At 39.1% G+C, this 243,809-nt stretch overlaps 3 protein-coding genes across 12 annotated transcripts in view; all 3 read right to left on the minus strand.

The window, feature by feature from the left end:
• Nucleotides 1-3,537, minus strand: part of GOLT1A (golgi transport 1A) — an 11,196-nt gene extending 7,659 nt beyond the window's left edge. Inside the window, exons 1-2 of the mRNA XM_015887554.3 lie at nt 3,385-3,537; nt 949-1,040 (exon numbers count right to left, since the gene is read on the minus strand). Of these exons, the coding sequence (XP_015743040.1) occupies nt 949-1,040; nt 3,385-3,427 (135 nt within the window). The 5' untranslated portion in view covers nt 3,428-3,537. The remainder of the gene's footprint in view (nt 1-948; nt 1,041-3,384) is intronic.
• Nucleotides 3,538-7,256: 3,719 nt separating this feature from the next.
• PLEKHA6 (pleckstrin homology domain containing A6) lies at nt 7,257-207,898 on the minus strand. Of its 10 annotated transcripts, none has more exons than XM_088154261.1 (27): nt 207,747-207,898; nt 76,521-76,601; nt 76,078-76,192; nt 75,287-75,391; nt 72,425-72,497; nt 69,980-70,080; nt 60,897-61,072; nt 59,572-60,066; nt 57,812-58,322; nt 56,771-56,857; nt 54,386-54,439; nt 49,282-49,362; nt 46,058-46,126; nt 45,553-45,633; nt 43,016-43,165; nt 41,845-41,940; nt 36,741-36,852; nt 32,369-32,508; nt 29,760-29,909; nt 27,034-27,163; nt 25,061-25,170; nt 22,891-23,076; nt 22,016-22,180; nt 21,248-21,381; nt 20,362-20,504; nt 15,508-15,628; nt 7,257-13,282 (listed from the first exon to the last, which is right to left on the minus strand). In XM_088154261.1, the coding sequence occupies exons 3-26, from the start codon at nt 76,177-76,179 to the stop codon at nt 15,516-15,518; spliced, it is 3,564 nt and encodes a 1,187-aa protein (XP_088010387.1). In that variant the 5' UTR covers nt 76,180-76,192; nt 76,521-76,601; nt 207,747-207,898; the 3' UTR covers nt 7,257-13,282; nt 15,508-15,515. The 10 variants fall into 10 exon arrangements, with proteins under 10 accessions (XP_088010387.1, XP_088010381.1, XP_088010378.1 ...); XM_088154255.1 differs by lacking the exon at nt 207,747-207,898 and adding an exon at nt 147,016-148,412 and having other exon boundaries at nt 60,897-61,012; XM_088154252.1 differs by lacking the exon at nt 207,747-207,898 and adding an exon at nt 147,016-148,412.
• Nucleotides 207,899-232,806: 24,908 nt separating this feature from the next.
• On the minus strand, nt 232,807-239,702 carry PPP1R15B (protein phosphatase 1 regulatory subunit 15B). Its single transcript, XM_007429728.4, has 2 exons — nt 238,110-239,702; nt 232,807-235,083 (listed from the first exon to the last, which is right to left on the minus strand). Exons 1-2 carry the CDS (start codon nt 239,337-239,339, stop codon nt 234,871-234,873), a joined length of 1,443 nt encoding a protein of 480 aa, XP_007429790.1. The 5' UTR covers nt 239,340-239,702; the 3' UTR covers nt 232,807-234,870.
• Nucleotides 239,703-243,809: the final 4,107 nt, after the last annotated feature.

A 243,809-nucleotide genomic window follows, 5' to 3' on the forward strand; every position in this document is an offset into this window, starting at 1 on the left:
TGAGATGGTTTTCCACTGATAGGACTTTTTGGCCTTACCTTGATTCCCTACTGCAGGGCTTCTGCTTAAGCAGAATTGCTCATAGATCCTTAAAGAGGAAAGGTGGCATGACGGCTTCACAGGTCCCTTTCATAGCAATTACTCTTTTTAAAAAACAAATAATTCAAATAAACAAGTCCACTATAAATTTATACCTGCTGATGCTACCTTAAAGTGCAATTGGATTGATCTGAGCTGGGAGTATTTCATACCCTTTCAACTATCCTCACTCCAAGTATAGTAGTGAGGAAAAAGGGAGCTGGGATGAAATTGACAAGAGTTTTATCAGTTTTTCCCTTCCCTTAGGTAGGGGATCTGCCAGTGTGCAAAATACTAGTTTGCTTTTATTTTCAATTGATTCATGAATGGATGAATGGGGTAGCATTTCCTGTTCTTTCTCTTTCATGTAGAGTGGATGTGAAAGATTTTTGTTGCACCAGGACTATCTCCTCACCTTCCCCGCCAGTCCGTTTTGCAGGTGATTTTCAGTGTCTTACTTCTGGTGCCTGCCTTTAGGAGCTGTCTTTTCTTCTTCACACCAGCCACCATGGCAAAGAACTTTTTTGAATCATGATTGAAATGGGAAGCTGCATGTATTTTATGTTTTTGAAACACTATCATTCTACAGCCATTCTTACAAAATTATTTGCATATATTATTTAATGGATTAAAATGGCTAGTTCTGATTTTCTGGTTAAAGCTCAAGTGCCTGGTTGATTAAAAGTCCATTTACTTACAAACAAATGTGCTTATTCTTAAAGTATAAAATCATATGAGTGCAAGTTCTTTGTAAAGCAGGCTCAACAGAACTGAAGGTTTTTGGCAATAAATCATTCTAATATTTTATCACATGCAGTGCTTATTATTTGCTTTTGCAGGAAATATTTGATCCTTTAAAAAGATACTTACATTTCCAAAGGCCAGAAGCACTGAATCCATGTACAACAATACACCAAACAGGAGGAAGAATATTCCAAAGCCAACAAGCCCAACACCAATTTCTACAATAGATGAAATTGGTACCATCAGAATCACAGCAATCTTAAGGGATCACCTAACTGAGGAGAGCAAGGATCACTTGGAATGCAGTAGAAAGAAAAGATTTTGGTGCTCAGGGTAACTGAAGGGCTGCTGGCTCATTTCAGGTTAATCCTACTCAACCTTTGAGGCCTGGAGGAAAGAGCTTACCCCAAACTCCATGGCCATCTTAAATACAGTTGATGGCTTGGTGATACCTTGGAACTTCTTCCCTCAGCCTAGCACCATCTTTTTAAATAATTCTACTTCACATCTCAGTGTTAATAATTAATTACAATTTACAATCAGTGTTCTCCCAGGAAGCTTTGCTACTACTACTCCCTGCTGATCAGACTCTTCTAGCCAGGCCCAGCTACCTGGATGTGCTCATAAGGATAAAAAAAATGGCCTGCAAGAAAACTGGCCATACAATTCTGTAATATTAAACTCTTGCTTATTTATTTGCAGATAAAAGAGCTAGCTTTACAAACTGAAAACATAGAATTACAACCCACCCCCAGGAAAAGTGTATTAAAAATACTAATCAAAAGAAACATCACTTACTACAGCCTCCTACAAGTAGCACATTTCTAGCCTTGTAAAAGTGCAGTACTATTATATATCTATGGGTGCAGGGACAGGCTTGAAAACAGCCATCTTTTTTTTTAGGCAGCTGAATAATTTCTAATTGCCAATTTGCAATGGTTAGCTCTAAATATCAGTGACAATGTGCTCTTTCCTCTTTCCCTTCCTGTGGGATTTCCATCTTACAGATGGTTCTTCAAACTGCCCATTATCAGATCATTTTGCTGTAATGGATTATGTCATTTTAATTATTTTATAGCATTTTTTGAAGACATTTGTTGGACAGCAGATTATCTTTTTTGAATAAATCAGCAAACAAGCAAGCTTTAAGCTTAATTTCCAGTACAACAAGACATTTATAAAAATGGTTCTCTTGTTTCAAACTCAGCTGCTGTTGAGTATACGGATACATCCCTTTGGTTTTCTTTGCAAAAATACAGATGTTTTGCCATTGCTTTCTTCTTTGATTTCCTAGTGGCCTCCCTAGTTGATTGATTGTTTATGTGCCATCAAGTTGTTTTCAACTCCTAGTGACCACACAGATAGATTTTCTCCAGGAAGATCTATCCCTAACCTGTTCTTTCATGTCTCCCAACAATGCACTCATTGCCTCTCTAACTGAGTCCATCCACCTTGCTGCTGGTTGTCCTCTTCTTCTCTTTCCTTCTACCTTTCCCAGTATTAGAGCCTTTTCCAGAGAGCTGGGTCTTCGCATAATGTATCTGAAATAGAATAGTGCCCTCCCATAAAATTCAACCCTGTTCGAATTTTTGAGATTGGCCAGATTTAATTCTGTCCCTCTGATGATGCAGATTAGATGCCATTCTTCATCTCCTCATTCTAATTTCTGTGCCTATGATCTTTAGGTACAAGATTTTTTTTCTATTTGCCTAGCCATCATGGGATATGGATCGGTTCCTTTCACATCTTCGCAATACTGTTTCAACCAGAGAATTTGATCATGAGAGAATATCAGTTTGGATAGTTGAAACAAGCCTCTGAGTGCAGATCCAAAATGAACCAACTAAGACTGGAATGATGAACCTCAATGCAAAATATTATACACCTTCATTGTTGCTGGTTTGTTTTTACCCAGAGAAACTCCCTCAAGTGTCCTGAAATATTCCTGGTGTAAGTCAATGTCAGTGCACAGTTTTGCTTCTCACACCCCTCCACACTTACATTAGTTTATATTAGCTTTGCTCAACCTGGTATCCTTTAGCTGTATTGAACCACAACACTCAGAATTCCCAGTTAGTGTACATCTGAAAGACATCAAGTTGGGCACAGCTGATGTACATATTCAGTATTAGCAATCTTGGGAGGATTATTTTTGGTGTCTGTTTAGATCCAGCCCTTGCTACTGCAGCTGTACAGCCTGGAATGTCACTTGGTTATGACCCTACAGCATCTTCTTAGGAATGCATTACTGGTTAGACTGAATCACACTGCTGAGAGGTCACCAGTGCCTGTTAGAGATTCTATGAAGATACTGTCTCTGACTTGTCTCCTGGGACCAGAAGCAAGTAGATTCATTTAGATTGTTCCCCATGACCAAATTTGTAATCTGTAGTAAAATAGGTAAAATGTGTCAGTTGAACAATCAATAGTGACATAATTTAAAAAAGGACTGAGCTTTCAAACAGACACCATGATTAGCTTTGATTACATTTTCAGAGTGAAACCAATGACATATTGCTGAAATACGATCAACAAAGCCCTATTTGCTAAGTTCATACTCACTCTGAAGGTCTGCAATTTCCATCATCTTTGCTGCTGAAGGCATAGAAAAGATCTAGAAATTCATGTATTTATGTGAGTGTCAGGATTTGGAGTGGCTGTCAAGACTTCCATGTATTTCCCACTTGGAACCTTGGAAAGACCTTTAGCCCTTACTGCATCACCCTGCAAATGATTAACCTCTCAGCAATGGAGAGTTCATTGAGCTATCACTATAGATCCTCCAAAGTGAGCAGTGCTGTTACAATCACAAAGCTTGTGTTTCCTGTTCTCCTGGATCTGCATAAAGGAATAGAAAGTGGAACCTAGTAAGTAGGGGGTTAACAAGAAAAAAAAAGGCTCCTTGGACCAAGCCCCAAGGCGTTTCCAAAATAATCCTGCGAAAGGTAACACTACTTGTGCAAGTACTTGCATGGATTATTATTATTATTATTTTTATTTATTTATTTATTTATTTATTTTACAATATTAAGTACTCCTCCCACCATTAGTCCTGGCTTTGTTTTTTGTTTTCCTCTGAGGCTGTTATTGTTATTGCTTTTCCTTTTTGTAGCTGGAGATGATGAAGGATGGCTTGGGACCTACTTTGCAGAAGACTGTTCTCTAACACAGCATTTTTCAACCTTGGCAACTTTAAACTCTGTAGGCTTCAAGTCCCAGAATTCCCCAGCTAGCATGCTGGCTGGGGAATTCTGGGACTTGAAGTCCATACAGCTTAAAGTTGCTAAAGTTGAGAAACACTGCTCTAACAAAATGGCTATCAGAAGACAGTCTCCTCTTTGAAGGTGTTCCTTGTCTGACAGGTTGTCCAGTTTAATGAAAACAGCCTTAAGAAAGGGAAAGCAAAGCTCTTGAATTGATCTGCCAAGAGACATATAGCAACCAATTTGTCCCTGGTGTGGTATGACGTGAAGCATATTTAAGTAGAATCTCAATTTCTAAATGCAATTCTATGCTCATAAATAGTACATGCCATTTTTATTCAAATCTGTGTTCTCTTTTGTCTAACTTTCTGTGAATCATTATTTCTTTTTTTTAGAGTAAAAGGCCAACCTCATGAATGGTAAATTGCTAGATAGCAGTTGCAAATGCATATTTTAGCAAGGGAGCCCTCAGAAGACAGGAAACACCAGAAAAATGTTTTTTTTGACTGGGGGTGGGATGCGGAACTGAGATTCTAATTATCTGATAGGAATTGTTTCATATTAGCACTTTGCAATTTATTTATTTGTCAAATTTATATGGCCACCCATCCCACAAACATGTGACTCTGGACAGCGTACAACAAAGCTAAAAAAAATATTTACAAGATGTTACTAATAACAACTAATGTTATTAGTAACAATTTAAAAATTATGAAATATAAAACTAACAGAAAAAATAAAATATAAATATAAATATTGGGGGAAGAGTAGGTGTTAATAACGTTGGAGTCACCTCAATACTTCACCGGTTCTTTGAGGTCCTCAGGCCTGATGGCACAACCAGGTCTTGAGGAACTTTTGGAAAGTCAGAAAGGACAAAGCCAGCCTTACTTTGGGGATGGGGGAAGAATATTTCATAAAGCGGGCACCACAGCAGAAAAAGGCTCGCTGCCTAGGACCAGCCAAGTGTAGTTCCCTAGTCGACAGGACTGGCAAGCATGATCTCTCTGTTGGGACTGGTGGGGTGGGCAGATGTCACTGGGAGAGGCAGTCCCTCAAGTAACCCAGTCCCATGCCATGTAGGGCTTTAAAGGTCCAAACCAGCACCTTGAATTGGACCCAGAAACAGACTAGCAACCAATGCAGCTTGCAGGGCAGAGGTGTAACATGTGTTCTTCTAGAAACACACATAACTGCCTGTGCTGCTGCATTCTGTACCAGCTGAAGCTTCCAGATACTCTTCAAGGGCAGCCCCATGTACAGCGTGTTACAGTAGTCCAACCAGGAAGTGACTAGGGCATGAGTGACCATGAGTAGAGCCCCTCAATCTAGGAACAGGCGCAACTGGCGCACAATATGAAGTTGAGCAAAACTGACAGGACCCACAGCATGCCCTCTGCTGCATCTGGATCTGCTCTTTGAGCAGGAGTTGTGAGTCTAGGAGGACCCTCAGATTGTGCACGGGGTCTGTCTGGGGCAGTGTAACTGCAATTAGCAATTGCAAATACATATTTTAGTATGGGAGCCCACAGAAGGCAGGAAATAAACACCAGAAAAAGCTTTTTGACTGGGAGTGGGGTAGGGAATTGAGATTCTGATTATCTGATAGGAATTGTTTCATATTAGCACTTCACTTTTTCTCTCTTTCATATAAGTACCATAAAAAAACCCTCTCCTCTGATGTACTTTGGGAGCACTTACTTTTAGTACACAGATATATTGTCAAAAAAGGAGGCTTAGTTCTTTGCCAGTCCATCCGCACAAAGCACCATTATAGAACTAATTAAGTGACCAGGGACATCTACGTTATCTATGTTTGAGTCACAGAAGATATTTCTATAAGGCAGAAGATGTACCATATTAGTATGTACTAAATAGCTAATGCAGGAAAACAAATGACTCATTCAGAACATTATATACATGAAATTTGTCATAATTGTTTCTAAAAATGGTTTCTTATAATCATTTTATATATTGTTACTAGATATATTTGAGTAAAAATTGAACTATAGGATGATGATGGGTTCAACGTCCATATTAATTTAACCTCAGAGCCTCACCTCCTTTGTAACAGGGAAAGTGTGACTTTTCTGTCATCTGGCTATGGTACCCAAGGAGGTTCTCATCCCCGAATACTGATAGGATTTATTGTGAGTGCAACTATATATATATTTACTGGCTTATCAATAAGAGATGCAAACCTCTTCGCACCATATAGGGAAGGGGATGGAATATGTGTTTCAGGTGGTTTTATACTGTATCAAGGTTTGTTTATTTTCAACATCATATAGATTCTATTGGATTAAGGAACGAAATGGCTGTTCATATGGCGGTAGAGACAATATCCATTGCCTGTGTATTATGCTATATGAATGTATATAAAATCATAGAATTTTTCATAGAATAAGGAATATTATGGTCATCTTAGTCCAGCCCCCCCAATCAGTGCAGGTATCCCCTAACCTTGACAATTGGCTATTCAGTTCCCATTTTAAGACCACCTGTTCCAGGCAGGTTCATGGCTTAACAGTTATCACCATCAGGAAATTCTTTCTAATATTCAGCCTTACACTAGCCTTACACCTGTGTTCCAGGACTGCACTAGCTTCCTACAAACTTCCTTGTGCAATTCAAAATGATGTTTTTTTACCTTTAAAGCCCTCATGCTTTGGCACTGAGGTGTCTCCAGACTGTCTCCTCCAGTCAATTTTAGCCTGTCCACTGTGGAACTCCAAAGAGAATCTATTAATACTTCCCTATTTCTGTGAGATTAGGACGATGGAGGCCCACAAATGTTACTTCTCTGGGGCAGCACTAGTGGTACAGAATTCCCTGCTTCCTGCCATCTGATCCATTCCTTCCTCTTTAGACTTCAGGAAATTATTAAAAACAGAAGTGTTTAAGAGGACTTGTGATTTATAGATGTTGCCATCTATTTTTATTCCTACTTGGTTGGTTGTTTTATGACTTTATTGGTGGTTTAATTGTGTGGGGGGGGGCAGCTTATTCTTCATTGTTATGTAATTGTACCATGGACAGTTTATTGTTATGATTGTAACCCCCCAAGAGACCCTCAACTGTAGTGGGTGAAAAATAATACTTCAAATATTCAGGTGAAATATATAGATATATATAGAACGGTACACTCTGAAGGCAACTCTATACATCTCTCTCTTTCTCCTTTTCCTAGGTCTTAAACTTGCATATTAAAAAAAAGAGAAACACACACAGTCTATTTATAAACCATCCATTTTTGTTTATTTGCTTTATACAAACTTGCAAGGTACAAATGCATTTATTTATTTTTGTTTTGTTTTCCTTGTGTATGTTGTTTTGTTTTGAGAGGAAGGACCTTTTAAAGTAGCTACATCTAGAATGAATGCTGCAGGAAAGAATATTAAGTAAGCCACTGCGGGTTTAATTATTGGAAAGATTATCCCTTGGTCTGGTGTGAAGAACCCCCAAGTCACTGACATACGGTTTTCAATCACAGAACAGCTAATTTTTATAATTGTCATAATCTAAGGTCACTTTTATACAAAAAGAAAAAAGAAAGAAAGACATCAACATCACATTGCTTCTTTGATAACTTTTAACGTCTAACACTAGCTTTTTTTTCTCCAAATAATGTGCATAAATAATGCAGTATTTGTTGGTTGCAGGTGCTGCTGGTATATGAAAATTTTATTAGAAAGGGACACACACACACACACATACACAAAATAAAACAGTTTAAAAACATGTTCTACAATACTGCAAGACTGTGACCCTAAATGCACTCTGCTGAGAACTTAGAGCCTCAGAATGCTTAAAGTGACATTGGCAATAATCAATTACAGATTCTACCTTGCTATGAATTGAGCAGAGGGCTTGAGAATGGTGAGAGAACACTCCTTGATGTTATTTATGTCATTTTAAAGCCTTCCACATTAGCAAAAAAAAAAAAAAAAAGTGCTACTTATATATGTAGGAAGGGAGAGAAAGTGGTTTAAAAGGAATTTGCACTTCCTTGACAGAAAAAAGTGCTGAGACTCCAAAACGTAACACCATCTTTACATTGCCCTCTGTACCTCGAAATACTGATGGAATGATTTTCTGTCAAGATGGTTGCCATGTTTCTCAAGCACCTGCACAAATAGGACCACTACCTCAGAGTCCTCAAAAGAGGTAGAATAAGGAGCCCCGCCCTAAATTCAGAGAGGGCCAATCCTAAATAGATAATCCTTCACATAGCCTAACTAAGGCCTTTCCTCAGCTCTTACTTCATCTCTCTATTAAGCTACTAGTGTTTGGAATAGGTCAAAGATGCTATCACAACAAGGAAAAACGTATGTACCTGCTGAAGGATGCACCTTTTCCCAACTAAGTTGGGTATGTGGAGGTAAATATAGCAGCTTAGAGAGCAATTGTGATTGAAGAGAGGAAAATAAAACAATTGTTTTGCAGGGATATCTCTCTGCTAGCCACACCAAAACGAATTTACTTGAACAAAAGGGAGGTAAAAAATAAGTGGCATCAGCATCTCAAAGCCACCTCTATTGCAAAGGATCCCAGTGGGATAGCTGTACACCAGCGAGACAATCTTTGCGGTCCCTGATATGCTACAGTTCTACAGTTCATCTGACAACGTACCTTTCGAGCCAGAAACTCACCAGGGTTAAGTTAACTCAGCTTTGCTAATTCCATATAAGCTATTGCCAAGTTGCATCAACTGAGCCTTGGGCCCTGGCATAGAAAACATGAACTTACCTAGTAACAAGGAAATAAATGCACCACTCCTCTTACAGACAGCTTTCATTCATTTTAAATAAATTTGCTTTTAATAAAAAGCAGAAAAATATATATTTATTTAAATATGCCTTTTTAAATTTCTTTCTTTAATTCTTTTGATACACTGCCCAAAGCGTCTGCATTTCAGAAACTCAGTGGCAAAACGGGCTTCAGTGGCCCTGTACACAGAGAAAGTTAGCCCAAAAGAAATCAGTATAGTGAGAAGAGGAAACAGAAAACATATATTATATATATATAAAATATATATAAATGTACACGCACATATATCACGGTATAATTTTTAAAAACACATATTAAGGCATGTAGAGGATCATGAAGGGATAGTTTTTTATGAGCTAATAGAAGCTACTGCAAGAGCAGAACAAAATACTTTCATCATCATCTTCATCAACGTGGAATGTCAACTGTATTGCTAAAGGAGAAGAAAGGGTCTAAAATGCTGATTCTCTGGAGTGGTCTATGTATTGCCAACAGGACCATTTAAATAATAAAAAGGAGCCATCATCTTTATTGGACAGGGAGATGGAAAGTTTCTCCTGTAAATATGGATGAAGCTGAACTCTTAGACATGCCAAGGCAGTAATTCTTTTGTGGCAAGCAGTAGGACAGAGAACCTGATCAAGCCAGATTCCATATTGCAAGGTGGGAACATTGGTCACTTAAACTGTTAGGTCAGAAAGATGATTTTGGGTGCTGAGACATTAATTCCTTTTAATACATATTGAGATAGATTCTTAGACAAATTTTGAAAATGTCAACATTGGAACCCTCCCAGAGATACTTTGGAGTTAAAATGAATGTTCAGAAAATAGAAGGTTAACAGAATAATCGTATGCATGTGTGCTTAGAAATAAGCTCCTATGTGGATAGAAAGCCTTACTATAAGCACATTGAGGATTAAAGCCTAACAGGTGCAAACCTATGTGTGTTTACTCAGAAATAAGCCATACTTATTTCAATGGGATTTACTCACTGTAATTTTGCAGCTTAAGTCTTCTACTACATGTGGATCTGGGAAATATTCCTCCTAATGGACTGACATGCCAGGTCACTCCATATTTTTTTAGTCTAACCTATGTGGACTAGAATGGATCAGCAAATCATCAAAGCAGATGCTGCTTGGCTGCTAAGAGACTTTGCTGAGTCAGCCAAATTCCATCAATGCACTATTACTTTAGAACTGTATCCTTACCACAAAATAGAGGTGACAAGGAATCATTTGGTGATACTGCAGTTAGCTCTTTTCATTTTGTAAACAGGACTCCATTCCCTTAGGATCAAACTAGACTTCATATCCTTGAGTTGAGTTTAAATCCTGGTGACTATGTGAACCTGTGGCCTTCTTGATACAGAAGTGGTTTGCCATTGTCTTTTCCTAGGAAGCTGAAGAGGACAGGTCTAAGTCTTGAAAGGTGGGAGTTGCCCAAATCACATACAGTATATGCTGGGAAGAGGGCATGGGATGAGGTGCGCATTATACTGTAAGTACTGCTGAGTTCTCTCCATTTTAGTTCACTCTTCCTAAATGATTCCTCCTTGGCATCACTTCTTCATAGCAAAAAGTGGTATCAAGAGAGAAAAATATACTGTGGAGATGCTTCCCGTCTGTAGTATTTTAACTCTTTAAATTAAAGTATTAACTCATTTTGTTACATAGGAAATCAAGGCAAATCACATGTCACACCTACTTAAACTTGAATTTGAAAGAGTTATGTGTATTGATACTATATGCCATCTACTGATTCAACTAGGTATGCTGGATATTAAAATTGTTCCTGGAAAGCCAGGAAAGAATTAGACTTCCTTGATAGCTGGGGAAAATAGTGATAATTTACAAGACTATTTGAAGAAGTTTGAACAAAAGGAACAGTGATGCTCAAAGGTCGTGTTTTCTGTTTCAGCTGGGATCCCAACTAGCCTTTCATGCATCATTGTAAAGAATCCTGCCTTAATTAAAATAATGTGACTTACAAAAGAAAATGTGTAGGGTAGGAGTGGAGGGGTTATGTTCCATAACCAAATTCACATTTAATGTCTGCCTTAAGAATTACATCTATTAGAGGTTGAAGCAGTGTTATTCCTTCCAACAATATAGAAACAGAATTTCTAGGTTTGACAAATCTTTGGATATACTGATAAATATATTTATGGACATCTTTATAAGGCAAAATGTTTGATCATTTCAACAGGGCTAAATTGCCACTTAGACTAAAATCATAGTCTAAAGTGCCAACTGTTCACTAGTATCTTCCTTTGAGTACTTGTGAAGAAGCAAAATATTGGGGGTGGGGAAGGGAATGCAAAATTTTTGAAAACATGGGAATGAGCACATCTGAAAATCTAGGTCAATGAAATAAAGAAGCTAACTGTATCTCTGTATTCTGAACTATAACTAGAACAATTTTAATCACTTCCATAAAATTGATGCCAGTTGGCTTTATATTGGGCATGATCAATTGATAGGCTTTGAATAAATCCATGAGCCCCGTGATCATCCAATTATATTTTGATTCAACTATGAATAAACAGATTGTTTTCAAAGTACTAGGTTGGGTGTAACTAAGTCCTGTCCATGCCTAAGTTCAATAGTAAGTAATTCTAATTGTGAGGTGATACCAGCTTTAATGCAAAGTCTGATTATTTCTGAAGAGGTGAGATTATCTTAGCTTTAAATGGTATTTAGGCTTTACCATGTATAAATCTTGGAGCATACAACTGCAGTGTGTGGAAAAAGGTCCAAATTAGATCTTTGATTTAGTTTAATGCAAGTTAGGACAACTTGGTACTTACTGTATTTGACAACAGTAAATTTCCCAAGTCCTTTCTTTGTAACTACTCTTCTGTCCTATTCTTCTGAATTATTTTCACAATTTGTTTAGAAAAGAATGAGGATTCATTTGGGAAAGCAGCCTTCTTTCAGGTGCTGATAGAAGCCAATTCAGCAAAGGTCTTTCACTCTTGACAAAGGAGCTTAGCTCCTCTGAAAGCTCACCAGCCATTATTATTATAGCTCTAGCTTGGGCAGAGATGGAGGAAAAGCACTGTATGTGAAAATTCTACTTCAAAGTAAATGTTGCTCTTATTTTTCTAAAGTTGAGTGGAATGCTACAAATGGCAGAAATTGAAGAAGCCTTACTTTATCCTCCCAATGATACATAGGAGAGGATTGATTTACACATACTATGGAACCAACTCATAACTTGCTTTGGTCAAGTTCAGACACATTTCCATCTCCTCTTGCAGACTTACTATTTCATTAGTTAGTTTATGCAGAGATCTTCCCAGCACGCAGCTTTCTTTCTGGCTCCAATATTTAAACTTATACCCTGAAGAACCAAGGTTTGAGTGACACTATTCTGAATTGGCTCTGATATGAGAATAAATATATGTCACCTACCAGTCCCACTTTTGAGTCACAGTAAGCTTTAAAACACACAAAGTGGTTTATCCCATCAAGTTGAACTTTTCCATGGCCATCCTTCCCCTTTGTATCTTTCATCCACACTTCTATTACATGTCCACATACACTGCACACACTTCCTGTTCCATCTTCCTCAGAAGCTTAGGAAAAGCAGGGGGTGGGGGGAACTCTTCAGCCTATCACAGCCACTCCAAGTTTCCCAAGAATTAGCAGATTCCAAAGCTTCTTCTGTTGTTTTTCCCTCCACTCTGAGAGCCTTCTGTTTTCTTCATCTGCCATATCCATAAAGTTCAGTGATGCTTCCTTCTTCTTTCTCTTCTTGTGAGCGAGTAGGTATGAGTATAAGCAGCATGACCATGCATGGGTTGCTTAATTCCATAGATTAAAGTTGCTAAAGCCAATCAAATTGGCAGATGGGCCAAAGTGTGGGGAAGAAAAAAAATGATGTTCAATTCAGTAAAATGGTTATAAAGTCCCTGGCTGCCATGACAAGCTCTTCTTTATATAATTCTCCTCCTTCAAAAAAAAAAAAAGTAAAAAGTAAAATAAAAATAAAAATAAAAATAAATGATGAAAGAGGTTAGAAGCTCAGGAAATGGCTACCTAGGGATAAGAAATTTTACATTCCCCTACTATCACCAACTTTCATGTTTCAGTTCAAATTATTTGAGGCATCTGCTGATCTTTAGCCACTGGTCCTTTGTCCTGACACCTCCTGCAGTGAGGAAGAGGCCATCTTGCAGAATGGAACTGCTCCTGGGTGCTGCCTTTGTGATGGTTTTTATAGGCCAGGCATCTGATACGTTATGGTACAGGCCTTGGCAGCAGTGGGAGGAGAAACCAGAGCAAAGATGAAGCACACTTATTCCCCTCAGAGGCAGCTTTCGTTCCTGAATGTTTCTGCAGCTCAACAGCAGGAGATAGTGGGCAACCCATAATAATGGTTGTATGCATTATTAAGCAGTAGTGTTGTGGGGGAGCAGATTCATGTGTTAAAATGTGGCTCCATGGAACTTCACAGCATTCACAGCAGCCAGGGCCTGTGCTGGGGGAGGAGGAAGAGAAGAGGCAGAAAGTTAGTGATAATCACTGAAACCCAAGCCTGCAGGTAACAGTATAAATATAGCTACTTTGGGATCCATAGGCAAAGAGGGCCCACAAAGGTTGCCCTTACTGCTCACTCTTTGTCCCGCTCATTCAACAAACCTGATTGTGTGGGATAGAACCACCACGTATGGGCTGCAAATATCCAAATGACCACTAGATCACATCAAAGACTTTTCTGTATCTCTTTGTTGACATGTTGAATGATCACTTAGATTTGTCAGCCCAGATTGGTAGTCCAAGCATGGGTCCCCAAGAGAACCATAGCAGAAAAGGGGCACAGAAGGAATAAGGCAGTGTTTGAGGGAAGAGCTGTCACCACTGCTTCTGTTACAACTCCTCCACTGCCAGTGTCACTCCCAAATCAGCCATTACTAAATACAGGACAGAAGTCTAGCATTTAAGTGGAGAGGGGAGAATAATACATTTAATGTGGATCCTTGGGGTTCTCTGAGCTTGGTGCTTTTCTTCCAAACGTTTCAATACCCGGCTAGGTAACATCTTCAGTGCACTGAGAACAGATTATCCTTTTTGTGGCTATATTGTCCAAAATTTGGCAGTTTTGCATATGTACACTTGCACATTTTGAAATTAATAGAGAAATTATAACAAGATGGCACATACCAGTTTTGACTAAGAATGCTTTTGATGATCACTTTTCCCAAATGTTGGATCCAGAACCAAATTTATAATAAGCGGGACCTATGTACCTCTCTGCTTCTTCTTGCAACAGTTTTTGCTTTTCACAGCATATCCCAAAGGCAATTTTTCATAGCAGTCTTAGAAAGGTCTCTGAATTGAAAATGGTAATTTGACAGCTGGGATGGCAAAACTGGAGATTTACAAATTCTGAAAGTTATTATGGGATACTATGGTCATGTTATGTCTAGTGCATGACCAGGGGAAAAAAAACATGTATTTTCAAAGGTCATAAATAGCAGATTTGATTGGAGAATCCATGGGATGTAAAGACAAGATATGTCTGAACGAAAGCTAGCTTCAACAAGAAGTTGATGACAGATGTTAATAAATACATACATAAATGGACATACATTTCTGGGAAGATAAATACTGGATCTTGATAATTTTTCTGAATAGGTTCTGTAATATATTAACTCTGTAATCTCTATAGTAGCCTATGGAGCAGGCTAGGAATATTATTGCCATAATACAGACAGGGAACTGAATCTGAAACTATAGGCTAAGACTTGACACTAGGATTGTGCATGCTTTGAAAATGACTCATAAAATGTGCTTTGGAACATTCAGGTGCTTGAGCCCAGCATCTCCTTAAAACAGTGTATCTTTTTTCAAGCTTCTATATGGATCTGAAAACTGATGCAGATGCTTTAAGAGTCATGTTAAAGATGCAGCTGTTTCAATAGGTATGGAAGCCTGAAAAAAATGCCTGCTGCTTCACAGAAGTCTTGTGTTTTTCCTTCTGCATGATCTGAAGGACCTCTTTTGCATTGTTTTTGAAGCATGCACAGCTCCACTAGATACAGTATAATGTCATTAGATGTATCTTTCACCCAATTTTAACTCTCAATAATCTAGCAAGATTATTTTTATGTGAATAAAGAGAGAGGAATATAAAGAGAAGAGCTGTTTCTTATCTGTTTTTGGTTAGTTCATAAAGTAACTCCCTATCCTCACCTCACAACCCCAGCTTCCTTTTATCGATTAATCTAGTCTCTGTGACTATTTTGCTTAAATTCATTATCTCCAAACCAACTTTTGGTTTTAAGAAAATCGAAGGAAAATACTAATGGCCTAGAGAGTTTGTGATCGAAGTGAGATGTAAACCAGGGCTTCTTGGTACACAGCTAATACGCTCTAGGTTATAGCATTATGTTCAATTTAGAAGACTTGCTGTAATGTTGCTCTAAATTGATGTAAGAGAAACATAACTGATTGAATTAGTCTACTTTGTCCTAGTAAACCCAGAAGAAGATATGGCAGCTTGATTCACTGATGAATCTTTCATTAATTCCATGGAAGGAGACTGAGCTTATATGACAAAGAAGAAAATGTTAGCTTAATGGATATCAGTGGATGGGTAGGTTTGGTGAACAGATGAAACTCTGTTGAAAAAGAAGCTTACCACTTCTTTTTTCCAAGAGATACACAAGAATGAGATGGGAATATAATAGAAAATGTGCTTACTTTAAGGTTCAGACACGCATAAAATGACTTTCGGTGCCCTGGGATGAGTCAGACGAGAGGGACTTGGTCGGTGGAGTCGGGGAAGCTGGGGAAGTGGGAGGGCTTGGGGTGGCACATTGAGCTGGAAACAAGAAATGGAGATAGAGCTTGAATAATCTACAATGCTTCAGACAGAAGGGAAAAAGAAAACAAAGGCAAAGAAACACAATCCATTGAGCAAACATGGGTTAGAAGAAAAGGAAAAGGAAACACAATCAAAAATCACACAGCAGTAGAAAATGGCTGTAGTACATTATCTACGAATGGGTCCCATTCGTATTGCTCAGGTTAAATGATGGAGTAAAGCAGGGCTCCGTGCAGTCCCAAGTCCCAGGTTGATAGCCCTCTGGCCATGATTGCTAAAACAGAAGTCCCCATTTCCAACCATTGGGTGGTGAAAAACATTAAAAAACTAATTTATAATCTCTAAAAACAAAAAAAATCCCCCAAATCCCTCATGGATGATGTGGTCCCATTCACTCTAAGGCTCTAAGTCCTCTCCCAAAATTCTAAGTGAGATCCTGGGCCGCTATTTCCACCCACGGAGTAAATAGAGGTTGAAGTCACAACAGTTGCTCTGTATAAAATACAGGCTACAAGGCCAGCCTTTTTCACTCGGGTCCCTCCAAATGTGTTCTGTGTTGGGACAACAGTGTTTAGTTGGTTGGAGAAGGCTGCTACAGATCATATCCAGCCATAAGATGAAGGAAGACTAAATTAATTTCTGCCAATTTAGTAAACCACATTAAGCATTAAAAATGCCAATTTAGTAAACCACATTAAGCATTAATATTCATGGAAAGTGAGATATTTTTGGAGCCATCCCCAAATGTGCAGCAATTTAATTATAGATTCAAAAACCAGTTTGAATAAGAAGAATTTCTGGCTTTTGGCACAAGACTGATTACAAGGCAACTACAGTCATTACCCAACAGCTCCTTCAGCAGGGATGCGCAGCAGTAGTGAGAAATATTTCAACAAGAAATAACTCTCCAGTGGACTGTAGATGGTAGAATATCATACCACCAGTACAGTGCTCTAATGTAACAACAACAGCAATAACAACAACAACAGAGCAAGCATATTAGAGCAGTTGACTATCCTAATTGCCTTTTGCCAAGCTGGGTGCCACAGTAGTGGACATATTTCAAAGATACACATATTCAAGATTCACAGGGATAATTGCTATTGACCTTCCTCAAGCTTTCAGTTTATAACACCTGTGCTCAAGATATGTTGGATAGCTCTCTAGCCTCTTCAAGCAAGTGCCACCCTCAGAGATGGCTGGTCCTCCTGGCACAGGAATACAATTGAGGGCAGAGCACAACATGAATTGGTTCCCTGAGGGGGTTGAAAAGTGACTTCTTTGGATGGAGTACATGGTTGGCTATTGCCACATCCACACCGCTGCTTTGCCATTGTCTCTTCCCATCCCAGCGCCATCAGGAAATCATGCTGCCCTAAATCTTGCTGGCCTCACATTGCACCTTGCTACAAACTCGGAATGGGCCTGTGCTGCACTGTTGTCCATAGAGCTTTAACACATTCATGCATGCTTTTTGGAAATGGTTAGTGGGCTGACCTCACCTCAGGGCAAGAAGACTGTGTGGCTTGGTCCTATATAATAAGTGTGGATTTTTTAAATTCATATTTTCAATTTTTCCTGCAGACTCAAGGTGGTTCAGAACAAAGCAGATACAAAATGATAAAAACAATTGGTAGTTCAAACCAACCAATATAAGGCAGCCCTTCTAATGTTAGTGCTAAATTTCCTGGAGAACGGCAAGGTCTTTGATGCCTTCTTGAAGGCAAAGAGTTTGGGGGCATTCCTTATCTCAGGAGGCAAGGCGTTCCAAAGTGTGGAGGCAGCCATTGAGAAGTTCCTGACTTTTACACTCCTCATTTCATGTGGGGTGGGAATCCTCAGAATATCTTCTCCACAGGGTGAGCCAAATCTGGTGGTAAAAATGGTTCTGTAGATATTGGGTGCAAAACCAAGTAGGGCTTTAAAAGTAATTAACATCACTTTGAACTGAATCAGGAAGCAAACCAGTAACCAATGAAGTGACTGTAGCACAGATATTACATTCCTAAATCTGCTTCAGGATATACTGAAATCTGCTACATTTTGGACCAACTGACACTTCTCAGGCTTCTTCAGATGTATTTCAAGAGGCTATTCCTGAGATGAAGAGAACACAAGTCACTGATGCAAAGTCCTCCTGGTCCAAAAACGAACCATAATTGGTGCGCCACCTGAAACTAGACAACTGGCCATGGCTTCCACCTGCTGCTCTAAAAAGGAACTGGGAGTCCAGGAAGTGCTCCAAATTTCAGACCTACCTCTTTAGGGTAGAGATGATCTATTCACAGTCAATGTTGGAACAATTAATTGAGCTGACTTGCAGGAATGTAATCCATGTTCATTGGATTACAGGCCCACAAAGCTTCCAGGCACCAGGGCAGAATTTTGTCAGTACCCATGATCTGATCTAGGGTGACGATGTACAGCTGAGTATCAATGATACTATATGGATGGATTGCTCCTCCTAGCAGTTTCATGTAGATATTAAACATGAGGGAGAGGACTGAGCACTGCACAACCTCATATTGCAGCCTGGAATCACCCATTCAGGAAGGAGCAGAAAACTGAAGAACAGAATCTCCAAGCCCCAGTCCTCACAGGCAGTCCAGAAAAATACCAAGCTTGATGGCATGGAAAGCTGCCAAGACTAGGAGAATGTGAAAAGTCTTCATCTAGGCCCAGACAAAGATTATTCACCAGGGTGACCAGTGTCGTTTCAGTTCCATGTCCAGACCTGAATCTAAAAAGGGAAAGTTAGAGATTGGCCAATTGTTCAAAATTGAGAGATGGCCTCTTCAGGAAGAAATGCACCACTGCCTCCTTGAAGACAGCTGGTACCACATATCTTAAAGATGCCTTAATAACTTCCAAATCCAGCTACCACATGCCAAGTGGCACATGGATCAAACTTACAGGTGGTGGAACCCATGCCACAAAGAGCCCTACCCACACCCTTAGTCTCCGCAAGTTCAAAAGAATCCCAGATAATTTCAAAAGATTTCACCCAAGTCATCTCACTACATAAAATCCAGCTCTGAGTAAATGTCAGTGTTTTTTTTTTAGCAAAGAAATTTGCAAATATATCGTAACAATCTGCAGGAGGGTCTTTGCCCTATCTTCCCCTAAACGTAACTGCGAACAGAGCTGCTAGACATGAATGTGCAGATGCAATAAGCAAAAGATGACAAGGGACCATGCTTCTCCATTCTTATTGCCATGGTAAACTCCCATAAGGGGACGTGGTGGCGCAGCGGCTTAATGACGCTGAAAGTTGCTGGCCAGCAATGGTCAACGCTTCAGCGGTTCGAGTCCAGCCTTCGCGTTAGCAGGGTGAGCTCCTGTTTCCTCCCCAGTTCCTGTCAACCCAATAGTTTGAAAACTCATGTGAGTAGATAAATGGGTACTCTCACTCCGGTGGAAGGAAAAATGCTGGCGGCGCCTTGCAAAAAGGAATCGGGAGCAGTTGCTGGTAAGCGCGAAAAACCGTGCGCGCCCGAAAAGGGCGCGAAGCAACGGAAACCCCGCCTCCTGCGCTCGCCAGCTGGGCTCTGCTCTAGGAAGGAGGCTCTGGCAAACCACTTCCGAAACACTTGCCTTGAAAACTGCAAGGACTCGTCCAAGCAGTCACTGCAGGGTCAGCAATGACTGAGCGCAGATTAAAAAAAAAAAAAAAAAACTCCCATACCGTCACGATTGGTATCATTCACATTCCTTTACCATCTTCATTGCCTGCAGCTCTTCAGTAAACTGAGGAACTTGCTGGGATCTGTGAGGGAGGAGGTGTTGCTGGGGAGCAGACTCATCCAGCACCCTCACCACCCCTGTAGTCTAGAGATTGGCAAGGCACAAAGCAGAGCTACCTGCAAGATTGGCAGCAATGTAGTATATTCAGTTCACTAAAAAATGATGTTGCTTACAGATAACTTAAGGCAGAGGAGTGTCTGGTCAATGGGCTGCATGCAACCCTCATGAGTACAACCCACAGTGCCTCATACGGACAAAATCTGGCAGCAATTTTTTGATTTACCTGTGGTCGGCTCAACACACAGATTTTACTTTAAAAAACCCCATCCTCATTCCCTCTGGAAATAAAATAAAATAACACAAAATTCCATATTCACTGCCTTTAGTGATTCCTGCAGCCTTTGGGGAAAAAAAATGCTTTAAAAATGTTCAGATCTCCAGCTGTAGAAAGGTTGCCTGCTGCTAACCTACAGTAAGGAGATATAAGTGGTTGGGAGCTGCTGACTCAGCTTCTTTGAGGTTACAAATTAAAGGAGAAGACATTGCCATTCAGTCAAATGCTTGCCACCATATATGCCATTTGACAAATCAGACCAATTCATTGTTTTACATTGTTTGGAAATTGGTATCAGTGATGGAAAAATGCCTTTTTGACTCATTGATCTCAAAATAAAACTAAAACAGTGCAACAGCATGTGTTGGCCTCCTGTGACGATTTTCTAGCCTTTAATAAATAATTGTAATGAATTTAAACAAGGGCCCCTATATGGCTAATTTTTACCACTCCTACTGTCAAATCCATCTTATTTTGGAGGCTAGATCTCTAGTTCATTGGTTTTGCTATAATGTCTAATACCACCACACTTAAATGCAGAAGAAATAATATCTGGCCAAGTTCACTAATGGAAACAAAAGCTATGCTCTTATTGGGAATATGGTGCTCCATTGCCTAATCTTTTTGTAATGCTGCAGAGCATTTTGCTTACCTGACAGCATGCGGCCCCGTCGGGAGGCTTCTGTAGCTAAGGCGCAGGAAATCTCGATTCGCTTTTCCTGCTCCTGTAACTGGGTCTCTGGGTCCTGGGCCACATCCATCTCTCCCTCATTGAGGGGGATGACATTCTGCATGCTGCAAGAGAGAACACTCAAGTCATCTCATCCAGAAGGCAAGCCCAACACTCAGAGCTACAAGGTCAGTAAGATAAGATGCGTGCAGATGTGAAATATCCTATTTATTTAATATAATTTTTTTGCCACTCAACATGATGAAACCTGATTGCAGCTAAGTGGGAAAAAAGCAGGAACTTCAGAAAGTTCCCTATGATCTCCATTTCTCTGCTTTACATGTTTAAACATGAGGTATATTTAATTCAAAGCCTCAGAAAGACAACCAAAATTGACACTTTAAATTTCTCTACAAAACTTTTGTAGTTTAGTTAACTAAAAGTCACTTTTTAGTTAACTTTGAAACTGCAAACACAATCCCTCTCTCCCCCTTTGCAAAGCAAACAAAGATTTTTGTTCATTTTCTAATGAGAGAAATTTGGGGCCATAAATATTTTAGACAAGTTATTTTCTTATCTACTGTAGATTAGAATTGTTGTGGGATGTATCCTGGAAGTCCAGAGGTACAGACAGGACACAGTGTGTTTCATGATCCTCAGAAGAGAAGGAAGAAAAAAGAATGAAACTTATACAGCATTGGCAACCTCTGGACAATAAGAAGCCACTGGACAGTGCCGTTAATGAGCAGTAGGATTAAATATATGGCCTCCGAATCAAGAGTAATATATTCCAGAATGAAAGGAAGATTCATGCTCAATGATCAGATGGCACAGTGGGAAAGTCAAAATGTGCAAAGTAGTGCTGCACCTGGATTTAGCAATCAGTGTCTTTATCCTTTCCACTTTCTTCTGTTTCTCCTTCATCTCCTCAGGGCTCAGTGGAGTATCAGGTTCCAGCTCAATATACCTTTCTGGGATGAGGACTTTATCTGGGGTGGAAATCTGAGTGACAAAAACAACCAATAAGTGGCATTGACCATGGATACCTTGGTAAATGGGTTTCACCTGGTAGTAGATTCTATTCTATTCTATTCTATTCTATTCTATTCTATTCTATTCTATTCTATTCTATTCTATTCTATTCTACCCTACCCTACCCTACCCTACCCTACCCTACCCTACCCTACCCTAGATTTGCTTCTACCTTACCCTACCCTACCTAGATTCTATTCTATTCTATTCTATTCTATTCTATTCTATTCTATTCTATTCTATTCTATTCTATTCTATTCTATTCTATTCTATTCTATTCTTAACCCTAACCCTAACCCTAACCCTAACCCTAACCAGTATTTTATACATTACAGAATATACACCTTAGATCATGCTCAAAATGTCTGAGCTCTGAAATTCTCTCCAGGTTACCTTAAAATCCAATGTTCCGGGATCACTTTTCATTGGGCTTGGGCCTGTCCTGTGCACTTATACAAACTAGTGGCACTTTCAGCTCATATCGCTCCAATCACACATACCTTTTGGTTTTCGGAGAAGGCAACTAGATCTCAGCATATATTACTGGGAAAGAGGCAGTTTGCATTTTTGATGCTCTGAGATACAAATCAATAACGTATTTCACCTCCTTGCTGATGTCCACATCATAATGTTCTGGCTCTAGCTCCATTTTGCGCAGGCGAGCAATCTCCTCTCGGGGGCTTTCATACATCTTGCCGGAGTCTTCAGAACGTAATGCGGCCTCCAGATCAGATATATCCACTTCATGGATACTGCGATGCCTGCGTACCTAGAGCATAACACACCACTTTATAATCAAAGTATGATAGTGAGGTAGATTATAACCCCATAAGGAATTGCCAGTGTTATCTCTACCTTGGCAGATCACTCTGTGGCCTTATCAATTTGGAGTGGCACTGTACCTGAATGAGGCTTCCGTGACTATTCTTCTATACTATGTCATTAAGAAGTTTCCTTTCACAAAGAACACTAGATGTCAGAAAGAAAATTTGACAGCAGCTTAATTTGCTATGCAGAGAGATCTCTTTCATGCGGGTGGGGTTGGAATGCAGCAGAGATTCAAAGATGTGGATTTCAAACTACAGTTTGGAGCAGCGCAGTTAACCTATAGGTCAGTGTTGTCCAAACTTGGCCACTTTAAGATGTGTGGACTTCAACTCCCAGAATCTGCTGGCTGGGGAATTCTGGGAGTTGAAGTCCACTCATCTTAAAGTGGCCAAGTTTGGACAACACTGACCTATAGGCTCACCACTACAGGCTCAGCTTGTGGGAATAAGACTAAATTATTGTCTCACAGTAGTTGTTTGAGATTTTAAGAATGTTTGATTTTCTACCATTCAGCCCAGTTCTTAACTACGGGCCACTTCTGTATGAGACAGTGCTTGACCAATTTTTACGCAGGAAAATACTAATACTGAAGTACGTCTGAGTGGCTTAGGAGATGAATGTTAGTTTTCACTAATAAAATAAAGTTATTACCACTTTATAAGAGGCAGGTGCTTTTGAGAGAGGGCTATCTGTCTGTTGCTGATTGGCGGGAAGTTGCAAGCTCCGTCTCTTCTCCTTCATAGAACTGCTTTGATGGCGCTTCATACGATCAATCTGTTCCTCAACACTCATCTTTGCTTTCATCTCATTGGAAAACACAGCACTCTTTGGCCTGTCCTAGGGGAGGACACAGGACCCTGGTGGTTATAAATGGCAATGGAGGCTTTTTTTTCCAACAAAAATCTTGGTTTATTTTTTCTGAGGGCAAATTCAGGATAGAAAACATCCTGAAAACAACATCCTTAAGGAAAACAGTTTTGTTAGAAGATCGAAATTCAGTGGAACAGCAGCCCAGGTTCTGAACCAAAAGATGGCTAGCTAGTAGTAAAACAGTCTATGGAAAGAGGAGTTTGGCAAAGTGCATTTGAACATGATAGCAAATGCAATAAGAGGTTTGCAAAAAGTTGAAGCTGGAACAATAGGAAACTTTTTTGTATGGCATGATTATGATCTTGATACAATAAGATATGATATGATGCAAAGCAGTTTAGCATAGAGTAACATAAGATAACATTGTGGTTAAGATGTTGAACTAGAAATTAAGAGACTATAAATTCTAGTCCACCATTAGGCATGGAAACTGGCTGGGTGACTTTGGGCTAGGCACTCTTTCTCAGCCAAATAGTTTTTAGCTATCTGGATACTGTAAGAGTCTACTGGAGTGGACAGTTATAATACATTTAAATAAATAAATAAATAACCCACCTCACGGGGTGGTTGTTATAATGAAAATAGGAGGAGGGAGCATAATGTATGTTGCCTTGTTGTACAAAATAATGGTGGGATATGAATCTAATAATACAATACAATATTTATGTGTTTATGGCAGGTATGTTTTGTTAAGAGCAAAAGTGCAGTAATTATTTAGCTTAAAATGCAAATATGAGAAGACAAGACAAATCTGTGTCCAAGAGCTTCTCCATTTGTGCCAATGCTACAAAAATAGGGTTGATGTTATACTTCTGGGTATCAGGGTGGCAATTTCTCATTGGCTGGAACCTCCACCTCATCCCACCTGAGTTCCTTGGTTCTCCCACCTCCCAGAAGTCCCTTGATGCCATTTCACTGTGCATTTTGAAGCTGGGTGGTTTCTCCACTGAGCTGAAGTCATGGCGTCATATCATTTCACCCTGCTTTTCAAATGGGGTGTTTGTTTCGCTATGACAATAAATGCAGTGAGGCAATTATAAGAACACAGGGCAGGGTGCTGGCTAGTTGCATTCTCCTCTTGGTCACCTGGAGGGAGTGCTAATTGGGTCATGGATTGTGATGAAGATTGCGGGGATATTAGTGGTGAAGACACATGTAGGACAGGGCAAAAATACTTCCGAGTGCTTGGGGTAAAACTGTTGGTATAGGAAACCTTCCTGAGATCAGGCATCATGCAGCAATTTTCCAAAACATTGCAAGAGAAAGCTGAATACAATTGTGTATCAGTTAAAAAAAAAGCCAATTTAGACTGGTGTCTAAGGATGAAACTAGAGCCCTTCTGGTCACAAATTGAACTCACTCTTTCTGGCAGTCCTGATGAAAAGTGAGAGGACAGTCTTTAACTGTTCTCATCACACTCCTGCCAGTTCACTGAACTGTTGGTAGAGTAGGAAGAATGTAATATTTCCCTGTCAAGGCAGAGAAAGTTTAGTCTCAGTCATGGCTACTAATGCCTTACTCCTCAGTGCTGCAGTACAACTTTGCAGAATGATCTTATCATCTGTAATTGATGAGGGCACTGACATCAGTTAGGATGCTGGTAGTTCTGCTGATCCCTCTAGCTTGCTTCTCAGTAGTTACTAAGCAAAGAGTAACTTTTCATTTGCATAGGAAATAGGCTTTTTAATTTTCAGTATAATTTTGCTGCTACATTATTTAAAAGGGATTTAAGCCCTTCAATGTGAGTGCTGTCTAACTGTTGGACTGATTTTTTAATTTCATTTGATATTTCTTTGATTGATCACTTGATTGCATTGCTTTCTGATTTGCTGTATAATTATATTGTTGGCTTTTATTTATTGTATTATTAGGTGCTATTTGCTGCAGAGTAATTCATATTATTAGAAATAGATAAACAAAATATTGAAACGATGGCAGAATCCAGCCTTACCCGAGAGTCCCGCCCATTAGATAGGTTGCTTGCACTCCTTCTCACCACACCTGATGTGGGTGTGTTCTCATCATCCATAGGTGACTTAGTCCTTGGAGGAACAATACCCACTGTGGAAATGAAGAAGGTAAATATATATATATTTTAACAAGAAGGGGGAAAGATTCTGGTAATGGCAATACATAAACAGAAAGCATTTAGGCTGGAGAGTATGTATGTATGTATGTATGTATTTTAGAAGACTTCTATAGCTGCTCATATTGTAACCACAACCCTGGGTGGCTCACAAAACAGTAAAAACAGCACCCACCCCCCACAATAATCAGAATAAAAACTTATGATGCCCCAAGGCAACATTCTTCAACACATCCACACATCTTGCTGGGCTCCAGCCTCATCCTACTCCAACACTTGTGTTAGCTAAACCCTGTTAGTTGGTTTGCCTGTTATTTGTTCATTATCTGTAAGATGGAAAGATTTACTTGAACTCTGGCATGTGTTATACTGAGTGTTGTTGTAATTTCTGTTTTACTAATTGGAGTTGCTTTGTTGTTTTTTGGTCTTGGCCTTAATTCATTCTTAGCCACCCAGACTTGCAATAGCAAGATGGGTAGCCATATAAATGGGATAGATAGATAGATAGATAGATAGATAGATAGATAGATAGATAGATAGATAGATAGATAGATAGATAGATAGATAGATCCATCCATCCATCCATCCATCCATCCATCCATCCATCCATCCATCCATGTGACAGATAACAAAAATTCTTATGTGAGACAAGTGGGTCCCTTCTATACTAAGGGCTAAAAGCTTTCCCACCATAGCTCAACTATATAGTTTACAACATTTAGGAGACCAAGATATCAATATTTGACAAATAAAACTCTCATGGAAACCAGATTTACTAATGTCTAAAATATATTGCATCTTTTAGATGCCAAAGGTAGCTTATGATAAATTAATGAATGCAATTCTAAAGCAGCAATTAAAATGTTTAAAAAACTTTGAGAGATCAAGATCCAGAATTCACAGATGTCAATAAGTTCATTGAAATAAATATAAGGACTGACCTCTTATATTGGTAAAAGATATATAGAAGGGGAAGTTTTGATGTATGCAGCCAGACTGTACCTATTAAAATGATCTCTTCCAAACAACTAAAGAGAGGATTCTCTATTGCATTTGGTTAATTCAAATTAGGCACTCCCTTGGAAAAGTGGAACAGGAATGAAGGCCTTAGGCAGTACCCATGATTCCAGCAGCAACCTGCACTGAAAACATCTCAAGGTGCTGAATTCCAGAACTAAGCTACAAAAGCTGCTATTTTACTGGAACCCTAATAGTCCTCATCCTACAATCCCATTTGCTCAGACCTAAAGGAGCAAGAACTACTTTCTTGCTAAAATCATTTCAGAAGAGCCTTACTGAATGAGACCAAGCTCACTGGCAGGCCCACAAGCTAGTTAACAAGACAATAACCCTCAAGCAGCAGTTTTCCCCATTGTGAAAGTCTGTGGATGGGTTCACCAATTGCAATCAAGATTTGTTTTACCACTGATTGCTTAATAAGCCAAAATGGATGGATTGTTAGTTAAGGTATAAGTCATGGCTTATGAATGACCAGGCTCATATAACATGCTAGGGTTGGTGTGTGTGTGAACTCAGTCTCTCTCTATGTGATGTTGTATACTGACTTTGTATACTATGATATTGCTCTGAACAAAGGAATTTGGGGATACAGGGCTTTGCATATTTTAAAGTATTCCTAGGTATTATGGTTTTAAAAACCTATTTTTCCTGAATTTGAGGGATACAAAGGTTTATACCAATTATCCCCAATCTGTATTGGATTTTATGTACCAGACTACAGTTCCTACCATCCCCAGCCAGCATGGCTTTTGAAGCTGGTAAAGAACATAAAACCAGCAAACAAATGGATTCTCTTAACGCATGCAGTTTACAGGTACCTTTGTTGAGTGCCACCTGCTTATCAGCATCTTGGTCCTGCCTTGGCTGCAAGAGACCAGCCTCCATTGTCGAATGGGAAACTGATGCCCGGTGATGGTCCTTTTTGCTCTGCTCAAAGCTGGACTTTGACTGTGGGGAAAATATATTTCCTTTGAAAAGTGGCTGACCTTGCTGAAGAGAACTGCTATAGACAGCTGTTACCTTCCTGAACCACATAAATTGAAGACTCAAACATGTATTTGTTTTTGTTTAAGCAATTTATATGGCCACCCAACTCATAATTCTGATTGTAGATGGTTAACACAGAGTTAAAACAGAGAAGAAAAAAAATAGGCAATAAGAGGAAAACACAAACAAGAATGAGCATACCGAAAGAAGAGTCAGAAGCATCTCTGCAGATTTTTTTTCTTCTCCATTCCAAAATAATTCAATCAATCAAAAACCAGTCAGCTGATGAAAAGATGGGGCAGATGTCTACTTCATTAACATGGTTTTTGTTCAAGTGAAGTAAAATATCCAGGGATGGCAGGGATTTCTATTCCTAGTGGATTCCCCGAGGAATTAGAAATGTCCAGCTGGATATACATTGGTGAGTAAAGTTCATGAGATAAACTGCCACCTGCACTCTACTTTTATAAATTGAAATTTCTATAAAATGGAAACTAGAAACCACACCTAAACAGGATATTTGGAGAAATTATATTGTCCTTAATTAGAAAACAAAAATAGCAGCAACTACATGAAGAGGAATATTCTGCAGAAAAGACTCACTGTCTTGGATACTCTGCAATCCAAGTTCTTTTTCTTCTGCTTCATTTCAGTACCATTTCTATGACTTATCACAGAGGCTTAGTTGAGGAGTGGAAAAAGACAATAGGACTAAAAGTCATAGTGATGAACAGAGTGGAAAGGGCTGGCAGAACAGACTTGAACATTTACAACCATTATACTTGGCCACTTGCTCCAAAGAATCTTTTGAGTTGGTCATGTTTATGTTTATCATAGTAAATTCACTTGGGTTCATGTAACAATTAACCATGAACAAAATAAAGGCATCAGCTAGTATTGAATGCCTTGGGCAGTCTTTCCTAACCTGGCATTTATTTGATGCATTATGATTCTACTCATGAGGAGGATACCAGGTTGAGAAAGGGTGGTCTGGGCTGAAGAAGACCTGAAGTTTCAGTGTAGATCTACAGTAATGGAGATTAGTATTTGACTCGCATCTCCTTTGTTTACTTTGTAGAAATTAATATGCTTTAGCATCACTGTGGGTGGTCAAAATTACTAGTACTAGTTCAAAATAGGTTATTTTTAAAAAACCAGTTTTTGTGGGGAATGCTTATATTATGATGATTGAAATATTAAGATTTGTAAAATCAATTTCAGGGCATAAAGAACATCAACATTTTAATACTATTTCCATTGTTTTTATGACTTTTCTTTCATTTTTTAATGACTTGATTATATTTTGTTGGGTTTTCCCTAAATTCCCAAACTTTAAGGCTACACCATCCTTTTGATACACAACGTGTATGGAATTCCACTGGGAAAAGACAGGGAAATTTAAAGTGGAATTGGCAGAACGTTTACAGGTTTCTTGCAAATGGCCTCTGCTGGTTGCATTTATCAAACCAACTCTTACGAGAATTGAGTGAAAGATAATTCCCTTTCATACTTACTGAGCAACCAACTCAGTCACTTACTATGTAAGATTCAACATACATGAAATTCACCCTGGAAATTCTGTTAAACTTTACAGACATCAATCAAAGATTATTTTTAAAATGGAGAAGAGGCTTATTCTGAGAAATGAGCTGTTGTTCGTTCTATTATTATTCTTGACATCATTGCTGATGGACATGTTTTATATTTCACTCTTCTACTGGACAGAGGGACCAATGAAGGCATAGACAACTTTGTCCACTAGTATAAATACAGGTGGCATTTGGACCAATGGCAAAATGATAATTATGCCATCTAAGCCCAACAAACTATTTATTTAAACTATTTTTTGTTTCAAAACCAACTGATTTCAAATCATGAGTTTCAAGATGCCATGGTTAAGACTAAACATAGTTTAGAATTTCAACACAATGCTGCACAATGCTTTGTTTTGTGAGAAACAAAGGACTTTAAATTCTTGTAGCCATGCCTCAGCTCATTTTTTGCTTCAGTAACTTAGTTTTTTGTGTGATGTCTGAGGGCTGGAGGCAGATACTCTATTACTTTTATACTGCTTGTTGCTTCTGCTTAAATAAGTTTTGCAGATCTGAATTCTTTCAAGAACATGCAACCCCCCCCCCTTTTCTGCTGTAAATGTGGGATGGAGGTGTCCCCCTAAAACAGCAAATTCCTTGGTAACGTGACTTAATTTCTCTAAATCTCCCTCCTTCCTATTTTGTGTTTCTAGCCTAGATATCTGTTTTGAAAACCTATGCCTACCTTTTATCTTCATCCATGATTATCTAAACAAACATTAGTTTACATTCTCAAAAAGGCCAGTTGTTTGCTAATGACAATTTTCATACCTGGATATAATCTACCTGTAGAAAAAGTGCCTCATATGGCACTATCTTGATCTATTATGAGCTTAAAGACACAACAGACACAAGCAAGAAAGATTACTGTTAGACAATGGGCTCCCCCCTCCCGCCGCCCCATTGCTTGGTGAAGGTAGCAAAGGATAGACTATGCCTCTAGATCTCAGACTCCATTTTGATACCTGTCCCCTCTTCGCCTCGCTGCTTTCCTGCCAAGAAGGGGAGTTAGGATATGGCCAGAGACGGCTTTCAGAAGGAAGTGGAGGGATAGTCGGAGGAGACTCCAAGGGCACATATGATTTGGGGAGGGGAGGTCGAGGTGGACCAGGCTCCTGGAGTGGAGAGGAAACCAAGAAGCATTAGGAGTAAGAGCAAAGAAACTGTGAGAATGGGAAGGAAAAGAGAATTAGTGAGACACAGATACATACAGGGACTGATGTTAAACCCAGGATAGGCACCTGCATCTGAGCACCAAAAACTCAGGGGTAAAAATGAACAGCCTTTTTCCTTGGTGAACAACCCAGGACCAATCCAGAGAATACTACTGTTAGCCTGGCATCACTTGATAATGTATGTGCATAATATGATGAGGACTTAACTTTCACTTGCTTCAAAAATATCTGCCATTTCAAAATATGCATCCTCTCGACACACATTTTTCAAAATACAAATATTTTATGATCTCAGCACAATCTGCTGCTTTGCCAGACAATGCAAAGCAGTATCTGAAGACATGGCTGATGTAGACTTAAAAGACCTGTTGGTGATTCATAAACATTGAGGTCACAGGTTTTAGCAACATAGAAAGTGATGTTCCACACATGTGTAGGGACAGAACATGAGCGGAGCTAGGGTTGATGTTAGTTTCAGGGCAGGAGTTTGATTCTGATGACAGAATAGCTCAACAAGATGCTTCCCTTTAACCTAGACATTTAATTAAAACCATTTGCCCTGTCCTGATGTATCTATCACTCTGATACAATGGAAAGGACATGGTCTATCAATGTCTGCATAATCTTTTACTGGCAAGGAAGTAAGCTGTCAGATTCTCCTCATCTTTTGGCTCAGTCCAATGACTGAAGTTTCTGTTTATGGTGGATGAACTTGCTACCATATAAGGAAGATGCAAAATTAATATCATACATTACCATGCAACTAAGTCATTCCAGACTTTTAGGGCACTGAAGCATTCATTGCCAAGATCTGTAAGGGACTTTTTAAAATGGAGATCAGTTGAATTTACACCATTTATTTGGCCTGAATTCTTATCATTTACTGGGTGCTTCTTCTGATAGAACTATCAATTTCCCAAACAACCTCTAGATAGCACCTTGTATCCATAGGACTGTCACTCTCCTAAGAGGCTGACAATCCTGCCAGAAAAACAGAAGATGGATATATCTATGTCAAATAACACACCCCCACAAAAATCTGCCTGAAAGTTCAGAATAACCAATTTGAAATACAAAACAGAGGTACCCAAACTGACTATTATGCCTCTGGATCTTTCTTTGCTTTCTCCCTCCTGAAGCCAGTGACAATCATGAAACACGTTTGTCCAGAGAAAGAGCTTCCTCTCTCTTCCAACCCCCTTTCACAATGTGTGTACCTGTATATGTGCATTTGCGTATCTCACACAATATCCCTAATTTACTATTTCCCCAGCATGTGCACCCAAACACCCACCCACACCAAATAGTTCAATTTTGTAATGAAAAAAAGGCCAGCCAAAGCCTGCTCCTGTTCTCTCTCATAGCCAAAGACAAAATGGATAGAGAGATGCCATGCCCAACAACTGGATGGGGAGGGGATATTTCCACAGCAGACTCACTGAGCCAACTGGAGCTGAAGAGATTGCTATCCCTGACTGTATCATGGCTTGTCCCAAGGTACCCAAGATTTTCAGGGAGAAGAAAGAAAACCTTACTTCCAAATTGGAACAATTAAAGGCAGCTCAAGACTGCTTCAGCAACAGACTGGCGGTGAGATGCAGGCAAGATCATGAAGACGTGGCCCTCAAAAATGGTTGGGAAAGCACCTACATGCTTCAGCCAGCAGGTTGTGAGGGTGAGTCCTTAGACTATGTTCTGAACAGAGGTGCAAATCAGAAGGGACCAATTTTTTTTTAAAACCCATGTGCTACTCAGATGCATCATTAGTTTTATGCCAACTGTACAAGCATAAAGAAAGAAGGGATGGGGAGCTTTGATAAACAAACAAACAAACAAACAAACAAATAAATAAATAAATCCAATTGTGTACAGAGTTTTGCAGGTAAACTGGTGCACAAAATACCAGCTCCCAGGAATCTATTCTTTAGATTTCCAGTCCTTATGCTTACTGCTAGTCTTACTGCATAGAATCTGTAATTGTGGCAAGCTACTGTTACATCAGTATACCAGTGATAGGTCTACCTCCTTATCTTACAGTAGGAGGTCCTTTCTGTATCATCTTGGCTACTGCACATCTTAGTCTGGCACTAGTATTGCCACGAGAAACAAACTCTAGAGGCTTTCAAGGATTTGAAGCCAATTTCACAATCTTTAACTGGCTGGCTCTCTGAAATAATTCAAGAGTTGTAAACCAATAATGTAATGCTTAGATCTAAACTGTGGCCATTTTGGGGGGGGGGGGAGAAAATTAGTCCATCCCATCCATGTCAGAAGAAGGTCTAGATCTCCACCTACTGGTGGAATAATAATCTTTAAAACAAAAGCATTAAAGACCATCTTCTGGCTGCTTCCATTTTCCAGCATCTTCTGCCATTCTAACTGATGAGAGATTTGCTCACCTCATTGCTGCCTTGCTTGGTAGGGGAGCTCTGGGATCCCGACACAAGAGAGAAAGGGCTCAGGGGGCTTGTGAGGCTAGCTGAGCTCAAAGGGCTGGCTGGGCTGTTGGAGCTGTAGGTTCCTGATGGGCCAAGGGTCACTGCAAGGAAGGGGAACAGAGAGTAAAGCATTAATGAATTGCAGGAAAGGGACATCTGATGATGAGTTGGAGATAACTGGAAGGTATGGAGTAGAACAGGGAAACTTTTCTGTTAAAAAGAGAAAGAGGCTTTTTAGAAAATGTTATGAGGCTCAACATACCCACATATAGGAAATATGGAAAGCATATAAGACATTATTTTCCATTGTTCAATGCAGTGTTTCTCAACCTCAACTGCTTTAAGATGTGTAGACTTCAACTCCCAAAATTCTAGCTGGGAATTCTGGGAGTTGAAGTCCACACATCTTAAAGTAGTTGAGGTTGAGAAACACTGGTCTAAAGCGTCTAACCCTGGTTCAAATATGCCCTGGTAACCACTTTTTTCTTTTGTTGTCCCCTTACATTGTCTTCATCTCATCCTTGACTCATATTCTAAAAAGTTTTAAGTCATCCTTAAGGGATGTTTCAGTGTTAAAGATAGTTTTCCCTATTAGGCAGTCAACAAACTGCAGCAGTTTCACCATGGACACAATCTGATGCACTTCACCAACCATATTGTCAGTGGTGCCACCAGATGACACTTGGGGAATGGAAGTGGGATCGGCATGGCACATATTCACAACTTTAGATTGGTACAGACATGTCCCTCCACCCTGGTCGTGGGCATTGTCCTCTAGGGCCATTCTGCTTGAGTAGTGAGAGAGTCCAGTTCTTCCTGTTCTTCCAAACAAACATCTTCCTTGTACATGCCAGGTCTCTGAGCCAAAAATCAGCCTGAATAACAACTGACTAGGGGTGGATGAAAGGTGAGATGAAATGAGGATGAGATGGTTGCTTCATGGAACAATTTCCTCACTGCGCCTTTCATTTCTTGTAGGGGTTGCTTTTGAACATGGGCTTAGCACTATACTGGAAGAGTACTAAATCCCAACTCAAAAACAGCTTGAACAACTGACAGATGGGGTGAAGTGGCAGAGAAAGAATTGGCTCACGCAATCCCCCTAGAGGCCGATCAGCTATTGTTTGTACTACTTTTGAACACAGATTTAGTGCTTTTTAATGGAAGAGTGCTACACTAGTGTTCAAGAGCAGCCTCACAGTAATGATGGGATTCTGCCATGAAGCAGCAGCAGAGAGAGAAAGAAAGGTCACACAACCTCCAACCCCTACTCTCAGCCTCTCAGCTATTCAGACTAATTCAGGTCCCTTTTGCCTACCACTTCTTACCAACTGACCCTAGGTTTGGTGAAAGGCCAAGTGAAGGGAGGACTAGTTTTCACAGAAGGTTAAGCCCTACAGTCTAGTCATATGTTAAAAACCATTGCCAATCACAGTTGTCCTTCTTCTGCAAGTCAGAACAGAGGCAGTGGGGACTAGCAGTGGGGACAGCAAACTCTATGCTGATTTCACAGATGAGAAGAAAGTACTTTAACTGAGGAATCCAATGTAGAGAGGACTGTGGGCAAAATGATGTCTGGATAGTCCCCCACCTCCAGTACTCCTACCACTTCCATCTTTTAGGTACTCCCCACCTCATACATAGTATCTTTCTTGCTATTCTTCCCCTCTCTAGAGATAAAGAAGGTCAGAACAGGATCTCTACTGTTTGTTTTAAAGGCATATGTAGCTCTGAATATGTAGAACCTTGGGCTGTAGGACCCTTAACTTATATCCATTAGTTTAATCCTAGTACCATCATTGCAGCCATTCTAAAAATAAAACTATGCTTGACTAATTCTATTCGTTATGGATTGCTACCTTTGGTTGATCACAGAAGAGGCCAATTCTATTGGATAGCTACCTAAGTTATTTAATCATTTATTTATGAAACTTCTATGCTCCTCCACTCCAAATAGCTCTGAGCAGCTCAGACAGGGAGCTGCTATGCATCAGGGCTGGAAACAGAACTTTTTCAGCTACAGCTGAAAAACATTTCATGCAGGGCATTAAGATAAAAGCAGATACTCAGATTCGAAATAATTATATCAGCATCATCATTTAGTAGATTGCCATTAGTTTTGTGAGATGGAAGTGATGGGGGGAGGGAATATTAAAACCTCAGACACTTGATCATAAAACAAGAAGGCATACACAACTCAATCTAGAATGCTTTGCATGGTGATTTCATTTCTAAGTAGGTAAGAGACAGATGGAAAAAGTACAGAAAAGGGTATTCAGATGATTAGGGGCCTTCCCTTTAAGAATATGACTAATGCATTCAGAGCTTTTTAGTTTTAAAAAGAGGCAGCTTATAAAATTATGCCTCACATGGAAATAATGAATAGTGAGAAGTAAGACTCAAATGCCATTTGAGATACAGTCAGTTCAGGACTGACAACAAAAAATAATTCCTTCCCTCAACCCACGTTTAACTGATGGAATTTATTGCCACGAGGTGTGAGGATAGCTGCTGCAAAGTAGCTGGTTTAAAAGTTTAGACAAATTTATGAAGGATAAGACTATCAGTGGTTTTAGGTGCACTAGTTAAACAGAAATGGCATAAGGAAAATAAAAAGATTAAAGCAGTATCATCAAGAGGAGTATCAGAGCAGTTATAAAAAATGCTGCTGCCTACACAAGTTGCTATGTAGCAAATAGGGTGCACATAGCATAGTTACAGAACTGAACTTTCTATTATATTTTTAAAATGAGCCACAGACTGTTCTGGTTGGGCATTATAGGAGTTGAATATTAGAGTCCAAAATACTTGGATATTAAAGATTGAAGAATGCTTTTCTTCAGATCACTGTGCAGACTTTTCTGCAACACAGTTAAAAACACTATTGAACTGAAGGGCCATTTCCATTGACTTATTTGGGCACTAGAAATAGATGAAATGAACAATATAGTTGAAAAGACATTTTCTGAAATCCACTGTTCTTTCTCTGAGGACTACAAATTTGTAGGATCTTCAGGAACTCTTTGTAGTTTCTGCCATTCAGGGCCCAGTTCAGCCTCATACTGTTCAGAAGCCTTATGGAAAATCCAATTTTGGACAATGGAGTAACTCTGACACTGAACGCTTTTTCTCATTTGCATCTAAGTACAGCACAAATGTGCTCTCATAATTTTTTTCTGATGTGTCCTCATGATGTAGTCTTTGTAAGAACACCAGCTCATATAGGTAAGGATAGCCTTAAGTAGTCCTTAACTGAACTGGCACTGCAGGAGTGTTTTCCTCCTAAACACAGGTTTTGCCATAGATGCAATATGACAAGCTTCATTGAGTGTTCGATTAGTGGTACAATCATGGGTAGGATCAGCCAACAATCTAGTGCTATTGACTAGTTTAGGCTGTTGTGGGTATGTCCCCTCCCCCCCCCCCCCCAGTCTCTAGACACTGTCTTCCAGGACCATTCTGCTTGGGTAGTAGGAGAGTCTGGTTCTTTTAAACCAGGCTCTCTCCCTGTAACCTGCCAGTCTTGGAAAACTGGTTTGGAATCCTGGAACTAGGCTTACCAGTACTGGTAGTGGGGAGGAGGTGGTACATGGTGAAGCAGAAGAGAGTTGCTTCTTTCTGCTGCTTCCTAGTACAACTGTCCCTGAACTGTTAGCTGTTGCTCATACTGCTTTTGAATGAAGGTTTCGTGCTCTTCTGGACTAGTGCTAAACCCTATCCAAAAGGAGCCCAGCCACCACATGACATCACTTTGAACTTACACAAAACAAGTGAGCCTAACCAGGGTGAGTTTTGACAGATGGTTAAACTTCTAGTCTAGCTATCTGTCAAAATTCAACTCTTTCTTCAGCCCCAGATCCATTCCATGATAAGGAGAGTGAGAGGTACATGTTTTCCTGCCAGCTAGTGACATTTGATGAGAGGGGAAGAAAACAAAAGTTGAGGAGTCAACTAATTCCTGGCCTTAATGTGCCTTGTGCACTTTGCATCATTTGGAGCATTGTGTCTGTAGCAGGTTAGGGATTGCCAGAGGGGGCAGAAAATGTTACACCAGTGTAGTTTTTTGCCTGCTCAAGGACTGGTCAATAGCACTTTGGCTTGGCTGCAAAGTAATGCTCCCAGGATGCAGCATGAAAGTGCAACAAATGGTAATTCTACACTGATTGCAACAGTACCCAAAAGAATCTAATGAGCACTTCAGGTAGCAAATAATGGGTGTTCATTTTACAAAAGCAATGACAGATATTCAAATATTAATTGAGCACTGTATCAGCACCTCCTAGGTTAAGGAGTAAAAATCCAGAACTCCCTGAATAAAAGAAGTGGCACTTACCTCTGTGTTTTGCAGTGTCTGTGCCCCGAGAGGGGTTGTTCTTTTTGAGCCCCTCCATCACATCCTGGATCCGCCAGATCTCTTTCTGGATTTGCCTGTTGAGCATTTCATTCTGAAAGAGTCAAGGTAGAGAAGCAAGTCCACATTTAATTAAACTAAGCAGTACTGTTGGTGATTAATTTCCTATACTTAATTGTTGGGCAGGGGAGGGGTAATTTTAGGCAACCACGAGTACAGTATTGGATCAGTTGTGATATGTATACTTCTTTTCTTGCCTCCACCACCAGGATATCACTTCATACCTAACAACTGCTTTACTGTAAATTAGATAAAGTAGAGCAACCAACAAAAAGAAGTATGACTAAGGAAAGAAATATTCTGTGCATGTGCAGTGTTTCCTTTAAAATCTATTTAAAGCATAGCTTCATCATGATTATGGGAATAAAACAGAATTTGCTTCTGCTGCCTTGATATTGAGCACATGTACTTAAGAATAAGCAACAAACCATGGAAGAAAATGGTGGTAGGAAAATATTTCAAATTCAAAATATCTTGAGCTTGAAATGTTCTGTTTTGAATTTGAAACAGCTATCCTGACATTATTGGAAGTACTCCGATGCTATTCTGATCATTCTGGATGTGTCCTTGGCTCTAACCAGTCTGATTTCAAGCTCAAATACTTGTTTTAAACTCAAAAGCTTAAAGCAGATCCAGAATGGTTGGAACAGTACAGTACAGTTGGAAGGATCCTTTCAAACTTGAAACAACTCTTTTGAGCTGAAAACCTTTGGATCATCCCTAATAAAAAGCAGTATATTTTAAAAGGAGAATCATAAGAACAAACATATGCAACCTTATCATGCCCAGGCACCTGCCATTTTTCTATAAAATGTTTTAGGAAGGAAGAAGGGACAATTACTTGACAACTATTTATGTTGACCCTGGGTCTTTGTACTAATGCCCCATCATGTGTTGCTCTCCAGGCAGTGACTTCAGAATTCCCTGGGCTGTAGAATAGTGGAGTTTGGTCCCCAGGTTGAATTGCAACTGCATCATCAACAGTATCTGCACTCTGTTCTTGGTTATGTTTCTCTATTACAGATTTCCTGAACTTGAGTAACATCCATATGACTGGGGACTTCTGGGAATTGAAGTCCACATATCTGGAGGATCCTCAGTTGGGGAAAACTACTTCTATAAATGCTAGGCTTATCTATATCTGCAATTAGAATTCTGCAGTAGAAAAAGTATCTTGTAGGGAGGGGACTTTCAGCAGAAAAAGGATAGGCAACAAAGGAGTAAGTAATGTCTTCCTCTGTCCTTTCTCTAACAAAATTGCCCCCTTCAAAGATGCCTTTTAATAAAATATATTGAGGATTTGTTATATTCATGTATTCTGTAGATGAGACTCATAAAAGAATGTGGAGGAGTGATTGCAAAGGCAGAATGAAAGGGGGGTGGGGGGAAGGAAGTCAAAGGAAGGAAAGCTATATGTTAAGAAGAATGGATGAGAGACTGGGGTATAGACCTGCAGTGAGAGAAAGGAGTACAGAGCAGCAGAGAAGAAGGCCAGAGAAAGTTGTTTCCTTCTTTTGTAAAAAGATGAAACAATTATGTTACAAATGTGATCACAAAAATACTTTTCCACAATTAACGTGGTGATATATCTCTGCTGAATTAATTAAAAATAAATAAAAGTAATTATCTAAATTATTTGAGTTCTGCATCCTTGCCCAATCCCTGAGTGATCTTTCTTGTAGACTAAGCTCATGTTCTCTTGAGGACACTTGGCTTTATTAGCTCTTGGCAATTAAGTCTCTAGAGGTTTTGAAGTTTCTGAATAGTCTGTGTAATCCCCAAGTAAAGAAAAGTACAGTGTCTCACAGGAGATTGTTAATGCAGAAATCAGTGGGTGTGTAAACCTGATTTAATCAGCCTTCAGATTGTAGACAAGTCTTGTCTCTAAGTTGGCAGAATACTCCAAGAGCTAGCTTCCTACTGGCAGGAATGTATGGAGTAGATATAATGCAGACAATATTCTGCATTCTGGTTTCTACCACAGTGGCCACATTCTTTGAAGCAACTGCAATTCTGGCAGTGTGTGCCTATATAGTTCTGATTCACTGCTTGATATCTTATTATAGTTCTCCAAGCAATGTTGCGACCAAAATCGCTGGGATGAAGAAAAAAGCAGCTGGTACTCCTACATCAGCACACGGTACTTTAGAAATCAGAAGCCAGGATCTTGAGAATCATTTAATTGCCTTATGTGTCATATTACCCTTGTGACTCTGCAAAAACATATATGGCAATTTACAAATATTTATCTGCAATAAAAGCAAAGCAAAAAACAAAAAACAAACTACCCCTCAGTTTTTTTTAAAAAAAACTTTTAAAAACTTTAAAAAAAACATTAACATGATTGGATAAAAATAAATGCTTTAAGCTCCATTCTAAATTGTAATAAGGAAGGGGTCACCTCAGTTCCACTAGGACATTGTTTCATAGCATAGGCCCTTCCACAGAAAAGCAGAAGTAGCTGTCAATGTTAAATGCATCCAGGGTGGAACCTGTTAATTATGTCCATAAGTAAAGATGGTATTGGCAGTAGGGGTGTCAGCAGGAGTGTGTGTCAAAATTGCAAAATGCCAGGTGTGGTCTTGCCCTAAGAGCCCCACTCCTTTTGAATAAATGTTAAAATGGGGTAGGGCTTTGATCATGACACTATAGACACCTTCTTGCAGCTTTTGACCTTCTCCAGATTTTGACCTGACTGATATTTGTATTAAAAGAGAATATGTATGTTATGCAGAGATAACAGGGACCTCCCTCCTAGTTTCTTGCCATAGCTCTTTATGTCCACGTTTTCACCTTCACCTATTACTTCTCCTGCTATATGACCATTTATGCCCCAGTATCCCAGTTTTAAAAAAAAATCATTTACAGTCAAACATGCAACATTGCAAAATATGCATACCTTTCTATTTGTGTGATTAACTTCAAAGGCAGAATTTGGGTCTTTACCCTATACTTAAGTCATAGGGTAAGCAGTGTGTCATATTTCAATTTTAATAGGAATCTCTGCAGGAAAGTAGTTATTCTGTTCACTCAGCTGAGAGATCACTTGGGAAATATCCTTTACCTAGGAGATATCCTTTCCATCCAACTACCAGTGATAAATATTTTGTTATTGCAGCTCAGTTCAGATATGGAGACACAACTGCATATCAAGATGAGTGAGATTACATTGGAAATCTGTGTGCAGACATACCCGTAGTAAATGGTTATCATGGGAGTTAAAGACCATTATAATTACCCATGCACAACGATATAAACAAGCATTACCTTATCATCATTTAAACACAGGGACAAGTACATCATTTTTCCAACTAGAACTCAAGATGTTGCCTGTCCTTTCTACTGCCACAAACAATTGTTTCCACTGGGAGACAGAACAATTCCTGCCCTCCACTGAAAAAACAAAACAATTCTTCTAACTTGGTTGTTTATGCTACTTTGGAATAGAGGATGTGTGCATGTAAATTTTAGAAAGGTTCAAGCTTCAGTAGCGCAAGCCGAGAATGCTTTGAGATCCAAAATCTAGTTGCCTCTGCCTCTTGCTCACTGCTCTGATCCTCCACAAAGGACAGTAATTTGTTTTATATGTTTCTGGGATACAAACATCTGGCATTAATGAACTGAGCCAAGTTCCACTTCCAATCCAATAATTTAGCTACTGGAGAACATACAAAGTTTGATGCTCTGATGACATTTGTATGATTTTATAACTTTCATTCTATGCATTTTTCTATCATGCTCTCAATTTCTTCAGAAAAAAAGTAGGGTTTTTACAATTAAAAATAGAAAAAAGAGAGATGTAATCATGACTCTCTTATCATCTTGTTTTATTTGCCTCTTTGCAAACAAACTTATAATCACTCTTCCTAAATAAATGGAATTTGTGCTGAAATGCATGTAATAGTCTTAATGCAAAGGGAGGTTGTGTGGATGAAAGTTCAACATTGTCAAAATTTCTATGCAAAATATTGATACATCAGGAGAAAAATAATCTAAATGTCTTCCTAAAGTTCAGGTTTTGCACATAGCTGGAGATATTATGAATCTGCATCTGTTTCCTTTCACACAAGCAGTTTCCATTCTGTGTCCTTGAGGTGGAGAGGACTTTAACATGAGCCAATTCAATGCGTGAATTGGCTTTAAATGTTCACCCAGAAAACTGCCAGTGTACAAGCAGGGCTTGTGTAGTGACATCCAGCTGGAAGTATGAGAAGTATCCCAAGTCAAGCCAGGCATCTTTTCTTTGGAACATCTCTACAATGAGAATACCAGTCCAGCTGTACAGACTGCACAAACACCCTGATAAGATTGTACAAGCCCCCCATAAGAAACCTGAGTGGCAACTACTGGTGGATAGTCTCCCGGGCAGGAGCCCTGAATAGAGAGAAAGCAGCTTATCTTTCAGACCAGAGGCAAAAAGAGCACCTATCAATTCAGCTGCAATCTTCTTCTTTCAAATTGCATTTATGGAAATGGGAGGAGGAGGACACAAATTGCTTAGTTCTAACTAGTTTATCTTTACATTTAAACTTTAATGGAGAACACATAAACTCACATAACGTTTCAGAGGAACCTGAGAGGTACTCAGATGTGTACATAAGACTAAGATGATTTCAGAGCAACTATGGAAAACAATGGCATCACTAATTGGGGCCACCAGAATGTCATATGTCAGAAACGAAAGCTTGGATTAAACATCTACCTGGCATACATGACACAATGTTCGTATGAACAGAATTTTGCATTTCAGTGTGTACTAATTGCAAGACACTTAGACAACCTTCTCTCAGCTTGAGCTCTTCAAGTAAATTATATTACAACTCTTTTTGGGCACAGCTAATCTTCTGAAAACTTCCCTAACTTAGTAGACAGAGAAATTGGGTGAATGATTTCCCTAAATCTGAGTAATGTTTGCACTTCTGCTTATTTCCAACACATTCTAGCAACTCAGCATGCTGAACATTGTACCCTGGACTCTGGTGTATTTCCCTTTAATTCATCCGACGCAGAGGCTTCATTCTCTCACCTGGATGTCCAGGTTCAGTTGTTCCCATAGGTCATCATGCAAGGCTGACACCTCACCCTCCAGGTTTTCATATTCTATAGTGCTGTTGGCCAGTGCCTGTGGGGATTTGCAAACAGTCCCATCAAGATATGAATGCCTGTCTAGATCCCTGTAGTGCAGAGAAACTAACTGGCATAAGAACACTAACTGCTCCACCATCTGTTTGGATAACAACTTTTAAAACTTCACAGAAGAGACAAAGATTTGCATTAGTAAAAACATTTGCTTTCTCATGACTCATTACAAGTCTTGAGGGGTAGGGAAACAAGGCTAGCATCTTGCATGTTTCTTTGGCTATTTTTTTGTTTTACTTTGTTTTGTTTTTGCATGCTTCAAACCAAAGAAGAACAAAGTCTTTTTATTCAACATGAAACCAATTCTCTGAATATGTTTTTGGAGAGAGCAAACAGATGACATGCATTTTGCATGTTTTGGCCCCATGAATGTGTGATTTTGCAACTTTCCCTTGTGTTGAAGGAGGCTTTATGCCCTCATTTCCCCCCCTTTTTTATATGAAAGGGAAAGGCAATAAAAGAATAAAGAGATGTACTGCACAATACTAAACTATTAAAACATTATTCTTTTCAATTCTAGCATTCCCTGGCAGCACTGGCATTGGCAAAGCAAGGAGAACAGGCTGCCCATTCAAGCTCAGCTGGAGGCACCTGGCTTTCACCACAACAGCTCATGCTGCTGGAGAAGCACTGAAGCTGCTGAGCCAAGCTCATGCAAAGCTGAGGAGGCCAAAGCCTGTAATAATCTGCCATGCCAGCTAAATACGAACAGAGGTTCAGCTATTCCATCTGTGCCTTTCCATTGGCACAGCTGAGAATGATATTGAATGATGGGCTAAATCAAAGCCAATGATTAACAGGCACATCTCCCTTTCCCTTAGATCAGTGATTCTCAACCTTGGCCATTTTAAGACATGTGGACTACAACTCCCAGAATTCCCCAGCCAGCATGCTGGCTGGGGAATTCTGGGAGTTGAAGTCCACGCAACTTAAAATGGCTAAGGTTGAGAAACACTGCCTTAGATAGGACTAGGTCCCTGCAGGTTGCTAGGTGTCTGGGATCTCTTTGAGACCATAGAGAATGGAATGCTTTTAATGCAGAGGACTTCTTAGATTACCGTGCTGGCTTGGGACAATTCCACCCGGATATTGATCAATTGATTCTGAAGAGATTCCTTCTTGTGCAGCAGCTTTTCAGGATAGGCTGGCTGGCTCCCAAACATCTCTAGTTCCTGGTGCGTCCCCATCAGTGCACTCTCTAGACTCTCCTAGCGATGAAATGAGCATGAGAAAATACATGTTTATTAATAAAGGCAGGTGATTCAGAAACAAATTCAGGACTCAAAGACTTGGAGTTCATTTTCTAGCTAAGATTCTCTTTCTGGACTAGAACATTTACTCTTGCACTGTTTCTAAGATTTGGAGCCTCACTCCCACCGTTTCTAAGAAGTTTGCCCATGGATCCATTCCTATTTCTATTCTGTTCAAAAGAATAGAAAATTGTTAAATTTAACGGAACTTTTCTCATGTTCCAGGGAGAAAAGCTAGTAAATTTATGAGAAAAATAGAACTGAACTTTATAAATTTCTTGGATGAGATAAGGATTTCTACTTAAGCATTTACAAACAGAAACATGCCTATACATCAGGATCTGAATAAGAATATGGTAGTTTATGAAGCCCTGAGAATTTAAGGGTTTATTATCAATATTTCTGCAATAAAATTTAGATTGGGCCAAGTCAGTGTAACCCCCAACTACTCTCCCATGTCCCAGAGTCACATGAACTGATAACTGAAGCTTATTTCGACACTGGCACTTAGCTGGGAGGCAGAAATCAGGTCTTATTTTTCTAGCATCACCTCAGTCCACAGGCTGGCTGTGGCTGTAATAAGCCATGATGGATGCTACTCTGGTATGGTGGGAGCAGCAAAGAGATCATTCATTTGTGTCTCCAGGGTATTGTTCAGAGAACTCTTTTGGTAATGATACAAATTGGGGCATATTACACACACCAATCCTGAAAGGATTTGCTGTGAAAAATTTGCAAGTTGAAATTGCTCACTTCTGGTATGACTTGGATTCCATGGTTAGAACAGTTATATTAACTGAAGTGTCCAGAGTATTGTCTCATTCAGTTGTACTGGAGGAATTTTAGCAGTTGTGCCCAAAGACACAAAGTCCTTGGATGTGTTCTAACAGTTTCTATTGCCTTGAAAGAGGCAATAATCAAGCCCTATTAAAGAAACTTGACCTAGACTCAAAAGCATGGCAGACAGTTGCCAACCTCCATTTCTTTGGAAAGGTGCTTGAATCACTGCTTGTCAAACAACTCCAGACATAAAACTGATTTTCTATATTCACTTTGATTTTGTGACAGAGACTGCCTTGGGAGTGACCTTTGCTGAGAATAAAACAGAGGGAACACCAAGCCTGTTGTTTTCCTTGGACTTCTTGGAAGTTTTTAGTACCATCAACCACGGTATCCATCAGCTATCTGACTGAGAGTGGTTCAGCCAATTCCAGAAGGTAATGCTGTGAATTACTGTTCTGTCCTATTGCAATTATTTCATATTCCTATTTTGCATCTACACGAAACTGCTGTGGAAAATTATATGTGATATTAGGTGAACTATTATCAATACACAGATGACATTTCTCATTTAACACAGCTGACATAGTAGATGTTCTGGAACACACCATAATTGCCTGGATGAAAATCAAGAAACTGAAACTCAATGCAGACTGAGATGAGAGATTTTATTTGGGGTGTTTGTGATCATTTGTTCCAGTGTGGGTTACACCCCTTCTGAGAGTTCAGGAAAGCAGTCTGGAATGTTCTTGAAACTCAGCAGTAGTTTTATCACCTCATAAAACAACCGTACATTGAAAGGGATAGCCAGTGCTCAATTTTACATGCTCTAGTAAACTTTTGATTAAATTATTGTAATGTGTTTTGCATGACTCCTTTGAAGATGGAAACTTCAGTTACTCCAAAACAGAGCTGCCAGGAAATTAACTGGGACTGTTCAATTTAGACATGAGAAATCAGTGCTTCTACTCTTTGAAGACCTGAATGGCTTGGGGCCAGATACCTACAGGAATGCCTCTCCCCATATGTACTTCTCTGAGCATTCTGGTTACTTTAAAAGTCCCTCTTTCAGGTGTCCCTGTCAAAATGAAGCCAGGCAAGTAACTTTGGGGGATGGGGCAACACAGTGAGGGGCTCCTGCTTATAGAATGTCTTTCCTGGGAATCACACCTAGTGCTTACTTTTGATGGCTGAATTTAGAATTTTATTGCCTGCATTGTATAAAGATGGTGGTTTTTATCTATTTATTTAAAGAACATTTGTCTTTAACATTTGCTATTTTATGTTTTTATTATTATTCAGTTTATAGTTTTGTAATCAACCCAGAGAACTCTCATGACTTGGCAGATTTAAAATATTTATAACACTTCACCAGACAACATTTTAGTATTTCTGTCTCCTAGCTTCAGGGAACTGGAAATACTCCTGTTACATATGTCCATTGCCTAGAAGATGAAATATTTTTAGTCATGCTATGAAAGCTTCTGGGAACTGAGGTTCATTCACAGGAGCTGAAAGCAGCCTGTTTATACTACTACCCTATTTTTGTGATTCATGTCCTTTACCTTTTCTGCTCGAAGTTGCTGCACTAGTCTTTCCTGTTCTCTTATCACCTTGTTTTGTTCACAGAGTTTTCCTAGAAGCTTCTGCCATGAATAAGAGAGAGAAACGCAACATGAAGTTTGTAAAAGACATCAAGAATGCTAAATATAAACTCTTAGCGGCTTTGATGGAGATCAGTCAGATCCCACCAGGGACCTGGTCTCAGCTTCTGAATTCCAAATCCATGCAAGGGAACCTACAAACAATTAAACCAACATGAAGACACATGCCTTGAGTAGAAGGAAAAGATGCAAAAGGAAAAGAGAGTGTACAAGATTTTTGATGGAGGGTGATCAAGAGCCTTTACAGCTTTGCAGCTCTATTAGCAGAAAAGATGGGTTATCTAAAGATGTTGGAGAGAAATGGAAAGAAAAAAACACAAACTTTAGGGAGTGCAGGATAGACAGTGGTAACAGGATGGGGGATGGATTGGGTAGGCAGATGACAGTGAAGGAGAGGTGTTCTTACATCTGTGTGTTGCTCATTTATCTTGTAGGTGTGCAGCGTCTCTCTATATGCTTCAGGGAAATGAGATACCTGAAAAAATAAAAACAGGTTATTGCTGCTCTGCCTTGATGTTGTCATAATAAGCCCCTGAGGAAATCCAAGGCTGCTTCTGCTTGGTGGATCTCCCCACCCTCTACACATACATACTGTACACACGCATACATTATCAGATTGTACAGCTCTAGCTATTAGGTTTTCCATGAAGCCTTTCTCAAAACCAATGTATAATTGAAGGAAAAGAGAGACATTACCTTGCATGACAATTGCCCCCCCCCCCATCTAACTAAAGATTCTTTGCTGTCTTTGAAAACAGTTCTTCTACTTTGTCAAGGAAGACAACTTTTCCACGTCAGATAGTAAGAAAATGGCTCTTTTGCTTTCAACATAGAAAGGAACAGTCAGGGTTATAACAAGATGTTGCTTTTTAATGTAATGATTGCTCAGATTTATGAACAAATTAACTCTTCAACAGAGCATGCATGTTAGATGTGCAACTATCAGGCAATTACACACTTTGTGCGATAAAGCAGTGGGTTACATTCATGATTACTGCAACTCTATATATTTGTAAAGAGAGTTAAAGATATGACCTTTTCTCCTTGCCCCTCTAGAATTTAGGATGATTAGGGAGAGAAAAGTTCCTTAAAAATGTCATAGCTACAACGGTGCAAAAGGGTTATTCTACACAGAATACTAATGTAATTAATAGTTAATATGCAAAGCAAGAATGTAACACACAAGGCCAAGAAGATTGTTTGCTGGGGTTTGTAGGCCTAATAGCAATTGCTTTTATGCATATATATTGTATTGCATTAAGCTTTCTGGGCGCAAGCCTTTATATGCTAGGCAGAAGCCAGTATCTAAGACGTTGCTTTGAGAATGGCTGATAAATAGATGGTTAGGTTCCTGACTTCTCAGAAAAATTGCTCAGGATAGTTTGACTTTTAGCCAGATTTAGCTGAATTAACAAGACAGTTCAATGGGAGCAGAGAAGGACTGGGTGTTACTCTAATATGAGACCCTGTACTGAATCACAATTATGAAGATCTTTACAGGCTGAATTGTATTCCCAATTTTTTTGCTGATTTCAAAACTGCAAAAAACTGAGCAATATTTTTCAAGATGAAGTTGCTTTACATAATAGCCAGATCTAAACTTATAAGCAAAATAGGAATACGAATGCAAAAAAACAAACAAACAAACCCCAAAACCAAAACCAAAACCAAAAACTAAGGAGGTTGCTGTTAAACACTGCCTTTTTGGAGTGAGTTTTCCAAACCAAAACCACATTTTGCATCCTTTCCCTCTGGAAAAATGAAGTTGCTAATTGCACTTATCCCCAACTGGGTTAACAAATAAGACAGGAGAATATGGATTACAGTAGGGTCTGCAAGGAGTGTCAAAATCCTCAAGATGATGGATGTGGTGTTGTGATTAAATCCCTATCCTTTTTCTTTGTGCATCTCCATGCATGTACAAAATACGTGGGGTTTGATTGTGACCCTGCACCTGCCATCTTGTAGATTCTGACATCTCTCTCTGTGGACCCCCATTACCAGTGGGCAATGCTTGAAGAGCAACACAGAAAAAAACCCCCACCATATCAGAACCCAAGTTTATTGTTATCAAACCCCCCTCCATTATGGCCTGATAACAGAACAGGAGTCAAGGCCTTACCACATACTTGGCAGGAACTGATTAGAATGTACTTCCCTAATGGAAAAGGTGCTGCTGGGAGGAAAAGCCCCATCCATGAACATGATGCACCATGCTTCTATTTAACTATTACAGCACCTAAAACATAAGTCTTTACTACTTTTAATACCATTTTTTCATTACAAAAGGATTTCAAATGCACTGCCATCCCCAAAAAGATAACTGCTTGTCCATATAAATAAAATGGCCAAAAGGTCCACTTTGGTCTGCAGCATCTTCCCATTTTCTTGTGAAGTTTATGCAACATAATAATCTCTATTTTCTGAACAGGGTTGAAAACCATCTTCAGGCTGTCTGGTGCAAGTAGATCAGAGAACAGCAACATATAGCCCTCAAGGATTCATGACCTATTTTCCAAACCTTTAGCCGGAGACCAATTTAGACTTCTAGGAAGAGCTATCTGCCTCTTCACAAAGCTGGTACTTTGGAAGAGGGTGCCAAACAGACCCCCCCCCCAAAAGTTTATGAGAAAGAACAAATGTCCCCATCTCCTCTTGACTATGGCCTTGCTTCAGTTCCATCCGCCATGTGGTTCTTACTCTGAAAGAATGCAACCCTTAACAGAAACAAGGCCCTGGACTTATAATGAAGTCTCATTAAATATACAATAATCTACTTTCTCATATAATAAACAGAACTCAGGTACTCCAAACGTATTCCATCTAACCAGCAATTATTAGCAAGGTTCAACTGTTATTTTCTTTATACAGTGGTGCAAACCCATTAAAAATATATTTTAGTAATAAAAGTGACAAAACAAATATTGAAGCCAAAGACAGAGATTGATGGTAGATGGCTGGCAGTAACTGGAAAGAATGCAGCTCTATTATTCTGTTGTTCACTGTATTGCACAATACAAAATAAACAATGCCAAGCCTACAAAAACAGAATCTTTACACAAATCTAAGACAACTCTACCATTAGAAGGGTAAATTACTGTGGAAAACTTTACTCGTCCTTCATGTAAATATAATTATAGAAGTTACTGTGCTTAACCACTTTCCAGATGTACCATAAGTCATATAAATATGATAACAAAGAAGATTTTTTCATTAAAAAAACTAATCAACTGGTTTTCTCCTCTAGCAGAAAATAGCCTGACAAGTGTTTTATAAATGGTGGTTATCGGCTGTAATCCAGATCTTTTACATACATATATAGAGAATTACATTAGAGAAAAGGAGCTGGCACAAGATGCTCATTACCAGAATTGCTTTCACCAATCTCTAAAGAAAGATATAGACGTAAACCATTTCAAGAAAGCCTCCTCTACTGGAATCACTAGCATGCGGGGGCATGGATGCCATGATGAGCTTTATAAATAAACACTACTGTGGGATGGGAAATTGAATGGCCATCTCACAGATGGTTGGAGAGGTGAGGCATGGAACAATGATACTGGAATGGTTCTGCCATGCAAAAGCAACTGGAATGACATGGTTGATGGCAGAGCTGCTGTGATGTCTTACTTGCAAGTACAGCTGAGCCCTAGGAGAGGAGCTCTCCACCATTCTGTTCACCATACTGATCAAAGTCTCGCTCTCGCTCATCTATGGCAGATAAGGAAAAAAAGTCATGATGCTAATGGAGACAGAGTCATTTCCATTCAGGCCTAAACTTGTGTCATCCCTAAGATAAATCTAAATGTACCAAAATGAAGCCCAAGTTATGATAATTGCTAAAACTATGCAGATCTTCAAAAAGGTGGTGAACTTTCTTGAGACTTCAGCTGAAGTGTTTCTTCAGTAGAAAGCTGTTAAATGGCAGTGCATTTTTCTTTGTCAGGGAGGAATAGCCACTTCACTTCACTTGATATTAGTGGCTTCTGAATGGAGTGGCCAGTCAGGGCAGAGTGGTCCCACCTTAATTCTTTGTTGAGGTGAATTAAGGTGGGACCACTCTGCCCTGACTGGGCAGCTCATCATGTCAAGGCAGAATGATAGTCCTCTATGAGAGAAAGCACCTCATCAAGGCAGATTGCAGGCAATCCCCAGACTCCTATTAGTTCTTGGCTGCAATTTACATGTACATGTTTATTGAGTTATATAAATAGCAGCCACAGAGAAGGGAAGCCTGGTTGGAGACGAAGAGCTTAATTGTGCCGCCTTCCAGCTGAGTCCTGATACTGTAGAAGCACTAGATTTCACTGACAGGTTAACCTTTCTTGATGTTTCCCAGAGCCTCTCCATTTCCATACAAGTCAGTTGCACAGGCAACTGGGCCAGGACACCATCCTATGGCTTAAAAAGAAGGATATTATATTGGGGGATCACATCAGATTATCTTTCTGGGGTGGGGGGAAGCTATGTTGTCCCCTTCCCCCTCCTCCCACCTCCTTTATTTGGAGTACCAACACAGTTGATCCATGTTTGGATCTTCTGCATTTTTTTTTTCTTTTGGCCCCTTCAAAACAGGCATTTACCAATTTGATCAGAAAATGAAGAAAGGAGGAGAGTTACAAACAATTCTTTCTCCAATGGAATTGTTTCAATCACAGGCCCTTTGGAGACTGTAGAGCAATCTGTTTCCTCTGTGGGTCAAATAGGAGCTTGGTGGGGAAAGATCATATTGCGGAAGTAGTGCAAGAAAGGAAGATTTCAACAGCCCCCTTTCCTTTGAAATGGTATGTATGCAATTCCCATGTCCAGTCTTTAGTATTTTACTTTGGGAGCAGTATTTTACTTGTTTAGCAAACAAAGCAAATAGGTGTGGCTATAGCAAGTAAATTGCTTCTGTTCTGAAAAAAGCAAAGAAAGGCTGCTGCTAATCATGACTAGCTCTCTCCCCACCAATCTTATGAACCACAGTATACCTCCAGTTCCCTTCGCCTGTTCTGTTTTCCATTGGGAAAAACCTGGCCCGCCCTAAAATGGAGAGCAGCTCACATGCTTCCTCAATAGGATGTGCAAATCAGCTTTAAATGGATTGATAGACTTTTATTCAGGGATATGGCGTGACTAATCACTATATTGCGACTCAGAAGTGAATGTTTCAACAGATCAGATGAGCTAAATCTGGAGTATTGGGTGGCAGAAAGTCTCACACTGATGATGTTGCCTAGTTGGGTAATGAAATGTCTGAAGCAAACAACCAAGCTCAGAGAACACGAAGAACTCCACAGTTCAACCCTGAGCTACAGATATTTGCTTCAATTAGAAAGCTTTCTATTGTATACTTCCTACTGCATATGGTAGCATGGGTTATTTAGACTGATCCTGGAGGAAGGAGGGGTACTTATGTAGGGCTGCATCTCTCTCATCTTTTAATTCCTTCTAAATATAGGATTTTATGGAACAAATCATATATAATAAAGCAATAATTGTTGAAACAAAGCCTCAAGGGTAGGTAAGAAGATATTTGGCTGACATAAATCTTCATTATTCAAGAAAAGCAGATAGTGTTACATCTATATTCATACAGCACACATGGAACATACACGGAGGTTCTGAATCAACTGCACTTAGAAACACAAATCACCAGGCTGTAACAAAGAAATTGGGTCCAGAACACTACAGGTGAGCTACCATCTTTCTCCCATGATCCAAAGGGGAACAAGATGGAAAGCTGCCAAGGTGTTTTGTTTTTTTTTAAGAAAAAAAGAAAAAAAGAGAGGGACTGAAGCCCACTACCATGAATGGTAACATAGTCGCTTAGCTTCAGTCCAACCAAGACATATATATCTTCCTGATTATTGTACAGTGGGGGACTTTGACGCTGAAGCCACAGAGAGATTGGCTTTGGAACTGGCACTTATTCATGAGGCATTTTTCAGGCCAGTATCAGTCATCCCTCAACATTTTTATTTCCAGCTGAACTTCCTCTGCCAACATTTTCTCAAAAGGCTTTGATTTTGTCTGGTTTTTCTGAGAGGACTGGTCAGCAACTGTCTTGCAATGTAATATGCAAAGTATATCACTGAATCTCAAATTTAAAAGTTGTGGGGAAGGTTGTTTAGGTTATTTGTTTAATGTATTAATTACCAAAGTTAAATGTCTCATTTTCCTGGTGGGCAGATGTCCTTCCATGAAGTTATGGTAAAACTGAGTTTTATGTGGTGGCCATATCTGAATTCACCTGCCTTTTCTCATATGTTTACCGTATTTTTTCTGGTTAGCACAATCCACATGGGTACAGACATATAATCATATATATTTTATTCTATTGGCCTCAATTTTTCAGCATGCAGTATTTGAACAATTCATGCTGCTTACATTTAAACTGCAAAGAATCTTGAGGGACCTCAAGGCTAACAAATGTGACATGGTATTCCAGTCCACTTTACAAAAACGTATGTCCTAATAAATCTCTTAGTACTGATCCCTAATGTTTATGGCCTATTAGGGATGCCATGAGGTATATTTCATACTCAGCAAATGTTTGGTTCTTTAGCTCAAACTGGAAAAATAAATTTGCTTAGTCCTTGCTGAATCAGACAAATATAGCAGCTAACTCTGGTGGGTCTATCTGTGGCATTGCATAGTGATTCTGATATAGCTTAGTTCATTCAATCTACTTGGAGCTCTCTTCAAGTAATTCTGATTGAGGAAGATGAAATACAATGGTTCAGGATTGGCATTTCTTGCCAATAAGTAAGGTGATTGGCAATGAAGAAATTGTTATGCATGACAGTGTAGAAACAGGTGGAAAACCCAGGGTCTGATAAATGACAAAAAGGAGATAGAAAGATGAAGGAATAAAAATAATATAGATTCAGAATTTTCTCTAAGGAACTAGGTAGGCATTACTAAGGATAAGTGATTTTGTAAAACTCAGTTTCACTTAGTTTATAATATTCATTTTCATTCTTAACTTTATTATGTGCTGTTCCTGGATTTAAATTGCAATTTTAAAAAGGGAAAATCACAGAAATGGGTGTACATTTTTTAAATATATAGATTTCTGTACGTTTTTTCACCTGCTGGCTTGTGGTTTTCTGCATGTTTTTCTCTGCTGTATGCATTTCTACATTCATTGTTAATAAAAAATATTATTTTCCTAATTTTGTAAAAGTGATTTACAATTATATAATGTATTTTCATTCTTGCCTTACCTTAATAAATGCAACTTACCTCAAAAATTTCAGAAAAATGTTCATATTAGCATATTGTGCTTCACATATAGGTTTGGGTAGTGCATATTAGTAAATTTGCATTTAAATGTGAAAGAATGAATCCCCCTCACCCAATTTCTTAGAACAACATTAGAGAATCAAGATTAGATCTCCAATCTTCCTTCCTTCCTTCCTTCCTTCCTTCCTTCCTTCCTTCCTTCCTTCCTTCCTTCCTTCCTTCCTTCCTTCCTTCCTTCCAGCAAACACCACAGAGTACTAATTACATTACTGGGACAGTTTGGGGGATGGGGCAATTGAAGCTCATCCTTCTTGACATCTTCTTTCTTTTTTTGTGCAAAGTTAATCCAGAAAATGGGATTGAGGAACGATTGGACTCCTGTTTTTTTCAGCACTTCTGTCAAATTAGCACACATCCCTTGCAGTTGCTTTGAAGTAAAGGAAAACAAATTTCTGCATCTTATTTTCATGGTGTTGGTGGAGATGTACCCAGTTTTTTTCTCTTATTACACGTTTATGGTAATAATAACAACCTTGTTAGATAGGTTAGGTTGAAAGAAGGCAGTTGAAAATTCGAATCTCCCTAGGTTTAATCCAATGTTCTAACCCCATCTGGATATTCCAGAGGTCCTCTTATTTTTACAAAGCTGCAGAAGAGGATTCTGCAGCCTCTTATTATCCTCAAGCACCAGCAGGTATCCAAAACTGCAATCATTATAAAATTAGAAGAGATCTCTGGCTGCTCAAAGATTCAGCTGGAAATAATTTTCTATGCTTCTTATTCATGATAGCCTAGTTTTAAAGTCTTTTAACCCACAGTGTCATAATGGGAACAGAGGTGCTATTCAGAGTCCTCCAGTTGTTTCTTTAGGTTTCTCTACCAAATTTATGGGCAGAGAAACTGAGGGGCTGATTTTAAAAAAATTATCCAGGGGAAAAATAAATTCTCCAACAACTTCTCAAGAACAAGATATCCCCTTAGCAGTGATATTAAAAAAGTGAGAGGCCTTTCTTCATAATGTCTCCCCTTGGAGACATGATTATGTAATGGAAGGCACAACACTCATGTACACTCCTTGGCTACCTCCCAACTAAGTATGTACCAAGAACACCCCCATTCCTCCACCCATGTGAGTGTTTCAGCAGAATTCTGCTAGAAGATCCAGTTGGAATATTATGTAAACATTCTGTGAGCAGGAGTGCATTAAGGAAACATGTCTTCTATCATATGGGATGTCCAGATCTCTAGACAAGCAATGTATTTCTTTTCTAGCCCCCCAAAATGAAGCATTACCCTCAACAGAAGGAAGGTTGACATGAACTGAGAACCACTAGAGCTAGCACAGTGTCAAGAAATGTTAGGGAGAGGGAATGAGGTACAGAAAAGGGATGATGACACAGGCCTGACAACAGAACTGGAGGGAGGTGGGTGTGTCAGGGCAGGAGGCAGGACGTGTTGGGAGCAGTGGAGTGGGGAGAGGGGGAACACAGCCAGCTTGGCCTACCTGTTGGTCCAAATACTCTAGGTTTCTTTGCAACTGAAGGTCTAAAAGTTCATCCTATCAGGAGCCATTAGGCATGCGGCAAAATGGAAACACAAACATACAAAAACAACGAACACAAAGAAGAAGCAAAAGCAGTTAGGTGCAACTTAACTAGAGACAGGCAAAGAGCTTCCCCCATATAGCAAAGGGAACATTCACAGACTTCCAAGCACTTTTAAAGAGAAAAGATAAGTGGATAATAGCTGCTTAGCAATCTTTTCAGATCAGGAAATATATAACATTCATTTGAAGGACTCTCAGAGATCCTGGTAACTCTTCCTATCATCAGTGCTCTGTCCCCAAAACTTGCTTGTGTCTTGTTGTATGGCTGAGCATTAACAGAGTGGCCATATTCCTCTTGTCCAGATCACTGTATCTTCTTTAATATGGCCTGAGGTTGGCAGGCTATTAAGTTATATCTATGGGCACATATACTGTAAGTGTTTACTCCTCTACCCTTAATACATAGTTATCTGAGTCCACATGTAGTATTGTTAATTGAAATCGGGACCTCAAGAATGGTATGTCTACTCTTGCTGCTGAGACTACATTTGCTGCCAAGATCAATGTCTCTGCAGGTAGCATTCAACATTTTCCCCTGTAAGATACTATGCTTTGAAAGCAAAGGGCTGTATTGAAATGTCTCTTTCCTCTATTTCTGCTCAGCATGTACAATGGTGTTTACATATGCTGAACTCTGAACTGATCCATCATGCCCGGATTTACTGGGCAACAGGAAAGAAAAAAGAGCGTGTAGCCCCACCACAACATGCTTCAGTACAAGCCACTGCTGTCATGCAGCTTCAGAGACAGTCAAAGAATATGGCCCTTGTCAGGGAAAAAAAGGTTGAGGTTGGAAACAGAGCATCTGTTATCAAAAAGAATGTTCCTGACCTGCTTAATGATATCAAGCTCATCTCACTGCATTTTTAGTTCAGCCACATGCATCTGCTTTTGTGCATAGCTGGTGAGAAAGCAGGGGAAGTGAGGGAAGAAGCTGCGTGCAACAAGCGTGCAACTAGAGTCTGTTCCACAGGGCACCTTAAATCCAGTCCAGGATTTACTGGTTGCTTTCAGGTGTCAGGCAGGGTCAAAAAACGTGGCATGGAGCAATGAAGTTGGCATTTTCATTTGGCAGAGTCCCACTCACAGTGTTTGCTGCCCCCACCACATGGATCCTCCCCCGCAGTGGAATAACCAAACAAAGAGAGAATTAGAATGACCAAGGAAAAACAGCATATATATATATAAAAGAAATAACCAATATCAGGGAACAGAGGTTTTGTCACGCATTTTCCCACCTCAATTTAGACTCTCTGATTATTTTTGTGATACAGAGAATGACAATAGAGAATTAAAAAGGACTAGCACTCCTCAGTTTTTGCATTCCCAATTTTTTTGGGATACCTCCTTGATTCCAGAATGGTACCCCAGAAGTAAATCTGCCAGCTTCCTGACAAATTCTTTTCTATGGAAGTTCAGCCACTAGGAAGGTATTGGTTGTCACAGGGAATCCTATCTAGAGATCAACCCACAGGACTGGACCAACCCTGAGGACAAGGTAAATGCTTGGCTTAAGCCAGCAGCAACAATAAACAGCTCATATAATGAAAGAGCTATGGTGCAGCTTTTATCTCCAACAAGCAGATAGTCTGTTATGGGACCTGTGACTCGATTGTAAGTTTTCCACCATTTTGAGGGAGAAGCAATAAATGGTACATCTCTGTAATCAAGTTGTCAAACAGGTGGCCCATTCCTTCCTAAAGTAATGAAGATAACCTTGACAGAGATATGCAAGATGTTGTACTTCCTCCTCCTTCTTAGACTTCAGTGAATCAGGGAGGTGTCTGTGCCATTTCCAAATGTTATCTGGACATTCTGGACTTAGACAATGTTCTACCCCTTGTCACTTTGACAACAGAGCTTGGATATCTCCATCAAGGTCATCTTCGCTCTCTCTACACATATTGGACTTTGCATTCTATCTCTGCATGCAACTGTTCCTGGGTGCTAATGTTAATGAGGCACTGATTTCAACTGAAAGAATAAATGAGGGCTGAGTGTATTCATGGAATTTTTTTCTTTCTTTTCCAAAAATCACATGCTTAATTCCTTCCTTGCTCCTGCAAAAAGCAAACAAACTATGGTCAACCAATCATCGGCAGTTAAGCTAATGATTAATGTTTCCTACCTGTCCACATAGGCATGGTGCATCCAGGCTGGTCTCACAACCAACACTAGTGAACTTTGCTGCTAAGACAAATCTTCCAGTTCTGAATTAAATGATAGCTTTGGGAAGGAAAAACAACTTTACTAGTGAAAGAGTGGGATAATACTGTGGCTTACCATTTTATCATGGACTGTAGGGGATGCTGGATAGTTGAAGGGAAACATCCCTGCAGGAACAGGCTTTCTGTCACCAAGGTAATCATACTGGGCAAAGAAAAGGAATTTGTGTGAGATAGTTATATCACAGTATTATTACTTCATACTTTCCTTATGGTAATAATTTAGCAATAACAATGATCAATAGAAAGAAAAATGGTCAAAGGCCATCAATTAAAGTGGTGATGAATCAATCAGCTATAGAAACTCCTTGAAGCTGAGGTGTGAACACAAGATAAGGAGGTTGGTTTTACAAGTAGAACTACTTTGAAATCTGTAATGCTACTTGGTTCCTAGGGTGATTCCCTCCTCCATTCCATTGATACCCTTTAATTTGTTCTGCAAATCTCACTCACCAAACCATAGGGTGTAGCCACAAAGATGAGCATTTCAGGTCTCAGATCAGAAACTTGTCTAATCTTCTACCCTATCAATACAGCCACTTTCCTTCAGCCTTAACTTGCTACTTTGGCACCACATTTCAGCTGCTGGAGTTGAATATCTTATATTTAACTTGAATTAGGCCTTGCCTAGGTCCCTTGTATTTAGTTCTGAGTTATGTAAAATTAAGAACAGATGGTGCTAAAGCATTTGCAGGCTGAAATACTCCTCCTTCTGGCTGTCTAGAACAACCCCTAACATATCTGAGATTGAGGAGGAATCAGTCTGTAACAGAGAATGATTTGTTTAAGGGCCAGCTTTTCCAACTCTTGTTTAGAAATGACACATTGCTCATTTCCTGCCACTGCTCCAATTCTTAATCAATGGCCTCTCCTGACCTAACTGATCAATAAATCTCGATCATGATCAAAAACATCTTCCCTCCCCTGTAGTGAGAGGTTTCAGTCTCTGCTATGTAGCACAAACAATAAATAATATATAGAGAAAGGGTTAATTATTAAAGTCATTTATTAACACCCCCCCCACACACACACTTTGTTGGCTATCTACTGAAAGGTGCCCAGAGCTACTCAGAGAAAGGGAGCCTCAAAGGAAGATTACCTTTGGGGAACTGACGGATCGTCTCATCATGTAAGTCGTTGGCTCAGCATATATCTCCTCACTCCGAGAAGGCATTCTTTCAAAACGGGCACTGGGTGACCTTACTGGAGAGTATACTCTGGCCCTATTGTAGGATCCTTGACTTGGTGAGCGGGGGACTGATCGCGAACGAGGCTGAAGGGACATCCTGCGCAGGGAACCTGAGGCAGCGTCCATTTCGTCATAGTACACTGGCTGCCGTGTGGGGCCTGGGATCCAGATGGGCACATCTTGTCTGCTATAGCCAGGCTGTTCTTTCCACTCCCGCAGCTGGAACGTGCTGCTGTTGCGGAAGGCGTGGCGCTTGTCATCCACAGTCCACTGAGGGCTCACACGTTCATAGGCAGGCATAGAGCAGATACTGTCAGGACGCACACCAGGAGGATAGTACTGATAATCCTCAGAATATTGGGATGAATAGGGCGGGTAGTAATCAGGGACTCTCCGAGACATTGGGAAGAACCTGCTGGGGCTACAAGTCCCAAAAGAAACAAGAAAGGAAAACATAAATCCTGGATTTTCTCTAAGGTTTTAGGATTTTCTGCTTAGCATGTTTATTTCAGCCCACCACATCTGCTGAACAGTGTTGATATGTTTTACGAATATCTCTGTGTGTAAAATTGGGAGAAGCTATAAGATTTACAGTTTTGTTTTAAACCCTAATGATGCATTCTTGTCTCCAATATGACAGTGGTGCTGTTTCATTATATTGTTTGCTTGTGTTTCTTAATTCTTTATTCTTTGTAATTAAGGTTGCAAGCCACTCCATGCTTCCTTTCCTGCTTGTGAGCTACCTCTTTGATTAGCAAAGTGTACAGACGTGTCAGTTTTTTGAGAAATATACTATAAAAGTTGAACTTTGTATGGTTCAGTTCTGATAAAAGCTGTGATGGTACTTGTGCTAAAACTGTGGCTTCTACTTCTAGATTTAGATCACTGGGTTGCCCCAAACTGGCGAAGTTCTTGTCCATATGTCAAAAAATAAACTTAACAGTGGTAAGATATTCATCTATTTCTACACATCCGATAAGTGAAGAAATGTTTATAGCCTAGTTAATCTAGCATTTTCTTCATTTTGGATGCCATATAAAAATCTTTTAATTATCCAGAGCTTTTAGGTTCTCCTCTTTTTGTAATGCTTTTTTTGCTGGTACAGTATTTAATTTTTTTTATTATGTGTTTATATTGTTGGACTGTGTTTATTACTATGTGTTACTCTGAAAGCTTTCAAAGAGGAGCAGCTGATAAACACAAATTTCAAAAAATACAAACAAGAATAAAATAATGCCTACACATGTACAACTATAAGTGTAAAGAGCTTTCACCCCATGATCAGGAACACTGGAGAAACAAATTGAAGATACTGACTTGCATACCAAAGACCTTTCCTGCTCTTCTGAGTGCAAGAACACTAAATATAAACCAATTGTGAACTTTTTAAATAAACGTATTCCAAGGCACACAGAGAAGATGCTGAGTTTTTTTGTCAGAAAAAAAATGAAATTGTTATGGCCTCATGTATAAAAGTCATGGACAATTTTGGGGGGAGTGGGGAGGGAGGGCATGTATCTTTATAAGATGTTAAAAACTTTCAGGACCTTGGGTAATGATATAAACCTACAGAATACACTCTTTTTTGAGTGTTTAATGAGGTGTTTTTTAAAAGTTCTTTTAAAAAACTGATCTATGTTATTTGTATCTTGAGTGTTCAAACTTCTCACCTATGGAGATCCTCAGGTGGTGGAGCCCCACGGCGCAAATTCACCCACTGCTGTAACTGGGTCATGGAACTTTTTCTCTGAGCAATCTTTTCAGGATTCGTGCGAGGTGCAAAGCTCCGACGAGAGATAACAGTCTCCCCATCATGCTGTGGAAAGGCCATACTGCCAGGCCGAGTTGGAGATGAATATTGCCAACCATTTGGCTGTGTGGTTCTCTCCACTCCAGCTGGCACATGAGCTGCTTCTGGATAAGGGCTTCCAGGCTCAGAGGGTGTATCTTGACTGGCAACGCCATTGGCTTTCACCAGTGTCTCCTTCTTGTTTGCAACACGCTCTGGTTTTCTTTCAATCTTCTCAGAACCACGTCCATCACCTTCTCCTCTGGTCTTTGCTTCCAGCTCAGCTTTGGCAAGCTCCCTGGTGGGAATACTGCGCTGGTGGTGATGCTGCTGATTTTTGCTGGGAGGAATGTTCTCACAATCAGTCTTTTCATGCCTGAGAAGAATGTGCAAATTGAAAAGGTTATTAATTATCATAGCTTAGGATTGAAACATCTTAAAGAATGAATTCTGTAGGTTCTGATCAGGCTCTTGTCAGTTTGATATGACTGTTTAAGTTATTATTGATTATACCTTCTCATGAACCTACTATTTTCAAGTTGACTAAACATTTCTTCTCATTCCATTGAAGAAAGAATCTAACAGCTATAGAATGGTGAAATGACTTCTGGTAATGCCATATGAGACAATGAATATATGTTAATGTTGTACTAGCCATGGTGCTAGCTTCTTCCAAGCTGATCTGAAACTGAACTTGGCAATAGATGCCACACCTTTATATACTGCCTGTGTTCAGCAGAGTGAAATGTCAACAATAATCACTAACCACCATGTAGGAGATCCAGATTCATGACATTACCTGGAAGTAATTTCACCAGTCTCATAGTTTTTGGAATGCTATCCATAGGCAGTTTCAAACCTGTTGTATTCTTTTTGGCCATGATCTAAATATCTTTAGGGTTTTTACTTGGTCTCTCTTTTAAACATCTCAAAGGAAACATTAGAAAGATTTAGAAGTGATACCTGTTAATTCTTTCTGAAAAGAATCAGATTTCCAAAATACTACTAGTGCCATAACTAACAGTAGCTGCACTCTTTTGCCATTGCCCAGTGGTTTCACCATAATAGAGAGGTACACAGAAACATTGCTCTGCCTCCAAGGTTGTGGTCACACGTTCTGCATTCGCTTTATTAACCAGCATCCCATGGGACTAAGCAACAGTCCATAGTTCTAGGCCACATCCACGTGTCTTTTGAACATCTGACCTTTGAGTAGGTGGGATTTGAACCCGAGCAGCCTCGCCCATGGCTTGAATCCAGGATTCTTGTTCCTCATTGTTCTCAGCACTGAAGAAGTAAGTCCGGATGCCAGCATGCTCAGCCTGGGGAGAGAATGACTTCTTGTAATTTTTAGGCATCTCTCCCATCCAGCATACAGTTACCTGTAGAAACAAAGAACAGAAAGAGAGAAAGGGAGATAAAAAGATCTCTGTGAGTATCTAGAGAGTTTACTCACCAGCAATCAATTGCATCTTCTTTCCCTTAGGAACATTATGATTTCACCAAATGTTTATTCCAAGATTGTCAGCTCAGAAGAACTGAAACTTAAAAGTATCTTTTCAGGCTATACCACTAAAAGACAGCCAATTAGGTTTGCATCTATTCAGAGTTTTTATACTTTTTCATATTAGAAACCCTGTTTTTTTTTAATCTGTCTGTCTGTCAAGCTTCTTTTCCAACACATGGCTGGAAATCCCAGTATTTAAGGAGATTTTTTGAACAAATCAGTCACTGTACACCATGACTGTAGATTGACCACATATGCATCACTCAAAGGAAACACAATAGAGGTTATATCTTTGCATATCATTTGCAAATACTTTATTTGCAAATTTAGAAGTATTTGCTGTAAATTACTAAATCTTACCACAGTGAGAAGACTGTGATCCAAAAAATCTGTTGCCTTCCCACTCTGATGCTATTAAATATCTGACTGCATGTAAGAATCATCAGGGCTTCTGCTTTTTCCTTTTTATGGTGCTTTATCTTTAAACAAATATTGTAGACCAGTGTTGTCCAAACTTGGCCACTTTAAGATGAGTGGACTTCAACTCCCAGAATTCCCCAGCCAGCATGGCTGGCTGGGGAATTCTGGGAGTTGAAGTCCACTCATCTTAAAGTGGCCAAGTTTGGACAACACTGTTGTAGACAGTGCTTTCAAACAGAGGACTAATTCTGACCATCCTTTAAATAGAAGAATATCCTCTTTAAAATTTGGCACAAAGCCATCTACAAATTCTAACACAAAGACACCACCTCTGGCCCTCCAGCAGCATGCAGAAACTCTTGGGTACTGGATGAAATCTCTCCCCTTGTGGCTCATGCACAAGTCCACAAGTGTACATGGAACAGCATGCAAAAAACTGGTTCAACATAGACTGTCTTTGCTGAATCAGTGTTCTGTCTAAATGCACGTCATGTTGCAATATAAAGTTACTTATTGCCTAATATTCTCTGGAGCATGAATTAAGCAATCACTAACAGTTTTAGATGTAGTCCAGAACAAGGAAAGGAAGTTCTTCCCTCTCTCCTTCAATTAGGATCTTTTACAGATTCTGAGAAGTCCAAAGGCAGAAGATAAATTTTAGCCCTTCTCCCCCACCCACTTGTCTTTTCATTGCACTTCTACATTAATGTCACTATCTATCCATCCTCCCTCCCTCCCTCCCTCCCTCCCTCCCTCCCTCCCTTCCTTCCTTCCTTCCTTCCTTCCTTCCTTCCTTCCTTCCTTCCTTCCTTCCTTCCTTCCTTCCTTCCTTCCTTCCCTTGTCCATTGTAATCATGGCTCTGGAAATGATTGTATGAAGAAACCCTAAACACAGAAGTAGCTCTTGGGATTATATTCTTGCTGATTAGCTTACTGCCTTGAATGAAAAATATTGATCCATCTCATCATTCGAAAGACTATTTCAGATAATAGTCTCTGGCATGTCTCCCTGCAATCCTGATTTTAAAGACAGAGCTAATTCATAGTCCATAAATTCTGAGAGACTAATGCTGTCTGTCATACACACAAACACACACCGAACTCCTTGATTATAATTTTTATGGTAGGGAAGACATAAAGCTACTGTGAATTGGGTTATTATAACTCATTGATCTGAATTACGATAATGAGATATTTTCTTTAACATAAATCCACCAATATTAAACTTCAGATAATGTAAATGTATTGCTTTAGGAATAGTGGTTAGATATTCAATATCTCTTCTTAACAAAAGCCAGGAAGAAAGATCTCTCAAACTTCCCTAATTTTTCTAAGCATCTTATCTTTATTATGAATGCATTCAATGGTTCGACTGTACATCAGTAATATTTATGTTACACTAGTGAAAAGCTCTTAACTAAGATTAGGAGAAATAAAACATCAAACAATCAATAAATAATAACTAATAAAACATTAAACCAACCAATAAAACATAAAAACAAATAAAACAAATAAAACAACCAAGCTCAGAGAGCACCAAGGACTCCACATAAAACATTATCCCCTACATTCTGTCTATCCATTATCTATCCTCTCTTTTCATGGAATTATACGATGGTTCCAGATGAGGTTCTACTGAGGAACTGTCCTGCTTCATTCACAGCATTCCAGACAATGTTATCTTCCACTTGTAACACTTCAGTGTTTATCCTATCATTTCTTCCACCTTTTTTCTTATCAGAGAGACAAATTAAGGAGGGGCAGATTAAATAGCAGTAGAGTGATTTTTGAAGTCAATACTAGGAATTCCCCACATGGAAGTACTCACATTCCATTTCCTTGCAGACTTTTTATAAAATTACAATTTCACAACAGCAAAGTTGTGGACTTAGAGAAATCACTGAAGTGAGTACTGAACCTTCCCTTACACTGTTATCCCAGCATTTGGGACATGGACAAATTTTGACTGCTCTCAGCTGTGCAGTATCTTATATTCTGCTTACTTCCCCCCCATTTTCATCAGCATGAACCATTTCTTCATCAGGCTAGAATGTAACAGAGCCTAGGAAATCACACACAGACACTTTTATGCACTTAGTTCCTGAGTTTAGATATGTAGAAGCTGCAGATTTTCAGTTAGAAAACCCACAAAGGAAAATTTATATTTGCAGCTGAAAATCTTCACCTCTTAAACAACTAAACAAAAAACTAGGCACGTATCATACAGCATACAGATAGTGGCACCCACATTCAGTTAAAAAAATCCCATGGGGCTACAAATCCAGATCAAAGTATTTCCAGAATTTGCTAAATTCAAATTCTTTGTCTGAATTTAACCAGCATATTTATAGCATATCTGTCTCAATGATCTTGAAACAAACCCAGATGTTTTAATGAAACTTATTAATCAATCTAACAAACAAAACTGGGCTCATATATTCCTTATTTTATTATTATGTACATTAAATATTCACAGTAGAAAATGAATAGCATAATTTAGTCTCTTGTTTATATTTACCCATCAATTTTGTCTCACAACAAATTGCCACTCATTGCCTAAGTGCTGAGTTTTCTTGGCAAAACACCTGCCTTCCTGATTTTCACTTTGTTGAGCTAGATATTACCTTCCACAAATCATGGACTAAACCCCATAACCTAATATTTATTTATGTACAAGTCATATAACAGTAATGATTTCAGATGATCTACATCTCCAGTGGGATGTGCATACATACCTCTGTGTTTCCAGTATTCTCCATAGTTTAAAAATACAACTAGGTATTTCATTAGACAAAGGGATCCAAAATTTCCCCAACCCCAATTTCCTTTGGAAATGATTTCAGGTGAATAAAGCATGCAGGATAATTTTTACAGATTGGTACTTAATTTTTCCTTTCTGGCATGCATGCATGCATTTGGAAACAGAAGGAAAACACTACCTATTTGGTGGCTGGGTGATGTATTGCAGGCCAGTTATCAGAAGAGATCTCCTGTCCAGGGGATCCTCACGCAGAAAAACAGGGAAGACAGAGAACAGATCAGCCACACCCAATAAGCAATTCAATTGGGAGGAATATCAAGCAGGCAAAGTATACCAGTAGCAGAGCTGGTCATTGTGAATGAGTAGTTGAAGCAGAATTGGGTACATAATTAGTGCTTTCTGAACTTAAAACTGAATGATCAACTTGGCTTTCACTGAACTTGGGAAACCTATTCCTTTGCATCTCAGCCCATGGAATAGCCCTCAGCCAGTTGTCTTAGAATGCTAGGGGAAAAGTGCAGATACAAATACTACAGCAATGGAACATGCCATAAAATAACATTGCTATAAATTGTAGGAGGAAGGGAAAAATATTTGTAGATCTACCCATCTAGTACATACCAATTGTCTATGGCAATAGTCTATACCATTACAACTTTTTTTTCTGAACATGAGTTGGGAGCCCAATATTCTTCATAAACAAAACAACAAAACATAATTTTTTGGCTATCTTGCCATCAGTATTGGAGTTTGGAGAACATCAGTACTTTCATTTTCTTCAACGTGGGTTTAGTGTTCTTACAAACAAGCATTGAAATTCTAAGCACATTTATTTCAGAATTCCTGCTGAAGTCTGAAATGTACTTCATAAGCTTCATATGATCTGGAAATATGATAACGCTTCTCTAAAATCTTTATAGACTCTAAGACCCTGTCTAATACAATAGTATCATTGAAACTTGATGGGGAGCATAAGCTTTGTGCCAGAAAAAGGATTCCTGGACACCTTTCAATCAAAAACAGCCAAGTTGTCCTGAAAATCATGCTTCCGTGCTTATGAGCTTCATTTGGAGTCACCATGCCACTTTTATATACAAATCCTTTTATTTTCCTACACCACTTTTAGATATGTAGGAAGATTTACAAAGAAAACTCCAACTGAAACCAATTCATCATCATTTAAAAAGGTACAAATATTACACAGCACAGTTTTGAAACATCTGAATTGCAAGCTATTTCAAGAAGTAGAAAGCAGTTAGTGAACAATACAATGGGCAACAAGGCAATAATGGAAAAAATTATGCAGGTGGGTAACATATAGATGTGCAAGTACTTACATATAATTAATTTCATTGAGTGTACTGGAATTTTATTAAAATTAATTTTTATTAAGAAATGTTTGCAGAATAAAAACAATACAAACTTAGGAAAGAAGCAAAGTAAGAAAAGATACTGAATAGATAAAAAGAAAAAGGAGGAGAAGAGATAGAAAAGAAAGAGTGCACTGGAATTTTTCTTGCCTATGAAACAATTCTCAAATATCTCTGAATGAACGCACTTCTCCTAATCTCTTCCACATGATCTTTCAATGCTCCAGATTTATTCAAGAAACATTATGTGATTTATTTGACTATATTTAGACTCATAAGAATTAATGTCCACCAAGTGAAAAGAGGATAGAATGAATCTGAGGCTAAACCTCACAGGAATATACATGTACTGACATCATATATGCAAGTATACACATGTACTTTAAGAATCAAGTAAGATTTTAAATGTGTGATATAAGGGTGTTGTTTTCCATTTAAATAAAGTATGACCGGAACAGGCAATCCTTTTCTACCTGGCATTCCCAGTTAAAATCCTGTAAACTGTTCTGTTTCTAGGAGAAATGCTTTCTTCCACTGGCAGCAATAGAAGCTTCTCCTCAAGGACATACTACTGTCAGAAGAGATGGGTTCGCTGGGACTAGGATTAAGAGGGCATCGCCAATCCTAATCAACCCTCTGATTCCAGGCTGCATGCAGTCCGCTAGTCCCATTTTTGGATCCTATAAACACTCATAAATTCTGCCACTAGTTTTTTTTGTTAGGCCTATGTCTTATATACATATACTGGCCTTCCTCATGGTAGCTGGCCTGTGGACATCTCTAATTATATCCTCACAGATTAGGTTGAGAGAAGCTGACTTGCCAGAAACTATTCAGTGACTCTATTGTTATGTGGGATTGGCTTTAAAAAATAACAGGGGAAATAGATATACTATTAATCTCCTACTAGACTTAGCACACCTATTTGGGGTTGAACTCCTTAAGAACTCTCCCAAAGGCATAAATTATAACCACCATCCCAATTCTGGCAATGTCCCTCATACCTTTAGAAGCCATTTTTAAAAAGTAAGGGTCTGAGCTATCAAAAAGATGCTTTCCCTAATTTTGAAAAAATTATGGAATTTTAAGGCATATAAATACTAACCTGTATATATCTAGGTGGCATACTATTTTATAGACTGCCCGATCCTTCATTTTATCTGAAGCTCCAAATTTTGGGCTGCAACTGCTAAGATGGACTTTTATTTGGGCAGGAAAGAGAAAGCTCTTCAGCTCATCTTCATGAGCACTCTCTGTGAGTGATTTATAGCATCACCTAGCAATTGCTGTGGTGATTGATCACTAAAGCATACAGCCTTTAAAAGTACAGAAATGCTCCTTGTCTTTCAAAATAAGACAAGTTTGCTGAACTAATTGAACTAAGTTTGCTGGTAGTGAAATAGGTCATGAGAGGGCTATATCCTCAGGCCTTAGGATGTGATGCCAGATGAAGTAGACAGCCTGTCTTGCTTCTCTATACTTCACATACTATGTCTGCAGCACATCAAGACTTCCTTTTAAACCTGGTCCAGCAGGGCAGATTGCTGGAGCTATCTTGGTGCAAGGGGCAGTGCCAACAATTAGGGTACAATAAAGTATGAGTATCACTGAGAGCAAACACATTTGCAGATCTTCACCGGGAGGCTGTTGGACCAGATGATGCATAAAGACTTCCCTTCAGTCCTATGATAATTAAGTTATGGAATTTGCTGCCACAAGATATGGCGAAAGTTACTTTGCTAAACATGCTTAAAAGTCGGGACTGCACAGGAGAGTCAGCTATCAATAGCTAAAAATCTTGCTACTTGCTTGCTACTTGAAGAATATTGGTGGCATGTCTTGAATACCTACTGGTAGATTTTATGGACTTGCTGAATGCATCTGACTGGTCACAGTGAGATGTGGAATGATGGACTACAAGGGCCATTTTCTTGACCCAAATGACCCATCTTATAATGCTCTGATATTCATCATAGTAGCTCATAAAAGTGCATATGTCAAACTGTAGATATGAGGTAAGGGGATTCGGGTCAAAAGTAGCACCATTTGGGCATTTTTGGAAGGAAGAGACTCCCAGGAGTAAGCAACCTTTTAGTGCCTGGGGCCACAGTCAATATTTTTGGTAGGAGTAAGGACTGTAGTAGGCAAATTACAAGGGCAACTGGCTGGAAGTTTCTCTTTCTCTTCCAAGTTCTTTAGTGGTAAGGTGTTTCTTTTCTTTTTTAACAGAATAAAATCTATTTTTGTGCTCACATAGATTTTCACGTTTTCCACCCTAAAATTTTGAGAAACCATGCTGCCAACACACCACTAAATCTGAAGATGGCTCCAAGAGACAAATATCAATGCTTGAAGGCTTCATTGGCCCCTGAGCTGCCCTGGTGTAGGGCAAAATCCAGGCAACATTCTCTATGCCCCATTTCAACATTTCGCTATTTAGTTTGCTGTTCTTTTAGAATCATACATTTTGAACCATGATTATTTGACAAGTGGGAATAATTACATGCTAAGCAAGTAAAATACATTGCCTTTAATGTTAGTTAATGTTCTAGTTAGTTATCTCCAAACTGTTGGTCCTCCAGATGTTTAGGGCTACAAACCCACCACCCTCTAGTCAACATGAGGAAATTTGCCTCTAAACTCATCCAAAAGAGAGACGGAAAAGGGAAGTCTTTGCAGATCAGAGATTCAATGCAGCCTAATCATAAAGCTACTCACAGGGTATTTTCTCATGAAGCTGGCCTTTCTAAGTACAGGTAGTCCCCAAGTTAAGAACGCCCAGGTTACAAACCACCCATAGTTAAGAACAGAGCCTATTGTAGCAAAATTGGAGTTAAATACACAATGATTTGAGTTAATTACACAATACTACTTATACAGTATTATACAATAATACTGTTCCGGGTTACATATAAATTTGACTTAAGGATAGACCTGGTGTATGGAACTCGTTCTTAAACTGAGGACTACCTGTATTCCAAACATAAAGGGAATGTTTCCTAATTAAAAGGAGATTGCTGCTTCTCTTTAGATGCTATGTATGCTTCCACTACTCTCATTATAGCAAACCCAGCCACTGATTGTAAGTATGAAAGTAAACCTCTGTAGTATTGTGATTAGTGTGTTCCACTTAAGAGCAGGGAGTTCAAAGTTCAAATTCCCAATCAACCATGAACACACTGAAAAAAGAGGCAAGATTCAATTCTGATAAACAAGTTACTAATAATGAACACACAATTTCATATATCTTTCCCAATGCCTCTGAGGGGAAAAGATTAATAACTTTTAGCCATATGCTTTGTCAAGATCAGCATTCCTCTCTGTTCTACTGAGCATTTTTGTTTGCCTTTTGAGGAAAAAGTAGTAGGCACTAGCCAAAGATCCCTTACAAGCCACTTAACAATACTCTGACACAATTTAAAAAATGACCTTAAAAAAACATGAAAGAGGCTTAAAATAGTTTAGATTAAAAAACAAAAGACAGAAAGCTTTCTGCAAACGCTGCAGCTTCCTGCAAGAAGGTACCCAATACCTTCTCTTTCATCTACCCACCTATCCAGCTAATTGGTACTGGACAAGGGAAAAAGCTACCTCAAAGAAGTGAGTCCAAATTCTTGATTTGGGATACTTAAGGGTTGGAACACCATACTAGGTACTTAAGGGTAAGCGTCTGACAAGATGCGCTGGTCACCTCCTGCACTATCCTTCCTGTGTTGAGTAGGAATCCAGACTAGAGTTGTACAGTTGGTGCCATTACTACAATCAATAGAAGTAACAATGGTTCAAGGCCACCCATTTACATCACAGCAATCCTTACAGCAATCCTCATGTACCTCTTGATGCCTTAGGAAGTCCATGCTCTTGTGGCACTGGGTTTCTGCCTTTAACTTTCATGCTTCCTTTGGTTGCTCTTTACCTGCCAGCACTTTAGAACTAATTTTTTTCCACCATCAAAATCAGCTTTTCCTGGACTACATTACTTTAGACTGCAACTAGGAGATTGAAGGTTTGTACACTTTCTCAGGGGAAGGAGGATCCTCCTCTTATAAAAACAAAACAAAGAAACAAACAGAACCAGGGCATTGCCAAGAAACTGCTATATTCATTTAAACTTTCTACTCGGTCTAGTTCCAGAAGTGCTTTTAGCCCAAGACGCATTTCTACTAGCACAGCAAAATCTATCTACACATTCATGAACACCATACTAGGAGCATCTCTGCCCTTTACTGACCTTAAAGGTATATTTTCTGCTGATGTTATCCGATGGCTGGACAGCTGCCACCCGAAAACTGAGAAGTGGGATGCTGCCCAAGATGCTTTCCTCTTTCTCATCTGCATGAAAGAAGAAGGGAGGGGCAAAGAATTAGACAACTAAGGACATTCCTTTATCTCAGTTAACAGTTGTTTAAATGGACACCCTTTTACTTCACCTCCATTGCAAGCAACAAACAACCCAGGAGCATAGGGTACCTTTCCTTGCTGTTAAAAAAGAATTGCAGACTTGAAAACAATTGTTACACAGAGAGTGGGATGGAAATGCTGTGCCTAACCAACCATCTACCTGTGAAAGATGCCCCTTTTCCCTGATGCATCCATGCTTGTTCTTCTCTCCAATGCAGACCAGCAAGTGCCCACATATCCCTGTATGCATATCAGTTACAGTTACACTTCACAATACTATCTAGTTAATTATTCATGCCCCTCATCTTTTCCATCTGCTACGAGAGAGAAGGCCCAGGCAGGTCTGTGGGAACCAAAAGTTACAGGACATCCATTCACACTGATATTGTTGGGCTTACAATTTGGCAATTAGAGCTATGGAAAGGTAAAAGAGTTTCATTGGCAGGGCATGACATAGAGTCTGCTTCATTGGAGTACTTGCCAGAGTAGAAAGTTGTGTATAAATTAATATATATGTGCTGCAACTTCACGCATGCACCATCATGTCAGACCCTAACCCTAACCATTCCAGCAAATCCATAGGAAAGCATGATTAACAGGATATTACAGAGAATGTGAAATGATTTGATGACACATAATCAATCAATCAATCAATCAATCAATCAAAAGTTTGTGAAAGGGCAACAACAACATCCAAATCATCTATTTCAGAGAACTAGTTATACAGCTAGACCAAACCCAACTATCAGAGATACCATGCCACATACAAAAATTACCTATATTAGCTAGTGAATTCTCCATTATTTCAGCCTTTATCCATTCTTCAAACTATGAGGATATTATTTGTATTTATAACTTTCTTGAACTCTGTAGTAAGTTGAGATTCTGCCAGAGAAATTCCTATTTATAGCAGACCAGAATCCTTTTATAGTCAGGTCCAAGCATTACAATCCTTTTGCATTTTTCTTTTTAACCAGATGATAAAACAAAATGCTTTTATTTTGGATACTGTATTTAAAGTTTAAAAGGTGTATTTTTAATTTTGGTTCTATGCTGTGAGATTAATTTATCTCCCATGGGGCGAAGAAAAGGATGAAACCACTTGCCACATGCCTCTGTACAATATAGCAAGAGGTGGCACTATTGAAATTATTTCCTTTTAAAATATTTTTACCATATAATTGCCAGAGAGGCAGCACAGATTCTAAACTATCCCAGAGCAGAGGTAAGGGCAGGTTGAGAAGATCCAGGGGGCTTCTGGAAAAGCAGGTTTCGGACCTTGAGCCTTTGACCTTATGGGTTCAGCCACTCCACTGCAGTATTACAAAATGGAAAATTAACTGCTAGGCAAAATAGCTAGTGACTTGCTGTGCCATTTGGCTAACTTAAAGAAGGAAGGAAGGAAGGAAGGAAGGAAGGAAGGAAGGAAGGAAGGAAGGAAGGAAGGAAGGAAGGAAGGAAGGAAGGAAGGGACAAATGTCATCACTCATCTGAGAGAATCCCCCTGTGCCGTTGCTGGAAAACTACATTATTTGACCAGAAAGAGTTAGCATTACATTTTTTATTGTGTTATGATATTACAAAAACAAGAATCCTGCTGGAGCAGATCAAAGGGCTATCTCATCCAGGATTCTGTCCCCACAGTGGCCAACCAGGTACCTGCCAGAAGCCAGCTGGGATGTAAATTCAGTAGTACCTATTCACTTGTACTTCCTTGGCACTCAGAAGTACACTGTTTCTGATAATGGAGACAATACTTAACTATTAGAACTATAGCCTGTCCTCTACAACTATCATCAAAGGAGTGGTGTGGTCTCCTTTTACAGCCATCCAGTTGACAGCTATTATTACATCTCATGGTATCGAATGGCATATCTCAACTACATACTTTGTGAAGAAATATTGTCTTTCGTAAACCTCGCTACACTGGTAATCCTAGAGTTTAAAGCATGAGCCACTCTCATAACTATCTATGCCATTTCAGATGCCTTGACATTCTAAATATTGCTTTTTTCTTTTTCTTTTTAGATTAGGAACTGTAGTTTTCATCCCATGAAAATATTGCTTCCCTTGTATATCACAAAAGAAATCAATCTCTCCTGTGAGAGCAGTGCTGTTCCTCAATAGCAGGTGTGCAGGTGAGAATCCTGTTTCATAGGTTGTACAGGAAAGGAAGGCACACATTCCTGCCATTGCTTTCAAACTATTTTTAGCATCTGGGAGTTTATTTATAACTTTGTATAATATTTCATTTTAGATTTGCTTCTCTTCATACCTTTGTAGTAAAAAAGGCAGCGATCCACCAATACAAACCAACGCTTATTCCACTGCTTGACTCCAGAGCTGGCCTGTAAAGAGTTGTTGAAAGCAAATAAATGTCATACTACATACAGCATAGATTGAAAAAGCACCCTATGAGAAAAGGGCATGACAGGCGAAGGTCAGGCAAAGCAATGGAATTTTGGGGGATTCTAGCGAGGGTGTGACAAGAACTGGTACACTGGATTTACCATTAAGATCCATCTTCTAAAATAGAGTATCTCCCACCCACTTGTTGTGGAAGCAGGGTTTAAATTAATTCTGAAGTTACTTCCTGTGAGAGGGAATACTTTGATCCCCAGTTTCAGAATGCCAGGTCAGAAAGAAAGCTCAGGAAAAAAGACACTTGAGAAGGAAGAAATAAAGGGTGTGTGATGTGCAGTTTTCTGTAAATATTCCCTCCTTCCCATAATAGATGGGTGAACTGAATGCCCTTTCTTCACTGTAGAAATGGGATCTTCTCCAATTTCAATGTATCATTTTCCACAGTGGAGCCAGGGTACCCTATAGTAGAATACACCAGAGCTGTCCCTCATATATTTGGAGTGGGGGTTGCTAGAAAGGATGCTTTGGCCAAGGCATAAAGTTCAGCTTTAATGCAAGAGAACATGGAGGACCATGTGCTCACCCTACAGAAGTATCCTAGGAGCTTATTAGTTGCCCAGTTGTCCTGTGGGGCATTATTTGATCCATCTGGAAAGAGTGGTTAGTGAGGCTTTGTAACACAGAAGGTTGTCAAAAAGATGCTATGAAGTAATCTAAGGTTCTGGACTCCTCTGTTCTACTCAGGTAGCTCTTGATGGCTTGTCTGATGTTTAGTTGGTGCCTACTTTCCCCAGTTAGGTTTTGGAGTTAGGGTAGAAGAATGGGAAGATTACCTCCTGGGCCCTGAAAGAAAACTGTATTCACTTTGGGCAAAAGGCTGGGCTTAGACACAAAATCTGACTGGGTGATGCAGAAGTCCTTCTTGGAAGAGCACTCCTGTTTCCAATGCTTGTCTAACTGAAATGATAACTATTATAAATACTGCTCTCCATGTTAGGTGTTTTACAGATGCTTCACACTGGGACAGGGCTTGAAGCACTAATAGGAGGTTCATGATGAATATTGGTCAACAAGGTTGGGCAGTCTTTGCAGAGAAGCCCCTCTTAAGAATCTCCTGAGAAGATATTAGGATGAGAGGTTCTTGGTTCTCCACTGTTAGGATTAAGGACAGTGCTCGTAACTGTCTATGGAGGGTGTTGGTAATAATCCCTTGTCAATGCCCACCTGAAGGAAGGCCAAGACTTGGGGGTGGAAGTTGACATCACTAGGGTTACCTCTCTTTTTGGCCATTATCAGAAGTCTTACCATATGAATGCATATTTATAAATGGTGGGAGTTCTTTTGGATGCTAGGATGTTATCTGTGTGGTTTTGCTACCAAATCCTAAGCAGGGATCATCCCCACTAGGTAGACCAGACAAGGAAATCAACTCCATGGAAAGACTAAAACTACTTTTATTGGCTTATAACAGAATCTTGCAAATCTGATTGTGCTGTATCTCCTTTTTATACTCCAGTGAACTAAGGAAGCATATGCTTGAGCTACAGTACTTCTGAATGTTCTCTCTTCATACTGGACTTAAAAAAATGTTTCAGTCCATTTTACACAGGTAACAGTTCATGCATATTTCCATCAGAGTCATCTTCCTTACTGTCTACACCTGATGAAATAGTCCTATTCGATCTCCAGATATACAATTGCAACCAGGTGGGGTCTGGATGATTGAATCCCCAGTGTCTCAGCAGGTCTGGTGATGATCAGAGACTCCATGATTTGAATGCAAATAGTAGAAAGATACAAGGAACATTGATATGCCACTGGAGGCCATCCCCTGGCTCACCCCCAGACACTGGAGAGGTCCTCTGACATTACAGGTGATACCACTCCTTGTCTTAAATGTTAGGGAAGATCAGTAATAAAAAAGAAATGGAAAAAAATAAATACAAACAGAAAAAGAGAGAACCATAGATTAAGGGAGTCCATGGCAGAACTGACAGGTTCACAAACTCTTTGTAACAAGGCAGAACCAAAACTGGGGATGAAGCTATCCCCTTCCACAGGAAGCAATATCAGACCTACTCTAAGCCCTGCCTCTAGTGTGAGTGGGAGGGAAATGCCATGATAAGGTGCCTTAGCTCCAGAAAATAATCCTTTGAAGACATGCAGAGATCTTGACCAGTTGCATAGCAATCCCAATATTGACAATCCAAGCATGACATAGTTCAAAACTATGGAGTGTATATAAATAATATATCCTTGATGGGTGGATTAGTTGAACGGGTCAATGGGTTTGAATTCATTTGCTTGCTCAGTAGAGTTATAAGGAAAACCAAGTAGTGGATGGAGAAGCACTTCCTTGCCTATCCTCAGACATGAAGGCTGAACTGTGATATTGGAGAGAAAATAGGAGAAGCTCGTGCAGAGATGGGCAACCTTTTAGCACACGGAAGCAACATTTGCTGTAGTTTTGGTAGATGAAGGTCACTTTGGGTGGGGCCAAAGATGCTTTAGTGGGCATGGCTGTGATGTCAAAGTGGGCAGTCCAGAAAAAAAAAAACGGAACCCCCCCAAATAGCTATTTAATTGTGTGGTGATGTGGAACATGTTGCAAAAGAATTCCAGCATTAAATTGTGTGATCTAATTTTACCAACAGAATCAGGAGTTGGTTTTGGGACCTTCAAAATGTTTGCTCAGGGGCTCTGGGTAGTCTACTCCTGAAGAATCTTCTCTGAAAATGTATCAGGGTCCCTCTGAAAAGGACAGGTGGTTTACCTGCTTGAAGAGCCAACCATTTTTGGTCACTGCAGCACTGGGATTCCTCTTCATGGAATTAGAACGTTTTCCAAAAGCAATTCCCTTCCTGGAAGTACGTGATGCCTTTGGGAAATAAAACAGAAAAGTTTTGAAAGGCAAAACAAGCAGCAGGTAATATAATGAAATCCTACTTAATCATATTAAGTCTGATGGCTGCTGAGTGGTTTTTATTCTTCTTATATGCTTTATATTAGTTTTAATTTGACATTTTAATTGATTTGTATTACTATGAACAACTGAGAACTCCTTTGGAACTGTGGTGAGGTACAAATTTGTCAAATAAATATTAGAGCAGACATACTGAAATCAATAAGGCATGACTAACTGAAGTCTGACTGAGTAGCAGCAGGTCCATTCTAGTTATGACTAAATCTGGATCAAACTCATAATCTTGGCCACATGGCAGTCACATGCTGGCTATGACATCTGTTATTAAAAAAAGATGCCTAATTTCTGGGAGGTGGATTTTTTACACATATGCCATTTATGCTAAGAAATTCCAGTGCCAACCAGCTCTCCATGGACAGCAAGATGAAGTGGAATAAGAACAAAAATGATTTTAAACAATGAGCAATAACATGGTAGGTTTGTTCTATAATGCCCAGAATTTCACAGTGGCAGGTCAGTTGCACCCTATTTTTCAGATGGGAAAACCTGACAGCCAGAGAGCTTGGGCAACATGTCCTATCATAACAGAGCCACAGAGAGGAAAATAAGCAAGGCCACAATGCAGAATGTAGCAAACATACCCTGCCATTTGGTCGTTCCTGAGGCACCTCTGAAACCATTGTGTGATTGGCGGATTCACTACTAACTGCTGCCGGCCGCTTGCTACTTGCTTTGCTTGACATGTCCAAGATAGATCTGGGATTGCAGGCAAAGGAGAGGAAAAATATATTATTAACAGTCCCAAGGAACTAACTTTGTTTCTTATATTTCCACACCAGAAACACATGTCTATATGTTGATCTGGGGTTAACATTAACTTAAACCAGAAATACATCAAGTCAGATAAAATACAAATCTCCATTGTGCAAATCCCTGCTCCCCCCCCCCTTCAGCTGGACTTTTGGAACAACTGAGGGCCTATTTTCTTTCATCTGGTACATTTAACCCTTGAATTTTGTTCCCTATGTTCTTTCATGAACCTCCACTTTATGTCCAAGATCACAGGACACTAAAAACCACCAACCTTTGCAAATCCAAATGGTTGTTCTTTTCTGGGATCTGGCCAGTCACTGGATGAAGAAAAGTGTTCTGTCTTTCATTATGGCTAGGGAAAAAACAGAGAGAAATGGACAAGGTGGCTTACTTTGCCAGTTGGCTGATAGTTAATTAAATATTAATATAAATATTAAAGATTTCCTCAAGCAATGTATCTTTCGGAAGAGCCCAGCATTTGGTGCCATTTGGTAGAAGAAGATATTATTGACCACTCAATACGTCAGGGATAGGCATTATTTTTTCTTGCAAATGCCTATATTCCGGCAGAAATCTTCTGAAGCTAGAGGTGGGTGGACAGAGCCAGAAATGAATGAGTTAAAAGTCTCTTTCTGGCACATATTTTCTGTCTTTTCTTCCTTCTCCCTTTCTCATTTTGTGAAAGGATCTTTCTGTCTATCACCTCACACAGCCAGCAGCCTAGCCTGTGAATGTACCAATAATTTTTGCAGAGGTCTGAATTCTCAGCTTGCAAATTACTGTTGAAAATAAGCTGAGCCTCACATGGAATCCTAGGGCCATCATTAAGACTGTGAGCAACCCCCATCCTCCCCACCTCCAAATTGTTCACACACTTGCAACTTTCTGTCTAATTAATTGACTAATCTATAATGGACATAAGTGCCATCATTTGGTGGAAATCAAGGGCATAAATTTAGGAAATAAATGCATGCATCTTCATTTTGTTCATTTAATTACTAATGATTTGGTAAGTAATTCTTAGTTATTGAAAAAGAGAGCGCTACAATTGTACTAAGGAGCACCCATGAAAAAGGGAAGAAAAGATATATAGTCTACTGAATCAGGCCAGTGATCTTTATTTATTTGTTTATGAGATTTGTCTGCCACCTACTAATAACTAATTCATTACAGCCTGTACTTGATTAATAGCAGCTCTCCAGAAACTCAGAGAGAATTGGGTCTTTTTCCTCAGATCTTTTTTTAGTTATTAGTGCTGGTGCTTGAACCTTTTGGACATGAGTCATGTGCTCTATTGCCAATCTAGGTATGATCATTCCCTCCCCCTCCACCCAAGAAGAAAGCAGAAGTAAGAGAAAGGCTATTCCTCCCTCCCTCTTTAACCAAAATCTTGACAATTCCCCTTAAAAGAGAAAGAGAAAATATGTATTTTTCATGGGAGCTGTGAGATGAATACATATGTGCACTTTTTTTTTTAAAAAAAACTTCATTCTATTACTATAGGATCAGGACCTGCATTAACAAGGTTTTTGCCAATATGAATGACAGAATCACATTTGCAACACTTTGCAACAAAATGTTATGCATCTTTCTTCAGAAAAGGCCTTCCATGCTGGAGGAGATGCAAGGGGGATTGCACAAGCAAAGCACCCTGTGCTTATTTTCATCACAGTAACTGATGGCTCACTGAAAAATTACCTCTAACCCACTTTGTCCAGTGGTTCTTATTCCTAGTAGTCCCTACGCACATTCTTGGTGAGTGTTGAATGTACTTAAATTATAGTCTTAAAGCAATATCCACAACATATCAGCATCACCAAGATTCTAAAATATTTTCCCTTTTATATAAGTCAGGGCAGGACTGTTGCATTTATTTCTCATGTAGAAGATCTTATTTCTGAATCACTACTGCACAAAACCCTCTTGTTGCCACTGCCACAGAGAACACTGTCCCAATACAGACAGACAGGGATCAAAAACAGTCCTCTGTGTTTGAATCAGCCTGTTTTACACATTACAAAATAGACCTGTTTTGTAATTTGCCTTCATGTGCCACAGTAAATTGCATCATTGTTGTTGTTGTTGTTCAGTCGTTAAGTCGTGTCCGACTCTTTGTGACCCCATGAACCATATCGCGCCAGGCCTTCCTGTCCTTCACTGCCTCCCTGAGTTTGCTCAGTTTCATGCTCATTGCTTCAGTGATGCTATCTAACCATCTCATCCTCTGCCGTCCTCTTCTCCTTTTGCCTTCAATCTTTCCCAGCATCAGGGTCTTTTCCAAAGACTCCTCTCTTCGCATTAGATGACCAAAGTATCTGAGCTTGAGCTTCATTATCAATCCTTCCAATGAGCAGTCAGAGTTGATTGCATCATATCCATGCCCAAAAAGATGCTACTTAAAACACTTTATGTTTCCTACTTTGAAAGAAAGTAAGACCGATAGGAATTGAAATGTCCTGATAGACCATTCTCACCACCTTTTAGTGCACCTCCTCAGAGTTCCTACCGGGAAGCCAGCTTCTCCTTTTGAATACTACAGGCTGTAAAGAGCTCAGCTGGAACATTTCATCCCTGCCCTTCCTGATTTTCAACTTTTCTTTCTAAAGAAACTGAGAAAGCCACTCTATAGCCACTGAGCCTATTCAGTCCCTCTGAAATGCTCATTTTTCTTTGGTGGGGGGATGCCTCACTTTTTCACACCCCTAGTTTTTCAACAAGGTTTTATTTCAGTTTTACTGACACTCACCACCTGAGTTCCCTACTAAAAGGACTGACAGTATGTAAATAGGTTTTTAGACTAAACTGCTGGATGGTCAGTTGTGACATAAGATATCCCACTGTAGCTTCCATAGCAGGTTGTCTATGAGTACATCTTGGAAATGGAAATTACAGTCTGCCTTTGACCCTGGTTTAAAAGTAACAATCCAGTGTACATACAAGTACTATCCATTACTCCTGCCTGAAATGTTTTTACATCCTCCAGACTACTCCTCATCCATCAAAAAGCTGCTGCACCTATAGAACATTTACAGGAAACTGCTGAATTTTGAACAGATAAGCTGTCACAGTAATAATCAACGTCTTATATGGAGATTTCAACGTCTTTTCAGCCTCAATGGAGATTTCTCTGTAATGATCTGACAAAAACAACATCTACACTGATGGCTGTAATGAAATGGAAAACTGTATACATAATACATCAATGAGGACACAAATCATGACTTTGGCATCCAGTGGTTTTTACCTTACCTGGTTAGAAGCTGTTTACAGTCTCTAGGCTGCTGCACACAAACATCTATCACCACTTACAATAAAGCTTTTGCTAATAGCTGCTGTGGTTTAATTAGAAACATAATCATTTCATACCTTGAGTCCATAGTACATTAAAATTTAGGAGAATATTAACACAGTCATGTGTTGCTGTTGTTGTTTTAAGCAAGCTCATTAATGAGACATCAGAAACCATGCAACCTGTTTTTGATAGCTCCTTAAGGATTATTATGACCACCATTTCTTGGCAGAGATCTAAAAACAACACTTTGGAAGTTTCAAATAGCCTTCTGCCAGAAAAATGTTTTGAGAATTGGACTGCCTGAACACTGCAAACAACAGGCATAAACCGGGAGGCATGCAAAGTTAGACAGGAGCTTGCAGAATTCACGTGTTCTGTTACTACTCCAAAATTTGCAGGCAACAGACAGGACCTCCAATTTGCATACATCCCAATGACATCATGATCAATTGCAGTGTTAACATTAACTGCAATTGTATACTTTCCCATCCCTATCACAACCGATGCACAAATAAGAGCTTTTTGTGAAATGTTATTCTCAATCTGCTCTGGAACTGTATGTAGCAGACTATTTTAGTATAGTAAGTTGATGCTCCACTGATTCCAGACCGAGAGATATCAGGCCATTTCCTGATATCTTCTATAGAGTCAACAATTTAAAGTTATTATTATCATAGCATGCAAACGATAAGAAATTTTGGACCATATCACCTCAAACTGTTCTCCAAGTGCAATGGTATTTTGTCTGACTTTGGGAGACAGGAGGAAGAGCCACAACTAGGCAACAGTCAGATAAAAAGCAGCTGAGACTGCAGAAGGAATGGGGTCATGGCAAATGTCTCAGAAGGGACCCTTTCTAGTTTCTTGGACTGTAAAGGTGAAGTGGGGAGAGGTGTAGTTTCAGATTTGCAAGATTCTGTTAATGTAACCTTACAATAAATACAGAGCTAGTACTCATGGGTGCGCTTCTTGTCTGGAATACCTCACAAGGCTGATACCACATGAAGTAACTATAGTACATGCATTGAGTTAATCCACTAGAGACAGATATAGAATACTTCTCTTCCTGATACATACACAAGGAAGGGTTCTGGATTTTTTTAAAACCTGAGGAACATTTAAAATAATGGATTCAGAGTCTATTGTGACACAACTGAGAATTTTCCCATTTCAGTATAATGCCTAATTCTATATAATGTGTCGAATGGTGTCCATGGAGATCCATACAATAACTACTCCATGAGCTTTTTGTACTTTTACAGTTGTAGCATACTGACTGGAACAAAAATATTAAATTACAGCAGCCAAAACAAATCAAGTCGGCAGGGCTCTGTGATGTGCCTTTCCGGACACAGATTTTAATTAGAATGCATTATGTTATCTTGGCCTGCTGAGCTTTATTAGTTTTATGTTTACAAAAAGCAGGCTGTCATTTCCTATGCACACACTCACGCACACACATCCATATCAAAGAAGGGATAAACAAGTTTTTAATGACTTCCTACAGACCAAATCACTATTTTAATCCCATCTCATGGATTAAATGAACATACAGTATGATCAACCTGGCATGTGAATGGCACTAGTGCAAATTTCTAGCTTTCTTGTAGTAGGATGGGAAATATTCCATACAATTTTATGCAACCTTTTTCATATATTATATTCTCTCTCAGTGCCTCCTATGAAGGTTTAAAAGGAAAGAGCATGAAAAAACTCCAAAATAGGAAGTCCTGCAAAGCAGGTGGCTAAACTACTCCAGAAACTGTACTTGGCAGAGAACAATGACCATATATATTGGGTGTGAATGAAGTATACTGTATTGAATGAAGAGTTGAGCAAGGCTGGTCTAGACAGTTTGGTCTGGGCTACCTCCCCAATAAATATTAAATACTTGTGAGCAAAGTCTCCGCTGTAAGAGATGGGGATGTAAGGATGTTCACAAGAACAGAATGACAGAATTTGGATGCAGAAAAATTATGGCCAATTTATTCAGACTGTGCTAATTTATTCCCTCTAGTTAAGCAGCCTGGGAAGCACCTAGCCAGGATAATAATGGCTCTTGCCTTTGCTGCAGAGAGTTTCTCTACCTCAGGTTGAAGAACTTACTAAGTTTCCCATGTTTAATTCAAAGTTTCCAAACCTGGTCTTTACCCCTTCTTACTAAGCATGGTTTTACATTTAGGGAAACTGGAATGTTTTATTTAAAACAGCCTTTGTATTAAATATGGTGTAATAAAATCAACCACAACACTCTCCCTAACTTTTCCTCAAATTAGCAATAGTTACCCAAATCCAGAGTCAGCAGAAAGCTGAGAGGTTATCAGTAATGGTAGCAAAACTACAGAATTACTTGCCCCTGATGAACATGCTTTGTTTTATAAGGATTTTCCAGAGTCACTTTTTATATGGCTTGCTTTTCTGCAGTAGAAGAATATTGAAAAAAAAGATGGCATTTCTTCAATAAATATTCAACTGTGCATTGGGATTTGACAGACAAGCACTGTGGTAGATCATGCAAGTCTTTAAATGTATCCATCCCTCTACCCCAAAGGAAACAGCGTCTCTTCTGGACAAGGCTACCAGTTCTGAGCTGCAGAAACACAGAGGACTATTACATGGCATGAAATGGCCACAATAGTTCTGACTCATTGCTGCCATTTAGGGTTCACCTGAATTTTACACCCAGATCTGTAGCTCTACTTTGGATACATCCCAACTTCTTTCTCCAAGCCAGTTCAAAACCCAAGACTATATTTCATCATGGCAAGGAGGCAGAGGTTAGTTTGTTCTTGGGGAATGGATTGAAGCTTTTAATAAAATGAAACAAATGCGGAGGTTTAGGAGATGAAGCATTTAATAGGACAATATGCATAAGAACAAAGACACTGAGCCTCATAATATGAAGAATTGTTTGGATTATGTTGAAAGCACCTACTGAGCAATCATTGGTAACTAACTCAGCTCACTTTGAATCGAACGATTATGTCTAATGGAAGAAAAGAGGCCATGGATATGAACAACATCACACATGGCAATGCCCTCCCAGATGGGAGTCCTTTCTGAGATGCAAAAGAAAAAGTCAAGTCCCACTTAGAATGCAGGAAACACGCAAAAGAGTTTGCTGCCTTCGTACAGATATCATGTCTAACACTCGAAAATGGCTTGTGGTGGGTAAAGCCCTCCACCCTATCTGTGAGCAGCAGAGTGCCTTGGAAATGCAGGGCTGTGCATGGCACACCCTGTTCTGTTACAAAGCACCTCATTGTTTCCCCAACCCCTAGCATTCTCAGCAGACATTTCCCTTCCTGCTGTCTTCAGTTTATCCCATTCTCAAAGCCCTTATTGTCAATCTCTGTCTTCTGCTTCTTCTTGCACTACAGTCTCCCTTCACTTGCTTCCATCTCCCCCAAACCCATCTGCTCTATGCTATCCACCATAAACTAGTAGGCTCTGCTAGTTCAGCCCTACTTCTCTCTTATACAATACAATACAATACAATACAATACAATACAATACAATACAATACAATACAATACAATACAAATAATTCAAAAGTGCTTATATATTCTTGGAATTCTCTTCTGACTCTATTTCTTTCCCCCATTGATATGCAGACTTTAACATCTCTATGCAGACAAGTAAGGATTATAAATAGACAGATTAATAAGATTCCACTTTAAAACAGAGAAAGCAAAGTGAGCTTGGAATACAAGCTATGAAAGCTAATGGTACAAATGTTCATAATATCATTAAATAATTTCATGAAGAAAGACTTCATCAGTAAAAGCAGCGGTTCAGTCTTCTCTGCCAAGAAAGTATGTGTTTCATCAGGCAACAGTGAATAATGAAAACTGAAACTTTGGTTCACAGAAGCATGGTAAAGAACTATTTATTTATTTAGAATAAATTTACATGTGCCTGGCCAGACAAATTGCTCGTATGGTAATGAAAGCACTTGCTGATGGCTTCAGCAAAACTTTATGTATTATCTTTGAGAAATCCTGGAGAATTAGTGAAAAGCCAGATAACTGGACAAAGCCTAACATTGTTCATGTCTTCCAAGAATTTCAGGCCAATAAGCTGGGCACCAATGCCTCAGGAAATTCTAGAGCAAATAATTAAGTAATCTATACAATATAAACTTCTTAAAAATAATTCAGGGATTATCAGAAATTGGCAAGGATTTGTCACAAATAAATCTTACAGACTATATCTCATCTTTTAAATCAAATCACTTCCTTAGTAGATTGTGGGAATGCTGTTGAACATGATATATCTTGATTTCAGCAACCATTTCATAAGGTAATGTTTATGAAGCCCATGATATTTTAATTAATAAGCTATTTAAATGTGGGCTGGATGATGTAACGATTAAGTGGATATATATGACTTGAAAACTGTTCTCAGTGATCATCAGAGTTCTCATTTAACTGGCGGGAGATACCATTCTTTGTATTAAAGCACTGGATATAGAAATGGAGTAAATGTTTATCAAAACTGAAGGTAACATCCTAGAAGATAGAAATAAGATTCAAAATTATTAGGTTAGATAAATGGGCTGAAAACAGCAGAAAGAAATTTAACAGAGACAAATGCCAATTTATGCACTAAGGAAACAGAAAATACATGTAAAGGTATAGAATGGGGAATATCTGACTTGGCAATAGGGCTTGTAAAAAATATCTTGTAGTATTAGTTGACTATAAACCAAACTTGAGTCAGTGTGATTTGTGTGGCATGACTGCAAAAAAGCAGTAAAAATTTAGGCTATATCACCAAAAGAATGGAAAGTAATCATGGAAAGTAATTATTCAATTTTATTTTCTGTAGGTCAGGCCTTATGCTAAGTATTGTGTTCTAGGCACCACGCTTCATGGCAGCATTCTTCTGAAAAATATCACATAGAGGAAGGTCCAAAGTGTATTCTCTATCATCTCAAAATATAGGACATGGAATAATGAGTTTAAGTTACTGGAAGGCAGATTCCAACTTAATATTAGAAAAATGTCCATACAATAAGAGCAGATTGATAATAGGACTTATTACAGAGGTGGTTGGCCTCCCCACATAGGATGTCTTCAAGTATTCAACTATCCAACTATTCAAGATAGATAGCCAGCTGTTGAAGATGATTTAATTTGGATTTCAGCACTGAGCATGGAGTCGGATTCAATGACCTAAATGTTCTGTGTTTCTATTATTCTATTTTCAGCCTTATAATTTGAATAGTGACTAAGCCTTTGATCAACAAACTGTATCAGTGAATGGATGAGTTCAATTTGTCAAGGATACTCTTAATCTTTCAGACAGATATGGGAAATTTTGCACATCTATTTCTAATCACATGTAACCATGTTGCCATTACCTAAACCTCATATTTAGAAAATAGTGTACTGAAGGATCAGTTCCAAACCATTCAACACCAGAAGCCATGAGGCCCCAGGGCTACGTGTGGCCCCTGAACCCCTTGGGTATAGACTCTCAGAGACTTTCAAAAGTTGTCCTCAAGTTATTTTTTTAATGTGACAGGGAAAATGATTAAATACATGATTGGAGAGTAGTCATATTAGATATATTTAATTCTAATTAAATGCACATGACATGATATGAAAACAAAGATTTTATATTAGCCCTACTCACTAATGTTTGGAGTGCAGTCTCCAGTATGCCACACAGAGGCTAAATTTAGCTCTCAACCTAGAAAAAGTTGTACTCTGTTCATGAGACCACAGACTCAGAAAAACCTCACTGGCTGATTACTCACATCCACATCCCACAGACTTAAATAATCCTCACATCCACTGATTACTGGTGAAATGAACTGCCATCCCTCTCTATGATCCAGTTTGGGATTATTTCCCAGATGACATTGTTGAATACTCCTCCAGAAGGAGTCTTCCCTTCTACTGTATCTACCCATTATACTAATCCTAGAGACATTAGCCAGTATGTTATGTCAGGACACTTGCCATGATGGCTGGAGCATGTCATTGTCCCTTTAACTAGCTGGTTTGCTGTAAAGAGGCAGTGCCAAAATCACATATCACTTCTGAAGCATTATGTAAACCTTCAGTTGGCTTCTGACCAGTGCTACCTTCTTACTGGCTTCAGCTTTGCTGCCAGCATTTCTGGGTTCTGTCCAGGGTCCTGATGTTTTCTTACCATACTGACTTGCACTGTGTACTCCCTCCTGCAACCAGCCTGCTGAACCCACAAATATCTATTGTTTGGACTTAAGACTTCCTCTCTTCAGCTGTGCACATCCACCCTGAATAGAAGACGTCTTTGAGGATTGGATGTACTGTATGTTTGGACTGCTCACTTATTCCATAGACAGTGTGTTTATGTCATCCTGTCTGAAATTCTGGAGTAATGCTCAGCAAAATCACACTGCCATGCAGAATTCAGAAATGTGTGCAATGCTTTTTAACTTTATTAAGGTAATCAGAAAATTGACTGTTGACAAAATCCAACGTTGTGCTCATGTTCTATTTTAAATTTGGTGTTGAATTATCTTGGTATTTATCTGTGGTGGAGTTTGAAACATAATGAAGGATCAAGAGAGAAAATCCATTTGTAATTTTACATTTTCCACTGAATATAATCTTGCAGCTATGCTGTAAATGGGGACCGTGTTACTGACATAAACTGTATCTTATTCATGGAAGCAACCATCGGAAAACATGTCCCAGATATAATAAACATCAAGTTTCTCCCAATAAGGGTACTTTTTGTGGAAATGATAAAAATAAATTGGCAGTAACTGTATGATCAGTTTCCCACACCAGACAGCAACAATAAACAAACAAATATAACTGTAGTCTTGAAAGTGTCTGTCCTTGTTTTTAGATAGTATTCTCCATTTTACTCTCCAGAACTGAAAATGAAAAAACAACAAGCAGCTTTACCAAGGGGGGGGGGGGATCTGTTTTCAGACTTCTACTTTTCAAACCAATTTCATAAATATAACCTTGCATATTATCTGTCTCTACATACATAGTTTGCTATATTACTTAATCAGTGTAACTTTTAGGCTTGTGTGGCAACTAGAAATAGGTCCAAGCAGTCTAAATGACATCAACACAGAGAACATGTTGTTACCGTGTTGGGTCAACAGTACATTTAAGTTTTGAGTAAAATAAGCCTAAATCACCAAACTATGTGGAATTTCACCTGAAAGTATGAAATAGTTTCAGCAGAATTTTCTTTTGAAAAAAATCCACAGAATTCTAGGATTTCATTGCTAATTTGTTCCTATCAACTCACGTAATAAACTTGGAGGGAGACAGTAGCACTAAAAAATGAATAACAATATAGGTAGTCCCTGGGTTAAGAACGCCCAAGTTACAGATGACCCATAGTTAAGAACAGAGCCTATTGTGGCAAAATTTGAGTTAAATACACAATGGTTCACATTAATTGCATAATACTACTTATACAGTATTATACAGTAATACTGTTCCAGCTTACATACAAATTCAACTTAAGGACAGACCTTGGGAACGGAACTCATTCTTAAACTGGGGACTACCTATATTTGTAAGGATTACAGTACAATGTGAAACAGATAGCAAATCACTTCCTAACTGAAGAGACACGCCAGGCTGAGGGGATGCTTCACATGGAAAGACAGGTATAAACTTTTTTATTATGACAATATCAGTGTTGCTGTTACCCAATACAAGAATCTGAGCAAGAACCAGGATTTGTATCTATAAATAGTATCTTCCACACCCACCCAAATGTCAAGTCAGAAGCTCCTACTTATTCCAGCTCTTTGCGTGCATCACAGTGGTCTAAACAGTATCTAAAATTGCATTTACTCATATTCATCACTTGTCCTACTTTCCATTACCTTCCTGCTTCTATCTCTGCACTTTTCCCAGCGTTAAAACTTAAGAGTGGAAGGTCCTTGGAGTAAGAATCTGTTTCTTTATCCAGAGTCATAGATGACATCAGACTACTGTCTCTTTGCATCAGAGCTTTCACATCCAATTTAACCATTCTTAGCAACTTGGAATATACCTTCAATGTGAATTTGCCTGTTTCTTTTTATTTTGACATAACAATTGAAGGTGTATCCTGTTTCTTAAGCAGCTTAAGGTGGGAAAAGACTCAACCTGAGTATACATTACAAAGCTTCTGAGGAAATTAACTTTCTTGGAGCTATCCTGTTATTTATGGACAGATATTGCCTCTGGGGTTCTGCTTAGTTACTGATCTGCTTTCCTTTCAGTCTTTATGCAGAAGGGGAGTGCTTTCATCAATTCAGCCAGAAGCAGGTCTGCCTTTATTCTCAAGCTCGTTCCTCTTTCCTTCGACATCCTTTGTAGTTATGTGTGGTTTCTGCAGCCCTTGCTGGCATACCTCCAGTTCCACACACACACCCACCCCAAATTCAGCTTTCAGGGTTCAGCACTAGCACAAGACAGACAACTTCCCCTGAATCTGTTAAATGTTTCCTCAGAAGCAGTTGCCTTGCCTGGTCCTGTTCCTGTTCCACAAACTCCTGAGTTAGAGCATCTGCTATCCTGAGCACTGCAATGCAGCAGTCACCGACAAAAATGAAGTTCCCTAAAAGCCATAATATGAAATATATAACCCTCCCCCCCCCAAAAAAGAAAAAGCAAGGCCATGAACCACAGCCCTTCCCCCAAACACTTTGGAGCATCACTTGGCAAGTCCTACCTGACGCGACGGTCTGCTCGAAACTTGAGCATGGTGGTAAATTTCAGCTGCAATTTCACTTAAAACCATGTCCCTCGAAGGTGGGTGAAATGAAAGGGAAGTCCTCCCAGAGCATAACTGGTTCCTCTAGGGCATTAGGAAATATGCCATAGTGGAAACTCTTGCACTGGCAAAGGTATGTAGTGCTTCTACACCTCTGCCTTCTTCATCAACTTCTCTGTTTCTCTGGAATTCAGGGAAGAAAGCAGTTCATCTCTGCTTTTCTGATCTGATTTCTGGGCAAGCGACAGAGCGAGAGAGAGAGAGAGAGAGGGAGAGATGGAAAGAAGGAGAGGCAGCTGCTCTCTCCCTCTCTTGAGGCACCAGGGTCTATCTAGCCTAGTCCAGCCTCATCATTCAAACAATGCTCTCAGCCTTGCATGCAGCAACAACAGCAGCCGGCAGGCATGGCAAAGGCAGGAAGGGTGGGGGAGATATTCCAAACTCGATTCTCCCAAGGAGAGAAAGGTGAAGGGTATATGGACACTGGCATACATCCAAATGCTCACACACACATATATATATGCATATTCACCCACGTGCACAAATGCACACTCACACCAGGTGCAGCAGCAGATTAATTGTGCTTTAACCTGACTACAGTCTTTCAGCAACAAGGGCTTTTTAGAAGATTGAAGGTGAAATGAATGAAACCTTGGCATTTCCTATAGTGGTAAGTCTCTTAGGATCCCCAAGGGGTTCCAAGTACTTTCATAGGCAAGAAAATAAGGCTGAAAGATTCCATAAAAATGACACATTTACAAATATATAAGAATAGAATTTTTCTTTCAAATTTCTATCACTTTCTTTTCTACTCCATTTTATTTCTTCATGCTGCCCTACTTCACTGATTACTTATTTTGGTCAAGTGGTCATAATTTTTTCCTTAAATCCCTTCTCATGTCAGTTTATTAGGCAATATTGGGTTTACTTAAACTAAAATGTATACATGTGTAAATGTGTAGAGTCACTGGGAGTTGGGTGGCATATAAATTTAATAAATTATTATTATTATCTCATAGTTCAGTAATTATGGTTTATACTCATCAGTCTGTCTGAATTGTTAATCTATCCATAATTTTGCTATCGTTTATTTATTATATTTTCTGCCATGTGATTTACAGCAATGGTCCTCTAAGCCACTCAACTACCAACAAAATAAAAACAACCGATAGACAGCATCCCAGGACCCATAAGGCCCAGCTGTTTTCCTCCAGGGTTCTAACTCTGGAGAGGGAAATCTAATACAGTATTCCTCCTTCTACTTCTCTAACAGCCTTCAAAACTGGCTCTTTCCAATATCAAGAAAACCAGACTGGGAGGCCCTGCTCACTGCCACTCGTGCCCTCTCGTCTGCAAAACACTTTATATGCCCTTGAAGAGGTGTCATTAGTGGTGACCTTAGTGGTGCCATGTGCACCAAATAACAGGCGGTACCTGAACAGAATGTGACAGCACAGGTGCCGCCTGTTATTTGGCACATATGGCACCACTACTTCATGAGCTGCATTGGTTCCTGGGGTGCTTCTGAGTGCATTTCAAGGGGCCTCTAAAGCCCTTCATGGCTTGGGACCAGGTTATTTAAAGGACCATCTCTCCCTGATTGTTTCTACCCATTTCATACAGTCTGGCAGGATGAACATGCTTCTGGTCCCATCAGCTAAGGAATGCCAGCTGGTGAGGCCCAGAAGGTGAGCTTTCTCCCCATAGTGCCCACCTTTTGGAACATTCCCCCACCAGATATTAGTTTGGCCCTGACCTCCTGGCCCTAAATACCTGGTTTTGGCCCTGGGGCCCTGAGTGTGTAAAGCGTCCCGTCTCCCATTTGTGTTGACAATTAATGATATATATCTCTTAGCTGCTATGTGTTTTAATTTTGTAATTGTAATTGTAGTTGCTTTTTTAAAAATTGTTAATATTGTTTGCCACCCAGAGTGACTTGTTGAGATGGGCAGCTATATAAATTGATTGAGAAAGAGAGAGAGAGAGAGAGAGAGAGAGAAAGAACGACAGACAGACAGAAAGACAGACAGACAACCCTAACTGGAAAGCTTCAAAAGGGTTATTGTGGAGGACTAGAATGGGGAATATTCAGAAACCTACCCTCCATCATACTTCAGAGTTTGACTTAATTGTTAAAGTCTTTCCCTCTTATTACACGCTGTTGAGAAGGAAGAAACATGGAGAAAATTAGAAAGATGTAATGTCTGGAACTGAACTCTTTAGTAGTAGAATCGTAGAATCATAGAATCATAGGGTTGGAATGGACCTTGGAGGTCTTGGAGGTCTTCTAGTCCAACCCCGTGACCAAGGCAGGAGTCCTCACACCGTACGTGTACATTTTATTTCCATTGTCAATTTGTGTCCCAAAGAGAGGGAATCAAAAACTCCAATCTTGTGAGGCTTTAATTCCAATTCTTCAGAAACATACACATCAATGATGGCTTACCAAAATATGCAAACCCACACATTTGCAATATTAAAAGCCATGGATCAATTGCAAGACCAGTGTTTCCGTTTGGTAGTTGACAAACAATTCTATATTACCCATATGATACAAGCTGTTATCAATAATGCTCATATTCATACAACACACTAAACTGGAAACCAGAGTTTACAAACCACCCAGCTAAACTTAGCATTCTCTCTTATTGATTGTGCAAACCAGGCAATCACTTCAGGCCATAAGGTGGCATGCCTGCTTTAGCTGAGTATGTTGTGTGAATATAGTCATTGTGGTTTGTTAACCACTGTTTATGCTTAGTTTGGTGTGTGAACACAACTGTAATGCTAGCCTTTAGTTTACTGTGATGTTAATTAGCTTCAGGCTCATACACTGCCCATTTTCGGGGGGGGGGGGGGTTGCAAAAATTTTGAAGTTCTTCCTTCCATTTTCAATTAAATACAGTTACTGTTATTTCCAAAACCAGACAAATTGTAATTGAGCTTAACTATGAATTTTTATATAGAAGAAATTGACTGAAAAAAGTATAGATATTTACAACAGTATTAACAATATAGATAATCATGACAATAATTTAAAAAGAGGAAATAATAAGAAAATGCTTGAAAAAAAAACCAGTACTCCAAAAAATTTGACCCTGCTCCTTGAAAGTCTACTTTCTTATCCCTTTATTCAAAAACAAACAAACCCTTATTCAAATCTTAACACACAGCACATAACAACCCATTGCTTCAAATCACATACAGGTTTATCCTTCTATATATTCTACTGTAGTGTTTTATGAAAATATTTAGCCTGATCTCATGCCTGAAAATTTCACAATTCTTCATGTCTTCATAGATTCCAAATACTATGGAGTATGTAGTCAACAATACATATGGACTACAGATGTAACTTCAAAACACAGTGGTTGAAGTTGATCTGCATTCATATTAAGAATCCTACTGATATCAGCCCCAAATGTTACAATAATAGGACAAGACCAAACCATGCAAGTTGATGCTCAAAATTCTAAATTGCATCATCAACAGCAAGGTTAAGTTGACCGTAAGCCTTAGCTTATGAAATCATTCTTTAGGGCAGGGTTTCTCAGCCTTAGCAATTTTAAGATATATGGACTTCAACTCCCAGAATTCCACAGCCAGCATGGTGGCTGGGGAATTCTGGGAGTTGAAGTCCATATACCTTAAAATTGCCAAGGCTGAGAAACCCTGCTTTAGGGAATCAGATGTACTGATTCAGTATATTACCCAGTATATTACTCTGACACTCTGGAAAGCCTAGAAAACAGATACCACAAGAGAGGATGGAGAAAACCTATAACCCAATCTGCTCAGTTTTCTGGGATAAAATTCCTCTAACTCTGTGGGACTTATTGTAGAATAGACATACATATCTCTCTCTCTTTCTCACACACACATATTCATTCTTTCAACCGAGTCTCCCTTTCTAATCTTTCACACTTTGATCTGTTTTATTTCTCAGCCTCTCTCCAACATCTACACTTTTCTTGTTGGTGCAACATTAGCTGGAACATTTTCAGCCAGGACTTTGGAAGGGATGAGACTGAGGGCTCTGCCACTGGAAGTCACTCATTTAAATGTGATAGGAAGCTGGGCTCACTCAAAACTGAGGAAGTTGAAAGGAAGGAAGTCCTTTTTCTTCTTCCATTCACCTTCCCCAGTATATTACTCTGACACTCTGGAAAGCCTAGAAAACAGATACCACAAGAGAGGATGGAGAAAACCTATAACCCAATCTGCTCAGTTTTCTGGGATAAAATTCCTCTAACTCTGTGGGACTTATTGTAGAATAGACATACATATCTCTCTCTCTTTCTCACACACACATATTCATTCTTTCAACCGAGTCTCCCTTTCTAATCTTTCACACTTTGATCTATTTTATTTCTCAGCCTCTCTCCAACATCTACACTTTTCTTATTGGTGCAATATTAGCTGGAACATTTTCAGCCAGGACTTTGGAAGGGATGAATATGAATATTCATATTCATTCCTGGGAAGTTGATAACAATTGTAGAGTCCAAAGAGGCTCTATAATCTACATATTTAAGCTTTATTATTACTTCTGCTATCTATTGTAGTGCTACCAGATCTGGGCTGCAAATTCTGGAGAACCACTACCCAGCAGCAGACTTGATGCAGGAAACACTAGCTCCTTGCTGTCATCTAGTGGTCATCTGGAACTTTTGCATCCTAGATCTGGTAACATTCTACCTTTAGCTGCCTTTTCTAGATTACTAAAGAGTTCAGTTCCAGACAGCAGCTTCCTACATTTCCCAGTGAGCACTGGTACATTCAGAAGTCTCCATCCACCATACATTAGACCTACTTGCAAGACATTTTGTCAGCCTTTCAAGGTAGACCAGATCAGGAAACAGATTTTACAGGACAACTAGAAGTAGAGTTTATTGTTATAATAACAATCTTGCAAGTCTGCCTCTCTTTCCCTTTCTTCTCAGGGAGTTCAGGGGGGAGGGAAGTAGTCTGAATCTGTTTGTAATATTCTCCCACTTCTGTGGACTTAACAAATGCTTCTTCTCCACCTGTTTCCCTAATAGCCTCTTGATTCCTTCTCCAAGGTTGTCTCCCTGGCTCCGTGCAAGTTCATAGGAAAACTTCATCAAGTGAAACATCAGCCTTACAGCCTTTCCACCTGCCATTTTGACCACACTGGCCAGGAATTACAGGGGTTGTAATACAGCACATATGGAGGATTTTTTTCTATGATATCTGGAAAGAGGTACATTGCCTCTCATGCTTTCCCTGTCTGAATAGGGAGGCAACTACAAAACTAAGTGGGTATGACTAAGAGAGAGTTTTGGTATAAACTGCAGCTGAAGTGCCATAGGAGCACCCATGCTCAGAGAGTTGGAAGGGGCCATAAAAATCATTAAGTCTAATGCCTGCTCCATACAGGAATCCAAATTGAAGCACCCAGATAGATGGCTGTCCAGCTCTGATAGTTAATTTGAGTGGCATGTATTGGGAAGCATCGTATTTGTGAAATGAGTAGGTGGCTCTCTTGCCCCTGCTTGAGTTGAGAATAAATTTCAGCCTAAGGAAATAGGGCTGACAAGTAAAAGAAGGTCACCTTCACACAGAATTTATTACCTTCTCAGCTGCTTTCTCTTGCAGAGAGCATAGGTGTGTGGTGAGGGAGAGAGGGAGAGGGAGAGGGAGAGGTCCTCACTCCAATCTCATCTTCATGAGCTAGGCTGACTGACGTACAGATCTTCTCGCAGTGTGACCTTTTCTGTCAACCAAATGAAGATGCTACACACAATGAGCCTTTGTTTCTTCTTTTTTGCAAGAAAAACCATTTCCCTATAAAGAAATTTCCAAACAGCATTTAATAATGTCCAGAAAGCTTGAGGCCAGATCTGTGTAAAGCGGATGGTAGGATGTTGGACTATTGTTACCTTACTGCACATTCTGCTCCACTCTGTTTCCAACATCCCAGTGTGCTATCTGACAGCTGTGACAGCCACTAGTTATCAATCACATCTCTGTCTATCCCATGGTGTTGGGAACAGTGGCTAATGAATGTCAAAAACAAGCATTCCTGGCTTCAAGCAATATTCCTGAATCTGCTGAAATCCACTGTTGGGATCCACACACGCCTGCCCACCGTCCACCTTTAATAACTTTATCATTATTATCTCTAAATAGTGTATTTTCTCTTCACAAAATACCAGAGTAGATAACTCTCAAGAAGCAATGGTCTCTCTCTCTCTCACATACCAAAACACAAAGACATACATACGGAGAAAGAATATTTCCATAAAAGTAATTGTCAGATCAACCATTGAGTCTTGATGTCATTTACTACTTTGCTGCTTTATTCTGGAAAAATGAAGGGGAAGAAAATTCCTACAATTCATTAAGTAAAAAAAGCACTGTCTGACACATGTAGCACAATACTCCAAAGTGGCTTGGGGAGATTTCGATATTATGCTTTAAACTACTTCATTTTGTGGAACTTCATTTCTATCTGGCCTCTGTTTATTCAGGTAAACCACAAAGTCACAAAAACGTATTCCATATGACCATGTCCATGAATTACAATTCAGTGTTTCTCAAACTGGGCAACTTTAAGATGGGTGGACTTCAGCTCTGGCTGGGGGAATTCTGGGAGTTGAAGTCCACCCATCTCAAAGTTGCCCAGTTTGAGAAACACTGAACTACATATACAGTAGTTCTTACAAATGCCTCTAAAAGCACAAGTGCAGAACCCAAAGCCCCAGAGTAGCCCTCCCAGCATCCTGAGAATGTACCCTTGAAATTTGGTGACAAAGCACCCAATTTGGTGAACATTTTTTTTCATTCTTCCCCTCTCAATTAAAAGCGAGAGGGGAAGCAGGAAGCCTCTGGGAAGCAAACTACTTCCATTCCACTCTTACTACCTCCCTGAACGGCCAGAAAATATGAAATTTGAAAAGCTTATGCTCAGATCTGATATAGAATTCAATTCAACATGGAAACAATTCCTGGGTTATAATTTCACATATGTGCTTCTGCTGCAAGTTTGAGTTTCTTCTAACATAAGATTCTAACAAATTAGCTTCTTTATGATTTTCTAAATAAGGGTAGAATTTTTAGACTGGGCGGAAATTATTGGAATCTCTCATCTTGATTTATAACTTATACGATACTGGTTATTCTTGTTCATAACTACATATTATCTTGATTTTAACAATGATATGCAGTTTTAAATTGACACTGAATCATTTAATAAGTAGAACCAAACTAATGTTACTTTGTAAACTTTATTTAATTTTGTAATGTTTCTAAATCTCTTCCCTAATTACTTTTCTTGCTTGTCTTATTTTTCCTTCTGTTTTAAAATATTTTAATAAATAAATTAAAAGCGCATGCTTTTGGTAATATGTTATTAGGAGAGAAGGTTTCACACATTAGATTCATGAATCTTATGGAAGGATGAACTGCCCTGAAACAGAAAAATGTCACATGAGATTATCAAGGTCGCAGGCTTTTCTCTGCAGTCAGCTGCCCAGCTTAAGCACATAAGCACTTGCAGAGAAAAGGAAAAAAGTTTCAAACTCCTCAGAAACACCTGCTACCTGGCACTTAGAGTTCAAAAGAAAGAAGTTTAAAAGAAGCCAGAGTAGGTAAACAGAAGGGGTGAGATGGGGGGTTCTTCTAGGTTTGGCAGGAGAGGTGACCGGATAAGGGATGGAGCAGAGGAGGCAACAGCTGGCAGACCCAAAGGATCCAGGGCCAGAGAGAAGATCCAGGAAGGTGCCTGAGGTAGCTCAAACCAAAGAACTACCCATAGAAAAGAGCCAGCAGAAAGAAAATGTAGGCCTGGACTCTAGATGGTGGCAGAACAAACTCTATGTAGTTCAGGCCCTGGATAACTGGGCAAGAGAGGATTAAGAGGTGAAGCTGTTAGCATTCCTAAGCTTGTAGATAACGTAGCATGGGAGGAGGAAGAAACTAGCAACCAAACAATCTGTATTATAAGCAAAGTCATTTAGTTAAGTACTAAGTATTCTAAGTATTAAATTAAGTAGGTATTACAATACATATTTGTGCTAGGTTAGTATAGATCAGTGTTTCTCAACCTTGGCAGCTTAAAGGTATGAGGACTTCAACTCCCAGAATTCCCCAGCCAGCCATGCTGGCTGGGGAATTCTGGGAGTTGAAGTCCACACATCTTAAAGTTGCCAAGGTTGAGAAACACTGCTATAGGTAGAAATGCATGTAGATACACTTATGAACATAAAATCTTGTAAATACACTTTGCACAATGTTTGTATAGTAACAAACAGCACTAACTTCCCTCATTAGCTGCGTGTGTGTGGGTCTGACTTCTCTCCTATCCATTCCTACTCTCCAAGAGACCTTTGAATTAAAATTCTAAGAGTCCCAACAGCTTCTAAAAGACTAGCTGAGAAGCAAGTTGGGCCACCTTCCCCGTGTTAGCAGCATAGCTGCTCAGGTAATCCCATCGAAGAAACTGGAGCAAAATAAGGAGAAGAGGTAAGTGCAGAACCATTGGGAAAAATATTTGACACACATAGTACAATACTGAGAGAATGTCAGAGACACATAAACAAAGGCAAAAACTCTGTTATGAGTGAGCAGCTAACCCCAGGGAGCAAGACAGGCAGAGTCCTGCCCCCAGAGTAGGAGCCAGATAACTCCCGGCAGCGCAGATTTTTATCTCTCCTTCGTTCAATATTAATTGACTCAGCAACTGATGCATTAACATGTCCCAACGGCCATTTTCTCTTCCAGTGCAGTAGCGATTTCTCTTTCTCATGAAATTCCTAGCCATCTCTTTATGCAACACCTTCCCACCCACCATACTTTCCAGAAATGGTGGATCAGCTTGGTATAAGAATTCTTGGTATAGATTTGCCTTCTGCTTTGTTCACCAATATGAACATCTTGCAGAAAGGGCTAGCCAAGAGGGAGATCAGCCTGCAGTTGTACTGACTCCCAGCTAGGCCACCTGCATGTGGTCTGACTCTAGCCCTGACTCATAGGCACTAAGCTGAAAACCTATTCACGCACCTCAGAGCAACATCTGCCCCTGCTAATTGCTTCTGCTGTGGGCAGCTGTTAGACAATTGGGGCTCATCCTCTCTTTACATGCAAAGTTCAAGGAGCAATGTACGCCAGGGACTCAGAGCACCATTTGATATGCTTTTCTTTCTGGAACCTTATTCAGAATCTGATCATTACATACATATCTCTCAAAGCACATCAAATAATGCAGCCCAAGGCAATGACTGTGCCTCCAATATACAAGGATGGTTTAACACAGAAGTAAGGAACAAGTGGTTCTCCAGATGTTTGGTTCTCTTATCTTTAAAATGTAGACACCTCTGGGATGAGATTCAGCTGGTGTTTTCCAGACACCTTGCTATGATATTGTGGGTAAAGTTTCCTTTAATGTTTGTACCTGAAGGTATGAGAAGGAATGCTACCACTTTCTACTCTACGATCATAGTACACAGTCTTACTTTGGAAAGGAAACCCAATGCCCAGCCAAAAACAAACAGCTATAACTTGATGGTTTTAGAGACAAGTAACTATAATCACATCTTTTACTCAGCAACATAGAAAAGAACTGGCTGCTTTAAGGAATTGCAGACAGGTGTTGTGCTTCTAAGCATCTCTTTGGAAAGACATCTAAAGTGTTTGGCAATCTTAGTATGAAGGTGATTTGGGAGTCAGGCAGCAGGTGTTTAGAACCTATGAGAAAACCCATTTCTTTTTTTCTTTCTTTCTTCTGATAGGCTGCTTCTTCATCACATGGCTGGAGGGAGAGGCTTTGCTTCTCTTTCTCTAACTCAGGTCTTTCTTGAGACTTCTAGCCTGTTCTTCCCTGAAAACTGTAATCAGTGGCTCCATTTTGGTTGTTAACACATGGACAACTGCCATAAAATCATTTAGAGCACTAGCACAGCATTCATCATTAAAATTTAGGTTTTGATGGTTTGGTATTGTCTGGGAATATTAGCTGGGTCACCAATTAATGATGGTGAAACTCTAGTTAAAAGTTATTCAGGTCTAAGTCAGCAGCAAGTGTTTTCCCTTTGTTACATCATTCTCCTGAATGGGGCTGGCAAGCAAAATACTTCTATTTATAGGAGAAAAGTGCACTGGCCTGGTCTAGCTTCATTCTTGTTCATCAAGGGCCACAACAAAGAGACACATAGGCTCTTGGATTAAAAAATATATATCTACTGGCTTACTTGACAACTTAAGGACAATAGGGAGAGAGAGATGCATAGAAGTTGACAAAAACCATGCAGGATGGAGATAACAACTCTCTTAAGAAAGAGAGATGACCTGTAATGCTCCTATTTAACCAAGGGGCACCAGATCTGGACATGACCACAGAAAAGTTGAGGCATGACAGGCAGATGGCACAAACAATATGTTAAGAGAAAGTCTCAAGGCCTTGAGAGAGAGAGAAAAGTACATCTCCAGTTCTGCATAATGGAAGAGGCACAGTGTATTAAGCAAGTAAAGACTAACACAGGTTTTTAGGCAAGCTCTAAAACAGATTTCTACTAGTCATCATGATAATCCTATTAGGTAGAGGAGAACAATTCCTGTTCTTCTCGCTCTTATTCCTGTGCAGGTCCAATGTGTATATTAGGCAATTAGGAATAACATCAAGGATTAGTTGAATATGATAACATCTTCTTCTTTTTTTAATGGCAGTTGTTACAATGTAGACAGCCAGAGCACCATTCCCATTCAGGATGATTAATTTTGATAATTTAGTTCTGAATATATTCACCCAGAGCGCTTGTAGCATTGAGTGGATTAAAACTAATGATGTGAAACTGACTGGATAAGAAATTATTATGAAAGCAACATAGTAAACATTTAAGTTATGATGTTCTGTGACCATGTCAGAAACATGATTACACAAGAGGAGACTAATGCTTCTAACCATCATTTGCCCTAGCATGGCCATTTGCTTTCACTTAGGCTTGAAATTATTGTGTTGCTATATAATGATTGCATCTCCAGGGACACAGGAAAGTTAATCTTGAAAGGAACACTATAACAAGACTGTCATAACAGAAGAGAGGGCAATTCTGAATGTGTATCCAAGCAGAGAAAATATGTGTTTTGGGAAGGTATGTTGTATCTCTGCTTTCAATTTGCAGATGTGCTTTTTACAAACATTTTTGGATGATAGCAGGAAGGAAACTTTTTCAATGAAGTTATGGTTTAATGACACCCTGCAAATTAGAGAATCTCTTATCAAGAGAATATTGTACTATTCTATTAGACATAACTGCATTTTCATCCACATAAAAAGCACCTTTTGTTTTCCTGGCACCGCATAAAGGTATGAGTCTCAGGTCTTTTATAGGTTCACTCATAAAGTGAACTGCCTTTGGACCTTAAATAGAAAGTAATCACTGCATAGCTAACAGTCCTAAAGGCTAAAACAATTTTAAGATTAATTGCTCATTTTGAATATTAAATCATTCCTTTGAAATAAAAGTTAGTGGACTAAAATATCTGCCACAAATACATTTGATTGTATTCTTCTAACTAAAATATTTGACCCTCACAGTCTCATCAAGTTGAGTTCTGAATATGAAATAGTTTAATTGTTTAACACATTTTGCTGGGCTTTTATAATGTATTCCTGTGGCCCACAGAGGGCAGAAGGGAGCAAGTACATGTTTTGCTGACAGCTAGGACTGAGGCAATTAACTGACCCGGTCAACACTCCTGTGCTTAATGTATATATGCACACTAATGGAAACCATCCCTTAATGCCGCCTCTGTTGCTGGAACGTCTGAGAGTTTTGCATACCCAAGATAAGTCTGTCTGGAAGAAGAGGAAGATCTGCAAAACTAGGCTTCCCCCTCCTCCCAAATGAACAGCTCTTTCAGTAGTGGAACCTAGTGTGTGTTAAATAAAAACAGTGTTTTTAGTGGGGGGGGGGGAACCTGGTGTGCAAGCCCTTCTTCATACTTGCTTTGCTCTTGACTGGGCTTGCCTGTGGAATTGCTGCCAGATCCATATTATGGAGTTTTCTGACATTCCCAAAACGCAGACATTCTTTCCCTTTTTTCTGGAGGGGAGCCCAAGCCAAGATAAAATTCCAGCAGTAGGCTTATATTAAAATAACACGAGATGCTTCCTCCAACTCTGTTCCAGCCTCAACCCAGTGTTCACTCATGTTCACCTGTCTTAAAGCAACCCAGAAAGTTTTGTCTGATGAGAAAACCATTCTCCTGAGATTGCACTGGTAAGCTGAACATAGCAAACTCTCACCTGCAAAGCACTGGACAGATCCAATATCAGCAGGTAGCATTCTTGGACAATTGCTGGCTTCCCTGTCACACAACAACCAATTTACAAGCCATTTCCCAATGCAGCGTAAACCAAACAGGATTTTCTTTTGCTTTTCCCTCATTTGCAAATACTTTCAGAGCTCACTACCCTTGGCTGAATGAGTTTGAAATGTGACCTTGGAGACAAACGACATAGCACTGGTCAGTGTCTCCAGTGGCAAAAAAAAAAAAAAAAAAAGCAGAGAAGGAACACACTGGAATGTGCATTCCATCTGATGCAGAGGATTGAAGGTAAAACTGGGTCTAGAATAGAGGTTGACAGCATTTTGGTAGCTAAGGGCCCCACTTAAAATTTTGGGTGGCTGAAGACTGCAAAGTAGATGGGGGCAAATTACACGGGGATGGGACTGCGTTTGGAGGAGAGCTTTGGAATTTTCTTTGGTTTTGACCATGATATGCCTATTGTAAAACAAATACTATCATTTGGCTCTGTTTCTTATTTAAAAATTTCAGACCATGTGTCAGCTTTCACGATGAGTGGGAGGAAAGGAAACAGGGGTTGCAAATTGTCCATTCTGCTGTAAAAATTGTGCATCGTTTTCATTTCCTACAATGTCCTGAAATCAACACATGAGAAAGACCATCACTCAGTAGTAGGTGTTTTGCACATGTAGTTTTGCATATGTAGTGTACAGTATTGTCCAAAAGACCTCACGTGGAAATTAGCTAGTGATCATGATTGTGTCATTTAAGATTAAAGGTTCGCCTAGAAATCAACCTAAATCTCTATTAGGAGGGAGAAATTGTTGGTTCCAGGATGACTGGAAGCAAACCATTAACATTTCTGGTACAATGAATGGCCATTATTGAATCTGTACTTATTAGATGAGTACTTATGTCTTGTAAATAGTGATAATAAGCAAAAAGCATGCCTTTGGGACATGTACTCTTAATATTGTTAACCTATAAAATCCTGCTCCAATGAATGGGACATCAAGACTTATCCAAAGGTTCTGTTGCAAACCCTTGGCCTTGTACAGCCTCCATTGCAAAATAATTTGGGGTCCTCCCATGCAAATCACTGAGTAAACATCAAATAAAACTACATTTTCCTTTCATTTAAGCATTACTTTAATCTTGGAATTAGGTGGGAAAGTTCTTTTGCAGCACAATACATTCTAACTCCTCTTTATAAGAGTGCAGCATAACTATGCAGTTAACAGGTTTTGCCCATTCCTGGCATAATACAGCATGCAAAAAGATCCAAATTTGATCCCAGCACTTCCAGATTAAACTAGAAAAGGACTTTGAAACTATGAAAAGCTGCTGCCAGTGAATATAAAGAAGACTGGCTAGAGAAGCCAATGATCAGTGCCATCTATGGCAGAAATTAAAATGGTAGGAGGCACTGCTGTTGCAAGGCATGCATTCTGACATACAGGAAAGTCCAATGGAAAACTCTCAGAAATCCCTCAATCCTGGAGCCAATTCTTCATAGTGAGAACTTTTTCTTTTTTTTCTTTTTTGGTGTAAAAACAAGGATTTTAAATTAATCATTGCAGAAACCTTCCAATCACAAAGCACTGAGGGATCAAATGGAATGATTTTATTCAAGGGAAAACTGTCCAGAAGGTTAGCCTATATTTTTGAGCCACAGATTTGGACCGCTGTAAGCCTAAGAGGCTAGGGTGGCTGGAATCCAAACCAATCTTAATGAGTTGGCTTCTTCTTTTGTTTTCATACCCTTTTCTTTACCTCTCTCCCCTGTCTCCTTTAAGAATCCATATCACTTCTCTGATTAAACCACAACTAGTCTTTAATAACTGCATTGCTCGTACTGACTGCAAAGCATTTGGGGCTGGAAAATTGATGGCATTCATCTGACTGGTGACTCAGGGGTTAAAGCTTTCCTGCCTCTTACTAAAACTTGACCTGTATCTTGGAAACCTTCCAAGCACCTGGTGCCTTACATGGTTTTTAAAAAGTGCTTCAATCTCTCTGTTTCTTGCTCAACTTAATTTTCTTTACAGATTTAAATATAAGAAGATAGCCACCCACTAAGGCAGACTAGGGATTCTATAATAATTTTGTCAACAGACTGAGCCTATAAGACAAGAATCTATCACTTTAAAATAATGGGTCTTTGCAACTTCAGTCAGAAAGCCAGAATGAAACTGTCCCAGGCAGAGAGGAGACACATAATTGTAACCTTAAATGTTCATTTGTTTGAAGAAGAGTCTGGATGGACCTCATTAGCACACTACCAAAGGAAGTACTGCATGAAAATCATCCATCTTGGGACATTACAAGATCATGGATTCTTGAAAGCCAAGATATTTCTATAACTTCCTTTTATTTACAGAATGCTTGACTATCCTGGAATAAACTGGTGCAATTACTGTTTAATTAATGTTTGCAACTTCAACAAACAACCTGATGATAGACAGCATTTATCCACAGCATCTATACATTTATAAGTAAAAAGAATATAAGTTATAATGTGCTGTGACTTCCACTACAATAGAGGTGAGTGGATGCCATCCCTAATACCTTGAGTGACTCCCCTCAAACTCCTTTAAAAATTGTGTGGGTGAAGTGGGTAAGGTATTGGACCAGGACCAGAGAGATGTAGGTTCAAGTCCACCCTTAATCATGGAAGCTTATTGGATGACTTTGGGCCAGTGATTCACTCTCAACCCAACCTACACAATTAGTTCTGTTGTGAGGATAAAATGAAGATACAGTAAATCCCCATGTAAGTTAACTTGAGCTCTTGGAAAAATACATAAATTTAACTGTATTTCCAAATACGTAAAATAAATTGTAACTTTTAGGATGGTGTAGAAATCAAGAAAATGTAATTTGGAGCAAGTGTGGGCAGAGACATAGCATCCTAAAAGCAGCTGCATCTTTTTCCCAGGATTTTGAGAAAAATGTGTTTCAGTAAAGATGTTCCTGATAGGTACTACACACACACCCATCCACATTCCAAATCACATTCTTTCAAATCTGGATCTCTGCATAGACTTAATAATTTTTAATAGGATGGAAGAGACTGTCATATGAAAATGAGGTTAAATTATTTTTTTTTCCTGATTTCCAGTTATATCATTGGACATATTTTTTTTCCATTTTCCAGTACAAATTATATTGTGATATTACTGGGCCCAATTGAAAAGCTATTATCTGGCACTTTTTAAATCTTGGCAAACATTTGGTCCTAAGTATAGTAAGAATTTGGTTGTATATACAATACTGAAGGCAATTAGACATATTTGGACAATATTGGGGAAGTAATTAAAATCTGAACATGGCTGTCATGAGAAAATTGATCCTTTGGAATAATCCTTACTTTAAAAAAGATATATATATCTTTTATATATATATATATATAGAGAGAGAGAGAGAGAGAGAGAGAGAGAGAGAGAGAGAGAGATATGTACAGTATGTGTGTGTGTGTATTAACCCAAATCAACTCACTGCAGGATGAAGTCTTCCTCACTGAAGATTATTGACTGCAATCTACCAATAATTTTATATCTCTATCTAGCTGAGAAAGGAATAATTGTCCTTAATTAGCTAATCACAAATGTTACTTTCAAACCTTTCAAAAGGTTACAAAATTAATACAACCTACCAAAAATAGCTGCACGGCAATACATTCAGCTGTTATGTTATGCCCTTCATTCAGACCTGACATATTGACTGCCTCAGAAATGGGATTGAATGCATTAGAGAAAGTTAGTTGAGAGGTTAAACTAACAATTCAATTTAATCAGCATGTTTTAAAGAACAAAAATAAATATAGACAATAGACAAGAAATCTGGAATAGAGAATTGGAGTTTACTGTACAGTATTACAAAATCAATAGTCTCAAGTTTAAAGAAATGTTAAATATATTTCTCACAATCTTAAGAGAAGGTTAATTCATGGGAAAAATATTATTTGGGTTTATAGGACTGTTCAGTTGATTTCTTATAAAGATTTGTTAACAAACTTCCTATGTTGGAGTTGTAATAAATCTTAACATTTATTTATTTATTTGATTTTTATACTGTCGCAGTCTTGCAACTCTCAGTGGTTATAATATTGCAATAAAAACAAGAGAAATAAAACAATATTAAATCCAAATCCCCCAAATAAAACCAAATTAGAAGAGAAAAATAAGAACGACAAAAAGCACAGGTAATTTTACCGAAATCTTACTCTTCGAAAAGCATAGTTTTTAATAGCTTCCTAAAAGCCACCAAGGAGGGGACCAATCTGATGTCAGTGGTGAACCCCGTGTCAGCACTGCTATGGAGAAACAACACCTTTTGGCTTCAGGTCTCACAAGACAAAAAGGAGTCACCCCCTGCATGATCTAAAAGGCCAGGCAGAACCTGCCTGGCAGATGTGATCCTGTAGGTTTCCAGGTGCCAAGCCATGAAGGACTTTACAGTTGTATGGCAATACCTTAAACTGCACTCCAAACTGAACCAATGACCAGTACAGGGCCCACAATATAGATGCAATATGCTTCTAACATCAGGAGCCAGTTAGGACACAGGCCTTCCCATACCAAACTAACTGCAATTTTTAATTGCAATTGTCTTTAAAGGCTGAAGCCTATGAGGATAGTGATAAGAGCATGAGTTACTGTTTCTAGGTCCTCCTGCCTCAGGTAAGGATACAATTAATGCACAGCTGAAGTTGGGCAAAGGGTCTCCTAGGCCTGGCCTCCACCAGTTCAAGCAGAAGCTGGGAATACAGAAGGATTCCAAAATCACAAATTGTCAGATGATTTCCCCTGGCAGTTTCATGTAGATGTTAAAAAGTGTGTGCGTGTGTGTGTATGTATGAGGACCAACCCCTGTGACCCCTATAAGTGAGAGGCCACCAGGCTGATTTTTCCTCCCCACTATAACAGATTGAAACCAACCAGGGAGGAAGGAGCAAAACCACTGCAAGACAGTGCCCAAATCCTCAACTTCTGCAAGTAGTCCAATAAGATCATGAGGTCAATAGTATCAAAAACCACTGACACATTTAAAAGGACAAGGAAAGATGAACTACCACCATCTAGGTCCTGATACAGTTCATTTAGATAAGTGACCAAAGGCATCTCAATCCCATAAAAGGTTCCAGATAAATAACTTCCTCTAGGGTGCTTGTAGGTGATCTGTCACCACCATCTCAACAATCTTCCTCCAGAAGGGAAAATTGGAGACTGCACAATAATTACCTAAGACCACAGGATCAAGTGATGGCTTCTTCACAAGGGACGTGCCATGGCCTCCTTCAAGGTAGCTGGAAGCTACCCTTCTCTACCCACTTCTTGTAACAGTCAGGGTGAGTAACAGTCTATTCTACATGTAGCAAAGGATTGATGAGATAGCACCCTATACATTTCCTCAGAGCTCACAGGCCAAAAAGAGCCCCAAACTGCCAGACAGGACAAGACGACGCAAAATGTTCATCACTGCAGACTCTGCTCATGTGAATCTCAATGTTTTGTTGACAAAGTGCTGTGCAAATTGGTCACAGTGGCTATGTGGAAAATTTCTCTGCTCCAGGCATTATTTCTAGTGCTTTATTTGCCAAAGGGTCTCATTAAATCAAGTTGCCAGCTGGGAACAGTGCCCAGAAAGTGGCCACTTAGGGGCAATAGAGTCCAGTACTCAATTCGCCTCCTGATGCCAGTGGTCCATCAGGCACTGAACCAAACTGAATACTGGAGAGCCGGGAAACTCCCCAAGGACCCTCTGGAAACCATCAGGATATCAAAATACAAACATTTTGGTCACACACTTCGTTAATACTTTATTAGTTGGAAATTTTTACTATGGTAAACTGAACTCCTAGAAGAAAGTTAAGATTGAACGATTTTAATGTGTTGTTAAATTATACTTGAAAAATTTGGAATGTGTGCATTTACAAAGAACATTGGTTAAATGCCAAAAAAGTCATCACATGTTCCTGGAAAATCACTTGGATATCAGATGTCAAAGCTTCACTTGATATATTGTGTTAGCTCTCAGCCTTCGAACTGGCTCTCTATCAGCATAAAGGAAAGATGGATAATATGATTCTGTGCAATTGATGTTCAGTTCATGGTTTAAAAACTGATTCGGAGGAATTTCTATATAGATAGAATTGTATAGTTTGTAGTAATTGATGCTGTTTTGATTTAATTTGTTTTATTTGTTTTGTTAACATTGTTTTGCTTCCTTTGTATCAATGTATTTTGTTTTTTCTCCTTGTAGTTTTATACTAAAATATTTTAGTAAGTGGAAAGATTAATAAGCAAATAGAAAAGATCCATATTAATTAAATTTATTAAATTAAGTTAAATTAAATTGTGACCATATCCTTGCCTGTTATTTTATTTCAGCTGTACTCATCTTTTTCAGTGGCACCCCTAGCCAGTTTTAGTCCTTGGCTTAAAAGTGTGCACTGCTGCTATTAGTTTTACCCTCGTCCAGTATACTTATACCAATCCTTAAGGGTTAGCAAATATCACTTTACCTTGTTGTATGTATCGCTACGCCTTAACTGTGATTATACCAATTAGTTTTAAGAGGCTTCTTTTGGAAAGAAATATTAGAAAGAAATTATTAAAATTCCTACCCTGCCTTATTATTTCCATTGCTCAAGGCAGGTAATAATTAAAAAATAAGCCATTCAGTAAGAATAAAACAATATATAGTCCAGATCTTTTACACACTGATCCTTTGTCACCAAACTACTTTTAACTAAAATAATTTGAAAAGCATCATCTTATGCTTACAGATATGCATGAATTATTGTGGTACAGCCATCAAAGGTGCCTCTCTATATGCTTTTGCTCCTTGCTATCACTTTCCCCACCACGCAATTAATCAATCTGATGGCATGTTGTAAGGAAGAAGGTCTCTAGGAAGGGTAGGCTCCAGACTTAGCAATGCTTTACTGTACATAAATATGGCACTGTAGCTTCTTATTACCTGTTTTTTTGGTATCTGTAACCATTAACTTAACCCACTGCCATTATTTCACCACATGAAATCTCTAGGGGAGAAAATCCTCCTCCGTAGAGAGGTTTGTGAAGCTGCAGCGTCCTCCCTCCACCTGGTCCCAACCTGAACACATCTGCCCAGCTGCTGCCTCAAGCTCCTTGAACAAAGGAGTATAGACTTGGGCAGCAGGTTGAAGGCATAAACCTACTGAGAAAAAGTCCCTTTTCCCAGGACTACCTCTATAGCTGAATAAACTGGTTGGCAGCACAAAAGGCAGGCTTTGTCTAAGGCAGACAGAGGAAGCAATCTGCAGAACACAAGGAGGGAGATGAAGGATTTATTATCTTCTGCGAACATTCAATAATAAAAAGGCATCTGATTGCCTGCTGTTTCATTCTCCTCTCCCCCAACAGGCACGTATTACTCTCTGCTCCAATATCCTTTGGTACACAGTAGCAGTGCATTTTAGGTGGATAAGATTCAAGCTACTTCCTGCCCGTAACATGCTTCATGTCTTCTTGTTGTTGTTTTTCCCCCTTCATTTTCACAAGACAGATGGAGAAAGAGCATGCAGCAGCATGATTTCTCATTCCAAATCAGGGTTTCATAACCTCCGGGGGCCGTTGTTGAAGGATCAAGACCCTGTTGCCACAGTCTGCCTCCTCCGGGGAAGGCCCTTGTGTTCTTTTTACATAACAGCCCATATCTCAGAGCCAAATCTTTCACTAGCACTGATGTTGAATTCCACAAACAAACAACCTGGCACGGTGGTTGATCCAACAAAGCAGGGACTGATGAATTGCAGGGCTGGAGCCACAATTCTGTGTCAAAGGATTCTCTACAGCACTTATCAGTTTAAAGACGTTTGTCTCACTCAAGCTGAGCAAGGCGGCGTTAGGATTCATGTACTTTTTAACTGACCCATAAATCCTGAGAAAGAGGAGGCTTTTTCAAGGAGTTCCATTTCCATTTACAAGGGTTTTTGACAGTCAAGGCTGGAACTAGTCAGAGAGGAGGCTGCTATAGAGCTAGGTGGTTTGAAAGCTGAGAATGGGGCACTTTTATATATAAAAAATTGAAATCTATTAGGCCTTGCTCCTTAAATAAATTAGATATTTATTAGATGTTTGTGCTGATTTAAATTAGTAGTTAGTATACCAGATTTGATGGATCCAGCCAGTAACATCTACAACCTAAAGGAAATTAGATTCACACTTATCCCAAGAGTTGGAATGAAAATGTTTGTAAAAAAAAAAATAGTTTTTTCTCCCATTGTGGAGAGGGGAGGAGGGAGGAATTCATGAATTATTTTGTCCCAGGTGACTAACTGGGGCACCTACCTTGGGCTATATTGGAGGTTTTATGTTGGCTTTCTGTGTTATTTTTGGGTTTGATAAAGTTCTAGATTTGGCCATTTCCTAGACAGACAGATGGACAGACAGATATTCATTTTGTTTGCATGACTCCAGAGTCCTTTGGGATTGGGGCAGGTTATAAATACTCTAAAATAAATAAATGAACTAAGGCATAAGCTGTCACAAGTAATTAGTCCTTGAGGAATGTATTCATAATGTCAGGCAGTTTTGTTTTACATTTACTTAATTTTATTCATCTTTGCCAATGAGGAACAATATGATGTTATTAATCCCCAAGCTTTATAACATTCTTATTTGATTTAATGACTTTTCCTAGAGAATATATTAACAGATCAGAAATGATACCGTACATCAGCAGTTCCATTCAAAATCTCAACTTCAGAACATTGAAATATGCCCTAAATTCCATACTTTCCACCTGAGCATGTCATTCCATTTGAGAGCAGGAGATCTAACAATACACATTATTTATTTATTTAAAAACAAATATACATGTTGCCTTTATGCCAACAAAAAAAGTCATTTCAGGAAGTTAGTCATAGAACAAATGCTTTATGAAAACAGAAAAAAAAAAAGCTGGCCTAAAATGGCAGGATTGTTTGCTGATTTTACTAAAACATAAGTAGCTTTCAGAGAATTGTACTATAGCTTTCCTGGAAAAATGCAAGTTGCCAAAAAATGGCTGAAGTAACATCCAAAGCTCTGGTTCTGAAATAGCATCTTATGATTCACAGTCCTAGAAGGAAGGAGTCTGGCTCAGGTATTGAGACATTTCAACAGAATTTTAAACATCCATCTGCTGGAATAACTAAGCATTAGAATGGGAAACAACTACCAAATTCCATGTTATATAATTATAGTCAAACTGATCATACATAGATATCATTGGATGGAAGAAATTTGTAGGACTGCAGAGCACTGGTCCTACAATAGGATGCCTGACATCGATCAAAGAGGTTTCCCCCACCACCATTTCTTTCCATTATTCCACGATGTCATTGCCTTTTGCATTTACCTTCAATTCAAAATCACCCTGTTGGAGAGATCAGGCAGAACAGAACTGTTGTGTACATTTGCGTGAAAAATACGTTTGCCTTCACTGAATATATTTAAACAAAAGCTGGAGAGAAATTTTGCTGCATCTTGCTTTTGTACTGAGCTGGAGTGGAAGGTTAATTAGATAAGGGTTTTTCAAACTGGGTTCTGCAGACATTTAGGTTCTGCAGACATTTAGGTTCTGCAAGAACCAGATGGGGTTCTGGGACAGGCTAAAGGCAAAAAATGAAAAAACAAAACCCACCGCTTGAACACAGCCAATTCTCTATCATTAGAGGTTTGCCTCTTGGTCAGGGGTTCCAATAATTTTTAAATAAGAGGTACCACAGCCTGAAAAAGTTTGAAACTCCCTGGCTTAGATAATTCGCATGGCCTCTTCCAATTCATAGTTGTCTGAAATGAAATTTGGGAATATACATCAGGCCAAGGTTACAGTATGAATCAGTGGTACAGAACTGGTAACTTTTTAAAAAGCAGAGAACAGATATACAGTATTTGCAAAATCTTTCTGTATATAATCTTCCTTAATTTGCCTGATATTAAAGATCATAAATAAATAATAAGTACATAAATAATAAAGATATTAAATATTAAAGAAAAAAATGCTTTCTAGCTGTGCTTTATTTGGGAAGGGCAGAGAGATTATCAGAAACCTGCAATTCCACAAGACTTCCTTTAATTCCACTTCTTCACAGAAAAGAGATAAAGGCATTCTACAGTTTCTTATTTTTCAAACTTCAGATAGACAAGTAGAACCCCCACTATTTCTCACTGATCCTGAAAGAGCTACAGGCAGGCAACATTTTGATTACTAAACCATCACATGCCTGATGACTCACAGTTAAATTACCAGCTCACCTCAATAATAATACTTTTGGAAGGACCCAACATCTCCAAGTCACTTCCCTAAAGGGGTGTCCAAATCAGCTTTGTTTTGCTTTCAGAAGGAAAAACCTTTCTCTTAATCTTTAGTCTGTCTTCCAATGCCCTTTCCTAATTGTTCCATCTTTCTGCAGTATGTATAATTATTGTCATATTTCATCTGGGCAAGGAATTGGATCTGAAAACCTCCAAAGTCCCACCAATCTATGGTTCTACAGTCTTCTCTTCTTTCAGCTGGTTTTTTAATGCACTTTTAATGGAATGGCACCTCCTGGAAATTGGGGGATCTGACATAACAACAACAGTAACACAACAAAAATAGCCACAAAAATAGCATTAATACACTATGCAGCATGTTCATCATTTCCTTTTGATATGAAGGGAGAAGCTAAGAGCATGATATGTAACTCTAACCTGCTTCCTCCTGGGATTGTTGCTACAGTTCTTCAAAACAAAACAAAATATATCTCTAAGCAAACCTGCAAATTTCCAGACTGTGAAAGAAAGGTACAGGAAAGCACCTTCGTGCATTACTGTTTTGGTTATGGGAGCAGCTTTGGCTCACATCCACTATTTGAAAAATCAGGGAATGGAACAGGAAGAAGCAAGGGAGTAATTATTTTAATCGGTTACCAGGTTGCTGAGCCTGGTGTATTTCTGAAGGCTTGCCATCTGGCTGTTTTTTTAGTTGAGTCTGACCTTTAAAAAAAAAAAATGTTGTATTTTGTTTTGTGTTCTTTGTACTGAGCTTGGCCTCTGCCTCAATATTAGGCAATTGTATTTATTTATTTATTATGTTCAAGTGAACTAGAGATTGCAAGTAACAGGGTCTAAGCAATGTCTGCATTTTCTAGGACTACATCCAACGGAAGAAAACTTGGCTAGGTATAAAGGGTGGTAAAATCTGCATTTGAATAAACAATTGCTCCTTTAAAAACAACAACATTTTCTTTATTTTTAGATGTCTGCCCTGTATAAGACAGTGACATTTTAGAAAACATCCTTTCCTGTATGATAGAGGGATATCTCTTCTAAGCTTAGGCTCATTGAAATTTTAAATATTTGTACTAAAAATAGCTAAAATGGGCTTGAAAGTTTTAGGTCAGTGATATAGCACATATTTCGCAGATAAGAGGGTTCTAGGTTTATGTTTTGGCATCCTTGATATCACCAGGTTAGATTTAGAAGGAAGGATTCCTATTTGAATCTAACAGCTGCTATTTGGCATTCCCCAAACCTTTACAACCCACATTGCAATTAAGACAGAGTATTTCAGGTTCTTAGTTTTTCTGCTCTATGGCTATATTCAGAGTGCTATAATCCTGGGCATGTTTATGTTTTTGTGAGTTTGTAGAAATCATATAGAATCACATCATTTCAAGCTGACCAACAGCTGAATGTCCATCTCTCCTGAGCTTCTACCTATGGTAAATGAATGCCCTTCCCTTGAAAATAGTTCAACTTGTCTATATCTATATCCACGCATTTGCCTTGTAATTTGTAATAAATCCTTCAGAAAGGATGCTCTAGGGTGTGATGTTGAGAAAAATTATAAAAGATGTAAATAGATGTATACAAAAATCTCAGAAAGCCTATCCAGGTAGCTTTAAGGTTGGCATGGCAGCAAATCTCAATAGCCCAAGTTGTGTAAGTGGCATGCTTGGACTCAAAGCTGGCCCCCTGTCAGGGCTGTCACCAGGGAGGCTGGTTATTAAAGCACCAAGTTGGGAGGAAGATCAATTCTAACCTAGCTGCACACAAATGCCAAGATGTTTTCGGATGACTGCAGAGGCTGAATCTGCCCTGCTTTCACAGAAAGGGGGAGGGGCTTGGTGAACATCCTGACAATACAACAATCTGATTTGTTATAAAGCAGGAGTAGACAAGATAATGTTGTTTTGGATTTAAATTGCCATCAGCTCCAACAAACCAATGGCAAAAGATTGTGGAAGCTGTAGTCCAACGTATCAGGGAGGTGCCCAGTTCTCTATCTTAGGTATACTGTATGGCAGCTTCATGCAAAGTTGTGTGATTTGCTTCCCTGTTCATCTAAAATCTAGAAAGGTGTTTCTTTCTTTCTTTTTTAACTGAATCCAAAAGAACCATTGACTAAATGTTACAGCCTTAAAATATTTCTCTTCTGGATAAAATAAAATCTATTAATATGGAGTGATAATAGATGCTACCGATGCAGTATGAGGGAGATCAAAATTCCATAAGAGCATTGGACATTGGCTTGGTCGGGGTTTCTTTGGTATATCATCCTTTTCTTCACAGACCAATTGTTCCCAGATTTATGCTGGAAAATCACTTCAATATTTATGTTGTAAAGCTGAAGTGCTGCAACTTCTTATTGATACCATAATAATTCTGGAAAGGAAAGGATTGTACACAGATTTGCTCATCATCATTGGGAATGTGGCTTTAGAGAAGCTAATGCAACTATTAGTCAAGACAGGAGAAGATTGTGGGAAGAAGATCCTGTTCACCTCTATATTGGTGTTCACCTCTATATTCAAGAAGCTCTAGTCCTATGATGCCCATATTCATTTTTCTTTATAGGCTCTGGAATAAAATGAAAATAAGGAGCAAAACCCCATTCTGCCACAATACAAAGTAAAGGAAAAGTAAAGTACCATCAGTTGGTACTTGGATGGGGGGAAATTTGCAAATCCCAAGGATATAGGCTAGACTTTTTTTCTAGGAAGAAAAGGAAAAAGTCCCTAGAGATGACAAAGGCAAGCCACTTCTATACTGATGCAAATAAAACTACATGGGTACATCTATAAATTCACCAGGAATTGAGTCTAACTCAAAGTAGAGTTTATCTTCAGCCCTGTTCCATGTTGTTCCATAGCCTCTTTGAAGAAGTCACTAAAGAGCTTGTCCAGACAATTGTTTCCTTGCGCAAAGTTTATACAGCTGTTATTTGGCTGTTTCCTTGAATTCAGCTTGTACTAATTAGTACTAATTTTGCCATAGACTATAAAATCTTAGATTTATTTTTCCCTCATTATCCAAAAAGACTCCCTTCCCTAATTGGAAAATGTGGCTGATACTGGCAGCTTACCTCACAGGGAAAATTATATTAGTTACTACATTCATAACAGTGGTGAATCATTCAACTTGACAAGGTCAAAATACACTGGCAATCAGGAGAGGATTTTTGTTTTGATTTGCTTCTCACTGTCACCATATTAGGCTGCTGTGTTTTGGTTGTGAAAACTTCACTATACAGTGTTTGAAACCAACAAGAACTTTTATCTGAAAGACAGACTGAGAAGGTTGAAGTTGGTTGACCACCCACTCAGCCTCCTTTGGAAGTCTCTAGCCTTCTAGGTGGTCTCCAAAATTTCCCATTTACAGAGGACATTTTATTTTTTCATAAGCAAAACCAAAACCATATAAGCACTGTACCACAAATTCCTCTTCTCTGTTTTTAGTTGTCCAGTGCAAACAATGCAAAATGTTAGCTGCTGATGCAGCAGAGAAAACTTGTCCTATATTGCTACCATGAACAGAAGGATAAAGTAATACAGTGCAACTGCTGTTTTTCCTTTTCTAAATTCAGCTCATGCATTCCGTGGGCCACTTACTAAGCCAGTTGCAAGATCATGAGAACATCAGTGAGAAAGTTAAGAACAATGTTTGTTAAATCAAACTCTGAAATATCAGCTACATTCCTGCACTGCTTATGGATTACAAAAGCATCAGGGAAGGGAGGTAGAAAATCACTCTTTGCATACTTTACTCACCCACTACAGTGGCCTCTTCCTGAACTCCCTGACTAGATACATTCCTTCATGCAGCTTTCATTTTTATACCCAGGGCATATGGGTGGGGAGGGGGGGGGGGAGGTGGTAGAAAGAATTAGGAAAGAGTAGACTTCTCTTTTAAATCTGTATTTCACAAATCGGTACTTCTACTGTCTATACCTCTAAGAATTGCTGACTCTCCAATCCAATGATTTATATTTTTATGTGAATCCCTGATATCTGCATTTCCTCTAAGGCTGCTCAGTGAGTGGTGCAGAGTCAGTGGGCTTTAATTTTCCACAGTGTCCTGGAATAATGCTACAGCCCTTGCTCTGAGGTTCTGTTGGAAATTGAAAGAGAGATCTAAACAGTAGGATCCAGGAAGGTATTATCTGCAGGAAACCATCCTAGATCTGAGTTGGAAGAACTACAAAGGGAATCTTCTTTAAGAGTGGCTGATGGAGCTGAGTGGCTGAAGGGAGGATACTGCATCATCATGACCAGTGCAGAATTATGGCAGATAATTAATTAGCCAGGATGTCTTTGGAAGAATGAGCCAGTGACTTCAGAAAAATTGTAGGAGAATCTCTCCTTTAGTGGGTAGAGGATACTGAGCTCATAAGGGACTTTAAACATTTGACTATTATTAATGACATCAGTGACACATTAAGAGTTCTCTTACAGAACTATTACTTCTTCTCTGTACTCCAGCATATACTGTACATTTGAGAATTTTGCTCTGAAGTACTTTCTTTCATTTTGTGAAAAAAAAAAAAGACCTGCTGTTTAACAGTTGTTTCAGGAAGATGCTGATATTCCTCTCCTACTTTTAAAACAATAGAACTAAGCTGAAACATGTACAATTAATAGAGAGAAACAGTATCCAAAAGAGATGTGGGGAAATGGAACAAAATTTGGGGGCATAACATCAATGAAAAATTGCACCATAATTTAATGAAGACATATTTCTTCATGGAAGTCTGGGTAAATAAACAATCTTATCTCCAACCTAATACAGAATGGCTGCTACAGAAAGAAAAAGAAAGAAAGAAAGAAAGAAAGAAAGAAAGAAAGAAAGAAAGAAAGAAAGAAAGAAAGAAAGAAAGAAAAAGACAGACAGACAGACAGACAGACTAAAAAGAGGTCAAAGGAGAATACCAATTTGTGTAACATCTGATTTTACAGATTGACATATGTAACTTCATACTTATAAATAGTTACGATAATTTAAATATGGAACATGTTACCATTGAAGAAAATATTGTACCCCAGTGATCTGGCTCTCAGCTCACCCAACTCTCCAGCTACTAATTTGTTCTGGTTGACTTTACAACAACCAGGCCCTTATCTTTAAACCAAGCATCAGCCTTTGGAAACAGCCTGTGATGCTCTGGAAGTAAGGAACACTGCCAGGACAAAAGGATGCTTTACTAAGGACACACTGGGTAATCAACTGGCACTTTACATGAATTCAAAATAAGATAAAAACAATAAAATATATCTTAAAAAAGCAATGGTTAAAACAATATATAGTTAAAAACAGCAACAGATATGTAATAGCTTATTGAATTTATTTATAATATAATACCTAACTAAATGTGCCATCAGTGCCCTCGTAAAAGGAATAAGGGGTCCGGGTGAATTTTTCTTGAGAGATTTTTCCAAACCCTTGATGATGTAACATTCATCATTATCAACCCCACCTAAGTCTAATATGGATTTTTGTTTCTTATTAAATCCAATGTCTGATTAAATTTTGTGAATTAAATTATGCAAATTAAATATATACTGTAGACTTGGAACAAGACATAGAAATCTTCTTTTTCTCACCTTTAGCAAATCTTACCCTTACACTTGCAAAGTACCTTCCAGGGACTAGAATATTTAGAAGAAAGTTAGGGGATTGGGAGTTTCAAGATCTTTTGAACTTTGCATTTGCAGGAGAAAATGGGATTACTACATATCCTGGCAGAGAGAAAAAATGCACTTCTTGCCATATACCCTCTTCAGTTTCCTTCCAGATTCAATTTGCTAGAAGATGATAGATAGATAGATAGATAGATAGATAGATAGATAGATAGATAGATAGATAGATAGATAGATAGATAGGCAGGCAGGCAGGCAGGCAGGCAGGCAGGCAGGCAGGCAGGCAGGCAGGCAGGCAGGCAGGCAGGCAGGCAGGCAGGCAGGCAGGCAGGCAGGCAGGCAGGCAGGCAGGCAGGCAGGCAGACAGACAGACAGACAGACAGACAGACAGATAGATAGATAGAGACAATATAAATCTCCACTTCTGTTCTACATATAAATAGGCTCTGAAAACAACAGTTTCTATGGTACAAACCTGAACAGTCCGCTGTTTTTATCTCAGTTCAGTTATTTAACTAATCTGTCATATTTAAAATAACTGGGGGGAAGAAATCAGACCATAATGTGTCCCAAGGACATTTGTTCAAAATGTGTTGAGAATTCAGTTGGTATTAAATAATTTCATATCCTTGGCTTTCTGCTGGCCAAAGTATGAGTGAACACTGTAAAACACCATGTGGTGCAAATGTTAAACACCATGTGGGACTAGCAAGACAAGCTATGAGTAAATTCATACAAGTGGCTTGAGGGAATTGAATTTATTTTGTCAGATTTACAAGGTTGCCCAATCCCATAAAGACTCTGGGTGGCATACAACATTTAAAAAAGCAAGAAATATAACAAAGAAAAAAAATAATGCATGTCCAGAAGAGGAAAAAACATCCATCACTGTTATATGGATCATATAAGAGGCATGCCCCCGACCCTAATCCAAGACCTAGGGAAAAAGCTGTTTTTTAAAAGACTGTTTTATCATGTTCAGGTTAGGAGCCATATAAATCTCTGTGGGGATGCTGGAGGCAAGCACCACAACAATGAAGGCCTTCTTCCTGGGTCCCATCAGATGACATTTTTAATTGGCACAGCATGCCAATTCTGTTCAGTCATAGAGGATAAGAGAAACTATCAGAGATAGGTGAAAAATTTACTAAGAGGTAAAGGAGGTCCTCTACAGTGACTGATACTGGAGAAAAGAATGACGTTTTGTAATTTCACCTAAACACTGCCACATTTTTTTGAGCTGTGCCTGTTCATAAGCACTTATCTCTCTTCAGATTTATAGATCAGCCCACTAAAACATCTGGAGCTCCTTTCTCTTACAAGTGTGCCAGATAGACAATGAAGGGCAGCTGTGTATGGGTGATCACTGATCCTCCTACACAGCTAAAAGAAGCCAGGGAAGGATCTCACAGAGGTTTTTCTGTGTTTAAACAAGCAGTCACACACCAAGGCTCCATTCTCTGAAGACATTTTTTGCCCATAGGAGCCACCTAGATTTTCTTCCAATATACAGTCAGGTAGGCAAACATCAAATACAATGCTATTATAATATGACAGGCAGCATTCCACACTTCCTTCTGCCTTGATAACAAACACTGCTATCAACCACTCAACTTGGTGCCTTCCGGATATGTTGGCCATCAATCCCCATTCCTCTAGCCAGCCTCTGTCTTGTCTTGGGAATTGATTCTAACACTTCTGAAGGGCAGCAGGTTGGGGAATATTAGCATTTGGTAGTAAGTGAATAATATTGCTGACAATTGCCACATACCCACGCATTTGCTCACCTTCTTCTCTGAATTCCAATCCAGAATCAGCTAGCCAAGCATGGCTGGTTCTTGTGTGGCTGTACAATATCTGTTGCTGGAATAAGCTTTCCTTCAAAACCCACTCATGGCATCTTTGCTATCAATCATTAACTACCATCTATGCTGCCAGAGAGTGTTAACTCCTTGGGTACAATGCTGTTTGGGAAGGCAGAGCAGATTTGCATAGTTTTTGTCATGCACACTGCACTGCAAGCGCTCTCCCTCTGTTCTTTTTAAATTAAAGGTTCACTCCAGCATAGCAATTATGCATTGGTGCTGCAAACCAGCTACTTAAAACACTCATGAAAACGAGCTGTTCTTTGGATCATACAAAGTCTGATCACACTCTTAAATTTTTCTAGATACTAAACAAACTCTTCCTTCAAGAAACGAAAACCTGCATTTTAACCTTACAGATGCTTTGCAAAGCAGATAGTGTTCCACAATGTCTCTTTGAAAGGTGGGTCAGAAGAATGAGCAGGTAAAGAGGGTGAATAGGATGAAGAAAAAAAAAAAGACAGTTAACTGCATCTTAACTACATCTAGAAGCAGGCATAAGCCAGATCCAGATTTGATATATCTTTCTCTAACTCTCATAATTAAAAAGTTTCTTGGCCTAGATGTTCTTTATACCTTTGCCATCTTGTACCTTGGAAATTATATATAAAGATTCTGTGGTCTTCCAAACACAACTAACTAAACTGCTGTTGTCTTCTGACACTGTGAGATGAATAGCCTTCATTGTGGCAAAAGGATCCATGTCATCAGATGCTTGCAAAATTTACCCATATTATCACAGCAGGGGGCAGCACCTACAATTCTAGTTGATTGGTGGCAGGGGAACGGAGGGGGGAGATCCTTAAATTCATGGATGGTGGACTACCAGAAAAGTTCAGGATTACAGGCTACATGGGGAACTAAAAGAAAATCCTAAAAGAAGGTAATAGCAGCAAACTATGTTCATATTGTTGCCAAGAAAATTGCATAATGATCTTGCAGTCACCAAGAGTCACATTTGATTCAAGGGAGACTTTAGCTTTATTCCCATAATACTGACGGCTTTACACTCCATATGATTAAATGCAAAGGCTTACAAAAAGATAACTATCTGAATGCTGCTGTTCATTAATCTCATGGAACCATCTATGCAAGTCTTTAGCTACACTGCTACAGCTGCTGGTGAGTTGCCAGAATTGTGTTGCCAATAATGCCTACTACCTATGTATGGGTCTCCATATAGCATGTGCTTAGTAGGGAGAATTTAAGACAGAAAAAACAAATTTGCTGCTCATGAGAGTGTGCTAAATTAACAATGTATAGGTGAAAATAAAGAGGATACAAAAACAGTGAAGAAGCATCACTGGCACATCACATATTATTTAGATTAAAATATGTTCCATTTCACTAGCAAACCTACAATGAAATACTAACATTTTATAGATGGCTTGAAAAAATATATAGGATTAATAGGGTCTTGAAAAAGCTTCTAACATGATCCCTACATTTCAAATGGAATGTGGGATTTGGCTAGAGTAGCTGTTTCTGTCTCTTCTGGTGATGGGGGAGTTTGCACGTACCAATCTACAGGCACAGATGCAAATTTCTACACTGCAGAAAACCTGTGATCCCAAAAAATGACTGAACGATCTGTGAAGTAGTCCTGCTGCTGTTGAAGAGAAGCACTCTTTCTTTATCTAACTGTTTATTTTTAAACTGGACTTACACTGGACAACTCTTCAGATAGAGGACACCTTAAAATAGAAATTGTTCTTTGGCTGCCTTTTGAATAGAAACCTGTCTTCTGTAAAGTAGGACATGCATCCTGTGTAGAAAAGGTCTGAGATATTTGCAATTTTCTTCATGTGACAGTGAAAGAAGAAGTTGGTTGAGATTTCTTAGCGACATAAATGTAAGCAGAATACTTCTTCAACCTTTTTCTTGTGGTAATCACCCTTCCTCCTCAGACTGAATTGTTATTATATGAATAGGTTTATGTTAAAGTGGCTGAGGCACTGTGGCAGGTCAACTGTCAAATCCTGGACAAAGGTAAGAGTCAAACAGGTAACTCCTACCTGCTTTTGGTTCTAACCACTCCCATTGTTGGAATGCAGACCAAAACAGGTTTTGAGTTCAAGTGAGATAATATAAGCCTAGACTTTGAGTGTGGTAAGAATACAATTATATCTTTTAAGACTGTTATATTTCCAGTAGTAACACACACACCTTACACACACAAACCACTCAAGTTCTGTTTGTGCTAATGTGTTCAGCGATAAGGAAGTTGAATGTAACCTAATATTTGTGGCTCTAAGAAACAGCTTACCAGTACAGATTCAAACTAATTCAAGACTGAATATCTTCTTTGGAATCATTTTGCTTTTAAGTAACCTGGGTATTTATTCTGCTAGGGAGGAAGAGAAGAAGAAAAAGGGGATCAAGGAAGTTAAAGCTTTGTTGATTCAATGAATTATTCTAAAATTTATATTTGCAATTCTGTCTGGCATGTTTTTGATGCTGTGGCTATTACTGGTTTGTTGTTAATCCATGTTGTTTAAAATAGACATTGCTCCTTTTGTGCTGTTTTTGAATAAGTTAGCCTGAAGTCTTAGAGAAGAACCCTCTTTGGCCAAATGTAATTCTTAAATGTTTAAATGAAATGCTTCATTTATTAAACTAGCTTGCATGGCAGTCACACTGAAATGAGCATTAGTCTGTTTTCATTATTACTCCACAGCTCTCTGGATAGAGAGGAAAACAAACAACATAACTCCAGTGCTCATTTGCCTGTTCTCATTATTGCAAATGCATGCATAGCCAAAGTCTGTCAGTTGACTGGCATCTAGTACTTGATTACCAAATGTGCAAACCTGCTGTTGAATATCACCTGTCAACGACCAATCAAGCTGGGCAATTACCTAAGCACAGAAGGTGGACATCCAAGAAATATGTCTGTCACTTAAACAGATTGTGTCAACATTTCCTGGAATCCTGCCAGTTCCAGTAGAATTAGCACTTCCATGCCACTGGGTAGAAGTTTCTATTTTCAATTCAGACAAATTTTACCGAGCCTTAACGATTTGTCCAGAGAAAGTAAAGCAAAATCCAGATACCCTGGGGATGGGGTAGAATGAGGGTGGGAAAACCAAATGCAGAAACGCCCAGAGAGACACGCACAAAATAAAGTGGCTGTGCATCTACCATATGCAGCTTCCAAAGCAGCTGCATAACCCTTGCAAAAGATACAGCTGCTTTAATGATTCAAATATAGATGCTTTGTCCCGGGGAGTCCACAGGGCATAGTCAAAAAAAGTCTAGATGGTGACCACAACAGTGTGATCAAACTCCATCTATTTCTTCTGTGCATCACACACATGACTCACATAAAACAATCCTGATTTTGAACATATCCTGCAGATACCTGTTTTTGTCATGCTCACATGTTATGAAGCCTTTCTGTTTAAAGAGATGCTAATGCATGGAGTTGATGAAACTACAGAAGTACTAATACATATAGATATGAAAATCAACAGGTTATATCCAGAGCCCTTTCACGAAAAGAGCTTCACAGTTGTCAGTAAATACCTTTACAGGCTTCTGTGATGACCAATGCCAGCTATCAAATTACTTACTCAGCCTAAACTAGTGTTTCTCAGCCTTGGCAACTTTAAGATGTGTGGACTTCAACTCCCAGAATTCCCCAGCCAGAGGTTGAGAAACACTGGCCTAAACTGTAGAATCTCTGCTAAAATATCTATTCTTACCATGTCCCTGTGAGGCAAGGGACCTTTAACCGAGGCATCGTTTTATACATGCATTGTGATATTATATACCCATATGAAAGGGGTGGAGCTTGGGTCACAACAGCTCAATGCTGCGTATTGTCGAAGGCTTTCATGGCTGGAATACGATGGCTGGCGTGGGTCTTCCAGGCTGTGTGGCTGTGTTCTGGAAGTTTTGTTTCCTAACGTTTCGCCAGCATCTGTGACCGGCATCTTCAGAGGACAGGAGCACAGATAGGGGCGGTTCTCTCTGTGCCAAAAGGGTCACATCATCCTGGGCACAGAGAGAACTGCTCCTGTCTGTGCTCCTGCTCTCTGAAGATGCCGGTCACAGATGCTGGCGAAACGTTAGGAAACAAAATTTCCAGAACACGGCCACACAGTCCGGAAGACCCACACCAGCCAGCTCAATGCTGCCTTTGTCATTTTGGTTAAAGCCTTGATTCTGCAGACATCTCAGCTAAGGGAAAACATAGATTAAAAGTTCTGCATTTCCTGAAGTCTTCTGGAGGTCTTATAGATAGATGTTCTATTTTCTTGAAAGAGGAGAGGAAACTCGTAACTTTTATGCTGTAAAGCAGTGTTCTTCAACCTGCCATCCTGAAGTTATGGTAGACCTGCAACTTCCAGAAGGGATTTCCAAGAGGTGCAGTCCCAATGCATCTGGAGGGGCCCAACTTAAGGAAGGCTGCTTGAAGAGAAGACCAATCATTTCCCTTTAGATCAGTGTTTTTCCTAACTGGAGCTTGGATGAAATGCATGTTTCTTTACCATTCCTCCCCACAAGCCCTGCTGTTGTTACTTAACTCTTGAGGAGCTAATGCTAGCCACACACACACACACACATACATGTATACATATATATAATCCCAGAAAAAATAATATTTGTGGTTCAACCTTCATTGGAATGAACTATCTTCAGTAACAGACAGACCTTGGCTTTTGTTTTATTTTGGTTTTGGGGGTTATTATTTTGATTGGATTATACTTTAACAGTATCTACACAGACTCCAAGGGATATTGCCAGAATCATAGATTTGGAGGCAGGTCACAGAGTCTAACCCTGTGCTCAAATAGGAGATCAATAAACAGGCAGCAGTTTAGTTTCTACCTGAACCTTTAAGGTAATTGTCTCATTGTTGAATTGTTCCTATCATCCAGAACCCAAATCTATGCTCTTATAGCTTAAACCTCTATTCTCTGGGGTCTGTTTCTGCTCTTTCCTATATAACATCTCTTTAGGTATTTGGAAAGTGCTGTTATATCTCTCTGATGCCCTCTCTTTTAGGCTATGTCCTGTTCACATATTAAACCTTTCCTCTTATGACTTGTTTTACAAATCGCTAAATGTTATTGTCTTTTCTGAACCCATTTCAGTTTGTCTAACATGTAGCCCTCAGAAGTGAATCCAGGAGAGATGATTAAGGAAGAATGAAGCAGAATTATAAATGTAATTTAGAAATTTTCCATCTGTTACAGGAGCCTAAAATCACCTTGGTATTTTTTGCAGCCACGTTAGTAGAATCATTGTTTGCATAAGTCTCTTATTACTCCTTTTCAAAGGTCATAGTGTCAGTATCTTCAAAAGCATCCTCCCCTGGTTTAAGACTATATCTATCTATCTATCTATCTATCTATCTATCTATCTATCTATCTATCTATCTATCTTATTTTCAGCAGTTATGAGGCATAATTATTCAAAACCCCATTCTCTCCTTGCCTATCTCCTTTGGGATACAGTACAAGGCTATGAACTTGAAGTGCTTGGCACTTTACTGCTTAGTTTTGGTGGATGTTGTGGCATGATAAACCTGACTGCAATATTTAGATACTGAGCTGGCATTTTAATAAGGTGGAGGTGGAGTTGCCCTTAGGCTCCCAATGGTATGCTCTTCAAAAGAGAGACCAATCAATAGAACTTGGGATGAGAAGGGAAACTTCAGCAGTGAGCCAACACAGAGCTTTGGATCACTGATCAGGCAGAAGTGTGAAAACCCGCATTAAGTTAAAAAGCCAAAGCACAGTACAGAATTGGACTTAAAGGGTTATGTAGGAAATGTTGTGTGTGCCTGTATTTCTGGACATTAATACATGCTACCATTGAGAGTGTGTATGTAGGCATTGGAAGGAACAAAAAAGGCAGGAAGGGCATGACTGAGAAGCACCTTCTAGAGGGAAATTCAAATGTCAGCAACCAAGCTTACAAGCCAAGACTCAGGTGGAGCGTTATAGTAAGGATAAGGGAGGAGCCCAGGGTTGAAATAACAGGGCACACTGCCACAACAGAATCAACGTGTATGACCAGAAGTGCGTGGGAGGATCTTGCAAGCAATTTCATTCAGCCTATCAGCCTTCACTTGGACAAGCAAACATACAAAAACTTAAAAGGCATCAAAGGGGTTCTGGCAGGAGAAGCAGCAACAGCTGGATGTTGTCATCCTCTGCCTGCCACAGAACTCAAATGTTGTTGCTCTCATCTACAGTCCCACATGTGTCTCTTGCTGGAATCAAAACATTATCCCATAAATCCCACTTTTATGTGTCAGAACAGCTCCTGGCCCACTGCCGAGCCACAAGCTGTCCTGGTAGGAAAGCCAGAGGACAAAGTGTGGCTGAATGTAAACAGTGTGGGGAGGGCAGGGAAAGTTACTCAAATCTCTGGACAAAAAAAGGCTGGAGCAAAAAAAAGTGTGTGCAGCATACAAGAAAAACAGAGGAAACATTTGACTGCTCATGTTCCTAGGACACTGATAGTAACATAGAACAAGGCTTCATGTTCTACTTAGTACATTTGAGAGTGGACTATCTCATTAGATTATCTCAGTGATTCTTAACACCAGTGTTTCTCAACCTTGTCATGCTGGCTGGGAAATTCTGGGAGTTGAAGTCCAGACATCTTAAAGTTGCCAAGGTTGAGAGACACTGCTTAACACTGTCCTGAAAAGTAAATAAATGTTCTCGTATGGGAGTTTAGGTTAAAAATATGTATGAAGTTCTCCATTCAATTTCTAGAATATTGTTTATTTGAAGAGATTTATACATTGCCTTTCAAAATATAATATTTTCTGAAAGCATTATGCAGAAAATAAAATTAACACCATGTAAACACATTATCAATATCAAAAAAATATTAAACTGAAAAATACTACAGTTGTGTAGCTCTAGCTTGTAAGTCATCCTTATAACTGTGATGCTGCATTGTTCTAAGTCAATATCATGCTGGGATGGAGATTTTCCTGATCATATATTGCAAAAATGGGCAACTGATGGGCTACAATGGCTGTATGCTGTAGCAGGTGATCAAAGGTCACCTAAGTCCACGCATACACACTCTCTCACATACACACACACAATGCACACAGATAAACTGGCTGCAAAAAATTGTTCTCTCCCTGCTTAGCAATCATCATCAAGATTACACTGTGACAGCCGTTTGGCTCTTTGCAAAGCAGGGTCTGTGAAAAGATCATTCTCATTGGTATAGGAGGCTGTCACCTGATATCCCTACACAGCTGAAGCATAGCAATGCCAGCTGCAAAAATGCATAATGATTTCTTTTCCTAGGCAATGCTCCCTGCACTTTGGGGCTGTATACAAAAATGCCAAGCTTGGATTGTGAGAAGCTTCTTGTGGAAGCGCACCCTAAATCATGGAGCCAGGTTGCACTGAATTTTGGGCAAGAGGAGAGGATTCAGCTTAGACTGTCCAATCCCAAAACAAAGATGACTAGCCTAGTCACATAATAAAACAATTGTCTTTCTGCTCGGTAGACATTTGGCTCCGCTGGTCAGTTTGCTGGGGACAGAACGTTTTTTTTTTTTTTTTGCATGTATTATGTTCTTGCACTATGGCTTGGCCTTCTCTTCTTTGGGAATACAGATCATTGGATGAGTACTCTGGATAGAAGCCAGCTTCAGATAATCTAGGGGGAATTAAGAAAAAGCTCTGAGATGGAGCTCCAAACTCTGTTCAGTGTTTCTGTTCAGGTTAGGAAGAAAAAACAAGATCCTCTGCACACTGACCCTTGTACAGACTTTGCCCTCAAGGAAAGCTAATTATGTTCATCATTACAAATTCAAGCATTCTTTCAACTGGAAAAATTCTGTTATAACACTACGTTTCCTGCCCTCGATATTTATCATACTGCTTAATGGATGTAACAAATCGTCAGCCCTGTTTGAAATCCAGTTACTGGTTTTGGATTTGAACTATCTATACCTTTATTTGAAAGTGTGATCAATCTCAGAATTTGTTAGTTTGACCTACTTATATTTATTTAAGCATGCCACTTCCTGGCTAATGATGCTCAAAAGAATTTGAATCAAGGCTCATGTACAGATGGGGTATCTCTCTTTTGTATATTTATTTTTGATGTTGAAGAAATAGCATATGCAATGGATGATTCTCAAGGCTCCACCTGGGTTTCCATGTTCAAAAATATATTGGTGACTGGGGAGAGAGGAAAGATTACCAAGGTGAAAATATCAGCAATTCCAATTCATATACTATAGTTATGGGAAGTGCCCCATAACTATAGTGCTATCAGACTCTTGGCTTTCTACAACAGAAAAATGTAAGTCGTTGTCTCAAAGAGCTTTATAGCCTCCCAAACATGGGAACAGGATCAGAACAGCAGCAAGACTGAAACCCATTTTGCGAATTTGCCTGCCCCCTTCATTAAATAAATGCTTCCCATCTGGGACCATGGCTGACTTTATTTATTTATTTTTGCAGCTGCTGGACTGCTTTGTTTTTTAGGATCATGAATCCATGTTCCCCTGCTCCCTTCCCAGCGCAGAGCCCAGTCCTTTATGTTCCACTGCCTGACCAGCATCAAGTGCTGTGTGCACTGCTGAAACATCCCATGTCTATTGTTCCCTTCATCCACCATTGGGCTCTTAAATCCAGACACCCAGCTGCCAAAACACTTGCTTTGCTTGCTTCAGAGAAGTACCAAAGTAAAGGCTTTTCACAAATGCTACTGCATCCTGCAACCCAAAGGAAAGGTCATCAATGCAAGCGTGTTTCTGTTTCTCAAGCATCCCTAACTTCCCTTGAGCTGACTGTATCATGGAGGAAAAAACTCACAGAACTAAGGAACAGTAGGAGAGGCTTCAGAAGTTGTTATCTGGGATAAATTTGAAGCCAACCTTATTACAACATAACTTGAATCGATGAAAGTATTCACACTTATCCATTTAAGATGTGTACAAACCATTTTTGGTGCATTTGTAATGCATGTAGACTTAATGGATGCATGTTTACAGATGTATGCATTATGATTCAGCGCACTCAGCCAAAAACTCACCCATATGTCTCTTAGGCTGGGCAAGGGCAGCCTTCAGTACTATAAGCCATTGCTGCCTGATCTCTAGAGGTGGTTTCACTAGAAATACCTAAACATTTCTCAGAATGGAATGTGCGAGCTATTAATGCAGGGGAGAAAATGTAACAGCAAATGCCACACAGAATGCCCACGCTAACCCATGTTTATGCTTTTAACATGAATGACTGAGGTTGAAAATGCAAAAGCTGATTTCAAATCCTCCATGTAAAAATGGCAAAAGCATCACGTGGTAATAACAGCTGGAGCCACCATTCATTGAAACAGAAGGAACTCGTTAACTCGGTTTTAAAGATGAGATTATAGAGGAAGCAACTGCAAGAGACCGAATTTGATAGGATCTCTTGGCACATTCCAGCTATGGAGGGTGTGGGGAGGATTGCAAATCACCTCACAGAAACATATCCTGCAGCTAAATGCCCCAGCATCACTCATGCATCAGGTCTGCAACTGAATTTATTCATTTCATCTCCATGCTTCCTAAGGCTGTTGCGGTGCTTATCTAGTGCTCATTTTATGGCAAGACCAAGGTGTGTCTTCAGATCTGGAAGTGGTCACGTCTATTCTTAATAGGCTCCAGTGAAACAGTCTGAGTATTGTTGCCGTTTCACCCCATTGCAAAATTCATTTCTGTTACTATTCTTTCAGGTTTATTGCTTTAATTACCCTGCTTCATACCATCTGCTACCTTTCCTTGACTCTAATGAAGTGCTTCCTGTTCCTAAAGCAACCGACCCTCAACCTGGTTACCTCCCAGAAACATTCCTCATTCGTTTCATCATCTCCTGTGCCTGTGCCAGCCAAAATGTAGAAGCTGCCACCCTTTCAGAGACAGTGCCAAACCCAATTTACTAAGAGTTTATTCTCCTCCTCAAAGGTTTGGAAGTACTCGTCTGCCTTTTGCAATTTCAGCCACGTCCCTCAATCTCCACCTTGTCTCCCCAGCTTGTCACAAGCTGTGTTCTTTTGTGCTGCCCAGCAAATTCCTGCCTGACAGTCTTCCCCAACCTGATCCTTCCAGTCCAAATATGCTGGACTGCAATTCTAAGCCCATGAAACAACAGCAGATTCTAAAGGGTTCCTGCAATACTGTGTAGCAGGAAAAACCAATTAAAACCTGCACAAGTGGAAGGAAACATGCAACTCTCTTGAAAAGTCTGTGCTGAATGTAGTTACAGTCCTGTCATTTTAGGATTCTGTCAATTTTTAGAATTATCTTTACTTTAATGAAGATTCAAGTGAAGCAGTCCCTTGAAGCTCTTTTGGAAAACAGCACGCCTCCCCCATAGGCTCATTTTATTCATTCTTACAACGCCACCTCCTCAGCATCATTTGGCACTTGGAAAAGCTAGACGGGACGTCTGCATGTGCACAGCAACCTCTTCCAGTTTTTCTCAGTGCTGCTGGAGAATGTGCAATGCTCCTGCAAGGTAGCACAGGCTTATGTGTAAGCAGAGCACTCAGCAGTAGCCTTGTCCAGTGAACAAGGCTTCAAAACCCTGTGAAGGGCTTAGTCAAGGCAGACCCCACACCTCCTTGCTTGGAAGAGAATCATATTGCCTTTGCTATGCAAAGCTCTTCATTGATGCACATCTAAAGTGCCCTAACCCAAGCCAAGGAATTGTATAAAGGCAAATTCTTTAGGATGTGTCCCCTTCTCTTCTTTCTTCACCTTCTTCTCCCCGCTCCCTCCCTTTAGCAGACAGAAATATTGATCTTTTTATTTCTTTCCTTGAAGTTTTAGAAGCATTGGGTTTGCTGCAGATCACAGCTGCAGTCACAGCTGGCACTTCTTTGCTCTGCCAATGAATTTGTAGATGATAGAAGGGAAGAAGAGAGCAGGCAGCACACCCACTGCAGAATCATGCTGTTAAAGGTGCAAGCAAGCTAGAGAGTCAGAGGCTTAATTTAAGGTAGAAATTAGAATCTTTGTAACTCAAAATTAGATGGCCCAGCATATCCAAGGGCCTGTCTACATCCATGTTCCATTGTTCTATCTCGAAATTCTCACCTGAACTTGTGTCATGGTGCAAAAATATGTATTATGCTCACTGCTGGTTCCACGGGCTTTCAAATGGTTTGTCTTTCCCTGTAGCTGCCAGAATTGTACCTGGGACCTTTCTTCATGCAAAGTATCCAATCTGTCACTGACTACTCTTTCTTTTAAACTATTCTTTGATTGAAGTGCTCAGATAAAACGCTTAGGGTCAAAGCTTCTGTGGCAAGTTTCCTGTAGGATCTTGAAACAAATGAATTCCACAGTATACAGAGTAAGAAATACTGGCGTAAGCTTGCAAACATGATCTCACTTATTTGGAGTGGATTATTTCTATTCCTTTAAAGTTTCCCTAATATCTCTGTAATTCTAGGACTGATCCTCATGGAGTTTGGTTGGTGCAAATTCCCTGTGAAATAAGGAAGATTCTACAGTGCCCAAGTGTCAGGAGCACAGATCCATCAGGCTCTGTTTAGCAGATACCAGTAGTGTAGAAGCACAAGACATTGTAACATGCAAAGTTTTGGGGAAAAATCCATATAAATGTACTGGAGGTAGCAAGAACTAAGGCTTCCCCACCCCCACTCCCCTGCATTAGGGAGAAAGTGAATTACCTACCCTGGTGATTTCAATTGAGTTAACACAGCAGATTTTAAATTTCCCAGGACAGCCGTTTCTTATAACAACTGGCAGAATTTTACTGTTCTTTGTCAGCTCTTTTATTAGCATCTTGCTAGCTCTCTAAATGCCCCAGAGCATGAAGTGATCTATGTGCATGCATACATCCCAGCGAACAGGCTACTGTAGCTTCAGGCAATAAAATGGGAGCATCTTAGAGAACAGGAGGGAAGAAAGCTTTGTGGTCTCACAGGGGTATTCTGCAGGCTGTCATATTCTAACCAGCTGTTAGACATTTCCCTGCCCTTGCTTTTGCCTCAGTTGGGGAAAACTAAATCCATACACAAAGAGGAAGGTAAAATAATTCCTCAGCAAACTAGTGTCAGAAGTAGAGAATTGTAGCATCGTTTATTGCTGTGCAATTGGGATTTTTGTAACAAAATCCCGTCATTATTTTATGCCAAGTATCGTATCCTTTCTGCCCAATATGCTGTGTTCAGAAGAGGCAGGATAGCTGGATGCTTGGGAGCTAGAAGTTTTAAACATTTTCATTTGGCTTCTGAAATCTGCAGAGGCTTTGAGGGGTTGTGAAATGAAATGCTCGAGGTGAGGTTGGAGGCTTGCAGAGAACCCTAAACCTAGCTGATCTTCAGAGGTGTCCATTTGGGGGATCAAGTGGGGAGGGCACAGGAGAAAAGCAGCATCAGGTGATCTAATGCAAGTTCTACCCCTTCAGTACATAAGCCTCATGATGACACATGCCTATACGAAGAGGCGGAGCTTCCAGTATAATTGGCGCAATGCTTTTATGATTTTGATGGAAGCGGTGGGTTCTCTAGGTGCCTTTGCCTTCTCGAACCAAGATCAGAAAGTATAACTTCATTGTATTGTCAAAGGCTTTCACGGCCGGAATACGATGGCTGGTGTGGGTCTTCCGGGCTGTGTGGCCATGTTCTGGAAGTTTTGTTTCCTAACGTTTCGCCAGCATCTGTGACCAGCATCTTCAGAGGGCAGACAGCCTGGAAGACCCACACCAGCCATATAACTTCATTCTTTACTTTCTCTACGCTGAACAAGTTTCCATATATTTCATATTTAAGTCAGTTTAAAGTGATTGCTTAATATAATATAGGTGGAGACAGCTTTTTGCCCTGAAAGATGATTTAAAAATATTAAACAAAATAATAACAACAACATACAGTATGCGCTTATGTCAGTTTACATTCTATTCTTTTACACAGAATACACAAGTTGCCTAGCAACTATAATAAAAATGGAATAAAACAATTTTATAATATCTTCAAATAAATAAATAAAACCAGCAACAGCATACCAAACAATAGCCACAGCTTGCCACGGTAAAATCTATTAGAATTTAAAAAAAAAAATGAAAAGGGACATAAAAGAAAAACTAAGGTTGAGGAAACATTTCCAAAGTTTGGGCTCCCCAGTGAGCATAGGACTGGCACCAGACATGGAGGCTTTCAGCCCTTTCCCTGACCAACTTCCTCTCCTCCATCTTTCATCTCCCACTTGCCACCATTGGTTCCTCCTCTTTTATTCCCCCTAGTATTGCCTCACTGAAAAGATTCTGTGGGAAAATGGAGCTTTTGACACTGGACACTGCACCAGTCCATGATGACAAGTGGCATAATTGGAATTTAATCAAGCATGATCTTCTGGGATAAGCATGAACCATGGCCATGAAAAGTCATCAGGAGCCTCCCAGCCATGCCAACCTTTGAAAGTGAGTTAGAATGGGAAGGCTGTTTTTCATATCCCAAACAAATGTTCTTTAGATACTGGTTGGATTGAGAAAAGGGTCTCTTCCAAGGACTTTAACTGCTTAACATTCCATACAGTCTCCTAAATTAGTAGGATCAGTTGCCCTTTTCTGAACTTGTGGAATAATGAGCTAGAAATTTAACAGGATTGGTTAGATCCCAACGAAAGTGACCAGAGAAAATGAAACACTGCACACAGAAAATACTGGGGCTTTAACAGATCCCAGTATTACAAATATTCATTTGTTAGCAACCTAAGTAGTCCCATGCTGATGCTACAGTGAAGACATAAATGTCTATTTTAAAATATTATTTTAATGATGCCGCCAGGTTTTGAACTGAAAAGAAATAACATGAATAAGGTATCTATTGTCTGTGGGTTCCCATAGGAAATAACACTGAGAGCTGGGGGGTTAGCATCATTATAGGCTCCAACAACTATTTCAGAGTACTTGCTGCTGGTATTATAAATATAACCCTTAATACAGATGTTGTATCACAGTAAATGGCCCTCCATGATCTCTCAGTGGCCTTCAATTATGGTATTCTTGGGTCAGGGGGTTGGGAATGGGCACAGTACTACAGTGGTACTCTCCTTTCTCCAGAGCTGGTTCCAGTCAAAGTTGATAGAGGGAGGAAGAGATGAAGCCCAAGGTCCCTGCTTTGTGGTTGCACTACAGTCTCTCCACTCCTATTTAACATGTATAATGAAGCCGCTGGGTGAGGCCATCCATTAGCACAGGGCAAGGTACCATCAGTCTATTGATGAAAGCCAACGTCTCAGCCCCAGGCCAACCAAGTGATACACGTGAATGAAATGGCAACCAGCCCTGTCTCCATTTGTAGGGAGTAGAGAGGATGGCCTTGAAGGGACAGGGAACATACAAAGACAACAAACAGATAAGCCCATACAAAGAGAGACCTAAGGCAGCACCCCCTGATTCACATGAAGGTGAAAGGAGGAGGGGAAGCACATTCGGACTTGCAAGATTCTGTTACTATAGCCAACCGATTTTGGTCACCAACCAAATCAAATTTTCCCATAAGGTTCAATATAAATACAGTTAATCCATTCTGAACCATATGTATTTTTTTTTAAACCACAAAAATATGAAACAAAGTACAGTACAGTACGAAGAGAGAGAACACTAACCTTGCTTGAGGCGACTTCTGGCGTGGAGGACAGGAAGGCGGGTGGGGAGGCGGTTATTGTTTGGAGGGAGAGTCCCCCTCCCTACAGGAAGCCACGACCATGTGTCACAGCAGGGAAAATGGCTGCAGATCATGTTCGTCACCTGATGCGGAGTTCGCGAACGGAAGCAAAATTTTGCGAACGGTGCTGTTTGTGAACCGAATTGTTCATGAACAGAAGCATTCATGAACCGAGGTATTACTGTACAGCCTAATAAATGGTCTTGATTCTGTATAAGCATTTCAGATTCTGTCATTTTTCTTAATGTCCCTAACCTTGTTTTTGAGGTCAAATTTTATTCTTCCAGCAATTTGTAAATAAATCAGCCATGGTATGTCCCAGCCTTTGCTGACTCCTGCTGTGTCTTTAATCTAGTCATAGGGTCTGGGTGGACCATGTCTTCATATGTAATTACATTTTTCTGTAATTGTCTCCAGCCTGAAAAGCATTTAGGGGAGATGCTAGTGGTGAAATTGTTGAGCTTATTATTTTCCACGTGGAGTTCCACACGTTCACCAAGCTTTGTCTTATAATGTACCCTTTCAAGTTGTTATTCCTTTTTGGGTCTCTGTAGCATAAATGTCTGTGAAGCCCATTAGCTAGGCCAGCTCCTTCCAATACTGATGTTCTACCTTTGGGGGATTTAATCCACTCTGTTAACCATGACAAACAGCTTGCTCTGTAATACAGTTTGAAATCTGGAAGGGCAAAGCCACCTCTTTCTTTGGAGTGATATAAAATTTTGACTCTAGTTTTTTTCCACTCCATATAAATTTGCTAACAGCTTCTTGTCATTCGTGTAAAGTTTTTTCTGGAGTTGGAAGCGGAGCCATTTATCTTTATCTCAGGTAATGCATTCACTTTGATAATTGCAACTGATCCATGGCAGCCAGATTCTTTCTGTAAGAAATCTCTTTGTGTTAATTTTTTTGTTATTATTTTTGTTGTTTGGGTATTAATTTTGTATCCAGAGAATTCTCTGAAGCTATGGATTATTTTCCTTGTTGGCCTTTGTCAGGGAGTTAAAGACCTAGATGTTCCTGTAGGCATTTGGGCTGGAAGGCTTGTTTAGATACCATCTTATTAACTAGAAGTAGAATTTTTTGGCCTTGTCTTATATTATTGCTTCTGTATGATTGTCTTTCTTGTTTTTTAACCCTCTACGTGACACCTACAGTCACTTTGATGAGATGGGTGGCTATATAATTTTTCTCAATCAGTCTAGAAGCAGCGTTTTCCATTTTGTCTAGCACAGAGATAATTTGAACTGCTTACAGAAAAAGCTAAATTAAAAAGATGAGAACAAACGTACATGATCTTACTAAATGCAAAATGAATACAGTGCCAAGTTCAAATCCATTTGCAAAACTAGGAATCAACTGTGCTGCATATGCAAACATTCCTCACAAGCCAAACACAATGCTCTCTATATACGTAAGCCTCCAGGATGCATAAACAGAACATTTGCAACAACAGCTAAAGCTGTATGCTGACATGTGCACCAATGGTAGCCCCTGACAGGCCACAGCCAAAATGTCTCCATCCCAAACCCAGGTTTAATTGTGTCAGTTCCCTTTAATTTCTGTAAGTAGGAGAAAAACAGGTGTAGTAAGAACATTCAGAACTACCATCATCATTTCACAACCCTTAGATGATCCTGAGATAAATAAGCCACATGTTTTTCCAACTGGTCTTTAAACATCTTTTTATGCCCCCAAGGAGTTTTGAAGTGCTGGAGCTTAAGCCTATTATTTAGATCAGTGTTTCTCAACTTCAGCAACTTTAAGATGTGGAGACTTCAACTCCCAGAATTCCCCAGCCAGAGTTAGATGTAGCTGAAGCCTATTACTTAGATGCAGCTCAGCAATTTTCTTCCCAGCTTGGCAAGAAGAAGTAATCCCATGATTACTAAGGCTGTTTGCTAGCTTTGCTTTATTACTGTCATTAATAGATGCTTTTTACCAATACGGAAGAAGGTCACAGACCATGCATACTCCAGCATCAGGACAAAATGGGCCTGATTTCAGTGTGGTTTATTTCCAACAAAATATGCACTAGATTATAAAATAAATAAAACACACACCACAAGATTTTATGCATACTGGGTTGGAAATGTCTTGTTGTGTTCAAATAGTGCCTACTTTCTTGCAAGTTTAGGAACTGTTTTGTAATCTCAGTGATAATTTTTATATTTAGCCAAATGACAAGCCTTAAATATCTGAAATCTTAGTCTCAGCTTTAGGCTGATTGCATAGAAAACACAACTGTTTCTAAATGGAGTATATATGAGCTGAATGGGTACAATTTTTCTCCTTCCTTGACTGTCTAAAAGCTGGTTTTGTCATAATCCACATTGTTCAATTAGGAAATTAAGGCACAAAATAACATCCTGGGTACCAGATGGCACAAAAATAACTCCTAATAATTTACTACATAGTAAACACAGAATTGATAGAGATTGCAGCTCTGATTTTGGAAGTTCTTGCTATTTACTGATTGTATGAACTACCACCGCTCAGCCATTTTTCAGCATAAAATGGTTTCTATGAATATTGGAAGTGGCCTAGATTCATCCACAACTACAATAGTGACCAATGCACTAATTTCATATTAATTGCATAGGACATGGAAGATCAGGGGAGAGGACTGATTTGATCACTTCAGCATTCACTGTAGTTATGCAGCAAAAATGGCATCTTCCACACAGAAACAGAGGTTTCTGTAGTGTTGAGAGAAAGCGGAAACAAAAGAGGAAAACTCTACAAAACCAAAATGAGTGGGAACACCCCTCCCCTCCTACAGCCCTTGTTTGCTGGTCATACTTATTGGTCATTGAATGCTGAGTAATGTTGTAAGGGAGGGAATGAGAACAAAAGGTTGTAGAGGCATATTTGTGAAAAGACATGGTTAACTGGCTGCCCTAAGCTATGGCCAAACACATTCCACATTTCTCGATCAAAGTGATGAAAAATGTGACATCATTCTGCAAACTCTGCCCCTTTATATTTGTGCTGGGACATCATGATGCACGTTTCATCATTTTTGATGAAATCTTGGCTTACTGCAGATGCCCTTCTTGGAAATTGGGATTGGAAACCAGTGTGATTGATTCACAATTAGTAACATATGGCTTCTAAAGAGCACACAAAATACTCTGAGTCGTGCACTTTATGTTATTTGAAGATCCTAGACAATTTTCAGGGAAAACTCCAATTTAGAACATATTACGTTAGTCTAAATAAGAGCTGATTAAGTAGGGCTATCAGATCTGGGCTGCAAGAATCCAAACAACCATTATATGGCAGCAAAGAGTTGGATTTTTCTTTATATTTTTATAGCCATCTAGATATTATTCAGACATTTACAGGGCAGATTTGATAGCCCTAGATTAGGGCTGTTAATCAAATCCATCTTTTCCTGGAAGACACACAGTGGATACCACACTGAAATTTGGTCAAATACATTTCTGGCTATCTGATGTCTAGAAAAACATTGAGATAAAGAACAGTCCTAAGGTGTTAATATTAGGGCTTTCAAAACAGATCACACTGTTTATTCCAGGTCTGGATTCTCTACTGACAAAAAAGGCTTTATTTTGTCTGGATTGAACTTCATTTTGTTTATTCAATCCCTCACAGCATCCATACAATGTTCAGGATATAGCTTCCTGATCTGCTGACCAAGATTAAGTTTGTATTTAAATGTTTCCAACTCATTCTCCAGCCTACCAACATGTCAAGTTGGATGTAATGGTATGTGAGAATGACCTTGGGAGACAGGGAAGAGATGCTGCCTAGGGAACAATCAGATAAGAGAGGGTATAGCCTGCAGCTGCATAACAGCCAGAGAAAGAAACTCAGAAAGGAACCTCCCTAACTTATTAGGCGGTAAAAGAGATGGCGGGAGATTTGTACTTTCAGACTTGCCAGATTCTGTTAACGTTGCCTTACAATAAAATAGAATTAGGTCATCTGGTTGTGTTTCCTGTCTGGGCTACCCAGGAAGGCTGACGATGAGAAACATGCTTTATTCATCATAACCTATGCCCCCACCTGGCAGGCATTCTGCCACAGGCCGGAAAGAGTTATATACAAAAAGAATAAAAAATTAATAACTGGAAATAGTGTTTGCCACAATGAGAACAAATTTCCCCTAAAACCAAACCAAGAAATATGTTCAAATAACAAGAGCTACTAGCTTACTAAAACAGTCATTCACTTAAGTGGTAAATTATTCTGCAGTTTTTTAAAAAAAAAAAACTGAAAAATCTGTCTGTCTTCATTGTTCTTTCTGTCACTGGATTAGGTATATAAGCATTCAGAAAGATTTTAAATTCTTTTGACTTTCCTCATTTGTTGTATTCCTGAAAAGATCTATATGACTCTTCTCTGATGAATTCCTGCCACGAAATTCTGAGAATTCAAAGGCATATGTTTAACAAAAAACACGTGTTTCCTTTTTTGATGTTTACACACACGCACTCTGCAGAGCACAAGGAAGTGAATATAGTTTCACAATGCTTTTGTTTGGGTTTCTGTTCAGTCATAAAACAACAATAAGGTTTAGAAAATAAAAACTCTATTCTATATCAGAAAAGTCCTACTCTGGATAAAAAGGTGTACAGAATTGGAAAATAAAAAAGGTTCTGTCTCCAAAAAGTCTTGGTCAGGAGCAACGAGCTATGTTCAGAAAGCAAAACTCTTTACTTTATTTTTCAGCTATCCACATCACACAAACTATGGATGATCCTGTACCTTTGGTGCTTTATGCCCAACAGTATATATTGGGTCCAGGCCACTTCCTCACCCTCTCCCTGTCACTTCACTGCACTCCAGATCCAGTCAGCTGGAGAGTTCCAGCCCACTGAAAGCATGGGCCGAGCCAGCTCACTGGCTTTTACTAGAGACTATCCAGTCATATCTTCTCCAATCCAAATTAGGCAGTGGGCAAGGGTGTAATTCTCTGAATCAGAACTGCATTACCACAGGTTTTTAATCAGAGCATGCCAGAAGTCTGCTACATAATTCAGGATGCATACTCTATATCTAGAGGCACGACTCTTGAAAAAAAGGATTACCGTGGCAGTGTTTGCACTTGATATGGCAACTATGCCAAAACTAGGCTTTCGGAATCAGCATTTTCCTTATTTATCAGATTACAACCCACATAATTCACAGCCCTGTGAACTGCAGATAATGGAGCTGTAGTCAAAGCAATCTGAAGGGCATCAGGTTGGGGAAGACATCCTAAACCAAGAAGCCATGGGTAAGTTAATATGCAGCAGTGAGACTGGTACTCTAAGGATGCAAAATTCAAGGTGCAAAACCCCACTCAGCCGTGAACTTCATTCATTCACTTTGTTCAGATTAACCTACACCACAAGGCTGTTGTGAGGATACCATGGAGTGGAGCTACGGATGGTGTCTAACTTGGAGATAATAAGCATAAAAGGAGTAACATTCCTATGAGCAGTAATTTTCACAATCATCTCTCACCTAGCAATGGGATAGTTACTAGATATGGATAAATTGCCTTTGTTTTGACACTTAAAGACCTGCCTAGACTAAAAAGTAGAAGTGACTATTTGGTGGCTCTCATGGATTAATTGACTTGACCAGCGGGCCTGAAAATGTCATTGGGATAAAGAGAAGCGAATGACTTTCTTGGACGCAAATAAAACAGGTGCTTCTGACACCACCTGGCAGTTATTGTGACACCTACTCTGAAGACTCTTGTCACTGTTAGGATGAATAACTGCAATCATCAGTTTTAATTAGTGGCCCTTTGGATATCCCTGGAGCGCCCTTCTCTTTAAACAAATCCTTATGGTCAGATGCGGCCACAGCGAGCAAAACAACCACCTTCGGCTCCTGTCTGGCACTGCATTCCTTAGCTGATTATCATGATCAGAAGCTACACGAAGGAGGGAGGCAGGCCCTGTCAAGTGGCTGGAGCCAGGAGGAGGTGTGTAGCCAGCCAGCAGCCCCCCTGGGCTATCCAAGGACAGCCTAGCAGTGTTGATGCATTCGCCTCTGAGCACTCGCGGTGGATGGCAGCAGAGCTGGAGGAGGAAGGAAGCTGGAGGCAGCACCAGCAGCAGCAGCAGCAGCAGCAGCAGCAACTATCCTGTGTTTTTTTAAATTCAAAATTGTGTGGTTGTGTTGTTTTGATGTTGTGATGATTCAAAACTGAGCCAGTCACATACCTTGCTGCCAAAGGGTGGGCTCAAAACACCCAAACGCAGCTGGGTGAGGCAAGTGACGGTTACTCTGTTCCCTTATCTTGAGGACAACTTGAGATAAAGGCCTGATGCACTGTTTGCTCTGGCTCGGTATGGAGGCCACCTTCCCAAAGGGAATTTTACTGCTTTTGCAGGCGCCAGACAACACTGATTGCCTTCATCGCTCTGGGAACAAAGTGTGCTCTCTTCAGGGAGGGTTTTAGCTCTTGTTCATACTGGGAAACTCCTGAGAGTTGCTTTTGCACTGAGTTGAGCTACAGCTGACACCTGAAGCTTAATATTATTTAAGTTGGCCTTAACATTAGGCAGAGTGAAAAATAAAATCTGGTGGCAAGTTGTAGGCCTGCCTGCCTGCCTGCCTGCCTGCCTGCCTGCCTGCCTTCCTTCCTTCCTTCCTTCCTTCCTTCCTTCCCACAGATTTTTCTGTTTCAGGCACCAAAATGCTGAGAGCTAGATCAGATAGAAACAACAGCAGAGAGGCTAGTTTGAAGAGTTCTGCTTGTCCCCCCCCCCCCCGCCATTTATTTATTTTTGCAAGAGAGGTGAACACAGAGCAAGGATCCAACAGATATTGGACAATTTTCATCCTGCCTCCAACCTCCCCTTCCTGGGGAAAGTTGTTTTGAAGGTGGTTGGACTGCAGCTTAAGAGGGCCCTGGAGGAAATGGATTATCTGGACCTCTTTCAGTCAGAATTCAGACCTAGTTATAGTACTGAGATGGCATTGGTTGCACTTACTGATGACGTGTGGCGGGACTAGGGTGCATCCATTCTGGTCTTCCTTGATCTCTTAGTAGTCTTCAATACCATCAAACATGGTATTCTTCCGGACTGACTTAGGACTCAGGAGTGGGAAGAGCAGTGTTGCAATGGTTCTTCTTCAAGATACTGTTCCAGTTGGTGATGGCAGAAGAGGAGAAGTCTAATCCTGAACCCTTAATGTGTGAGATGCCAGAAGGCTCTATTTTCTTCCTGCTCCTATTTAATATCTACATGAGGTCACTGGTGAGGTCATTTCACAGCATGGGATTAGATATCATTTATATGAAGATGACATCCAGTTCCACATCTTTATCCCAAACCAATCAAGAGGCTTTCTCATTCACTGTCTGGAAGTTATACAGGCCTAGATGAGGAGGAACCAGTTCAGACTCAAGCTCAACCCTGGCAAAATCAAGTTGATTTTGGTTCCCTGCCCCCAGACCTAGGGATTTACTATCTTTGGCTCTGACTGCAGCAGCACTCCCCCACATACAGTTGATGTGCAATTTGGGGGGTCCTCCTAGACTCTTGGCTACTGCTCAAGAAGCAGATGGCAGTCATAGGTAGGAGGGCCTTTGGACAGCTTCATCTTGTGTGTCAAGTATGCCCATTCCTAGACTAGAAGGCCCTGCTCACTATTATTCGTTGCCTTGATCATCTCTCATTTGGACTATATCCACTCCTCATTTAGTAACTGTGTTCCCTTCCAATGACTTGGTCACTAAGCAAAATGGTCACTAAATGAACATGTGACTGAGAGATGCTGCGAAGATCACTGGTTGCTGCTGTCTCATTCAGATAAAGTTGTCTCATACAGCTACACCAATGTTACTCTCCCTCCAGCGTGCATTGTTGTCAGGATCACAAAATTTGGTCATAAATGCATGCATTGGTCAGAAAATGAATTGTTTATTATGGTTGTATTTGCAAATGGTCACTATCTGAGGTAGTTGCTAAACAAGTCTGTATTGCAACTTGCTCTTCAAGGGGTGCCCTAGAAGACCACTTGGACATTGCAGCTAGTCCAAAATACATCAGGGTGGATACTTATAGGTCAACCTCAGTTCACCTATGCAACACCTTTACCCAGAAGCTGCACTGTCTCCAGTGAACTTCCAGATGCAATTCAAGGTGTTAGTTACCACTTTGCTACACCAAGTTATACACTGTATACCTTTCACTGCATAGGGCTAGATTATCAGTGGGACTTCCTATCTCCAATTATGCCTACTCTTCCCATGAGATCTGACAGGATGAACATGCTCTAGGCTTCCTCCATCAAGCAATATCATCTCATGGGATCCAAGAGGCATACCAACTCTGATGTGGTGCATTTCTATGGAATAGCATACACCTCAAAATTTGGATGACCCGACTTTGCCAAGCTTCTATAAGTCTCTTCTCCCAAGCATTGGGCTTAGATACTAGGCTAGGCTAGTATGGATAACGTCTGCTTATTTGGATTTTGTTCCATGACTGCAGTGGTTTTTTTTAATGATTTTTAATGGTTATTGTGGTTATTTTATTGTTATCTCTCCAGAGTCACATGCCGATTCGGCAGTCATATAACTATCTATAATAAATCATAAGAAGTTGCAAACATACTTAGGGTAGCCTTCTCAGGTTTGGCAACCTACTGATTTGTGGATTTCAACTCCTAGAATTCTCAGCAATGGCCATGTCACCCGGGGAAGTCTGGGAATTGAAATCCACCCCTTTGGAAGAGATGCAGGTTAGGAAAGTCTGACCTAGAGAGTTCTGGGGCATAGTGTCATTTTGTGCTTGGAGTCAATCATAGCACAAGTTGCACGGAAGGAACAATAGTGCCACTTCTAGCATCTTGAAATATATCTTCCCTATTAAGTCACTTCCATAGAAAGAAGCAGCAGGGCAACTCACTAAGTGAAAGAAGTTGGGTAAAAGTCATGGGCATCTTTTCTCCAATGCATGCCAGCAACTGAGCCCAAGTAATAAAATATTAAAACTGGTTTACAGTCATCAATGACTTCTATTGACTACCACCGCTATGAGCAAAGAGGTAGATTACAAATAGCCATAAAGGATTAGTCAGATTCTACAGGACAAGAACATCACATCCGGCTACACATTTACTCTCAGTCAGTAAAAAGAAGTTTAAAGAGGTGCCAAGCCCTACAGTTTATATGATAGACACGCCCTGCAAAAATGCAGTTTCTGAAGCCAGTATTGTAGAAATCCTTTTCAGCTTCTGGAATTTTGATACTTTCTATCCGCAAACTGATTATTCAGTCAGGATGGGCAAGCAGTGAAGCATTAACAGGTCCTGTTGAACTACCTTTATTCTCCAACATTCAGTGAATGTGAGAGTGGGCACTGCCGGAGCTTTAATGAAGCTTACAAAATCAGTAATCATATCAGGGAAAGAAACATTCTCCGGAAAGGAAATTAGATGTAATTGCAAGCTCATTTAAAGCATAGGAAGTGATTGCAATTGAACCAGACTTATTTAAAAAAAGACGAGAGGGATTTCTTGGTTTGGATAAATTAATGTCGATCAAAGTCCTGTAGAACAGACACAGCTTTTCAGTTTTTCAAATGCCAAGGTAACCGATGATTCCATTTTTTTTTTTTTTTTAAAGAGTATGCACATGTTGATTTGTGAAATAAAATCTATTTTCACTCAATTTCTTAGTCTTCTGGGACAGATGCTGAGCCTGAAAAGGAAAGTGCATGCCAAAACTTCCAATCCTAGAAGACGGTATTTATTGGTTCCTGCTGCTGAGGAACTAAGAGTTATTCAATTTTCTTTTAACAGGATTAACAAAGGTATAGCTTTCATTTAGAACTGGAAAACATGAGTATTTCTGGAGTGTTGACATACTCAGTTCGAAATGCAAAAAGCAGACTGGAAACCTTGGCTGCAAAGACATAGCAGATTTCATGCTGGTTTACTTCTAAACTGGAAGAAGAGCAAAGTACCTTCGAGGAAGTAGCATCAGCAAGAAATGTGTTTTTCTGACATTTTCATTTTTTCATTATTCCAACCTGTTTGGGGTTACCATCAATACAGAGATAAAAAATTGTAACTTAGATTATTTGAAGTACTAAGCCCATAGAATCAGGAGACATTCTGGTGTGAATGTCCTTTAATCTCACTGCAGTAAATGGCTTTCAACCACTGCCAGTTCACATGGTGTTCTCATTATAAAGTAGTTTTGCATTAGTATAAGAACAACAAATACATCATGCTACAATCAAGTGATATGGAAAGGTACAATGTGGTTATTCTGACAAAACACATACAATTTCTCAGGAACATATTTAGCTTTGGATTCGTTCAAAAGTTCAAGAAAACTCAAAAGATTGTCCAGAGTTGTAGGATCTTGCACTGGACTGTCTTCAAGATATTGTCCATCAGAGGATTTTAGATCTTTTTTTCATGGACCAACATGGCTAGCTTTATAGATAGCCAGTTTTCTTATTAAAAAATGCACTCCAAAATATATTTACATAAATGGGAAACTGCATATAAAACTGAACCCTCCCACTTCTATTAGTGAACAATGATTAAAATATGTACATTAATTTAGCATCCCCCAAAACTGAATAGAAATTTCTGAGCAGATTTTATACGCACATTGTATTTGAGCATCCTATGCAAATTGAAAGCTGAAACTTGAGGGAGCAAACTTGTATCTGAATTTAAGTATGAAAATCAAAGATACAACCCATTCTTATGTAAAGTGTTTTCTGAACTTTGATGTGGATCTGATTGTGAATCACTGAAATCTGAAATAGTACCTTAAATACAATGCATGACCACATTCAGTCCAGATTCCAAGCAGGGACCAAATGTGATCATCTGAAAGTCACAGCTATTGGTCACTGAATATAGACCAATAAGCTGATTAGGTTGCATAAATATTCTGTGCTAATACTTTATAAATGGCAATGTTTGAAGATTTCCCTTATGGAAAAAGGAGTCATCACGGTACATTTTTGAGATATTGAAGATGTAGCTCCTTCCAGTTATTATGCTTAAGACTGGTTTTCCCTTATAAACAGGTGAATGGAACAAGTACCAAAGTGACTCCTGTTTTCACATTTTCTTCTGTCAGATTACATCTATTGTGTTTCCCCAAAGTATAAACTCCCACAAGGACCGGGGAGGGGGAATAGCTCATTTCTTCCACTCTTACTTCTTTCAGAGAATGAAAACCTGAAATTGGATAACTAATTCTAAAATCTATTTTTAAGGCTATATCTCCAACTTAATTGCAAGCATTGTATGACACAGAGAATTTGAAGAGGACCACTGAGAATCAAATCAATACCAGAAGGCAAGCATCCACAGAACCTATAAACTGTCTTTATATTTTATATGTTAGACTTATATTCCATCTTTCCTGAGATCATATATAATACATCACCCTTCAATTTTATCCTGACAAAAATAATATGTGAAGTACTGGACTCATATATTGCACTAAGCCATGATTTATTTAAGTATGCTGATTACTAGCTCAATATGCTAAGCTATAAACTAGAGTTTACAAGCCACAATGTCTGGATTTACACAACGCACTAAATCAAAGGCAAACAAACCACATTTGGCCTAGCATGATCTAGCCAGCAAGTGACCCTAATCCAATTAAATTTCGTAGCCCAAGTAATCCAATTAAATTTCATAAATCTCATATCCAGTTACACCACAGCTCACCATATATAGAATTAGTATTTTTTATTGTAATACGTAATAAAGAACCATAATAGATAACCAAGTGATTAAATAGGAGGATCACAAGGATGCCACAGAAGTGAGCCATTGCTACTGAACCTTGGTCTGGTGACATGATATCAAATAACTCAATCATTAAAAAAATTCCTAAAACTGACAAAGAGTATATTCAGATTTAATCGTACATTTTTACATATTTATGACCATAAAACAGATTGCCTTCCAAACACTAGAAGTTACATAAGGAACATAGCAACAAGTTTTGAAATCCATTTCCTGAACAGCCTGGCACTATGCCACCAGATGGATAGAATTGCAGGTAGACTCTTGTATTCTACCAGCTTCTACATATTGATAATTTGGACACCTTGTAGCCAAATATATATATATAGGGCAGTGTTTCTCAACCATGGCAACTTTAAGATGTGTGGACTTCAACTCCCAGAATTCCCTAGCCAGCATTGCTGGCTGGGGAATTCTGGGAGTTGAAGTCCACACATCTTAAGATTGCCAAGGTTGAGAAACACTGATATAGAGAGATTATGGGACACATCAGTACAACTGTAATCCTGAACAGGCAGGTGAACCATCAAAAAATTATTTTTAATGTATTTTACTTTGTTGTACACCACCCAGAGTTGCCTGTGGTGAAATGGGCGGCTATATAAATTGATTAAATAAATAAAATCATTGAACTAGCCCCACCACAATCTAATCCTACCAGAAGCAATCTGACACTTAAGAGGAATTCCTGGAGTGGTTTCATTTTTTTCTTTTCCCCCAGAAAGTTTCTTCTAAAACTCACTCTGACTCTCACTAGCCAGTGATCAAGAATTTGTGCCCCACACCTGAAAAATGCTATGCAACTTCTATCACCTCTGACCTGGAGTTGATGGTAATTAAAATCCTCTAACTTCTGGTGGGCAGCAGGTTCCTTAGACAAATGCATTCATATGTTACAGGTAGTCCTTGGATTACAACCACTTCTTCAGAGACCGTTCACAGTTACGACGGTGATGAATGAGGGGGACTTACAACCTTGGAGTTCCAGCCATCGCAGCATCCCCATGATAACGTGATTGTGATTTCTGATGTTCCCTGCTGGCTTCCCACAAGCAAAGTCAGTGGGGAAGCTGGCAGGAAGTTGGAAGTCACTCCTGCTGTTTTTTTTACCTCCAGCGCACCTGCCTGCTGCACCCCCTTCACAGCACCCACCTGTGCTCTGGAGTGTAACCCATGGCATTTCCCACCTCCCCGTGGCACCCATACACCTGCCCACACTCTGGAGTACCTGTCCATGGCACCTGCTGCCCCCCCGTGGCACCCATGCACCTGCCCGCGCTCAGAGTGCCTGCCTGCAACACCCCCCAGCCCACCCATAGCTCTTACCCATAGCTCTGACTGATGGCCTGCTTGCCTGGGACTCCCACCTCTTCCCACTTAATGACCCACATGGTCCTGGCATTATGACGGCAACTGGGACTGCTGGGATTGCTGTCACTAAACGATGTGACCGCATGATGTCACGCTGTATGTCTGCATTGCTTAGCAATGGAAATTCAGTTCCCAATTGCTGTTGTCACCCGAGAACTACCTGTAATCAATAGCACATACGTTCCTTAAAAATAACCACATCACTTCATGCTTTGTTTCTTTCAGATGTCTGATGTTTTAGCTCTATCATGGGGCACTCCCTCCCAGACTCTTGGGGTTGCATATGTAATGTCTACAGCTACACAGAGCGACATACACATTTCAAGTCACTGTACAAACCATATATAGAACCAGTTGCCAGGTGCTGCAAAATCAAGATAGATAATGTTATAATTTGCATCAAGCTGGCATACAAGGTACATAGTATATATGCAGTGAATAAGCAGAATTGTGGCTTCCAAATTCAGATATTAACTTCGAACATGAATATAAATTCAATTTTGGAACAATATTACCTCCAGATAACACTGAAAGTTCTGGACCAACTGGGTGTCTGTGTGTGTGTATGTTAAGATTCAAGCCTTATCACGTTTATCATAAATTTAACATATCTGTAATTTAATTTCCCATAATCTTACACTTAGCAAAAGTATTTAAAGTCAGCTTCCTCCCTTCCTACACTCTCTAGATATGCTACATCACAACTCCTAGAATCTATACCAGCAGGGAGAAACCTGATTTAAATATTAATTGGAAGCACTCTAAAACTGCCGGTCCTGTATCTCAATCCAGAGAAGTGATTATCACAATGTTTGTTCAGCTAGAAAGAAAGTTAGCATAAGTACTCAAATGGCACATCTGGATTTACCTTCAAGTAAAGTTAGTAGCATCCCTCTGCAATTTAGGGACAAGATGTTGTTGTTGTTGTTGTTGTTGTTAAATCCTTGTTATCATGACTGACGACTCAAAGGTGGAGGCTGAAAAAAGGCAGTTGGGAACTTTCACTGAAGAACTTAAAGGAAAGAAGGACGACGAAAAAAGAGGCTGTAACAGCTCCTTTCTTCACCCTAGCAGATCCGTCAGCAAAAAGGCAGAGGAACATCCAAGGGCTGGAAGGAACTGGTAGAGTGATAAGCTAGATCTGAAATCTGAAACTGCAGGTTGGGTCAGTTATATATAAATACACACACACCCATTTACTCGCCTCTCTCTCACCACCCCTCTGTTTCCTTAGTACTATAATAGCAGGCAGCCCTCTAGCTGTGCTACTGCAAACTAAGAATGCTCCATAATATTTGCAAAGAATAAATAGCGAGATCTGTCAAATACAAACCTGTCCATTTATCTCATCAATAGAAACCATATAATAGAAGCCGATTAAATGATCAGGCAAAGGACAGAAATCTGACATTAAGTGCACATTTTAACATCTTTGAAGTATTTCAAAATATGCCAGAGAGTGTTATTCTAGAGAATGTATAAACAGAAAGTGTGTGAGAGGAAGCATGAAGGAGAAAAATTTCATTCACCAATTTTAAAGTGACTGATTGAGGATTCAGGATGTGGGGAACAAGTAAGTGAAAGATATCTCATGTATGAATAGCATTAAGTTCTTTAATATTATTTTGAAAACAGTTTTAAAGTTTGAGGATATGCAAAACACCCTCAATCTATATAGTTCAGCGGTATACTTTAAAAAATGGAATGTTTTTTAGAAAAAGGCTGATCATGTCAACTCACTGCAATCCTACACATGCCTCCTGAGCGATAAGCCTCATTGTTCTGCAGTATGTAGAAGATTGTAGTTTTATTGTGCAATCCTTTTCATTATCATATGGTCTGAAGCAAGTCTTACTGTATTTAATAAGGCTCACTCCCAAATAAGTGCTGCAGCTGTAATTACATATTTGATAAACCATAATTGGATTACTTTACTATGTGCTTAAACAATCAACAGTGGCAAACAGCTGCCTTTTTACAAAACTAATAACATGCAATAGAATGATTAATAGACCATACAGTTGTTCTGCTGGAATGTTCTAACATCAGTGCACAAGGAAATCCAGCACCCTATTTGTAATAAACTGGCAGGATGGAAGTGTGGGAAGGAGCAATGTTTTCTGCTCTCTCTCTCTCTCTCTCTCTCTCTCTCTCTCTCTCTCTTTCTTTAAGAAAATCCCTCTGATCAGAAGTACAGCAGAGAACTTTGAACACAACTCCCCCCATCCCCATTCAAACCCTATCATTCTCTTTTCTGATTTTTCCCATCAGGTGGACCCAGAGATATTGGGAAGAGAATTAAAGAACCCCTCCAAGTTCTCTGCCCTCAGAGAAGAAAATCAGACACACTTTTTTGTCCATGGATGTTATCCTAGGAGCGCTGAATTGCTTCCTTAATTAATAAGAAAATAGCATGTACTAAATTGAGTGAGACAAGGCTGCATATTCTCCCCTTATTCATTCAACCTCTATGCTTAACGTATATTAAGAGAAGATGGATTGGAAGAAGATGTGTGTGGAGGAAGAAACCTCAATAACCTGCACTATGGTGATGACACTACCATGATAGCCAAACATGCAAAGGATCTGTAAGTTCTGGTAATAAAAGTCAAGGAGCACCATGAAATAGTAGGACTAAAATTAAATATAAAGAAGACCAAACTAATGACAACAGGTACAACAAATAGCCTTAGAATTGACAGTGAAGATATCAAAGTAGTTGATAACTTCTGCCTTTTAAGATCAACCATCAACAGTAAAGGAGCAAGCAGTCAAGAAATACCCCACAGACTAGCACTTGGTAGAGCAGCCATGAAGGTCTTGGAAAAGATAGTCAGATGCCATGATGTGTCTATACCTACAAAGATCAGAATAGTGCAAGCAATGATATTTCCTCTGAAAGTGAAATTTGGACTTTGAAGAAGCAGACTAGGAAGAGTGTGGACTCAGTTAAAGTGGCGATGAGTGCGTGGTTGGAATACCTGAAAGACCAGGTTAGGGACAGATCATCATGGAGAAAATCTATCTATGTGGTTGCTAAGAGTTGACACTGACTTGATAGCACATAATCAATGTACTAAATTAAACCAGAATATATTGTTACTGCAGCCCTTATTTTATGACCCAGGAAGGGATATAACTGTCTGAGTTCCACAGAAAGGAATTGGGGGATACTAATGTCTTCTTGTCATGAATGTTCTATTAATCAACCCCAAAACTTCTGCAAAGCAACTAACAGAATTTTTAAAGCAAAAGACATTGCAGCTGGATGTCCTGAATAACATGCATCTCCAGGATTAAGAAGCAATCCACATATGATATAACCACACCATTTAGTATATCATGTTCATTATCATCTAACCTTTTCTGCTGTCTGGAAACAGTAAGTTCCTGATACGTCATGCCAGCTAGGAAGATTGTGTATGGGGAGTGATAGACACTGATTTGCAAGACTTTCCATCTAACTGAAACCCAAAAAACAAGAAGTCTGGTAGCACCTTTTTAAACTAATACATTTTACTAAAAGGCATAAGACTCATCTGATGAAATCAGTTGCAGCTCACAAAAGCTTATGCCTTTTTAATAAAATGTGTTAGATGGAAAAGATGCTACCAAATTCCTGATTTTTGACTAACACCTCTCTCCACCTACAATATCTTATTGGAGCCAATCAAAGAAAAGCTTTTCAGATCCAGGCTAGTGGTAGTGAAGGGTTTAATCTCTGGGGGCATGGAGCAGTTCTGAATTATGGAGTCCTTGGGGTTCTCTGAGCTTGGTTCTTTTCTTGCAAACGTTTCATTACCCAGCTAGGTAACATCCTCAGTGTTACATATATACAGTGATACACATATTCACCTCTATTAGTTCTGAATTAACTGATTCCATATTCCTGTTCCCAGAATGCTGCATTTGTAAAAATGTACTATGTTGTTTCTATTATGTGTGATGGAATGGAATTATGAAGGCCAGGCTCAGGGAGAAAAACATTTTCTTTCATCTCCTGAGGCGCGAGGGAAATATAAGAGGATGAGACTGGCACCTCCCTGAGGAATTCACAATGTTGTGACTGGCATTACTTGGGAGCTGGGGTTTCAGTCTGGGAAGATTCTTGCTAGAGGTTATAGCTAATAAACATTGCTTGTCTGAATTTACATGGTCTCTTGGAGTTCCTTGGGCTAGGCCTGACATATGTCCACTTCATATTATTTCTACCAGCACCAGCAAATCTGAAGGGTTTATTCTGAAATGCATTAATATCTATCTCTACCTTCATGTACAGAATCTAGGTATTATATGGCAGTGTATATGCTCTATGGACATTTTGACCAGGTCTATTTTACATTCTGCTTAGGACAGCAGATATATCTAAACTTCGCAATGCTGCTGAACATGCTCAATTTCACAAGTTACAGATGCTGATAAGTACCATAAACTTTCAAAGACAAGGTAGAATTTCCTAAAGTCCACTTGTAATAAGGGTCTTCATTTCCCGTTTCGGAAATATTTATCCTAGCTATGAATCATTTACTGTATGCTAACCCAGAAGTGCGATATTTCATCACCATGTGTTGGAGGAAAATATATTACCTAGAGGGGACAATAATTGTCAAATCTATATGTAGTGTTGAACAGTTTCCTCTGACATGGTTGCGTCTGCTGTGTTGATTGCACTGTGTGGGCCAGGCCTTTACACATGTTCCTCTTGGGACCTAAAAGAAAATCCTATTGCAAACATAAAACTGGCAGTGAGTCAGCACAGCCAATGCAATTCATAATAGCAGGTTCTTTGTGATATATGTTGAAATACATCTCTTTTCATATATATTCATTAGAATGCTATGGCACAAGTGTGTGTGCAGGCATTGCATTTGGGATGCCAAGATTACAGCAGAAAGATTTAACCCTTGCTTAGTTTCAATAAAGTAAGAAAATTACCAGTATATCTATTCAATGCCATCAATTTCTCTTTGTGAGGCTGCAAATTCACATTACCTGGTATGATGACTGATCCAGTAGCATCAGGCATTGACATCTCTTTGGTAAATGAATGCCACATTTTTCTAGTAGAAGCAGCTAGCTATAGTAATGAGAATATGAAACTTAAAGAAAGCTGTATATTTAGTATATTTTTTTTCTGACTTGACATTCAACTGAAAATATCTGATACTTATTTTATGGGAGCCACAGTTTCAAGGCATTTCTAGATTTATTTTAATTCTAGTGATCAAGTTGCTCCCACTAGGTCCATAGGATTACACATAGCAGTCCTTCCATATAATTTCCAGTCCAGCTAGGTTGAGTGACAAAATCTGAAGGAGGCATTTTCCTGTTTATCCACTGGCACCAAAGATTCTGCTTGTGTTCAGATAGACACACATAGGATTTCCCTTCCTATAGATATACATTTCCCTCTAATGTAATTTGTTAAAATACAGCATTGAAAGTGGTAAGTATATGACATTTCTAGATACACTGATGGTAGATCCAATATCCCAAGGGTAGATCCACACCCTTTTCACAAATGTGCAATCCCTATTTGGGTTTTAAGCTTAAATGAGGGTTTATTCAAATATTGGTTGACCAGGGATCTGAATCCAGTTTTCTCTGATCTCAGGTTTCCTAGTTACTATCCAACACAGAAGTGGTACTGTATATCATCTCTCCCTATTCTCTTACTGCAAGTCAAAAATTACCCACCCTACACACAGCATGCGAAACAAAGTCTGCTAATAGCCAATCCTTATTGCTCCTGTTATTCTGGATGCTTGTTTACAAACTATTCAGCTTGAGAAACCCTGAGCTAGCTATCTCCAGTATACCATATCTGAAATGGTCATGTTCATTTGAAAGGGGCTGGCTTTCAAAGCACATATTGCTAAAATTATTTTGACATTTATTTTCAGCCAAACAGCAAACTTGCTTCCTCCATGGGTCTGAAGTCACAGTCATAATCTGACCATTGTAAAAGGCAAATTAATTCATCTGAAATCTTTTCAGAAGTGTTCTTGCTGCAGGCTGCAAATCTTTCATGGTGAAATGGAAATTAAAGTAAATGACCTGGGAAGACATCTCCAGAGTTTATTTTTATGGAGTAAAATTTTTGCTACTTTTTTCTGTTGGAATCTGTGGGCATTTTTTTTTTTTTTTTACCATAGTCCACTTGGTTTTTACCAACTGAGTGGCAGGATTTGGATCAGGTACAGTCTGGACATTAGTGTTCTGCAAGCTGTAGAGTATTTGAAGTGTGATTGATTTCTATACAGAATCTGGACTCCTGAAGGAGCAGTGTTGACATAAGAAATCACAAACCCCACCATATCTTCTTTTATCTGGTTAGCTTGTAATTCTGCAGGAAAGCTTAGATTCAGGGCCATGGGGCATTAAGTGATGATGATGATGATGATATCTGTGCAGAAAATGAAAATCTAGCAGATATAGGGTCTTTTAAGATGTTGCATATTGTGCTAAGTACCCATTTGTTTTCATCATTGCTTGAATGAACTGCAGTGGCTAACAAACTACATTATGGCTTATCACAATGAAAGAACCTGACAAAATCTAAACTTGCTATGGTTTTAAAAGATCGGGATAGGATTTCATATTTTTCAAGAATACTCCATGAACTAAATTGAGTAAACTAGGTGGTGTTTCCAATCTTTTCTGGCAAGCAAAGAGATTTTGAACAGGCACCACAAGATTGCTCTTACACAGTGTGATTAAGTCATGGCAATGTAGGGAAGTCCATAAATGATGTTTCACTGTATTCATCTGGCACAATAACACCATTCAACAGGCTCTTACAAATCCTCCAGTATTGGCTGCATTTTTAAAAGCATAAAATTGATACAAGACCACTGATTTTCAAGATGCAATTCTATTGCAGATTAATGCACACAATATGGGACAATATGTCAAATGGTTTTAAATATTTTAGGATAAAAATGTCACATTAGAAAGAAAGAACCATGAAAAAGAGGAAAAGAAAAAAGAGTACGAATAATAAAATCTGCTTCAGGACAGTTTGTAGAACTCACCTGAAAAATCAAACAGATTTCAAATGAGTTTTTATACAAATATACATTACAGTGGTACCTCGGGTTACGAATTTAATCCGTTCCGTGACTCTGGTCGCAACTCGATTTGGTCGCAAGTCGAGGTAAAGTTTCCCATAAGGTTCAATGTAAATACGGTTAATCCGTTCCGCCCTCCGAATTTGGTCGCACCCCGAGATAAATTTCCCCATAAGGTTCAATGTAAATACGGCTAATCCGCCCTCTGAATTTGGTCGCACCCCGAGGTAAATTTCCCCCATAAGGTTCAATGTAAATACGGCTAAACAGTTCTGAAACAAATGCATTTTATTTTTAAACCTCAAAAACATGAAAAAAGTACAGTACAGCACAGTATGAAGAGGGAGAATGGGGTGGGGAGGCAGTTATTGTTTGGAGGGGGACTCTCCCTCCAAACAACATCTCCTTGCTACCGTGATCTCGCCCACAGGAAGCCGCAACCACGTGGCAGCAGGGAAAATGGCCGTGGATCCGGTTCGTAAGTCGAGGCAGAGTTCGCAAGTCGAGGTAAATTTTTGGGGCCGGAGCTGGTCGTATCTCGAAAAATTCGTAAGCAGAGGCGTTCGTATCCCGAGGTACCACTGTATTTGTATTACATGCATTAATTCATCCAAATGGCCAAGAAAGTTGGAAAGTGAAGTAGATCTAAGCTGTGCTTACTTTAGTTAATGTGAAGATGCTACAACCCACAGCTAGACTTTACACAATTCAGAAAATTGCCACAGAGGAAACGTTCATATTAGCCTTTATAGGCAGAGCACCACAAGCCTTATTCCAAATGTAAATATTTTTCACAAGTATAGCAAATCAAAGTTTGAGAATATGACATGATAGACAGACCCTCAGTAAGGAAAACATTACTTAATTGACTCTTACTAAGCATGACTTTCTAACAAAACGTGGGCAAACACTAACTTCTTTGCTTTGTAGGAAAATATATGCTTGCTGTTTTTGTTTAAAACTGTTTAGTGGGACATGTGCTCCCTTATTTTTAACACCCTTTTATTCTCTGTTTTATTTTGCTTTTTATATTTGTAATGTATGTATGGTTTTTAGCTTTGTTGTACTCCACCCAGAGTCACCTGTGGTGAGATGGGTGGCTACATAAATTGGTATAATAATAATAGTAATAATAATAAATGACAGCCTGCTTTTTTGTTGTTGCTGTTATGTTTGTTTTTAAACAGGATTTTCATAACAAGCTCAAAAACAAATCATGCAACTATAGATGTTAAGTCAGGTGTCTGTCTTAGCATAATAGCTGAATTTGTGGTAAGAGGACATTTACATTAATTCTGCTTGTCTGTAACAACTTTGCCCTTCAGTCTAGCTTGTGCCCTGATGCAAGGCTCGTTTCAGAATGCAACAACAGCTCTGAAGAGTCATGAGCAATACACCAGACCTTGCCACTAAGGACATACCTGTCAGTATTTAAAAACAAGCAAGGAAATAAGTAATCACTAATTAGTTTACAGTGGATCAGGGTATCACAAGAAAATATCAAACAGAAATATCTTAAATATGCCAGTATAATATATTTGAAAATATCATTTAATATTATGAAGTTACGTATAACTGTGATTCTTCAAGTTCTACAAGCGTATTAATTGAACAGCAAAATTACTATTTTCACAATTTCCCCAAGTAAAAACAACCCTGTGTTTTAGTTTTATTTGAAAAGCAATGGAATAGGAGGCTTGGAAAGGAGAAGAGCTATACCTCCATGGTAATATGCCAAAATCAATCCATAGCATCTCGTTATAAGCCAGTAGAAGGAAAGACTGGTGACCTAGTATTAAAGAGGCAGCTTCCTGTATTCAGATCTCAGAGGAGATCTGGCCACTGCAAAATCCCCATTAATCTCACTCCAACAGTGTCAATCCTACAAGGTAGCCCCCTCCCCCCCCAAAAAACAGATGCCACATAGTCCTTAAACTACATTTATTAGAATGGCTATAGTAACAGAATCTTGCAAGTCTGAATGTGCTTCCCCTCCTCCCTCTTTTATCTTCATGCAAATTAGGGGGTGCCTGTCTTAGGTGCCTTCATGTGAATCAGGGGGTGCTGCTTTAGGTCTCTCTTTGTATGGGCTTGTCTGTTGGTTGCCTTGGTATCTTCCCTGTCCCTTCAAGGCCATCTTCTCTATTCTCTACAAATGGAGACAGTGCTGGTTGCCATTTCATTCAAGTTAATCTTATTCCAGGGTTGATTTCACTGAAGGCCTCTGGCACTGAAGGGCATCATACTCTGGGGTAAACAACAAGGCAAGCAATTGGCAGAAAATCACAGTCTTCCGTGTGATGATTTATAAGTTGTTGAAAGGAGCTCCAGACTCTATTTGCCCATAACTGCAGGGTTGTCAAAAGCTGGTCTGATTTATTTCCAGCTCAATTCTAGTGTAGATGAAAGTGTTGCAAAGCTATAATGTTGTGTCTTGCTTTTTTTTCTTTGAGACTCTATTAGCTCAGTTTCCTCACTGGAGAGAATTCTTGCTTCCGCCCTCCTTCTGCCTCCAGAGCTCAGTCCTGTAAGGGAGAGGCTCACTGATTGCTTTGCAGCTCCCTCTCAGTTGCTCAGAAAACAGGAGCAGGAGTGAAACTGACAAGAGTTTTCTGTTTTCCCCTCCCCTTACCAGAGGAGGGAAAAGTATTAAGTTATTGTTTGTTTGTTTTTCCTTTTTTCCTTGCCATGTGGAGTTAGGGTGTGAGAGTTTTTGCTGCAAGACCTGCAAGCATTTGGAACAGAGCAGTGATTCTTGCTCCTTCTCAACATTTTAAGTCAGCAGACGTGAAGACAATGACAGAGCACCATCAAACTGGGTTTAGGGAGTAAAGCCACACTATGGAGGTTCCTGAGGGTTTTTTTTAGTGGGCTGCCAGCCATCTTTTAACAATGGAGAAATAATCAGAGGTGACAGTCAGCACCAGAACAGACAGAGCTGGACGAGGTTTACTCACCTCTGCCCCTTCCTACCTCCTCCTTCTCTGTGGGCAAGAGGAATGAAAAGCGAAAGAGGGAGAGAGAGACAGACAGACAAAGTTCTTATATAGTACTAGCTCTCTTTTTGCAGAGCAGTTTCAGAACTTAACTTCTGCTGGCATGCTTGAAGGACAAAGGTGAATTGATTAGGTTAGTTTAGCCCTGAACAACCCCAATTTATTTGGGAGCAAAGCTACTCCTCTTTAATCTCAAAGCTGACTGAATTACAGGGTCCATATGCTAACACTGCCACAACCCAGTTAAGCTTACTGTACAAACACAACCCGTGAGTATTTGAAGTGTCATCTTAAGGAATTTCATTGAGAAAAGACCCACTGAATTTGAGGGAAATTAGTTCCTAGCAATCTGCTTGCTTAAGATTATATTCCTAGGCCTGCTTTATATAAGACACTAAAAGCCAAAGCGCTTTTGGTTAAGTGTGAAGCTATGTGATCAAGCTAGGCTGGGGCTGGGCTCAGGGATCGTGTCATTCCATAATGTGGTCTGTTGGTTTAGTGAGCTCTGTGAAGCCAGCCATTGTTGTCTACTGAATAAGCCATTGTTAAATAAACTATCTCATAGTACAACACATCTTGGGATTTACAATCAAACTGAAATGAGGGTTAGTGGGATTATACTAATGTTTACTCACCATGAGGCCAGGGGCTATAAATGACTAGCTCTCTACAGAGTTTCTGTCATCTTACACTGAATTTGTATCTTACTACAACAATTGCAGTATGATAACCACACCTGTTTGGCCACTGTTGACAGAATGAGACTAGATCTGGGTTAAGTATACAAAAATATTTCCAGGTTGGAATGGCTAAGGACACCTCCAACATTTCCTCATGCCAGTTTTAGGAGAATTCTTTCTTACTTCCTGTAAGAGAAAAACACCTCAGCCTAACTAAAATGTTCCCATTGAGGGGAAGACTTGATATCTTATATAGTACAGAGTTTGGCTCAACCTACCAACCATTTGGCACTGCACAAAGGCTAAACATGTTTGGCAGAATCTTCCCTGTTTTTTGTTTTTTTTGGAAGAATGTAGCTTATCAACTCCCCAAATCTGGAATGACAACAGACTGCAATGTAGGCAAATTTGCATCAACCAATGCCAGGTTTCAAAGGTCTGGTAACAGATACAAACTATAGTGCCAAGCAACACATTTACTTGGCATCATGTTTGCTTGTAAAGTCCACTTTATATCTACTTAAAATAGGCATGATAACATGAGTGGGTAGCTTATAGGAACTACATTCAGGCAAAGGTCACACTTGTGGCTTAATCTTAAACAGTACATGGCCATTGCTTCCTTGCAGATTTGTGTGAATGTACAAATTGCAGAAAGTAGCAGTGTCATTCCACGCAATCTGCCCCACATTAACCCTCACTGTTTGCTTTTCCCTGATTCTCAATGATCTGGACACCCATATTCCTGTTTGAACTTCCTGGTTACAGGAGATTTATAAGAGCCTTTGCTTTGCTATTTTGACACCTGGAAAAAAGTGTGAGGAATCTCAGAATCCCAGATGAAAAGAAGAGAGTGATGATTACATGGCTTTTCTTTAGGCAAGTAAAGTGCTTTATTGCATCTCCTGTCTGTGAAACAGGTCATTATAATAATCACTTTCGTATATAGAGAAATGGGGTCCACATTCATTGGAAAATGTGTGCAATTTTCCTTTAAAGATGGTAGCTCACCTCTGAATTGGAAATAAAACCATCAGTTTGGCTGGCAAGACCAGCATGTCTAGAATCTAGGATTCTTTTGACAATTTGCTTCCACAAAGTCTACTATTTTATGATTTCAACTGCCTTTCTCAATCAGTCAAAAAACAACCAGGAATGAAATAGATATATTAAGTCAGGCACAGAAACCCACACAAATATATCAATAGCTACTATATCGCTAAGGTATTATGAGAACACAGCTATTTGTTATTTTATTTGTTATTTAACTATTCATAGTCCACCCACTATCCTAAGGATTTCAGGATAGATTGCAATTTATCAAGTACATAAACCAATACAAGTGTAATAAAATTAAATAATAGCTTGAAGGAATAAAACAACAGTGATAATACTAGAGAGGGACACATTTTCACTAGCAACAATAGATCACGGCTAGCCTGTGGCTGTTAAGATTCAAATGCTCAAGTAAAAGGCCTGATTTTCATCAGGTGCTGAAAAAGCAAGGATCCTGGGCACTAACCTGGCCTCCAGAGGAAAGGCATTTCAAAGTCAGGGTGCCACAAGTCAGAGAAGACTCTTGCCCATGTGTAGTTCCTACCATACTTCTCCCAGTTACACTGCGCTGAGGTCCAACCAGTAGCTTAGAGGCAGCTGATGCAGAGTTATATGATCTCTTACGGATATGCCAGTCAACCTTGCTATTCTGTACCAGCTGCAGCTTCTGAGTTGTCTGCATAAAATGCATTGCAATAGTCTAACCAGGAGGTTACCAGAGCATAGATTACTGCGGCCAGGCAATCTCTGTCTAGGAGATATTGCTGGTAATGGGTCAGCTGTAGCTATACTTCAGCTTCAGTTGATACTTGTTCCCACAAGGGACCACAGAATAAAAGGGAGTTCATACAGAGGTAGAGTCTTGCCCAATTACAGAATCCATGAACTGCCAATTCATAGCACTTCCATCTGACTGAGGCTCAGCATCTGTTTACAGCCCTCTTCCAGTCCATTACCACATCTAGACATCTGTTCTCAGCTCACCCTAATGCCAGGGACAAATACAGCAGGTTTCATCTGCATATTGGTGACCCAACTCCAATGCCCTTTAAAATTGCATTCAGTGGTTGCATCCAGAAAATGATGGCTTATTCAGCAAACCATAATTTAGTACTAAGTGCAAAGTCAGCCATGGTGCTTTTTTCTCCATTATGGATTTTCTGTGGCAGGGGAAAAAAAAGAGCAAGAGGAGAGGGGAGGTATACAAATGGAAGGTACTCCATGTAGACTTTCCATAAAATGTTATGAATAAAGCGAGATGACTGGACAATTAAAAGCTCATCTGGGAATATGCAGATGAAATAAAATGGTTTAAGAGCTACACAGAATAAGGAAGGTAAATATGTATGTGTATACCCATACTCTGGCTTAAAGATGTATAGCACTTCAGATCAGAAGACAAAACGGTCCTCATCTTAGACATACCACACCTATTGGTGTCTTCTGAAAAAATTGCTCCTTTTCCTGGGCTTGCGTGGGAGGTTCGTGATTCCAGGAAGTACCCATTTAAAGAGAGACAGGGTGTGCCAAGATGCTTCAGGACAGGCACCCACTCTCTGACAGCACCTCCTTAGCTCAAATGGGTATCTTCCTGGGTTTGTGCGATTACTCTACAAGCCAAGGAAAAGGTGCAGCTTCTTTCAGGAGATGATGACAGGTGTGGCATGCATGCCCACTCCAAAATACTTTTCATCTTTCAGTCTGAAGCCTTAGACAACCCAGGCCTAGCTGAAGGGATATGGGCCACTCCTCAGCTTACCTCTGACTTACTTTTCTGCAAATGTATTCTCTATTTATTTATTTGATTCATATTCTACCTTTCCTCCAGGAGCTCATAGTGACATACAAAACACCTCCTGATCTTTTTTCCCACATAAACTACCATGTGAGAGGTTGGGTTGAGAGTGAGCAATTGGCCTAAAGTCACCCCATAAGCTTCCAGGGTTGAGGGTGGACTTGACCCTGAGTCTTCCCAGTCCTAGTCCAACACCATAATCACTATACCACATCAGTTCTCTTAAAAGAAGGGCTGGAGACACAAGATATACAGATCATTCCTTAACTGTCTCAACTTAAAAAACCATCCTCCTATCCAAAAACAGCAGGGCCTGTTTTTACTTAAGTGGCAGATGGGGAAGGCTGCTCCTCTTGGAAAGATGCGGCTGTTGCCAGTTCTGTCCAGGTATCTTCGTGTGCTTTGCAGTATCTTTAATGGTCTTTGCTAATTTTTTGCTCTTATTTTTCTTTTGCTTTAGTGATATTTTACAAGTTGAAAAGATTTCCCTCTATGGCATACTCTGGTCTTGTGATTACCAAAGCCCTGGGGTAGATTTCCACATTTCTGGCAATGTCCTTAGTCCATGCTTTTAAATCAGTTATCTCTGACTATTACTCTCTGGGACTCATAAAAATGCCTTGGAAGAACAATTCTGACTTTGGAACTTCAACAGAGTTTAGGTATGCTGCCATTCTGTTGCTGGGTACTGCCTCCAAGGACCCCCAAGTCATCTGGCTATTTCAGCTATTTTCCCTTGAGACATCTGAGATTTAAACCTTCTGCACAGATTGCTCCCTTTCCCCCTTCTCTCAGAGATAGTGGCATTCCCCTCCTTCCAGTGTGGAAAAAGAAGGTTGAGGATGGCTATTTTTCAGTTGCCACATGGAGATAACCACTTGCTATAGGAAAAGGCAAGGCACACTGTTCTTCCTGATTCTTTGTGCAGAAAGAGATGGGAAATTATCCTTTTCAACTTCTCTAGCATGGAATGAGAAAGTTTGGGGGAAAGGAAAGTTTCAGGGAAGACCCCCTCTGTATTCCTATGAAACAGAATTTTTTCAACCCTACAGTAGGACCTCCCAGTGCTGCAATTTAATCCCCAGTCCCACTGATCAACTTCAACAGCTACCCCATCAAGTTTATTTATCCATCCCATGCCAGCTCTGGTCCCACTCCCCTTCTGTATATCCCTGCTACACACCCATTTCCTCTCTTGCTGCAACATGCAGCTTGCCCATCCCCTGCTTGTCCCATCACTAGCTGTTTCATTTGTGGGGCCTCCTGGACCTTTGGGGGAGAGCTGAGGCACAACGTACAGCTCATTTAGTAAGAACAGCTGCTGCCAGTCAGGAACAGGCAATACTGAACTCAGCCCCTGCCAAGGATATGGGACAGATCTATGCATCAAGATTAATTTATAATTTACTAGAATCCCTTATAATTAAAAAGACAATGCTTTTTTTTTAAATGGGAAATATAATTTTTGGTCCAAAAGTCCCTTAAGTTATACTTTATCAAAAAAAAAATGTTTTTTCTAAGAATTCAAAATTTTGAGAATTATGAATCATTTACTACATAAGAATGACATGTTGTAATAGTAATGATTTATGTAGTATTATACTAGTTGTTATAGTGGACTTTAGCCAGGAAGACCCATGCTCAAATCCTACTTATTATGGAGCTTTTGGGGTGACTTTGGGTCAGTAACTTCTCTTTCAGCCAAAACTACCTCACAAGTTTATTGTGGTAAAATCTATGGAGGCTATCAGACATGACTTTATAAAGCCTTAAATGGCTTAGGACTCTGATATTTAAGAAATCTTGTTCACCCTTTCCTCAATTCATGTTTGTGGTCCACTAATGGCTTCATCTCAATAATGGTGCCCCAGTGACAGAGGTCTCTCCCAAGAGATGTTTGTCTGGCCCTCATGCTGTTTATTTTTAGGAGCCCAGACAGCTCCTCCAGGTCGAGACTGCCTTTAAGGCCTGGTGTGTGTGTGTGTGTGTGTGTGTGTGTGTGTGCGCGCATGTGTGAATATATGTTGTAATTTTGGTATTTAGCCATCCAGAATCATGAATTTATGATGGGTGGCCATAAAAATTGAAATAATAAAAATAAATACTGTAGATAAATAAATAATTCCATGGTTTTTAAAAAATCTGTTTATTATATTTAAGACTATCTTTAAAATTATTTTCTTATAAACCAATCAGGGCTGTTCTGGGAGAAAGAGCAGGGAGGGAAGGAGGGAAGGAGGGAAGGAGGGAAGGAAGGAGGGAAGGAAGGAAGGAAGGAAGGAAGGAAGGAAGGAAGGAAGGAAGGAAGGAAGGAAGGAAGGAAGGAAGGAAGGAAGGAAAGGACGTCACCTTGAGTTGCTGAAGAAAAGATAGAATATAAATACAATCAATATGTTTTATATAACAAGTCATCTTCATAATGCATAGGTTATGATAGGTTCACATTAACCCTGGCTTGGAGAACATGGTAGGCTTGGTTAATCAAAAATAAAAATAAAAATTCTCAAACTTCTCCTGATGCCTTTGCTGGAAGAGAAGACCCCAAGCATCCCAGTAGCTCATTCCTGCCAAAATAAACCATGGGTTATTGTGGTGTTTAAACACTACTGAACAAACCTCCATCTATTATTAGAGTACTAAATATGCCAAATAAATAATTAATTTATATTTGTTATATAAAAAACATTGTTAGCCATTCAGCCCCAGTGCAGAGTGTCACTTCATTAAGACATTCTTAGAAGACAAGTAAAACATGTTGGCCTGAAAGTGAACTCAGGGCTGTCTTTCTCCACCAGCCTCTTGCAAAAATGACCAGTATTTTAGATGGAATGAGAAAAAACATAGACCTGCAGTTCTTATCTCTTAGCCAGAAAGGATTTTAGCAAGCTGTTTGCAAACCCTCAGCCAAGGTTACAGACTGGCATGCAAGGTCTCACCTTCCTGACCTTAGATTTCAAATCTAAGAAAGAGGCTGCTTAATATCTCTTCACTTATTTTTGTTCGGGTGTGGGAACGACTGTCTGAGAGAGAAGAATTTATTGTTTATGGTCTGAAGACCATTTGCCTGCAAATTCCTTCAGGAAAAAACAGCTCCTACGCACAGACAAATTCCTACCTTCCAATATCTCCTGCTAACCTTCGAGTAATTGTGAAGCTGTCTCAGCACATATTGCACAGCCATAGAATCATGAGCTGGTTAACCATGCCAGTAAGATAGCAACTGCTGTGAGGAAGAGTAACTTCAGTTGAGCAGTTTTTCTTCTAACGATCTGGTCAAGCTACCATCTTTATTTTACCCAAACACTTATCTGGAACTGAGCACATTCAATTCCTAATCATTCACTGGTCCTCATGATCTTCAGATTATTGGATAGCTGCACAGATCTTGAAAGGTTTTTCAGTATTTCAACTTATTCACTACTTTTCACCTCAAATTTGAATTTTAAAAAAGTAGCCTTCTAGATGATGATGATGATGATGACAACAATGACCATGCCTTGGATGGGGCTGAGAATCTGATCTGCTAACTTCTGCAGGACCTGCAGAATTTATTCTCTGGCTTCATTAAAGAGTGAAGATAACTTGTGTATAATTAACTCTGCAAAACCAAGTCCTAACCCCACTGAAAGGCATCAGATAGTCATCTTCTTTTTGCATTAAGAAACTGATGCCACTACCAGTATATGGGCTAGGAGATGTTGTCCAGCGTGGAGAATGGTATGTGATGTTGGAAAAATGGCACACGCTCTTAAAAAAGCATGGGTGATCATGCTATGAACACACAGCTCAGTTGATCAGAAGAATACTACTAAACAGTCAGTGGCTGCTCCTCTCCGTAGCCTGAAAGGACTCCAGCCAATAGCGTTCCTTCGCCAAATCAGTTTGCATTGTATCCTATCTATATTGGTTGCTGTGTATGACATGCACCTCTCTCCTTTCTTGGCAGTAAAAATAGAATCATAATAAAATAATCAACTGACAAGTTGCTGCCCTTTTGTAAGACTCTGTATCTGCTGTGATTGCTTAATTGTGACTAATGGTAGATCTATCCCTTGTGCATAAGACTAATCCACTATTGCACAGATTCTGTCTTTTTACTACTTAGAGTAGCAGAGGCTGTTAAGGGCTTGCAGAGTACCTATTTAGCTTCTATATGTCTGTACTCTGAAATGTTCCCCTGGAAACATGGAGGTCTGCCTGTTAGATGGGTACCGTCAGTCAGAATGTGTTGAATGCTTCTACAGTATATCTACCCATTAATACACTGTGTGAATTGGTCCTGAGTTAGAGACAGACATGAGATTTCACAATGACTCTCTCTTCTGAGAAGTTGAGGAAAGTTGCACATTTCCATTCTTGTGCATCTTGATTGCATATTTTTATCACTAGCACATTCTTTAATTCTACAGCCTTTGCAAAGGAAGGGCCAATTTAGATTGATGAAAAGGTGGGATCTGTTCAATCCAAAATTTACTGGCATGACTCAGCAAGAAGAGGAGCCTGTAGCTAGACAAGAATGGAACAAGAGTTGCAAGCGACTTCAAGTCAACCACCTTGTTTCTGGCAGAACTGAAGCTGCAGATCTAGTCTGCCAAAATCCAGACACCCACCAGTTTTCAGCAAAGAGTCTGAAAACCTTTCCCTTTTCGTGGTTGTCTGGACTTGTGCAGTCCCAGTCTGGCAGCCCTCAGTTTAGAAGCTATGGAAACAAAGATATATTTTCCCCTCTTTAACCAGCAGTTCTGCTCCAGGTACATTCTCATCCAGCAGCTAAACCAATTTGTTAAATGCATTACACAGAGTAAATGGCAGGTTCTAAATATGTATCCCTCCGGGATACCTTTAAGAGGAAACAGCTGTAATGGCAACTCTGGAAAAGAATTCAGGGCAAGAGAGCTGTAAGAAGTAGAACTGCAATCACTTGTTGCTTGGGTTCTTTGAAAAATCAGATGACTGAAATTCTTGTGATGCAGTCCCACTAGTCCTTTACTAGGACAAAGAGGAGGAGGAAGAAGATGGTGATGCTGAAGCTGTTCTGCATCATTCTGAGGCTATATAATTATTAGCAATGAGCAGATGCAACTTCACCTGCAGATCTGCCCTTCTCTCTTCCTCTTTCCCTGGTCTCATTATGTGGAGCAGGGTCAATTATAAACATTTCATTTCCCTTTATCTGATTTTCAACTTCCTCACAGTGATTAACATTCCATAAACATAATTAGCGGAATACCTTCATGGCAGAAGAAAAGGATACAAATACATATTTTGCAATTGTGTTTACAGAGACTTTCTAATCTAGTGCAATTAATGCTCAATATTTAGTGTTTTTTTCATGCAAAGATATTTTTATCTAAAAGGAGCATGGCTGGTGCAACAATGTCATATTTCTACAGCGCTTAGATGGCACCTAGCGCACGGATGGGAAAAGGGTGCTATTTAGGTAGGAGATCCTGCCCTGCCAATTCCTCTTCATTTCTGAGCTCATGCAATTCTTTTTCAAGAACAGTATATTTATTTCACCATTAAAAACATTTATGGGCTGATTTCCCAGGCTACAACCAAGCCTTTAAACAATATTCAAATAATCAATAGCATTTGTATTAAAATGGATGGTAAAAGGAAAACATGAAATGAAATCTGTCTCTACCATTTTACACAGGGCTCCCCTGTGTAAGGAGGTGGTCTTCAGCAAGCAATAACAGTAAGCACCATTCAAATATTAGGAGAACGTATTTATGTATACATACATGTATATATGTATACATACACACACACACACACAAAACAAAACAAAACAAAAAGAGATAAATCATTAATAGGGAAAAGGAGGCTTTCAAAAACAGTATCATTTCTATTTGCATAACAATATTGCCTTTTCCTCCCTCAAATACCTGATTAGATGTAACTTGCAAACATACAAAGTTATCTGCACCGAATAATGAAAACTGGGCCAAATTCCAGCAAATTCAACAACTAGCTTAACATTCCATGGCATTTAAAGAACTTGGATTCCACCACAGCATTTATATGTTGGGTGGAACATCTCTTGAATGGCCTACAGTGACATTTTGAATATTCAGAGAGAAATTTCCTTCACAGCCACCCCCCAAGAACACCCGATTCCTCTCTGACCGGATATGGCTTTGGATATTGAGACTTGGATAGCTCCTAAACAGGATATGTTCTTGGCAGGAAGTAAAAGAAATGAGAATAGGAAATTTAACAGGGCCCAGAGAAGTCACTGCCAGCAGGGAGTGAAAGAAAGTATTGACAGAAAGGACTGGCATCTTGCCCAGCCTAAACCAGTGTTTACAGCTAGTATTAGATGGGCAAATGAAATAATTCAGCATTTCTGATACTTAAACCATTTCATATAGAGTCCCTTCCTCTCTTTGCTATTGATAAACTTTTTATCATATCACACAAAACGTTTTATTAGGATCCTGAATTTGCTAGCTTGATTCACCCCAGTTTTTTCATATTCAACCAAAATACTAAACAGTGGTTACAGGAAGTGATATGCTACTTGCATATGTGCAGAATAGAAAAAGGGAAACAACTCAGAAGTACAAGTTTGCTTTCTGCACATCATGACAAATCCTGGTTTGTCAGTACATTTAAATCAAGGCATAGGCTTGGTTCAGATGTAAACCCAACTATGGTTTAACACTACATGCATGAGTATGAGTAATCTTGAGACATCTGTGCTCTTCCTCTTCATACAATGAAATTTGATCCTGGCTTGTTTAAATAAAATGTATAATGTAAACAAGAAGTAAAAACTTCCAATATACTTCTTGTGGTTGACTTAGGGGAAGAGGGCATGCATATTAACTCAAGGATTGCTGTTACTTCTGCATGTTGTGAGTGTTTGGAATAGCACTGGTGCTTTTTTCTTTAGTACAATTTAGGAATCAGTGTGCATGATTACAGTTGCATTTCATGTGATTCTATTTTAGTATCCCAAATTACTCATAATAACATAGGATGTAATTAATACATGTGATGGCTGCTAACTTGGGTGGCTTTAAAAGGAATCTGAGTAAATTAATGGAAGACAGGTTGGTCAATGGCTACTGGTCTTAAAGCCTCAATGTTACCTCTAGTTTGGGACTAGTAAGCCTCCAAATACTAGCTGCAGGGGATCAGTAGCTGGAGATGGATATGAGTCTACCTCCTGCTTGTGGTCATCCCAGAGGCTTCTGAGTAGCCACTGTGAGAAACAAAGTGCTGGACTAAAATGGATCTTATGTTCTTATAAAAACTCTAGAGGATCCTAGCTCCTTACTGAACACAAGTAGACAGTCCAGGGCTTTGTAAAACAGAATGACACCTTCTTGTTCAGAGGCACACTTAAACTATCTCACTATAGGTATAAACCTAAGACAATTCACAAATCAATCTTTGCAAAGCAGAGGATTGTTCTTGAAATGTCACGTGGTCATAAAAATAGCGCTTCTATATTAAGTACACTCCCCTAATCCTTTTAGTGAATATCACCGTAATGTTTCATGAGTCCTTTCTTGCTGCAAAACAAACAAACAAAGAAATAATGGAACACTTGATTAATGTAAAATCAAATGCATGTAGCATCAAGTAATGAATAAATTAACAACTTCTAGCTTCATACAATCTCAGCATATTTAATTAAAGACCTAAATTAGATTTGAAGAAGAGGCCATTCCTCTGTGGAGCACGTATGATACCAGCTTGAAAAGACACAGCTTCATCCCCACCAAAAACATTCAACAAGAAGTAATCTCAGCTGGCAGCTATCCTCATGGTTTGGCAAGGGAATGGTGAAAAAGTGGCACTTATTGTAGACCAAATGCTCTCTTAATAACAGCAGCTTAAAAAGCACTTATATAATACTTATAACTTCACAGTACTGAACAAGCATCAATTTAATGCAGCAACAAATTAATTAATGCAGCCATTGAAAAAGAAAGAGAAAGCGTGTCAGGCATTTGGCTTAGAACAGTGTTGTCCAAACTTGGCCACTTTAAGATGAATGGACTTCAACTCCCAGAATTCCCCAGCCAGCCATGCTGGCTGGGGAATTCTGGGAGTTGAAGTCCACTCATCTTAAAGTGGCCAAATTTGGACAACACTGGCTTAGAAATTACAGAAAGAGACATCCATTGTCTTCCCAATTACAGCCTGGTTCGCTAATTGCCGTCTTCATGGCAAACACAACCAAAGTTGCCCATGCACATGGCAATTTCATTTTTTAAAAATTGGCAAGAATTCCATCTCTTTTAGTTCTTATTTGCATGCAATTGTTCTTCAATCCTTACTTTATAAAATACAAGCAGGGTTTGCACACTATGCTAAATTAGGACTTCTTAATCACGGTTGCTTGAGCAAGCTCCAGTGGCCTAGTTCATGAATATTTTATTTATGTATTTATTTATTAACATTTTCACACCACCCAATAGCCAAAGCTCTCTGAGTGGTTTACAATCAAGCATAAAGCTAAAGCAAAAAAATTAGGTGCATATATGTGCAAAGTTGAAAACAAATAAACATTGTACTGAGATCCCATGGGCAACATGTGGCCCTCAAACCCTCTTCATAGCGCCATTGACCCCTTTCCCCTTGCCTCTTTCCTGTCTTCCCAGCATTGCCTCTAATTACTTTTACCCGTATTGTACTAATGCTTTGACAGAAGCACATGCAGGCTTTTATATACTAATTTGCTCCAAAGAGTGACAAGTGCTGCCACAGAAAAGGTGACAAGGCCAACATAGTTTTCAGTTTGATCCCATATCTGCTCTGTATGAGCATCAGAAGAAAAAGAAGCGGGTTGCCATATCTCCATTTGAAAATAAGCTGCTCAGACAAAAACACCACCACTGAATCAGACCCATTTGGGAGAAAAATAATCTTAACATCTCCAGCATTCACCTTGGCGGACATTTACAGTAATACTAGGGTACCTTCTAGTACATTTTCTCTGAGAAAATAGGTGTGCACCAAAGGAAGAACCAACCAAATAAAAAAGCTAAACCCCAGGGGTAGACTGAGACTATATGTCAAGGATACAAAATCATATGGGTGTGTAAAACTTGACCATGTTTTAAGAAACAAAAGCCAGGACGCCAGTCTTTCAAGCTTGTTCTTAACACTGTGTTTGGGCTGAAAGCCTGAATGATTTGTTTGATTCCACTCATCCCACAAGGTCCAAAAGGAGAAGCATGCTGCAGGTCCTGTCAATTAAAGATTGTCACCTAGCAGGACCCAGAAAGCAGTCTTTTTCTGTGGCAGCACTTGCTCTTTGGAACATCATACCCCCCAAGATCTGACTGGCCCCAACCCTGCCAGCTTTTCAGAAAGACTTGATGATCTGGTTATGTTCCAGGGTTTGGGAGTTGAGAGGTTAGTTTGGGCCTGTGAGATTTTTTTTTTAATTGATATTTTGGGTATTGCTTACGGCCATTTAGGTAAATATATTACACATGTAGGGTTGAGTATAATGTTGTTTATTGTTGTTGATGCATGTTTTTTGTCATTTTTATGTGCTGTTAGCTGCCCAGAGTCACTATGGGTTAAGGTTAGCCACATAAATCACATTAAATTAATACATGGATACATTTGCAGTAAATGTTAGATAGACTGTATGATGCAACAAGGAGTGTTGCTCTGAAACTTAATGTATCAAAGCCCAGATGGCTATGCTTGACAGGAAAAATGGAGTGAATAAAGGCAAGTTATATATAAACAACAAAAAGCTAGAGCAAGTAAATTAATTTGTTCTACATAGATAGAATGTTTACTAAAGAAAAAATGAATGGAGAAGTTTTAAGACATACAACTGCTGACAAAAAGGTAGTGGGCAGCAAGTTGTTTGTTGCAAACAGTAAAAATGACCATGTATAAAGCATGCTTTTGCCCACTTTGATATATGGAAGTGAGAGCTGGGTATGCCAGAAGAAGTATAAACATCAGTTGGATGCAGTGGGATTCGGGTGCTTAAATGTGTGTGGTAAAATAAGAAAAGATAAGGTCAAGAATGTATGGATGCTGAATGAATGAGGATTGAATTTCAGAGTGGGTGATCAATACAAAACATTGAAATAATTTTGCCATATAAAGAGAAAGAATAAAGATTGAACTGCAAAGTGAATACATGAAAGAAGAGTGAATGGATCAAGAGGAAGTCATGGTTGGATGGAGCTGATGAGATCCTCAAGAAGGGAGAGGTGAGAAGTTTAAAGAACAACAGGCAGTCAATGAAGTGGCGTGCTTAGTGCGTGCAAGATACAAAGGCACAAGGAGGCATAGTGAATGGCGTTGGTGTAAATTAAATTTAGCTATACATTGTTTTTTCTATTTATTGTTTTACATAATACCTTTATTCCTTTGCCTTACTATTCTTTACTCATTTTCTGCATTTCCATTAACAAAGCTTACCCCAAAAGAGTATAGGGCGATGGCTGTGTGTGTGTATGTCAGTATGCAGTTAATTCCCAACAATGGTCACCCATGAGTAGCCACCAGATTTATACAATGCATAAGTTGCCACCACTGCCAAAGCAACTCTAGGTGATGTACAATAAATTAATGAACACCTTATAAAAACAAGAGAAAATCAGTAATAATGACAACAGTATTCAACATCACATCAGGGAAAACAACATCAGTCTGCTACTGGCATTCCTCAGTTCTCCATACTTGATAAACTCAATGACCAACCTGGTATGTAACAGTAAAGGTAATCTCATATTTATTTGAAAAATGTATTCACTGGAGTTTCATTAGGATGGTGAACACAGGTGACTGAATTAAACATTCAGGGGACAAAATAACATTTAAATGTAATCAAATTGCTTAAATCTAAATTAAGTGTCAAATTTACATGTATAAATGTAGAACTTAAAATATTCAAAGAACAATATAATGTAATAATGTTTGTTTGTTTGTTTGTTTTGGTAGCTTGGAGTTAGTCTTGACTCCAGGAAAATCTTGGCAGCATTTTCAGAAGCAGTTTGCCATTGCCTTCTTCCTAGTGCTGAGAGAGAGGGACAGGCTCAAAGTCACCCAGCTGGCTTCATGCCTAAGAACTCACGGTCTCCCAGTTTCTAGCCTGGTGCCTTTAACCACTCCACAAACTGCCTTTCATAACTTTTAACAGTCTGTGCAAATAAGATTTTTAAGCTAGTATTGGAAACAGTTCTAAAGTTAAATTATCTCCTTGGCTAATCTTGATGCAGTGAGATTTTTTTTGAGTCTCAAATGTCATACTAACATAACTTGAAAGCTCTAATAAACATATCCCAACAAGTGTGCAGTTTCAAAGCCAATTTCATTTTCCTACATGTATTTGACTTACCATAGCTAAGGAGCTAGAAAAGAGATCTGTTTTAGAAATCCCTACAGGAATTTTCACCAAAAGCAAAAAACTCTCTCTCTCTCTCCTCTTCACCCTGCCCCAGCCAACCTACCCAGGGACAAAAAAAGAGCAATCAGTATAGCACCTGAAGCAACATTAAGACGATTTGTGCTCCACAGTCTCCCAATATCTTGTGTAACTAGAAAGATTTTACCACCAATACACGTTGGCCCAGGTGTTGGTACTTTTTTCTTACATATAGCCACAAATCCAACAATCCAACCTTTACCTCCTCATGAGCTACTGCTCACAGTCTTAAGAGTTATCAGTAGTTCTTCCTAGTTTCAGAACTCTGGTCAGTGAGCAAGGTAAAGATGGAATTGCCATACCATCACTGCAGACTAATAACATGAACTGTTGCTTTGCTGTGTAAGTTAACTCCTGGGTAGTAGAAGATAATAGAGGCTGGAAGATTATAACCCAGTTAGCTGTTGTCTCATTTCCAACACCTACCCAATACATTTTCTTGAGACTGAATAGAAAAAGACATGTCTCACTGGTGAGCAACAGTGGAGTACTCAAAGTCTGCTGCAGATTATTGATTACTGAAGTCAACATTTATTGTTTGCTTAATAGACTATCAAATGTCAAGATTCCAGTAGAAACTCTGAATCTTGCCAACTTTTGTAGCATCTCTAACTTGAACAGCAACTGCCTGCCCACATTCCTTGGAGGTAGCAACCCTATACTCATGCTGAGCTCAGCAGGTATGTATACATTCAAAACCAATTCTCAAATATATGTATAAAGGAAGTGGGAAAACCAGTGCTATGTAAACATACCAATTTATGTGTTGTGTGGTTAGAACTGACTCATCTTCCATCCTTTTCTGGATTAGCAAGGCTGCTAAACCTAGACTACCTTGACTTAGAGTCAATTTATTACATTAGTATCTAAAAAGAATAAGCATTAACATTAAGAACTATGTGTCAAATACAAAGCCAAGAGTTTCTAGAACATAGGAAATGTAAGATACTTTAGCCATTGCAAAGTAAAGACGAGTCCAGTCTACACTTGTTTATCTAATACTATACTGTAATTTGATTTCAGGCTGCATTATATTAAGGCACACACTGGAATGAGGCAGTTACAATCAGCTGGGCTCCTGTCCCATTTCAAGGAGATCAACAAGATATTTTTGTGTGGAATATTAAACATGAACTGAGTAAGACTGAAAGGGCAAGACTATGACATATTTTTTCCAGGCCAGTTTTGATTTTGTTGGGGAAGGTTGGAAAAAGGCCACAAAGCCTGGGACTGTGCCTTTGGACCACCAGAATGGCTAGATGAAACCGGGAGGCAAACATTATGCAGAATTCCCCAAGACCTTTAGCAGCAGTTTACATGCCTGAAGATCCTAATGATACAGAATCGTGACACTTAGTAGTTTTTATCTGGCTAATATTACATTTTTCTTCCCCAATGAGAAAATAAAAAGAAACAAAAATTCACAGAAGAAACATAAGAAAATAAGGGATCCAACTGAAACAAAAACAGTAGAAAAGCATTTTGAGGAAAGTATCATTAAACACATTAGACCCAACAATATAAATTCATAATTAATTATGTCAGAAAGAAGAAACTAACAAGGGAAACAATTGGAATGTTGGGTGACAGAGTGGTTAAAAGACTGCTAATAAGATTGCAGGAGGCATAGGGCAGATACTATGACCTCACTGATGTTGCCAACGAGAGAGTATGAGAAACACAGCAACTGCAATATCACACATAGATACAGTATTAGAGCTGCACAATGATTCAGTGATGTGCTTTGTTTTGAAGGTCTCTTGACAAATTTCAGCAAAGAAAAGGAACCCTTTGCTATTAACCAGCAGAGGACTCACATCACTCTGCTTGAGACAAGTAGTTTCTCACAAAGTGAGGTGACCAGGTGAGATACATTAAACTGATAGAAGCATTAAAGCAGAATACTCTATCTCCACAGTGCGAAGGTGCCTTGTTGAGGCTGATGTGTCACATCTTTTCACATCTCTTAAAAAATACAAAGTCTAGAATTATTATATTCCTTCAGCTGCTTCTTCTGAAAGGCTGGTTGACATATATCCTGACGACTTCAAGTGATGACTCATACATGTGAATGTCTCACCACAGATATAACACATAACATTTTAATCTTTCTTCACATCACCCCACATGGAAGGGTACCATATTCAAGCATAAAATTACAAAAAATGTTTAACCTGCAAACATGAATCAGGTCTAACTCCTACATCTCCTATTCACAGAGCTGATATGTTTTACAGAAAAAAAGAAGACAACTTCTTAGAAAAGAAGTAGGATGGGGACTTCCATAGGAGGTATGGTGAACTGAAGACAGCTCTGCAAAAGCGGAGCCAATGACCGTGGCAAAGACCAAGGAACTGGTGAGTAGACCGGTCCCTTGGAAACTCTCTGAATAAGGAGAGGACAGAAGATTGCCCACATGAGCTCTGGATTGCTGCTCCTTGCAAGGAGACTGCAGGACAATGTTTTTCTGTGGATTTGAGTGCCGGGAGATGACAGGATTAGCCATCTGAGTCTTTTAAAGGACACTAAATGAACAACTTCAATTTTTAATCACTTTTTGAAATTGCCTATTAACCATCTTAAAGCTTCTAGAGAGCTTTGGAATAACAAGTTTGAAAAGTCTTCATAGGGTGAGTTTATCTTCAACTTTGAACAAAAGAAAAATTAAGCTTACGAACTTAAAGAATTTGAAATAAACAGCAAAAAGCTAAATAAGATTTTGATTTAAGAAAGTTATAAACAGATAAAGGGTCCAGATTAATTTGGAATATTGACTTTTACTATAAAATTTTGGAATTAACTATAAAAAATAAATAGCTTCTATGGAAATAGACTTATTTTGGCTATCCTGGCTACTGCAAGACATAACAAAAGATAAGTGATGATTTTAGAAACTGGACACTAGAGGGGACTAAGGATTTTAAGCAGAAGAAAAAAAATACAAGCTTGTTCTTGATGTCACTTAATACTGGGATTTACAAAATGACACAAAACGTTATAACATCAGAAATATTAAAGGAGATCTTTGAAGAATGAAGCCAGAAATATCGACACTGTCAGTAATGATGTCTGCTTCTGTGGATAGACTATGTCTAAAAGATGTTAATGAAGGAATGACAGATGTGGAACAAATTTTATCTGACAAATCAGAGAAAGCATGGAATGTGGACTTACAAATGACAAGCCAAGAGAATGATTTAGGAAAGGAGGCAATACAAAAGAAATTGGCTGAAGTTTTAAAAATTAAAATGGAAATACAAATGATAAACCAAGAGAATGACCTGGAAAATGTTTTCTTACTGAATCTACAAAAGAGGCTTATTAAAGCCTTGAAGAAATCTATGCAATGGGATAAAGAAGAATTGAAGAGAAATCAAATCCTATGACAATATTTGATTGAATTAAAGATTAAGACTGTTAGAAGTAAAACAAAGGAATATAAAGTTGGTTTATTTGATCAAGGTTAAAATAAGACATTTTTGCAATGTTCTGGCAATCCTTTATGGACTTTTTGCTGCCACAGGATTAAAAAGTTGATGTTTTATGTATTTGCTTATAGATAAGGGATGGGATATGGGCTTAAGAGATATCTGTTTGTAACCTTGTAGGGGATGAAGAGTTACTAAATTTGTCTATACTTGTAATGAAGGTTGGAATTCACTTTTTAATACATTTTTTTTCTTCTTTCCTTATTTTTCTTTTTTCCTACACTTTTTATTCTTTCTTTCCATTCTCTTCTCTTTCTCTAAATTTAGTTTGTATTAGTTTTTACTATTGTAATTAAAATTCTTAATAAAAATTATATTCAAAAAGAAAAAAGTGGGATGATTTTAGATGCGTTGGGGAGAAAAATAGATTGGTATCGGCCCACCCCAGTTGGAGTATTTTGTACAATTTCCTTTCCAATATCTTTCCAAAAACAGAGTATCATTGATGCTTCAGCTCCAGGACCTCATTACTATTCCATCCTTTTGCATATCTTTTGAATGATTTCCTAACTCTTCCCAGCTGTCTCATTTTTATTTCCAAAAGATCATTGCCAAATTTGATTGAGTCCTGCCTATCTCATTTTACCTGTAATTGAGTCCTGCCCATTTCACTTTACCTGTGATTCAAGAAAAGTCCAGGAAGTTTCTTAAGCAATACTGATATGCTTGTGCAACAATATATTCACTCATCTACTTGCTTTTTATAATAAAGGTCCTTCAAGCAGCCTTTCTCAGTCTGGTGTTACTACATCTCAGCTGCAAAAATCTGGAAGGCCTCTATACGGTGGCAAATAAAAACTGAAAGCTCTAGCCCTGCTGCCATCCTGTGGTCATGCCAAGTCCTGTAGCCCAGATATGGTAGGCCTAGACTTCTACAACAATAGTTGTAGTCATCTACAACATACAGTGTAAGGACTGCAACAGCCACTGTGTAGGACAGAGAGGCAGAAGACTAGCAGAGCACATCCATGAACACCAACTAGCAGTCAGAAATCATGACGAAAGCTCCTTAATCTCCCAACACATGGGAAGACTCAACCATAGTTCCAACTGGGAAAATATGAGCATCCTAGGCCAAGCTAAATCCAAACAACCAAGCTCAGAGAGCACCAAGGACTCCACAGTTCATATATTCTCTTCTATTGGCACTTCTACAACAATTAGGCGTTATGAAATTGATGAGAAAAGTGTCTCTAACACTTTTGGAGAGCAGTAGGTTGAGGAAAACTGCTTTTAAATGTTGTTTTTGTTGTTCAGTCGTTAAGTCGTGTCCGACTCTTCGTGACCCCATGAACCATATTGCGCCAGGCCTTCCTGTCCTTCACTGCCTCCCTGAGTTTGTTCAGTTTCATGCTCATTGCTTCAGTGATGCTATCTAACCATCTCATCCTCTGCCGTCCTCTACTCCTTTTGCCTTCAATCTTTCCCAGCATCAGGGTCTTTTCCAAAGACTCCTCTCTTCGCATTAGGTGACCAAAGTATCTGAGCTTGAGCTTCATTATCAGTCCTTCCAATGAGCAATCAGGGTTGATTTCCTTTAAGATTGACTGGTTTGACCTCCTAGCAGTCCAGCACCACAGTTCAAAGACATCAATTCTTCGGCGCTCAGCCTTCTTTATGGTCCAGCTCTCACAGCCATACATTACTACTGGAAAAACCATAGCTTTGACTATGCGGATCTTTGTCGGCAAGGTGACGTCTCTGCTTTTTAATATGCTATCTAGGTTTGCCATAGCTTTCCTCCCAAGGAGCAAGCGTCTTTTAATTTCATGGCTGCAGTCTCCGCCTGCGGTGATCTTGGAGCCCAAATAAATGAGGTCTGCTACTGCTTCCATTTCTACCTCTTCTATTTGCCAGGAATTGATGGGTCCAGATGCCATGATCTTAGTTTTTTTAATGTTGAGTTTCAAGCCAGCTTTCGCACTCTCCTCTTTCACCCTCATCAAGAGGCTCTTTAGTTCTTCTTCACTTTCTGCCATTAGGGTGGTATCGTCTGCATATCTGAGGTTATTGATGATTCTCCCTGCAATCTTAATTCCGGCTTGTGATTCTTCCAGCCTGGCATTTCTCATGATGTACTCTGCATATAGGTTAAATAAGCAGGGTGACAGTATATAGCCTTGTCGTACTCCTTTCCCTATTTTGAACCAATCGGTTGTTCCATGACCGGTTCTAACTGTTGCTTCTTGGCCCGCATACAGATTTCTCAGGAGACAGGTAAGATGGTCTGGTACCCCCATCTCTTTAAGAATTTGCCAGAGTTTGTTGTGATCCACACAATCAAAGGCTTTTGCATAGTCAATGAAGCAGAAGTAGATGTTTTTCTGGAACTCTCGTGCTTTCTCCATGATCCAGCAAATGTTGGCAATTTGATCTCTAGTTCCTCTGCCTCTTCGAAACCCAGCTTGTACATCCGGTAGTTCTCGGTTCACGTACTGCTGAAGCCTAGCTTGTAGGATTTTGAGCATAACCTTGCTAGCATGTGAAATGAGTGCAATTGTGCGATAGTTTGAGCATTCTTTGGCATTGCCCTTCTTTGGAATTGGAACGTAAACTGACCTTTTCCAATCCCGTGGCCACTGTTGCGTTTTCCAAACTTGCTGGCATATTGAGTGCAGCACTTTAACAGCATCATCTTTTAGTATTTTAAATAACTCAGCTGGAATACTGTCATCTCCACTAGCTTTGTTGTTAGCAATGCTTCCTAAGGCCCACTTGACTTCACTCTCTAGGATGTCTGGCTCAAGGTCAGTGACCACACCAGCATGGACATCAGGGACATTAAGATCTTTCTTGTATAGTTCTTCTGTGTATTCTTGCCACCTCTTCTTAATCTCTTCTGCTTCTGTTAGGTCCCTGCCTTTTTGTCCTTTATCATGCCCATCTTTGCACTAAACGTTCCTTTCATATCTCCAATTTTCTTGAAGAGATCTCTAGTCTTCCCCATTCTATTGTTTTCCTCAATTTCTTTGCATTGTTCATTTAAGAAGGCCTTCTTATCTCTCCTTGCTATTCTCTGGAAATCTGCATTCAGTTGCTTATATCTTTCCCTTTCACCCTTGCTTTTCACATTCCTTCTTTCCACAGCTATTTGTAATGCCTCATCAGACAGCCATTTTGCTTTCTTCCATTTCTTTTTCCTTGGGATGGTTTTAGTTGCTGCCTCCTGTACAATGTTACAGACCTCTGTCCATAGTTCTTCAGGCACTCTGTCTACCAAATCTAATCCTCTAAATCTATTCATCACCTTCACTGTGTACTCACAAGGAATATGATCTAAGTCATACCTGAGTGGTCTAGTGGTTTTCCCTACATTCTTCAATTTAAGCCTAAATTTTGCAGTAAGAAGCTCATGATCTGAGCCACAGTCAGCTCCTGGTCTTGTTTTTGCTGTCTGTATAGAGCTTCTCCATCTTTGACTGCAAAGTATGTAATCAATCTGGTTTCGGTATTGACCATCTGGTGATGTCCATGTGTAGAGTCGTCTCTTGTGTTGTTGGAAAAGAGTGTTTGCTATGACTAGCTTGTTCTCTTGACAGAATTCTATTAGCCTTTGCCCTGCTTCATTTTGTGCTCCAAGGCCAAACTTGCCTGTTATTCCAATTACTCCTTGACTTCCTACTTTAGCATTCCAATCCCCTATGATGAAAAGGACATCTTTTTTTGGTACTAGTTCTAGAAGGTGTTGTAGGTCTTCATAGAACCGGTCAACTTCAGCTTCTTCGGCATCAGTGGTTGGGGCATAGACCTGGATTACTGTGATGTTGAATGGTTTGCCTTGGATACGCACTGAGATCATTCTGTCGTTTTTGAGGTTGTACCCCATTACTGCCTTTCCCACTCTCTTATTCACTATGAGTGCAACTCCATTTCTTCTAAGGGTTTCTTGGCCACAGTAGTAGATATAATGGTCACCTGAATTAAATTCACCCATTCCCGTCCATTTCAATTCGCTGATTCCCAAGATGTCGACGTTCAATCTTGTCATCTCATGTTTGACCACATCCAGCTTGCCTTGGTTCATAGATCTTACATTCCAGGTACGTATACAATATTGTTCTTTACAGCATCGGACCTTCTTTTCGCTTCCAGATACATCCACAGCTGAACGTCCTTTCGGCTTTGGCCCAGCCGCTTCACTCTTTCTGGAGCTACTTGGAAATGCCCTCCGCTCTTCCCCAGTAGCATATTGGACACCTTCCGACCTGAGGGGCTCATCTTCCGGCGTCATATCTTTTAGCCTTTTAACATTGTCCATGGGGTTTTCTTGGCAAGGATACTGGAGTGGGTTGCCATTTCCTTCTCCAGTGGACCACATTTTGTCAGAACTCTCTGTCATGACCTGTCCGTCTTGGGTGGCCCTGCACGGTATAGCTCATGGCTTCACTGAGTTACGCAAGCCCCTTCGCCACGACAAGGCAGTGATCCATGAAGGGGTTTTAAATGTTAGGTAGATGAAATTCTGTATAGAGAACAGATACAAAACTTCACCATGGACACCAAGAGCATTGTGTGTCACCACAATATTATTTAAAGTATCTTTTCTAAAATAACAAAGAAATGCATAATCAAACAACAACAAATGGGTGAAAAGAATTTCCTAAGGATTGACCACAGAAATGTAAGAGAAATCGTTCTTTATCTTATTGTGATGTTTTGTTTTGTTTTTTGTTTTTGCTTTGCTTCTTGCTTTGGCCTTGACATATCTTCTCCCGTGTTCCTTCTAGCCTCTTCAGTAAAGGAGTCAATTCTCTCTCTCTCTCTTTTTCTCTCTCTCTCATACACCTATACACACACACACACACAAAATACAAAGAAGTAAATGTATTTTCAGTAGTTCAATAAGTTCAGTAGTTTGTCATTCTAGTAAATGCAGGGATTTGGGCTATTCAGATATATTTTATTACCTTTGAATAAAATAATACAACCATCATATTCTTCTACCACATGGTGGAATGCCATGCTATACCTGAGTTTGTCCCATATTTCCTTCATAGCAGAACTAAGAAATAGGTTAGAGTGAAAAATAGTGAATAGCTTCAGGTTACCAGTTTAGTAATTCAACAGGGACTTGAACTCAGATCAGGTCTCTGATATCTGAATCTAATTCTGTTTCATCGCATTGGCTTTCACATATGGCTTCTCTAAACACACTTCTGCATAGACCAGTGGAATCCCTTGACATGCCCATTGCCTAATGCTAAGGAAGTATACTAAACTGTTGAGCGTGATGATTGGCTGTTTGTCCTCAGGTTCTGTATTGTCTAAAATGTTTTCACATCATAAGTTCTGATAGCTTTAATCTCCTAAATTACACATCTAACCACCAGTACATGATCCTAGAACTCAGTTATAGGAAGCATTCCTAATACTGTATTATGCCCAAATTAATTCTCACCACTTCATTTATAGGTTTATAAATCTCTTTCAGATCTTCCTGCTACCACTCTCTTGCTTACACATTAATAAGCACTGCCATTAAAAAAAACAAACCAAATAATTAATACCCCTGGCTAGCTCTTCCCACTCTTGGCCTATTTTGCTTCCCACATGTAAGGTATTCAGGGGAGTTGAGTGAATGAGTGGCTCTCTACCACACAACCCTTGACAATACGTGACTTACAATGTAATAAAAGCAATCTGATCGCATTTGATATATTTTGATTCTTGTAGCTGTTGACATCAAAGAAGACACAGTGTTGACAAAAGCAAGGCTATAGATATGCAGCAATATGGTTTAAAGATACTTCTTCCTACTACTCAGTAAGATTCTCTCTTAAAACCAAGACACTGTAACTCGTATGACAATTTGGAGGCACTCCAACATCATCCACCTTCTACAGCATAGTTGTTTTGACATATTAACATTTTTCTGAGCTATCTCCTCTGTCTCATAGATAAGAGGGGCCCAGGCTGACAAAGGTGCATTACGAATAGAGCTCAAACCAAAAACTCTCTCTCCTTTTACTTCAGATAAAATATTAGCACTTTAGTGTTTATTAATAAATGTACCTCAGTTTTTTTTTTCCCCCTTAAAATTTGGTGCCTTTCTTAACTTTGCACCTTAGGTGACCACCTAATTCTCCTAGGGGTGCTGCTTAATAAGCATTCCAACAGCAAAGTTCTCTCCTTGCTGGCCATATGATAAAATATTATTGAACCAGGAAAAGATTATTAGGTTTCTGAAAATCTTTTCTTTTCTTTTTTTAATGGTTTTGTTTTGTTTAAGCAGCCCATGCTTTGACAGGATTGTTGCTAGATTTCATGCCAAAAGTTAGATCCAAATGAAACCTCTCATTGCATGAAGGTGTTTCTCCCAATATATAAAGCACAGGCAGTTCACTTTTAAGGAGCAGCAGGCCAAATGATGGATCAAACAGGACAGGTTGTCAGCAGTGATAATGGCCAGAAGCCCTTATTTCATCAGAGATGATTCTTGCAGCTTCCACTTTCACTGAATTAATTGGTGGGTTGAGACAAACCAAGCCTTCATCTCCCCTGCCCCTCTTTGCTAGCCTGATGTTGAGGTCTCTGGGGATGGGCGATGCCTGCCTCAATCATTATCAAGGACATTTCAAAGTGAACCTAATCTATCCACCAGCACATCACAATGTCAGACCCACACAATCAGTTTTGGAGAGAAAAAAAATATAGATGAAGGGAGGATCAGGCATGCAGTTCTAAAGAAGGTGACCCTGCTAGAGAAACTCAAATCTTTCTGGATTATAATACTGTAAGATCTTTCCAATATTAGTATTTGGGAAGTGCATCTGTGTCTGTGTGTACGGTAGTTACTCACTATCACATGGGTGTTCTCTAGTTCTAGGTTTTAAATCTAGGAATTCGCTCATTTGTATTTTCATTTGAAGAAACTTTTTTTGAATTAGCAATTGTACTATTTAGACCAGGGTTTCTCAACCTTGGCAACTTTAAGACGTGTGGACTTCAACTCCCAGAATTCCCCAGCCAGCATATGATGGCTGGGGAATTCTGGGAGTTGAAGTCCACACGTCTTAAAGTTGCCAAGGTTGAGAAACCTTGATTTAGACCATTTTAGTGTTGCATCATGGAGGCTGCCGTTACTGAATATGTATAGGTGTGCAAGTCATAAAGAAGGAAGAGGAGGAGCACACCACATCTGATGGAAATTGGACAAGGGCGCTAGGACGGATTTTCGGGATTGCCTTCTGACAGTTCATCAAAATAAAGGAGATTTGTTTGATTGTCAAGTATGGAGCACTACTACATATCTTAATAATGCAAGCTACAATGTTATTTCATACTTTTACTAATCATGTTTTTACTAATGCAAGCTACAATATAGAAAAGGACACACGACACATGGTATAAAATTGAACTAAAACATGCAAATTAGTGAAGAACAAGCTTACCAACAAAATCAATAGCTTTAAAAACAAGACATTACTCAGCATTTCAGCACATTCCTAAACAACTTTTGGTCAAGCTCACACTCTTCCATAAAACATTTATTCCACATCCTCACTGGATTGAAATGATGCATAAAAATGATACATAAACATTTAGGATTTTTTATATAGTCTGCCTTTTCTCTAAGTAGGCTACATAATTCTTTAACCCTTCTCTGTGTTATGTTTTGAACCTCCTTGTATGGAAAAGTTAGGCTGAGAGATCATGAGTGACCCAATGTTACCCAGGAAGCATTGCAATTTTGTCAGGATTTGAAAATTTCAGAAGAAAATCTGCCTTGGGGATGTTTTCTCAAGTCAAATGTTGGATTCAGTGCTATACATTGCTAAGGATGACCCAGTTAATCCCTATTGTCACTGAATCATGTCAACAGATGCCAAAAGTCACCAAAAGATGGGCGGCATATAAATTTAATAAATAAATAAAAATAAATAAATAACATGGTAGGTAGTCAGAAGCTTTGTGCTGTTTTACTAGGTCACAGAATGTATAATCAATATAATTAAGAGCTGAGAAACAGAAACCACCCTTAGACTTTTTGCTTGATACTCAAAAAAATGCAACTTTGATTTTGGGATTTGCTGATTGATGTTAAACTTATAGAAATTTCTTGTACAAATAATATGCATTATCCAAACAGATTAATTTTTAGGAATCTTTCTGAATATTAGATTAAAAACTATTTTTACTACATAAATTTTTAGATATTAGAGTAAGAGGTGAATATATTCTCTATCTATATCTATACCAAGAAAAGTTGGAAGCTACTCTTTTTTTCTTATGTTCCCCCTTCTTCCCTCTCCCTTCTTTTTCTTTTCCCCTCCTTTTTTCCCCCTTCCTTTTTCCTTGATTTTTCTGTATTTTAACTTTTTTGGAAAACATAATAAAATGTATATATATAAAAAAAAAAAAGCTGAGAAACATGCCCAAGATTAATAGTATTAGAAGCCCTTAACAAAACCATCTTTTTACAGCTGATACAACAGCATGCCTGATACCAGAGCTCAGCTACAGCTAAGGGGCAACAGACTGACATCCATAGCAAAATAACATTCCTTTTCTCCAAGCAAAGGGGCCCAGAGGTCTTTCAATATGCAAAATGTTCCAGCAATCACCAGTGAGATGGAAACAAGTACAGAATATCCATTTTATAGCTTCAATTACATGCAATTAAAGGCCATCACATTATTTTGAATAATAAACAATGACCTTAAATTGTAGCACAATAAAAGTTCGATTTAACAGATGGCTGTAATAATGTTGCTCTCACATGATTAGTGATTAAGGAGCAATATTAAATGATAGAAAACAGTGATCTACTGCAGGCATCCAGACAGAAAGGTTGGGGTTCAAAAAGTTAGAAATTTCATAAACTTATTTGACTTCATTTAGATGTAATAATAAACAATGGATTATCATTATATGAATGAGTCATAGTTTTACTTCCTTCCCCTTTCCTGACCCGCCTATGGCATGGTAAGACAAAATATCGACTTTTTACTTCCATTTTCAATTAACTACAATTTTCCACCTCAGTTGAACCCTAACTAGTTATTTTAACCACAATTTATAGAAATAGGATTTAAAATGTACTAGGATTGTAGTAATTCATAGTTCAAGCTAAGGCTAATTTATCCAGGTTCAGATATAAAGGTGAACTTTAATTAGATAAAAACAGATACAAAAGCTTCTATTTAATTCCTTGACACTGAACTGAAGGAGATGAAGGGAAGAGGAAATAGATAAAATTGAGGCTACTTCACATTATACTAGATCTTAGTTAATCCAAAGGCATCAGTTTTACCATCCGTTAAGAAAGGCCAATAGCCTTGTCCAGCCTTTACAAGATAAACATATTTAAACAGTCGGCATTCTGGAATGGCCGTGATTGAATTACCTAGATAAGAACCAGCCTCAAAAGCTATTACTTGTCATGATAGAGTTCATCCCAATTACAAAGAAGATCCAGGGAAAAACTTTTTCTGAAGTCTTCCTTTAGTTTCTCTCTTCCAAAGTTGATCTTCCCTACTTCAAAATACCAGTGATTGCAGCTTGTGCCCTTCCACTAAGCTCCAGCCCCTTTTACTAAAATGGGTGGATTACTGGGCCATCTCTATTTTTATTTTATTTTTAAAATTTACTATTAAAACAATAAACTTCATAAAAAGAGAGAAAGACCAAGGAGACAAAGTTATAGCAGACAGAATGCTGATGCATTTATCCATGAAAAGATAATGTGCAGATTCTTTCCTATCTTAGTAGGGTTTTGTTTGTTTTTTTTACAGCAAAAAGGAACAAATGAAGAAATCATGGGAGTTTTACAAATGAAATATATTATTTTCATCTTCCCCCCCATTCTTCCCTAAGATTGTGTGAATGAGGCTGATGATTGCATCTTGTCTGATTCTCAAAGCATCCATGGATCCATCAGGACTGTCTGTCTGCTGTTTTCTCAAAATAAGATGCCATCACAGACATGGCCAATTTGTGGCTCTTGGGCTATTTCATGAAACCCTTGGCTTAATTTCAGGAGTTCTCTGCAAGATCAGATTGCTAATAAACCTATCAGTTCCTTTCCTTTACTATAGCATCTTCACATCTGCCCTTTACTATAGCAGTAAAAGCTAAAATGACTCTGTTGGCATATAAATGCAAATGTGCTAACATTTGAGTGTCCTATATGATCTGACTAAAATATGAGTATTCCAAAAAATATGATTTAGCTGCTACAGGCCAGGCACCAGATGAATCTTACTGTTTTTCAAGATAAGACCAGAGTTCTACCCACACCAAAAATGCTAAGCATTCATAAATCAAGGAGAACTATATACACAGGAGGAGGTTAGCTGGCTCTCTGCCTTGCTGAAAAATAAAAATAAAAATCACAGAGGGAACTGAAATGCAATGACAGACTATTCAGGAAACCTAAGAGCTACTGTAGGCCTGATCCTCAGACAGCTGGATAAATTGCTGAGGTTCCCAAGGCACCAGAACCAATTTATGTTGTGCATAAATGTGAATAGTTCAACAATAGAAAGCTTGCATGCTTTAGAAAAACATCTCCCAGGCACAACGAGAGTAACACTTTCCCCACAATCTTCCCATCACTTCTCAGATGTCTGCCATAACCAGGTGCAGTCCTTGGCTTGCACATTGCTTTGGGTCAACAGCCTTCCTCACTGAAAAGATAAACTTTGGCCATATTCCAGCATTTGCACACCAAACTCCATATCTAAAGAGCCACTTCCTACTACCTTTGCATATTTATATTACTTAGATGTTAATTTTAATCACCCTTCAGCAAAGCATCTCCGAGGCAGCTTCAGATGCTAGGACAAAGTAAGTGGGGGCTGTATGGTAACTGGGGGGGCCAGAGCAATCTCCGCATCCTCAAGAGGCATTCCTGCCCCCAGGAAATAGTTTTAAAACCTCTGGAAGAAGGTTTCTAGAAAAAATCCTGCGTGTGGTATCCAACAAAAATGGGCAGCCTATGGCGATAGCGCTGTAGGCAGATTCAGCCTCATTTCATGCAGTCCTTGGACTAATTTTAAAAGCCTTCTTTAACTAATCAGTTCATACTTCTGGCAAGTGCAATGTATTATGCTGCATGATTATGGAAATAGACTCTCTGTAAACCCTCCATAAGTGGTACTTATGCTAATCTGGATTGATTTTGCAGTACTGCATTCCCATGATGCCACTGGGCTTCGGTAACTGATTGGTTGTGGTTGACCTGATTAACTTCTGGCTTTAAGTTGGAGTAATGAGGCAGATGGCTTCCCATTGGCAAAACCTCTTGCCTCATTCCACTTCTGAGCTCCTCAACTCTCTCTTCCTCCCTGCTGAAGTCAAAGCACCACCACACTTTGCCGTACTTTCACACGCACTTCTTTAAATTGAACAACTGTGGGTTCTTTTCCTCAATGTAATAATCAACAGAGGGGAGAAATGTAAACACAGGAGGCAAACCAGATGAGTGCCAACTTTTGCACTCCCCCGTGGTCACTGGAGAGTAAGCTGATCAGCTTGAGGGCAATCCATGGCACTACAAGCACAGCCGTGGTGAAGATACTTGTAGGGCAGCACAAAAATGCTTCTGAAAGATTTGGACACAATGCTAGTGGCTGTATGGAAGTTCCCAGAAAAGGGATTGTCAGAAAAAAGCGAGGTTCAGAAAGAAAACAAAAGGGCGGCCCTCCTACATTTCACTCTAGCTCTTCTAACTTCTACAAGCAAGCTTTGACTAATTACTCCAAAGCCATGCAATTTTCAAGAGAAACAGATGGTTCATCCTGGCTGTCCTACTGAAAGATTACTGCTAGCTTCTTGCTTTGATTTTTCTTTATTAAAGCTAATACAACAAGAATTTACTCTATTACAGGGAAAATTAGGAGCACTCAACACAAGGCCCTCTGGCAGCCTTTATTAGCAAGGAAAATTATGCAGGAGGCAGCACTCCTCAGAAGGAGCACTGATACACCCAAACGTTGTTTTATGTCTACAAACAGCACGTACCTAATTAGATCACTTCCTTTTTTAGAAACAAAAAAAGCCAAGGCATTCCCTTTTCCAAATGACATTCAATAAAGGGGAAAAACAACAACAACACCCAACTATTGTTGTGAGATGCTGAGTTTGGCAAAGCATATTTTCTTAATTGGAAAAAAAAATCTTGGGCGCCAAAGGTACAGTATCAGGCCAGTGATCTATTAGTTCCTCCAGTTTTTTGAAGTTTGCTTAGATTCCATTTGTGGTACATGTAGGTACCACCTGGACTGCTTCCATCAGTGTCCAGAGCAAGCCACAGTGATACCAAAATGATGACACAGAGTGACATCATTGCTATCATTCCATACTTGCACCCCCAAGTCTGATACAAGTATATAAATTGTGGCATTTGTGAGATGATGTCTTACACATTTCATCATGTGTCCCCCAGATGCCCATAGCTGCTTCCATTTTCTAGAAATATCAGTTTCATGTGCTGATGCAGAAAACAAAAGGGCATATTGTCAATGCAGAGCAAAATGCCTCCTTGCAAGCTAAGCCCAAGCTTAGTCCTGCCCTGCCAAGCATTGCAGTGTGCTTCATTGTGCTGCAGCCTTTTTCCTCCTCCCCCCTCACTGGGCAGTTGCCTTCTGAGTATTGATGCTACTTAACTAATGACTGAGCTAGGCTGCACCACCTGACCCAAAGAAAGATACCCATAAGAGAGCAAAGCAAGTGGGAAAGGTGGGCCTGAACGTAAGATTTGGTTCCCAAGATAATGTTCTTTAAAAGCCTTGCAACGAGGCAGATTCCCGAAAATGGCTTTTAGATGGCTTTTTGAAAAAACTAGGCATATTCAGGGGGGATTGGATCAACAGCTATTAGCCATTATAGGCTAAATGGAACGGCCAATTCAGAATCAGAATGCCAGATGCCAAGGACAAACAACAGGGAAGCCACAGCAGTTCTCTTAGAAAACACTCTAGAGTAGATGGATATCCACTCTAATCCACAAGATCCTTCCACCCCCTTTAATTATGTAGGAAGGCTAGGGCACCGGATTCATTGCCATAGGCATTGTTAGGAACCAAGAAGTGGTGATGTTGAGAAAGAATCATCGCCTCTTCAGACTGCAGGGATACCAAGAGGGAAGCCTCCTGGATTTCAGACTTATGTCAATATTAGGTTCATTCATAGAGTGTATAATCAAATCTTTAGGTACACAGAGCATTTTAACTAGAAAGCTTTTAATATTCCTGATGGAAGTGAGGAACAACAAACCGATGCTCAGCCATGCTATACACACTTATCTCAGTATTCCTTAATTAGGTGGTAATGTATACTGTATGAACCCCTTTAGATGACCTGTTCATACTTTTCTCTTAGACTAGATTGCTTTAGGCTGCAGGTGAGTATTGCATATTTAAGTATTCTCCAGCAGATAAAGCAAGCTTCTTACTCCAGATAGAAAACTAATGAGGAAAAGAATAAGTTAAGATGCCCTTTCTCTATGAACAAGAATGACCTTACTTATACATTTGCAACTCCCATCTGCATCTAAAAGTAATGCCATCAAGGAATCACTTCACCAAGAAGCTAATCTGTTGCTTTCTAAAGTGCCACCTGAGATTAGATTTCTTTGCTTTTAAAGTAGGTCTTCTGTGGTCCACCAACCTGCCCTTCTCATGGCACAAAACTCACAGAATATTTAAATTAATTCTCAAAGCACCAAGTTTTGGGAGTTACTTTAGTGAATCCTCTTCCAAACAATCAATGCTGGTCATTAAAGAACCCTGGGCTATAGACTGAGATAGATCTTCCAATGAAAAAAAATGTTGGAAACTCCTGGCTTTGGAAAGCTCAGTTTTGATCCAAAAATGAATATATTTGTTTGCTTGCCTCAAGCTTAAGGTCTCCTTATAAAACTGTCTACTGAAGCATCAGATAATCCTACAACCTGCTTGGTGCCTTGGCTAAGCTTGATTGCAGCCATCTTTTGCTGAATGTCTTGGTTCCTGTTTTTGTTTAAGGCTATTGGTTCCTTGTTCTATGCCTCTTAACCCTAAATGAAGTCATACTCTTTTGGCTTTTTAGGTATCTGTCTGTGTTCTGTTCCTTTTGGGATGTTTTGCTTTAGAGCTTTGTTTTCCACTGCCTTTGTGGTTGGTATGCCATAGGACTAATAGTTACCGTACCCAAGACTTGTGGTCAACATCTTCATGTCCTTGTGGTAAAGTGTCAATATCCTGAGCACATCCTGGCTGTACTTTACAGTCAGCTGAAACAGTAATTCCTTCATCCATTTCAGTTGCCTTCTATACCCCAGTTGAGTCATGATGAGATTAGGCTTCCAATTTTATATTGATTTATCATAATGACATCAACCTACATTTTATCCAGCAAAAGGGTTTTTTTAATATTATTTCTTTGTTAATCTTTTATACTACTTGCACTTTTAGACTATACCTGGCCTTCTGTGCTTTTTATTTCTTCTATCATATTGATAGTAACCTACATGGGAAGTGAAACTTTCTGATGCCTTATTTGGGTCAATGTGTCCTATTCATCTAGAAAGAGAAAGTGATTTGTTCTGGGTTTGTATCAGGTTAATTTTACCTCTTATTAATTTGACCTAATCAGAATGCATAAGTAATGTGGGTGGGTGGGCTGCAACTCAGATATACTTTTGACAATACATGTTTAATGGATGTACGTCATTAGAGAGAGATATTTTGGATAGGCTGTCCTAGATTATTACTAAATATGTACACAACCCTTTGAAATTCAGAGTTTATCTTCCCTGAACCTGACTGCTGGATTCATCCCAATGAGCACTGACTTTTGTCTATAAGTATTTGCGATGAGGGAACTTGAATATCACCTGCATAGAATATAAGATCTTAATGTAAGTTTTTATATACAGTATTGTTAATCACTGTAGCCTGACTAAAGTGTCCTGTATTGTTTATGTTCTGTGATGCCTTGTAGTATGCATCAGTATTCAGCAAGTACTCATATCTCTAGATGCTCACACCCATTTCCTGAAACTGTGGTTTCTGGCCAAGTAACAGTTGATAAGCAGTTTGTAGGAAAATTACTGTTTAGATTTATTTCCTAAAGTATACTTGGGGGGGAGGGGGGGAGTGGGGAACAGGCAACCATTTCACTTCTTATTTCCTGCTATATTATTCCTTTAAAACAAACACATTGAATGGAATGATAATTGGAGTATTATCAGATACAAGCCAATATTTTCTTGATTGTTTTATGTCCAGGTCAATTTCCAGCTGCCTTAAATTCCATTGCTCTCAATTTTGCATTGACAAACCAGGTATTGCCTCTAAAACCTAGCCTTTTTTAACATAACTTTCCAGTATCATAATCTCTTTAATAACACATTGTTTCTACATTTGCTGTATGAATTTCTATCTTAATTGTAGAGCTTGTTTTAAAAGATTATTTCCATTCAGTTGTCTCCCCAACTCACCTCCAGCAATTCCTAGCCAAGATTTCAGTGGATGAAAAAGAGATTACTCTTTTTTTAACCTACATTTTTTGAAACCATATATTTCCCATTTCTACATTCCCGTTAAAGTGCATATTATAAGAACCAGATGTTAGTAGTGAAAATATTCAACGTTACTTATATTTAAAGTTTAAGTATTGTCCTTAAGCTTGTTTTTTTCTTTCAGAGACATGATCAACTCCTCTTGGGTATCCGTAATAGAGCCTGTAATAGGATCTTTTATCATTCTCAGGTTAAATCACTTCAAGACAATATTGTTTTTTAAGAATTATTCACTGAAGCTGTTAAGAATAAATCCTAGTAATATAAACATATAGTAAAAAATGCCTATTTCCTACTGATACTTGTTAACCAGGATAGCCACAGGTTTTGATAATTTAATATACAGCACTTGTGCTTTAGAAGGATACAGTTGTTTCAGGATAGGCAATCCAGGATTCTAATAAAGAAGACTCCTGGATCACATAGAGATGTTTACTTCCATTCAAGTTAATGCAGAAACATCACCACTTCAGACTACCTGGAAGTCAGGGACAGAAAGCAGGGAGGCCAATGTGTGTGCCCCTTTCTTTATTTAATTTGAAGCTCTCATATGTTGTGTGGAACAGCTGAAGGACCATTTGTCACTGCTGTGACAAAACAGGGGTAGTCTAAGCACTCTCTGAGGTGAGGTCTTTCACAGAACCTCATTCTGCATCACAGGCTCCTTTTCAGTAGGCAAAGAATCAGTGGCCCTGCATAGAAGCGAGTTATCACCACTGACCAAGTTATCCTGTCACTGTGGTAGCAAAGGGCAATTCTCTGTTCACCACAAGTTGCTGTCTGAACCACACTACTACTCACATGTATGAGCAGGCATGCAGGAATTCCATGTTTGAAGTTGTCAAGTTTATAGAAGTATATAAAATGAGAATGGGTTAAGGGAGGTAAAATGGCAAAACAGTCCCATAAAAGGACTTGGTGGTTAAATGTAAATAACTCTTGGGGGGAAAAGTATAAAACCAGACGGAATAGGGAATAGGATGGAGTATTCTAGATGATGGCACCCCTGGTTGATTCCCTAGAATCAGGAACATCCTGTTCCAAGTCCTACTTATATAGTATATTTTTTTGCCACCTGCTTTGAATATTTTATATATTTTGTGCTTATTCTTATAAGCAGTTGTGGATCCCAGAGAAGGAGGTACATTTATTTATAAAAATAAAGACACTATTAGTAGAAGAGGAGTGAATATCAAAAGCAGGCACTTGCTCCATTCCCAGATAAAGAAACCAGAAATAGAAACCAAAAAATTAAGCCTATGTTTAAAAGGATATATGGGTCATAAACAAATCACATCACTTTTAACAATATCTCTCCTTTTAGAAGTCAGCCATTGTGAATTAGACATCTTTTAAGCACAGGGATTTTAGGTCAAAGGCAAACGCTTGTAAATGTGTGGAAAGGCATGTGATAAGTGAAGAAAGGTCCTGCTGAAGAGAAGGTGGATGGGTTTATATTTGCTGCCCTACTTGCCCCTATTCACCAAGTGGAAGCTGGACTTGGATCAGCCTTTCGTGCATTTTTGCAGGGTACAGATTACCCAAACATTTCTATTCACACACCGAGATGCACGTACACAGGCCTTTGTCTGATGGCATCCCGTATATACACACAAAGATCAACTTCATCCTCAGTGTCTCAGCTATTCTGTTAGTCTGTTGCACCACACGTGCAAAGGACTTAAGGCACCTAAAAATACCTCCATCTGTTGAAGTGGCTTTAGTCTATTAAATCTTATATCCTACTTTATTTATCAGTATTTCAAATGACCCAAGACTTGCCTTAAAAAACAAGGCTGCTGCTGATCTGAAGTATATTTTCTAAGTTAATCTTCCAAATTAAAGGTTTGAAGATGAGAATGTCAATTTAGAAAGGCAGAACATACTTTTGGGAAATAAGGTGATAAAGAAATATTAGAGGCCATGATAAATGCAAACTATTGGTGACAATTGATGAAAAGTTTCTTCTCCCTCCCTTAACTCTTGCTTCAGTGCCATTAACAGAACTTATCTATCAACGTTTGCAGCTGGAGTCAAATACTGTGCTGAGCCATGCCTTGTTTTAACCATGGTGTCTTGAACAAAAACACAAAGTGACTATTCACATATAACACTAAGCCATAAACCATGATTTACAAATCACAGTGGCAAGGCTCACTGCCGTGCTAAGCAAAAGCAAACAAACCACATTACAGCTTTGCATAATGTGCAAATTCAGGTTTTATATTCTTTCATTTATTGACATCTGCATTGTCTCAAATTCCTTTCAAAAGTGTGTTGTGAAAAGGTGGGTTGGAAAAAATAAGCAGTCCTATCAAGAAGTCAGTCAGAAGGCAAGCAAAAGCTATCAGCTTAAGGGAGTATGATAACATCCTAAAACTGCACAGAAAATATCACGCCCTTGGAAATTCTTCCCTTAACTCTTCTAACAGCAAAATTAGTTGTCAAGCACTGGCAAGCTTCCAGGGTGTTTTGGCTGGGTGGATGCTGATTGCATCGGCTCCATTTTAGACAAGCAAGCTAAGCCAGTAAAGAGGAGGAATTGGGTGGTTCAACACCCAAGCAGCATGTTTGCTGACATGGGCACAGGACGCCCAGACTCACACAAAAGCCTTCTCATTATCTCTTAATTATTGCTTTCCCAGCGCCTACAATTAACGCCTGTCTGAGTGGCTGTTGGTGGGGCTGGAGACTCATTAGAGTCCATCAGGGAACTGAAGGGCCAGTGGGAGGCTGAGTGAGTGGTGGTGGGATGAAGACAGGCCAGAGGTCAAGGCACAAAGCTTTCCTAGAACTTAAAGGGATGAAACAAAAGCAGCTGCCTGAAATCCATCCACACAATTCAATTAATGCAAATTCTGGCACACTTTCATGTGGCATTTTGGAGGTTCCAATGAAAAGATTGTCAGCATGTGGACTTTTTTCCCCTGTCTTTCTCTTTCATGGACCAGTGACAGTTATCTTTGATTTTAACCTGTATTGACATTTGCAAGGGTTTGCAAATTAGAACCTTCTAATATGTAAAGAGCTTCAATCTGTCATGAACCTGTGAAAAGCTTTCATTTTTTTCACATCTGGTGACAAACTAGTATACACAATTCCCCTACTTTTTCCTCTCTAGAGCCTTTAAGGGAGACTGACTGGTGTTGTTTATATGTTCATTAAAGATTTCTTAACTTAACATTTTTTTCACATCTGGTGACAAACTAGTATACACAATTCCCCTACTTTTTCCTCTCTAGAGCCTTTAAGGGAGACTGACTGGTGTTGTTTATATGTTCATTAAAGATTTCTTAACTACTTGTTTGATTATTTAAAATCCCAAAGAGCCCTGCAAAAGAGCTCATGGTGGAGTTAACTAGATTTTACCCATTTTATCCTCAAACCAACCTTATGAAGTAGGTCAGGCTTAAGAAGTTGTGACAGCTCTCCAATCACAAAGCCTGCTTTAAGTCTGGGCAGGGGGCTGCACTCACATCCTGGTAGATAAATAAGATAGAACTCAAATGCTCATACATTTAGCCTAACAAAACAGTCCCACCCAATACCCTAACCACATTAATTCTAATTCATTTCTTTACCCAGTAAAATCACCTATCCCAGCCCTTCCGTAAGGATGATGAGGGGCTTTGCTGAATTGTTAAAGTCCCTGAATTTATTCAATCCTACATTTGAAATCACCTTTCTTCTCCTGTTGTACACATTTTTGCATGCTCATTGACCCCAATCCAAACATTCCCATTCCTTTCTTCATGAAGAAAACATGATGTTATTCTGATATTTGTTTCTTTTAGATCACATTTCTAAATTCATGTCCAAAAAAGCCAACTTTCCAAATTCAAGATTACATTTCTGTACTCCTACAGCTTTAGGCCAAACCAAGGATTCAAGTTCCCTTCACTGTGCTTTTTAAATGTCTATCAGAGTCAGTTACCAATAATCTCTTGCGGGGGTGGGTCAGAGGGAATCCCATATGCTTAAGACAAGCTTTACCTTGATATAGCAGCTGATTTTTTTCAAAGCTTACCTTACTTATGTTTAGTCATTCAGAGTAGAGATAAAACATTAGACAACAATTTTGACCAAGCAAAACAACACACCACTAATCCCAACTACACAAAAGACAATTACTGTTATGACACAATATTCTGTGCCCAAAAAAGCATACCATATTGTGCTTTAACATGCGCCCTGATTCATACAGCAGGCTAACATAATGGCTAGGTTTTCCATAATACAGTGAACCACAAACAATTCAGCCCCATTTTATTTTAGTTTAGTTTGCTGTAAGAATCCAGCATGTTGAGCTGAATTATTAAATAGGGCACTACTTGTAGGTAATCCTGGTTTTCTGACATTTCAGGTTTTCAACATTTTATCATAGACCTCATCACAACAGAACATCAACTTTAATTACTTCCACTTAAATGTCTTTAACCTTGGTTTTCCCATCATCCTGGACTCTTGGTAATGCCGTCAAATAATAGGAACACTGCTATTTAAACATTTATACTCTTTTGCATATGATATATATCATATTCAGATCTCTCTTTTTTTCTCAGATTTATACTCTTGTCTTTTATTCAAACATCAATTCTTTTTGACATTCTAATCGAGTGGCAATCTATATCTCAGTCACAATATCACTAGTAAGATGGGAACATTTTAAAAAACAAATACTTGTACAGAGAGATTTCACACAAGTTTTATCAGGCTCCTCCCTGGCGCATTATCATGAATAATACATCCAATTTTCTCCCAAAACATTGAGGTCACCCTTCTGCAGAATGCTGTCTCCAAAAGCTCCTGCTTCATGCATGGTGATGAACTCTATTCAATACATGCAAACACTACCCCAATCAGACTCTCTCACTAAAATGCATGGAACCTGGGCTGCATACCAAACAATTGTAAGCCAAGCTGTTTTAGAAGAATCCACAGAAGAATGAAAGGGGGGGCATTTTTAGAGGATATAGAGCTATGTTTGTTTTGTTAATACCACAGGGCAAAGAAGAGGCCAACGGACTTAAAATAATTTTCTTTTTTAAAGATTCAGCCCCAACATATATTTCCACGTTGCTATACTTTCATAATTTGGATGAAATAGAAAACACATTTCTCTGGAAGTTAAGCTCACATTTATGGATTAGAGCAGTGTTTCTCAACCTTGGCAGCTTGAAGATGTGTGGACTTGAACTACCAGAATTACCCAGACAGCCATGCTGGCTGGGGAATTCTGGGAGTTGAAGTCCACACATCTTCAAACTGCCAAGGTTGAGAAACACTGGATTAGAGAGTCCTCTCAGTTATCCTTTAGCAAAATGCATAATAAACCAAACAACAGTTGGCATAAGGAATTAAATATTGGGGAAGGGAGAAAGAAACAGGGCATATAGGAAACTGCCTTAAAGTCCTATATATGCCTTGTAAATAGTCAAACTATTTACAAACTGAGCCAAGTAGAGTTTGCTATTACTGTAATGACAAGGCCCCCTGGCTGTAATATTTCCTGTCACTTGCTCCTAAATCCTTTACATCAACTTAAGCAGCATTAGCTTAGAGCAATCACTGTTTTAAGAATGGGTTCACAGATATTATGCCAAAGCTTATTGTAGAAGCCACAATTGCCTGGATTCACGTACAACTCTAAGCCCTGTCATAGTTTACAAATCACAATGATTGAATTTACACATGCTATTCAATGAAAACAAAACAAACTACATTATCCCTTAGAGAGATGTGCGAATACAGTGGAAGTCTCTACAGGTGAACAGTTCAACAGGAGCTAATATAAACAGGCTAAATCTGAGAGCATGAAGCAAGAGCCATGAACATATAGTATGTGAGAAATCTTGACACTGAAACTATGCACTTGAGAGAAACACAATGGCAATGATCTTCTAAAGGAAGATGTAGACATTCTTCTCTTTGGGTGCAATCACACAAGCTGTATTCTTGTTGTCATTGTTGTTTTGTTATCAACACATTATGACTTTTGTTTCTTTGAACAAGCCATCAGAACTGCTAGATAGGTCCAACATGCATGTAAATCTTCTGTTTACACCAAAAGTATATGCATATACTTTTCTAAAATATAACAGCCACAGAATCTATCTATTGTATGTTGGAGACTACTGTAAGCAATCAAATTTATCTCTGTTCCTAACATGGGGGGAAAAAAACAAATGTAGTGAAAAAAAAATTGTCTGAATCTCCTCATCTAAAAAGTGCTTTCTAAAGAAGTGAAATGCACTCCTTTTTGTTTGACAGCCGAATATTCACATGTCCATGTATGAGAGAAAGTGTGTGGGAGCATGCACACACACGTTTTCAGTTACACCTAAGGATTACAACCTTCACACCAGTCACAAGGGAAGATTAATTCATATGGCATAATGTCTGGCTAGCATTTACCCAGAATTACTTGCTGCCTGATATCAGGTCTGAGCTGAAGAATGAGCAGCAGGTCTGGAGATAAAGTTGCACCTGCTCTCTTGCAGCCCAACAGCTATATCACCTAATTCTGAACCTGTGTGATTAGAAGAAAAGGAGCACTTTACCTTGAAAATGAGAAAGTGGGCAATGTAGAACACAAATGTACATGGGAAATATATCTTCTTTCAAATAACTGTATCCTTAAGAAGAGTAAGTGGCTTCATTTACACAGTACATCGCAGGCAGCCTATAGGTTATCAAGTGTTTGCTTGCATAATATACAGGTAGTCCTCATTTAATGACCACAGTTGGGACTGGTAAATTAGTCATTAAGCAAAGCAGTCACTAAGTGAAATGGAGACTGTGCTTATGATCTTCCTTCAGCTTTCCTTTACTTTACAGACCTTTGAAGGCCGTAAATGTGAGGATTGGTCGCAAAGTTATATTTTCATCACTGTCATAACTGTGAACAGTCACTGCCTGCCACAGTTGCTAAGTGAGGATTACCTGTAAAAACTGAAATATGATATGGGCAAGTCATCCTAAGGTGAAAAAAAATCACATAAACCAAAGGATACTAACACATTAAAAACAAGTGTTCATTGAATAAAGCTGATAAGAACTTTTATTATTATCAGGCATACTATCAGGATGCATCTCTCTCTCTTGTTTGGATCACTGTTATTTGGATCACAAAAATGAATCTTTTATGAAACTTAAAGTGTTAGGAATCTCACTAATTGACCTTTATTTCATTCCAAAAAAAAAAAAAAAAGCAAAAGTTTTCAGTTGTCTCCATATTAGAGAAATTTCTTCAACCTCTTATACAACACTGAAAAATACATAAAAGCAGCATCATCTTACTCTTTACTACATAGTTAGAATTGAATAGCCTTACTTAATTGTTCTTATTTCTAAAGCTACCCAATTTCATGATGACTCTAGTAGTGCACAAATTGAAAACCAAAGAAATAGAACAACAGAAAACAGAAAAGGAAGATGATTGTTCTGGTGGAAAAAACATAAGAACCCCTCACAAAGGTTGCTCATAACCCACCCTAACCTAAAGCCTAGGGAAAGAACCAGGCTCATGTAAAGAAAAGCAGGGTTGGGGCTATGTGGATCTCCTGGGGGGATGCTGTTCTAGATGGCAGGCACTGCAACAGAAATGTCGTGGTTCTTTGATCTCACCAGATGACATTAATTTAATGGATGGGAACCATAGTATGACGACTACATCTGATATTACAGGATGGCCAGAAACAATGAGGGAGAAACGGTCCCTCACATAACTAGGTCCTATGCCATGTAGGACTTTGAAGGTGAAAATCAGCAGAACTACATACGTGGACATACCATAGCATACTTGTAATTGCTTGCGGTGCTGCATTCTGGACCAGCTAAAACTTTCAAGTGGTCTTTAAGGGCAGTTCCATGCAGACCACATTGCAGTAGTCCACACATAAGGTAACCAAGGCATAAGTGACTACGATAAGGGTCTCCCAGTCCAGGAACAGGTACAATCAATGCACAAGACAAATCTGTGCAAAGATCCCCCTAAATACAGCTGCCTCTTGCTATTTGAACAGGAGTCCAGGAGGATCCCCAGATTGTGTACCAGTTCCATCTAAGAGAGTGCAATTCCATTCAGAACTAGAGATGGAAAGTGCCCAGATCCAGAAAGTCTGTGAATCCACAGCCTGTCTATTCATCCCCATCCCCATCCAGATCCCTAGTCCCCAGTTTCTAGGCACTGGGACAAAACCTTGATAGCATCACTCAGCTGAGTATCATCAGAATAGACAGGCTGTCCCTGTGCCGATAGATGATCTCACTCAGCAGCTTCAATGTAAATGTTAAACAGGAGGGGCAAGAGTATTAAGACCTGTGGCAACCCATTCATCAGGAGCTTTGGACTTGATCTCTCCCTCATATGAACATCAACTGGTACCAGCCATGGAGGGAAGGGAAAAACCACTGCAGCACCTTGCCCCCTGCCCCCAATCCCCATTATCAGTGCAAAAGGATGCTATGATAGATGTCATCAAAGGCCACTGCAATATTCTCATCCTAAGTAGTCCAGAGATCATTTACAAGTGTGATCAATGCCATCTCAGCGTTATGCCCAGCCGGAAACCCAACTGAAAAGGTAGATAATCAGTTTCTTCCAGGGTCCTCTAAAGCTGCAGCCTGACCACCTTCTCAATCCAGGACAAGGTGGTTAGAAACTGGGCAAAAGTTATCTAAGACAGTTGAGTCCAGTGACTCTTAAGGAGGGGGTACATCATTACCTCCTTCAAGGTAGGCAGAACCAACTCTTCCCTCAGAGAGGTAGTCACTACTTCAAGGACCAGCCATATGTCATCAACTCAGGGAATACTATAGCAGGAGGAGGAAAGCCGGTTTACATTAATCTGAAACATTAACTCCTGTTTTTAAACATCTGTGCCAATTTTAACATCTATCCTTGGATTATATATATTTTCTATTTATTTAGGATTATTTTATACTGTAATTTTAATTGATTTTAACTGCTTTGTAAACTGCCCAGAGTCGTTTTTTTAACAAGGTGGGTGGCGACAAATTTGCTAAATAAATAAATAAATAAATCTTTCCAGTTCCATCTGCTACAACTTCAGACCTATATTTTGGCTCCAACTCAGAACTATATCTCCTATCTAATATATATCATTCTGCAATCCTGTTCAGATGCTACCAGTCTCATCATGTGAGTTGCGTTTTTGGGTTCATGGCAGGAAAGATGCCCAGTACTACTATTGATACAATATCGTTCTTTGGATATTAGAGGGGTATCTCCAGCATCTCTGTGTAGTAGCATATTTATACCCATTGTCAGAATGAAGGGCAATTCTTGGTTCAGCTTCAGATTTGCCATTACTCTTTCTTCCTTCATTCCCATGATTTCAAGACCAATCTTTGCTACCTTTTCAGTACTATGGGAATTTAGTTGACAATATTTCCACCCTGATTTGCCACAGCTTTGGAAAACCAATGTCTGAGAAATGAAAGGCACCATTTCAGACCAAAATTTGGCCATAGATTGTCTAGTTTATTGAGCTGATTATATTCACAGTTGAGAATGAACACTGAATTTGCACTGCATCATCAGTTGATATCAAATCAGAAATAAATAATGACAAAGGCTTGTTTGGTTGCTTTTATACCAGTTGAATTGTTCTTTTAATGTCCAAGTTGTGGTTCTTTTAAGGGTGTACTGCATCAGGCTGTTTTAATATGGACATGTCATAGTGGCAAAAAACAGCAACATTGTGTTTTATAATGATTAAAATGTGTACACCAATGTTCAGCGTTTCAAGATTAAGCGGCTGAAATTAATTGATTTACATAAGTTCATAATGGAAAAACAGAACTATGCCAGTGATATCCAACAGATTCTGTTCTGAATTCACAAGCAGGATCCTGTTCAAATATTTTTTTAAAAAGTTACAACAGGTTCTTATTTTCTTAATCAAAAGTAATGATTTCACTAAATATGTACTATCCTCAAACATTTAACAGATACATCTTAAAAGGTATTATTGTAAAACACATCAATGTGTGAATAACACAAGGCAACTGTTCCTCTGACTCTGAGACAAGTAAATCAAGAATATACCCACACAAAATTGAGGAGAAACAGAGGAAGCCATTTTGGTAAAATATAACACACAAATTGAGACTATACCTTGTGCAATTATTTAATCATACAGCTTCTCCATTTCCTTATCATTTTAAACAGATATACAGACACGCTTGATATATGATATGGGGTAACTATTCATTCTTAATAAACCAGCATCTTTTCCCCAGTTGATGCCAAGGTGATGAACAGCAAGTATAAATCATACATTACTTACTACATAAATATTTAGCATACAATCGTAAGATTAACAATAACATTGGGCAGAAACTAACAATCCTACCACAGGCTTCCTTCTCAAATTAAATATATGGGAAAATAAAGATGTCTTAAATGGAATCAGAAAAAGAGATCATTAGGGTCAATTCAGATACATCTCTAAGAAAAGAAGCTTCACAACTGGGCTACCACCACTGAAAAAGCCCTCTTTTTTTAGCACCATGTCCTTTGACTTACGATAAAGAAAGTACAAACCAGGGAACTACAGCCGATGAACCCTGTCTGCTATGGAAACAGGTTCTTCTTCAGAGTTTTTGGTCCTAAGGCAAAAGTTAATTGGGCCTGGAAGTGACTAGGCAGTCTGTGCAGATCTAGCTCCTCAGGTAACACATTACAGTCATCCAGCAGGGTTTACCAGATCTCTTCTTGGTTTAAGAACACCAACCACTAACTAGTCAAAAATGGCAAAACACACTTTTGCACAAAGCCCCCTAGGCATCTAGTACAGCACTCTGCAACCTGGCATCTTCCATACGCTGCTACTTCCATCACTCCTACCCAGCATGCTTGCTGGGCATAAAAGGAGCTGTGACATTCTTAGAAATAAGGATGATGAGAGAGGCTTGTGTTTTGCCAGCAAGCCGGCTTCTCATTTGAAGTTGCTTTTATACATACATACATACATACATGCTAAAGTCAGGTTGAAAAGCAGGGAAGATATTATGGCCTTGCATTGTGCAGATTTGACAAACTGAGTAGAAACAATGTCACTAAAAGTAAGTATATGGGTGAGAACAGAACCAGTCATCGTAACTCTCCCAACACATGACTTCCTTAAGAATATTAACTACTGACCTCCCCTGAGAAGACTAGGTTTGGTCTACAGCCCAATGGAGAGACTAGTTTGGAATGAGAATAAATTGGGGTGATTCTTGAGTTGAAACATGAAGCTCTAAACATGTGCACTTGTCATCTAGCAACATGCTGCTATTTTCCTAGATATTTTATTTGTTGAACTGCACGATTACAGTACTGGGCTTCAGTAGTTTGGCAGGCATCCTGCTACAGGGATAGCAATTGCTTGAAAGCCATTTGTCAGACAGCTTTCTCTGTCCTTATTTCACTTTTCTCAAGTAGAAAAGAGGCTTTCCGAGAGTTACGGCAATTAACTCTTTGTTTTTAATATATTTTGTAGATGTTTAGTATTGGTTTTTAATTTTTTTTTCTCTGGGCCTTCCACCCTTTTTTCTATCCTTTTTTTTTCAGTTCTGTTTAGGGTTTATTTTAGTTCATTAATTGTTTTTAGTATTTCATTGTTTCATTGTTTACCTTTTGTATTTATCTTGTTTCACTGTTTACAAAAAAATAAACAGAATACAAAAAGGGTAATCTTGCTATGAAATATACTAAAATGGAGCAAAAAATGAAAAAGAATAGCATGGCAGGGTATCCAGAGGTAGGGAGCAGGCAAAATTCATGCACCATAGTCCTTGGTGAAAACTTGCATGCCACAAAGTAATATTCTTCCCTGTTAAGGATGGCTTGCATTGAAAGCCCCAGATCAGAAATTAGTTTTAACAGATCTAAGTCTTGTGGAGAAACAGGATGTAAATAATTGTGTGTGTGCGTGTGTGTGCATGTGAACATGTGAATGCATTGGGTGTGTAAATTTGCATCAAGATGAAAAACATTTCACCTTTCCTATGGGACTCATTCTGCCTCTCTTTCAACCAAACGCTAGACTAGAAAGGTGGGGGAGGGCAGGTCATTGCTAGCAAGCAGCCAAACAATATGCATAATAACAAATTCAGTATGGAAATCTTTCTTTTGATTTTTTTTTAATACACAAATTTCCCACAGGGATGCTTTTTCAAAGGCATGAAGGGCATTTTCAATTTTTTGGGTTAATAAGATATCCTTGATCTTATATCATTAAATTCTCTTTGGCGCTGCTTCAGAATAAAATTAAGCCATCAAGATCAGTATGCAGAAAAGAGCATCACTATCAACTTCATAAAACCTCAAGGCTGTGTGTACAATCTTATTTGTGTTGTTCTTTTGAAGAATCTCAACCAAAACATGACACACTCTCTTACTTATTTTTATAAACTTCTAAATGCATTTCTCAATTATTATTCTACCATAGACAGGATATATGCTCACCCTAGCAGAAATCAAAGTCACAAGCTTAGGGTTTTCTGAGTCAAGGGGTAGGTATCCATTCAGATGATTGTGTTAGGCTACACTCATACACTCTAGGAAGTTGTGGCTTTCTGATTACTAGAACTACAAATTTCCAAGTGGCATGACTTTCAGCTGGATGAGAATCCTGGAAACTGTCAGTCCTAATAGAATTAGAGAGCTACAGTTTGGAAAGGCTGTACTATGACAAAGTGGCTTCAGAACATGTTCTGGAAACCAAAGTTCCTTGAAGGTTTATCAAGATTCTTCAATAAGTAGATCAGTAATGGCGGCCAGACTTCCCTTATATAATAGCATCAGCGTTCACTGTAGCACACAGCCACAGAAAAGTAGCAGGCATTACATCAATCAATTTATTTATTGTTTTGACCACTGGTTGTGACAAGCAGGCATTACATAGACTTCCATCTCAGTTTACTACCAACAGTCCTGGCCAGCACCCAAAGTGGAAACAATGTTCATAAAGAGTCTTCCATCAAATACTTTGCAATGAGCAACAAGTTTTGCAACTAATCCCCAGGTCTTCCTAGACTGACCTATGGAGTTGGAAAGGGTTCCCTGAAATTAGAGTTTTATAATCTCCAGATCTGATAGCCTTAGATTTTCTTATCTAAGAAAAGTTAGCTAATGAGGAAACGTAGAGGATAAAAAAGAATAGTTTTCATGTCTGAAAAAGCAAGAAATACAATTTAATGAAAGGATGCCTTAATTATACAGAATGGTAGTCAAGTTGTTTTATTATGCAAAAAGATACAATCTGGAGGAAAATTCATTCATTCACTTCAAAGAAATAGGGTTTTTTATTTTTTATTTTTTTATTTAATAAAAACCTTTTATCAAAAACCCAGAACATTTTCCTTCCAGACATAATAGTAGCAATGTTATGAGTCTCCAGACGTTGTGTCCTGCTGTTTGCAGCCAAGCTGTCCTGCCATTTTTTAAGTTTTTCCTGCCTTTATTATTTTTTATAAATAATTCAAGGCAGTGAACATACCTAATACTCCTTCCTCCTCCTATTTTCCTCACAACAACAACTCTGTGAGGTGAGTTGGGCAGAGAGAAAGCAACTGGCTCAGAATCACCCAGCTGGCTTTCATGCCTACGACGGGACTAAGACTCATGGTCTTCTGCTTTCTAGCCTGGTGCTTTAACCACTAGACCAAACTGGCACTTAGATAGGAAGCCTGAGACTTAACAGTGGAGATGTGAATGCTTTTGTGGGATGAGGAGGGGGGTAGAAGAGAAATAAAGGCACATTCTGAAAATACATCACCCATCCTTTTCTGATTTTTCTATTTTTTTCAGACCTTTCTGTTAGTTTCAGTGGCCCTACTCTGTAGCCTTATGTTTTCCCCCTGAATGTGAATGTGCTTGGTGACATTTCCTCTCAACTCCAGCTACTTTAATTTCAAATAAGACTTCTGGGCCTGCAAAAGCCCCACCAGCATTCTTTAACAATATAAATGGTGGATAGGTGAAGCCCAGTACTTACTTTGGAGATGTGTCCACCTGGCCAGCTAAAAAAAGAAAGAAGTAAACTGGGTAGTAGTGCAGGTGAAGAGATAGTGGCTAACAGTTTCACCAGATCGACCTCTGGAAAATGAATGTTTTGTGAGTGACTGTGGTAGCCATTTTATGATAGCACCCACCACATGCTTTTTAAAATGTCAGATGTCCCACTGGCCCCCCAAAGTAGCCCCAATTAAATTTTGACTGGCAAGTATTAGGGACAAGGTATTCTCAAGGGTGGCACCATAATTGTGAAATTTGTTTCCTTAAGAAACTCCAGTAGTTTTTCTTTCTTCCTATTTGGAAGGTATTTGAAAAACATTTTTATCCAAGAAGCATTTCATTTTATAAAATGTTGCTGTACACTTTCAGTATATGTGAGTTTTGCATGAAGTTTTATCCTTTAAGATTTTTTTTTCTTTTTTTCACATTATAAGCTTTTCTTAAAATGATAATTAAAAAGAAGGAATGTATATGACTTAAACAAAGAGAAAAATATCCTTAGTAATAGACAGGTATAGGAAAGTTAACTCCTAAAGAGCCAAGATAACTCAAGTACGGAATGTTCAAGTATACTTCAAATGTATATAATCTTAACCCAAGATCAGTAATGTTCAGGTTGAGTCAGAAAACGTAACTCCCCAAAGATCCAAATACTGATAAATAATTATGAGGATACAGCAAAATGGTTGGAGTAACTGACTGCACAACATCTTGACTGAAAAAAAAAAGAAGGAAGGAAGGAGTGCTGCAGTTCAGCTGCCATAAAAGGGCTCAGATATGATGGAGAGGATGGTAGGAATCTTTCACTTCTGAAATGTTATACAATGGATGAGAAAGGATTTTTTTTAATGTAGTAAATGAATGGTTACAAATAGATCTGCAAAAATAACAAGTTTATAAAAAACAAGACTGTGCATACCCAAATGGCTTGTATTAGGTCATCCTGGAGAAGTATTCTTTTCTAACTTAGCAAAGGTTTCCTGCCTAGCTATCTGGGAGCTAATTTTATTCATCACAGACAACCACACAGGTCCCTGTTTACATCATAATTCATACATAGAGAATGTGTAATATACCTAGTAAAAAAAATAAAAATATTTGCAAATCCAGAGCTATTAAACCAACAGCATTAAAATTCATCCAAACTTTATAAAAACTGTCCAACACAGGATATAATATATTTGATTATGTACCTAAGTAAACCACATGACATGAATCAGAGCATTGTGTGTGTGTGTGTGTGTGTGTGTGTGTGGTTTAACTGTTGTAAATAATTTATTGTGGACTCAAAATAAGGGATTGGATTTGACTTCTTCAATCTGTGCACTACATTATTATAGTTGAAATTTTCAGTCTATCAAAGATGTGATTCACAAAGCAGTTGTTTCGACACAATCATTATATGGCCTCATCTTGACTAAACACATTACATAAACACATACACACAAGGCTCATTGCAGTTAACACTATTTCTATATAATGGTTTTGGGATTGGGGTGTTGAAAAATGCAGAAGAGCTAAATCATCTTATCAGTATCCCTGTTTAATGGGTTTGTTGATTAGGCTTTGTAATCTTGCACAGGATCTCTAATTACAGAAGGCATGAATTGGAGCTGTTTTCTGATGCTTCTAGGAACAGGGAATCAGTTTGGTTTTGTGGTAGTGGCAGGAAGAAGAGGGAGAAGCAGCTATGGGAGAAGAATTTCAGCCTCAACCTCACACTAGACCCACTCACACTGTACTGTGTGTCAAAGCTGCTGATCTTGAAGCCTTAACAGCAGCTACGTGAATGAATTGATTTATTCAATCTGTACTGGAAAGGTCAGAAGAAAAAAACCTTGTTTTCTGTAGATAGATGCAAAGCTGGTTACTAAGATCTCATGACAGTGAGCACAGAGCTAGGATCCTGCAGCACAAACAGACTGTTGCCAATTGGAGCTTATTTTCAAGACAGTGTAATTTACTGGGGGACAGCTGTTCCTGTTGATTCTTGCAGCACTGGCAGTTAATAGAGCAGACTGCTTAAGAAAAATGATCCGGTCAAAAGTGATACTTTCCAAAAAGCTAAACTTCTCATCCAGCACCCAAATTAGATCAGCATTTAATCATTTCCAGCTCCTGTTTCACTGCTTTAAGTGGGAACTATGCACTACGTCCCCTTGTGATGAGGCATAGATGTGCAGTGAACAAACCTCCTGGAGTGGCACTGATAACATACAAATATGCCCTGATATTTTGCCCACCGTATCTTAATCTGAAAGATTAGTGAGAGCATTACAAAAACCAGACACATTCCATTTGCAAACCATTGAGACCCATTGGTATGATGGCCTGTGCTAACATGGACAGTCGTTCTACAACACAACACAACAAAGCCTATTACAACCAGTGTAGATTCATGCAGATGTGCATGCACACCTACTGGTGTAGATACATGCAAACCCACATGCACACCCACATTTTGAGCAGTGCACAATAACCCTCTGACTATTGGATTAATTTTTGAGAATATATTTGATGCCTGAAGCCGAAATCGATGCATCTTCGCTAAGCAGACCTGAGTTTCCCCTAGATTCCTGTCATCACAAGACTTAACTACCCCTTAAAAAGGGAGAAGTGACAACTTGAATGTTCCTTTGTCATCTAACAGAAAGATCAGGCAGTCCTTCCAATGTAGACATGCATACCAGAGCATACATGCACACAGCATATGCCTAGACCAAGAGAAAACTTTGGGTTTCACAATCCAGAAAGGCATGCGCAAAACCAGTGATATTCAGTGGGGCTTATTCACAGAACAGCATGCACAGCGCTGCAACTGTAACCTGCACATAGTGCAGCTTGACTTCCTCTATCTGCCACACGTATCTTGTGAAGGACTGTTTTGTCTCTCCCACTTCTGGTCTTTCCTCTTGCCAGGCAAGGATCTCTCTCCAGCACCGTCTGCAGAAGGCAATCGAGCCTAGACAATCCAACTGGACTGCTTCTGTGAGCAAACTCTTTAAAGGCACGCACTCAAGAAACCTTTTGGTAGCTGCTGAGATCCCCGACTTGCTTAACCAAATCAAATCTCCATCCCTGATTTCCCATCAGAACCTACTGAGGGAGGCAGATAAGTTTACGAAAAAATCCCGATATCAGGAATACAGTACTACATCTGAGCATTTTCTCTCTTTCACAAATACATGCATGTGTACATCCATGGGCCACGGAGGCTGCTAAGCTACCTGCATGTTCAGAGCAGCACAAGCTTTCTGACACGTTCACCCAGCGACAATGCCAGTCAAGCTCAACATCATTCACAGCCCAGCACAGTAAGACCCCTGTGCAAGCAGAAAGGATGGGGTACAATGAACCAGACCCTCCCCCCACATTTAGAGGCTTCCTCTTCTGTTTTGCAGGAAGAAGTAGCCTTCAGTTGGAACATTCTTTGTCATTGCCCTGGCTCTCGCCAACATCCTCCATAAAGCTCAAGCAATGCACCTGTCAGTGGCTGGCTGGCTGCCTCTACAAATATAAGCATCCCGCTATTTGATGCCTTGGAGATACAGAGACACTCACTGTGCAAGGGCTTTGTGTGGCTCATCTCCAGGTGGGCAGATTCCAAGCCATGGCGATGACCTCCCCTGCCTCTGCTCACTCCACCAAGAGCCTTTTTTTCCTTTGCTCCTGCTGCTGCTGCTGCCGCCGCCACCTCTTCCTCTGGTAGAATGGCAGCCGTCCCTCCTCCCCCTCCCTTTTCTTTCTCACTTGTCCGCTCCTCTCCCTCAATGCTAGTCAATCACTGCTGCGTCCCCCCCCCCCATTCATCGTCAGAGCTCTGTAGGACAAGGAGAAGATGCTATGCTGCTGCTGAATCTGGCATCCTTCACCAAGAGCTAGAGCTGGGCATGCTCCATGCGCTCTCAGGGGATTTAAAAGTCACGTGATGCCTGTTCTGTCATTTAGCGCAAGGAGTAAATAGTACCAGGGTGGAATTAACTCTTCCTGACCCAAATGAAAAGATGCTTTGTCAGCATCCCCCATCCGACCTCCAGGAGCTTCCTTGGGCAAGGATGCCTGGTATGCCAGACTTGTTAGATATGGATCGAAGACAATAGGAAAGATACCTTCCTACTATTTACTACTCAAACATCTTATAAATGCTAGTTTGAGCTTTGGGGCTACCAATATCTGGCTAATCAAGACTCTATTTCCTCCTCCCCTTTTTGGGGGGGGGGTAAGCTTTTTTCTCTCACATTCATTCACATGCACACTCACTCCATTAAGAAGTCACACTTGAATTGCACACTGCCAACGAAGATGGTTGTAGCAATGCAGCTGCATTCAGCCGGCATCTACAAAACAAGTTTTCTGCATACATCAAGCCTTCCTCAACACAGTGAGGAAGTGCAGAACACTTGACTACAATTTCCATTATTCCCAGCCCCCACCAGAGAAGTACATTTAAAGAAAATCCTTAGGGATGGAGTGTGGTGTTTTTGTGTTTATTAGTCAGAGCATGGCCAGGGTGTGCGTGTGAATGTTCAGTCTTTCCCTGTATAATACTCTTTACTATACTCTGCAGCCTTACTAGCTTCCCAGTAATTCCAAATATCTGGAAGATACTGGTAGCACCTTTTAAGACTAACCATTTTTTTTATTTTAAGATGTAAGCTTGCTGCTCACAAAAGAATCTACCAGAATCTTTCTGATTTTTTGGCTACCCTATACAAACATGACTCTCTTCCTACAATGCTGCTAATTCTAGTAAGTGCCAAAGAAAAACATCATCAGAGAACTCCTCCCAGGGTTAGTTTGTTTTTGTTTTTTAAATGGAGATTTTCTTTTCCTGAAGACACCATCTACTTGACTTCTCTGACACAAATTTGGGAAGAATTTCAAAACGCCATTTATGCCCAGATTGAATTGGAAATCTCATAGCACTATCTTTTAGGCACATGTCACCCCAAGCTCCTTTTTGTAACACTCTTGAAAACTGATGGCATAATTTTCTGCCACATTAAGGTGAGAAACACATGAAAATTGCAATGCAAGCCTCAGGCAAACACACACATTTAAAAAAAGAAAACAACCAAAAATAGGGGTGGGGGGGGTTTCCTAATCCTGACCTTGTGTGATGATGTCACTCATTTCATACCTTAGCCCCATCCACTGTGACTACAGACCAGCCTCCCTAATGTGCATTCCTTACAATACATGATTATTCAGAAGTAGCTCCTATGTATTCACAATATACAGTGTAGCAATATGAAACTCAAAGTTAGTTCAGAAAGCAGAATTCCTTTTATGAAATAAAGCAGTGTTCCTCAGCCTTGGCAACTTGAAGATGTATGGACTTCAACTCCCAGAATTCTGAGAGTTGAAGTCCACACATCTTCAAGTTGCCAAGGCTGAGAAACACTAAAATAAAGCAAGGGCAGTGGTATGCTGGAGCCAGCTCATACCAGCTCGCAATTGTTAGATTTTCTGGAATTTTGCGAGCCAGTTGAGAACAATGCCTAGTGTGCTGATCAGCTGTTTGGCAGTTAGCGGTGTGGTGCAGGGGTGGTAATGGAGAACGCAGAGCCAATTATTAAACATTTTCCATTACACCACTGAGCAAGGGTGTTGTTGAACTTTATTGCCCACCATCCTTCTCTACAGACCATGCTAGGTAGGCAAAATGGGAGCTAGCACTGAACAACAAGTGGTGGCTATATGGAGGCACAGATCTCAAATTGCATAGACTAGCATAACCATGACTTATCAGGGTTCATCAGATGCCTCTGAACACCAGCAAAATCACCTCTGTGTGATCCTGACAAGCTATTCTGTGACTGAATGTAGAGGAAAAGGTGAGTGTGTTGTACACAGTGATATCAACAGCAAATACCTTTCGGGCAGAAATCTAGGACTCTTGCAGTATAACAAAAAACCTACCACATTTTCAAGCAACCAATGGGTGAAACACATTTCCATCTAAATAGGAGCTCTCACTGCTGCCATTAAGTCCAAAATCACCTAACTGCACTACCAATCATATTATGGGGCTCTTTCAGTGCATTTGAGCCGCAGAAGCTCCCTTTGTAGAAATAAATTACTGAAAATACAGCTCCTCCCTTAGAAACAGCCATAGCCAATAAAAGATATTATGCCTAGCCCAGAATGGAAAGGGCTCCCATTAGCTACTTTCAGATGAATGTACAAGCAACCTGCATGAAGAAGTCTGATGTTGCCCCAGAGAGCACAAAACCTTCTGTGGCAGGTCTAACATCCCCACTAGAGAGAACAGACGAGACACATCAGAAAACTGAATGTGAAGGAGCTTAAGGAGGCCTCGGAAGTAGACCAAAGCAACATGGCCAGATTCCTTCCAGGGACCCAGAGGGAGGGAGGGATTGCTCTATGAAGCACACCTTTGAAACCATGTACATTCCACAATACAGAATTGTGGGTATACATCATATTCCTTTCTCTGGACCTTACTTCATGCAACTGATACAAGGGGCTGTGTTGCAAGCTAGCACAATTATAAATTATTTGTGCTGCAAAGGAATAATATGGCTATTTATTTAGGTCATAATACCTATACGGGAATCATTTACCTCATCTCTGAGGGAAGTTGAGCAAAATACCAGAGGCTTTGTTCAGTGCTTTTTCAGACAGGTCTTTGGATTCTGTGCTGTTTTTAATCCTTGCAACTAGAGCTTATTTTGGTCTCCAGTCTTGGAAGAAAATAATAAGATCTGATTTGACATTCTTTGTACTGATGGCATCACTGTATTCATGAGGATTCTGGAAAATGGTTTAAGTGGGGCCATTATGGTCAGTCTTCTCCATTATTCAGATGTGCTGGATTATAATTCCCAGAATTCTCACTAGCATAGTTTTGTCAATAGCCATAACTCCTGGGAGCTGAAAACCAGCACATCTGAGGACCATAGGTTGCAAAAGACTAATATACAGACTGGGATTCACATATCAAACCAAGCCATGGTTTGCTTAACCATGGCTAATTGAATAAATAATTGATGATTATATTCAAAGCATAAATAAGGCACAGGGTCTACGTTTATCTATTACCTTAGGCTGCAGTCAAGCCATATTATGGCATACCATAGGAATCTACAAGTTCAAACAGCTCAAGTGTTCCATGAAGCTTTCCAGTATCTTGCTGAGGGTCACACTTCCAGAGATTGGTGGGGCCATTCTTGGGAGGGAGATTCAGGAGTTTTAGATGTAAAGTAAATAGCCTAAGCATTTGCTAAGTTTAATCAAGACATCCACCCTGCCCTTTTCCCTCCCCCGAAATGCCAAAAAAGTGGCTTTTATTCCTTTTATTATGTACCCTTGGCTCAACTCTAGGTGTAAATCCAGCCATAGTCTTTTTTGTGGCCTCGAACCATCCAAAACATGCTGATTTATGGAAGCTGTAAAATATAGGACTGCTGCAGCCCCATTTACAGAACAGTCTGGGCTCTGCCTACTTTACCTCAGACTACGCCTTCTGTACTCCTGTAGTGCTGATGCTACAGATGGCTTGAGGTTGGGAGGGGTCTCCAGAAAGCAGAATGGCCTGTAATCCTCTTATAGTTTTGTTGCTGATGGTTTCACTGCTTCATGATGCCCCACATTGCTAAGACCCTCCCAGGCAACAGATAAACTGAGGAACACAATTAACTCCCCTGCTGCCAAGCTGGCCATTAAATACAGCTAGCGTGAATCAGGCCCATCCCCACGTAATGTATGAACAGACGCGCACAGGGCTTGCCCTCCAGGATTGCCAAATGCAATGCCCTGATTATAAGGAAAGTATGACTGCCTTTGCTACACTGTCTTGTTTAAAAGGACATTTGAAGATATTTCTTTATTTAAATTTATTAGCCACCCAACTCCAGTGGGCTATGAATATACTAGTTCATTGTGCTTTTACAGGATGAGTGCTTCAAGTTCAGATTGCCTTTTACCATGAATTGGTCTGTTGATCTTTCATTGTTTCACAGGAGTCTGTTGGTTCAGGGCTTGCTTTTGTCTACTGCTTTGGGCTCCTTCAGGAGGAAGAGCTGTCTTAGCAACAACAGAAACTCTTCATGTTCAAAACCATCATAAACCCATAAAGTAAACTGGAGGGGAGTTTACTGCATATTCTTAGCTCCAGCAGGTATCAAAGTTCTAGGTTTGTAGACCAGTAAACCAGAGGAAAAAGGACTACATTTCCTTCATTATGAATCGGCCATCTTGCCAAATACTAAGAAAAAAATTACTGTATATCAGTGCCTGAGAAGTGCACTAAATACCTGTTATTAATCACCCAGATATCCCTGTTAGATGGGATTCATGGTGGAGTTAGAAATGAGAATGGAATTCATTTATGTTAACATATACGGTTCTACAAAATGTCTGTGTCTCCTCCCTGCTATTCCAATTTTGTAGCAATATCATGATGGCAATGCAGAGTACTGATAAGGAAGGTAAAACTGAGTCCTCAGCTATTTGGGTCAATGCTTCTTGTATAAAAGGAAATCATAAAAACAACAGTTCTATCAAAAGTTAGGCTCTGATTGCTTACATCTGGACCAGATTGCCTAATTGGTGTCCTCAAAATATGAGGGGCGCCCATAATCCTCCATTAGTATGGCCAGCCCTTTCATAGGCACGACGTTAGGAAAGGCTGTCTAGGCAACTCACTTCAGAGAAAGTAATAATCATCTAGTCCTACTAAATTATTTTGCAATTGTTGTAAGCTTTGGCACCACCTTGTGGTAAATAACATTATACATGGGATATAATACAAAAAAAGAAAAATGGAGACATCAAGAGCATGAAGACATAATACTGGGATCCGGATATGGTGTTTATAAACTGCCCTGGTGAATTTACAAATGCACAGACACATCCTTAAATCTGGGAAAGAGCCACAACCAAAAAAGCTACAAAAGGGCTTACCTTGGGAAAATAATACAGACCGCAGGCTGGCCAAATCTTTTTTCAAAAATGAACGTATTTCACTTTATCACATGCGGTTCAACAGATAGCGTTCAAGGGAGCTAGTGCCAATACAAATACAATTTATGAATACCAACAAGTAAAAAGATATATTTTTTTAAAAATCAGCATTACAGTACCAAATAGTTACGTTTAATATGAACAAGACATTTTGTAAAAAAATATATATATTCAAGACAAGAAAAAGGGCCTTGGCTAATATATAAATATAGAGAGAGTGTATTGTATGTGTAATGGAAGGACCTCTAAGATGTGGCTTAGCAGATCTCATTAGAACGTCTTTCCAAAACATGGACACAGCAACTGAAAAAGTCCTCTCTCAAGTTTTCATCAAGTGAATTTCAAAGATTGGAGTGACTCAAAGAAAGACCCCTGAAAGATCTCAAGATTCAGACAGATTTATTTCTGACATGGTCCACAGACCTTTATTAAATTGCTCCTCCTCAGCAGTTTTTAAGCAGCAAATCTTTCAAGGTTTTGACGTAGTTGGTTAATGGAGATACCTACTAGATTAGATATTGACCTGTTAGTTTCCACTAGTCAGCAATTTAAAATGTGCAGCCTCTAAATAACCCTCCCCAAATGCCCACAATGTTCTCAGCTCCCTTATGAACACCAATAACCCTTCCTTTTGTATTTGTGTATGTTGCAGCTACTTCCAAAATCCACAATCAAGGATCAGGGTTTCATATGTTAGTTATTGTACAAACAGATGACATTATTTCCTGCCAGTGCATTTGCTCCCATGGGAACATTTTTGATCTTTGGCCAGTGTTAAGTAGTAAATGGTCAAAGGCCAATTGTTTCCTAAGTTCCTGGCAATCTAATACACATTCACTGATGCTGAGAGAAACAAAGCAGAAGGAAGCTCAGCTATTAAGCATCTCATTCAATTGTGAAGGTCAAGCTTAAATACCACCATATTACTGTGAACAGGTTTGCTAGAAAGAGAGTCAACTGCTCTTGGAACCAGTTCAAGCAAACATACCAATCCTCTTCCCAAAGCCACCCCAGAGAAAGCCAATCCACATTCTTAAGGCATCGCTTTCTTTTGTGTTTGATTTAGCTTTAAATATTGCTACCAGTTGAAAGTTGCTAGATAATTGGATATTTAGAAAATGCATTCAGTTTCCTTCAGCACTGCTTATGGGCAGCTTATAAAAACAAGATAAATATACAAACCAAAACACATCATTACTGCAATATTAAAATACAGTTACAACATGTTTAAATAGTGCATTAAGAAGTCTGGGAAAGTTAAAAAGAAATGTCACCTTAATTCAAAAGACATTAATGTAGGGACATTCCCATCCACCTACACCAGGTCAAGACCTATTTCTGATCAGTCTGCACTTTTGTTTAGATGGCAGGGCCATCCTGAAAACTTACGAAGGTGACACAATCAAGTGCCCAATCAAGTTTATACTAGTGTGCACAGATGCCATATCCCCTTTCACCCTGTTACAAAGAATTGGTTGCATGGCATCTTGTGCATTACTCACATGAAAATAGGTAAGTTCTTTTAAAACCACCTGCATCTGCTCAGGAAAGCAAGCGGATTCAGTTTGTGTTTGTACTATATGCAAAGCCAGGAGCCTAACTAATGACATCACACATTTTACATCTGTTGTGGACAGCTCCAAAACATTAGGATTACCTTGTTATCCAAATCTGAGATACTGTAGTTGCTATTGGAGATTTATGAAAATTGGAATTTAGAACCTACAACAATATTTGGTTAGAAGTAGTACTGGTAACAATATTGTGGTGCAATATGATAGGACTTTTTCACTTAGTACGTACTAAACTATAAAAGTTGTGTTGAGCCATAACACAGTTTGATGTTTAACGTGTTACACAAATCTAGTCACTATTGCTTTAAACCATACTTTGTAGCTTAGTGGCTTATTCAACAAGAGATGGCTTACTGTGATATATGTGAGCCCAGCTAGCATTTGAGTAATCCAAGGAAAGGGAAGTCAACCTTCTATTTACCAATCTTATAGTATAGATCAGTGTTTCTCAACCTTGGGAACTTTCAGATGTGTGGATTTCAACTCCCAGAATTCCTGTGTATGTGAATTCTTTTCCTCATTAGGAATCCTGAGATAGATGTGTAACTCTCCGGGGGGGGGGGGGGGCAGAGGGAGACAGAGAGACAGAGAGAGAGGGAACAAACCAAACCACACAGGACTTTAAACATAAGAATTGGTAATTTGATCTGTGCTCCAGAACAGAATGGTAACAATGGTTAATTAATCTACTTGAACCACATGAGCATAATTGCATACTAGTGGCTGGTTGTATGGCCTTGATTCACAGGCTGCTTTGAAGAGGACAGGTAGGAATCCAACACAATTCCAACTACTTTGTTCATTGCACCCATGTTTAATACAAAATGTCACCTGATCTGGCTAAAGCAAAGGCTTTGAAATCACAGGCTGATCTCAGTTTGTAGCAACAGACTTGTTATAGTAGCACACAGTAGTTATTTTCCCGCTGCAAGATACCCATTTTCTATGCCACCCATTCACAGAAAAATATTTAAGCACCAGGATGTTAGGTGTTCCTCTTTAGATGCATCCTAAGTATCAGAAATATCCTGCCTGCTACAACTCAGTAGCAGTCCCACTGGGTTATACCAAGGATCTATGTAGTCTAACAGCCTGTCTTTCAGAATGGACAGCCTGTTAATTACAGAAAACCATTTATACAGGTACTGTTGAGAAACCCTGTGTGTCTAAACCAAAAATGTTACTAGAGTTATGAAGATTAGTACCAACACTCATATAGCACCACTGTTCATAAAATTAAAAACAAAAGCAAAACTCAGAGCAATATTGTAAACTGTTTTGATTGTTGCTGGCAAGACAGAATAGAAATCAAATACAGTTTTAACAATATCCTGTTCCAACACTCAATGCACAACTATTTCAAGAAGCAAATGCTGGTTAATATTTTATCCTAAAAATTGTTCAGAAATCCACTATTTTATAAAAGGTGCTCATACATTTTATATTTATACTTTAGTGCATCAGTTTTGTGTGGTTTTTGGATAGAGCTTCATTATGGGGTGAAATTACATTGATCCTAAATTATATTTATCCATAAACATCACTGAAAACTTAAGGTGGGATGGAAGAAATCATTACTTTATAAATGAGTATGTGCTTGTAATTTCTTTTTAGAAATTTTATCATTTATATTTTAAGAGCACTTCTTCTAATTTCTTGCTTAATAGGGAACACCTTCAGGTCAGGTGCCCCCAGCCGGTTTTGCTGGTAGAGACATTTGGAATTTTGACATATTTTTTTAGAAACACAGATAATATGGAGGAGAGAGTTTTACAGAATGCCAGCGTTCCATTTTTTAATTCAAATAATTGTTTAGAACTATAAAAAGCCTGGTCTGCAGGGAGCAGTGTTTCTCAACCTCTGCAACTTTAAGATGTGTGGACTTCGGCTCCCAGAATCCCCCAGCCAGTTGCCAAAGTTGAGAAATGCTGCTTTAGACAGTTCTTACTAAGTAATGCAGTATTTTGCAAACTACAACAGTGTATCTAAAACATTAGCTGACACACACCATATAGCTTGCTTAGAGACATTGGTAAAAAGTTATATACCTGTCTAAGTATTTTAATATATGATAATTTACAACACAGTCCTATACACATTAGTTAAAAAATGAATTTAAGAGACCTTTCTTCCAGGGAACCTAGGCCTAGATCAACAGTTTTCATTTCCAGTTCTTGTATATCAACATTTTATCATATTTAATGTTATTGTATATATGCCACTTCTTAGTTTAAAAATCCTGGAACAATTTACAATAGCTATAAAAATACCATACAATAAAAGAAAAGAAAACAAGAACAAATAGGAAAAACAATCCACTTTAAAATAATAAATAGGGGGTGTGAGAAGGGTCAACACAGGAAGATAAATGTTTAAAAGTCCCTCTATTAGGTGACATGGTCCTGAGCTGTTTATGACATTATAAACTACTACAAAGTTGTTAAATCTTGCTCAGTAGTAGACACAGATACTTTGGCCATTGTATTCTGTACTAATTTGTAGCTTCTGGACTGCTCCCAAGGGCAATCCAATGTAGATTATATTACAGTAATCCAATCTGAGGTTACCATTACCTGCATCATCGTGGCCAAGATAACCTTATACAGAAACAAGTACTGTACAGTTGACAGACTGCCCCCAGGTGGTCATAGATGTGCACAGCAGCAATCCAGCCACAATGTTGGTTCAGGAACATTGGTTCCTTCAGGCTGAATGCAATCCCTTCCAGAGTAGCCACCTCCTCTAATTCCCACCCCTAGGAACCACTCACCCACAATACTTCTAATTGGATAAAGCAGGATTATCGTTTTGGTTTATTCTAAATATTAGCAACTTACTTGATGAAAAAAGTAGCTCCCATTAAGGTGGTATCCATCTCCCAGCCTCTAGGCATATCTGAAGAAACAATGACACCATTAACCTATTAGCACTAGAAAACTTTCTGTTTCAAGCTGCTACAGAAACAAAGGTTTTCTGTGGGTTTCATAGGAAATATTTATTTTATTTATACCATGAGTTAGTACTCAAAATGCCCAACACAATATAAAGAGCACAATCCCAAAAAAGTAAACAGCATATTAAAATGGGTGCAAAATGGATTAATACATTACAGCTACATAGTAAGAGCCAAACTGCACATGATGTGAGCCTACATCACTTGTATATGATGTGTAAAAGAAAAAGTAGAAAAGAAAAGCTAATCAGGGTCAGACCTGGCTCCTATTTGGATGTAAAACCACCAAGAAATCCTAGGAGTGTGTGTGTGTATATATGTTAAACCAGAGTCAGACATTGTTTATATGAATGTACATATGTAATCAACTTGACTACTCAGCTTGAGGATGTCTTTATCTAAATACATCACAAGCAATTCTATGCAATATCCACAGTATGTAGAACATTAAGAAGAGATGCATTATAAGGGCAGGAGAATTAGGTGGTAATATATAGTGATCTTAGCCATAAGATCAAGAGCTAAGAACCCATGTATTTTTGGCAGACAGTAATAGTTGCAGTTCTAGTTTAATCTTGGTTGCTGCCTGCAGGCATACACAGATTTGATTCCTTTTTTTCCAGTACACCAGTGGAGGTTTTCTTAAAAGAAGAAATCAAGCTTTTTCTGTCCACCAATCCTTTAGAGAAAATATTAGCTATCAAGGATCTCCCATCCCTTGGGGCTTTGAAAGCTGCCTGGTCAAGTTCAATATCCCATCTCGCTAGAGATACCAGTCTAATCAAATTCACAATCCTTTATCATTTTGACAGTGCCAATAAAATACATCCCCTTAGCCTGATTTGTCCTCTCTATATTATTGCCTGCTCCCTTTCCTTACCTGTTGCCAAGAAGCATTTTATTTGTCACCAGTTGTAACATACAGTACAGAGAAAGAGGAGGGAGAAGGCTGCTCTCTCCAGTCACAGGGGACTGGACCTCAGCTGCACTATGAGAAGGACTCTGATTATTAGGGATTTTTTTTCTAAAAAAACACCTTTTGACTTTGAGATAAGAAAGAAACAAAGCCATACAAGGACAATAGCTTTATTGAAACCAACTAAAATGGACAAAGGCTTGTGCAAGCTTCTGAGTCCTTCAGAAGCTTTCATCAGGATGAATAGGAAAATGAGGAAAGAAATCACATGTTTAAAAATTAGGTCAAAATGTTGTGGCTATGATATCTGCAATTTAAACTTGGTCTGGAGTTTACTGTGAGGATGAATTAGCAATCCTCTGGTTTTTCATATATCCAAATTTACTCTGCATCCAAGAGAGAAAGAAATTGTGGGGAATTTTCTATTTCTGAAAATATGAGGGCTGGCTGTTTCCTGGTTTGGGAAGCTTATAAATGTAATTTGATCAATGGAATAATAAAAATAATGTAACAATTAAAAAAAAAAGGAGTAAGGGTAACTGTCATCTCTGCATCTTAAATGTAGTCTACAAGCAGAATTTGGATTTTGCAGAATCTGTCACACACACACCCCTGCCTCAATTCACACACATACAAATTGCAAACTGAAATCCAGAATGGTATCTTTGCCTGGGCCAGTAGTGTAAACGTAGTTTTCCTGACTTCAAATCAGGTTAACCTATCTCACCTGCAAAAATTTCCTAGGCTATATTCAAGAGCAAACCCTGGTGGGGAGGGGAGATCCATGAGTGAATCCTGGTAGAAAAGTGAGATCCTTGATGAAAGAGGCCTTCCTAAGAACTTTCCTGCTTCCTAATTACAAACCTGATTTTCTGCTATGTGGAATGTTGCATCTCAGGAAATTGCACCTGAAGCCAATTCATCTTCATCTTTTCCCCTCCCAGCACATATGCAGCTTGACTTTCAGAATTACACAGCAAAATACTTTTTTTACTTACTATACTTTGCTTTCTTGGGTAGCAAATTGGTTCTCTCTCTGTCAGCCCTTTGAGGTAGTCCAGCAAGAAGCACCAAGCGTGAGTACTTCTTAATGCTACCTTTATTGTAAGGTTACAATAACAGTATCTTGCAATTCTGAAAGTACCTCTCCTCTCCCTTACTTTTACTCTCCTGAAAACTAGGGAGGGTCCCTTCTAAGATGCTTTTGCCACCCCCAACCCTCCTTTGGACTCAGATTTCATTTATCAGACCATGGTCTAGGCTGTAGCTCTTCCTCCTATCTCCCAAGGTCATTCCCACATACCATTACATTCCAGATGTGAAGGTACTGCAAAGTCCAGAATGCTCAAGGTATTTCCAGTTCTTATCTGGAAGATGCCAATTCAAGGAGGACAGTTAATCAAAAGAAGCATTCAGTTAATATCTTGTTTAAAATACTAGCAGATGTTCATCCCACTCCAGAGTCTAGACCAGTGTTTTTTAACCTCGGCAACTTGAAGATGTATGGACTTCAATTCCCAGAATTCCCCAGCCAGGAGTTGAAGTCCACACATCTTCAAGCTGCCAAGATTGAGAAACACTGGTCTAGACAGAAGCTTCACCCAGCCTTGATCCTATACTGTTTCTTATCACAGAGATTGTACACAGCTCATTTATGGGAGTAGTGTAAGCTGATCCCACTGGGAGACTTGCTTTTAGAGGGAGATGTTCTGAAATAAGCTGGTCTTGATTAGGTTTTGGATGTTTTCTTCAACTTATCTCTGGGCTGCTCTGGAAATAAACTTCAAGACTGCAATGCCTAGCACTCTGTGTACATCCCTGAGCACAGCAGACCTTTAAAATAAATGTGTATAGAATTTTACTGTAGATTATGACTTTTCCAGTGGGACTGCATCACTGCACGTGGCCATCAGGGATTTGGGAGGTGGGTAGTTTCTTCAGATTTCCAAATTTACTGGGTGATCCAGAACCAAATGTTCTTCTCTCAAGCAACTCACATAACACGGTTCTTATGAAAATAAGGGAGAAGGAAAAACCATGTACCTAGCTTGAGTTCCTTGAAGGACAGTAGCTGCACAGAGAGAAAAGGGACCAGATGGTAAGAATGATCACATTAGGTTTCCCAATTCATATCTACTGAATCTATCTTTCCTTCAACTGGATGGTAAAACTGAACGCAGAATCCATCTTCACATCCATATCTGCAAGTTTTGTACTCAGATGCTCCACAGAGACTAGAAATCTTTAAGAAATCTTTATCTGCCATCAGCTTCATCTCATATCTCTTTGCTCTTATAACATGAACTCTATATACTCAGTTCCAGACACTGAAGAAGACTTAAAATGTTTGTCATTGCAAGGTATTTCAAAGGTCATGGAAACATTTGTTTCCATTTGTGAATGGAATGTGTATTTTAAACATACTATCTAGCTCCGCTTAGTACATTCAATGCTAAAAAAACAAAGTTGATATTGCCCAATACATTTTTTAAAAAACTGAAAAATCTTACAATTTTTTGTATAAACATATAGATTTCAATCCTAAAATCCCAAACATATTATTTTCCTCAGATCATGCTGCTACTGTGGACAGCTGTGCAATCCTGCAAAAACATGCAAAGCCAAGGAGCTGCAGATGGGCGCTACAAGAACGCTCCCACCTTTTCAAAGCATCTTTTTGCCTTCAGATCTGAAATGCTGCACAGCCTTATTGTGTAGCCTGCCATAACCCCAAATTCTTACAAACTTAGTACAGAGTAAAGTGGCTGGCAAAGTTCAAAGTATGAGGCGCTGTCCAACACTGAAGATTTGAACATGAAAAAAAAAATAATGTGATACGTTGGAATAGTAAGGTGCAAACTCCTGCTGCTTGGATAAAAAAGTGTGCCTAATAAAACTTTTATATAAAAGGGATAACAAGACAATGATTTTGGTTACTTGACTTGCCTCTATACTGTGATTCTTATAGCTCTAGCTGGTCTACTTTCATTCTCTTTTTTCAGGCAGAATGTTCTGGTGTTCTATTGTGGTTAAATATTTCTATCATCTCCAAGATTCTCAGATTAGTATCGATCTGAGATGTGACAACTCCAATCCCCCAGTTTGACTCCCTGGCTGGCATGTGGATTACAGGAGTTGGTTAAGTGGGACAAAATGGACACTGAATACCTTCAAATGGCTGCTTATCACCAAGATGACTTCTCTGGAAAATATAACTTAATAATTTAAATGGGACTTCAAATACCACCATGAAAGATATTCTACTTGTTCCTATGAGCTTCATACATTCCTCATTCAAAGCAAAAATCTTTATATCTCAATATTGTGCAAATTTCCTAAAACAACGTTGTATTAAATTCCCTGGGGCACCACTAGGTAGACCTCAGAAGTTCCATAAATATAAACACAGAGATAGAGAGAATTTATGGAACAGTAGTATAAACATTGGAGCATTAGGGTTACATTTGCCCTAGTCTAATTTCAAAAACTCTGGTCTAGTAATCACTTCAGACTTCTGAGCAAAAGAAGTCTCTTCTTTGGCAGCCTGTGATGAGGAAGCAAGGAAGAGAAGTGAGGAAAAACCAGGTATCAGAAGGAAAGAGAAAAAGAAATGGAGGATGAAAATGAAAAAGGAGGATATCAGAAACAGACAGAATGGATGGCCTTGCCCAATGCTTGGCCTTCTTCACTATTCACTGGTAACTGATGAGGCCTGCAACAGATAATATTGTAGGAGGATGACCATCAACAGAGAAAGATTATAGATCCCTATTACACAGCATAAAAACTTAGTATCAACCAAAAGAATATTGGTCAGTTGAGCCTGATATTCACACATGACTTTTGGAAATTCTATCGAATTCTGTCCTCATCCAGAGCATTTCCCAACATGGAGCTTCCCCTTAATCTCCCAGTCATCCATGGCTGGGGAAAAGGTATCTGAAGAGCAACACATCTGTATGACACTAGAGTGAAACAAGTCAAGAGATGTTCTATTATGAGCAGCAAGAGAGGAAACCTGTGCAACAGCAAAAATCAGCTGTTATTATAATGAATGCAGTGGTAATAAAAGGCCTAGTTTTCTTCTTACCTGGCCAGGTAAAGTGCCCACTCTGGATAGGATAGCCAGTGCCTGGATGTGTCCAGCAAGTAGATTTCGTTTCATCACTATAAGTAAGTCCAAACAAAATATATAAAATTTATGGAATATCGTCATTTTAAGACATACACTATTTAAGGATCAAGGACAATTGTTCTCCATCTTAGCACAGTATGCTTACGGCTAACTTTGTTGTGGTGCCAGAACAAGGGTTATACCAGCTATACATCATAAATCCCTTTTAAATCTTGCCACTTTTGCCAAAGGCCTATATCACAGACCGGTACTGTGGCAGGCAGCAGAACATCAACAGGGTGAAAAGCTATACATATGTGCACGCACGCACAAACACACACACCCCTCATTCTCCAAATGTGTGTTCTCCAAAAGTGTGGCAAAAACAGGACCATCTAGACTCAGGGAATCCCAAGGTTTGAAGAACTGCTAACAGTATCTTTAAGGAAGAGAAAGTAAGATGCCCAACTGATGATAGTTGAGCAATCTCACAGGGCACAGAAAATCAGAAGAGAAATTAGTCAAATGGAGTATTCTGTAGATCAGGTTAAAAATATTCATGTAGCAAACATCAAATCGCACTTCTTCACTGAGGAACAATACAAGAACTCCATACAAATAAAAACCCAAACTACAAGACAGAACAATGTTCAACATAGGCATCCCCAATACCTATTTGAAAAGCCAAGTTTAATAGCCTTTCAAAATTCAGCAAGGTTGGAGCCCTCTAATTCTGATGTGGGGAACAGAAACTGAGGGAAAAAATGCTAAAACCATTTCATGAATTATAAGAAGTAAGATTTGAAATGGCAATTTCCTGATTTACCGCTGAGCTTCTTAGGTTACAATCCTATAGCCAATCAGGGACAAAACCCCATGGAAATCAGCAGAATTTACTTCTACTCAAACAGGTATAGGATAGTATTGTTAGTCGCTATTTGGCACTAGCTTGGTAGAAAAGAAACAGCAGCAGGTTCAGCAAACCAGATAAGGAACTTTTCACAACTAGGCTAATACTACTTTTTTTAAAAAAAGTAGGTTGCTTAGGAATACTGGTAGGGCAGAATAAAAAACAGAAGAGCCATTATCAGACAAAAAAATTATTTCAGATTATATAAACAAAAGATAAAATCTACTTTCAGGTTGCCTGCCTAAGGACACATGCAGACAGGTTCCTTAAACTTAGTTCTAAGTAAACCATATATAAAAATCCCCCGAGATCTTTCATGCCTTGCTGTAGATTTCAATCGAGTTCTTCTCTTTTGGAAAGAGATCCTGGTTTTTCACATTATATTTCCACATATATGCATCCCATTGGCACCCAAGAGGCAACCTAGAAGCATAGGTACTGAAAGAAATAATATGAGAGTCTGTTGAGCTATTTCCAGCTCAATCTTCCTTTACAGCCTGAAAAACTACAGGAAAACAACAACAACAAAGCACAAACCAAACCTACTTGATAAAGAAGATTCTCCCGTCACCGCAAACTCCATAGGTCCACTTGCCAGGCAGATCAAGCCAGTCAATGTCCTCAGTGGCCATCAGTCCCTTCCACTGCAAATGCCACCAAGAAAGGGGAGGGGGAGGCCACAACTGTCCCTCTCTCTCCTCAGCTTATGTTTACCTGCCTCCCACCCCCTCCTGCTTTAAGCAGAAAGGGTGCACGGCGGTAAAACTGAACCCACTTGAGTCAGTCCTACCAGAAGGCAGGTAGGTCAGCCTTTCCTCAGAAACTCGGTTTCACTGCAAATAGCCCAGGAGGAAGGAAAAACACAGCACCTGCTTAACCCTTTTGAGGCCCGGTGGCTGTTCTTTCATTTAAAAGCTGGCAGACAGAGGATCCCTTCCAGCAGCTACACAAAACAAAACAAAACAAAACAAAAAGTCTGCAGGAGTCTCCAGAACACAATATACTTCCTCTGCTGCCTACCATTCAGTCTAATTGCCACAACTTAACTGGGTGAGAAGAAAAGCAGTTTTGTCTGGCTTCTTTCTCCTTATTAATTAAGTTCCAGTGTCTACATTTCTCACCTTGAGGAAAGGAGGTATTTCACTTTCATGCTCACTCTAGTCCTCAATTAAAGCTTATTCACCAGGCAAGGTGGGGTTTAAGGCTCATTCCCCTACCCAGAAGAAAGAGGTCATAAAGGCTTGCTCATCATCGATGATAGGTTTTCACGTTCCTTTATCACATCAGAGAAGGGTAAAAGACAGCTTGCCACATTTAATCCAGGAAAAGAAGAAGTCTGTGCCCAAGCAAAGCAAAGTTGACCAAGCCAGACTTCATTTCTCTTTAATTAAGCATTCCCCCAAATCCTCAGATGTTCCATTTTAATTGGTCAAACTATTGGCTACTGAAGATAATGTCCAGTAAGACACATAGGGATGAAAAGAAAGATTTACTTGTTTTGTTTTTAACTTGAACCTAATGATAGGATCAGAGCTTAGACATCGTCAACTCCTCCAGGTATTGCTGTAGATATAACAATTTCATTCCTAGCTGTATTCACCAGATTTAGGAAATAAAGTACAATTCTGTAATAATATTCAGCAGATCGACATTAAATGAAGGATGCTTCCATATGATTTTTCTACTACATTCTTCCTTTTCTGCTGTAAACTATAGCAATTGATTTTCCATGCTTCAGAACAGGTTCACACATCATTTTAATTCATTATATGGTTTATTTGGTTGTTGGCTTAGTGTATTATGTGCACCCAGCTATTGTGATTGGTAAATCATGGGTGATGGCTTACTATAAAGGATGAACATCAGCCATTATGTCTTATTCCATAAATCATGGTTAAATCAAACCATAGCTTATTGTGGTATGTGAAGCCAATTCCTCAGTGTCAAATTTCTACTCAATTTCCCTTTGAAATGTTTTCATTGAGGAGTGGACATTTTATAGAAGAAATTTTATAACTCACCTTCAATTGAAATGCTGTTGTGTTCAGAGTTCTGGTTTTTTAAAACATTCCATTAATTATCTTGCAGAACGTAATTTGTTTGGAGTGTATACTGTTCGACTTTTTCTCCCTGGCACTTTCCTGCTGTATTGGAACTGTAACTCCCAGAATTGTCAGGCAACATGGATGGCTCAAAATCCTGGAAGATATAGCCCCAGCATAAGCAGAGTCTGCCAGTTTCTGGGTGTCTGAGCTATATAAATTAGTTTAGTTAGTCAATCTTTTTACTGGCTAAGGGCCACATTTTACTGGGTGTATGTATGTATAAGGGCTGTAGGGAATAGGTCTAAATGAGTGATGCCTCATCACACATATAAATGGGAATGAGATTTTTTTCCCCATCTGATAGCTGATTTGGGTTGTTTTTTTTTCCAACTGTATCATGCCAATTTTAAGGCTTAGTCTATAATTTTAATTGTTTCCATGTACTTCAAAATGATAGGAAACTGACATCAATGTTCATAAATCAGTCAGATTGATTTAGGGACTGTCCAGCTCAGATATATATGGTAAAATTGCAGGCATGTGTTTGTATACATAATGAGAAGGCACATGAATATGTATGGAGGGCCTACAAAAGAAATATAGTCGTTTATAAGCGCTTTAGTTTTCTCTAGTTTTGTTGTTGTGAATAAAAGGATGTCTTAGACAAGGCAATGACAGAACAGTAATGAAATATTCCAATATTCTAAAAAATGCCACGCACTGTAAACAAAGGTTATTAACCATGTGATGTTAATTTACTGACTTTTTACTAATGTGCCGTTTCTGATCGACAAATCAGATAGCTTGGTTAGCTGAACTGTTCTAATTTTAGATCAAGATTATAAACTTACAGATCTTAAAATGTGTATATATTGGCCAAAAATTATTCTGACAGCTAGAGAGATGGGTACCTATGTATCAATATTCCTCACGTATAAGCCATTGGGAATACTATACTGGAAGATAGATGACTAGATGAATCCCTGTTGTATGAATTCTGAGGGAGCATTGTTCAAGTAGATTATTGTAGGCTAGGTTCTAACTTTGGATCTTCATCTCAGCCCCTACTGAGGCTCACTGAAGCGGATTGTAAATAAGTATCAGCTTATCATGCAAAACCAGAGTGGGAAGGATCTTTTTACCAAAACATAGAGTAATGGCCTTGTGTTATTTTCCTGTTTCCTGCTAGAACGGTTCTAGCCACTTTGATTGCTTTACACTAAAATAACGCAGTTTTAAGTGTTTGTCACTGCTTTAAGAACTGAAGCAAATACAATTATACTGTAAGGTAATGGTTCATGTGGCAAACTCCTGATCAGCCTTTCCAACTTGTATCTCCTGACGTACTGGACTAAGAAGGTCCAACAACACAGCCCATTCTAGCGGGGGATTCTGGAAGCTGGTCTGTGTTACCTGGAGGGTACTACATAGGTTGGGGAAGGCAGAACCAGATGGCAGCAGGAAGCGTTCATTCACTTAGTCATTCATAGAATCATAGAAAGTTAAAAACATAAAAATAATAGAAACAGCCAAAGATAAAAATAAAAGATAACATTTAAGATAGATGTAGACATTTATAGCGGTCAGGGTGTTTACACATACTTGCCCACCCTTTTCTCAGTTTGGTTTTCTGGGCTTGCCATAACATGATAAACCATAGATGAACCACACTGGCTGGGTTCATATAACACACTAAGCTAAAGTGTGGTTAGCTAGTTGGTGGCTCAGTATGTCTCACAGATACAAGAGAACCATATTATCATGCTTAGAAAGCAAACTGTGGCATTATGTATTCGAGCTGATTAACAATGGGGTGAAAGTTATTATCAAAGGCCTCTCTTTCTTCAGTCCTTGTGATAGAGATAAGGATCTCAAAGAAGGGAAGAGAGGGCCTGTGGCACTATTGTTTTAGCCACAAATTTGTAAGTTTATAGTGGAAACACATGAGTACTGAACAGTAACACAGATTTAAAGAAACCAGCTTGAGAGTCACAATGAAAAGTGTAGCAGCAATGTTGTGTGAAATATTGCTGTACCACATTTCCATCTCCAAAGTTGCCAGACTATTTTCCAAAGATTAGGAATGCAGTGTTGTTTCTTCAGGAAGCATAGGATGATCCAGAGATAGAAATGCTGAAAGCAGGGGTCAGAAATTGTGCCTTAATGTAGCTGGTCATTGAAACTGGGATCACATCACACACAATGTTTAGTTTCATAGTGGGAACCTTCAGCCACTAAGGAGTTAACTTCTTTTCCTTGGCAAGCGATGGGAGATTAAGTGCTGAGGGCAAAGCAACTGAAGGCAGGGTGGACTGAAAACAGAACAAACTGAAGTACAAACAACTCTGCGCTAGAAGTGCTGTATTTTCTCAGCTGAGAGACAAACCTGTAAAGATGATTATTTGGAAGTAGAGTCTATAAGAGTGGTTTACTTTTCTTCATCTGTCCATTGTCTTTGCCTGAAAAGAAATCGCTGAACTGAGTTTCCAGTACCTACTTTGAGTATCATCATGCATGTTGCATTTCATTATTTCGTTTTCTCTAGTGACCTGCTCATTGAGAACTAGTCATTTATTTGATGTTTTCTTGCCTCAGCTGGTTCAAAACTCTTACAGGAAGAGATTTTTGTTTAGTAAAAACCAGAAACACCAGGGATAATGTGAACTTTAATATGAAACAGGCAGGGACAGTATACCAACCTGGAAGAAAATAGCTGCATCAGAAGACACATCTTGAAACTCCTGGGTGGCATCCAGCCAGCAAAAAGGGCTTGCTTTGCTGGAAAGCTCAGAAGAGTGGAGCACGAGAAGGAAGAGCCAAGGTTCAACTAGTCATTTATTTATGGTTTATTAAACTGGATTTGCACAGTAATCTATGTCATAAAGCATTATTTACAAACTGTAATGCTGGCTTCACAAGGCATTAAAAAAAAAACTCATCATGCTTTTCGGGATGTTGTGTGAATCCAGCGACTGTTTTCTAGATATTTCAAACTGCGACTATTGTTTGTTAACAAATACTGTGCATCCTAAAGCTCAGATTACAAAAGAAAGGGATAATGAGCTGTGCTGAAACCACAGATGCTGTGGTTCACAAATCACAATTGCAGGTTTCACACAATAGACAAAATCAAACCTCATTATGGCATAACAACTTGGGTGACCCTATCTGGGAACGTTAATCACCAAGACGGATTTGAGGTATTGGAATAGGTGGAATTCTGCCATCTACTTCTTTAGTTTTCAACTGCCATTCAAAGAACTGATTACATCTACCGAAAAAAGAGGTAGAACACTCATATTTAATTCACCAACCTTGTTTTATCAGAAAGGTTAAAGCACACATAGAAAAATTAGTGCATGATAATGCTATTTAGCATTTTGGCATTGTTTTCTTTCATTTTTCACAGCCACATAGGTGGATTTCAAATAAACACTGGCAGCCAAGGCAACCATTTTAAAACAAAATGTACAACCCTCCCATTTTTTAATGAAACTCACCAAATTGTGCTATTGCCATTTTGTGGGCAGAACCATTTTGTTTTAGAATATTCACGACTGTTACTCAGTCTAGTTTCTAACCTCACAATGTTTTCTGAATAAAAACAAGTGCTAATAAAACGTGTAAACAGCAATGATGTAGCCTGTTGTTTTATTTTAAAATGCAGAATAACTGACTGCTAAATAAAATTGCTACATTTTCAATTAATCTAGCTTGCATAGAGGAAGGTAACTAGTAGGGAAACACATATTTGGCATGCAGAAGATAAAAGGAAAATTAAATGAGAAATAATCTAGAAGTTGGTTCCACCCAGGCTAGACTGGTCCCTGATCTTCCTCAAATGTCTGTGATACGGCCATTTGGGATTGTGGTCTTTATTATGAGAAACATATTCCCTGATGAAATAGATAAATCCCCAAGTTTTAGTGTATCTTAAACTATAACTGCATCAAATTTCAGCTTCTAGGAGAGCTTGGAAGTTTTAAGCATTTGGAGGCATGTTTTTTGACTCACTTTAGCAGAAACTAAAACCCTATTTTGAGTACCTTATTCGGCTTATATATACTGTACATGAAATATTTAGAGTTTATATTTATGAAATTTATCTGACTGCCAGAAACCAACTGAATTCTAGGCAGCTTGCCAAATTTGCATAATAAAAACAGGATAAGGTCAAAATAATGCAATCAACCCCTAAGGCCTTCTAGAAGAGCCATTTTTTCACCTGCTTCTGGAAAACCATAAGGGTGGGGCTATTCTACTTCAGTGGGCAAGCTACTCCAGAGGGAAGCTACTAGAGAAAATGGCTGTCATTGGCCTCTTTCACACCAAGTCCCTGGTAGCTGGGATTAGCAAGCGCTCCTTTTGTCTAGGTAGGCCAGGCAGAAAGTGTTGGGGAAAGGCAGTCCCTAAGGACTCAGGTCTGAAACTATATAGGGTTCAATAGGTAGCAAACAGGATCTTAAATTGCTCTTAAAAACACACTTGTAATCAGTGCAGCTCACTTAGCAGAGGAATGGTGTAGCAGTATCACTACCGACCATTTCTGGAATGCCAGGCTTAATTTCGTTCAGAAGAAATCAGTAGAGACTTATGGTGTTTCTGTGAAATGTGTATTAATTGAAGATAGAAGCTGCCATTAAGATTCCAACAAATTCCTATCCATTATCAAATGTCATCAACTCCAGGGTCTTCTCTTATGAAGAATCATGCCAGTTCTTGTAGGAAAGAAAAATGGACAGAATAGATTTGCTTGCTTTTTTAGTTAGCATGTCTGGAATGTTGGGGTGGGGGGGAGAATCTTGACCACTAGCTATCTCCCCCTCACTGCAAAGTACCAGGGTTGCTGGCCATAACCCCCGCTTCTTGGATTGTTAAAGCACAACCATAGCTACAGCTATGTTGATAGCAACACTTACATTTCAAAATGTATGACAGGGCTGCTGAATCTATGGCCCTTCAGATGTTGCTGGACCTGGAGGCAATGTCTCCCAGATTTCTAGGAAAAAGAAATTCTGTAGGGTTATACTAATCTTTTACTCTCATGTGCACACATACACACACCATTCTTGATCATTATTCTTGGAATCTAAAACTGAAGAGTTATCAAAATCATTAAGAAAAAAGAAAACAAACCTTATTGGCCTTGCATAATTTCTGCAATTTTTGTACCACCTTGGTTTCATAACCTGTATCAACTGAACTAAAAGAAAAAAAGTCAGTTAATATTTCATTGAAGTGTTAGAAATAATGCAATTATTCAGAAATAAATAAAAGCTGAATAGGCAGATGAACAGCCAACATTCAGAGGAGTTATCTACTTTCCCATATTACTGTTAATATTTTTATTCATTAACCCTCTTACATAGCCATTTTACTGTACACTTACAAGTCTTCCATAAGTCACACTAGTTCAGAATTTGTATTCCTGTTGGGATGTGGCTTACCCCTTCCCTCCCCCTTAATTGTTCTCTTCTACTTTCCTCCCTGATCTCCCACAGAAAAAGGAAGATTTAAATTTTACCTGGAGGATTGAACTTCTAACAACTAGTGAAGTAGGAAAGCAAACTGTACGTCAACAAATGTAAAAGAACCCATGTGTAAAATAGAGATTTCCAACCTTCTGGAGATAATCCAATTGTATTAGAAAAGGAAACCTTCTATTATCTGAAAATAATATTTTGCTAATGTGTTTTTTGGGGAGAGGTGGTAAAACATTGATATGAATACATGGATAACACATGCATAAATAGCATTTGACAAGTTATTAGAAGCATGTATATTTTGCTTTTGCACAACTGCATCACAGAAGAAATCTGATGTTGAATGCAGAACACATCTTAAACAACTGCAGTTTTTTTTCCAAGTTTTTACTCTGATATGAGAAGGGACAGTGACTGTGACCATCAGTCCCTGGATGTGCTGTTATGCGACACGCTTCTGTACTGACATTTTTGTACCATATTGAACCAGAGCATTTGCTACAAGAAATATGAGAGCTTAGTTCCCTAATCATGGTAACAATCCACTTTTGAAAACAGTCTACAATGTTGTCTATAATTGAAAGGAAACATGTATTTATATTTATTCTGTAAACTACAAACTCCTTCAACCAATGTAGAAGGAATCAAGAGAATTATTTCTAAATTTCATTGATTTCAAAATTTAATAGTATTCCCCTCCCACAATTTAGTTTTTCTAGGGAATAAAGACTCAGGACAGATTAAGAGCAGTAAAACATGAGTAGACTTTTTTTAAAGTCTGGAAAAATTAGATCTCCAATTGAATGCATTTCATTCGTACTTAATAATTCCTAAACTAATAAACTAACCAGAACACTGACAATTGTATTTTTTCAAATTTTGCAATCCATAGGAGTGCACAGAAATACATAAAAGTTGGAGAAATGTGTATGAGAACACATATAAAATTCCATGGATCAAATGTAGGATTGGAAAAAATAAAAATGGTTTAATTCCATTTTCACCTTCCTGCCTATTTTGTGAATATTTGCCGTGTCAACACTGAGTTGTACTGTTTTTTTGCTATTGACTCGTTAAACAACTTGTACTTATGCAATGATTATTATGGAAAATAATTATATTGAGACTGCAGAGCATAACAAGGAGAAAAAAACCCTACATAAATACATTGATGTGGTGTCATCCTAGCTGGACATGATGTCAATCTTTACTGTAACAATTTTCATACATCGAAACAAAAAGAGTACTAACTCAAAGCCATTTGTAGCATTCACTTTCTATCCAATTTATTAACTGAAGCAAGTGTTTCAGGACTGCCAACGTTTTTAAATCTAAGTATTTCAAACTTTTATTGTATTGCGCCTGCTACTTTAAACTCTTTTGTCAGTTTACGTGTATACACCAGGAATAGATCCAAGAGGATGAGAAATTCATTCTAGCACCACCTTTTAGGGCAACCTTGAATAAAATGAATTCCATATAACTGATTTGGTGCCATCCTGATGGCACCTTAGCAACTCCAGGTATTTAGTAAAGGCAAATTATAAAAGCATTGCAGAGCTCTAAAACTACTGAAGAATACTCCATTTATTTTAAGAGCTACACCCCAATACCATGGCAGCACAATCTTTCAGACAGTTTAAACATGTAAAGTTTCTTTATTACAATTTATAAGTTTTAAAGTGTTTTATTACATACAGAAATGTTTAAATATAAAAAAAACCCAATGGAATACAATCAAATCCTTTTAAGCCTGTATATATGAAAAGTTTTCTGTCTCTTTTTTTGCCTTTCTAAAATAATATAAAAATAAAATTCTGATAATTACAGTTTTGATTTAAAGTTTTAGAATTAGTTTTTCATGTCTCACTACTTAAATAAATTTGTAAAGACATCCTTTATTGCCACATGTAGCACCATTAAATCATTCTAGAGAGAGAAAAACATAAAAATGAATGAATTTTATTTCAGGAATCTGCACTCATTTTAAATGGCTTCAGACTAAGAAACAGAATCATTATTCCTCCCAGTAGTCGGCAACTGACCAATAAAAGACAATACTTAAAACAGTATCAAGGTAGAAAAATGTTTTGTCCTCTGTGGCTTTATCTTATGTGTGTTTATACAGAAGCCAAGTTCCAAGTACACAGATTTGTAGATACACTGGAACTGCCCCAGATAGCTCAATGAAATTTTACAGCAGTGCTTCAAGGGTAACTTTTTCAGAATGCATCAAGTATTCCATACATCAATTCTCTAGACTATTATATCTCAACACATACTTTTGTGTTATACAGAAACTATTTATTCTATTAGAATTTACCTGGACTAAAGCACACAGCATTTGTAGTTATAACAAACTACTGTACAAATATGAAGTCAGTGAAACTTAAGATAGAAAAAAGTAAAGTCATTTATTATGATTTGTGTTAAGGACATATTGCAACAATGCATGTTACTGGTATTTCTTGCTGCTTTCAGGAGTGGCACATCTAAAACTAAACAATAAGTTAATCTACTGTATTTATCCCAATAATTCTGAATACTGGATTTAGAGCTGCTTACCTAGGCCATTTAAATCACTATTTGGAATCCATACAAGATTCTAAAAATGTTTTAGGTAATCCAAACATGTATTCTAACCAAATACGTAACAATAATGATTAAGAATAGATTATTGCGTTAAGAATATTTCTAGAACTCTTAGAAATTGTTAAATTGCTATATGAACAATTATATTCATACTGATTAGTTTGGTAAGCTTTGTAACCAATCAACATTAGAAATCTTGAATTCTATTATTTTTTTCTCCATAAATTTGAAGTATCTGGAACAGACTGCAAACAAATCAATATATTTTAATATTTTCCTTACCACAGTGTTTACTGAGGACAGATTTCTTCTGAAATAATAAACAGAACTGCTCCAAAATTTTGGTGATCTATCCACAGAAGTGGAATGCTGTATCTATTAGATTGGTATAATGACAAAAGTGAAGAAGAATATACTACTAACCACCTTACTGGCAGTTTAAACTGGGGTTCCTGCCATTAACAGTCCAATACTGTTTGCAATTTTACTGTAAAATACACAGCATTCTATTGCAACTAAGTAAAAATCTCTACAAACATAAAGAGACTTTTATGCAGAAAAAAGAATTCAGCTAAAATCAATATAAGAGAAAGACCAATGAGAAGTAGGCAGCATTACTGTGTAAATTCATTTCAATTTCAATTCATTTCAATTTTCTATTATACACAAATATAAGAACAGGCTGCAATTTACAAACTTTAAATCAGAACTGCATTGTTGGGTTCCAAACCCAATAAATATACTTGCAAAATATTTTTCCTTTTAAAAAGTGCAAAATTCCACACATTTCTTTGTTCACATATATATTATGTGAATGAGACAGAATACACACACAAATGCACAAGGAGGCATTTCTGATTGGCTTTTGCAAAAATAGATACACTCATCATTAGAAAGGACCAATTATGCACATGCTGGATATTCAAAAGACTTGTTTCAACACTGCATCCAGCCTATATAGCATATTTGTTGGCAGAGAATGAGACATAGTATTAAAATTACCCCAGTTCCCAGTTTTATATTATTAGAGGCAGCTGTCATTTTAATAGATGTCTTGGAAGATGGTCATAAGCATCATTAAAGGTATTACCCTGGATAATTAATAAGGTGTTAAAAAATAACAGGTCTTTCATAACACATTTCCTGGAATCTATTACGAATACGCTGCCTGTGCTCTACTGTTAAGCAATATCCAATTGCATCTTCAGTCTCCTGAATTCGTTTATGGAATCGGCATCCATCACGTGCAAGCTCTTCCCAAGGTCCTTTGCGATCTTCCTCATTGCTTACATAATACTCAGTAACTTCTTCAAGGAAAGTCACCTATGAAAAGTATAAAGTTAGATCAAATTATCAGATATTTACATGACACTCAGTTTTATAATACATTTGATGTCAAAACCAAAACTTAAATATAAATGTATGTCTATCATTTGGGAGAAGGAAAGAATGTGTTTTTAACTCTACTATAAGTAAGAAATTCCCTTGTGGAAAAGATTCCTTTGTAAAATATATATTTAACTTGGTGTTTATGTTGTGGTACAATCCAATATTTACAGAAGAGATCAGAAGATCCAGATTTAAAAGTTATAATAGTAACTATGACTGGTTTTTAGTAAAGTTTCCTTCAAAGTAAACTCAGTTCTTGTGACTTAAAGAAACATATTCAGATATCTTAATATGATACATAAATAATCTGCTATTGTTTTCTTGCTAAGTTAGCCTATGTTAGTATATTTAATAACATTTCCTGTATGGAAACTTTTCACATAAAGAAAATTGGGTGTGTCTGAATGTACACTTTGATATGTTATGAATTTTTCTTAACTATGTATTGCTAATTGTTCCTAAATGAGCTTTTCTACTGGGAACATAGAGATGATCTTGAATTTTGTTGCTTCTTCCATGTTAAGCTCAAATGTGTCAGACTGATTTATAAAAGCATGTATGCATTACCTTTTGCTTGTAAAAAGAATGCTCAAACAGTTTATAGCAATTACCGTTCAATAAATTAGCCACTTAAAGAACCAGGATAAAGTATATTAAAGTACTGTACCTTCAAAATGTTAAAGCAGTAAAAACCTAACAAAGAATTATCTTAACTCCTCTCCCTTCCCTCAGTAGAACACAGAGTTTGCAGTCATCAGTTGTAAACTAGAATACTTTTTACCTTAACAGCAATCTTTCTCACCTGCTCCTTTTGTGATAAAGTCAAAAGCTTGTGTGTGTGTGTGTGTGTGTGTGTGTGAGATTAAGTGGCCCTAATAAAAAAAACTGTTGTATATGACATGGCATTTTTAATGTATTATTAGGGTTACACATAAAATCATTCGACTGCAAGATAGTACCTTCATACAAAATGATAGTTACATCAGCTTCTCCCTCTGTGCCTTATCCTTTCTCGCCTTTTACATCATTCTACAGTTCTCTCTAGGGCACCATTACCAGGTCATGTAATATTATGCTATATATTGCATACAGATCTTTGTTAATTTTTTGTGTCACTAGAAAGATACACAAGGGATTTGAAATTTGTTTTGAAAGTAGTCACTGAATGATTTACAGGGAAGGTTAATCTAAAATACACAATTTTATATGTCTAGGAATTTCTGAAAACACATGCTATTTTACTGCTTCTTTATTCCATGTAGATCTAGACAATATAAATTATATGCATTTTACCTAACCAAAAGGCAAAGCTAAAAATGGCAAAAAATGCTAACATGTCATTAGATTAGGATACAACATTCATAAGACACGTCTATCAACCGAGGGAACACAGCCTTCTACAGGCAGTGCACCATAAATTGGCCATATACACTTAAATTAGGAGCAGTGAATCATTAACCTTATTTTCTTTATAGTAACTCACTATTCTGCTTCATAAAAGCTAGTGCAAATTAGTGGTTAACACAGGAATAACATGTTTTGGAATAATTCAGGTCATTCCCAACAGTTGCCATGCCAGCTAGAGCATATGGTAGTCATAGTTCAAAACATGTGGCAGACACCAGATTGTCTACATCTGGGTAAGAGTGTCTAATTAATATGTCTGTATATAAAAGCATATTTAAATCCCCTAGACATGAAGCTCACTGGATGCCCTCTGACCAATCACCATCTCTAAGCCTAACTTAGTTCATGTTTACTGTGAGAATAAAATTGAATGGAAATGAGGTGAAATTTTGTACTACTTTGAGGTTAAGAGGAATATAAATATAGTAATAAAAAGTAGATCCCTTGTGTTAAAATCATAATACTCTATTACACATGCTGTCATTTTTTTCTCTTCAGAAAAGACAAGCATTGCCATAAACATATTAATTTCGAAGACAATTATACATCAGATAAAAAAATACTATGTGTATACTTTCTAAATGGAAGCTGTTTTAGATTAAGTATATCATGTCTCACAAAAACAACCCTATGTCTATATGACAGCACTGAAATTATTTATCCTACTACAACTATATGAATTTCCATGCCATTTTCAGAGCAAACCCCCACTACAGACAACTGCAGAATATTCTATTTCAAATATGAGTAATACAATTAAATGCTGTTTTGAAAAATCCAAAAGTCATCCTAGGGATTTCATGTGTTCAACCACAAAGAACATTAAGCACCGTATCTGGTCATTGCTATATGAAATGGAGTTACAAACAGCAAGCAGCTGCTGAAAAACATACAAACTTGCACTAGATGGTACTACTTCCAGTTTAGTGCCACATCAGCTGAGAAGGAAAGGGGGAAGAGAGACAATGTCTTAATACAGCCTCAGAAAAAGCAAAGTGGCTGAATTGTGATTTTGTGCTAGAAAAAGCTGTACATTCTAGAGGATGCATGACACAGTTCCCATTAATCACATGTAATTCAGAGTCTGACCGTTATTGCATTAAATGTCTCATTCTTATTAAATCAACAAAATAAAAAAAAGGGAATACCTGAAATACAAGGAATGTTCTTAAGAGAATATGAAAGGAAAACTCTAATTTTTCTTTAAGAAAGATTTCCAAATACTTGTAATGTTTTAAAATTAATTTTTATTTTATCACATTAGCAAGCAGAACAATTCTTGCTATTATTGTCTTGGATCTCTGAGATCAAATCTCTCAACTTGGGGAAAAGTTTTTTATGACCTGAAAAATGAAGCAATTTATTAAGAGCTGGGACAATGCAAACTACAAATTCAAGCGTTAACTTTCATCAGAAATGTGATCCGGTACATAAACCATATGCTTATCTTTTGCAATAGCTATCCCAAATTTTTGTTAGGCAGAATGCAAATGAATTCACCATTCAAAGAATGCCACCAGCATTAATAATGCACAAATAAAATATAATCATACCTTTTTCTTCTTCTTACACTTTTCTCTAGAGAGGATGCCATACCTCACACTTTCAGTGCCTCCATTATCAAGCAGGTGAAGCTGACAGCTAAGTAAGATACTATGTTGCGAGGGGCTAAGGCCTAAACTTGTGGATCCTTTCAAGTCACTTTTCCCTTTTTTCCCCGCAGTCTGAAATTGTGCCTTAAAATGGAAAGGGTTATAAGGATCCTCCAAGTTAATAAAAGAGTTCCACAATTTCAAATTTTCAGATTCATTTATGCTACTAGACTCCCATTCATCTTCCTCACAGGAACTTTCACTCCAGGAGGAAGAATCCTCTACTACCTCGCTCTCATTTGACTCTCTGGTAGGCCCTTCCTCTCCCACATTCCCAGCAGTCTGCACAGCTGCTGTGAAATTCCACGGGTCGTATGGATCGGGGCTACAGAAAGAGTTCCACAGATGAATGCTCTCTCCATCTTGGTTTATTTCCGACTCCGAAAGGGAGCCTTCACTGTCAAAGCCATCGTCGTCTTCCTCCTCCCCGTACCAATCCTCCTCCTCTTCCCCGTCGTCTTCATCGCTGTCCTCCCCCGCGCTCTCTTCCCCGCTGCAAGCGCCCCCCAGGATGTAATCGATCAGCTTGTTAGGACATGCCGGTCTCGGCACGACCGGCAGGTCGGGTCCTACGTCGGAGCTGACCTCCGCAGTCGCTTCCCGCCCAGCACTGCCCCCGTCCAGAGGCTGCGGCGTCTTCGCGAGGTCCTGGTGTTCTTGAGTTTCCTCACCACGCTCCTTCGGGGCCCAGGCCTCCCGCAGCTGCTCCTCGACCTCCAAGCTATGGTAGCCGTAATCGCAGTCCGTCTCATCAAGAACGGCTTTGTGCGGCTCCCACGGCACTCGCTGCAAGATCTCGGGAAACTTGGCCCGCAGAGGTCCGGGCAGGGAGCTCTTGTCGGTGCCGCCCAGCACGTAGGAGGAAGAGACCACGCACAGCTGGTGCTCAACGGCCAAGAGCGGAGTCAGGCCGGGAGTCTCCCACACTGGCACCGAAGTCTCCGGCGCGGTGGCGTGGACTTCGGAGGGCAGCCAGAAGAGGGGACTGATCGGACCGGGCAGGAGACGCTGCAGCAGCTGCGACAAGAGCCGCAGCAATGAAAACGGGGCGTCGGGCTGGGGTGCCGGCAGCGAGGGTTGGCAGGCGTTGAGGCGAGGGGCCGCCTGCTCTCGCTCCCTCCGCGGCTCCATGGGCGGTATGTTCCTTACCTCAGCGCTTCCACCCGATGTGAATCGGCCGCTTTTTTCGGCCTGTGAGATTTAGGGGATTTCTAAGGATGAAGCGGCCTTTCCCCGAGCTGGGCCATGCCATCTTTCCAAACGAACGCTAACCGCTCTCGGTTTTTCACAGCACGTTCAGTAAGAGGAATAAAATGGCGGCGACTGGAGAAGAGAAGAGCAGTTAAGGCTCAAGGCGGAAGACCTCTTCAGGAGAGAGCAAACGCGCAGGCGCCCATTTCGTAGCGACGGGGGAAAGAAGGGCAAGCTCTACCCAAAAGAGAAGCTGAAGTGGCAGGCGGGGCTTCCATCACCATCCGGGTAATCTAGACCTCCGTTGACAGCTTGTGATTGGCTCAACCACAGCCCCGCCTCCGGTCGAGAGGGAACGGTGGTAACTGGATATTGCCACAGACCAGGGATTGCATCAGCCAGTAGTTAAAAAAATTAATGAACTATCTGGGGTGGTACAATTAGCAAATTATGGTAAAGTTGTCCTTCGTATCGTTTGATGTAAGCTTTATAGTCTCACTTGACTCAAAATTTGACTTGACCGCTACCTTTGCCAGAAACCATTTAGGAGATAGTCTACATCTATCCATTATATTAACACCAAATTCATTTTCTTCGGTTAAAATGACGCCATCCCCAAGATGTTTCGGGAAGGAAAGGAGAAACCACAAAAACTACTACGAAAAACTGAACACTGGATTTGTTAACTCAGGTTGGGGGAAGGAAAGATGGGATACCCACTGGGGGGAAAAAATTGCTGGTGGGCTTGCTGGCCTCCAGAACTGGAACAGTCCATTGCAACATTTTGTTGCAAAGTCTACTTGTCACCCAGATTTCTAAACCCATTTCTAAGATGGGAGATAAGTGTTTACTTTCTTATTGATATATGCTGCTGAACACATAGGCTGTGCTCATATAACACTCCAAACTATAAACCATGGCTAATAAAGTATTATTGTGTTCACATAATACAGGCAGCCAAAACACACCAGCCATATTATGACTTGAGATGGCCTGCTTCATACACCATGCTAAGTCATAAGGTGTCCTAGCCATTATGATTTATAATCATGCCTTATAGTTTGACATTGTGCAAACCTGTGGAGAAGCCTTTATGAAAGAGAGCAGATAGTATAGGAAAAACATTCCCTTTCCCAGGTTAGTACAAAGGTTAGGCTGCTCGGCAAACAGTAATAAGATAGTACTAGACCTCAAAGGTTGGTTACCTTGGTGGAGCCACTAGAGATAAGCTAGCCTTGTTTCAACAGTGGCAAAGAATCAACTGTGAGATTTCAGATCAAATTCACCATTCTGTTTCTACTAAGTGTGCAGTGTGTGTAAAAGCCACTGTGCAGAGGGAAGTCTGGCATATTTTTCTCTTTGTCTTGAGAAAGGCTAAATCCTTTAAGGCTATCATCCTAGTATACTTTTTTTAAATAAACCCCAGTGACAAAGTAGATATTTGTTTTGTGTCGTTGAGTCAGTGTTGACTCCTGGCGACTGCCTGGACAAGTCCCTGCAGTTTTCTTCGTAAGATTTCAGAAGTGGTTTGCCACTGCCTCCTTCCTAGGGCTGAGAGGAGTGACTGGTCCAAGGTCACCCAGATGGGTTTGTGTCTAAGATGGGACTAGAACTCCCGGTTTCTAGCCTAGTGCCTTAACCACTATGCCCAGATTATTTTGTTACAATCTTAAACATAACATTAGAAAAAATGCTGATAATTTGTTCTGAATATACAATAAGATCGATCTAATAAAAATATGAGAAGTATTTAAAGAATAAGCAACCATTTCCACAGAATATTTTGACATTTTGACATATTTTGATTAGCATGTTAAATGATAGTGCTGATTAGATAAGCACTGATTACATGCTTTGTAATCTCAGAATTTAGTTGGGTGGATTAAAAATCTAATAAGGAGTCAGTGGTAATATGCCTTTCATCTTAACAGAAAAAATGAAAATAGATGTGAAACATGAATTCTCTACATCTGTGACTTGTTTAATTATATCTGCCTTTCCTCAGGAGATTGCTATTTGGCAGCTTATATTATCAAAGCATGCACATTTTCTTCAGCAACTCTTTTGCTGTATTGGTACAAGACTCGTACAACTTTTTATCAGGTCACTTTTGAATTTCATTATTCACTAAAGGTATGTGGATATGAGTAAACATCTCAGAGAATGGTATATTCAGACATAGATACACAGATACACATTGTATGCATTACCAGTTCAACGACTCTTTTTTAAAAAGACATATCAAAGGCCTTGATATCATAGGGTAAGATGTTTTGTCATTTAGTCCTCACTAGGTAATTAAGAAATTCCACTCAATTATTTTAATTAGACATCCTCCTTATGTTCTGACTATATGCTCATTCACTAAGCACCAACTTGCAGTATTTGCAGGATATGCTTAAGAAAACGCATTTCTATTATTGTGGATTGATTACACAAATACCAAATAACAAGAAGAGTACTAATCTTTTTTTTTTCCCCTAGGGACTTGCCCTGAACAAGCAAAAATTCAGTAACTGCAGGTTTCAAGCAAATGTTTCAATATCTCTCTTTTCCCCAGTCAGAAACCTATTAATCAACAGTCAAATCAAGTGCCCAGGGAGGCAAGAAGTGTGATCTATCAGCATCCTTTCTGTGGCCCCAGGAGATCCCTCCAAATTGGGCATTTTTGAAGTTTGGAGGTGGTTTAAGGGACAAAATGCAAAGACTTAAGACACTTATTTTACCACTTAAAACCCTTAATATGCCCCCAAATGAATCTCAACCCTACTCATTTTTGAAGTGCAGATGTTATCATGCTGCATAAAGCCTAGTATGATCCTCAAGCTGATGGAAAATTGTACAGTGGTCAAGAGGGCCACTGGAAGTATCTGCAACAGAAATAAGGCTGTTGCAATAGCCATGCAATCAGTGCTGTAGATGGCTTTATGTTGCTTAGTAGTTAAATTAACACAGAGTTAAGCTGGGATGAGCTTTGTATCAGTCATAATTAATCATCCTATATTCCTACAATAAATAAGCAAATGAAAAAAACATAGATTTGGAATGCTGTGAATGTTTCTGATGTCATAATGACACCAGAACAAAGCACAGGTGATGAGAATCTTTACACAAACCAATTGGGAATGACTTTTCCAAGCTGCAAGAGATAGAAATGCTACTCTTTTAGGAAGATAATTGCAACTTCCTCAACTAATAAGATCATTTTAGCCAGAAATTAAGATCCTACCCAAGAGTTGGGAAGAGTTGTGGTATAAGCTTACAGGTACTTCTCCAGCAGCTCCTAACATTTCCAGGAAAGTTGCAAAATTTCTTTCAGCTGTCATTGCTCTATGCAGGAAAAAAACCTTTTAATTTTAGGACCTTACAAATATACATTTTCTGTGCTTTCTATGCTGCTTTACGCTTGTGTGTTTCCTGTTATATCTCACTTGTCACTGATTATAATAATGTTACACACACACACACCTATACACATATATACCAAGTAGTTTGGTAACTCAGTATGTAACTTCTAAAATCTCAGTGTTTTATTAGCAAAGTGGTTTTATAATTTAGTTAGTTTTAAGTATTTAAAACTTAAATATGTCACCATTTTATTTAGTTTTATTAATCTTTAAAAAATATTTATATCTTTTAATTTGGGTCTTGTAACTTATAAAAATATATCTAAATTGCACTGGCCATAATAAAGATATTACTACCACTGAAGGATCCCAAAAAGATAGAGTCAGATGTTGATTGTTAGAAGCAGAAAAAATGTAGGGTTTTTTTTTATTTTTTTGGTCTTTTGAGTTTATGCTGGCTATGCCCCCTGCCTTACTTGACTTCATGAAAAAGAAATCCTTTGAATTAAAAAAAGGGATTTGGCATATTGTAAAGCCAAATACTACCTTTCAGCATTATCTTCTTTTCTAGAATCTTAGCAAATAAGTTGCTAGTCATATGCAGCCCAGTATTTTATTCTCATGCCCACCTATCCAGAAAGGAAAAATGTAATTTGGGATAAAAGGCAATGTCTTTCAGGGAAGACAGAGGCAATGGCAGGCGGTATTCCAGTAAACTACTACTTGGTAATTATGTTCAGCAACCATTTTGTGAATGGGCAAGTTGCTTCCAGCAGCATATGTCAGTCAGTCTTTATCATGGTCACTGATCAGAATAATAGTACCATAGTATCAAAACAGAGTTAAAATGTGAAACACATCATTTAGCCCTATTCAAAGAAGGGATAAAATGGCTAAGTAATTTGGTGGCAGCTAGGGATGGCAAAGATGGTAAAACCCTATTGCAAACTATTCTTAAATGCTATAAGAGGCTAGGGAGATTAAAGGACCTATTCTGCTGGGCTCTTCTTCAGGCTGCTACTGCAAACTTGTCTGTGTATTCTAGAAACCTGATCAGATAAAA

This window comes from Python bivittatus, unplaced genomic scaffold, assembly GCF_059951505.1.
Source record: "Python bivittatus isolate LINGU-HERP-01145 unplaced genomic scaffold, Pbiv_v1 ctg000700_np1212, whole genome shotgun sequence".
NCBI lineage: Eukaryota > Metazoa > Chordata > Lepidosauria > Squamata > Pythonidae > Python > Python bivittatus.

Excerpts from the sequence above, each read along its gene's own strand:
- PPP1R15B (XM_007429728.4), bottom strand. The coding sequence starts at position 239,339 with ATGGAGCCGCGGAGGGAGCGAGAGCAGGCGGCCCCTCGCCTCAACGCC. Across the intron at positions 235,084-238,109 it reads AGTGTAAGAAGAAGAAAAAG|GTGACTTTCCTTGAAGAAGT; the intron begins GTATGATTATAT and ends TACTTTTCATAG.
- PLEKHA6 (XM_088154261.1), bottom strand. The coding sequence starts at position 76,179 with ATGTCAAGCAAAGCAAGTAGCAAGCGGCCGGCAGCAGTTAGTAGTGAA. Across the intron at positions 70,081-72,424 it reads CTGCCTTTTTTACTACAAAG|ATGAGAAAGAGGAAAGCATC; the intron begins GTATGAAGAGAA and ends TCTTTCATGCAG. Across the intron at positions 23,077-25,060 it reads CTAATGGGCGGGACTCTCGG|GACAGGCCAAAGAGTGCTGT; the intron begins GTAAGGCTGGAT and ends GTCCTCCCCTAG.